Source organism: Scomber japonicus, chromosome 10 (genome assembly GCF_027409825.1).
Source record: "Scomber japonicus isolate fScoJap1 chromosome 10, fScoJap1.pri, whole genome shotgun sequence".
Lineage (NCBI taxonomy): Eukaryota > Metazoa > Chordata > Actinopteri > Scombriformes > Scombridae > Scomber > Scomber japonicus.
In genome coordinates, this window is record NC_070587.1 from 32,061,501 (window position 1) to 32,307,667 (window position 246,167).

General features: G+C 38.7%; 11 protein-coding genes and 6 non-coding genes across 17 annotated transcripts; 9 read left to right on the forward strand and 8 right to left on the reverse strand.

Annotated features, from left to right (window-relative positions):
- Positions 1-3,812: 3,812 nt before the first annotated feature.
- Positions 3,813-41,209, reverse strand: bcan (brevican). The gene is given in 15 exon segments (XM_053327677.1): positions 3,813-3,931; positions 6,092-6,274; positions 7,163-7,307; positions 7,490-7,572; positions 9,752-9,910; positions 10,675-10,779; positions 12,750-13,020; positions 15,676-16,433; positions 17,744-18,673; positions 19,564-19,857; positions 21,346-21,473; positions 22,368-22,542; positions 25,880-26,272; positions 27,666-27,804; positions 41,147-41,209. Coding segments are annotated over 15 exon segments (3,945 nt in total).
- trnap-cgg (transfer RNA proline (anticodon CGG)) lies at positions 32,321-32,392 on the reverse strand. Its single transcript has one exon. It is a non-coding gene; the product is annotated as a tRNA-Pro (tRNA).
- A 15,117-nt stretch (positions 41,210-56,326) lies between the features above and the next one.
- isg20l2 (interferon stimulated exonuclease gene 20-like 2) lies at positions 56,327-61,470 on the reverse strand. The gene is made up of 4 exons (XM_053326559.1): positions 61,437-61,470; positions 59,105-59,932; positions 58,044-58,244; positions 56,327-56,901 (listed from the first exon to the last, which is right to left on the reverse strand). Exons 2-4 carry the CDS (start codon positions 59,810-59,812, stop codon positions 56,788-56,790), a joined length of 1,023 nt encoding a protein of 340 aa, XP_053182534.1. The 5' UTR covers positions 59,813-59,932; positions 61,437-61,470; the 3' UTR covers positions 56,327-56,787.
- A 1,073-nt stretch (positions 61,471-62,543) lies between these two features.
- Positions 62,544-68,043, forward strand: mettl25b (methyltransferase like 25B). The gene is made up of 8 exons (XM_053326558.1): positions 62,544-62,724; positions 63,177-63,295; positions 63,941-64,157; positions 64,252-64,314; positions 65,006-65,143; positions 66,022-66,851; positions 67,601-67,785; positions 67,889-68,043. Exons 1-8 carry the CDS (start codon positions 62,623-62,625, stop codon positions 67,972-67,974), a joined length of 1,740 nt encoding a protein of 579 aa, XP_053182533.1. The 5' UTR covers positions 62,544-62,622; the 3' UTR covers positions 67,975-68,043.
- A 15,293-nt stretch (positions 68,044-83,336) lies between these two features.
- Positions 83,337-88,548, reverse strand: LOC128365931 (NLR family CARD domain-containing protein 3-like). The gene is made up of 6 exons (XM_053326557.1): positions 88,483-88,548; positions 85,481-87,278; positions 85,217-85,390; positions 84,482-84,655; positions 84,145-84,191; positions 83,337-83,927 (listed from the first exon to the last, which is right to left on the reverse strand). Exons 1-6 carry the CDS (start codon positions 88,517-88,519, stop codon positions 83,398-83,400), a joined length of 2,760 nt encoding a protein of 919 aa, XP_053182532.1. The 5' UTR covers positions 88,520-88,548; the 3' UTR covers positions 83,337-83,397.
- Positions 88,549-95,567: 7,019 nt separating this feature from the next.
- Positions 95,568-101,567, forward strand: LOC128366917 (procathepsin L-like). Its single transcript, XM_053327678.1, has 9 exons — positions 95,568-95,687; positions 96,367-96,486; positions 96,862-96,918; positions 97,934-98,023; positions 98,178-98,276; positions 98,385-98,495; positions 98,951-99,116; positions 99,513-99,621; positions 101,456-101,567. The coding sequence occupies exons 1-9, from the start codon at positions 95,568-95,570 to the stop codon at positions 101,565-101,567; spliced, it is 984 nt and encodes a 327-aa protein (XP_053183653.1).
- A 1,500-nt stretch (positions 101,568-103,067) lies between these two features.
- Positions 103,068-116,485, reverse strand: sri (sorcin). Its single transcript, XM_053326560.1, has 8 exons — positions 116,367-116,485; positions 111,490-111,534; positions 111,314-111,383; positions 110,156-110,199; positions 108,369-108,516; positions 105,316-105,429; positions 104,464-104,522; positions 103,068-103,430 (listed from the first exon to the last, which is right to left on the reverse strand). The coding sequence occupies exons 1-8, from the start codon at positions 116,415-116,417 to the stop codon at positions 103,404-103,406; spliced, it is 558 nt and encodes a 185-aa protein (XP_053182535.1). The 5' UTR covers positions 116,418-116,485; the 3' UTR covers positions 103,068-103,403.
- On the forward strand, positions 106,431-106,502 carry trnap-cgg (transfer RNA proline (anticodon CGG)). Its single transcript has one exon. It is a non-coding gene; the product is annotated as a tRNA-Pro (tRNA).
- Positions 116,486-127,246: 10,761 nt separating the features above from the next.
- Positions 127,247-134,038, forward strand: snrnp48 (small nuclear ribonucleoprotein 48 (U11/U12)). The gene is made up of 9 exons (XM_053327091.1): positions 127,247-127,465; positions 128,769-128,882; positions 129,774-129,834; positions 130,225-130,305; positions 132,185-132,367; positions 132,543-132,664; positions 133,453-133,580; positions 133,671-133,787; positions 133,897-134,038. Exons 1-9 carry the CDS (start codon positions 127,322-127,324, stop codon positions 133,991-133,993), a joined length of 1,047 nt encoding a protein of 348 aa, XP_053183066.1. The 5' UTR covers positions 127,247-127,321; the 3' UTR covers positions 133,994-134,038.
- Positions 134,039-135,981: 1,943 nt separating this feature from the next.
- On the forward strand, positions 135,982-183,630 carry zgc:113232 (uncharacterized protein LOC541546 homolog). Its single transcript, XM_053327488.1, has 26 exons — positions 135,982-136,083; positions 140,077-140,161; positions 143,560-143,625; positions 144,086-144,249; positions 145,191-145,322; positions 146,377-146,430; positions 146,583-146,636; positions 147,875-147,928; positions 148,913-148,966; positions 150,439-150,492; positions 151,850-151,903; positions 153,282-153,335; positions 153,601-153,654; positions 154,873-154,917; positions 163,131-163,184; positions 163,276-163,329; positions 166,729-166,782; positions 172,155-172,226; positions 173,475-173,510; positions 173,962-174,006; positions 174,140-174,172; positions 174,472-174,618; positions 177,214-177,390; positions 178,513-178,603; positions 181,587-181,664; positions 183,425-183,630. The coding sequence occupies exons 1-26, from the start codon at positions 136,063-136,065 to the stop codon at positions 183,628-183,630; spliced, it is 1,992 nt and encodes a 663-aa protein (XP_053183463.1). The 5' UTR covers positions 135,982-136,062.
- On the reverse strand, positions 142,060-142,131 carry trnap-cgg (transfer RNA proline (anticodon CGG)). Its single transcript has one exon. It is a non-coding gene; the product is annotated as a tRNA-Pro (tRNA).
- trnal-aag (transfer RNA leucine (anticodon AAG)) lies at positions 182,611-182,692 on the reverse strand. Its single transcript has one exon. It is a non-coding gene; the product is annotated as a tRNA-Leu (tRNA).
- A 12,251-nt stretch (positions 183,631-195,881) lies between the features above and the next one.
- Positions 195,882-200,221, forward strand: cd83 (CD83 molecule). Its single transcript, XM_053327486.1, has 5 exons — positions 195,882-195,977; positions 196,685-196,821; positions 198,051-198,282; positions 199,505-199,608; positions 199,751-200,221. Exons 1-5 carry the CDS (start codon positions 195,944-195,946, stop codon positions 199,910-199,912), a joined length of 669 nt encoding a protein of 222 aa, XP_053183461.1. The 5' UTR covers positions 195,882-195,943; the 3' UTR covers positions 199,913-200,221.
- An 8,253-nt stretch (positions 200,222-208,474) lies between these two features.
- Positions 208,475-208,556, forward strand: trnas-aga (transfer RNA serine (anticodon AGA)). Its single transcript has one exon. It is a non-coding gene; the product is annotated as a tRNA-Ser (tRNA).
- Positions 208,557-209,040: 484 nt separating this feature from the next.
- Positions 209,041-225,615, forward strand: cfap418 (cilia and flagella associated protein 418). The gene is made up of 6 exons (XM_053327487.1): positions 209,041-209,215; positions 210,011-210,113; positions 210,545-210,609; positions 212,817-212,882; positions 213,621-213,716; positions 225,221-225,615. Exons 1-6 carry the CDS (start codon positions 209,073-209,075, stop codon positions 225,378-225,380), a joined length of 633 nt encoding a protein of 210 aa, XP_053183462.1. The 5' UTR covers positions 209,041-209,072; the 3' UTR covers positions 225,381-225,615.
- trnap-ugg (transfer RNA proline (anticodon UGG)) lies at positions 220,734-220,805 on the reverse strand. The gene has a single exon. It is a non-coding gene; the product is annotated as a tRNA-Pro (tRNA).
- Positions 225,616-231,864: 6,249 nt separating the features above from the next.
- Positions 231,865-239,333, forward strand: wdr73 (WD repeat domain 73). The gene is made up of 8 exons (XM_053327478.1): positions 231,865-231,969; positions 232,602-232,669; positions 233,201-233,286; positions 233,978-234,066; positions 235,035-235,102; positions 235,628-235,813; positions 237,743-238,120; positions 238,964-239,333. Exons 1-8 carry the CDS (start codon positions 231,887-231,889, stop codon positions 239,212-239,214), a joined length of 1,209 nt encoding a protein of 402 aa, XP_053183453.1. The 5' UTR covers positions 231,865-231,886; the 3' UTR covers positions 239,215-239,333.
- The last annotated feature ends 6,834 nt before the right edge of the window (positions 239,334-246,167 follow it).

The window sequence follows — 246,167 nt, forward strand, 5'->3', positions numbered from 1 at the left end:
ATTCCCTTCAAAATTATTGATCAGATAATGTACATTAACCTTCCTGTCATCCTCCCGGGTCAAATTGACCCAGTCTGTTTTGACTGTTCCTTCCTTCCTTCCTTCCTTCCTTCCTTCCTTCCTTCCTCCTACCTTCCTTATTCTCTCCATCCTTCCTTCCTCCTACCTTCCTTATTCTCTCCATCCTTCCTTCTTCCTCCCTTCCTTCTTTCCTCCCTTCCTTATTCTCTCCATCCTTCCTTCCTCCCTCCCTTCCTTCTTCCTCCCTTCCTTCCTTCCATCTTCCTCCCTACCTTCCTTCCTTCCTTCCTTCCTCCCTCCCTCCCTCCCTCCTACCTTCCTTATTCCCTGCATCCTTCCTTCCTCCCTTCCTTCCTTCTTCCTCCCTTCCTTCCTTGACTCGAGGACAACAGGAGGGTTAAGTATGAATATTATACTCAATATACATATTTTGGAAGCCACTAACCATTGTTACAGTTAATGGAAAATGGAAGCAAATGGCATAAAAGATGTAACACATACACAATCAACTTGCTCTAAAACCTGTAATATAGTCTTGAGCTGTTTGCACTGTATAACTCGTCAATGAAAGTATGAATGTTGTGTAGTGTCAAGTCTGAAATGTAAATGCAAATAACACTATTGGTTATTTTAAGGATGAACTGGTTTATCTGTAAATTAATTACATGCAATTTAATTTATTCAATAAAGATATGTCTACATTTCAGCGTCTTAATCTGCCAATAATAATAATAATAATGTGTATTGTTTAGCCCTCCTGTTGTCCTTGAGTCAAGGAAGGAAAGGAGGGAGGAAGAAGGAAGGAAAGGAGGGAGGAAGAAGGAAGGAAAGGGGGGAGGAAGGAAGAAGGAAGGAAAGGAGGGAGGAAGGAAGGAAAGGAGGAAGGAAGGGGGAGGGCGGGAGGGAGGAAGGAAGGAAAGGAGGGAGGGAGGAAGGAAAGAAGGAACAAGTCAAAACAGACAGGGTCAATTTGACTCGGGAGGACGACACGAGGGTTAAAGGTGTACTATGCAGGATTTTCCTAAAAGAATAGCATAGACTGGAAGCTTATCAAATGCATCTGTACATGTGGGAGGTGAATCAGATCTGAATGCATCCAAATATGCGAGCAAACAATGTAAACAACCTGTGGAGTAACCATAGCAACCAAGACCACAGAACAGCAATCTGACATCACTTCTATGGGGAAGTATGGGGGAGTAACTTATCTAAAAAAGCATTGGAGCCCTCACTTTTGACTTGCAGGGAGCATTTTTACATACGGTCACCTTAACTTTTAAAAACATTATACAGCATTTAAATGACCGTAAAAAAGAACATATGTATATACATTTTAAATTAAGTCTTTTTACCCTTTTTACCACCTGATATAGTTGTGTGCAGCGTTCACTCAGTTTTCCTGCAGTAAGTGGACATGACTTTGTCTAAACTACTTTATTTGGTGGTGTAACTAAAAGCGAGCCCACCTGTGATCGACCTTACAGGTGGGCTCACTTTTAGTTACACCACCAAATAAAGTAGTTTAGATAAAGTCATGTGGATCAACTGTTGCTTTGTCTAGTTTTCAGCCTTCCTCATTGTACAGGTGGAAGGAAGGAAGGAAAGAAAGGAAAGGTTAGAAAAGAAGACAGAGAGGAAAGATGAAAGGGAGAAAGGAATGAAGGAAGGAAAGATGGAAGGAAGGGAGGAAGGAAGGAAAAGAAGACAGGAAGGAAGGGAGGAAAAAAAGACAGGAAGGAAAGTGGGCCGAATTGGACCCCTCGGCGGCCCGTTTCTGGCCCACGGGCCGCATGTTTGACACCCCTGGTGTAAAGCCTGGTACAGTACATCTAAAGACATTTCACTGCTAAGTAGAAGTCATGATCACTGTGTATATAACACATGGATTCTTACAAACATACTATTTTTAATGTTTTTGTTTTTCATACAGTTAAATCAACAGACATGTGACAGTAAACAGTAAAAATTCAGACTACATTACAAATTTACTTTTTTTTTTCATGTTTTTCATTCAATCAATTTTGACTACATGATCTCTACTTGCACATTTGCATACATTAGATCAACAAACAACATCACTGCATTGTTACTGCCATAGTATCTGTTACTATGGTTGCAGTACAACAGTCAAACTATTGCATCATCACAATGTTTGTTTTCCCTCACTGATTCTCAAAGAACAGCTGTCATCTTATTCTGAAATTAGATATGTTAATAACACTTCAGTACAAATACAGTACAGTTCAGCAATGTTGATACTATTATTATATCCAGATAGTAAAAACAAGCTTTAGTGAAACAACAGTCTGCTACAAATGTTAAAATACAGCGTTTATGTCACCAGCAGTCAAATTCAGGTATTCAACATTGTCAAGTTGTGTTTAATTTCTATCATCTTCATTTAAAAAATAGTTATGTTTAGTTTAGTTGAAAAAAATTGCTGCTGATTGTGAAAGTAAAAGCACACCACAGATAATGTTACTTGTAAATATGTTTGGATTCACATCAGCTACTTAGACTTGGTTTACACAGTCGACTACATTTAATTTGGTTTATTTATTTTAAGGTGATACAGACTGATATAAAACGTACATTTACATGATTCACTCGTACTTTAAGCATTATGTTGATGTTGATAAATGATAAATGGGTCTCTGCCTATTTATTTACTTGGGTTTTTTTGGGTTTATATGACTCACTCATATAAAAAGGTGTGCAGAAAAGGACCTCACAAACTAAATCCACAAAAAGAAGAATCAAAGTGTTGGCTGTTGATGAAAATTGGACACTATTATTTCTTCCATCTAAAAATCAACCAACATTTTTGTGTCTTTTCAACTCGCCAAATACAAATAAATTCATCTCATACATCACTTTCTTACAGAAGCGAAAAAAAATCTGTTTTTTCTGAGTAATTTATTTTTTGGTCTGTTTTTCGAGGTAATTAGGCTATTTTTGTTTTTCTGCGTAGTTTTTTTTTTATTGGTTTTTCGAGGTAGGCCTAATTATTTCTGTTTTCCAGAGTAATTTATTTTTATGCTTGGTTTTTCGGGGGAATTTTTTTCTGATTTTCTGAGTAGATTTTTTCTTTTGTGTTTTTCTGGCTAGTTTAGAGGGCATTCAAAACATTGGACACATTCACTCTTTATTGAGCGCTCAATGTAATGGAAGCAAACGTGACTTGCTTGTTTAGTTTAATCAAGTTTTACTTTGATCTGGGTTTAAGACACTGGGAGATTGTCCTGTCTTTAAGTCATATAGATGGTACTATTATTATATATCTTTCTCCCTCTTTGCCTTTTCTCTCTCTAATTGCGTATATTGGTCAAAAGAAAAAGTCTGGAGTCACCATAGATGGGAGTCACTTGCAGGTTGGCTGTTCTCGCGAGATTTCAAAGTATCTCGATAATTCAGAGAAAAAAATTACCACAAAAAACAGAAAAATTATTACCCTGAAAAACAGGAAAAATTACTCCAAAAAACAGGGGAAAAGATTTGTCAGAAAAACGTAAATAATTATCTTGAAAAACAGACCAAAAAATAAATTACTCAGAAAAACTGGATTTTTTTTATTTTTTATTATTCAAGTGAATGCAATACGCTTCCGTACTTTCTACTGTAATACTGAAAGAAACATATTTGGATCAGAGCACCTTTCCAGATTTTTCATTACTGTAAAAATTAAGATTATTTTAACATATGAATGATTAGTTTTATACAGAAACTGGGCTGAGTAGTGGTCAAAGAAGAGGAGGAAAACTGTTAAACAAAAACAAAAATGCAGGATGGCTTTAGACACTCCACTTAATGTCCCAGAAGAGTGGAGCAGCTTTCTCTGTCGTTGTGACTTCCATGTCATCCTCATGCTGGTTTGGAGTCGGGTGAACCGGCTCTTCTCCCACCGAATGAGCTAAAGAGAGAGTTAAAATAGAAAAGATGACAGATTTTACTATCAAGTTGTTGCATTTTGGGAATGGAGTGATTTCTTCATTATTACAGATTGATGCATTTACCTTAAAATCTACCAGAGTTCATTCAAAGACAATTTGTATCGTAATGCAATTCATGAGATCGACTGTAATGTCTGAATTCAGCGATCTGATCGATGTCGTTATTGTCGTGTTGAAACTTTTTGCAGATGCTCCCGTTGCATAGATTGCAGATGGCTTGTGTTTTATCTGTCTCATTTACTCCAAAAAAGTTCCACACCATAAAGCTTATAGTTAGGGCTCTTAAAGCTCTTAGCTTATGCTGCTATAGGCTTAGACTTTCATGATGCACTGAGCTCCTCTCTCTCTCGCTATCCATCCATCTATATTAGAGGTGTCAAACTCATTTTCATTCAAGGGCCACATACAGACCAATTTGATCTAATGATGGCCGGATCATTGAAAAGATGGAGGGAAGGAAGGAAGGACAGAAGGAGCAAAGGGAGGAAGAACAGGTGGAAGGAACAAAGTAAGGAAAAAAGGAAGGTAGGAAGGAAAGAAGGAAGGACAGAAGGAAGAAAGGTAGGAAGGACAGATCGAAGGAAGGAAAAGAACACAGGAAGGTAAGTGGGCCGGATTGCACCCCTCGGCGGGCCGTTTCTGGCCCACAGGCCGCATATTTGACACCCCTGATCTATATACATTAACATTCATGTACTATTAATGCATTCAATAACCTAAACTTCTTCCCCGGAGTTGTCTGTGATTTCTGGTCTCACAGGTAATCTGGGCCTGTAGATGTCCAGATGACAGATTCCAGTCCCGGACCTTCCTCTCCCTCCTCTCTCCTCATCTTCGTCTCTCTCCTCTTCCTCTCCCTCCTATCTCTCCTCTCTACCCCAACCAGTCGAGGCAGATGTTCTCCCACTCTGAGTCTGGTTCTGTGGTTTCTTCCTGTTAAAAGGTTGGGTCTCTTTAAAGTTAAAACCTGAAGAGTTCGGTTTAGACTTGCTCTATGTGTAAAGTGCCTTGAGATGACTTTGTTGTGATTTGGAGCTATTCAAATAAAGATTGATTGATTGATTGATTGATTGATTGACCACCGACATGTTTGTTTGAATCCGACAGTTAGTTTTGAGCCCTGTCAGGATGTGACAGACAATAAAGTTTTTTGAATCTTGAATCATTAGCTGTCGGATTCAAACAAACATGTTGGTGTTGTGGGACTTCTTCAGAGTAAATGAGACACATAAAACTCAAGCCATCTGCAATCTGTGCAACACTAAAGAACCTCGTGGGGAAGCATCTGCAAAATGTTTCAACACCACAGATTTAATCATCACCTGGATAAGGAACACACAGAGGAGCATGCTGAGTTCAATAAATGGAGCGTGGACAAAGAAAAATGAATATACTTCTATACTACATACTTCTATACTGCATACTTCTATACTACATACTACATACTTCTATACTACACACTAAAGGACCAGATAGTAAGCAAACCTTTTACACTGTAGTAAACTACACGATAACCCACAATGCATTTGGTTCCTACCTGAGCTGAAATCATCAGGCTGAAGCTGATTTCATTTTAGCTCTAACTCTGTAAATATACCACTTTATCCACATTTCTAACCTTTTTAGGAAGAAAGTAAAGTAGCCCTTTAGATCCACAATGTGACGCTAATTTAAATTTAATTTAAAACACCTGTTTAAAGTTTTGTTCCTGAGAATTCGGAGCCGCTCAAGTTAGCCGTAGTGAGTAACGCACTTCCTGTCATTTCCACAAAAATAAAACACCTGTTGCCTTTTATTATTAAGAAAACCATAATGATAGAATTGGTGCTTTTATTTTGAAAACAGGAAGTGAACATACTTTGCTGTAGCTAACTTGAAACCACCGTTTTTTTTCAGAAGTTGCGTTGCATCTTGGGTAATTTGAGTGTGAGTAGTCAGCTCTTGATGCATACTCTGCATTTCTGGAGAATCTAGTAAACCATCCAGGACCTTCTCACATACTCTAAATCACATACTACGCAGTTAAACACACTACATACTTCAAATGACGTCAGAGTTAGTACGAGTAGTAGGAAAGTATGCGGTTTAGAACAGACCCAAAGTTCAGTGAACACACTTACTAGACATGCAGATAATCAGAGGTTCCTCCCATTGGCCGCCAGGTAAGCATTTGATAACAGGGTTCAGTTTCTGTACAAAGCCGTCTTCACAGTAGTATCGCACCTTGGTGTTGGTTTCGTAACGCAACCGCTTCTTACCGAAAACCTTCGCGTGGAGAATCTCTGGAGGTTGGCCACAGGATGCTGGAAAGAGGCAGAGGATGAACAACTGTAGCCATGGTAACCAGTAATATAACACAACAAGAACCTCTACGATCTTAGATTTGTTACACTGAGAGAGCAAAACATTCAGACTTTGACCATAGACTGTATAAAAGAAATGGACGTAACATTTGTGACATCTCCAATTGGTTTGTGGACTGCTGCTCGGAAGCCAATAGTTTAGAATCTAGGCAGCGCCATCTTGAAAATTTCAGGTGCATGCTGGGAAAAATAAAAACACGGATTCTACTTATATGTATATCTACTTATATAATGCATACCCTGCTTTATTGTCAAATATAGAATCAGGGAGGCCAAAATTTCACAAATGAACATCATAGTGCATTGAAGAGGGCTTTAAACTAGAGATTGAGACCATAAACACATTTTGAAAACGTTTACTGAGGTTAGAAATCAAGTGAGAAGTTGGTGAATTCTCCATTGACTTGTATAGAGACGGTCGCCCTCTGGTGGCCTTTTGATAGGATGCAGCTCTAAGTTACTTCCGCGTTGGCCTCATTTCAGAGGAGCAGAACTCCTCGCCTAATCAGTCCCAAATTTATTCTGTAGCATGACAATGAGCCCAATTTTCAGCAGCAGATGGTTTGGCTCTGATCTCAGCATCATGGAGTCAGTGTGGGATTAACATGAAGAGACAGAACCAGCTGATGGAACAAACGTCTGCCAAATATTGATTTAATGTGAGTTTCTTCTGTTTACTAGATCCTTAAACATTGATATTTTGGACGTACATGTCAGTGAGTGTAAATAATAGAAGGTTTTCAGCTGACCTACAGTTTGGCATCTCAGCAGACTTCAGTTTTTGGATAAAGACTCTTAGTGACCAAATAAGAGGATAAAATGACTCACAGACGCCTTTCTTGCAGGTGTAGGACAGGTGGTAGTTGCATGGCACATCGCTCCAGTGGCCACCGTCATGCCACACCATCACCGAGCAGTCCTCACCAGACAGGAAGTAGCTGTCAGGCTGGCCTTTGTACCAGTTCTCATAGAGCTGACAGAGCAGATAAAAACAGAGTCAAACGGGAGAAGGACCTCGATTAAATAGAGATTTTTAACTAAGAGAGAGAGAACGAGAAAGTTTAGACAATCATAGGGAAAAAATCTCATTCTTATGGGATCTGAAATTGCCGAACTGTAAATCTCAGACAGTTGATACTCTCCATTAAAACTCACCAGAGGGTTTCCATCCGACCAGCGGAAGTCTCCCTCAATGGTCCTGTCATTGAGCCCAATCCACTGATATTCTCTGTACTTGTCTAAAATAAATATCAGAAGATATGAAGAGAAAAAAATAAGACAAGGGTCAATGTATTACACCTGTATATAGTATAAATGATATTTTAATGTTGGTAAGATGAGTAAAATTGATTTATGAGAAAAACATGCGAGATAAAATATAAGTAATAAATGAAAATAAATGTACTCAGCAAAGAGCAAACAACAAACCCTAATTGTCACGAGGTGGAGGTGGTAGGACTGAAGAACCATAACTTTATTTAACAGGCTAAACAAACACAGCGCAAAATAACTTAGACAGAAACAAAACAGAGACTCGGACAATGACTGACTGAAACCTAAACAAAACCTAAATAGACATAAGGCGATTACAAAACAAGACACAGGTGTAACACATGAGGAAATTAACTAAAGAGGGAAAACACAGGAAGTAAAACTAACTGCACACACAAGGAGAAAACCTTTCAAAATAAGACAAATTAAACAACAGAGACAACAGGATGTGACACTGATCAGAGGAGATGAGCGACCTGCTGTTGATATAAAGCTGCAGCAGATGTGTAACGTAGGCCGACGCTGATGAGGCATAACTCTTAAAGTAATCACAAGAATCTTAAACTGGATTCTGATTTTGGAGCCAGGACAGCCGGAGATATCAGAGACCTCTTTGACCTCAGTGAAAATCTGCTTTAAAGCTCCGCAGCAGCACCGATCCACTGGGGGGGAATTTAAATAGTTGAGATGGGATGAATTAAAAGCATGAATAATCATCTCCACCTCAGCCTGATAGGTTTGGGAAAAAATTGAATAAATCAAACAGTTACAGAGCGGGGAGGTTGCTATGGTTGGTTCTCTTCCTTCCATCTGTCCTTCCTGTATTCTTTTCCTTCTCCTCCTTCCTTCCTTCCATCTTTTTAATGATCTGGCCCACATGAGAACAAATTGGTGTGTATGTGGCCTTTAAATGAAAATGAGTTTGACACTTCTGCTATACATTAACATCATCATCATTTACATCAGTAAAGACTGCCGTTATAAAGTCCTGCTTTTGTGATTTTCCTTTACTCTTCTTTAACACGATCACGCAGTATCCATAGCAACCACCAGAGGAATGTCAGATAACTATCTCATCACCTTGTTGCCAGACGAAATACCAACACCAACTTCAAAACCGTGAAATGTTCCGAGTAAAAAAAAAAAAAGGATTCAATAAGCGGAAGAGGGGAGACATGAAAGGTGGTTGTTGTGTCTTGTCTCGGCTATTTTAACGGCCCTCGTTGTTACAAGAAACTCATCACTTTGGGTTTTACAAGAGTCTGAATCGGAGGAATCTCAGAGCAGAAGATCATCAGTCTGATATCTGCTGCAGGAAAAACGTCTTTAGTGAAACACGAGACAGAAAAGCTCCAAACTGATTCATTACTGTGTGTCTGCTTTAACACCTGAGATTTAAGAGATGATAATGTAACCCAGGGGGGTCAAACATGAGGCCCGTGGGCCAGAAGTGGCCCGCCAACGGGTCCAATCCGGCCCACTTTGCTTCCTGTCTTCTTTTCCCTTCTTACATCCTTCCTAACTTCTTTCTTTCTTCCTTTTCCTCCCTTCCTTCCTTCCTGTCTTCTTTTCCCTTCTTCAGTCCTTCATTCCGTTCATTTGTGCTTCCTTCCTTCCTTCCTTCCATCTTTCCTTCCTTTCTTCCTTCTTTTCTTCCTTCCATCTGTACTTTCTCCCATCTTTCCGTCCTGTCTTATTTTCCTTCCTTCCTTCCTTCCTTCTTTCCTTCCTGTTTTCCTTCATGTCTTCTTTTTCCTTATTCCATCCCTCCTACCTTCTTTCCTTCCTTCCTTCCTTCATTCCTTCCTTCCTTCCTTCTTTCCTTCCATCCATCCTACCTTCCTTCCTTCCTTCCATATTTCCTTCCTGTCTTATTTTTCTTCCTTCCTTCCTTCTTTCCTTCCATCCATCCTACCTTCCTTCCTTCCTTCCATATTTCCTTCCTGTCTTATTTTTCTTCCTTCCTTCCTTCTTTCATTCCTTCCTTCCTCCCTTCCATCTTTCCTTCCTTCCTTCTGAGCAGATTTACTTACTTACAGTCCTGTTGGCTCTACTCACTAACTCAACTATGATCATTTTTGCTTTTTTTAATCCATCTCTGCCTCTAAAACTCAAATCTGCAGCCGTTCTTCAGCCAGGTTTTACCATTGATGTAGTCCTGCTCCTCGGGGGTCATGACAGAAATTAGATGTCCGCCACACATCCGACAGTGCTGCTCCGCCGACTCCCAACTCTGCCGCTTAGCAAAGTGACGATAGCAGAAGCCCTGAAACTTCTCCCAGCCTGGCTCGCACACCTCCAGGTCTGAGAGGGAACGGAGGCGAGAAAAACACTGATTTATGGATCATTAGGAAGGTTAGGTGTTGTAGGATTGTGTGTAAATGTTCACAGAGATGTCATGTTACCTCAGCAAAAAGTAGTATAACCATAACCCTAGTATACTTAAAGTTCATTTTATTAAGTATGCTTGAGTGTAAGTATAAGTACAGCAAGTATACTACAGACCATGTACTTGTAGTGTACTAGAAAGTTTACTAATTTAATACTTCTAAATACTAAATTGGAACATTTTTAAGTTTAAGGAAGACAAACAGGAAGGAAGGAGAGATGGAAGGAAGGATGAGAGGGAAGAGAAGACAAGAAAGAAGGAAGGAAGGAAGGAAGGAAAGAAGGAAGGAAGGAAGGAGAGATGGAAGGAAGGAAGACAAACAGGAAAGTTGGAAGGAAAGATGAAGGAAGGAAGGACGAGAGGGAAGAGAAGACAAGAAGGAAGGAAGGAAGGAAGGAAGGAAGGAAGGAAGGAAGGAAGGAAGGAAGGAAGGAAGGAAGGAACGAACAGTCAAAACAGACGGGGTCCATTTGAAGTATAAGTGTAAGTCTTAGTATTAATGTACTTAGTCTCAGTATGAGCCAAGTATACTTCATTATTCTTAAGAATATAAAATATAGTATATAAAAAGTAAACCTCAAGTATACTGCGTCAGTTTTAGTATAAAATAAGTATATTGGTAGTACACTTGAATAAAGTAGTTTTTACTAAGGGATGTGTAGAAGAGTTGACACTGAACCTGTCTGGCATAAATCTCCTCCGTATCCCGGCAGGCAGAAGCACCGCGCCGATCCACCTTCGACACAAGTTCCTCCGTTCAGACACGGGTTCTCCAGGCAGGAGTCTGCAGCAGCGAGGAGGAAAGAGAGAACTGCTTCATGGAAGAGCTCAGGGCAAAATATGTAACACTCAAATGTGTGTGAGTTAAGTCAAGAATATCTAAAGATGTTTAAGATTGAGTCAAGTGAGTCTCTGACAATGAGAGTGTGTGAGCCTCGACTCAGGGTGAAGGAGTTACTGATACATCATGCAGAAGTGAGCTAAACAGTAAAGCCTGTCTTTTTTCCCTTCCTTCTTTCCATCCTTCCTTCCTTTCATTTGTCCTTCCTTCCTTCCTTCCTTCCTTCCATCTTTCTTTCCTGTCTTCTTTTCCTTTCTTCCGTCCTTCCTACCTGCTTTCTTTCCTTCCTATCGTCTTTCTTTCTTTCTTTCCTTCCTATCGTCTTTCTTTCTTTCTTTCCTTCCTTCCTTCCTTTCTTCCTTCCTTCTTTCCTTCCTGTCTTCTTTTCCCTTCTTACATCCTTCCTATCGTCTTTCTTTCTTTCTTTCCTCCCCTCCTTCCTTCTTTCCTTCCATCTTTCCTTCCTGTCTTCTTTTCCCTTTTTACGTCCTACCTACCTTCTTTCTTTCCTTCCTTCCTTCCTCTTTTCCTTCCTTCTTTCCATCCTTCCTTCCTTCTTTCCTTCCTGTCTTCTTTTCCCTTCTTACATCCTTCCTACCTTCTTTCTTTCTTTCGTTCGTTCCTTCCTTCCTTCTTTCCTTCCTTCCTTCCTTCCATCTTTCCTTCCTACTTTCCTTCCTTCCTCAAATCAGCTATATGTGGCCCTTGAATGAAAACGAGTTTGACCCTCCTGCTTTAAAGTTTACAACCAAAAAGTCAGAATGAGTATAAGTGATTCTGAAAATACTAGTCACCAACGATGAAGAGTCCCGTCGGTGGTTCACCAAAGATTTGCTTTAAGTCAAATACTGTGCACACAATTCAACAACAAAACACATCCTATGTTTAAATAAATACCAAATAAATACAATAAAAACTTTATAAAAACATGTAATTCGAATGATCTCTCGCTCTACTTCTAAGGGGAAAATTTCTGAATCATCAGTAATCTCAATTCTTATTATAAATAAATAAATAAAATGTCTCTATATAATCTCACCAGCAGAGGGAGCTGTTACATCAGCTAAGCAAACCCACTCTTTAGTCAATGTACCCCAGTCTAAATGTCTAAATTATTCTGTGTGCTTTAAAACATAGAAGAATAAAGTTTGGGTTTTAGAAATAAATTATATTATTGTAATTTGAAAGTATAATTTACTATCTGCATCAATATACAGTAAATCTGGATGTTTGAATAACTTAAAGTGATGAAAACCACATTGAAGGCTCAGCTCTAAATAGTGTTTTTTCTTGTTTATCAAATTAAATTAACAGTTTGAATGACTATGTTTCTTCTAAAGTACTTTTCTAATGGAAATGATTACTGTAGATTTGACTTTTATTTTATTTTATTTTAAACTTCAGGAGAAACAATGAACATCAGAAATTGAAGGTACTGAAGCTCTGTGTTTGTTCCTCTATTTTCTTCTAGTTTTAAGTGACCAATAATGTGATTATTGAATTATAATTGAACTTCTGACACAAATCCTGAATATACTGTATATATGAAAACAATCAGAGCTGACTTATTTGATTTATGTTATTCTATTGTTTATATTTCTTAAATAATCAGAAAAATCATAATAAAATCCTCCTTGTGTAACACAGTTAATAGATTCCTGTTGTGAACCTGCTGCTTATCCAAATATTCACTCAAAATAGAAAGCTAATCTCTCTGTTGCGCTGAGTCAGCTTGACGTGCTAAATTGCAGCGTGCAGTATAAATCCTTCTCCTGATTGGTCATTTTCAGAGACAGACCCCCCACACACACACACACCCCACCCCCTTCAAAAAGAACAGCAAAGCACCCAAACACCAGCTGTTGTTTCTGTTATCATCCAATGTGCAGCATTTAAATAAGTACCTGAAATGCTTCCTCGTCTTAGAGCAGAAACTTTGACAGCAGGCAGGGAGGCGACCATGACCTCCTCTTCCTCCTCCGCTTTCTTAAAATACTCTGGATGCATAGTAGGAGCAGTGATGGTCATATCATGGCTGTCTATGCTGTGAGAAGGACTGGAGGTTTCTTCTTCTTCCGGATGCCATGTGCAGCTTTTAACTGAAGGATCATCTGTGCTGGTTTCTCCTTCACTTCCCTCCAGTGCATGTCCTGTTGAGATCGTTTATTAAACACTCAGTGAGAACTTTGTTAGGAACATCTGAGCAATTTAATGCAATATGATCCAACAACTGAGAATACAGAGCGGAGGGGTCAAACTCATTTTCATTCAAGGGCCACAAACAGTGGAAGGAAGGAAGGAAGGAAGGAAGGACAAATGGAAGGAAGGAAGGAAAAGAAGACAATATGGAAGGAAGGACAGAAGGGAGGGAGGAAGGAAGGAAGGAAGGAAAAGAAGACAATATGGAAGGAAGGACAGAAGGAAGGAAGGAAGGAAGGAAGGAAGGGAGTAACGAAGGAAGAGAAAAGGGACAAATGGAAGGAAGGACAGAAAAGAATGAAAAGAAGACGGGAAGGAAGGAAGGAAGGAAGGACGGAAGGCAGGAAGACAGGAAGGAAGGAAGGAAGGAAGGAAGGAAGGAAGGAAGGAAGGAAAGAAGGAAAAGAAGACAGAAAGGAAGGAAGGACAGATGCATGTTTGACCCCCCTGCTCTAGAGGATCTAGGAGCATATGACAGAGAGGAGGTGAAATATGTAAGCGTGGAGCAGAATATGTATGAGGGGTTCAAGGTGGAAGTGGCTTTACATGAAGGATCAGCTCTGAGCTCTTTGTTTGTTATTGTGATGGAAAGGTTGACGCACGAGATCGGGCAGGAGTCTCCGTGGACTACGATGTTCGTGGATGAAATTATGATGCGTAGTGAGAACAGTAAGCAGGTGAAGGAGAGTCTGGAGAGGTGGAAGTATGCGACAACTGACGAATGAAAGTCAGTATAGGAGCGAGATGAAATACATGTGCATCAATGGGAGAGAAGAAGAGATTATAGGTGGACCGAGTGGAGAGGAGTAGTAGGAGGAAGTAGTGAGGCTAGCTTCGGTGTTTGGTTTGGAGATGTTGGCACTGACCAGGCGAGGAGCTCTGGTCCTCTGAAATGAGGCCAACGCGGAAGTAACTTAGAGCTGCATTCTATCAAAAGGCCACCAGGGGGCGACCATCTCTATACAAGTCAATGGAGAATTCACCAACTTCTCACTTGATTTCTAACCTCAGTAAACGTTTTCAAAATGTGTTTATGGTCTCAATCGCTAGTTTAAAGCCTTCTTCAATGCAGTATGATGTTCATTTGGGACATTTTGGCCTCCCTGATTTTATATTTGACGATAAAGCAAGGTATGCATTAGGGCGTGGCTACGTCCTGATTGACAGGTTGATTGCCCAATGTCCTCGAGATCCAGCCCTCGCAACCATAGCAACCTCCCCGCTCCACCCATGACTCCGCCTCATGCCCATATAAGTAGAATCCGTGTTCTTTTTTCCCAGCATGCACCTGAAATTTTCAAGATGGCGCTGCCTAGATTCAAAACTATTGGCTTCCGAGCAGCAGTCCACTAACCAATGGGTGACGTCACGGATGTTACGTCCATTTATTTTATACAGTCTACGGCACTGACGAAAAGATGGGAGGCGGAAGCTGAAGATGTGAAGATTTTCATTGGTGAGTGATGAGGATTTGGTTGGACGGTTTGGAGACAAAGCAAAAGAGGCGAGAAGAGATGGAAATGGATGATCAGTGGTGGTGGAAAGTGTTCCTGATATTTTGTCCACCCCCATCAAAATACACGAGGAAGGCAAAATATGTGGAGCATTATTAAGACTTTAAGGGTTTTGTAGAGAAGGACAGAGTTTCCATCCTTCACAAAGAGACTGGCTGTGTTCGAAACCGCATACTACGTACTACATACTACATACTTCTATACTTCTATACTACATACTACTATACTTCTATACTACACACTGCATACTTCTATACTACATACTACATACTTCTATACTTCTATACTACATACTTCTATACTTCTATACTACACACTGCATACTTCTATACTACATACTACTTCTATACTTCTATACTACATACTACGTACTTCCGTCCTACACACTAAACGACCAGATAGTAAGCAGACCGTTTACACTGTAGTAAACTACACGATAACCCACAATGCATTTCGTTCCTACGCGAGCTGAAATCATCAGGCTGAAGCTGATTTCATTTTAGCTCTAACTCTGTAAATATACCACTTTATCCACATTTCTAACCTTTTTAGGAAGAAAGTAAAGTAGCCCTTTAGATCCACAATGTGACGCTAAATAACACCTGTTTAAAGTTTTGTTCCTGCAAATTCGGAGCCACTCAAGTTAGCTGTAGCGAGTAAAGCACTTCCTGTCATTTTCACAAAATAAAACACCCATTGCCTTTTATTATTCAGAAAACCATCACGATATAATTGGTGCTTTTATTTTGAAAACAGGAAGCGAACACACCCTCACTGTAACTTGAAACTACCGAGGTGGTGATCTGTGACGTTTATATTTTGGGTTTTTTTCAGAAGTTACGTTGCATCTTGGGTAATTTGAGTGTGAGTAGTCAGCTCTTGATGCATACTCTCTATTTCTGGAGAATCTAGTAAACCATCCAGGAACTTCTCACATACTCTAAATCACATACTACGCAGTTGAAACACACTACATACTTCAAATGATGTCAGAGTTAATACGAGTAGTAGGAAAGTATGAGGTTTAGAAGAGACCCGATGTGTTTGTGAGTGTTTGATTTGTTTTTTGGTGGAGTACTCCTTTAAACTTACCACGAATGCTGCTGGTGTTGACCTCCACTACAACTTCTTGCTCCTTCAATAAGCCGTCATCAGATTCCTCTTGAACAGGCGGCTCGGCGCTGAACTCCCGATCGGCTCGAGACTCCTGCGGTGTGGAGGAAGACGACTCTGGTTCCCAGCCGGGTGTGAGCGTCAGATGAGGGATCAGTGTGATTTTTATATCTAATGGAAGAGGAGCAGCTGTTTCAGGCTCACCGTCAATCCCCTCCGAAATGTGGTCCGTAGAAAGAGTCGGGTTTGTGAGAAGCATTTCTGGTTTCACTTCTGGGCTATCTCCAGATTCACCTGATCCCTCGTCTGAGTCTAAATTTTCCTCTCTGACGTCTCTTCCCTCACTTCCCTCTTGATTACTCTCTGTGATGTTTTGATCTGAGCTGAGAAATACCTCTGTGCTTCCTCCTAATCCCTCCTGTTCCAGTTTGTCCTGGGCGTCCTCCAGAGGTTCAGCCTCAGATGAAGTGTTGCTTTCTGGGATGAAGGTGATCTCTGGGTTGCTGGTAGCTTCAACCTCTGCAGAAGACGTGGTTACGGTTACCGAGGACGTCAACAAAGTGACCAGATCGTTGTTTAGGACAGGAGCGCTAACAGTAGAGTGCAAGTCGTCTGTGACTGTGATGGCTGCTGCTGTTGGGATTTCAGGAGAGTTGATGTGTCCGTTCGGGTCGGTGTGATCCTCTGAAGTGCTGTTAGAGTCTTCATCGTGGTCGATTTGCGCGAAGGACTCTGTTATTACACTTGAGTGCTCTTCAGTAGGATGATGACCTGAGCAAGAGAAAAGGTATAATTTAAAACTACTGTATAGGCTAAAAATAACTATAAGTTATATAAGGGCTGGGCAACATATTGATATTATATCGATATCATGATATGAGACTAGATATCGTCTTAGAATTTGTTTATCGTAATATTATGTGTATTAGTGGTTTTTCCTGGTGTTAATGGGGCATTAAGGCCCATTTATGCTCAACGTACGTACGAAAATGTATCCGTCCTTGTCAAACGATGTTACCGTCACTGCTCACATACTTCCATGCGTCCTTTACATTGGTATGGATGTTAACCAATACATCCACCAGGGGGCAGCACAGAGTCAAAAGTTTATGACAACAACAAACTCAAAAACAAACAGGGCGACTGTGGAGGAGACATTGATAACGTTCCTCTTGCATAAAAGACAAAAACGATATGTTTAAAGTTTCTAACCAACTCGCAAAACCTTTCCTCAGAAAGTTACTCCATTGTTATTTCTTCTTCGTGTCTCACTAGAGCTACGTATGGAGTAGTGACAGTAACACTGCCCCCCCCCCCCCCATGGTTTCCGGTGGTACTGCTCCGTTTGGTCCGTATCCGTAAGCTTTATGGAAACGTGCAGAAATACAGACGAAATGAATGTAGAGCATGGACAGAAGGCTCCGTCTGTATCCGGATCTTTATTTAACGTTGAGCATAAATGGGCCTTTACAGTAAAACAATGTCATTTTATGAACTGTTCTAGCTGTTCTATCATTATTCTGCCCTATTGACTGGCTAGTTTGGGGCATATTGTATTATCTTGATATGACATAAGAGTCTTTTCCTGGTTTTAAAGGCAGCCAGATTGTTCTAGCTGTTCTATTATCTGCTTTTATTCACTTATAGTCATTATATCCACATTACTGATGATTATTATCAATAATCTCATTGTGTAATATTTAGAGAAAGCACCGATACTCATCCCTACAATATTGTTGTGATATTGATATCGAGGTATCGCAATATTTTATTTCATTCATATCGCCCAGACCTAATTTATACCATTTTTAAAGCTATTTGCTGCAACTGAAATGAAGCAAGAAAGGATTGCAGGTATCTCAGTGTTGGATGGGTGTCAATGCCTGTCAGTATCTTGGATCAGTTGGGGGTCAAGTGTCAAGTGTACACATTAATCATGTTAATTATGATTATATATGCTTATGCTAAACAACTGCATGCCAACATCCAACAGTAGTTAACAATAAGAGCATCAGCTGCAGCCTCCAAGCCAAATAACTGGCTCACCGTAACGCCCCGACTGTAAAATGTACCATACTTACTAGCATCAGGCGTAGAGACCGGTCCAGAAGAAGAGGTTTCCATAGCAACCATGATGTGAGTCACTGGGTTTTGTGTTTCCTCATCTGGATTTACTCTCTCCACTCCGGACCCTTCTTCTACTGGATGGCTCTCAGATGTACTGTTGTCAAAAGATGGCAACACAGTGGTGTACACAACATCTGGTTCTTCAGTGTGGGTTGAAGTAGTCATCACTGGCATCACCTCAACACCAGCGCTGACCTCTTCAGGCTGTCCTGAAACATTGCAAGAGATGGTTGGGTGGAGCGTCTCAGTTTCAGTGGCATGCTCCAAGTCAACAGCAGGAGTCGGGAGCTCAGTCTCCTGATGCGCCTCTGAAGAGCTGTTGAGAATCTCATTTGCAACTTCTCCAGATGTTGCATTAACAACGGGTATATCCAAGCTTTCAGTCACGTGGTTTCTCTCAGTAATGTGATGTTCTGTGGAGGGCTCTACGGTCTCTGCAGTTGTCCCATCAGTTGTGGAAACGTGATCAGTCTCTGGAGAAATTGTTGGTTGTATGTGAAGCTCGTCATGATCTGGATCCAGGTTTTCTTCAGGTGCTGGCTGATAGGACTCAGGGTAGCTGGCCTTCTCTACAGGTTCCCAGGCATCTTTGGTGGACAGGTGCTCTTGTTGCTGAGACGGCGGAGTGACAGACTGATGAAAGTCGACTGTGACCAGCAGCTTCTCGCCATAACCCGGTGTTGGGAACTCATCCTTCACAAAGCCCTGCTTCACTGGACTGACTGTCTGGGCTAGTAGGATTTCTTCGCCCCCTTTTGCGGTTACCCCACTCATGCTGACCTCGTCCTGTGCAGAAGTAGTTACAAAAACAATGTCTTGGCCAATGTCCTCTGGTTCAGTGGCAATAAAATCCTGGGGAGATTCAGTGTAGGGGCTGTCGTCACCTGAAATTAAAAGGAGAATTGGTAAATATTAGTCATAATATGAATGGGACTGGATCGATTGTTTATGTCCTCCCTATACAGAAAACAAACTATGGGTCTGTTCGAAACCGCATACTTTCCTACGACTCGTACTAACTCTGATGTCATTTGAAGTATGTAGTGTGTTTCAACTGTGTATTATGTGATTTAGAGGATGTGAAAAGTTCCTGGATGGTTTACTAGATTCTCCAGAAATGCAGAGTATGCATCAAGAGCTGACTACTCACACTCAAATTACCCAAGATGCAATGTGACTTCTGAAAAAAACCCAAAATACAAACATCACAGGTAGCTACAGCGAGGGTATGGTTGCTTTCTGTTTTCAAAATAAAAGCACAAATTCTATCGTTATGGTTTTCTTAATAATAAAAGGCAATGGGTGTTTTATTTTGTGAAAATGACAGGAAGTGTGTTACTCGCTACAGCCAACTCCGAATTTGCAGGAACAACATTTTGGACAAATTTGGACAAATTAGGGCCACATTGTGGATCTAAATCCACAGTGGATGTGGATAAAGTGGTATATTTACAGAGTTAGAGCTAAAATGAAATCAGCTTCAGCCTGATGATTTCAGCTCGGGTAGGAACCAAATGCATTGTGGGTTATCGTGTAGTTTACTACAGTGTAAAGAGTCTGCTTACTATCTGGTCGTTTAGTGTGTTGTATGGAAGTATGTAGTATATAGTATAGAAGTATGTAGTATAAAAGTATGTACTGCAGTATGTAGTATAGAAGTATGTAGTATGTAGTATAGAAGTATGTAGTATGTAGTATAGAAGTATGTAGTATGTAGTATGTAGTATGTAGTATGCGGTTTCGAAAACTGCCCAAGACTCTTTCTTTTTCTTACGTCTGAAGCAGTAGACGTCGTGTTGCGTGTGAGCCTCAGGGAAACCCGTCTGGTTGCTGTATTGATAGACCGTTCTGACCCCAGGTTCCCCGCCTCCACAGCGCTCTCTAGGGGTGACGATGGGGTACCGCACGCTGCCGTCAGCCAGCCAACCCGGGCTGCAGTGGTGCAGTCCGTCATTCCAGGCTGCGTATAGCTGAGCGGTGGTGGCCAGCTCTGCCCCATGACTCAGACAGTAGGCCTTGGCCTCCCAGAAGTTGAAACGCTGGGGGGCGGAGCCATGAAACACCTCACCTGTAACCAAGGAAAGGAGACAGGTGTCATGTTTTAACCTTTGTGTCATCCTCCCGGGTCAAATGGACCCCGTCTGTTTTGACTGTTCCTTCTTTCCTCCCTTACTTCCTTCCATCTGTCCTTCCTCCCTCCCTCCTTCTCTCTTTCTTTTCTTCGTCTCTTTTTCCTCCCTTCCTTCTTTCCTTCCTCCATCCCTTCTTCCTTCCTTCTGTCCTACCTTCCTCCGTCCATCTTTCCTTCCCTCCTTCCTTCCTTCCTTTCCTTCCTCCCTCCTTCTCTATGTCTTTCCTCCCTCCTACCTTCCTCCCTTCCTTCTTTCCTCTGTCCTTATTTCCTTCCTTCCTCCCTTCCTCTTTTCCTTTCTCCCTCCCTCCTTCCTTCTTTCTTTTCCTCCCTTCCTTCCTCCCTCCTTTCCTTCCATCCTCCCTCTTTCCTTCCCTCCTTCCTTTCTTCCTGTCCTTTCCTTTCCTTTCCTTTCCTTTCCTTTCCTTTCCTTTCCTTCCTCCCTTCCTTCCTGTCGTCTCCGAAGCTGATCAGTCAGAACAGAGTGGGCTCATCAGTAGGGAGGGGCTTAAAGAGTCAGGAGCTAAACCGGCCTGTTATCAGACAGAGGCTGAACTGAGTGGCTGCATAAAGGACCAATAGAAGATAAATAAGGAGTTTTTAACTGGAAATCATGCAAATATATTCTAGTAGAGACACAGAATATAAATATATAGCTGGAACTGTGCGTCCCTTTAAATGCCTCGGGACCAGTGACATGCGGTGAGGTTCATGTCTGGTGAGGCACTGACTTCATCACAATCAGATTTACAAACATATGAACCCTACAGAGTAGCTTATTCACCATTTGGTTGGCAGCAGTTAACAGGTTATGTTTAAAATCTCATATCAGCTTTCTTTACACATACAAACTGTAGCACACAAAAAAACACATTTAATATAAAAAACTATTTTGCTATGATTTGCTATGTAATCCTCCATACTGAAAAAAGGCCAGACAAGAAGGGAAAAAAAACGGATGACTTGCCGACTGGCTCACTGTAGTTGTCGCTTACTGTCACTTATTCTGCAGCTAATGAGTCGTAATAAGAATCACTGGGTTCAGGAGCGCCCCCTGCCATGAGGCCGGAGAACTGCGTGCCTCACTTAGTGACTTTTTGCAGCCGTTTTATGCTGCTCAGTACACGAAACACGCTACAAACACTGTACATTATATCATCAGCTAAACTATGGAAATTTAGTTCATATAGTAAAAGTGTTTGAACATGTTAATAGCGACATACAGAGAGACACACACACACACACACACACATACATTCAGATGAAAACAGGTATTATTCTTAAAACTCTAGGTTAGGTGTCCTCTCTAGGTTGTATTATTAAGTTGCATCCACAGGCCTCTTTCTTTTCTGTCTTTCTTTTTTTTCCACCTTGAGAGCTGAGTCCTAAAAAAAAACCAGAAACAATTTTTTATGGCTGTGTTACCCTCAATATTCTCCACATAGCAGTAGACGTCATACAGCTCATCAGGCTCTAACAGTCCGTAGTTCCTCACTCCTGGCAGTCCGTCCATGTCCCCGAAACAGCCCTCTCTTGGCATCTGAATGGGATATCTGTGTGGAAGGGAAATGTCACAAAGCACTGAAGCACTGAGTACCTCTTCTTCTGTAAAGGAAGCACTCCCAATATCACACTTGTACGAGCACGTCTCTGAGTGAGTGTTAGAGTGGGGGATGAATGTTTGGTTTGAGATCAGACTGGTGGCTTTCAGCTACTCGACAATCGCTGTGTTCTGATGTGAAGATTTAGAGAGCATATCAAATATCAAATGTTCGCTGGTTGAGAGGTTTCATATCTAGTATCTCTGTACTGGAAGGAAGGAAGGAAGGAAGGGAGGACAGATGCAAGGAAGGAAAAGAAGACAGGAAGGAAAGATGGATAGAAGGAAGGAAGGACAAATGGAAGGGGAAGAAAGGAAGGAAGGACAGATGGAAGGAAGGAAGGAAGGAAAAGAAGACAGGAAGGAAGGAAGGAAGGGAGGACAGATGGAAGGAAGGAAGGAAAAGAAGACAGGAAGGAAAGATGGATAGAAGGAAGGAAGGACAAATGGAAGGAAGGAATGAAGGGACAAAAAGAAAACAGGAAGGAAGGAAGGATGGAATGAAGGAAGGAAAGAAAAGAAGACAGGAATGAAAGATGCATGAAAGGAAGGAAGGAAGGAAGGAGGGGAGGACAGGAAGGAAGGAAAGATGGGAGAAAGGAAGGATGAAAGGAAGAAAGGAGGGAAGGAAAGAAGACAGGAAGAAAAATTGGCCGGATTGGCCCCCTCAGTGGGCCTGTTATGGCCCACGGGCCTCATGTTTGACACCCCTGCTCTAGAGGATTAACTATTTGGTTAGTTGCCAAATGGAAACTGAAGATCGGAGTCGGACTATCTCCTAAACTCACATGGACACTTTTAGAGCTAAGAGGCCACTTCCTGTTTGAGTGTTGGAGCGATACGTCACCTGACTGAGTGATCTGAGAGCCAGCCTGCATCACACTGCTCGTATCCGCTGTGGTAGGCGGCCAGCAGCTGCTCTGGAGAGGCGATACGAGCCCCGATCTCCTCACAGGCCTCTCTGGCTTGCTCAAAGTCAAAGGCGTAGCGGCTGGATGCATCGCGGTAATGAAACACCACTCCTGTAAAAAACCCCACAACAAGAGCTTTAGAAAACACCGGAGCGTGGAGTGTTTTATGTCATAATTCTGCAGAGCAACATTAAAGGCAGGGTGACCTATGCAACAAAAGTAGTAAAAATCATGTCTCCGTTAAAGTTTTGCAAAAGTTTGAAGGTTTCAAAAGGTGAAGATTATATTATTGATCAAACAGCAATAACTCTTGATACATCTTGGCATTTCACTGCTGCTTTCTACTTAATATGGCTTTTGTGTTTTGGTTTTTATTGAATGAAGCTGCCTCTACCTTTCTGAAAACAAGGCCATGAAACAGTTAGTGGGATCATGATGTGAATAATAAGAAGCATTAGATTATACCACACAGTCAAAGTCTATTCCATCAATCTCTTTATAAATCAGCCTTTATTATGTTTTTCTTTCCTTTTTTTAAGCATAAAAGTTGCTTCTAACATTCACTTTTTTGTGATTTGCACTTTGCAAATTCAAAATGTGCAAACAAAACTTCTGTGAGGTTCAAGACTGTGTTGAACTTAGTCATAAATCCATCACTAAGTTTGTGATGGATTTGTTGTCCTCAGGTCAAGGAAGGACAGGAGGAAGGAAGGAAGGAAGGAATAAAGGAAGGAAGGAAGGAGTAAGAAGGGAGGGAGGGAGGAAAGAAGGGAGGAAGGAAGAAAGGAAGGAAGAAAGGAAAGGAAGGAGTAAGGAGGGAGGAAAGGAGGAAGGAAGGAAGGACGCAAAGAGGAAGGAATTAAGGAGAGAAGGAAGGAAGGACGGAAAGAGGAAGGAATTAAGGAGAGAAGGAAGGAAGGAAGGAAGGAGTAAGGAGGGAGAGAGGAAAGGAGTAGGGAGGGAGGGAAAGAGGAAGGAAGGAAGAAAGGAAGGAAGAACAGATGAAGGAAGGAAGGAAGGGAGTAAGGAGGGAGGGAGGGAAAGAGGAAGGAAGTAAGGAGAGAAGGAAGGGAGGAAGGAAGTAAGGAAGCAAGGAAGGATGGAAGGAAGTGAGCAAAGAAAGAGGGAAGGAGGGGAAGAACGAAGAAAAATTAAAGAAAGAGGGAGGAAGGAAGGAAGGAAGGAAGGTAGGAAGGAAGGAAAGAAGGAACAATCAAAAGAGAGATGTGGTCAATTTGGCCCGGGAGGACGACAGGAGGGTTAAACCCTTCCTGAGTTCTTTTTAACCACCATTTATTTATATTGTACGATTTGAACAAAAACAAGGTTTCCAAACTGCTGCACAAGATAAAACACAATAAATAGATGAAGAACACAATAGAAAGATAAAAGCAATAAAATAAAATAAAATAAATAAAATCCACTGCCTGCACAAGATAAAAATATGCATGCATACACATTAAATCAACACTCTACATGGTGTCAAAAGCCAAAGAAAAGAGAGGTTTGGTTTTAATAAGGGTTTTAAAATGAGACAGAGAGGAGGCCTGTCTAACGGCAAACGCTCAATCCCCTCTGAGCTTAAGCCGAGCTTTAGGCCATCGGCTGGGAGTGTAGGGGTTCAGCAGCTCAGACAGGTGAAGTGGGGCAAGACCATTCAAGGCTTTAAAAACTAATAAAATAATTGAATCTTAAACTGGACAGGCAGCCAGTGGAGTGAAGCTAAAATAAGTGAAATGTGCTCGTACTTACTGACGTACAGCAGCATTTTGTACCAGTTGAAGACGAGCAATGGAGGAGCCGCTAACCCCCATATAGTATATGTGCATTACAGTAATCCAGTCGAGCGGTCACGAAGGCTTGGATTACTGTCTCTGAAGGACTGGTTTAATTTTTGCCAGCTGCCTTAGACTTCACCACAGCTTTAATCTGGCTGAACCAGCTAGTCATAAATTTGTGCTTTAAACCCTTCTTTTTAATCACTAATTAGTTTCAGTCTAGTGATTTACTAAACCAGGTTGCTCAATTAAGCTTAAAAGTTTTTGGTTCAACTGATTTAACTTAAGTGTTTAACTCCAGCTTAAAAGTACTACTACCAGTATTATGAGTGGAGGTGGAGCTAGTTTATACTACTTTATATACAGTTAGCTAGTTTATACTACTTAATATACAGTTAACTAGTTTATACTACTTTATATACAGTTAGCTAGTTTACACTACTTTATATACAGTTAGCTAGTTTACACTACTTTATATACAGTTAGCTAGTTTATACTACTTTATATACAGTTAGCTAGTTTATACTACTTTATATACAGTAAGCTAGTTTATACTACTTTATATACAGTTAGCTAGTTTACACTACTTTATATACAGTTAGCTAGTTTATACTACTTTATATACATTAAGCTAGTTTACGCTACTTTATATACAGTTAGCTAGCTTATGCTACTTTATATACAGTTAGCTAGTTTACGCTACTTTATATACAGTTAGCGAGCTTACGCTACTTTATATACAGTTAGCTAGCTTATGCTACTTTATATACAATTAGCTAGTTTACACTACTTTATATAGTTAGCTAGTTTACACTACTTTACATACAGTTAGCTAGTTTACACTACTTTATATACAGTAAGCTAGTTTACACTACTTTATATACAGTTAAACAGCGTTACCCCCCCCCCCCCCCCCCCACCCAGCATCTGAGTGTTATCCTTCTCCTTCTGCCGTCTATATTTAATACAAAACACTGAAAGCAACATTCATCGTCTGATATATTATCTCACAAATGACTTTAGTCAGAGAATCCATAATGTATTACTCTGTGTGCAGTGAATGAGGCAACCATTCATCACAGAGGTTGGGTGCGTGTGTGTGTGTGTGGGGGGGGGGGGGGGGGGGGGGGGTTGAGAGTGCGTCATAAAGATACACCAATATGAGGCACACTTTTTTATTTTACCCATAACAAAGTTAGTTTGACCTGTGTGTGTGTGTGTGTGTGTGTGTGTGTTGACTCTCACGCCTGTTCTCTCAGAGCCATTTGACTATTTTGTTTGCTTTTAGAAAATATAAAGAGACAGTTCTGGTGAAAGTCGTTGCTGTGTTTGTGTGTATTTTGCTTTTAGCCATTTTCTTTTTTAAATGGGCTCAATAGTTACAGCAGAACTCACTTCTGTCTGCTTTCTGTTGACAACATGAAACATTTTAAAGTGTTATTTCATGTTATGATATAAAGCTCGATGAAGCTTCGTGACTGAAACGTTGTTGTGTGTTTGAATGCAACACATTTTGCATGATTTCATTTTTCTGCTGTGTATTTGACTTAGTTTGACATCACTTTAACTTTTCTTAAAAATGAATTAACCCTCGTGTTGTAAAATTATGAGATATGCTGCACTGCTTTATTTCATTTCTTACTACGTGTAAAAACGTGATCGTCTCTGACCTTTGACCTTAACCTGGGTCACGTCGTCAGCGTCCTCCAGGCCCTGCTGCACCTCGCAGCGGTAGAAGCCGGTGTCGTTCTGCCTCAGAATCTCTAGCCGCAGCGTGAGGTCGGCGGGGGAATAGGCGTAGTTAAGCAGCGACGCTCGGTCCTTGTAGGCCTCGCTGACTCTCACCCTGTCGCCGCGGGCAACCAGGATCTCCGTCTCTTTGCCCTGAGTCAGTACGCTCCATTTGATGCGGGGCAGAGACAGCACAGCGTGGCGTCCGTTGGTGGAGGGGGACGGCGGAGGGTGAGCCAGAGACACGAGGCAGGGTAACGTCAGGTTACCGCCGAGCACCGCGTCCACAGGCGGAGAGGAGGGGATCGTCACGTGGAGAAGCTTCGAATCATCTGAGGAGAGAAACAAGACTATAATGTAACTCGTTTTCATTTAAGGGCCGGATGATTAAAAAGAAGGAAGGAAGGAAGGAAGAAGCAAAGGAAGGAAAGACAGGAAGGAGGGAAGAGAGGTAGGAAAGAGAGACAGTGAAGGACGGACAGACAGACGGAAGGGAAAGAAGGAAAGAAGGAAGGACAGAAGGAGGAAAGGAAGGAAGGAACGAAGAAAGGAAAAAGGGAAGGGAGGAAGGACAGATGGAAGTAAGGACAGAAGGAAGGAATGAAGAAAGATTAAAAAAGAAGGGAGGAAAGACAAATGGAAGGAAGGAAGGAAGGAAGGAAGGAAGGAAAAAAGGAAGAAAAAAAGGAAGGCAGGAAGGAAGGACAAATGGAAGGAAAGAAAAGAACACAGGATGGCAAGTGGGCCGTATCGCACCCCTCAGTGGGCCGTATCTGGCCCGCAGGCCGCATGTTTGACACCCCTGTTTTAATGTAATAGGTGATGTTGTGATAAATATGTTTATACAATTTCTTGTCGAGAGTCATGTGCTGGAGACCGTTAGCCTAGCTTAGCACAAAGACTAGAAGCAGAGGGAAACGTTAGCCTGACTCTGTCCAAACTAAAACACTCATAATACTGCAGTACTTTTACTGTAATACTGCATACTACATCACTCATAATACTGCAATACTTTTACTGTAATACTGCATACTACATAACTCATAATACTGCAATACTTTTACTGTAATACTGCAGACTACATCACTCATAATACTGCAGTACTTTTACTGTAATACTGCATACTACGTCACTATAATACTGCAGTACTTTTACTGTAATACTGCATACTACATCACTGATAATACTGCAGTACATTTCCTGTAATACTGCATACTACATCACTCATAATACTGCAGTACTTTTACTGTAATACTGCATACTACATCATTCATAATACTGCAGTACTTTTACTGTAATACTGCATACTACGTCACTATAATACTGCAGTACTTTTACTGTAATACTGCATACTACATCAATCATAATACTGCAGTACTTTTACCATAATACTGCATACTACATTACTCATAATACTGAAGTACTTTTACTGTAATACTGCATACTACATCGGTCATAATACTGCAGTACTTTTACTGTAATACTTAAACTACATCACTCATAATACTCATATAGGTTACTTCCTCAGATACCCTTGAAAATGTTTTTTATGCTGCACGTCAGCAAAAACAATGAACAACAAGAGATGATTAAAGAGCGGCCCGCTGCTCTTAGAAGTCAGAGGTCACGTATGATTTAATGGAGACGTGTGTGTCAGTGTTGGATGGGAGCAGTAGAAGTGACGAGGGGGTGGGGGGGGGGGGGTGGAGAGGGAAGGGTGCATACCTGACTCGTGGTTGGGGGTAGAGGACGATGGGAGGACGAGGAGACAGATGGCACACAGCAGCACAGGAAGAGGAACATCCAGTCTGTGGGAAGAAGACAGGAAGGGGGGGTTAACTTTGAGATGATGAGAGTATTTGGGCTGCAGTGTCAGAGCAACAGTTTGATTTCACAGCATACATTTACAATTACATCAAAACATCATCAGAGTCACCAAAAAGTCATGTTATTGCTATTAAAGACTGTGTAAAGTGAATTCAGACATTTTCTTCTAAACACATTAAATAGGTCATAAATGTATTTCTAAAAAAAGTGTAAAAAGCATTTCAACCATTTATATTTGAATTGTGGAGCTAGGCTTCACAAACTGTGTTTCAACATTTCTGTGTTCAGGATTTAGTGATTAGCATAAACCCGCCCCTGCTGCTGTAGAGGTATAAATACATTCAGCACACACTACTACTACTACTACTACAGTCTACAGTTAGCCAGTTAGGTGAGTTAGCCGCCGAGCTAGTAGCCAAGCTAGCCGCCGAGCTAAAAGCTGAGCTAGCAGCAGAAAGCTCTCAGATGTAGCGTCCATGTTTCTGGTGGAGGTAGTGACTTTGATTGACAGGTGAACTTGGTAGGGGGCGGGGTTTCAGCTGATTCGGAGGCCACGCCCACAGTGTTTGGTAGCAGAGAAAGAGGCTTAGTTTTACACTAACTTTGAAGCCTAATTTCATATATTTGGCAATTTTTTTTAATCATTCAGATTTGGCAGGGTGGTTAACAACACACTTTTCTGTGGTATGTCAAACTCAGAACACATATTCATTCTTACTTTACACAGACATTAAGTTTAGGTTATTACAGTATTAGACAATGATGGAAGAAATATTCAGATCCTTATGTTAAAGTAGCAATGCTTAATTGCTCAGTTTGACTCAATTATAAGTAAAAGCCCGCAATTAAAAATGTTGTAGTAAAAGTAAAAGAACATAAGTATTATCAGTGAAATATACTTAAAGTATCAAAAGTAAAACTACTCATTATGCACCCTGGCTTCTTTTAGAGTGTTATATTGTATTATATTGTTTGTTTTTATTACTAACAAATGCATTTAAATAAGCTTCATTTCATCAATGTTGAGTTAATTTTATATATATATATTGTTATATTATAGAAATTAACTTTATGTATATAGTAACTTACAAACACTAATACAGCTCAAAGTGTGTAAGAAATCTTTTAAAAGACAATTTGAACAACAGTGAGAATATTGAAGTACTTAAATTTATGTAAAATCTTAATTGTAAAGTAAGTATTAACTATAAGAGGCAAAAAAATGAAATTGGAAATATTCAAGAAAGGCAAAAGTACCTAAAATTTCTAGTTTCTTCTTTCTAAAAAACTGACATTGGACAATAATAACACACAACTGTTCAAAATGATTGAAAAGAGAACAAAGAAGAAGCTATATTTGTCAGCAGCTGCCTAGCAACAGTGTTGCCATGACAAAACATATTGTGTGCTTGACTTCCAAAGTCAAAAAACATGACCTCACCTCTTATGACTGAAGGCCGCTTCAATCAGTGAAGATGTGACACGAATCTTATTTAATGTTTCTATTTTTAAAAGGACTGTATGTGTGTGTGTGTGTGTGCGAGCATACATGTGTCTGTCTGTGTGTGTGTGTGTGTGTATGCATGTGTCTGTGCGTGTATGTGTGTGTATGTCTCTGTGCGTGCATGCATGTGTGTGTGTGTGTGTATGTGTCTGTGTGTGTATGTGTCTGTGTGTGTGTTAGTGTGTGTGTGTGTGTATGTGCATGTGCATGTATGTGTCTGTGTGTGTCTGTCTGTGTGTCTGTGTGTGTGCGCATGTGTGTGTGTGTGTGTGTGTGTATGCGTGTGCATGTGTGTGTGTGAGGAGACAGGTGTGCTCCAGTCAGAGCAGCAGCTGCTTCTCATCTCATTCATCAGCTCCTCTTTAAACACTCAGCGCTGCTTCACTCTGTTTCTACACTTTGAGCCACTTCACCTGCATTTATCCTGCCAGCTTGTTGTTGTCTGTTTTCCCTCTTTGCCTAAAACTGTTTCCTGTCTCTTTTCATCTCCTCAGACCTGCTTCAGCCTCCAGCCCAAATACACCAGTTACAGATGTTTTCTACCTGCTTCACCAAATCTGTCTCCATCACTGTGTCAGAAAAGTAGTTCCAGTTTCTCTGAGCATGAACACAACTCACATACATACATATATCTTTAATATATATATATATATATATGTGTGTGTGTGTATTAATATCTATTGTGATCATTTATTTAAAACATTCATATATTGAAAATTATGCAAAATATTGTCAAAATAATCAGAAAGCAAAATGACATAATGTTGAAATTGCTCATTTATATATATATTATCTCTGGTATATTACCACTCAGTATTAGTGTTACCGTCTTAAAACCCATTTTTATTCCTTTCAACCGTGCATGAGACTCTGCTTGGTTTGTTTTTTTAATTATTGTTTTATTGTTCTTAATTTGTTTTAATAACAATAATCAATTATTTTAGTATTTATTTCCTGTTAATTGTTTTATGTTCCTGTGTTGTTTTATATATTTATGTACAGCACTTTGTTTCAGCTGTGGTTGTTTTAAAATGCGATATAAATAAAGTTGATGTTGTATGTAAATGTAAATAATGTCACAATTATTATTATTATTATCTTTTATTATATACTCTACTATTATTGTTATTGTTTTTCATGCTTATTTATTGTTCTTTATTCTTGCTCTTCTATTTTTATAGTCCACATGCTGCTGTAATAATGCAAATAATAGTTTCCTGTCAGCCTCTTTTCCACTAACTGTCTAATAATAAAGGCACATACCCCAAAAAAATGTCTTTTCTAGTGCTCCAGATTTAGCAGGCTAAAGCAAAATACAGAACAAAAGAAGATCCTCCATGATTCATTTCTGACTGAAGAAGTGAATTCAGATGCTCATAAAGGAGTCAAGAAAAGAAAAAAAAGCCTAAATATAGACTCAACGCTCAGAGCTATTAATCAACACAGCTGTCCTCATCACACTTTTCAACAGCGTTTCATTTCAAACATTTATCTGATTGTTGTCATTTATGTGTCATTTAGAGCTCTCACTGTTCACAGCTGCCTTCCTTCCTTCCTTTTTTCCTTTCTCCCTCCCTCCTTCCCTCTCTCCCGCCTTCCTTCCTTCCTCTTTTCCTTCCTGTTTTCCTTTCTCCCTCCTTCCTTCCTTCCATCTTCCTCCCTTCCTTCTTTCCTCCTTCCTTCTTTCCTTCCCTTCTTCACAGCTGCCTCACGCTACTTTCTGGTGATTATTAATGTTCCTCTCGGTCGGATCAAAGCCTTCTAATAATAATAGTTTGAGCTGTTTAGTGAGCATGTTTGTTAGCAGGTGTGAGGAGGAGAGAACAGAAAAGAAAAGGGACTGCAGGAGGAAACAGGATTACAATATAAGAAAGAAAAGACAGGATATCAAAAGAGAAAAGAGGAAGTGATTATGGTCCGAGCCTCCAGGGAGTTTTTAAAGGAATCAGGATTCAGCTCACACAGCTCCTGAAGTCTGACTCACATCAGCTCCAAGGACACACACACACACACACACACACACACACACACACACACACACACACACACACACACACACACACACACACACACACACACAGACAGCAGACAGACAGACAGACACACACAGAGACAGATATACACACAGACACACACACACACAGACACACAAAGACACACAGACACACACACACTCTCTGTCTGTCATCATACTGACTGACTTCCTCAGGATTTACCCCGTCATTAACCTTTATCTTAAAGGACGCTTTGACAATTTTTAAAGTCTTTCTTAACCTCTGTCTGTTTTGACTGTTCCTCCCTCCCTCCCTCCTTCCTTCCTTCCATCCTTCCTTTCCTTTCCTTCCTCCATTCCTTCCTTCCTCCCTCCTTTCCTTTCCTTCCATCTTCCTTCCTTTCCTTTCTCCCTCCTTCCTTCCTCTTTTCCTTTCTCCCTCCCTCCTTCCTTCCTTCCTTCCTTCCTTTCCTCCCTTCCTCCCTCCTTTCTTTCCATCTTCCTCCCTTCCTTTCCTTTCCTTTCCTTTCCTTTCCTTTCCTTTCCTTTCCATTCCTTTCCTTTCCTCCCTTCCTTCCTCGCTTCCTTCCTTCCTCCCTCCTTTCCTTCCATCGTTCTCCCTCCTTCTTTCCTGCCCTTCTCTTTTCCTTTCTCCCTCCCTCCTACCTTACTTCCTTTCCTTCCTCCCTTCCTTGACTCAAGGACAACAGGAGGGTTAAACAAGCCATTAGATCCCTTCATTATAATTAGTAAGTTCTTCATTAATCAGTGTTTCCTGTCTCAATTCAATTCAAAACACTTTATTTGTCCCCGAGGGGCAATTTAAAGGCACGAGGAGGAGCAACATTAAAAAAAGGACAAACAGAATATCAACAAAATGAAATCATATAAAGTGCTACCATCAGTAATTTCAGTGACCGTCAAAGAGCTCTGTGCATTCAGTCTGACTCCAAGTCCTACAAGCACTCTGTTTTATTCGTCTTGTAACATCCTCTTTTCTTTATCATCATGACTGTAGATTTAACAGTAATGTTTATTGTCTTGTAATCAAAGTAAGGGCTCGTCCGGGAGTTGAACCCGGGACCTCTCGCACCCGAAGCGAGAATCATACCCCTAGACCAACGAGCCACTTGTAGGAGACAATTAGTCAAGTCTCTCTTCAGTCAGGAGCTTAAATATAACATGAAGTGTGTTTATGTGTGTGTGATGATTCCTCCTGTTCATACTGACCATTAGATCCTTCATCATGTTTACAATGGAAGTGATGGAGGACTAAATCCACAGTCCTCCTTCTGTGGAAACATGGATTTAAAAGTTGATGTGAAGCTAATATGAAGCTTCAGCGTCCAAATGAGTCAAATCTTCATCTTCTATGTTTCAACGTTACAGTGTTTTTAGTAGCAAAGTCTTTTTGTTACTATACTTCCACCACAGCTCAACATATATATACTATATATACCATATATACTATATATACTATATATACTACACCACAGAGAAACAGGAAACACTAAGAGGAGATATGATGCTAAAAACACTGGAAATACTACTAATACTACATAGAGTACTACTACTACTACATAGAGTACTACTACTACTACATAGAGTACTCAGATATCTCTTGATATAATAACTCAGACTGATGAAGCTCAATAGAAGTTGATCATCTACTTTTAAATGACTGAGTGGAAACACTGTGGATTTAGTCTCCATCACTTTACATTGAAGCACATTAGAAGGTTTAATATCAGTATGAAGAACAGGAGGAATGATTATAGAGAGGAAAAATAAACTCTTTCACTGCTCATGTGGACACCTGACTGCTGCTTTAAGACAGTTTTCACCCTAAAACTAATGATCTGTGTTGCTTTAAGTCTGACAAATGTGAGGAAGGCCTGGTATACACACATTGTGAAGCATTTCCATCATAAAAGATCATTATCAGCATTATTTCTTTGTATTTAGTTACTGTAGTAGTTAAAATCTGAGCTTCTGACCATTACCGGAGAACAAACCTGTATTTTAATGTTGGTGATCCTTGAGAGTAGCAGAGAATAAAATACACTTTAATGTCTATTTTTTTTGCATGCAAAAGGCAGAAATTTGCAAATAATAATAATAATATTAAAGCACATCATATCACATCCAGATACAATGCATTAAAACTATATTGAAAAGGAGCAGCAGGTAATCAGTGGTGAAGGCTTAATAATGATAAATCAAGTGCATTTCCATCCAATGTTATGTGAATATATTACTACTGAAAAACACTCCTGCATGTATATAAAGATGTAAAAAGCTCCTGTCTGAGTCACCCTTGCACTATTTTAACCCTTGTGTCGTCCTCCCGGGTCAAATTGACCCCGTCCAGTGACGGACTGGGATAAAAAAACGGCCCTGGCATTTGCACCCACAAGCGGCCCAACTCGCAGATGCAGACCCAACGCACGGAAAGAGAAGCATTTTTGATAGCCCCAATGATGGTGCAGATAAACTCCTATACTTTCAACAACTGCATAAGAAAATTGTCATATCAATGCACAAATAAACCATTATGAATAGATTGTTAGAGCCAGCCGCTCCATAATAAAAACATATGTCTTACCGTCATGCAGTTAACAAATTGCGAAGGAGCCTGCTCTTTTCCGCAACAAAAAAATGAATCCAATTTGGCGCATTTTTCACCCTCAAACAGCAGCGCTTTCTTGATCTTGTCTCTCTTTTTCTCCGCTCCCCCTTTCTGTCGCTTAGTGCCTCTATTCATTTTTTCTAACCAGTTAATCGTATAATCACCACCACAACCAATCTACTGAATGACTTGACCACCAATAGTCCAACTTCCAACACACAAATGCGCAGACGCGATTTACTACACTATTTTACTTTTTTACGCGATTTACTACACTGCCATGAAATTCCCAGAAGGCATTGCTTCATTTTAATTTTCTCAAACAATCAAATACAAAATACCAGTAGATTTATTTTATTTCAAACCATGAACATTTTTTAAAATCCTAACAAGAAATTTCCCTTCAAAAGTAAAGCAGGCTGATGTAAAACTTGAAATACACCATGACTATGATGTATACAGGTATGTGTGGTATAAATACCAATCAGGTCTACAGTGTGAATTACTGCATGCAAAATCATAAAAGATATGAAGCCTAGAAGCGCGGTGGGAACTTGTTCAGCATTGCAAGAGAGAGTGGGCCGCGTCAGTGCCACTAGGGGCCGCTGTGATCTGTTTGGCGTGCTCGACCGGTCTAGACCTCTGCGCGGCCGTTCTGGCAATCTGCCTAATTACCAGTCCGTGCCTGACCCCGTTTGTTTTGACTTGTTCCTTCTTTCCTCCCTTCCTTCCTTCTTTCCTTCCTTACCTCCTTCTCTCTTTCTTTCCTCCCTCCTTTTCTTCCTCCTTCCTTCCTCCTTCCTCCCTCCTTTCCTCCCTCCCCCCTTCCTTCCTCCTTTCCTTCCTTCTTCCTTCCTCCCTCCTTTCCTTCCTCCTTTCCTTCCTTCTTCCTGCCTTCCTTCTTCCTTCCCTTCTTCCTTTCCTTCCTCCCTCCTCCCTTCTTCCTCCCTCCCTCCTTTCCTTCCTTTTTCCTTCCTCCCCCTTTTCCTTCCCTCCTTTCCCTCCTTTCCTTCCTTCTTCCTTCTTCCTCCCTCCCTCCCTCCTTCCTTCCTTCCTCCCTCCTTTCCTTCCTTGACTCGAGGACAACAGGAGGGTTAATACAGAACATCATATTTCCCTCTGCGATCCCAAAAGAGCAGACTGTCTTATTTCCAGTCCTGCATGTCTCAGCGTTGCTTAATGAATCTGCATTTTTCTGTGCGAGAAGCAGAAAGTGAATAAATGATTATCTGGATGTCTAGAATATAAAAAAGACTAGAAGACTGTTTGTGAAGTTTATCCTCTAACACTTCATTTGTTCCTTAATAAACGAGGCGAGACTCTTCACCTGCAGGCTTGAAATAACACGCAGCTCACACGAAAGGGAGTAAATTAGACTAAACGAGTCTAAATGGCCGATCCAGACTCTTTAATCTTTTATACGAGCTCTTTCTTTACAAGGAGCCTGTGGAGAGCAGAGAGGAAGAAGAGGAAGAAGAGGAAGAGAGAGAGGAAGCCTGCCTCATCTGAGAGTATATGTGGACATGACAGTTATATCAGCAGGTATATTTCCCTCTGACTGAAAGGAGTATTAAACTTGCAGCGATGTAGGAAATTAAAGTTTGCTCTGTGGGTCTCAGCTGAGAGACATTTCTAATCAAAACAGGATTAATAAATAATCACTCAATGTTTTTTTCCCCCGCCCTCCAATGCTTAGATTTGGCTCTGTCGTTCCACAGTGAAAGCTTTGAAGATGGAAATACCTCTCAGGACGAAGAGAAGCTGGCCGAGCTGCAGACTTTTAAACACTCATATATAAAAGATTTAAATGTGAAAATGCAAAACAATCAAAGGAAAATATATTTATTTACCTTCCTGAGAACCATTAGCACACTGCATCAAGATTTATATAAGAAACAAGACATTTAATGCAGGTTTGTATTAAAAGAAAATAAAAAAAGAAGTTAAAATCTCATTCACGCCTTTGTTTCTTATTTCTAATTGGAGGAAGGGATGAGGAAGGGAGGAAAGAAGGAAGGAAGGAAAGGAGTAAGGAGGGAAGGAGAGAGGGAAGGAAGGAAGGAAAGAAGTAAGGAGAGAGAGAGGAAGGAAGTAAGGAAAGAAAGAAAGGAAAGGAGGAAGGGAGGAAGGAAGGAAGGAAAGAAGTATGGAAGGAGGAGGGAGCAAAGAAAGACGGAAGGAGGGGAAGAACAAAGGAAAAATTAAAGAAAGAGGAAAGAAGGAAAGAAGGAACAGTGAAAACAGATGGGGTCAATTTGACCAGGGAAGACGACAGGAGGGTTAATAAAAGTCTTGTTTGTTTATGTGTTTCCATCCACCTGTTTTTAAGCTTACTGAGGAGACTAAAACATGCTGATCAGAGCATCCACAGTATCCCTGTATAATTAGTCTCTACCAGTCACAGATAAACAACAAGATTAATCCTTAATGAAGCTTTCAGAGAGCAGAGAGAGTATTCTGGGGCTTTTTACACTTTGTTTATGGAGACAAAAAACATTAATTGTATTAAATCTTTGAATTTTTGAATAAATGTGGCTTTTTTTGTATATTCTGGGTCACATTAGGAAGAGTTACATCTCTCAAATATAAAAATGGGTGGATTGGGACCCTGAACAATATGTGATGGTCAAATGAATACATGAAACCAGGGAGGCTGTAAGGGGGTAAAAAGTTTATAATCATTAAAGTCTGTGTAAAGTAAGAATAAATATGTGTTCTGAGTTTGACATACCACAGAAAAGTGTGTTGTTAACCACCCTGCCAAATTTGAATGATTAAAAAATCACCAAATATATGAAATTAGGCATCAAAGTTGTGTAAAACTCTTTCTCTGCTCCCAAACGCTGTGGGCGTGGCCTCCGAGTCCGCTGAAGCCCCGCCCCCTACCAAGTGTCACCTGTCAATCAAAGTCACCACCTCATGGAACATGGAAGCTACGTCTGAGAGCTTTCTGCTACTACCTCTGCTACTACCTCAGTGGCTAACTCGGCAGCTAACTCAGCGGCTAGCTTGGCGGCTAACTCGGCTGCTAGCTTGGCGGCTAACTTGGCTGCTAGCTCGGCGGCTAACTCGGCTGCTAGCTCGGCTGCTTGCTTGGCGGCTAACTTGGCTAACTGGCTAACTGTACACCGTAGTAGTAGTAGTGTGTGCTGAATGTACTCACTTTATTTTTTTTGTTTCTGGCAAACAAGTGAACCATCCAAAACTTGTATTGCCCATAACCCCCCCTTTATTACATGAAATGGTTCAGTCCTGTCTCTTATTTTCATAGCTCAGCCTTCGTAGGTAGAGGTGTGGTTACTGCATGTGTGAATGGTTGGTGTGGCTTAAAAACTTTCTCTACATTTGGATGGGAACTTGATGGGACAGTCGGCGCACTTCAGGTTTTTAGTAGACATGAAATTTAATCTCCAACTGTGATAAAAAAGTCAAAATGTACAAGACAAAAGAAAGTGGGAAAGAAGTCAAATACGATCAATGAGCTTAAAATTCAGGAGTGTACTCTGCTGACAGTGAGCTGAAGCTAAATAAAGTAAGGTCACTTTCAGACTAGGAATTGATTTTGGATTAATTCAGCAACTATGTTTTATGTGTTTTATTCCTAATTCTGCTCTGATGTTCATACAGCAGCAACAACTCGTAGTATTCATATTCATCTACCTCATCAGTCTAGTGTCAGTGGGTTTAATACTTGTTTTTAGGGCAAGTTGCTTTATTTGTATATTGTACAGTGAAATTCAGTCTCTGCATTGAACCCATCCTAAGTACTAGGAGCAGTGGACAGCCATTCTTTATATAGTTTATTATAGTTAGTAGTAGTAGTAGTAATAGTAGTGGTAGTATTACTATTAGTAGTAGTATTAGTAGTATTAGTAGTAGTAGTAGTATTAGTATTAGTATAGTAGTAGCAGTAGTAGTACAAGCAGTAATAGTAGTGGTAGTAGTACTAACAGTAGTAATAGTATTATAGTAGTAGTAGTACTACAAGCAGTAATAGTAGTAGTAGTAGTAGTAGTAGTAGTAGTAGTAGTAGTATTATAGTACTAGTACGTAGTACTAGTAGTATTATAGTACTAGTACGTAGTACTAGTAGTAGTACTAGCAGTAGTAGTAGTATTATAGTAGTAGTAGTAGTATTAGTAGTAGTAGTACTAGCAGTAGTAGTAGTATTATAGTAGTAGTAGTACTAGCAGTAGTAGTAGTATTATAATAGTAGTAGTAGTATTAGTAGTAGTAGTACTAGCAGTAGTGGTAGTATTATAGTAGTAGTAGTAGTAGTAGTAGTAGTAGTAGTACCTCCTCTCTCCTCCCTCATTTCCTGCCATCTCTTCCTACAATTACTACAAAATAAAAGCGGTGGGCGGGAATCACAAAAAAAGGAAAAAATGTGATTGTCTAACTGGTGGACAAAAAAATGAAAAATTCACCTGTGTAGACTTAGATTACTTTAATACTGGTAGCAAACTTTAATTATAATCAAGTGTTCACCTGCATATTATTTTGAAAATGTAGAATAAACTAAAATGACAGCTTCCTTTCATTCTGGTTTCAATTTGGAAATGGACACAGTTTGAATTTTTTGCATCATTTTGACAATTTTCTACCAATGTTTGATTATTTATTTCAAACATACATCACTATATTCTCTTTCTCCAACACACACACACACACACACACACACACCATGAGAGAGAGAGAGAGAGAGAGAGAGAGAGAGAGAGAGAGAGAGAGAGAGAGAGAGAGAGAGAGAGAGAGAGAGCATTGGTTTTCCTCTCGGGAGGCAGAGGACGCATCCCAGGCAACATCACAAGAGCAAACACAGGCATCACAAGTGGCTGAATAGTAAATGACTTCACCTTCAGGGAAAGGCAGTGGAGGCCAAGAGGGGGGGGGGGGGGGAGAGAGAGAGAGTGAGAGGGATAGAGAGAGAGGACGTTTGACCGCTCAGTTTGCCAGGAAAGGTCATTCAAGGCTGGAGGAGGAGGAGGAGGAGGAGGAGGAGGAAGAGGGTGAACTACATTCTTAAAGGACTGCACCAGCTTTGTGAGAGTTTGGCCCATTTGTCACTTTATCCGGAGTGTAAGAGGAGAACGTTGGTGCTCCTGTAGATCACACATACGCTAACATTTAAACATAATGAGACAATTCACCCTGAAGAATTTATAATCTACTGCTTCTGTGGCAAGTTTAGTTATTCATACTATATTATACTATACTATCTTATACTATAGGCCTACTATACTATATTATATTATATTATAGGCCTACTATACAATACTACACTATACTTGGTCGACTTGAGAGTGAAAGTTCATTATAAGCTTTGTTTCTGTCCAAATGTAGTGGAAATTTAACAAATAAATAAATAAGTGTATAAAATCGTGCACACTGTCCATTACTTGTTGGCTCTGACTGCTGGTTATGCTAATTAGTCTCAATTAAGAGCAACTGAGTATCGGCAGTGTTAGAGTCCCATTTTACTGAATTCACCAGGTTGTTTTTCATAATTTCTGATTATATTTTCAGGAATTAGACAGGCGAGGAGTTCTGGTCCTCTGAAATGAAGTCAACGCGGAAATAACTTAGAGCTGCATTCTATCAAAAGGCCACCGGGGGGAGACCATCTCTATACAAGTCAATGGAGAATTCACCAACTTCAACTTGATTTCTAACCTCAGTAAACGTTTTCAAAATGTGTTTATGGTCTCAATCGCTAGTTTAAAGCCTTCTTCAATGCAGTATGATGTTCATTTGGGACATTTTGGCCTCCCTGATTTTATATGTGACGATAAAGCAGGGTATGCATTAGGGCGTGGCTACGTCCTGATTGACAGGTTGATTGACCAATGTCCTCGAGATCCATAGCAACCGCCCCACTCCGTCCATGGCCCCGCCTCATGTCCATATAAGTAGAATCCGTGTTTTTATTTTTCCCAGCATGCACCTGAAATTTTCAAGCTGGCGCTGCCTAGATTCGAAACTATTGGCTTCCGAGCAGCAGTCCACAAACCAATGGATGACGTCACGGATGTTAGGTCCATTTCTTTTATACAGTCTATGGTTTTAGACGAGTAGCTTCCAGCAGTTACTTTGTCCATATATTAATATTTGTTACGACTGAATCCTTCTTGCTTCTAATAGAGGTGAATTTGTAATTGTTAATTGTAGCATCATCAATCTGTAACACGAGGACATTTAGATGGATAACAAATAAGGGTTGGTAAGGTGAGCAATTCAAAAATATGTTAAATAGTTAAAATAGTTTATAAAGCAGCATCAGGTTTGTTAAAATGTACATTTAGTATTTTTGTTGGTTTTATATCATTTAAATGACATTTGCACCATTTTTTACCAAAAGTAAGACTGAACGCTCCTGAAAACGTCAAATGGTGTAACCACAAAAGAATGATAAATATTAAATATTTTATCAACCTAGAAAGAAAGAAAGAAAGAAAGAAAGAAAAGAGACAGGACTAAGGAGAGAAAGAAAGAACAAGAAGTAGGATTAAAGAAAGAAAGGAAGGAAGGAAGGAAGAAGAGGAAAAAGAAAGAATAAGAAGTTAGAGGAGAGAAAGAAAGAAAGAAAGAAAGGAAGAAAGAAAGAAAGAAAGAAAGATAAAGGTCTCCAGATGAAATGTAATATTTAGAACAATAGTATTCCATTAGCTTTATTTAATATAAAAGTTATAATGTAAGATCATGCCAAACTAGTTGATATGCTGTTTTATTGACTATTTACTGTTTTTAAGCTAGTTGAATTATTTGGTACAAAGTTTTTATGGTTACACCACTTAGACATTTTTGCTAAAATCCTCTAATATATTCTCTCAAAATGGATTAAAAGCAGAAATTTGATGCTGGGTCCACAAAAAAAGAATGTGTGAAGTTATTCATACGTTTATTTTCACATTTTAACTCCTTTAGCAAAAATGAGGTGTAATATATTAGATAAGTTTAGTTTATTATAACAGATTTGAAAGCTAAACTTTGCTCAGGATTCAAAATCAAAAATCCAAAGAAACCTAGTCACAATTTAAGTCCATCACACATACACACACACACACACACACACACACACACACACACACACACCCTCCCCTTCGCCTGCCTTTCCTTCTTCCTTCCAGATTTGAGAATGGGCTTTAAAACCACTTGCTGCGCCATCGTTGGATCAACCTGACATCACTTCCTCCCCTGTTGCTGTTCCCTCTTGTGCTTTTCTCACAGCAACAACCAACGCTACCAACAGTTACCCTGTTTGGTTTTTTTTTGTTCCTCAGCAGCTCCTCCATCACACCGGCCCACCAGTCCCACATCGCGCCACCTCGAATGACTCGGTCTGCCCATCTCCAGGGGCAACCCGAACCTCCCTGACAGACACAGTCTGACAGGAAGCAAGCCGACCGGGGGAGGGCTGGAAGCGAGCGAGAGAATAGGGTGGCAGAGAGGAAGAAAGAGGCTCCGTACAGCATGACTGAGAGCTGAGTAAGAGACGTTGAGTTCACAGGAATGATTTGGAACGATTCACCAGGCCGCCTCCAGCTGCAGCCATGTCCTATTAGCTGTTAGCTGCTGACTCTGTGTGTGTGCAGGAGGGTGAAGTGAAGCTTTTACTGAAGTGACAAAAGCCGTAAGCAACGAGATTCTGTCTGTTAGCTGCAGCAGCGTAGATGTGTGTGTGTGTGTGTGTGTGTGTGTATGTGTGTGTATGTGTGTATGCCACAATCTGATTATCCAGAATTGCTGTGAGTTTTAAGGGCTTATACCTCAACACTGGTCTGCACTCATTATGAGCTGCTGGAAACTTGGGAAACTGCTACTACTGTGGAGAAGCTTCACCTTCTCCATTTATAGACAAACTGTGCAGCAGCGCCAGCAGCATGACCTGAATGCCCTGCTGCCCCCACATAGAGCCAGCTACAGAGAAAAAACCCACAATAAATCGATGGAGTTTAAAGCGGAAACTGCACCCAGCACCTGCTTAAATCCACTTTTACAACAACACTCTGCAGGCAAGCATGCAAAGAGACAATTTGACAAGAAGAAAAGGGTGACAGATGTCCGATTTACAATTCAGAAATGTGATGAAAACAGGAAAAACACCATTTCCAAAGCAGTTCAGAGTTCGAATAGAAATTGTCCAATTTGAGTCATTTTGTCCTTAAAAACCTTGAGCGATCCTTTTTTTAGCTACTACTTTCAGCTACATTTTAAAATAATCATTATAATTTGGTTTAATGACTCGATTCTTTCATTTGATGGATGTCATATTGTGTTTGCTTATAAAACTGTAGCTCCCAGGACTCAAATTTAATGATCCAAACGTCTTTGAAATGGCTTTAGCATTTTGCAGCCAGTATTTTATTCCAGACAGTGGAGGAAAAAGGCTTTGAAACAAAAGTTAGACCTTCATGTTGGGAGATAAATGTAAATATAACCAGATGATGAAAAAGTAACGCTGCCCGAGCAACTGACATTAAAGGATAAAAGCTATTATTAATCCTGCAGTGGGAAACTTTCACCTATAAATGAACATCTTTGGCAAACGAGTTCACACAAATCTCCAGTTAGCTCTCTGCTAACATGAAATGGCGTTTTTCCACTACACAGTTCCAGCACGACTCGAGTCGACACGGTTTTTTTTGCGTTTCCACTAGGGATAGTACCTGGTACCTGCTACTTTTTTAGTACCTGCTCTGCTGAGGTTCCAAGCGAGCCGAGCCGATACTAAATGTGACGTCATCAGACTGCCGGCCTCTGATTGGTCAGAAGAGTTGTCGCTGGAAGAGTCATGAGCCGTCCCACACAAGAATCAAACCCGCCATTTTTAAATACCGGCAACAGTGTTACAGCCATACGGCTCAATTTAGTTGCTTTGTGTGTGACAGAAAGCCACATACAGCAGCAAGTACACCATCACCTCCATGTCCTCCATTGTTTATGTGTTTGTGTCACATAAAAAAACGAAGTCACGGCAGTTTCGCGGAGCGTTGCTATGACGACCCCGCCCACGTTGAGTAGGTACTTCTTTGTAATGGAAAAGGTCGTTCCTGGAACCGAGCCGAGTCGAGTCGAGCTGAGGCGTGTCAAGTCATGCTGGAACTGTGTAGTGGAAAAGCGCCATTTTACCTATAAATGAACGTCTCTCTGCTAACATGAAAGGGGATCAAATAATTTAATCATGCAGCTCTTCTATAATCGATTAAACTCTGATAGTGAAATGATCACTTTGCTGATGCTTATAACAATATATGCACAGTTTCACAGCGACAGAGGAAGCGGTGGTGAAACCTATGATGTAAGTGTGTCAACAATGTTTTTATAATTACTCTCACTGCCAGTAGGGGGAGACAAAACACCCGCACTCCCCGCAAAGCAGGAAGGGAGGAGCCTAGGAATGAAGGAAGGAAGAAAGGGAGGAAGAAAGGAAGGAAGGAAAGGAGGGAGGAAGGAAGGAAGGAGGGAAGGAAGGAAGGAGAGAAGGAAGGAAGGAAAGCAGGAAGGGAGGAGCCTAGGAATGAAGGAAGGGAGGAAGGAAGAAGGAAGGAAAGGAGGGGGGAAGGAAGGAAGGAAGGAAGAAAGGAAAGCAGGAAGGGAGGAGCCTAGGAATGAAAGAAGGAAGGAGAGAAGGAAGGAAGGAAAGCAGGAAGGGAGGAGCGTAGGAATGAAGGAAGAAAGGAAGGGAGGAAGAAAGGGAGGAAGGAAGAAGGAAGGAAAGGAGGGAGGAAGGAAGGATGGAGGGAAGGAAGGAAGGAGAGAAGGAAGGAAGGAAAGCATGAAGGGAAGAGCCTAGGAATGAAGGAAGGAAAAAAGGGAGGAAGGAAGAAGGAAGGAAAGGAGGGAGGAAGGAAGGATGGAGTGAAGGAAGGAAGGAGAGAAGGAAGGACGGAAAGCAGAAAGGGAGGAAGGAAGGACAAAACACCTGCCATCAAGCTTTAATATTTTTTTTTTCAGCTTGTCTAAATAACACCATGTTTGTGGAGACGTGAGGAGCTGTTAGCTATGTGAGTCCAGCTCTGATAGAACAGCCATGAACTGATCTGTGCAGCTTTTCAGTGATTTACTGCTAGCTTTAAAGTCTTTGTAGCATTTTGATATCTTGACAGCACAGCTCAGATTCACTGTAGACAGTAAATTTCTTCATCCTCTCATGTTAGACTGATCAGACTCACTATCGCCTCCTAAGGTACAAAGTGGTATTGCAAGATATTTTAATCCTATTCTTACATATAGCATCTTTAACATAGACTGATTCTACATTATAAGCATAATAAAGTCTTTTAAGTTTATAGACAGATGCAGGATTAAATGACTTAAGTGTGAATGTGGCTTTTGGTGCTTCTTAGATCTTCTAAACCTTTAAAATCTTGCATCACACACATGTTTAAACTCTGTACTATGCAACAAAACATTCACTGTGAGGTTAAAGAGAGACCTGATGACCAGAGCTTCAGGATTTTGGTGTATTTGTGAAGGATCTGACTGCTCCGCTGCTCAATCGGGACGAAGCAGATCTGAATAATCGTAAACCTCTGCACATTAACACACACTAACACACACTAACACACACTAACACACACACTAACACACACACACACTAACACTAACACACTCACACATACGCTCAAAGCAACCTTCCTCTCAAAAATTGTAACTCAGCAAACTTTTCCACAATCTTAAAAAAACTAATCTGAACACGAAGTTTTTAAAAACATTAATCCTACAAACCTGTTTTACTTGAATTCAAATGAGCAGAAAACCACATTATACTCCTCTACAGGTGTATACAACACACACATATATATATATATATATATATATATATATATATATATATATATATATACATATATAATAAACAGCTATAATATTCCTTTTAGAGCATCATGTCACTGTATTAGTGTATTTCTGATGGCTATTAGTTCATTATTTTCTCACTTTGTCTATAAAATGTTAGAAAAAAAGTAAATTATGATGTTATTATGTTCTATTATTCCGTTTATTATTATGTATGACACAAAAAAATAAAATTCTCACATTTTATAGGCTGTGACCTGCTAATTTTTGGCATATTTTGGCTTTAAAATGAAGCTCTGACATTTTTAATAATTTCAAATGATGATCAGTATCTGACTTTATTAATTAATTGTTCTTAATGGTATTTTTTACTTGTTGATGTTTAAGTCTTCCAACAAAATAACTTGGTTTTACTACTATTGCAGTATTTTACGCCTGTTTTCTTTCCTTTTTTCCTCCATATTATTTTGATTTTCGAATATTTTTAATGTGACAACTGAGTGAAGTAAAGTTTGTAAAGTTCAACACATTTTAGCTCCCCCCCCCAAAAAAAAAATAAATTCTGAGTATCACAAACACTGGAGAATCTTTTTTTTTTTTATTTAATGTCCAATGATGCTGCAGATGGTGACTCTCTGTCCTGTATGATACCAGCAGATTAATAAGCTTCCTTACTAATTATAAACATAATTAAATAAGCACCATTGTAACTAATTAAATGCATTTCAGTCTTAACAACCCCGAAATGAGAAAATGTTGATGCATGCAGAAAAATAACTTGTTAACGAGCTAAGCAGCATTAGAGAGGTATTATTTATTAGCTCTAATCAGACAATAAAGGACTCACTTCATTTTCCTCAGGCTCAGCTCTCGGTTATTCAGAACTTCTGCTTCTTCTTCTCCTCTCTGCAAGGCTTCTGCACAGGTGGAGCTGGATCTTTTTTATTTATCTTGTTTTCCGATCAAAGGTTTTTTTTCCTCTCCAGCAGCTTCTCTCTCTCTCTCGGTGCTGAAGCTGTCAGCTGTGGGAGAGAGACGAAAACGACCGCTTCTGGAGCAGCAGGAGGGAAAAGAGAGAGAGAGAGAGAGAGAGAGAGAGAGAGAGAGAGAGAGAGAGAGAGAGAGAGAGAGAGAGAGAGAGAGAGAGAGAGAGAGAGAGGGAGAGAGGGAGAGAGAGGTAGAGAGAAGAGAGAGAGAGACGGAGGAGGAGGTCCTGACTGCTGAGGCGAGAGGAGGTGAAGAGAGGGGAGACTGAAGGTGAGGGCAGTGTTAAAAGACCAATACCCCTCCTCCTCCTCCTCCTCCTCCTCCCTCCATCCTCCATCCTTCATCCTTCATCCTCCTCCTCCTCCTCCTCCTCCTCCTCCTCCTCCTCCTCCTCCTGCACCTCCTGCCTGGATAATCATAATCCCTGCCTTTTATTCCTCAATCCCCGATTCAGGAATAAAGATATATTATCAGTTATTATGTTTAACCCTCCTGTTGTCCTCGAGTCAAGGAAGGAAGTGAGGAAGAAGGAAGGAAGGGAGGGAGGAAGGAAGGAAGGGAGGAAGGAAGAAGGAAGGAAGGAGGGAGGAAGGAAGGAAGGAAGGAAAGGAGGGAGAAAGGAAGGAAGGAAAGGAAGGAAGGAAGGAGGGAAGGAAGAACGAAGGAAAGCAGGAAGGGAGGAGCCTAGGAATGAATGAAGGAAGGAAGGAAGGAAGGAAGGAAGGGAGGAAGGAAGAAGGAAAGAAAGGAGGGAGGAAGGGAATAAGGAAGAAGGAAGGAAAGGAGGGAGGAAGGAAGGAAGGAAAGGAGGGAGAAAGGGAGGGAGGAAAGGAAGGAAGGAGAGAAGGAATGAAGGAAGGAAAGGAGGGAGGGAGGAAGGAAGGAGGGAGGGAAGGAAGGGAGGAAGGAAGAAGGAAGGAAGAAGGAAGGAAAGGAGGGAGGAAGGAAGAAGGAAGGAAAGGAGGAAGGAAGGAGGGAGGAAGGAAGAAGGAAGGAAGGAAAGGAGGGAGGAAGGGAGGAAGGAAGAAGGAAGGAAAGGAGGAAGGAAGGAGGGAGGGAGGAAGAAGGAAGGAAAGGAGGAAGGAAAGGAGGGAGGGAAGGAAGAAGGAAGGATGGAAGGAAGGCAGGAGGGAGGAAGGAAAGAAGGAAGGAAGGAAGGAAGGAAAGAAGGAACAAGTCAAAACAGACGAGGGTTAAGAGTTTATATATTATGTTATTGCTGCTTTTACTTGAGCAAAAGACATCAATACATCTTCCATCGCTGCAGGTGACTGACAAGATTTAGCAGATTACAAAGATTAGAAATTAACAAATTATTACTACATTATTAACAACTTTGTGTAACTGCAGACTTGATGACTTATTATAAAGTTAAATGAAGGAGAGTAATTATACTCATGTCACGTAGTTGCAAAGCTATTAAAAAGCAGCATCATTTTTTAAATAAAAGGAGGAACACCTGCACGCTTAATCCAAGCTACACAAAATTTAATCAGAAAGGACAATCAGACCTTTGTCAAGTTAAAACGTTTGATTAGAAAGTGAGAAACATGGTGCGGTTTATTAATGACACTGGGGGAATCTTCTTTATCAACTAAAATGCTAAATAGACATGCTGTGTCTACAATCACACACTGTCTACACTCTGTATTGGGCAGTGTGCAAACTTCGACTTCACACAGTATCAAATCATCACAAACTGCTAAATTAACCCAATAATAAACTGATAATTACAGTATAGTGGAGCTTAGTGCAAAAAACACATGTATAATTTACATTTGTATAATGCAGCGAAGTAGTTACAACGTCCTCGGCCGTCATTTCCTGTTTGAAAAGTGATCCCTCCACTTCTGCTATAGAGCCAAGATGGTTTTAAGATTTTTGTGTTCAGGATTTATTGGGCGGGTCTGAATATCATGCATAAACCCGCCCCTGCTGCTGTAGAGGTATAAATACATTTAGTGCACACTACTACTACTACAGTCTACAGTTAGCCAGTTAGCTGAATTAGCCGCTGAGCTAGCCACTGAGCTAGCAGCCGAGTTAGCCGCCGAGCTAGCCGCTGAGGTAGCAGCAGAAAGCTCTCAGACGTAGCGTCCATGTTTCTGGTAGAGGTGGTGACTTTGATTGACAGGTGACATTTGGTAGGGGGTGGGGTTTCAGCGGACTCGACGGCCACGCCCACAGCGTTTGGGAGCAGAGAAAGAGGCGGATTTTACACAACTTTGAAGCCTAATTTCATATATTTGGAGATTTTTTTAATCATTCAAATTTGGCAGGGTGGTTAACAACACACTTTTCTGTGGTATGTCAAACTCAGAACACATATTTATTCTTACTTTACACTGACTTTAACAAAGTCTTTAACTACCCCTGAACTATATATTAGGTATATTAGCTACAATAACTGATTTTTATGTCCACTAGGGGGCAGAGGAGCTTCCAGCAAACACTAGGGCTGGGTATCATTAAAAAATTAAGACACCAGTACCAAACCAAATAACCTTTAGGCCTAAAGTGATACTGATACCAGCTGAGTCCTTCATCAGATTCCCATTAACACATGTAGGTTCCTGTCTTTTATCGTGTGTAACAGTGTGTAGTGTAGACTCACTTTAGAGCGTTTAGGAGGCATCTTAGCTGCTGAACTGCTAAACACGCTAACTCAGATTCACCACAACTTCACCACCACAGAGTGGTCGTAGCGGCTGTGGCAGTGGACCAATCACATGATGCATTAACCTTCGTGTCGTCCTCCCAGGTCAAATTGACCCCGTCTGTTTTTACTGTTCCTTCCTTCCTTCCTTCCTTCCTCCCTTCTTTCCTCCCTGCCTCCTTCCTTGTTTCCTCCCTCCCACCTTCTGTCCTCCATCCTTCCTTCCTCCCTTCCTTTCCTCCTTTCCTTCCTTCTTTCTCCCTTCCTTGACTCGAGGACAACAGGAGGGTTAAATTAAAGAACGCTTGTGTTGATTAGCTGTGAGCAAGTCCATATAAATAGTCATGTTTTCTAGCTCTGGGTGCAAAAAGGATGGATTATAGGTATGGATTGATGGGAGACGTTTCGATCCTACTTGGTACTAAAGATAAGAAAACCCAGTTATTTATTCTGATGTTGCTACAAACCCGCGCTGTGATCAGAGTATTGTATTGTGCTGTGTGTGTTGTCTCTTCTATCTGTATTTTATTTGCTGTCTCTTCTATTTGTATTCTTTTTATTTATTCACTAGGATGCAAATTAGCAGCTTTGCTTTAATCCGGCATATTTACAGACATGTTTATCCTTCCTGTCGTCCTCCCGGGTCAAATTGACCCTGTCTGTTTTGACTGTTCCTTCTTTCCTCCCTTCCTTCCTTTCCTTCATTCCTTTCTTCCTTCCTTCCTCACTCCCTCCTTTCCTTCCTTTCTTTCCTCCCTCCCTCCTTTCCGTCCTTTCCTCCCTCCCTCCTACCTTCCTTCCGTCCATCTTTCCTCTCTTCCTTCTTTCCTTTCCTTCCTTCCTTCCTCCCTCCTTTCCTTCCTTCCTTTCTTTCCTCCCTCCCTCCTTTCCTTCCTTCCTTTCTTTCCTCCCTCCCTCCTACCTCCCTATCTTCCTTTCCTTCCTTCCTTTCTTTCCTCCCTCCCTCCTTTCCTGTCTTCCTTTCTTTGCTCCCTCCCTCCTACCTCCCTATCTTCCTTTCCTTCCTTCCTTCCATCCTCCCTCCCTCCTTTACTTCCTTCCTTCCTCACTCCCTCCTTTCCTTCCTTCCTTTCTTTCCTCCCTCCCTCCTTTCTTTCCTTCCTTTCTTTCCTCCCTCCCTCCTACCTTCCTTCCTTCCGTCTTTCCACTCTTCCATCTTTCCTTTCCTTCCTTCCTTCCTCCCTCGCTCCTTTCCTTCCTTTCTTTCCTCCCTCCCTCCTTTCCTTCCTTTCCTCCCTTTCCTCCCTCCCTCCTACCTTCCTTCCTTCCGTCTTTCCTCTCTTCCTTCTTTCCTTTCCTCCCTTCCTTCCACCCTCCTTTCTTTCCTTCCTTCCCTCCTTCTTTCCTCCCTCCTTTTCTTCCTTCTTCCTTCCTTGACTCGAGGACAACAGGACGGTTAAATATCGATGTTCATCAATGTGCATTGTCCCTGTCCAAAAATAAAGTATATATTATTATTACTGTTATTAGTATGAACTGTATGTGTGAGGTTAACTCTCAATCTGCACAATGGACAAATTCCTTATGGCCGACCAGTTAGGTAATAAAAACCGAATTACGCACTTGTTGCTGATGCTGGGCCGTGGCTAATATGTGCTGTGTGTTACATGAGTGTGTGTGTGTGTGTGTGTGTGTGTGTGTGTGTGTGTGTGTGTGTGTGGAAAGGGTAATCTGCAAAGTCAAGCTCCAAATAACTTGACCCAGGAGGGGGGGGGGGTTTATAATAAAATCCATAAAATCCATATTGTATCGTCTAATGAGACTAACGGTGCTCTTTCAAGTTCTTCAACTCCATATTAATACAGCAGGTGAACACTTAATCCTCTTTGATTTCAAACGTTGGGAATAGCATTTGATCTATAAGGTGAAAGCACATTATCAAACGGTGTGAATTACAAGCAGGATCAGCGGCCAGCCACATTTTTTAAATTTGTTATTCATAATCAAATGTGACAAAAGCTCTTGTTTTTCAACATTTTAAACTCAAAACACCCGCAGAAGAAAATCCAAAAAGCCTCTTTTGGGTTTAAAGCTCTAGCTCTAACTTATGGAGCTAATAACCAGGCGTAAAATCAAATTATTCACATTACTGACCGTGCACAAAGAGATTACAGAGAGAAAACCAGTGTGAGATAATCTAGACTGGGAAATGGATTAAATCACATGTTGCTTTGTAATATTGTTTTAGCCTCATCTTAAAACCAAAGAAGAAGAAGAAGTCCAGATTTAGAAACTATTTTATCTGTATGCTGTAAACAAAGTGTGTCTGATCGTCTTAAAGGGTCAAGGGAAACCTTATTTACTAAGTTTGTGTTTGACCAGTTTTGTTTGTGTTTTCTCGTCTTCTTTTTCAATCTTTCCACAATAATTTCAGCCTCTTCTCATGAGCAAAACAGAGATTTATGTCATAAATTACTTTTTTATTACAACAATTCTGACTTTTTTATTATTATTATTATGAGTATTTTAATTTTCTGCAACCTTATACTTGTATTTCTCTACATTTCAGAGGCAAATATTGTCCTTTTTACTGAATTACTGTATATTTATAGACAACTTGGGTTACTAGTTATTTTGCACAGGATAATAATACCTGTATACCATTTGTAAATTAATTTTAGATTATTAAAGGTTAATATTACTTTACTGCTGCCGTAAATTTCCCCTTATAAAAGTCTTATTTTAATAATTATTGAAATATCATCTAATAGAAATAATAACCATTATTCTGAAAGTGACCATTTTGCAGAGTTAGTACTTCTGTTACTTTAATAATATAAGTTGATGCTAATACTTTTGTACTTTTGAGTCCATTGCCTTTATTTTGTAATACAGTATTCTTAGAATATTGCATCCAGTTTGTTCACTTCACCTTCAAAACAGATATAAGAACTTAATAATTGGCTTGTTAATTAGGTTGTGAAGCATTTCTAAATTATTAATAAGCTGTTGTAAGTCATTTACAGCTGTTAATTAATGGTTTATGAAGTGTTTACGATCTAATTAATAACTCACAACCATTTATAAAGTCTTTATGAGGGTACTTTTATTGTAAAATGGTACCAAAAACTTATCGACTATTGAGGCTTTAACAAGATTACAGTCATTTAAATAATGATCAGTATATACGCATTAAATGACACAGTTTTGTCAAATCTAAACATAAATTGAAACTACAGCTGAAAATGAGGATTATAAGAATGAAGTTAACAGGTTGTAAAAATAAAAAAAATAAATAATGAGCTGAAAGACACTAAAAAAAAAGGAAATAGAGTTGCAACTGTTTCTTTAAAATGTTATACTCTCATACTGAGGATATTGTTTCTGTTTTTCAGGGAGTGTCTCAACCAATAATGCATCAGGGCTATATGTTGTTGAGATTTGGGAGGTTTACCCAAATCTCAACAATTACCCATAACACCCCTCTCTGTGTGCAGACCAGGCGGGGAGTTCTGGTCCTCTGAAATGAGGCCAACGCAGAAGAAACTTAGAGCTGCATTCTATCAAAAGGCCACCAGGGGGCGACCGTCTCTATACAAGTCAATGGAGAATTCACCAACTTCTCACTTGATTTCTAACCTCAGTAAACGTTTTCAAAATGTGTTTATGGTCTCAATCGCTAGTTTAAAGCCTTCTTCAATGCAGTATGATGTTCATTTGGGACATTTTGGCCTCCCTGATTTTATATGTGATGATAAAGCAGGGTATGCATTAGGACGTGGCTACGTCCTGATTGACAGGTTGATTGACCAATGTCCTCGAGATCCAGCCCTCGCAACCATAGCAGCCTCCCCCATGGCCCCGCCTCATGCCCATATAAGTAGAATCCGTGTTTTTATTTTTCCCAGCATGCACCTGAAATTTTCAAGATGGCGCTGCCTAGATTCAATACTATTGGCTTCCGAGCAGCAGTCCACAAACCAATGGGTGACGTCACGCATGTTACGTCCATTTCTTTTATACAGTCTATAGTGCAGACGCAGACTTTCACATTGTATATTTGGAGAACCATAATTCTTAGCTGTAGCAGTAATTCTCAGTTGGTTTATTTCATTACTAATGACCCATTAGACACATTATACAGTCACTTGGTCACTTGGTAAAATGTTATTTAGTACCCACAAATGTTCAACATCAGGACTCAAACTCTCTATTTAAGGGGCATATATTATGTTTTTGGGGGGTTTCATGTTATTTGTGTAGTTATATTGTCAAAAATCTCTGTTAGACATTGAGGTGAATGTTTGTAGAAACCTGCTCTGAATAATTAATTTGTGACATTAGCATCTCATTGGATCATATTTTAGAATCGGATTCAATTTTATATGGATGGATTAGAGAAGTTTAACATTTTTGGGGTAAAGAGGGAAAAAAAAGAAGTGAAATCCTGCTACTATAATTAGCTTAAGTAGGCTTTGGAGCTGGAAAAAAAGCTTCCTGGGGCTGACCAATCAGAGGAGAGTGGGCTCATCAGGAAGGGGTGGCGGGGGGGGCCTCTTAAAGAGACAGGAGCCAAAACGGCCAGTTAATAGACAGAGGCTGAACTGAGCGGCTGCATAAAGGACCAGTAGAAGTGTTTTTAAATGTGAATTATGCAAATTTATTCCAGTAGAGCCCCAGAATATAAATACAAAGCTGGAAATGTGCAGAATACTTTCCCTTTAAAGGGTTAATATGATTTAAATTGAGTGAAAAAAAGTGCTTTTGTAATTGGGGTGAACAGACCCTTTAAGTAGAAGTACTGCATGTCAGCATTCAACAGCCTGAACACAGCACTCTCTAAACACAAGGAGACTCAGTAGATTCAAAGCCTTTATTAACACGGCCTTTCAGCGTTAAACAAAGGCTTTCAATTATCTTAAGCCAATTCTACTTTTCGACTGCGGTTCCAGATTTCTACTGTGTTGTTTTCCATTGAGGCTCTAAAACACTGTGGAGTTCACAGCTCAAGAATTTCTACCACAGCAGATTACACTGCCTCCTTTGCCAGCTTCTTAGACTGTGACCGTCAGATGCTTTGGCATCCTCTGCGGTGATGCTGTGGTTTTCAGCAGACGGACAAAGACTAGCAAACTGTGATTAGCTCTGGCAGAACGGAGAGAGGATCTCATTCTGTACTAGATTTATGAGGTGATGCCTCAAGAAGCCAAATCCTATTATCTCAAGACCTCTGTCACCTGCTTCAATCTATAAACTTTTTAAATATATCTTCAAACTCTTGCTCTCTGCTGCGGAAACATTGCCGGTGTCGCCTGTGAGGTGTGATGAGCTTCCTGTTCTTTTTTAATGAGCCTGTCTGTACCAGCAGTCGTGTCTGGTGAGGAATTTTCATGGCCTGCTGTATAATTAATGTGCTGGTGTTGAATTCACAGCAGGGAAATAGTGCTGATTCACTCACCTTTAAGGACAAACGCTCGCCAGAGGATAGAGAAAGTGGAGCAGTGTGAGACGGAGGCTGAATGGTGGATTTACACCAGACGATGCGTGATGCAGCTGTTCCATGAAAAGAGACTAAAAGTGTCTGAGCACGCAGGGTTCGGTATTGTTTGAAATGTTCCAATATTGGTGCCAAATTGATACCACCAACCAAAATCCACAGTTTCTTGTCTACAGAACCTTTTCAGCAAACAGAAGAAGCCAAAGTGTCGTCTAAAACACATCAGAACTGTGTCTAAAACTGGAAGAATTCATTATTCAAACCAAAAACTAACCATAGAAAGAAAGTCGAGATTAACCCTCACATAAAGTTCATATTCTACCATCACAGTTTGTTCTCCTCATAAAAAGTCTCTAAACCAAATACTGAAGCCCAGATGTGTTTCGAAAGCATCAATAGTCGATCTGACTGATCAATAAATGTGATTAAACCTTGATTCATGTGTCAGAAAGCAGAGAGAGTGTATTTTTTAGCTTTTACACCACTAAACATCTATCACACAATATCATGTCCTATTTTACCTTAGACATGAAAATATAACATAGACATAATGATGGAAATGTTATTTTCTATGTAAAGGTAAAATGAGCAGAGCTTTATGGAGCTGTGGGGTTTATTGTAGAACCATTAGAGCCATCAGTCTTCACTGCTACATCATAAAAAGAAACCCTCATAACTACTATCTTATTAAAACTATTAACTATTCATTTCACTAAAACACATGGACATAGATACTACTGCTCAAAGTAGACGAGTCAAAATTTGTAGCACCTAAACAAAAGTAAATAATTTTAAATTATTTTTTGTGCATTTTGGGCCACTTTAGGAAATGTCAAATTTGACGTTGATGCAGTTAAATGCAACATCCTCCCCTTAAAGGATAGGTTCAAGTTTTTAAGTCTGTCTTAAAACATCAGTCAGGAACCCCAATGAACATGAAGTGTGTTTTTCTTGCTGTAATCATTCCTTCAAATCTTCATCTTCTATGTTTCAACGTTACAGTGTTTTTACTAGCAAAGTCTTTTTGTTACTATACTTCCACCACAGAGAAACATATATATACTATATATATTACACCACAGCTTAACAGGAAACACTAAGAGGAGATATGATGCTAAAAAGACTGGAAATACCAATAAATACTACATAAAGTACTACTACTACTACTACTACTACTACTACATAGAGTACTACTACTACTACATAAAGTACTACTACATAGAGTAGTACTACTACTACATAGAGTACTCAGATATCTCTTGATATAATAACTCAGACTGATAATAGAAGCTGATCATCTACTTTTAAATGATTAAATCCAAAATCCTCAGTTTGAGTAAAAATCTGTTTTAAAGTGGATGTGAAGCTAATATGAGACTTACAGTATGGGACATATAAAGGGGATGATGAAGTTCACTGTCATGTAATTACCAACAAAAGCATTAAATCAGAGTTTTGGTATTTTTGCTTTAAAAAATGACTAAAACAATATGACAATTATCAAAAATGATTTTGTTGACCAACTAATTGATTAACGGCTGCAGCTCTAGATGACATGCAGCATTAACAGTGGATTTGGATGACGCAAAGTTAAATATGACCCGGGTTTCCCATCGACGCTGCAGGCCGATCTGTGACGTCTGGCTTCATCATTACCGTAATTACTCTAATAGCCCGAGATGAATGTGGTAATGGTTTATTGAAATTACAGAGCTAAAGGCAGACAACTGAACTCATCTGACATTGCATAGCAAACTGTATGAACTCTGAAACCTCTCCCCCGAAAAACCGAGCAGATTTAAATCCATCGTCAGCAAAGAGGTCAGATAAACAACATGACACTGGTGGGTTTTCATCAGGACCCTGAGGTCATGTCTGGAGTATTTAGAGGGACGTGGAGAATTTAGAAATCTGTTACCATGAGTAACTTTTTAATTTTGGTGGAAATATTTTGGCATTTTGGCAACACACTCAACTGTAGTTCTTGTGGTGTATATGGCCTTTTCTAATCTATTACAACACTGTGCAGAAGTTTGAAGCAATTTATCTGTAATGCAGCACCATCAGAGAGGCGTCTGATCGTCCCAAAGTCATTCTGCAGTAACAAGTAACAAGAGGAACGAGGAGTCCTGCAGCAGATGGTTTTTTGGGCCCAGCCAGAGTCAGTCTGGGATTAACATGAAGAGACAGAAGCAGCTGAGACGCACAAATCCACAGAAGAAGAAGAAGAAGAACTGTGATGACTCCAACCTGCTGAGTACCTGAAAAACTGTGTGCAGGTGTACGGAGGAGAACTGCTTTGTATCAAGTTCATTGATTAAAATAAACTACCGAGGCATCCTAATTTTACCTTTCAGTGTCTAAACCTTCTGCACAGTGCTGAATATCATAATGATTTGTTTCCAAAGGCACCAGTTTAACACTATACAAACTTTGCATTTCTACATGAACAAACAAACTTTTCTTTTGACTACATGAGGCAAAATGTTGAACAATACGACAGCATGTTTTACTTAAAAACAACACAAACCTGCACCGAACACACTGACACATGACTGAGTTCCTTGAAATTTGGTCAGACTTTTTAAAACTTTTAAACATTTTTTTTATCATTAAAATTGCAAATAAATGAAAAATACACCTCTGATCAACAACACTTCTCTCTCTGTTTATTTCCTGTGTGTGTGTGTGTGAGATTACAGGAGATGTGTTGCTGGAATGAGGACATGACTGCCCCCTAGTGGCAGCAGCACCATATAACACACAAACCCTGAGAATGAATGAAAACTGCACCAATGGATCTGTGTTCTTCTTCTTCAGTATTAATGCAGGGAGCTGGTAGCAGGTATCTTCATTCACATATCAAGAGGAAATTTTAAAAAAAAAGAAGAAAATAAAAGGAGGGTTGGACCCTTAAAAACTGGGCAGTCCAAACCACATACCTGCCACACCAAGTGTCCATGTATAAAAACCTGTTTATTTCCAAATCTCCGGCACTAACTGGCCTGTGACTTAGAGGCCAGCGTCCTCTCCCACTCCGCCTCCACCACTCTGTACAGCTCCATGGTGGCTTTGGCGTCCTCCACAGAAGAGTGGCCCTTCCTCCCGGTCTGAGGACACGACAAAGGGCAAAGATGGGCGTCAGTGATTGATTTTAAAACCTGCGTCTAATCTAATTCATCCCAAAAATAGCTTCTCATCGATTTATGAAAGAAAGCTGCAGGTTGATAATAGATGAGAAACAGGATGATTAAATGTTTAGTTCTTAACTGCTGTTCCTGTTTTTTATCACATAGTCTTTAATTATTTGATTATTATTAGATTATTACTGCAGCTTTTATTTTTATTTTACTTTTGTTTCCTCTTGTCTTTTAAAGGTAAATGATATTTCATTTTCTTATGTTTGGAAGTGAATAATGAAAATGACAATAAAGGAAATCTCGAATCTCAAACATTTGTGCATACGAGATGATAGCAGAACAATAGGTTTTTTTAACAATCAATCAATGCATCAAACTTTATTCAGCTACCATAAAGAAAAGGAATAAAAGGGAAAAGGAATAAAAGGGAAATAAAGGAACAAAATCAGAGAATAAAAAAATTAAAAATGAATAATTCAGACCAATGCACCAAACCACGCAAGAGAAAATAAGGATGATAAAAATCTTAAGAAATTGTATCGAAAATAAAACATAAATAAAAACAAATATATAAATAATAAATAAGAGAGAATAAGAGAAAACATTTATTGACAGTTAGAGTTAAGTTAAAACAGACGAAAGTCAAATAAAAAAAAAGATAAAGTTTAATAAAAGCTAAACTAACACTAGGTTAAAAACTAATTTAAAAATAAAAGAAATCAATAAGAAGATAAAACTTATAGAATGATAATTATAATAAAATAACAACATAACATAAAGTAGAACAAAAGGTTTTCCTAAATACAGAAAAGCAAGAAAAACATCAGCACACTGCAGAGCCCAATGCAGGTAGATTATTAATAGGATACCACAACAACTAAATACAACTCTACCTGCATTGGGAGCTGCAGTGTGCTGACATTTTTCTTGCTTTCACATATTTTGTTATTTGGTCCCAAAAGCTGCTGCTGACTTTACATTAACGTGACATACTACTACTTACTACACCTACATGTTAAATAGTGAAGATGAGTGAGTGGGTGGAAAGAAAAATGAGCACTGAAAGGTTCAAAATATTATAATCTTAGAAGAAAAAGTGAGAGCTCTCCTACCTGGATGTCACGGTTAAAAATGGCCTTGGTGAGTCTCTTCAGCGACGCACACTCGTTCTCAGCGAAGCCGGCTCTCCGGTTGAGCAGCGGGATCCGAGACGTGTCTCTGGTTAAGACGGCCGGGTGAGAGTAACCGAGCACCTTGAAGTCGTTGTGGATGGCGTGACCGATCACCACCTTCCCCATGAGCAGCTTCAGGATCTGCACACACACACACACACACACACACACACACACACACACACACACACACACACACACACACACACACACACACACACACACACACACACACACACACACACAGGCGAGATGTTTACTCACAGGACTGAACTTATGTGTATGGGTCAAATTTAAAGGGTTAAAATGTGAAAATAAATGTATGAATAATTTGCACACATTCTTTTTTTTGGACCCATCAAATTTCTGCTTTTTTTCTCGTACATTTTCGACTTTAATCTCAGAAAATTCTGACATTTTTTCACATAATAATCAGGGTTCCCACTCTTTTTCCAGGACATTTTCAGCTGCTACAGTATGACACACAAGAACATTTTATTCTGTCATATTTTATTATTATATCTTTTTTATCTTTTATTCTTTATCTACTCACATTTTATTGCTGAGTGTGCGTTAGTTACCAAGTACATTTGAACTTTATCTCCTATGTTGTTTTTGTTTTTCAATCAAACTGTAAAGCATTTTGAATTGTGTTTGATTTGTTTTAAAGGTGCTATATAAGGAAAACTTGATTGATTGATAGCTGTGATGCTAATTTCTCCATGTTTCCCATTCATTTATGCTAACAACATTAGCAATAAGAACCCTTCTAAACCATTTGCAGAGGGCTTTTCCAGGACATTTTACTTTTTCTCTCATTGTTCATGTGTTTCCCATGACTGGAAAATTGGACAATTATTTTCCAGGTTTTCCAAAAGACGTGGGAACCCTGAATATTCATCCCCCTCATCCAAGTCAGTATTTATTAATTATTTATTGATTGATTTTACATATATGTACATTTAACCCTCTCCGTCTGAAGAGTGAGCTCCTTCTCTCACCTCCTTCCTGGCCTCTGCGTACGGCGTCGCCTTCTCCAGGTCTCTGCGCCGGATGCCGCTCCAGCGCGTGCGATAGTCGGTGACAGGCACGGAGGGGTTGATGAATTTATCGTAAACCACGTCTCCCTCATAGGACACGATACTGCAGCGTGCCAGCTGGCTGTTACGGCCTTTAGGACCTGTGCCCACCATCTCACAGTCCACTGCCACATACTTGGTGGGGAGGCCTGATGATGATTGGCTGCCGCTAGCGGCGGGTTTATGGCAGCTTGCTACTGAGGTGCTGGGGGAGTTGGTTATTGATCGTGCACTCTCGGGTCCGTTTAGCTTTCCGTTGCCGCCTTGGTTGGTCACAGTGACAGTCAGGGGAGGCAGGCTGTGTGTGGACGCTGAAGGCTTGGAGCTACAGTGAGACGCTCCGACTGATGCTGCTGCTGCTGTGTTTGCATGAGGTAACCTTTTATTTTGCATGGAAGCAGGAAGCGATGGATGTTTGGTGAACCCTCCGTTCTGGCGTGGAGTCTGGTGGTGCGTGGGCTCTCCTGCTTGGTGGTTGTACTGGTGTTGGTCCTCCAGGTAGCCCTTCCTCTCCAAATTCCGCATCTTTTTGAGGAACCATTTGTTTTTCCTCTTTCGGTTTCCTGTCGGAACTCTTCTCACCAAGGTGTCATCGGAGGAGCACGTGGTGTTGATCGTTATGTCCGACATGGTTTACTTCATTCACATAAATTGAGTGACTAGATCTGATTGTTTGGATCTCCTCAGCAGGTCGTTGCAGGTCTTTGAAGTCCAGTTTGTATCAGCTGGAACCGGTTTAAATGAATCATCCTGCAGGTGAAAAACAAACAAAATGCTATCAAACACTGTTTAACCAATTTATAACCATTTAAGAGAAGGCTTAAAACTTTCCTTTTTGATAAAGCTTATAGTTAGGGCTCTTTGAGCTCTTAGCTTACACTGCTATAGACTAAGACTGCCGGGGGACCCCCATGATGCACTGAGCTCCTCTCTCCTCCTCCCTCTCTCTCTCTATCCATCCATCTATTTCCATTAACATTCATGTTCTATTAAGGCATTCAATAACCTAAACTTCTTCCCCGGAGTTGTCTGTGCTTTCTGGTCTCACAGGTAATCTGGGCCTGTAGATGTCCGGATGACGGATTCCAGTCCCGGACCTTCTAGCTTCATTGTTGATTTTCATTGTGCCTCTCTCCTCTATCCTTCCTTTCTCTCCTCTCAACCCCAACCGGTTGAGGCAGATGTGACTTCTGAGTCGAGGGTTCTTCCTGTTAAATGGGAGTTTTTTCTCTCCACTGTTGCTCATGTGGGAATGTTGGGTCTCTTTAAAGTTAAAACCTAAAGAGTTCCAATTAGAACCTGCTCTATGTGTAAAGTGCCTTGAGATGACTTTGTTGTGATATAGTCACTATACAAATAAATATTGATTGATTGATTGATTGATTGAACAAGCGCCTAACTTATCTTTCACTTTTCTGTCAATACATTTTGACTTATGCCTTGTTATCTGTGATAGTTCACAACTTGTGTTTCTTAATCCTTACATACTGTTCAAGGTAAATGCATATTTTTTGTGTGTGTGCATACTATAGTGATTGTGAATGATTTATTTTTTGGTCTTTAGATGAATATAATACACTAACAGGGAATTCATAAATGTGTTTTGATGTAGAGACTAATTATTAGTCAGAATATGAACATTATGTGAGCATTAAACAACAACCAGGTGTCCATATGAGCAGTGAAAGAGGACAGGAGGATTTACATTGTAAACTGCATTATGAAGGGATCAGTATGAACAGGATGCCAAGATGATCGATTCATCGTTTTCAGTCATTTCTAATCATCACCAACAACTATTTTATTATTATTATCATTTAATCTGTCAGTTATGTTCTTGACTAACTGATTAGTTGTTAAAACATGTGAAAAAATATCAATGAAACCGGGAAAACCATAGCAACCTGAAACGGGTAGTCAATTCATCGCCAACTATTATAATAATATAATAATACTAAAGTGATTTAAAAGCTGCTGATTGAAACAAGTTAAAGCTATACGTCGTGTCTTAATTATCTCGTAATCTGAATTAACTAATTCATTAATAATAACGTAATAATAACAACATGTATTTGTATGTGATAGCTCGTCGACGCTAACTGAGCTGCACTGAGCTGACTTTCATGGTTATTTAACGTTAAATATAATCATCTCCTAACGTGGAGAGTTAATGCAGGTGGAAGCTGAAGGACTCTCGGTTATAAATGTGTAATAATATTAGTAATAATAGTAATAACTTAATAAAAAGTCAGACCTGCAGCACACTGAGGACCAAACGCGTTTTTTCCTGCTCACAACAAACTATTCATACCGGGGTCGGCTGTTCGTTATCCGGGTTATGATGCATTCAGGTACACAAAGGAAACTACGGGACTAGGAAATCACACTGTTAAAGAAACACAATCTAATTCAATCCAATGCAGTAGCTCTTTAATACATTTTACTTTTTAAAAACAACTTTATACATTTTCAGTTTTTGTAAATATTGTCAAAAAAAAGGAAAGATGATATTTCTAGTTTATGTTTATTACTGAGGTCGTACTATGTGGTAGTTGTGCACTGTACTGAGGTGCATTACATTGACTGGTGTTCCTAATATTTTGCCCCCCTCCATGTAGGTTACAAAAATATTAGCTACAGTGGTGTACCTAATGAAAAGGCAAGTGAGTGTATATAATCTGTCTCAGAATATTAAGGTCCAAACTCCAAACGAGACAAATTAAGACCCAAAACTTCCATTTTTGAAAGGCCATCTACACTAGTCCAGGTCAGTGTGCTCAACAAAAAAGGTTCTTGGACCATGAAAGTCCACCATGATGTGCATAAGTAAAATACTAAATATAATACACAATAAATAAGAACATAACTTTTTGGATTTTGACATTATCAACATCACATTTTGGTATACAGCATCACGGGAATGAAATACAAATTCCTATTATAAATTAAAAGATTAAATAAAGATCGAACCGAAATATCTGTACAAACATTGTTAATAGCAGTAGAATGATTATTATTTATAAATCACTTTCACCCTTAGGCTGCTTTTTTTCTACTGTACTGCTGTGTCAATTTCAATTTCTCCTAAGGGGGATCAATAAAGATTAATCGTATCTTATCTTATCTTATATCCTAATTTATCTCCTTTAACTTGCAGGTCTTAAATGTTCTAATCTATGGTTCTAACATTACAGTACGAGCATCAGTTTTTGAAAACAGAATTTCCGGGGAGCACCTGAACGCGTCAGCAGCCTTCACGTGAAACTTGCAGCTAGAGCATGCTGAGCTAAACACAACAATCGCTAATGAAAGGATAGAAATGATCATCAGAGGACTTGAAGGTTAAACTAAATGTTATTGTTCAGAGCTGTGCAGGAACTCCAGCTGCACAAACCTTCACATTTCACTCAGAGTTAAGCTTCAATCTGTCAGATGAGGAAATGTTTACATGGAGCCTTTCTGCAGAGCAACAGAGAGATCTGGCTCAGAGACTCTCCTCGTTTCTGTCCCGCTACAGACATCTGTCTGACTCCTACATCATCGTACGTAACGTTTTGTTTTTGTTTACAGTTTAAAGCCTTTTTACACCAAAGGGGGGGGGGCAAACATGCGGTCCGCGGGCCAGCACCGGACCGCCGAGGAGTCCAATCCGGCCAACTTTGCTTCCTGTCTTCTCTTCCTTCCTTCTTTCCATCTGTCCTTCCTTTCTTCCTTTCTTCCATTTGTCCTTCCTTCCTTCCTTCCGTCCTTTTCCCATTCCCATTCATGTAATATAAGATGGAATATAAGAATAAAAATAATAAAAATAGCACAGTTAAAATAGAATAAAAACAATATATAAAAGCTAAAGTGAAGAGATAAGATTTTTAAGTTTATTAAGTGAATATTTAATTGAAGTCCTGTATATTCCTGAGTTGAGAACAGCCAGACAGTTGAACTCGTGCATCCTTTCTGTGTTCTTTCCAATAACTGTCACTTTATTTTTCTCCTGCAGGAGTTCTTCTCTGAAGATCACTGGCACACGTTACCAGACAGCTGGCAGCCGGTGCTGCAGGACCTTTCATACCCGCAGATCGCAGACCTGCTGCTGGATGCTGCACATGGAGACAGAAGGTACTCAAATAACACTACACAAAAAAAGAGTGGAAAAAGAAGAAGTCTACACAACAGCAAATATCAGCTTTAATATAGTCTTCTATTCGAGTAAACGAAATAACTTGGGATTGTGGGTAAAAATCACTCTTGAAAATGTCAATTTTGGCTTTGGGAAACAGTGATTTAAACACCAAATGATAAAAGGACAAATTCTGTTTGGACCAGTGTATCATCAGCGCAAAATATTTTGTGCATAAAACCATAAAAGGAGGCAGATTGTTGGTGCAGTCAGAAGTCAGGGGTCTCAGGCTGCAGTTCAGCTCATATTGAGTCAAAAATTAATTAAAATCTGATCTGAAACTGCTGATGAACCCCTAAGAAGATGCAGCATATGAATGGTAAATGGTAAATGGACTGTACTTATATAGCGCCTTTCTAGTCCGTGCGACCACTCAAAGCGCTTTACATGACACGTCATTCACCCTTTCACACACATTCATACACTGATGGCAGGGGCTACCACGCAGGGCGCCAACCTGCTCATCAGGAGGATCTAACCATTCATTCACATTCACACACATATGGATCAGTTTGGTTATTATCTGGTAATGTGAATAATTTGTAAGTAAAATCTAGAAAAATAAATCATTTTTCTCACTGCAGATATCCTTCCGTGTGGCCTCTGTCCCTCCTGGCTTTCCGTGCCACAGCTCACTCCCTGGCGTTCCCCAGAGAGTGCCGGCCGGAGCGCAGCAGGGCAGCCGGCCCGTTGAACGCCGAAGAGTTTGTGGAAAACCAGAGTCAGAGCTCTCTGCTGGGGCACATATTCAGGAAACACGTCAAACCCAAGAAACAGCACGAGATCCGCAAGCTGGGCCAGGTACAGAACAGCTCACTGCTTTTAAAGAGACATTTAAGAGCATTGATTTGTTTTTCTAGGCTATTAATAGTGATTTGTTCTTTTTTTATTGCAGCTGGTTAAACAACTTTGTGACCAGACTGACTGCAACAGAGTGGTGGATGTAGGCTCTGGACAGGTATCATTATTATTCAACCTTATTACCAGATACTGATACTGAAAGCATAATAATAAAAAATAATTAGTAGATTAGTAAATTGAACTAGTAAATTGATAAATCATCCAAATTCTCTGGTTTCTGGTTTCTTTCGTCCTTTATGATAAAATAATTACTGATGAAAATGTTGATGATTACAAAGAAGGTTACATCTGAAGTCAGACCTTTATTATTTTTTAATATTTAACATGTTACTGAATACATATATTGTATATATACGATATATGTATATATATTGTTATATATACATGTTTTTAATTCTTTGAAATCAATATTTCTTTTTATATTTAGTAACTAAATCATGACGTGGGCTTATTTGGAGCACACATGAGCTTAAATGGACTCACAGTACCAATTAAACCCACTTCATTCATCAAATATCTTTATTTTATATTCTAAAATCTACATGAACTAATGAATACATTTTACAATGAGAGATAAATGTTGCTTTATAAGAAAATATTTTGGTGCTTAATGGGAACACTTACTTACGCCTACTCTTTTTTCTTCAATATCTCGTAATAATAGTAAATTATATGTACAATCACCTGCTTATAATATCAATTAAATCTGGTCCCATTCAGTTTGAAAGACCAGAATCTGAGGTAAAGCTATAAATAATCCTTTTGTTCACCACTGTCTCTCTGAACAGGGTCACCTGACTCGCTTCCTGTCTTTTGGGCTGGGACTGTCCGTGACCGCCATCGAGGCTGATCGCGCCCTGGTTGCCATGGCGTCCAAGTTTGACGGACAGTTACTGTGGGCCTTGGAGAAGGAAATGCAGAAAAAGGTTGGTCCATAGACAAAAGTTATGAGCCTCTTAGTCTTTTCCTGTTTCTTAATATGTACAGTTTTTATCCCTCTGTGATAGTTAGCTGGACCAGATACCGAGAGGCATTGTGGGAATTGTAGGAAGTCAAAAACTGAAGTAAATGTTGTTTTTTGTAGTTACTGAAGTGTATATATTCGAAATTGTGGTTTCTATTAGATTAAATATAACATAGAAAGAGAAACAGTTACAATAAAATCCATCCTGACAACAACAAGCAGCAAATAATTGGAAATAAGAGGCAGTAGAGCCATAAAACAGTAAAACCAAATCAATAAATCATAAAACAGATTTAAAATATCTAAATCTCTAACTGTGATGGAGCATGTTAAGGATGAAATGGATCTTTAGAGTTGCAATAATGTCTTCAGCCACTTGGTGGCATCAGAAACGCAATATTAACATATCATCACCTTTAATAAGTTAATGAGGCAAACTTGTTACACATCCAACAGTTACTGATTAACATTATCATTCATTTGGATTCATGTTTCTGGCCACCTGATCAATGTAAGTCCAATATTTACTCTTATTTTAGCTCGTATTTGCTCTCCATTAACCCCTAAATTAAAAGCCGCTCCTTTAGCCGGTCCACTGTCTTTCCAGTTTCTTCCCCAGCTTGTTGCTAACTTTATGGCTGTTATATTTGGTGCTGAGCAGGTAACAGGAAGTGGTTTTGTCAAAGCTTTTTCTCCGTGGTATTGAGGGGAACGGGGTAATAATTGTTTGTGGGTTTGTTAATGTGGCTGATAATCTTACAAGTATAAAAACTACTGATTATAGCAGCTTCTAGGTGATATCTGACCATCAATATTAATAAACATCTTTCTTTTTCTCAGAACTGCTCCTTTCAGCACCCAGCATCACAGTCCTCTCCACGCCATGTGGCCGGTTGGGTAAACCCCAAGGCATCGTGGGTGTCCTTCGTCAAGCAGCTGAGTTTTGCCGATTGTGTCAACGAAGGTCCCCCAACTCCATCGGAACCTTGCAAAAAGAGACTCAGGGGCTCTGAGCAGACATGTTGTTCTGTAACCCAGACTTCACCCTCTCACGGCTCCACAGATTCAGGTTCTTGCTGTCAGGACTTGGAAATGACATCACAGCAACAACAACAGCAGAGCACCAATGAGTCTGAGGAGGAGTCATCGTCTGCCAAAAACTGCTGCTCGTGTGTCGCCCGAGTCGACTCAAGCATCAATGAAGACAGCCAGAGAAGCTATCCAGACTTCGTCCTGACCGGCCTCCATGCCTGCGGTGACCTCAGCACCACCCTCCTACGACACTTCGTCAACTGCCCCCATGTACGCGGCATCACTTCTGTGGCGTGTTGCTACATGAAAATCACGACCAAAGAAAACCCGACCCCTCCAGGACTGGTGGAACCTCCCGCTCCACTGACACCAGGCCACGACCCTCTCCCCTCTGAGTTTGGCTACCCAATGAGCTCCTGGGTGCGGGGGTTACCGGGACATCAGCTGTCCTATAAGGCGCGGGAGGGGGCATGTCACGCTATAGAGGACTACATTCGGAGGCTTAAGGAGGAGAGCGAGTTGCTCAGGACGCACTGTTACCGGGCGATGCTGGAGACCTTCATCAGGGATACAAGGCCGGATCTACGCAGAGCAGGAATCCAGACTATAAAGAAATCCCACTTGTTGACCTTTACAGAGTGAGTGAACACTGCAGCCTGGTTTTAATTTCAACTAGGGGTGTCAGTGATTGATCCATTATTGATTCATTGCAGTTAAATGTTTTATATAATAATATATATTAAAATATGTTGACAAAAAACAAAAAGGATGTGCAGTATAACTGTCAGAAAATATACTAAATTTGCTGTAATACCTGGTTGTGCCACTAGGTGGAGACTATTACCATTCTATGAGATGGAGATATAAGTGTGATCCACTGACATATCGGAGTTGGAAGAAGTACTTAGATCCTTTACTTAAGTAAAAGTACTAATACAGCAATATATAAATACTCAATTACAAGTCCTGCATGAAAAATACTACTGCAGTGAAAGTACTGCAGTATTATGAGTGATGTAGTATGCAGTATTACAGTAAAAGTACTGCAGTGTTATGAGTGATGTAGTATACAGTATTACAGTAAAATTACTGCAGTATTATGAGTGATGTAGTATGCAGTATTACAGTAAAAGTACTGCAGTATTATAGTGATGTAGTATGCAGTATTACAGTAAAAGTACTGCAGTATTATGAGTGATGTAGTATGCAGTATTACAGTAAATGACATCATTAGATTATTAATAGTGAAGCATCAGTGTTAGAGCAGATGTGAGGGCTGGTGAGATGATTAATGGGAGAGGAAAGAAGACCACTCATCGTTATATTTTGTGTATTGGTGACATCTTGAGTCTGTGAATATATTTTGTCCTCCTTTGTTCCCTCTTAGGTACGCCCGGCTCGGTCTGCCTCGGGTCGGCCTGCCTCCCGCGCTGCCTCTGGACCCGGAGCGAGTGGAGGCCATGCTGAAGCTGCAGGGCAGGGTGGTGGTGTACTTCAGCTTGTCTCTGCTGCTGGCTCCTGTGGTGGAGACGCTGGTGCTTCTGGACAGGATGATCTACCTGCAAGAGAACGGTGAGCCAGTCGAAATATAGCAAGCATGTTACACTCTCTGTATAACTGCACCTCTTTTTATTCACCTTAAACTCTAACTTATCCCTCTCATATCTCTCTGCAGGTGTGGACAGTCAGCTAGTTCCTCTCTTTGACCCAAACATGTCTCCAAGAAACTTTGTGCTGGTGGCTCATAAGACTCATGGGTAGAAGGTCAAAACTATATCATTCACTGTCTGGTTTAAAAACTCACTCTTACCTTTTTAAAATGAAAGATCACGACAGAAAAAGTTACACAAGGAACTCTTGAGTCTTAAACTTACTGTGATTTTAGCCTCTCTTTTTAGATGTGTTAAATTATGAATTTTAAGGGAAGATTGTCTTTGCCAGGCTTCCGATGTGCTCTAAGCTGCCTACCTACTATATATTTGTCAGCAACATGCCGGCTAACCTGATATGTACAGCCTTCACACCGTCCAAACATTTGGTTTTGTGGACTCTTCACACTCAGTGTCTTCATGGTAGCCTAGAAGCAGGTGTGATTTTTCATGGTTTTTATGTACACGTTGTATCGATTGTCCCTGTTTTTATTTTTGTTCCTCTTTGTAGACAATGGAGGAAACTTGCACTCTAATGATGAATAAATATGTAGAAAACTTCACAGACTCCAGCTGATTCTTACTTATATACATGAAGTTTATTACACACAATGGAGACAAGAATCTGATATAAATCACTCTTGCACTGCTGGTTTTTTTTGGGATTTTTTAGGTCACACTGACTCAGAATCAATTTAAAAAATACTCCATTACAAGTATTAAATAGGATTTTTCATGCGTCCTGCATGAAAAATCCTATTTATGTTAAAGTACCAAAATATAATGAAACTATTACAGTAAAAGTAGAGGTTTGGTCCCTCTGACTGATATATTATTATGACATCATTAGCAATCCTACTTATAAAAGTAAAGACTTATCAGCTAAATTTAACTCAACTATTAAATGTACAAGGACTAAGTCTGCAGTAAAGTCAGCCCCATTGTCAGATAAATTAAATAAATGTAATAGATTATTAATATTGATTTTGAGCTAGTTTGAACCAACATATAACACAGAATATATCTGAGGGGTTGCGAGATGATAATTCAAACGTAAAAGAAGAAAAACAATATTCTGTTGCATATATTTAGATTAGTATTAGTAGATCATTTTTTTCAACTCTTTGCTTTTTTTGTGACAAATTGGAGTTTTACCTCTTTGGGCCCCAGATAGTTAAATGAAACCATGTGAGATGTTTAGAGGGGAAATGTCTCTACTAACAGTTTACAACTCAGAAACATGAGAAACATGACCCAGAGACACACACTGTTTTCATATAAGAGGCCTCAAGACAAAAAGGTTGGAAACTACTTTGTTTGTCATAAGCTTATCACATTTACATAAATTAATATAAAACTTGAATCTAAAAAGTGACTGGTAACTAAAATGGTCAAATAAACATAGTGGAGTAAAAAGAGTACAATATTTCCTTCTGAAATGTAGTAAAGTCAAAGAATCCAATCACATAAATCTTAATATTTAAGCACTAGTAGCTGATAATTGTAATTCCTTCTTCCTCCCTCGCTTCTGTCCTTGACTCGAGGGCAACAGGAGGGTTAACAGATGTGTTATTCTACAAGTCTTTATTCAAACAGATAAAGAAAATGGAGAATTTGTTTTTAAAAATGGTGTTTGTTTTTTTACATGCCTATTTGTGTTGAAACTTGTTCCATCCAGAAGTTTATTCTTCCAGTTTTTAAACCACAGACCACCGCGAAATCACAACCAGATGTTGAGTTTACAAACCTCTTTATCACCCCCCCCCCCCTTTTATTTGCCATAGGGCTACTGCTCTGAGACCAGCTGGCTCTCATTTTGTGCTGAGCATCTTATTGATATGTAACATTACCAGTGGTTCTAAATCAGTGCTTTGTTTGTAGAAACTTGATTCGTGGACTGGTACTCCACCTCCTGAGCACATCAGTGGAGACACACTGGTCTGAAACCTCCAGTAGCTTCTGTGGAACTGATCAGGACAGTTTGTTGAGATTTACTGAAAGCCATGATCCATTTTCTCTTGGTGGTTTGGGGTCTGCTGCTGACTCCTCAGCTGGTACACAGTTGGAGAGATGAAAAGTCAAGTTGCAAGCCAGTAACTTCCACCTTTTGTCAAAATGTGGGCTACACCACTACCGCCCATCCAACCGGAGTTGCAGGCTACAACCTGCAGCAGATTGGTCAGATGGTGGAGACGGCCTGTTCACAGCATGTTGCCACGCTCTTGTGTCGTGTTGTGGTGCCTGAATGCAGCCCGGACGACAACCCTCGGACAAAACCGTGCCGAGCTCTCTGTGAGAAGGTGAAGACAGACTGTGACGCTGCCTTCAGAGCAAAGAGGTTGTACTGGCCAACGAAGCTCCGATGTGATTCTTTACCAGAGTCTAACTGTGTACAGGTAAATCATTTCTTTTATTTTGTGATATTTTGGCACATGAGAATCTTTAGGGAGTGAAAATAAAGATGTTTTAAGGTGTAACGCTGTGGTTAATGTCTAGTTTACTTGATTAGAACTATGTAAAGATCATGGTTTGGGTTAAAATGATCACTGGAGACAAGTTTTCAAATTCCTTAAAGAAATGCAACCTTTGCTGTCATGGCAACAGTGAACACCACCATTGATTGACATGAGCAAGATTAAGTCGATTAGAGTTTCTAAATGTCTGTTTCGATTATTTTTCGATTAATTGCCCAGCACTATCATCAACTCTAGTGTCTGAACTGTGTTTTGTTGTTTTTGCTTTTATAGTATAGAGTAAGATGAAGAGATGTATGTTAAAGTTTTTCTTATTGTCGACTCCACCGCCCGTAAACAGACTCTACCTGAAGAGCCAAACCAACAATTAACTGATCTACAAAGTATTGTGTGTGTATCTAAAGCCTGATATATCTTATTCTTATCTGCTGAAGACCACAACGCTACACTGGGTGACATGTTCCTTCACTATAAAGAGTTTGGTCACTTTAGTTTGTTTAGAAATGGCTCAAAAGACTAATGACAGTCATCAAGTTTCCAGTCTTTGGAAAGTAGTTTTGTGTAATGCTATGAAGGAAAATGTGATCATAGACTGTATATAAAGGTATGTGGCAAGGTGCTTTCTAGGGTGCAGCCAAATCTTTGCTGAATGAATCTTTGCTGCACTATGAGAAAAAAGAAAATGAGTATTTGTGGTTGATTGTATGTTTTTGTCCTTCCAGGGTCAAGAACCCCCTGCTATTCCAACCACACCTCCTCCAACATGTCAGCCAATCAATCTGCCTCTCTGCAAAGACCTGTCTTACACAGAAACTGTCATGCCCAATGTATTTGGCCACAATACTCAGGAGGAGGCAGGCCTGGAAGCACATCAGTTCTTTCCACTCATCAAAGTGGGTTGTTCCCCTCAGCTGAAGGATTTGGTGTGTTCCCTGTACGTTCCTAAGTGTGTATCAGGAAAAGCTCGTCCTCCCTGCAGGACGCAGTGTGAGCAGGCACGCTCCGGCTGTGCATCACTGATGAACAAATTTGGCTTTAACTGGCCATTTAAGTGTGAAACGTTTACGACAGAATCATGTGAACAGGTAAGTGTGCCATCTTTGACTTTGACATGAAGGTGAACAGATATTCAGGATGTTCATCTCTATGAAACCACTCTGTGTAGATTTTTTAATCATAAAAAGCAAAGTGCCTTGCAAACTTGTCTTAACGTCAACAATGGGAGCCGACTCCTGCTGCCAATAGACTCACACAGATACTTTTTTCCATCTAATTTACAACAAACTTGATCAGCCCCTCTAAGCTGAGACACTTACTTGATGTCTTTCTTTATGTCAGTCTACAGTCTATTTTCCATTTTGGGTGATTGATTCCAGTTTGGTTATTGTTTTGGACTAATTTACAACATTTAATATAAATTGTTAAATACACTTGTAATACTGGCTGGTGTCTGGTGGAATATTCTTATACTAAAAATAACATAAAATAATGGTAATTTGGAAATTATTAAGTTTAGGATAATTACACTGAATAATGTACATGATATACGGAGGATCAGAGCATCACCGAAGTGACTATAATAATTGCCATGGAACCATGAATGTGTGGACCTAATTTTGTAGCAATGCAGAAATCTTTCAAGACTTTTCACTCAAAACCACAAAGGTCAACCTTAGAAAAGTTAGCACACATCATCAAGGGTCCCACAGATAAATCCTGGTGAATCTGAAAACACAGGAGCATGAATAATGTTGATTTAGACTTCACTAATTTATGTTTCTGTTTATCCAGGGTCTACCATACGATGTTATTCCAACCCCCCGTGCAACCTGTGAGCGAATCACGGTCCCTATCTGCCAAGACCTGCCTTACACAGAAACTGTCATGCCCAACCTTCTTGGCCACAGTAGTCAGAATGAAGCAAGCCTGCAAGTACACTCGTTTTCTCCACTCATCAAAGTGGATTGTTCCCCTCATCTGAAGCCTTTTTTGTGCTCTGTCTACACGCCTGAGTGTGTATCAGGAAAAGCTCGTCCTCCCTGCAGGACGCTGTGCGAGCAGGCACGCTCCGGCTGTGAGCCACTGATGACTAAATTTGGTTTCCAGTGGCCGAGCTCACTTAACTGTGATGCATTTACTACAGAGTCCTGTGAACATGTAAGTCAGCCCTCTTTGACAACATGAAGATGAACAGAAGTTTACAATGATGTCTTTAAAGCCACTAGGTGAATAATCTTTTCAGTGATTATTACTGCGTTGAAACCATTATGCTAACAGATAAGATTCTGTTTTATAAAATTATACAATTCCTTAGAAAACTGTTCTGGTCTATGAGTATCCATGCAGGATCTGTGAGTAGCAGCATAATTTCAATATATGGGTCACATGTTTTTTTGTGTCCATGTGGTTTAGTCAAATTTAAAGGGGTTACATTTGTATAATAAACTTGCACACATTATTTTTTTGTGGACCCAACATAAAATTTCTGCTTTTAATCCATTTTGAGAGAATATATTAGAGGATTATGGCAAAAATGTCTAAGTGGTGTAACCATCAAATTATTTTCTTATTGTGTGGTTACACCATTTGACATTTTCAGGAGCATTCAGTCTTACTTTTGGTTAAAAAAATGGTGCAAATGTCATTTCAAATTATAGTGTACACTTTAACAAACCTGATGCTGCTATTAAATCTATTTTTTGAATTGCTTATCTTTCCAACCCTTATTTCTCACGGATCCATATACTAAAGTTGGGGTTTTTATAACACCACCAGGGAGTGCCAAAGAGAGTGTAAACAGGGATACACAAATCTAGCCAAAGGAAATCAAACTTGACATGACAGCGTGTGCTTCTTTTTTTTTCCAGTATGGAGTGGGCAGCAGTGGGGGACTCTGTGAGCCGATAAATATACCGATGTGCAAAGACCTGTCCTACCAACAGACGATGTTTCCGAATCTCCTGGGACACACGAGTCAAAGAGAAGCTGCAGTGAAAATGTCCTTTTTCGACTCAATTGTGAAAACTGTGTGCTCAACAGATATACGCCTCTTCCTGTGCACGGTGTACGCCCCTCCTTGTGTAGCAGGGGAAGTGCAGCGCCCCTGCAGGTCACTCTGTGAGAGAGCCAAACAGGGCTGTGACACCCTGATGTCCAGTTTTGGCGTCGCCTGGCCGGATGAGCTGCAATGTAACAGATTTCCTGAGGAAAAGTGTATCTCAGTAAGTAATAAAAACCATTGAAAGGAATTAGTTCAATTGAGAAATGGAAGGGATATATATTCTAAATGCTATTGTTAGATATATCTTTACATAATATCTTTGTCCTTTTCTTTTACAGGAAGATACCAACCCTGAGGTATTTCAAAATTTTAAGATTCAAGATTCACAATTTAGTCATATTGTCATGTTTTGTAATTGCTCAAGGTATACATTTTATATTAATACTGTATGTTGTTGTTAAAGATTTTAAAATACCAGTACCAATCCAAGTACCCTTAATGTGATCCTAATACCAACTGAGTACTTCATTCGATACCCATCATGTAAATAGTATTACATTTCCATAAAATGCCACCACTCCTCCACATCTAAATGATAGATTTTTACACAAATGCATTTTGAAAGTCTTCAAATTATAAATATTTATTAAATACAAAATGCTCAAAATCAGTAGATAGTCAAATAGTCATATTTTCTATTCCTGGGTGCAGAAAGGATTGATTACAGGTAGTACATGATGGGAGACGTTCAAAGGAGGATCATGTCTTAATTAGTGACACCTACTGGTTGGTGAGGGTCCCTGCATGGAGGGTGATCATCTGAGAGGAGAGTGTGTCCTTTCTGCACATAAATCTCTCACAGTGAAGCTCCTCACTTCCATTGTTCTAGTAAGACATGATTGATACCAGGCTTTCACTTAACCGAGACAGAAACCACAGTGTAGGGAGGTTGGAGAGAAAATGGAATAAATAAATTCCAACTTAATGATAGCATGTGGAGATTTTGGCCACTGTTATTGCTATGGAGCAATAGTTTAGTTTAGTCCCCATTTTGTTTGTTTTGAAACACCCAGTGATGTGCATGCCAAGGCAGCGTATAAGAAAACTACTGGCAAGTAAAGATTTATGCAAACAATGAAGGTTTCAAACTTTTTTGAAAAATCAGCTTCTATTCAAATATCAAGACAAAAACACTCCACGGGGCACTTTTAAATGGCAATGATGATGATGTTTACCCATCAAAAGACAACTTAATGGAGCCATAACCTGCTTTTTTTGTGGTTGTCAGTTATTGTTATTATACTTTTGTTCTTTCTGTACTTTATATCGGATGTGTTAAACATAGTTAAAGTTCCAAAAGGGCAAGGCTTCAGCAAGCCCTGAAAGCTCTGTTTGTTAAGTTCATGGATGTATTAAGAGAGCCGATTCTGGGAGCTGACCAATCAGAACAAAGTGGGCTCATCAGGTAAAATGGCCTGTTTCAGACAGAGGCTGAACTGAGGGCTGCGTAAAGGACCAGTAGAAGTTTTAAACTGTGAATAATGCAAGAATATTCCAGTTAAGCCCCAGAATATAAATATAGACCTGGAAATGTGCATGAAACCTCTTCTTTAAAGACTGTGTAAAGTGAATTCATTTTCTTCTAAACACATTAAATAGGTCACAAATGTATATCTAAAAAAGGTGTAAAAAGCATTTCAACCATTTAGATTTGAAATGTGGAGCTAGGCTTCACAAACTGTGTTTCAACATTTCTGTGTTCAGGATTTAGTGGGCGGGTCTCAAAATCATTAGCATAAATCCGCCCCTGCTGTTCTAGAGGTATAAATACATTCAGCGCCCACTACTACTATTATAGTCTACAATTAACCAGTTAGCCCAATTAGCCGCCGAGCTACCAGCTGAGTTAGCCACCGAGCTACCAGCTGAGCTAGCCACCAAGCTACCAGCCGAGCTAGCAACTGAGCTAGCAGCAGAACGCTCTCAGACGTAGCGTCCATGTTTCTGGTAGAGGTAGTGACTTTGATTGACAGGTGACACTTGGTAGGGGGCGGGGTTTCAGCGACCTCGGTGGCCACGCCCACAGCGTTTGGGAACAGAGAAAGAGGCTGAATTTTACACAACTTTGAAGCCTAATTTCATATATTTGGCGATTTTTTTAATCATTCAAACTTGGCAAGGTGGTTAACAACACACTTTTCTGTGGTATGTCAAACTCAGAACACATATTTATTCTTACTTTACACAGACTTTAAGGGTTTGATTGGGCCATCTGATTGGGTTGACTGTCGATCAGGACTGTATTACATTGAGTGCATGCTCAATACAAAGAAAGCAGATGAAAGGAAAACAACGCTCCATAGCACTACTAGTGATCATAAACTCCACAGGTTGCCTTTTACTGACACTAAAACTCAACCAGCCTCAGATATTTTAGGTTAAGTGTTTTAATGTATGCTACCTCGTAGTTCAAGTTATTGAATATTTGTCCTGGTTCCCAACAGACGCTGAGAGCTGAAGGTCTTCTTGCTAAATTGAACGCCGCCGGTTTTTCTGTTGGTGGCAAAAGTCAGTTTATTTTCCAATATCAATTTAACAACTCTATCTTATCAGTTGAATGTTTTTGGGGTTTTTTTTTACACTCATTGTCATATTTATTTTTCCCAAATTTAGCCCTGAGTCTTGGGACAGCCCGCCTACTGCTGACTCTCATGGATGTATCCTTTAATTAAACTTCACTGCTGCTTTTTGTGTTAATCTACTTAATACATATAAAGTCATATTAAGTTGTCACATACTGCCAATTTATGTGTTGCACTATAAGCTTATTAAACCCAGCAGGAATAACCTGTTATCTAATGATTTACTTCATCAAGCACTTAAGAATAAAATCATATTTTAGTTAATAAAAAATCAGAAAGCCATGACACTGTAAAAGTAAAATTTTGGCTACCAATACCAACCAATACCAAACAAATGGAGATTAGCCCACCATCACCAGGTTGGTCAGAAAGTGACTAACCATGAGGATGTAATTTCATGTTGCAGTGACCTATATTTTATGTGTTTCCAGAGTCTCAGTTTGTTGTACACAGCAAAGAGACATCTCTGAAAACTGGACTAGTGTTTTAATTTTCCTGAGAAATTAAGTTTACTACATTATGATCTGTAATTTATGGCATATGATGACTATATTTTCAACATAAAACTGCTTTTACTAGATCACCTGGACATATTTCTTGGCAAAAAACATCCAAACAGTGAGATCTTTTTACATAAATTACATTTACATGCAAGTTTACAAGTGAAGCACCATTGCAGTAATGGTGACTGGGCATTGAAGGTCTGGAGGTAGTCTACCTCTCACTACTACACCACAGCATCTCAACAGGGTTAACCAAACTGGATAGAATATTTGATGTTATTAAGACCACTCTGCAATATCTTCGACCTTTACCTTTTCAGTTCTTTGACCTCTTTAACCAGCACTTTTCAGGGCGACAAGTCTGAGGATCTGAATGTGGTGGAGGTCTTCAACCTGGAGCATTATGTGGCTGTAACCAGGAGGGAGTATGTGGAGAGCTACCAGGGGGGAATTTCACCTACCGTCACTGAGACCCAAATGAAAGAGGCTCTGTCTGTCCGCAGTAATACATTATATCTTAATAGTACACTTTCAAAAAAATACGCATTTGGCAATTCATCTTTTCTCATGAGGCATGAGGTAGAAGAGCATCCTGAGTCTCAAATCACTTGCTCCTGTTAGTACACTAGTGTCCACTGTACTTACTTGTGAAGTGTGCAGGTTTTGGCCGGTTAGTGTTCACTCAAATCAAACAAGGCCATCGTGCTCTTACTGGAAATGGTGATTAGCTACTTAGCAAGCTAGTGTTAGCATTGAGGTTATCACCAATTCATTACAGACTGCTAAATTAACCCAATAAACCTACTGATTATGACCGGGATTGGTTATCAAACAGGTTGGTTGTCACAGTGCTTATTACAGACACTAGAGGGCACTCCTCCTTACTCCTTTCAATCCTTCCTTCCTTCTTCCCTTCCTTCTCTCCTTACTTCCTTGCTTCCTTCCTTCCTCCCTTCCTTCTCGCCTTACTTGCTTCCTCCTGTTCTTCCTTGACCCGAGGACGACAGGGTTAAAAGATGCTTTGATGATCAGCAATTCTCAAAAGTAAGAGTAAGAGTAAAAAGTGTGACAACGAACCTCGGTCTCCCTACTCATAGTGCATTGCATTTTCTCATACCTCTCAGTGTGAACGCACCTATGCACTCAAAATATTAAGAAGTGTAAGTACAGAAGGAGAGATTTGAGACACAGCAGGTAGTTTAATTTGTGGCTTCCTTTTCATGTATTATTGTTTCTACCCTGCAGAATTCCATTTAGACGATGAAACCTTCAAAGTTATGTGGCGAGACTTCGGCTCACGAGGTGGGATCAACTACGACGAGTTTATGGCGGTCCTGACAAAACTTCAGATCCTCAGAAGTAAGGACAACATAATAATGATGTGGCTGTATGAATATGAACTAAACCTAACTCTAACCCTAATCCAATACCAAAACATTAGAATTGTGGGGCACTATTTGACTACTTTGGTTGCAGGTAATCATTGTAAGATAGGTTCAAACAGCAGTCAGATGTGTTCATTTGCAAAGGTGACATTATCTTACTTTTTACTACCATTTGTTTCATCATTCAATCATTCAGTCAACTGTTAACTGACTTGTTTGTAGGTTTACTATTTCGGGAATCATCCTGACAGCATCGCAATTGATTAATTTGAGAATATTTTCCATAATAAAGATTAGACTATAATCAATCAATCAATCAATCTTTATTTGTATAGTGCCAAATCACAACAAAGTTATCTCAAGGCACTTTCCACATAGAGCAGGTTCTAAACCAAACTCTTCAGGTTTTAACTTTAAAGAGACCCAACATTCCCACATGAGCAACAGTGGCAAGAAAAAACTCCCTTTTAACAGGAAGAAACCTCAGAACCAGACTCAGATTGGGCGACCGTCTGCTTCGACTAGTTGGGGATGAGAGGAGAGAAAGGAAGGATAGAGGAGAGAAGCACAATGAAAATCAACAATGAAGCTAGAAGGTCCTGGACTGGAATCCGTCATCCGGACGTCTACAGGCCCAGATTACCTGTGAGACCAGAAAGCACAGACAACTCTGGGGAAGAAGTTTAGGTTATTGAATGCATTAATAGTACATGAATGTTAATGAATATAGATGGATGGATAGAGAGAGAGAGAGGGAGGAGGAGGAGAGGAGCTCAGTGCATCATGGGAGTCCCCCGGCAGTCTAAGCCTATAGCAGCATAAGCTAAGAGCTCTAAGAGCCCTAACTATAACCTTTATCACAAAGGAAAGTTTTAAGCCTACTCTTAAATGTAGGGTATAATAAACCTCAGTGGCTCAGGCAGTAGATTCTTAGACCATATACAAATGTTTTAGATATACTGTGTATTCTCTCATATTTGCTTCCTGTCTCAGATCGTTTCCAGGCCCATCAGATGAGCTTGCCATGTGACTGCGAGGTCGCCACCTTCTCTTTTAAGCAGGTGAGTTATTATTATTGTGTTTTGATTAAACTGTTGTCGCCTTTAGAGCTACCAATAACCATTATTTTTTAATTGATTCATTAGTTGATAAATTCCTGATTAACAGATTACGTGTTTGGTCCCTTGAATGTCAGAAAGAGCAGTCTTAAAGGATAATTACCGCTTTTTACAACATGGACCTCTCATAGATAACCTCTGATCCGACATCATCTGAAATGACATCATCCAGATCAGAAGTTAGTAGGTCAACCTATAGACCCCGGATGTTGATAACCTGCCACCACGGGCTTGGAGGGGAACAGCACTAACGCATCATAACTAAATATTGGTGAAATGAACTAGTTTCACGGCAGATAATGCGTTATATAGAGGCTGCGCTTCGGTGCAATCATTTCTCAAATTAATGTATTAATTTATCCATTCATTAATTTTCCAAACTACTTATCCTCTGTATAGGGTCACGGGAAATTTCTATTAATTTAATCTTTAATCTAATTTGTCAATATAGTTGTCAATCAATTATTCAAGCAATTGTTGCAGCTCTAATTGGCTTATATAGTGTCTTTTTGCCTCTATGGAAACCTACAAAGATTTCAAATACAGTAGTATCACGTACAGACATTAAATTGAATTAAGAAATATTGCTTACCTTCATCAAGGATATATGTATCACTTTTGTAATCTAATTCATCCCAAATTATGATTTAAAATACAGTAAAAGACAAAATATATGTAATACATTGTGTAGCAACACCTTTGCAATCTAATGCAATTGCAATACAACATAAAACAGTTCTGCCATAACTTCTACATATATGAAGCTTGTACATTTTCCACTTTATGTTTATTATAGAGGTCATTGTGGATGGTGATGGACTGAACTGCATTGTAGTAAATGGTGTTTATAATATGTTGTCCATCCCATTTTTTATATATTTTTTTCTCTTCTCAGTTCTTGAAATCAGTGATAATGTGAGGATCAAACAGGAGCTGAGCTGAAAGGACCAGAGGAGAGGAATGTTAGCACAGATCTGTACAAACCAACAAAAAGTTATGAATTCAATTCACCATCCATAATATTAAACCTTCATTTCTTTGCATTTCCATGTCATATATGATTTATGTTAAAACAAAGCTATGTTAACAGATTTCTATTCTTTTATTTGGCTTAAAAATGTGATGTAATTACATGTGGAACTGTCACATCATGTAATAAATTCAAATGTGAAGGTGGATTAAAGAAATATCTCAACAGTCTATTGAATGTTTGTATTTTTATTACAAGCATGCATCAATCAAACTTTATAGTGTGTTTATAGTATTTTTTTACAGGTTAATGTAGTTCAAATTGCTTTACAGTTGATTGACAAGCTGATAATAAGACAGAACAAGTGACTACATAAAGAAAAGAAACAAACAGGCCTGTATCTCAAAGCCGGAAGTTTAAGTAAGGATAACTTCAGAGGAGCTTGACAGTGTATTCAACTTGTATTTTCATTACAAGCATAAAGTTGAATTACACAGTGTACAGGAAAAAGGAAAAGTTAAATTAAATTAAAACTGCAAGCAGTGATGAACGGGCCCTCGCGCCCCATGCACAGCCTTGTACGCGCATGCCGGTGCATGCTGCAGTCACACGGCAGACACAGCGGGCACGTAGAAGTCTTGGCACCGGGGCTTGTAATGAACACTGTGATGGGGCTAAGTCACATTGCATGTGTCCACTAGGTGGCGCTAGAGATCACCCACCAATTATATGTCATGTTGCAGTGTATGATGTAGAGAACACATCCTGTAAATTTCATGTAAATCGGATAATGTTTGTCATATGAGGCTGACTTCCTGTGTCCAGTAGGTGGCGCTGTGTATTTGACACAGTATTGATGCATAGATGTGTTCAGGGCGGGACCCTCTACATGCATGATGAATTTGGAGTGGACAGGACAATGTCTGTAGGAGTTATAAGGACTTCCTGCCTAATGGCGAAGCATCGAAATTGTCTGCACAGCCACGCCCAACAGGAAGAAGTCATAAAAAAGCTTTTGATAACTGGTGTTATGTCTTAGCTGAGTCAATTTCAGGTGTAAATACTTAAGATTATGAGAGTAATTAGTGAAAGAATGAAGCAAGTGACTTCCTGTTGCCAGTAGGTGGCGCTATGACTGTCACTAAATATGAGACTGTACATGTGTTCAGAGCAGGACCCTGAACAAGCATCTGAAATTTGGAAAAGCTCAGACCATGTGGAGTCAAGTTATGAGGGTTTGGAATTTCATGGCGAGACATCGAAATTCGCCATGTCACCATGGCAACCAGGAATGACGGAAGAAAAAGCTTTTGATAACTTTTCATCTCCAATGTCTCAAGATGATTGTGTGTGAATTTGAAGAGGATGGGATGAAATCCCTAGGACTAGTTTGTTCAAATATGATGCCTGGAAATGACCAAAAAATGCACCAAAATTGAGCATTTTTCCCAAGATGGCTGACTTCCTGTTGGACTTAGGGTATGGGTCCAAATGGCGTTTTTGTGCGTCTGGAGATGATACATAAACCTAGCGAGTTTCATTCTTCTATGTCAATCAGGAAGGCTGAGGTTCAATTTTGAAATATTCAAGGGGGCGCTATTGAGCGATTTAGCCACGCCCATCCCTTTGAAGTATATAGGATGTTTAATGAACCCACTCCAGACGTGTGTGTTGAGTTTCGTTACCGTGGAGGCATCCTTTGCCCCTGAAAACTGTAATCGTATTTTCATGGCGTTGAATGTGTTGTCATGGCAACGGTATTTGATGATGGGTCATGAGTTGCAGACTGTAGCATCACCAAGGTCTTATGTCTCAGCTGAGTTAATTTCAGGTAGAAATACTTAAGATTATGGGAGTAATTAATGAACAAATGACGCAAGTGACTTCCTGTTGCCAGTAGGTGGCGCTATGACTGTCAGTAAATATGAGACTGTACATGTGTTCAGACCGGGACGCTGAAAAAGCATATTAAATTTGGGAAAGCTCAGACCATGTGGAGTCAAGTTATGAGGGTTTGAAATTTCATGGCGAAGGATCGAAATTCGCCGCGTCACCACGGCAACCAGGAATGAGGGACGAAAAAGCTTTTGATAACTTTTCATCTCCAATGTCTCAAGATGACTCTGTGTGAATTTGAAGTGGATGGGATGAAAACTGTAGGACTAGTTCGCTCAAATATGATGCCAAAATCGGCATTAAAATCAATACTTTGATTCAAAATGGCCGACTTCCTGTTGGAGTGACGTCATGGTACCCGCAGACTTTTTTGTGCGTCTTGACATGATGAACATGTGTACCAAGTTTCGTTTCTCTATGTCAATCTGGGGCGAGGGGATCGATGTTCTTGATTTTGCAGGTGGCGCTAGAGAGCCATTTTGGCACGGCCATTTATGCAAACCATAAAATATCAAATTTTTCGCCGGGTCTGACTTGTGTGCAAACTTTGGTGAGTTTCGGGGCACGTTCAGGGGGGCAAAAAGCCCGTTGTTTTGGGAGAAAAATAAAAAGCGGAATAATAATAATCCGGGCAATTACAATAGGGCTTCGCGCTGGTCAGCGCTCGGGCCCTAATTACATTATAACAGACAGTATGGTTAAAAGTTGACAAACAGTGCTGCAGGTTAACTGTAAACACAATACATCAGTGTAAGTTATATTTAACTATTACTAACAGTTCAATGGGCCATTGCCAAAGACCCCAAAAAAGTTGAACCACATAGAGAAAAAATGTTAAACTACAATGTGATTTACAGATTTACAGTTGTCAAATAGTGTTGCAGATGAACTGTATATACAATATATTCATATAAGTTCAATACATGACATTTGTAAAACAAGAACAAACTGTAGAGTTAATACCATGAGTGCATACTTTACATCTTGCAAGGTTTTGATTAGTGTACTTCATTATTATGCATTGACCTGTGATGAATAAGCATTTGGGGCCTTGTAACATAAAGCACATCCACTGACCAATCAAATCACTGGAAAAACTCAAACTATTTACATGTACAATGTAACAAGCAACTTTTCTTGGCTTTCCATTTCCATGATGAATGAAGCTGCATTTTAATTGTGCAAAGTTTCTTTCATCACTGCAGCTCAGAATAACATGAGGTGACCTTAAAATGTAGTTTATATTGGATTAAATTCAGTAACAATGTTCTCATTCTGACTGTGAATCTGTCATTTTTATTCTCAAATTTAGTCTGTTTTATTACTCTTTTCTTGATGCCTTTATGTATTTTGGAAAATAATAACAATGAAAAATGAGCTACGTTTTAAAAGTAAAGCGTAAAGTCTATGGTTGTTACGTATATGTTGTCTGTACTTATTCGAACCACTAAAAAGCATGACATCAACAAAAAAGGCAGTGTGGAGTAGTATACTCACATTGTGCAACCAGCAAAACCCACTGTGTCTGATCTGGACTTCAGCTTTTCTATATGTCACACAAATACACTGATGAGTCAAATGGTTCAGTCTTAACCCTGAAAGCAGGGTAGACCGGCTCAGTGAATGTGGTGTGGAATGTTTGAAGGTGGATAAGCTTGTCAGAGGACACGTTGTAGAAGGACAGAGTGCCAGCAGACCAGTCCAGGTACACGCCAACTCTTTTTGGGGGTGGGCAATGGAAGGATGCTCTTCTGTTATTGTGCAGGCTGGAGTAACTTCCATCAGAGCATCCCAGACTCCACGACTGATTGTTTCTCCCAAGACAGCTGCCATCACCTTCTCCTCTCTTGATTCCTTTGTAAGTCACTGCTATATAGACCTGTCCTTTGCACTCAACCTCCCAGTAACAGCGACCAGTCAGACCATCTGTACACAGAATCTGTTTCCAGTAGTCAAACCTCTCTGGATGATCAGGATATGGCTGCTTCTCTCTCCCCATGGTCACCTTTCTGTTGTGGTCAGACAGTACGAGTCTTCTGTTGGCTGTGTTTGTGTCCAGGGTGAGTTCACAGGCATCTGAGGGCGAGAATAAGACAAAATAAAGCTGCAGTTTGTCAGACTTGTATCTGACTTTTTATCCATCTGTTAGCTATATGGCTTGCCCACTTGAGGGTAGTGGAGCCTTTAACCTTCTTGCTGTGAGGCGACAATGCTAACCACTGCACCACTGAGCAGTTTTACTTATACAATTAAAATGATAAATTATTAATCATTCTTTAAAAAGCACACTTACACTTCCTCAGACCAGATTTCATTGACTGTGATCCACCATGGTCCATCCTGAACGAAAAACAAAGTTGGATCAACACCTTTTAATATCATTGATTTATTAATTTTATATGTGCAGTTTTTCAAAACTTTGTTTGTCCCAGCAAATAAATTTAACATATTTAATCCTCACACAGACCCCAAAAAGCCTGAGCAAATAAGAAAAGCTTTCTGCATGGTTAGATAAATGCCACAAGCATTGCGTTAATGTTTTCATCGTAATTTAAAATACATATACATTATTTGCTTATATTGACCCTAACACCCGAACAAACTCAACCTATACCCTGGTGTGACCATACCTGAGTGTGTCCAGTCTCCAATTTGGATCCTCTTGTTTAGCAGAAAGTAGCTTCTCTCCTGAGTCTCCTGGATGATTGTAACTCAGGTCCAACTCCTTCAGATGGGAGGGGTTGAAGTTCAGAGCTGAGACCAGAGATGCACATCCTTTCTTTGTGATCAGGCAGCCAGACAGCCTAGACACACACACACACACACACACACACACACACACACACACACACACACACACACACACAGTTCAGTTTCTCAACAAGAGTATATTACTTGTTTCTTTTTTTGTGAAAAGCTCTATTCATACATATGAGCAGTGCTGACAGAGCCACTTTGGAATGGCTGTGGAAGTTGTGTACAGTTGCTGTTAACTGCAGCAGCTCCATGTTTGTGAGTTGTCTTAATGTTAAATAATAAACAGTGCTGCTAGCTAACCTGCTAAAATAAGTCCTGAGTTTAAAGTCTCAATATATTTTAGTAAATCTATATAGTGTTAATATATGCCTTCAGTAGGATGATCTTTAACCTCACTACATTGTGAAACTCTAACACCCCAAAAAACATTTACAACCAATGTTTGCACTTAATACTATTTCCCCAACAATACTTCTGTCATCTGAGTACAGCTGTCCAGAATAACCAGCAAACTAAATTTACTGTTGGATTTTATCTATTGGCGTTTCCCAGAATAATCCTCTCTTGAGCATAAAACATTTACATGGTCATCTGTTCAACAAACTGACCTGAGAGTTTCCAGTGTACAGTGCGGACTCTCCAGTCCACTGCAGAGCTCCTTCACTCCTGAATCCTGCAGGTCGTTGTTACTTAGGTCCAGGTCTCTCAGACTGGAGGAGTGGGACCTGAGAACTGAGGCCAGAGCTGCACAACTTCTCTCTGACAGGTTACAGCAACTCAACCTGAAGATACATTTGCAACAAAAAAAGAAATGGTAAGATTTTTGTTTTGATTTTAATACATTAAATCTGTGTAATTAATTTTTAACCTACAGAGCTTTTCTGGAAACTTTGACCACTGGCAGCAGCCTCAGAAGAGCCTCATCTGAAGCAGAGTATTGCTTCAGGTCAAAGACATCAAGATCTTTTTCTGATGACAATAACATGAACCCCAGAGCTGACCACTGAGCAGGAGACAGTTTATCTGCGCAGAGACGTCCTGATTTCAGGTACTGTTGGATCTCCTCCACTAGAGAGTGATCCTTCAGTTCATTCAGGCAGTGGAACAGATTGATGCTTTTCTCTGCAGACACATTCTCACTGATCTTCTTCTTGATGTACTCAACTGTTTGCTGGGTAATCTGTGAACTGCTTCCTGTCTGCGTCAGCAGACCTCGAAGGAGAGTCTGATTGGTCTGTAGTGAAAGACCCAGGAGGAAGCGGAGGAACAAGTCCATGTGTCCATTTGGACTCTGCAAGGCCACATCCACAGCAGTCTGGTATATATGTTCCCATTTGCGTGTGAGCACTTTAGACCACCAGGATGATGTTTGTTCTTTTGCCAGCAGATTGACTCCAGAGTTAATGAATGTCAGATGGACGTGAAGAGCAGCCAGAAACTCCTGAACACTCAGATGGATGAAGCAGAACACCCTGTCCTGGTACAGCCCTCTCTCCTCTTGGAAGACCTGTGTGAACACTCCTGAGTACACTGAGGCTGCTCTTATATCGATGCCACACTCTGTCAGGTCTGATTCATAGAAGATCAGGTTGCCTTTCTGCAGCTGCTCAAAAGCCAGTTTTCCCAGAGACTCAATCATCTTTCTGGTCTCCGGAGTCCAGTGTGGATCCATCTCAACTCCTCCATCATACTTGATGTTCTTCAGTTTGGACTGAACCACCAAGAAGTGGATGTACATCTCAGTCAGGGTCTTAGGCAGTGGTCGTCTAGCTCTGCTTTTCAACACATCCTCCAGAACTGTAGCAGTGACCCAGCAGAAGACTGGGATGTGGCACATGATGTGGACACTTCGTGATGTCTTGATGTGGGAGATGATGGTGCTGGTCTGCTCCTCATCTCTGAATCTCTTCCTGAAGTACTCCTCCTTCTGTGGGTCAGTGAACCCTCTGACCTCTGTCACCATGCCGACAAACTCAGGAGGGATCTGATTGGCTGCTGCAGGTCGTGTGGTTATCCAGAGGCGAGCAGAGGGAAGCAATTTCCCCCTGATGAGGTTTGTCAGCAGCACACCCAGTGAGGTGGACTTTGTAACATCAGTCAGGATCTCATTGTTGTGGAAGTCCAGAGGAAGTCGAGACTCATCCAGACCATCAATGATGAACACAACATGGAACTCTTCAAACCTGCAGATTCCTGCTTCTTTGGTTTCAGTAAAGAAGTGATGAACAAGTTCCACTAAGCTGAACCTTTTCTCTTTCAGCACATTCAGCTCTCTGAAAGAGAATGGAAATGTGAAGTCTATGTCCTGGTTGGCTTTGTCTTCAGCCCAGTCCAGAGTGAACTTCTGTGTTAAGACTGTTTTTCCAATGCCAGCCACTCCCTTTGTCATCACTGTTCTGATTGGTTCATCTCTTACAGGTGGGGCTTTAAAGATGTCTTCTTGTTTGATGGTTGTTTCTGGTGTGGTTGGTTTCCTGGATGCTGTTTCAATCTGTCTAACCTCATGTTCATCATTGACCTCTGCAGTTCCTCCCTCTGTGATGTAGAGTGGTGTATAGATCTGATTCAGAAGAGCTGGGTTTCCTGCTTTAGTGATCCCCTCAAAAAGACACTGGAACTTCTCCTTCAGATTAGATTTGAGTTTATGTCGGCATACTGCAGCACAAATTCCTAAATAGAAAAATGACAAATATTGTATTGGATTATAATAGACTGTAAATGTGTACCAAATGCGTCAGGGTATGTTTTAAAAACCCTTATAGTGGAAACATGGGTTGTGCAAGTGATATTTCTGGTTAATGCACACTAGGTTGCAGTGTGTTACTATTTGACTTTTCCCTGTTCATGCTAGTATTTATTAAGTGTTTCTTTATAGCATGCAGAACTTCCATGCAACACATTTTTCAAAAGCCATGAGCATAATCTAAAGAGAATGTGTCCATTCACAGCAACCATTGCTGTGAACAAAGTATCTGACGTATCCCACCAAACAGCATTTAGTATCCCTGAGGTCTAACAAATATGTTGAGTGCATTTTCTACCTTAATAAAAATTTGCAAACAAACTTAAACTTGCATTGTCTACATCTATGATTGTAGTCTGCAGGCTTCTTCTTCACTGCCTCTTACTTACTACATTTCTGGGCAAATAAATGCCATGTGTCTACCAGTGGATCGGTAATGCATTGCTGGCATGGATACATGTTAGGGCTGTCACTTTTTATTCAAAATTCGAACATTCATTCGAACATGGGGTGAAAAGTTCACATTTGGAACTGTTATGACCTGTTTGAAATGTGGGCTGCAGTCTCTGCATCAGACCATTTGAAGTAGTTTTCCTTGTGATCCAGTAGAGGGCGCTCCAAAACTTCACTTACTTGAACTGTTTACCTGCTTGTCTTGTAAAAACATTGCAACACAGCACTGAGTGGTCAAAAACTCTTTCTATAGCTTTTTGATGCTCATTTCCTACTTGTTACCGAAGCAGGCAACAGATTCTATGTGTCATAGATAAATGTTTTCAGTGTTTTTTGGGAAATGCAATGCAACACAATTAGTACTTGCATAGAGTTATGATTCATTTCAGAGTTTTATGTCCATCCACGTGTGGCAATAATTCACACTATGAAGTCTATTTGAAAAATGTGTTGGCCTTTTTCTTATGAAAACATAGCTGTAACCCCTCTGACTTCTCCAGTCCATTCTATCCATCAGCATAAGTTACGCAGCGGTCAGTTTGGAGCCAAAAGTTAAAATACAGATAGTAATAAATAGATCTGATGCATATATTTACAGCAGACTTAAAACATGTGCATTTATTTTACCATCAATTTGAAATTTTACACAAAATGCTAGATATATTAAAAGCTTCTTACTGTTCTGCAGACAGTCAGCCAGCTCCTCTTGCTTCATTCTCCTCAGGAACTGCACTGTGATCTTCAGAAGTGACTCTCTTCTGCTCCTCCTCTGCTCCTCCTCCTCTTCACTGTGCACCACATCTTCATCCTCCTCTTTCCTCTCCAAACATTTTGGGTGATCTGGACTCAGAACTTTCTTGCACCTCTTTAGTTCATCCTTTACAAAAGTGATGATGTTCTCCTCAAGAAGCTAGAGCAGGGAAATATTCATTTAGTTACTATGTTCAAGTTCAAGACTTCATTTTTATGATTACTTAACTATCAATCTGATAAACTTAACAGTCATTGTAATGTTATACAACTTATTATCTGTTTCTTCAGTCAAAAAATATAAATCAGTTTCATCAAGCCGCATCTCTTCCTGCGTCTGTTAAGTTACATACCATAAATATGGAGTCCAGGTGTGTCTGGTGATCAGCCTGGTGTGTTTCTGATCCCTCTAGAGGGTCTCTGTGGAGAAAAACTTGATCAATCATTGTAACAAAAATGTGTAAGAGAATAATGTAGACTATCTCTATTGTGGTACTATCAACATAAAATAATGGATAAGATGGCTCCTTCTTCTCTGGACTTTCATCGTTAAGCTGAGGATGTTTCATTATTTTTCTAAATGGATTTTGTTTAGAGTTAATATCTTTAGTTTGACAAGCACTATGCTGATGGAGCAGTGCTAAATGAAGCTGTAGATAATTGTTCAACAACAATGTTAATGTTTGCATTACCATTGCTGACTTACTTTGTATCAGGATCATCTCCTTTAAAAACAACAACAGGTTCCATAGATCTGCTGCTCTTCATGGACACACAGCTTGATACAGGAGAGTCTGGTCTCTGCTGCTCTGTCCTGACAAAAACAATATATTGATAAAAGAATGTTTAATGATTCCCCTAAGATTACTTTTAAGATATGTAAAAAGACTCTGCTCGGATTAATAATACGTGTCTGATGTTTTTCTTTCATCATGTTTTTCATTTCAAATAACTAGTTAAAAATTCTCAAAATTAAATCGTTAACTATTGCCATGGAAATTTGTAAGAATAGATTAATAAACAGTGATAAAGCATGCACACAGATTGGCACACTGTGTACGCTTGACAGCTAAGGAATTAGCTTAGTATTAACAGTCTTACAGTGACATTATGATGACTTACTTTAAATCAGGTCCATCTCCTTTAAAAACAACAACAGGTTCCATAGATCTGCTGCTCTTCAAGGACACACAGCTTGGTGCAGGAGAGTCTGGTCTCTGCTGCTCCATCCTGACACAAATAATACATTGATAAAAGAATGTTTAATGTTTCCATTAAGAGTTGTAAAAAATACTCTGCTTGGACTGATAGTAAGTGTTCATGAAAAATGTTCAATTTACTAGTTAAAAAATTCATTCACTTTCTTGACTGTTGATCTTCTTCTAGTTGAAGGAGTGTTGGAGCCAATGCCAGCTGACATTGGGTGAGAGGCAGGGCACAGTACACACTGTAACCAGTCCATGACAGGGCTAACATATAGTATAGGCAAATAACCATTCACATCTACGGGCAACTTAGAGTCACCAATGAACCTAAACTACATGTTTTTTTGAATGTGAGAGTAAGCCAGAGTACCCAGAGACAACCCATGCAGGCATGGGGAGAACATCCAAACACAGAAGGGCCCCAAGAGTTTAATAAAGTGTGAGCATATATTGGCACACTGTGCACAGTTGACAGATGAGAAATTAGTTTAATATTAATATTTATGCAATAACATTTTGTTGACTTACTTTGTATCAGGATCATCTCCTTTAAAAACAACAACAGGTTCTATAGATCTGCTGCTCTTCATAGACACACAGCTTGATACAGGAGAGTCTGGTCTAATAATAATTAATAAGTGTCTGATGTTTTTCTTTCATTATGATTTTCATTTCAAATAACTAGTTAAAAATTCGCAAAATTAAATCTTTAACTGTTTCCATGGAAATTCTTAAGAATAAATTAATACACAGATTAATAAAGCATGCACACATATTGGCACACAAGGAATTAGCTTGGTATTAACAGTCTTACAGTGACATTATGATGACTTACTTTGTATCAGTACCATCTCCTTTAAAAACAACAACAGGTTCCATAGATCTGCTGCTCTTCATGGACACACAGCTTGATACAGGAGAGTCTGGTCTCTGCTGCTCCATCCTTGTAGTTCATTAAGAGAGGGAGAGACAATTAAACCCCAAAATGAGTGAGATTTCGACCAGGTTATCAGTTTCCATAACCACAGGGATCACATTTCTGACTCAGCAACATGTCCTCCTCTTCATTAGGCTTCAGGAAAGTCCTCAATAATGGTATACTGATTTTACAGCTGAGCTCTGACATGGAAACATTTAGAGATCATCTTACCCCTCTGGTTCAGTTTCGCTGATGTGTTCCCCAGACAGACTGGTGTTAGAGGATGGGTCTCCCTCCTCTTTCTCCTTGGGCTCACTCATTGTAAAACTTTCTTCTTTCACAAACACACCCAAGATCCAACTGTGTTAGCAGGACTGACTATTAGATAGTACTGAGCTGAACCTCAGTAGTTTGATGGGGACTACTAAGAATTAGGGCGAGGTTATTTGATTCTTTTCACCCATTACTATGTTTTCTTCAGCGATGCAACTAATGTTCTCACACAGTTTTAAATAGTCCCACATGTTTTCACCTAGAACAGAGGTTCTCATACTTTTTTATATTAACAACCCCTAAACCAGTAGTTCCCAAAGTGGGGTCAACGGCCCTCCAAGCATCCTTGAGTGGGTTCCAAGGAGACCTAAGCAAAAAAGAGAATACTTTAACTATAATTCCATCCATAAGTAACACAATGACAGTGTGTATGATTTTCCTAGCTTCCACTTTCTGTAATAAAATCTCTTAAAGCAAAAATAGATGGGCAGTGTTTCCCCTAGGTTGACTGCTTTTGGGCTGGATTAGATTTACTAAAAAAGGCATATAAGCATATCTCTGACACTGTTCCTTCAGTTGTTTTCAACATCAATACACACATCTCATCCTGTTTTTTCAGGGGGTGGAAACTGTACAGGAAGCAGGGAGGGTCAGTGGTCTTTGTGTCAGTGAAAGCCAGTGGTATTCAAACTTTTTAACATCAAGAGTCCCTAAACTGACACAAATTAAACCACAGACCCCCCATCTGATAAGATTTTTGTTTTTAGATGCTTTATTGGAATGTAGGAAGCATGAACACCAAGAAAGTCCTCAGATCTTTTTGCATCAATACTCCTGATGGTTTACAAAGCACTAAATGGTTTAGGGCCAATATACATCTCTGACCTTCTACTCAACTACGAGCCACCCAGACCTTTCAGATCACCTGGGCCTGGTCTTCTATCTGTACCCAGAGTCAGAAGTAAACATGGTGAGGATGCATTTAGTTTCTTTGCACCCACTAACTGAACCCCCACTGCCTTTAAATCAACACTGAAGACTTTCATGTTTGCTGCTGCCTTTTATTAACTGTAGCCTACTGTAACATTATTTTTGCAAATTTATATATATTTAGACTGTTTTAACTCTTGTTTTAGCTGCTTTATCTCCCTTTCTGTTTTTATTTCTTTTTATATTTTAGCTGTTTTAATTATTTCTCTCTCAAATTTGCTTTTTTTATGTTCCTTATTTGCACTATATGTAAAGCACCTTGAGTTGCCCTGTTGCTGAAATGTGCTATACAAATTTTGCCTTGCCTTGCCTTGCCTAGGAAAACCATTACCACAATCAGTTTTGGTGGCAAGTACCTGGCCACATCTTACAAACTTTAAAATGTCTAACATAGAGGACATGTTTGTATATCTTACCACTGAAGCTTCACCCACACCGTCTGTATCTGCTTCTTTGTCCAGATTTATTATTGGTGTTACCAAACGTCAGACTTCAAAATCTAAAAACAGAAAATGAACGTTAAAAGACAAAAAAACTGACTAAAACCGTTACAGTGACGGTTAAAACAGCCGTTAGAGGAACGTTAACTAGCTTAATCCAGTTTTTCTTTTATTTGATGAAATAATACGTAATAGTACAATAATAGTACACGTTTATTGAACCGTCGAGTGACAAAAATCCGTATTTCAATTATAAATTTATTAACGGATACGGTACATGAAAGCATCAGCAAGATTAAACATGTAGTAAAAAACCGAATAACGTCTGAAACTGTTCAAATATTTGATACGTTACCTTTTTTTTCATCATAACCGATGTCGTTTGGAGAAAGTGAAAGTAAAACGGCAACAAGGAAATGGGTGTGACTCGGTCTTAATCAAGGAGTATTCAGAATAAAACAGGCAGGTGGACTGTACTATTGTATTGTTGGGCTGACGTGTGCAGGGAGTTTTTTTGTGCTTCTGTTGATCAATCACAAATGAACCTTTTATTGATCTGATTCATTTTGTCTCTACCGTCCGTCACACCCAACTCAACTGTCGCCTATTTGTAACGTTATTAAACGAATAGTTCCACAAAAGTCTAATTAAAATCCACTAAACTGTATCTACTTGTTCTTCTTGTTCTCTTGTTCTGTTTGTGTATTGTAGTGTAGATCCTTGACTATAAAACCAATACAGCCATCTCCAAATACATGTAAAAGTTCTGCATAAAAATAAGTATTATAAGTATCATAGTGATGTAGCATGAAGTATTACAGTGAAAGTACTGCAGTATTATGAGCGATGTAGTATGCAGTATTACAGTGAAAGTACTGCAGTATTATGAGTGATGTAGTATGCAGTATTACAGTAAAAGTACTGCAGTATTATGAGCGATGTAGTATGCAGTATTACAGTGAAAGTACTGCAGTATTATGAGTGATGTAGTATGCAGTATTACAGTGAAAGTACTGCAGTATTATGAGCGATGTAATATGCAGTATTACAGTGAAAGTACTGCAGTATTATGAGTGATGTAGTATGCAGTATTACAGTAAAAGTACTGCAGTATTATGAGCGATGTAGTATGCAGTATTACAGTGAAAGTACTGCAGTATTATGAGTGATGTAGTATGCAGCATTAAGGTGAAAGTACTGCAGTATTATGAGTGATGTAGTATGCAGTATTACAGGAAAAATACTGCAGTATTATGAGTGATGTAGCATGCAGTATTACAGTGAAAGTACTGCAGTATTATGAGCGATGTAGTATGCAGTATTATGAGTGATGTAGTATGCAGTTTACAGTAAAAGTACTGCAGTATTATGAGCGATGTAGTATGCAGTATTACAGTGAAAGTACTGCAGTATTATGAGTGATGTAGTATGCAGCATTAAGGTGAAAGTACTGCAGTATTATGAGTGATGTAGTATGCAGTATTACAGGAAAAGTACTGCAGTATTATGAGTGATGTAGCATGCAGTATTACAGTGAAAGTACTGCAGTATTATGAGCGATGTAGTATGCAGTATTATGAGTGATGTAGTATGCAGTTTACAGTAAAAGTACTGCAGTATTATGAGCGATGTAGTATGCAGTATTACAGTGAAAGTACTGCAGTATTATGAGTGATGTAGTATGCAGCATTACACTAAAAGTACTGCAGTATTATGAGTGATGTAGCATGCAGTATTACAGTGAAAGTACTGCAGTATTATGAGTGATGTAGCATGCAGTATTACAGTGAAAGTACTGCAGTATTATGAGTGATGTAGCATGCAGTATTACAGTGAAAGTACTGCAGTATTATGAGTGATGCAGTATTACAGTAAAAGTACTGCAATATTATGAGTGATGTAGTATGCAGTATTACAGTGAAAGTACTGTAGTATTATGAGTGATGTAGTATGCAGTATTACAGTAAAAGTACTGCAGTATTATAGTGATGTAGTATGCAGTATTACAGTAAACGTACTGCAGTATTATGAGTGATGTAGTATGCAGTATTACAGTAAAAGTACAGTACTGCAGTATTATGAGTGATGTAGTATGCAATATTATTATTTCTTTCATCTTTGATTTTTGCTAAAATATTGGATCATTAACATTTATTGAAATGAAATGAATTCTCCCCAGATTTCAGGTAAAATGTGCTACTCTACATAAGGTGTAGGTATATATAATGAAATATTGCCAAGATCAATAATCCTATGAGAAGTAATTAAATTTGGAGTTTACTGTATACACACATGACGGCACATGTATACTGACAGTTTAAACAGTACTGCTTCTACACTGAACACAAGCACTCAACTTCCATATTTTACAGCTAAACAGTTCATTAAAATATGACTCTGAAGATATTTGAGGCAATTCAGTAACAGAATCCGTAACATTTGGTCAGCACTCACTGCCTAGTCTGACACTTCAATCTGTCATGCAGCTTTAGGCTGAGCCAGCTACCATCCAGACAAAAATCATCTTTGAGTTTAGTGACACATCTAGTGACCACACTAGGCAGGATATTTCCCCCTCAGCAAGAGCAAATGATTGACAGCGGTACCTGTGAAAGGTGATCTCAATTATTGGTATTCCATAAGTATCACTTTCATTTCTCTCTCTTCCACATTTCACCTTGCTGTCTCTGTCTCAGTTGAATGTTGTTCAGGTTACAAACTCCTGGTAAAACTTTTAATGGTGTTTTTATTGACTGTAATTTGAGGGCGTTTGCATCCACATCGGGTAACCTGAGTAACCTTAGTTGTTCATCTGAAACAAAAGTCTAAAGAAGAAAAGAGCGCCAGTCAAAGAACTTCTCCTGTAAAAAGATAAGCCTCTTTTGTTTCCTTTTCTTTCTTTTTTTGGTAAAAAGTAAGCCTAATATTGTTTGAGTTTACCAAAAAGGTTTTGGAATACTGTTTTCCTGTAAAATGTTACTTTGCTGAATGAACAATGTTTTAATAGAAAACTGCATTCCAACTCTATTAAAACACCATCTGACTATTGTTTTAATACAGACTGGAATGTGATTATTGTACTGTTGAGTGTTTTTGCTGTTCTCTTGTGTTCATTAACTGTTAGAAATAAGTTATTTCAATCTAACAGCTAAACTCTATAAATGAAGGGTTTGCTGCTGTTTCAGGATGTTGCTGTGTGTCTGCATGCTGCTGTTGGTGGCCTCAGATCTGGGTTTTTGTAATAATGACACCTCTCTAGATGATCAGTGGGAACAGTGGAAAATCAAACATGGAAAACAATATTATGTACGTATTTATGTGGTTGGTGTGAGCCATTCCTACAGGTCTCATGTTGCTCATGCTCACCGAGACTGAAAACATGATCAATGTTGTTAGTTGTTGGACTCTAACCTCAACAAACTCATAATAACTCATAAAGGAACATGTCACCCAGTGCAGCGGTGTGGCTCACTGATGTGTTTTTAATAGTTTTTGGACAAGAACACAGATCTATGGGACAGAGGAATAAGATATATCAGGCTTTAGATTGCACACACAATATTTAGTAGTTATAGTTGTAGTTAGTAGTATAGCACATGGGATTTGTTGATCATATCCTTTAAGGTTGATATGACAGCAACATGTCTGTGTCTGTTGTTTGATGCCTAACTGTTGGGAATAAGCTAGTTTAATATAACAGCAAAAGTCTCAACAGGATTAAACAGAATCATGCTCATTAAGTGTTTCATTTTTCAAATGAAACAGAGCAGACATCAGACAGGAACTGTGATGAGCTACAGGAACAGCCTTCAGCAGCCAGACGAGATATGTTTCTTGGTTTTAAAAGCCAGCAGAATGAATGCGGACAGCTTCATGAGAGAAGACATAACATTAACTCTTACATGTAATCTCAAATGTAATTTATTAAGTTAGGTGTGGTCTACTCTTTCAAGCCAATGCAATAAATTAGTGTTGGACATTTTAGGAAGAGGAATATCGGAGAACCATCTGGGAGGAGAACAAATTAAAGATTGAAGCCCACAACAAGGAGGCAGAACAGGGAAAACACTCCTACAGACTGGGGATGAACTCCCTCGGAGACATGGTGAGTTTAAACACTGAGACATTTAAATTTAAATATATATATATATATATGTATATATGTATATATATATATATATATATATATGTATATGTGTATATGTATATATATATATATATATATATATATATACATACACACATATATATATGTGTGTGTGTGTGTGTGTGTGTGTGTGTGTGTGTGTTACATATTATTATATTATACTTGTGTGTAAGGATAGTGAGACAATATGTTATTATTATTGACGGACTGAAAAGTAGATGGACAGAAAGTCTGCAAAAAATAACCAAAGCGAACCAGTACAGATTAAGACTCAACATTAACTAAAACCCAAAAACCTGAAACATGACATAAAATGTAACTCTCCTCGTCCAGACCTCCAAGGAAATGGCTGAGAAGATGACAAGCCTTGGAAAACATCCATCAAATCATGTAAGATTTCTTTCTTTATTTATGACTTCTAAATGTATTCATTATTTTTATGGATACTTTGACAGGTGAACTGATTGTTTGGTAACTTTGTGTCAGATTAGACAAAACTATGTGTGACTGGTATTTGTGATTTGTATCTAGACCAACCCATTTATACACATTGCAACATTACTCTCACATCACTTACTACTTCCTGTCTTCATATATCATTGAAATGCCTCCGACTGGATAGTCTAATTGTGTTATCATGACAGTTTTAACAGTAAAGACAAACAGACAGGCAGACTGAAAGACCATTGTACATATTTACTAAAATACCATACTTAAATACATTTTTGAGGTGCTTACACTTTAGTTTACTATTTTGATTCTTCTGCCGCATTACATTCATGAAGGATCTATTGTAATTTGTACCCCACTATAATATTTGAACAGCTGTAGTTACAGCTGTAGGTACTATAGTTGCAGATTTAGGTTTTACAAAACAAATCAGTTTATAAAATACTGTGCATTGTTAAAGATTGACCCACCAAATGGTATATGAAATTAGACTGAAATAGAATTACACTGAAATATACACAGTCCAGCTTTAAATGAAGAATAACAGAAAATAACAGAAACAAACTCATCTAAACTGAACACAGTAAGTATGTGCTTTCATGTAGATTTGTAGATTTATTAATTTGAGAAAACAGGGACAGTGCATATTGATCAAAACATTAACACATAAATACGCAAGATTATAGCCAGCAGCTAATTTCCGTCTTTAGTCCCTGGGGGCAGGTTTATGTTAAATACAATAACAATATAATAATATATTTTTTAAAAGTACAATACAATACAATAAACAAATTACAATAATCCCACAGATAAACAATAAGCATAAAACCGTGTTACTCTTGACAGAACCAGAATATGGGAGACCATAAAGTGCTTGAGTGCTGCTAAGATGTTCATCTTACAAACAGCTGGAATGTCATACATGAAAGTTTGACCTGAATGTATATTTTTACAGGCAGAATCCAATGGTGGAAAAGGCCAAACCACTAGGTTTTATTACAAGAAACTGGGGCCACCGCAGTGCATGAAGGACTTCAGAGACATGGTGAGTGGACACTTGGCTATGACTTCATGTTCAAGGCCTGATTGAGTTTTGTGGTGGAACTATCAGCATTGCTTATGCATTTCATTTGTTAAATCTACAAAAATGTGATATAACATACCTTAAACTCATTGTCTCTGTTTTCTCTGGATTCTAGGCCACAGAAGAAAAGGTTGACAATATGAGTTGTCCTTTGAAGCCGCCAAAGAGTATTGACTACCGCAAGAGAAGCATGATGACTCGAGTCAAGGACCAGGTCAGAGGATATAGGTCCATGATAATATAATGTATGACTTACTTCAATAGTAATCCTCAATGCCACAGTCTTAACTAAACACCTTACCCAATGCTCTACACCTTCCAGGAAATCTGTGGCTCCTGTTGGGCATTCAGTGCTGCAGGGGCCCTCGAGGGCCAGTTAGCCAAGAAGACAGGCCAGCCGCTGGACCTCAGTACCTACCCGTATACTGGAAAGGTAATGTGCATCTTGCTACACAATACAACACTCAACAAACCACATTAGCTTTCCTGTTAAAGTCTCCTTATCCAACTTACAAAAATGAATGCACACCTTGTCCTGCACCTTAACGAATGATGACAATCACGTCCAAGGAAAGGTGTACTGTTGATGTCAGTTTGCAGTTAGATAGCTAATTAGCTCCTCGACTGATAACTCCTCTTAAGTTGAATCAACTAGGGAAAATATATTTATTACAAGTCAAACATCAAAAAGTGATGAAATAATAGTGTAGTACTGAACATCTGTAACATCAATTCAAGGAAATGTTGCACAGTATTAAATAGTGTAGTATGAATAATGACCTCAATTTGGGGCTGACATGCTGGCAAATTTACTGCAAAGAGGACATTGCTTCTGTTGTTGCTTGTTCTTTGTTTTCAAAACTGGGTTCTTCCTCTTCTTCTCCACAGAAGCAACGGTGCCACCACAAACGATCAGCCAATGCAGCCCAGAGCAAAGTCTTTAAAAAGGTTCCACAAGAGGATGAATATGCACTGGCTAAAGCTCTGCATGAAGTGGGTCCTGTGTCTGTGGCCATCCACGCCAGCAACCTGGAATTCATGCTCTACAAGAATGGTCAGTCCTTGGCAGAGATCAGTTTTCTTTGTTAAAGGACACTGTTGGTGTGTCTTCATGTTTAGAAATGTTATTTCATTATGTAGAGTTACAGTTTACTGATACTGATACACTTCCAGAGCATAGAGCTATGTATGGTTCAGTTTAGTTCAAACATAAAAACAAACTCTGGACTCAATCCAGTTTTGTTTGTTACACAACCATGCACAGCTCAGTCTAACTGATGTACCCTCATTTTATGTAATCACTTCATTTGATATAGTGTGATGGCTAAGATGGACAGCTAATGATAAAAGGTAGGACTGTACCACTTTAGGGAAGTAGAAAAATAAAGAAAACGTCCAGTTTAAATAACAATAAAGGCTCAGAGTCACTCTCTTTGTATTTTGTGTGCAGGTGTTTACTTCAACCCTGAGTGTGACAAAGACAACGTTGACCACGCCATGCTGTTAGTGGGCTACGGAGAGACTGCAGAGGGTCAGAAATACTGGATTGTCGAGAACAGGTGGGACATGTCACCAGTCTGAATTACGTCATGTTGTTAAAGTCCGTGTAAAGTAAGAATAAATATGTCCTCTGAGTTTGACATACCACCGAAAAGTGTGTTTTTTACCACGCTGCCAAATTTGAATGATTACACAACTTTGAAGCCTAATTTCATATATTATATATTTTTTAAAATATCAGTCTCTTTCTCTTCTCCCAAACACTGTTGGTGTGGCCGCCGAGTTCGCTGAAGTCCCGCCCCCTACCAAGTGTCACCTGTCAATGAAAGTCACCACCTCTACCAGAAGCATGGACACTATGTGTGAGAGCTTTCTGCTGCTAGCAGCTAGCTCTGCGGCTAACTCGGCTGCTAGCTCGGCGTATAATTCAGCTAACTGGCTAACTGTAGCCTGTAGTAGTAGTAGGTGACATCAGCTAAATTGGGCCACTTTTTGGTTAATGGCATGGGAAACTAACAAAAGAACAATGTATGACATTTATTTGTATTCTTATGATTAAAAGGGTTTGTTATCAATATTTTTGTGTGGAATATATGTAAGAAAATATAATTGTTTAAGCCCTACAGCTGTTGAAAGATGAGTTACCCCACATTTTTTAGATCGGCAGTGTTAAGGTAAAATGGGCCGGCTGATCAGTAAAAATAGGCCACTAAAATTGCAAAGGAAACAGAGTAATTTCTAATAAAACAATCTAATAAACTTTAATTTCAAAACACATCTATGCACTATAACAATATAATATTAAAGTTAAATTGCATCAAAACAACTATTTCATAAGAAATATTCCATGCTCTTGCAAGAGAGTGTGTGATCACTTTTTGGCTTCTCTGGATTGTCTTCCTATAATAACCTCATGCTCCCCTCTTCCTCTCCTTTACCCACTGATTGTATTTACAGATTCTTCCCTCAGTGACATCCTTTATTTTCCTTTCTGTTTCTTTGTTAACCTCTTCTATACTCCCCGTTTTTTTGTTTTATTTGACATATTGTCTGTAATCATAAGTTTAATATTACTTTCCTTAAACATCTGTTACTTATTTATTTACATGCCTCTTTCACTTTTTCCCTTTTAAGTTTGTGTGGTTTATGTGCACAAATCATGCTGGCACACACAGTGAGTGAGTGTGTATGTGTGCATGCATGTCAAGAGTGCACACAGACACACTCATATGCACAGACGAACATAGTTGTGTACACACAAACACACACCTAGAGAGGAAAATGGGAAACAGACATATCATACATGCATAATATAATAATATATTAACAATATAAATATTTCTTAATAAGAGGAACCATTCAAATATCTGCTAAAACTCAATTCAGAGGGCGGCCCATTTTACCTTAAAAGAGTGGCCCATTTTACCATTTTACTGTCAATGTTTAAAGAGCTAAGATGCTCTTTAAAATGGGCCTTAAATGGCCCATTTTACCTGATGGCCCAATTTTGCTGATGTCACCCTAGTGTGTGCTGAATGTATTTATACCTCTACAGCAGCAGGGGCGGGTTTATGCTAATCAACTAGGGAAAATATCTTGAAACACAGTTTGTGAAGTCTAGCTCCACAATTCAAATCTAAATGGTTGAAATGCTTTTTACACTTTTTAGAAATACATTTATGACCTATTTAATGTGTTTAGAAGAAAATTACATTTGATTTTTTTAATCATTCAAATTTGGCAGAATGGTTAACATCACACTTTTCTGTGGTATGTCAAACTCAGAACACATTTATTCTTACTATACATGGACTTTAATGTGTCCAACAGGTTGTTTTTTAGCTTTGACCTAATGATGTTCAACACCTTCTCTCACTATCTATTCTCTGACAGCTTTGGGGAGTCCTGGGGGGAAGAGGGCTACCTTCGGATCGCACGTGACTGTGGTAACCACTGTGGCATCGCCAGTGACGCCAGCTATCCGCTCATGAGAGAGGAAATATGAAGGACGCAGAAGAAAGAGGGGCTAGATGAAGAGATCGTTCCCTGACTACTGATCTCTCTTCAGATTCAATACTGAGCCATTACTGACCCCTGGTGGACATTTTGGGTAGTGTTTTTTTTAAATTTCGGTTTGCATCTTTGTTTGAGCCTTTTATGTCTGCAAGTAAATGTATAATATATATATATATATATATATATATATATATATATATATATATATATATATATATATATAAAATATTGTTTAACTAATTATAGTCACTTTGACATTGATCTGTGCAGTTCATGTGGTGACAGCTAATTTATCTGTGTAGTTTATCATAAGTTAAGATATTCATCATATCACATGCAAAGAGAAAGTTTAAATGTATAAATTGATATGTTTTGTATATTTAACATAAAGACATTAGTACACTATGCCAGCATCCAAAGTACTGTAAATGAGTATCTACTACAGCCAGTCAAATGTGAACTCAGGATTTAGATAAATAGATAGATAGATAGATAGATATACTTTTATTGATCCCAAACTGGGAAATTACAGTGAAGCAGCAGCAGCATTACACACAGTGACGATAACAACATATAGCAAATGAGATAAAATAAAATAAAAAGTAATGTACAAAAGTATATACAACTAATTGACAGTGTTAATTTTAGTGCAAAGTATAATAATGTGTGATGTGTGTAGAAAATAAAGTCCGTAGTGACTGTAAGTTATGACCAGAGTTGTTTAGCTGTTATTATACAGTGTGATGGCATGTGGCAGGAAAGAGTTCTTGTATCTGTCCCTTCGTGTGAGAAGCTGCTCCGCTGTCCGTCCACTTTGTGATGGAGAGGATGCTGCTCATTGTCCTTGATGGATAACAGTTTATTCAACGTCCTCCCTCAACCACAGTCTCAAAAGATTCCTGCCTGAGACCCAGTACAGAGCCTTAACCCTAACCCTGAGACCCAGTACAGAGCCCTAACCCTAACCCTGAGACCCAGTACAGAGCCAGCCTTCTTGATGATCTTATCAAGTCTGTTAGTATCGCTGGCTCTGATGCTGCTGCCCCAACACACAACAGCAAAGACCCTAACCCTAACTCTAACCTTTAATGAAGATATAACATCTTACTCGACTTCTGCTCAGCATTGAGTCTTATGAAAGATGATAAATGCAAATAAAACATTTTTTATGTTGTGATTTATGAAAATCATGAACTACTCAGGATTGAACTAGATTCTCTTTTTGATTATGAACAAAAACATTAAGATTTTAGAGCAAGATTTAAATACTGTGTATATGGATGTAAATTATTTCTTTAGGTGTTTTTCTGTTTGGTATTAAATGTATTTTTGTGTTTCTGCAGCAGTATCCTAGAAGTAAAAACTGTGATTTAGGTTATAAATAAACAAGCAAATGAACAACATGAATATAATGTCATCAACTCTTAAATGAAAATTAAATGCATTGTCTAATAAAAAACAAACAAAGGAGTCAAACATCAGTGTGTGAGATATTTTTTTATTAATTTCATACATGATTACACTGCCGAGCTCTTTGGGTTTATGTGATTACTCTTGAGGTAAAAGGCTATAGATGAGAGAGAGTGATAATAATGCCCTCCAATATACAGGCAGGCTAATGTATGTCAGTGGTTACTTTATATTCTTAGTTAGTTCATATACTTTACTCGTTAAGTTCATGTTAAAATGGAATGTGACAGTGACGTTTTAATCCTCGTCATACAAACATCATTAAAAATTAACACACATAGAAATGACATGTTGTGATGTTACTATGAAAAGATTTTAAAAGGCGAGTATGTCCCGTCTGTTTGGTCTCTCTTCTTCATACGCTCATGGTGACCTGGATAAACTAGAGAAAGAGAGAGAAACATATTTAATGCTGTTAAACTGTACAACTCTCAATCATCAATCATCTTGCAGTCTTACAGTAATGGAGAATTCACCAACTTCTCACTTGATTTCTAACCTCAGTAAACGTTTTCAAAATGTGTTTATGGTCTCAATCGCTAGTTTAAAGCCTTCTTCAATGCAGTATGATGTTCATTTGGGACATTTTGGCCTCCCTGATTTTATATGTGACGATAAAGCAGGGTATGCATTAGGCCGTGGCTACGTCCTGATTGACAGGTTGATTGACCAATGTCCTCGAGATCCAGCCCTCGCAACCATAGCAACCTCCCCGCTCCGCCCATGGCCCCGCCTCATGCCCATATAAGTAGAATCCATGTTTTTATTTTTCCCAGCATGCACCTGAAATTTTCAAGATGGCGCTGCCTTGATTCGAAACTATTGGCTTCCGAGCAGCAGTCCACAAACCAATGGGTGACGTCACGGATGTTACGTCCATTTCTTCTATTCAGTCTGTGGTATTTTCACAGTTTCTTTAGTTTAGTGTTTTCCACTGCTGCCCTCACACATGAGGATCTTTAGGGAGTGTAAATAAAGATGTTTTAAGGTGTGACGCTGTGGTTAATGTCTAGTTTACTTGATTAGAACTATGTAAAGATCATGGTTTAGGTTAAAATGATCACACGGAAAGTTTTCAAATTCCTTAAAGATATGCAACCTTTGCTGTCATGGCAACAGTGAACACCACTATTAATTGACATGAGCAAGATTAAGTCGACTAGAGTTTCTAAATGTCGGTTTCAATTATTTTTCCATTAATTGCCCAGCCCTAAGTACATGGACTAATGCATGCAGCTGATCCACTGATCCATCACACACTGGCTGAATATCAGTATGAGATCAGCTTGTTACTGTATCAGTGAAACGTTTTGTGTTTTCTGAGCTTCTCCTCTGCAGTGATGACAGACTCAGATGAGAAGCAACGTCAGAGCTTTAGAAAATAAAAATAAAAACAGACAGTAGTGGGAACTTACATCATCGTACTGAAAGGAGGCGCTGCCAGATTGGGCCGTGTCTCTCCTTCTGAACTGATCTGAAAAACAAACAATAATAATAATAATGAGCTTTTTACTGAAACACTGACTTTAACATCACAATGGGCTTTAAGGGTCTTTATATTAACACTTCGGCCATGTTGAATGACTGTAGCTGTAAAATTTATAACAAGTTCAGTCACAGAAACATAAAACACCAGCAGCTTTGAGACTTTGAGTTACTCTTCTAATTGACCTCGTCTGTTTTGACTGTTCCTTCTTTCCTCCCTTCCTTCTCTCCTTCTTTCCTTCCTTCCTCTTTTCCTTTCTCCCTCCCTCCCTCCCTCCCTCCTTCCGTCCTTCCATCCTTGGTTATTTCCTTCCTTCCTCCCTCCCTCCTTCCTCCCTCCTTTCCTTCCTACTTCCTTCCTTCTTTCTCCCTTCCTTCCTTCCTTTCTCCCTTCCTCCGTCCTCCTTTCCTTCATTCCTTCATTCTTCCATTCTTCCTTCCTTATTTCCTTCCTATTTTCCTTTCTCACTCCCTCCCTTCTTCCTTCCCTCCTTCCTTCCTCCCCCCTTCCCTCCCTCTTTCCCTCCTTCCTTCTTCCTTTCCTTCATTCTTTGTTTTATTCGGCAGACTAAAACAAGCTACAGATCATCGAGGCAAACTGCTCAAACAAGCTGAATCTTATAATTTATCTACTTATTAAATTAACAAATGAGCTACCAGTCTGTTAGCTCAGTGTTTCCTCTGCTGTTAGGTGCTGCTGAAATTCATTTTACTCATTTACTTTTGTTGTTTAGTTTTTTTATGATGACAGTCAGATGCCATAAATGTTTCAGCCCACTCACCAGTCAGAGCGCGCAGTCTTACACAACAGCTCACAAAATCATCGAAGGGGATCCTGCCGTGTGTACTGTAGCGCCTCATGATGCAGTTCATGGCCTGAGGGCTCAGATTGTAGCCTGAAACACAATCAATCAGTTTTCAGTTTCACTTTATGTGAAGTGCCGACATCCAATGATTCTCTGCACACTTTAGTGGTTAAAATATAATACGAGACCTCACATATAAAAATACAGACTCACATACAAAGGTGAGAATGTTACTATAACTATATAAAGTTATGACATTATAAAAGTTTATTTTTTAACAGTAACAGAGGTTGAGGTAATTATATCACAGCAGTAAAAACTTGAATGTTTAACCAGCCAGTGAAACTATGAGGGATTACATCACAAAGAAGAAGAAAAAAGAGGCTTTAAAGGACAAGTTCACAGTTTCATATTAATATTAAAGCAGCAGTCAGGTGTTCATTTTCCTCTCTATAATCATTCCTCCGGTTGTTCATACTGATATTAAAACCTTCTAATGAGCTTCAATGTAAAGTGATGGAGACTAAATCCACAGTGTTTCCACTCAGTCATTTAAAAGTAGATGATCAGCTTCTATTGAGCTTCAGCAGTCTGAGTTATTATATCAAGAGATATCTGAGTACTCTATGTAGTAGTAGTAGTACTAGTAGTACTTTATGTAGTATTGTTAGTATTTCCAGTGTTTTTAGCATCATATCTTCTCTTAGTGTTTCCTGTTGAGCTGTGGTGTAGTATATATGGTTTATATAGTATATATAGTATATATAGTATATATATGTTGAGCTGTGGTGGAAGTATAGTAACAAAAAGACTTTGCTAGTAAAAACACTGTAACGTTGAAACATAGAAGATGAAGATTTGACTCATTTGGACTCTGAAGCTTCATATTAGCTTCACATCAACTTTTAAATCCATGTTTCCACAGAAGGAGGACTGTGGATTTAGTCCTCCATCACTTCCATTGTAAACATGATGAAGGATCTAATGGTCAGTATGAACAGGAGGAATCATTACACACACATAAACACACTTCATGTTATATTTAAGCTCCTGACTGAAGACATACTTGACTAATAATTGTCTCTACAAGTGGCTCGTTGGTCCAGGGGTATGATTCTCGCTTCGGGTGCGAGAGGTCCCGGGTTCAACTCCCGGACGAGCCCATACTTTAATTACAAGACATTAAAGCATTAAATCTATCATGATTAGAAAGTAAAGAGGATGTGACAAACTGAACAAAACAGGAAACAGACACTGAGGTCAGATTACAGACAGAAAAACATGTTTCAATGTTCATTTGGGCTAGTGACTGTTGATTTAATGTAGACTTGAAAACTATGAACCTTCCCTTTACACCTATATTTGCTTTTTAATGGACACACAGGAGTACATAAAAACTTAAAAACAGACAGTCCATTTATTGTTTAAACCATCGCTTCTACTAAAAACCAATGCAAAATCAAACTTCTTAGGTGTTGTAAGGAGTTTATGGTATTGCAAAGATCATTTCTGTGAAAGAGTTGGAGGCAGGGTGTACGTGCAGAGCAGGAATGTGTTAATTGTGGGAATGCAGGAGATAAAGGATGGAGGTATGATAGAGGGAGAATGAGGTGAAACAAGCTGTGGGTTGGTGGAAAATAACAGGAGATACTGGTGTGTGTTTTGACTTCTGAAGCTCTGCCTATCTTTGTGTATAATATTTGCTTGGGTGTGTGTGCAGAATAAACTGTTTCTCTGCTGCAAAAAGAGCCCTAAAGTGCAAACTGGCCTTTGTGACTGGTTGAATTGAAGAAAAAGTGCTGGTTACTGTGTGAATTTCAGTGCACTCTCAGTGAACTTTGAACGAAATTTGACAATCAGTTCAAACAATCTCAACAGCCATAGACCAGGTAAAGACTGCAGTGGTGATTTCTCAATCTTATAAAAGGATGTACGAAGAGTTTGGGTCTGAATTGGATAAAATGAGCATATCTTTGCTATATTACATGATTAAAAGGGGGGTTTTTTCTTTACATTTCCAATATACGCCCCGTTTTATTAAAATAAAGAACATTTTAAACTAAAAAGCAATTACCAAACATCTGCATCACAGTGACTCCCATCCAGTAGAATAGGGAAGTGAGAAGTCGTGTTATACTCAAAATCACAGTTCAGTGATGTTCAGTGACAGTTCATGATGTATCTTGTTTAATGTTTGGAGCACAAAGACAATACTGTGATGTCTTTAGAATGCTAAGAAACTTTACACAACTTTCCAGCAGTATATGAAACTCAAAATGTGTTTTGTAGTGAATGTGGCTAAAAATGTTCATTAATATGAGTCACAAATGGTAAAAAAAAAAACGTTCACATTTTGTTTACCATTGTTTTGGAAAATTTAATCGAATAAATGACATTTGTTGTAAGCAGGCGGGGAGTTCTGTTCCTCTGAAATGAGGCAAACACGGAAGTAACTTAGAGCTGCATTCTATCAAAAGGCCACCAGGGGGCGACCGTCTCTATACAAGTCAATGGAGAATTCACCAACTTCAACTTGATTTCTAACCTCAGTAAACGTTTTCAAAATGTGTTTATGGTCTCAATCGCTAGTTTAAAGCCTTCTTCAATGCAGTATGGTGGTCTGATTTTATATGTGACGATAAAGCAGGGTATGCATTAGGGCGTGGATACGTCCTGATTGACAGGTTGATTGACCAATGTCCTCGACATCCAGCCCTCGCAACCATAGCAACCTCCCTGCTCAGCCAACGGCCCCGCCACATGCCCATATAAGTAGAATGCATGTTGTTATTTTTCCCAGCATGCACCTGAAATTTTCAAGATGGCGCTGCCTAGATTCTAAACTATTGGCTTTCCGAGCAGCAGTCCACAAACCAATGGGTGACGTCACTGATGTTACGTCCATTTCTTTTATACAGTCTATGGTTTTACTCTGAAAATCTCAGCAGTTAAATGTTAGTTTTTTATTCCTAATTTTAGACACTTAGCAGAGACAAACCGCAGTGTATATATTCAACAAATGATTTTACCCATGGTGGAGATGGCCTGGTGCATCTCATGACCCTCCACGGTCCCGCTGTGGTCCCGGTCGAAGGATGCAAAGGTGTTCTTCCAGCCGTTCAGAGCCTGAGAAAGCTCCTTGAACTCATTGAAGCCCATAGTGCCGGACATGTCCCTCTGACGCAGCACTCAGTCAAGGAACAGTCACACATGTCTCCAGTTATTCTCTCATTACTCTAATTTTACAGGCTCAAACTATACAACGATAACTAGAAGCTTCATAGGTTAGATTTAGGATTTCTGCAGTCAGTATTAAAGTTATTTTGCTGAGACAGGAAATGACACAAGACTTGAGAAAAGAGGATGATAGAAGATTCCTCACCATTGATCACATGTTCCTTTACTTCCACCCAAAAATAAAGTAAGGGTTAGGGCTCTTCTATCAGTCATCTTCACTCTGAAACACTACTGAACTACTTTTAGAATGTTGTATCTTACTTGATTTTATATATTTTTTAAACTACTGTCCTACTATAATGGCACATTAATGCTTTTATTTATTTTAACATTGCTTTATGCTCTTTTTATGTCTTTTCAATGTGAAGCATTTGGCGTATTTAATTTATTTTGTTGTAAAACACTTTGAACTGCATTTATTGTATAAAAAGTGCTCTTCTGATTATCATTATCATTATTATTATTGGTAGTAGTAGCAGAGGTGCCGCCAGTGATTTTGGGCCCCATGAAAAGATATCACATTGGGCCCCACTATCACCACACATAAGTCACACCAACCATGCACAAGTTCTGTAACCACACCTCTACCTGTGAAGGCTTGCAACTCTCCTGCAGTCTAATAATAACTGTATGATATTTACTGACATTGAGCTGTGAAAATATAACACTGTGCAAACATGCATGCAACATTCTGCATACAAATAAAGCCTTAGTTTAATTGTAAATGAAATATTCTATTAATGATAGATGAAATGTTAATAACCTTCTAATATTTTTTTAGGGTCCCTGTCAGTCATTGGCCCTTAGAATCGTCCTAATTTTTCACCCCCTTATGGCACCCCTGAGTAGTAGTACTGCAGGGGTTGTAGTAGTATTTTTAGTACTAGTAGTAGTAGCGGTAGTAGTATTAGTAGTAGTAATAATAGTATTAATATTAGTAGTTGCGTGGCCAAAAGTCTGTAGACAGCTCTGTCCTCATACATGTGTTTACTTTTAGGTTGGGTCTGTTATTCTTGCTCTGAGGCTCTTAGTTATTATTAAAATAAATATTAATGCTTCAGCATACAATTAAATATTATTCAGACAATAGAGTTCTTCCAGCTGTATGTCAACATTTTGGAGATGACTCTTTCTTGTATCAACATGTGCTCAAAGCTCCATAAACTCAATGTTTTCTCAGATTGGTGTGGAGGAAGTTGACCATGTTTTATTCAGTGTGTTTAAGTATTTTATCTGTATTAATAATAAAAGATGAGAAGCTCCCTGACTTCTCAACTTCTACAGGTTTTGTGCTAGTTTCAGTTTTAGTTAAATGCTGTTATTTAAAATATGAAGATAAGTAATGACTCCCCCACTTAACACTGTGCTTTCCCTGTCTGCAGTATGTTCTCATCCACATGTGTACACATAAGAAGCAGCATGAACTTGTCATATCTCTGCCTTTGCTGTATTTTACATGATGCATGTTGACGTTAAACTCAGACACATTATTATTATTATTATTATTATTATCATTATCATTTTATCCATGAAGTGTCCCATCACTGTCCCCTCTAAATGACTGATGGGTGAAGGATACGTCCAGCATGTTGATCATCAGTCTGCAGGTGTCCAGGCTGAAGGCTGTAACATAAAAACACAATTTACAAGTGTGAAGTAGCATGAAATGGAAATACAAGTAGCTTAAAATGTACTTCAGTTCACTACTTGAGTAAATGTACTCAGTTACTTTCCACCACTGGACTCAGACTTATAATGTAATTATGTTTTAATGGATACATCATCAACTCATTTGACAACAGAAACAAAAACCTAGAAACAGTCAGCTAACCACACTCTGCACTTTTCAACCTGGAGTTTTTGGTACCATGTTAACCTCACAGACGCTCTGCTCGCTAACATTTTCTGTGAACTGCAGACTACAAATAAAAACCTCTGAAACCACCATGTTCAGCAGAAGTAGTCTTCTTTCTTGTTTGTTCTCATGGTTAATTTCAATCTCAGATGAAGCTCAACAGGAAGTGAAACCACAAGTGTGTGTTTACAAGAAGCTTAGAGCAGAGACGCAACACTTGTTTTCATACAAAGGAGCCAAATACTGACCAATGTGATCTGATGGGGGCCGAACCATTAAAAAGATGGAAGGAGATGTGAGCTTCACATTGTGTCCAATAAAGAAAGAAAGGCTTGTTTAAACTCGTTAAAGGACTTTGTGTATTTCCTCCAACAAACAGTCAGCATCTATTCATCCTGCTGCTTGTATAATGACTGGCTGTCCTCTGATAGCTACAATACTTCATGTTAATATCATATTGTTTATGATGGCATTTAAAATAGAGATATAATTATAATATACTTTTATATTGTGATACTGACCGAGCCAAGGTGACACTTTAACTTTTATACAAGTCAAATTTGATTCATCAGCAAAGCGAACGCCCAGATGGTTTTATATTAAAGCTGCAGTTGGTAACTTTGAGGAGAGAGAGGACTTAGCATCAAATTTGAAGAAGTACAACTTTCAGATCCTTCCCCCCTCCCTCTCTGCTGCACTCGTGCCCTGCCTCCAAAGTCCCTCCGCCAGAGGAGGCTGACGTGCACGCAACCACGTGCACGCAATCTGTAATACATGAGCTACACTCCACACAGCTAGAAATAAACGCTTTACATTGACTTTCACATGGCTATTGAGGCAATTGAGGATGTATTTGTATTTAAGCAGATGATTCATTCTTACGCTGGTAGGAGCCGGAGATGCCAGACTGTGTGAGGCAGCGCTGCAGCTCGTCTGCTGAGATCTGTCCATCCTGTCAACAGTCACAGCACAGTCAGATAACAATAAACTACCAACTACCACACAAAGATGAGATAAATATCAATATCCAGAAACACTGAGGGGCAGGTGAGTCTTACCTGTCCGGCCACAGCTGAGAAATATCCATATAAAGGATCCTGCTGCTGCAGAGAGAGAAACAGGAAGCATTCAGTGGATTTACTTCTTTTATATTTGCTTGTTTCTGTCTTATTTTGCTCCTAATGACTCCAGTTTATATCCTGCTGTGAAAACCTAAAGACTATAAGTTATATTGTGCTGTTATGATTTTACAGAAGGCAGAGTGATGCATTCATATAGTCTGTTTTTGTCTAATCAGCTGTAAAAAAAAAAAAAAAAAAAAAAAACCTCAAAGATACAGTTTATAATCTTAAAGTATAATCTGAGCTTCCATATTAATTTATCATGACAGTACAGAACTTTGAGAGACTATGGTGAAAGATTTGTACAGTTTTAAGTCAAATGCACCATCCTGGTTTCACTCTGAAAGCAACATTAAGAAGTTATATCTATTGGTTGAACGGTGATGACACACTCACAAAGCTCAGGAAAGAAATGTTACCAGTTAATAAATGTTTGAAACAAACTAACTAGAAAAAAAAGACTAATGTCCATATTTCAGCTCTGAAAACAAATAAAGAAGAAGTGTTTATTTAAGTTCAACTAGTTCATTACTCATGAATATATTAAATACTGTTTCAGTAAATGTACTTTTTCTGTATTGTGTTTCTTCTAATAACTAAACTAACCGTCTGCTTATCAGTAAAAGACTTCCAGATGTTTTAGAAGTGGATCAGGATCAGAGTTGATTTATTGAACAGATGGAAATAAAGAAGATTTCTCATTAAGACGTTGCTTTTATAATCTGAACCAACTAAAGCAGCATAATGTTGCTGCTGCGTTTCAGCTTCAGAGGTTTGAGGCTGAGCTGCAGGGTTGACTGGAAGTTTATTTGTGCTGTTGAACGTAACCGCTAACCAGAAAACAACATTGTATTGACCTGATTCACTGGCAGCGCTCCCTCTCTTCATTCACTCTCTAGCTCGCTCGACCACAGCTAACACAACAGAGTCCTGTAGCTGCTTACTGATGGAGCAATTCTGTCCTCCGTTCAGTGTCAGGACCTTTTATACAGAACAGTGAGGAGCAATAAAGTAGTAGTATTCCTGCAGCAGAACAGACTCTCTGAGAGCAGAGGATCAATCAATCAATCTTTATTTGTATAGCACCAAATCACAACAAAGTTATCTCAAGGCTCTTTCCACATAGAGCAGGTTCTAAACCGAACTCTTCAGGTTTAATTTTAAAGAGACCCAACATTCACACATGAGACACAGTGGAGAGAAAAAACTCCCTTTTAACAGGAAGAACCCTCAGAACCAGACTCAGAGTGGGAGAACATCTGCCTCGACCGGTTGGAGTAGAGAGGAGAGAGAGGAGGAGAGAGAGAGGAAGGAGAGGAGAGAGACGAAGGATAAGAGAGAGAGGAAGAGGAGGAGAGAGAGGAAGAAGAGGAGAGAGAGGAAGAGGAGGAGGAGGAGAGTGGAAGAAGAGGAAGAGGAGGAGAGAGAGAGAGGAAGGATAGAGAAGAGAGAGGAAGAGGAGGAGAGAGGAAGGAGAGGAGAGAGAGGAAGGAGAGGAGAGAGAGGTAGAGGAGGAGAGAGGAAGGATAGAAGAGAGGAAGAGGAGAGAGAGGAAGGATAGAAGAGAGGAAGGAGAGGAGAGAGAGGAAGGATAAGAGAGAGAGGAAGAGGAGGAGAGAGAGGAAGAAGAGGAGAGAGAGGAAGAGGAGGAGGAGGAGAGTGGAAGAAGAGGAAGAGGAGGAGAGAGAGAGAGGAAGGATAGAGAAGAGAGAGGAAGAGGAGGAGAGAGGAAGGAGAGGAGAGAGAGGAAGGAGAGGAGAGAGAGGTAGAGGAGGAGAGAGGAAGGAGAGGAGAGAGAGGAAGGAGAGGAGAGAGAGAGGAAGGAGAGGAGAGAGAGGAAGGAGAGGAGAGAGAGGAAGGAGAGGAGAGAGAGGAGGAGGAGAGAGAGAGAGGAGTAGAGAGGAAGAGGAGGAGGAGAAAGAGAGAGAGAGAGAGAGAGAGAGGAGAGGAGAGCAAAGCAGTGACAGCAAACTGCAGCAGAGACGGTGGAAAACTATCACAACTTCATTCAGTAATTTAATAATATAATCCACACTAAAGAAGATAATATGTTGTCCTATATCTCGTTTGAAAATATATTTATATATCTTAAAAAACTCAATATACTGCTCAGCCCTAAAACAACGAGTGTACAGACGAGTTCAGCTCACTGTGAGACTGTAGCGGCACAAATTAGACCATGACGAGCCGCCACGGTCTATATAATTAATAGGAAACACTTCTGTAGTTATCAATACTTTCCATTGACTGGTCAGTTATTCCAGTAATCTGTGACACTTTAAAGACAGATGTGGTATAATTTGTTCAGTTGTCAGAGTGAATAACTAAATTTAAATTTCTTATAATATTCAGCAGAGGACAGCAGGTCAAACATGACTCCAACATCCATGAAAATGTGTTTAAAAGGGATTCAGATGCTAAAAAATGTACAAGCTAAAGCCCAAAAAATCTTAATATATTAGTAAAACTTAAACTATAAAGTCGTTCCAGACTCATGCTTTCTGAGTGGAAGATAAAGCAACACACACACACACACACACACACACACACACACACACACACACACACACACACACACACACACACACACACACACACACACACACACACACACACACACACACACACACACACACACACACACACACACACACACACACACAGAATATGTTTCAAATAAAGTGAGATGTGAGTGAAGCAACCAGGCTGCATTCAAGAGGGGTATTTTGGTTATTTTGCAACCTTTCCTGTTAACTAACTGAGAGCTGATGCACGTTGGCAAACATGTGTGTGTCCAAATGTGTGAGAGGAAATCCGTGCAACATCTCTCTAATTCACCTCATCTGAAATAAATCTAAGAAATGTCACTTTATCAGCACAAAACTCTCTTTCAGTCCCTCAGTCTCTCACTCACTCAGACCCTCAGTGAGTCAGTGAGGCGTGAGCTCCACCAGCCGCCCGCCTGCTTTACATTGTCCAACCAGAGCTGACTCAGTGTGTTTATACTGACCACTGGAAAGGATTGATCTCATTATCTATTGTGTGTGTGTGTGTGTGTGTGTGTGTGTGTGTGTGTGTGTGTGTGTGTGTGTGTGTGCTCCCCTCAATCATTATTTTATTTCCAAGAGAAAACACAAATACACTCACACACACACACACACACACACACACACACACATACACAAACACAAACACAGACACACACAAACACAGACACACACAGACACAGAGAGACACGCACACACAGACACACACAGACACAGACACAGATACAGACACACACACACACACACACACACACACACAGAGAGACACACAAACACACACACACACACACACACACACACACACACACACTGTAAATAATACTGATTGACTCAATGCTTAAAACCTCCCAACACATCTGTTAATGATTGGGTTGCAGCTGATTCCTCCTCCACACAAACTTTTAAAGGAAAACATCTGCTGGATAAAATAATGAAATATAATAAAAGTACATTTACTCTAATGCTACTGCACCTGAGAACACCACGTTATACTTCACCTACAGGTCAGAGGGAAATATTGTACTTTGAACTCCACCACATGTTTCCTTACTCATTAAGATTATATACACACACACACACACACACACACACACACACACACACACACACACACACACACGTAAAAACACTTGTAACTATTAAATCAATGTATTAAATCAGCTGTTTTGGACATGTGATACGATACTTCCACTACAGCTAAGCAGGGAAACACACAGAGGGAGTTTTAAGAGGTTTCTGTATTAAATTTACATAATTTATTGTAACATTACTTTGTCTATAAATACTTTGTCTTCATAAAGAAGATACCACTACACTAGTAATATTAATAATACTTAATAACACTTAATGTTAATATACTACAGCATATTAAAGTGCACTTGAGTCCAGACTGTTAAATAGTGTTTTTATACTTACACTTAATTACACTTAAATAGTATTAAAGTTGTACAAAAACCCAACTTTAATTGTATTAAGTAAACTTGACTGTGCTAAATGGAACTATTTTAAGTATTTAATATAATGCAAATGTTCTTTAGATGATGGTACAACTGACATATATTTATAATCTAATGCAAAATGTACTTTGAGTGTAAATCAAAATCTTACTTTAATAGATAAATACAATCTATATTTGTGTACTAGAGTATTTTTATATGCTGCTTGAGTGTTACCAATATACTTTCAGTGCATTACATTAAAAGGGAGACTGTAAACATGTATTTAAAAGTTGATGTGAAGCTAATATGAAGCTTCAGCTGCCAAAATGAGTTAAAATAAGTAGATATATTTCATTATTTCAGTCTTTTTAGTGCCAAAGTCTCTCTTTTTGTTACTATACTTCCACCACAGCTCAACAGGAAACACTAAGAGGAGATATGATGCTACAAACACTGTAAATGTGTCAGATATCACTTGATATGATTAACTCACACTGCTGGAGCTCAATAGAAGCTTCACAGTTTTGGTTTAATAGTTGTTTTTAAACGCAGATTTAAAAAACACTGAACTTGTCCTTTAATTACACAATAATGGCTTTATAATGCAGACAGTCCTCTGAAATGATCCTGATGTGTTTCATGTAGAAACATTTAATATAATTGAAGATAAAACAGCTTCAGTCTTGTGCATTTTTCTGCAGCTCTGGTTTAATCTATGCACGGCCAGCCACACTTCCGGACTGTTTAGGGAGGATATCCCAGGATGGTCGCTGCACATATACAGCTTTATTTAAGACATATTTAAACATGTTTTAATGCATTTTCTTACCACTCCTGGGAATCCACCGGGGGCTGCACCGTAAGGTCCTGGGTAAGCCATTGTTGAGTGTCACGTTTACTGTAAAGAAAACAACAAAATGGGGAATTTACGATGAGAAGAGGCGGTTATAGCTCCTTTAAGCCAGAGGGTGTGTCTGTCTGTGCACACTAACACACCACAAAACGATGGAAACCGGAAGTATAAAGTGTTATAAACTTGCCTGAATCACCAGAACGGGTTGAAATGGTTAATATAAAGCGATAAAACGCAATGAAAATGGATAAAATACGACAGGAAAAGGTGAATTCTTCGTGAGGGTTGTTAAATATCATCTGCTGCGCTCTGATTGGCGGCGAGTGACCACGTGGTCTAAAACTCGACCAATCACATCACACAGCGCTGACCTAACAAAATAAAAGGTTTGTATGTGAATGAGAGAGGAAGGTTAATAGAAACTAAACAAACACACAAGTTATTACCATTGTATTAAATAATCTTAAATAAACCAGACACTGTACTGTAAAGGGAAGAGTCTCAAATAATAGGAACAGTTTTCAAAATAAAGTACAGTTCAAGCAGTGTAAAATAAGATGTGAAAAATAATAAATAAATGATTGAAAAATAATTAGTTATCTCACTTTGCACTATTATAGGTCAAAGTGGTAAAGTGGTTTTGGTTTCTAAACTATAAATTATCACCCAATTCTGTGTAAAAACCTATTTATCCATCTTCTAACTGTAAGAGCCTAAATGTAATTTGAGTTCATATTTGGATAATAATTTAAGTTCATAGTTTAAAATGGTGATTTATGTTTATGCAGATAAAAGATACAGCTATATACAGATTAAAATATTGACAGTTTGTGTTTACAGTAAGTAAGAAGTTAATAGGTTAATTCATTGCATTTAAAATATGTGTGTGGATAATTTTCGTGATATTGGGGAGTACATTGTGGCTTTCTAGTCATTATGCATATTTCGTGGACTTTGTTTTTACGTGAGGATCTGTGTGGGTGGGGTTACCTGGAGAGTCATTCAGTCAGGCAAGCATGAAGTGGAGCCACACAGTTTTTTGACCTCGCTACCTCCTTTTGTTTTTCTCTTTTTTATTTTCTTATCTTGGATTAATGTTTGTACCGCTGTTTCATTTTTGAAGTAAACAGTTGAACTGAATCAAGAGGATCTGTGGAGTTTTTATTATCGTTGGTGTGGATTACAAGGAGAGAATGATTAGAGCGTCAAGCTAAGGCTTCATTAATTAGGAATCTACACTAACTAATTACCACAGAAGGGGTTTTAATTTGGAAATGATGGTCAGTTGACCTCATTTAAATGAAACTACACCTCATTTTTGAGTTAATACAGATAGATAGTTCATTCAGTGGATCCAGTATACTTTGTTCCTCCATGAAGTCAGAAATGTCCTTTTAATCCTTTCCTTCCTTCCTTCCTTCCTTCCTTCCTTCCTTCCTTCCTTCCTCCTTTCCTTCCTCCCTTCCCTCCTCCTGCCCTTCCTTCCTCCTTTCCTTCCTTCCGTCCTTCCTTCTTCTTCACTTCCTTCCTCCTTTCCCTCCTTCTCTCCTTACTTCCTTCTCTCCTTACTTCCTTCCTTCCTTCCTCCTGTCTTTCCCTCTTCACTTCCTTCCTTCCTTCCTTCCTTCCTTCCTCTTTCTTTAATTTTTTCTTCGTTCTTCACCTCCTTCCCTCTTTCTTTGTGCCCTCCTCCTTCTATACTTCGTTCCTCACTTCCTTCCTTCCTTTCTCCTTTCCTCCTCTACTTACTTCCTTCCTCTTTTCCTCCCTTCTTACTCCTTTCCTTCCTTCCTCCTTTCCTTCCTCCCTTCCTTCTTCTTCACTTCCTTCCTCCTTTTCTTCCTTCTCTCCTTCCTTCCTTCCTTCCTTCCTTCCTTCCTTCCTTCCTCCTGTCCTTCCTTCTTCACTTCTTTCTTTCCTTCTTCTTCACTTCCTTCCCTCCCTCCTTACTCCTTTCCTTCCTTCCTTATTTCGTGAACTGAGGACAACAGGAGGGTTAAAGTTTATAATAATCATCAACACAACCATGAAAGATCATCCACCACCTAACCAGCTTGTGTCTGCTGGGAGATAAACACTACATTACAGGAAAAAATGCAAAAAAAACAAAAGGATCCTCTTGATTGTCTCTCAGCTCAAAGAATAAAGTTTGGATTTGAGACACAACTATTTTAGGTCAAACATGCATTTTGGTTTAACACTGCTGTGGTTTATAAAGCATAAACTATAAATGATCACCCAATTCTGTATAAGACCTATTTAGCCAACTTCATTTAAATTATTACCACAGGGGTTTTAATTTGGAAATTATGGTCAATTGACCTCATTTAAATGAAACTATACCTCATTTTTGAGTTAATGCCTGTTGTTGTTCTGGGTCAAACATGACCTGAGGACAACAGGAAGTATTTCAAATTCATAATGAGCACTTTTATATTGTGATACTGGCCGAGCCGAAGTGACACTTTAACTTTTATAAATGTCAAATTTGATTCATCAGCAAAGCGAGTGCCCAGATGGTTTTATATGTCCTTCCTTCCTTCTTTCCTTCATCTCTTCTATTCCTTCCTTCCTTCCTTTCTTCCTGTCTTTTCCTTCCTTCCTTCCTTCCTTTCTTCCTGTCTTTTCCTTCCTTCCTTCCTTCCTTCCTTCCTTCCTTCCTTCCTTCCTTCCTTCCTACCTCCTTTCCTCCCTCCCTCCCTCCCTCCCTCCCTTTCTTCCTTCCTTGACTCGAGGACAACAGGAGGGTTAATATTATAGCTGGTTGGTATATACTACTTATATACTAATTATTATTACCTATATCTACTAATATATAGAGTTTAATCTTTGCCAATGTTTCATATTGTATTTTTAATTTCATAATAATAAACATTAAGTAGAATTATCAGCTTTTTGACAATGCCAACCAAACAAAATGTGTAAAAGTAGAATTATCTGTTGTATTGGATTGCATTAAACTGCTTTAAACTGCACAGGTGTTGCTAATAATGTGCTTGGTGAGTGTATATGTTGTATATAAATGCAAAACACTGGTCTGGGTAATAGAGGGCATTACATCAGCAGTTAAGCCGCCCAATCAGCTCCTTCTGTGAGGTGACACATACACTCCTCCGCTGCATCCGACTCCGGTCCAAAGAAAACCCATCTGAGGCTCCATCTGTTGTTTCAGAGAGGAAGGAAAGGGAGTGGTGCATGTGCCCGGTGTTTGCTCCACTTCACCCTTCACCTCCATCACACTGAAGATCGAGCTCAGGCCAGGATGTACAGGCTGAATCCTGACTGCTGGGTTTGGTCTCCCAGGCCTCCGCTGTGTCTCATTCCTCGACAGCAGAGGAGATTCACCTCCAACCGCCCAGGAAACCAAGAGGAAGAAGAGGAAGAGGAGGAAGAGGAAGTGGGAGATCACTCTGCTGTTTGCTGCTACTCTACAGGTGGGTTCAACATAAGATAATGCAAGAACATTTATTGAGTCCAAAGATGGAAATTAGGTTGTTGCAGCAGAAAAAGCAGCAGAAAGACTGACAAAAAGTAAATATAGTTGGCAATAAAAATGTAAAGAATAACAGTCATTCTTATCTTACAATAAAAGCCAATATTATCCTAACACTACTAAAAGATACTATAAGATAAGATAAGCTCAGATAAGATACAATAAGATAAGATAAAGGTGGAAATGTATATAGTGTATAAGCATGTATAGAAAGGTGTATTACTGTACTATGTATACTATATATAGGACAAGTGAAGGACAACAGGTGCAATTTTAGGACCTACTGTATAATTTAGGGGTGCAGTCACCATTTTTTTCTTGTGTAAAAAAAGAAGAAGCACAATCTATGTTTCTATGTTACAGATAACAAGCATAGAAATATACAGTATATAAACATAAAAACATATACTGTGAATCTAACAGGAAGGACCGATCACACTGCAGAAAACAGAAAATGGAATAATAATAATAACTAGAAAATTCCAGGGAAATTTTGAGTGCCACGGGGCTACTGCCGGGACGAGTACATGATTTATTTCCAGTGTTCAAAAGTCACCCTGATCATATAACACTAAGTAACTTTTACTGTGGCAGTATTAAGTACATCTTACTGGTCAGTATCAAGTGTAACAGTAGATGTAAGCAGAGAGTAGCACACAGAGCACAAGGCAGTAGCAACATGCACTAACTCTAAGCACTACAACACAGTGTGTACTCACACACACACACACACACACACACACACACACACACACACACACACACACACACACACACACACACACACACACCAGCCTGCATTTGAGCAGTAAGAGTGTCAATATAATTCATATGTATATATAGAGAGAGACTATCAATACTAGCTCAGTTAACTGGCAAAACAGACAGACAGGTAGAATTAGCCAATCACAAAAAGGTAGGTCAGTTCAGCCAATCACAAAAAGGTAGATCAGATTCTGCCCAGCAACAGGTTGCCAAGGTCAGCTAAGGCCCTGCGGTTGCTACGGCGATTTCAGGATCTGACTTGAAAAATGTCTCAAAATTCTAAAGGATTTGGCTTCTGACAAGGTCCCGAACAATTGCAAACTGTGGGAAAACCGTAACTCCTGTCCAAAAACCGAAAACACCGTGAGAGACACAGAAGCCGGCAGATTCTGACAGTGTTCATTTTATTCAGATATTCCTTAAAACGAGCGAGTAAACTCAGTGTGAACACAGAGTGAGATTCTTTTGAAAAAAGAAGACGATTACATTAGGTTTAATGGGCAGCGAGACAGATATTGCCGCCGGTCTCGGCCCCCCCGTTTAAATTTTGTGCAGACCCCGCCTGTCAAAGTCACATTTTATGAATCCCAACACCTATGTCTACATTTTGACAAAAAATTATTTGTCTCCTTTTCACGGTGGCCGTGAGCTCGAGTTAAAAATGAAAATTAAGGTTATATTTTACTGCTTCTCACACTCTAGCTAACTGCCGCTTCCACTCTAACTTTGACGAAAAAGTGATTTCCACTCCTCGTTTGACTGCTCATAGTTTGAAAAGTTTACATGTTATGGTGAATAGTTTGGTATTTCTCCAGGGAGGACAAGTTTTCCTCCGTTTTAAAGTTTTAATCACGTTTCTACGTGCACGTATGAGCGAGCTACGTGACTCTGAAAAAAGGTAAAAAAAAGGTGAAATTTTGGGGGATTTTCTAAAAATTCCCATTCATTTCCAATGGAGAAATCTCCCGGTTTTTTGGGAATAATGTTGGGAAACTTTGGAATTTCAACACCAAGTCATAGCACCCCTCCCCCGATCGAGCCGCACATTTTGATGTATATATTGTCAGGGTTTTCTCAAAGCTGTGGGAGAAGCGGAAGAATAATATTAAGTATGGAGAAGATTAATAGTTGCTCCTCACTCCTCTCCAGCTTCTGGAGTGGAGTGCCTCGGAGCTAGAACCCCGTGGCACTAATAATAATAATAAACTGTAGGAATATGAAATGATTGATGGATTGATTTTGAGATATATAAACATTGTACATGATATTAATACCGTTGGCTGCAGAGAAGAAGGATTTCCTGCACTTCAGTCTGTTTATCAACCAGCATGTCTCTACTTGACTATGGAGATGTACTGTGTAATCTCACGCTGCTCATTCCACCTTAAAACTACTTTATGCAGATCGTACTAATCACTGTGTGTTGTATGAAAGAGAAGCAACAAGAAGAGAACGACACATTTATCACTATTCTGTATAAATATCTACTAAAGCTGCTCAAATTTAAAAACTGCTGCTCATGAAACTAGATCTCAGGAGGGGATTTAACCCTCCTGTTGTCCTCAAGTCACGGAAGGAAGGGAGGAAGAAGGGATGAAGGGAGGGAGGGAGGAAGGAAAGAAGGAAGGAAGAAGGAAGGATGGAAAGGAGGAAAGAAGGGAGGAAGAAGGAAGGAAAGGAGGGAGGGAGGAAGGAAGGAAGGAAGAAGGAAGGAAGGAAGAAGGAAGGAAGGAAAGGAGGGAGGAAGGAAGAAAGACGGAAAGAAGGAAAGGAGGGAGAGAGGAAGGAAGGAAAGAAGGACAGAGGAACGAAGGAAGGGAGGAAGCAAAGGAAAGAAAGAAGGACAGAGGAACGAAGGAAGGACAGAGGGAAGAAGGAAGAGAGGAAGGAAAGGAAGGAAGGAAAGAAGAAGGAAAGATTCCACCTTAAAACTACTTTATGCAGATGGTACTAATCACTGTTGTGAATACTATTGTATTAAAAACGCACTTATGACTATTGAGTATAAATATCTACTAAAGCTGCTTTGTTTATATCACGTCTCCTCTCAAATGTATCTCAGGAGTGGATTTAATTATTCACAAATACTGAACGTGTACTTTGACCTTCAGCACATGTTTGAGTTTCTGACGCTGTTTGGACATGTCGTGTCTTGTTCAAAGGTCTTCCCCCACAAAACACAACTTGATCTCAATGCAGACAAACTGAATTCTTCAAAGGTCATAAAGATTAGCTCGTTGATCCTGCAGAGCCGCCCTGCTCAACAAACTGCACGTCTGCTGCAACTCTCACTTCTTTTAACCCTCCTGTTGTCCTCAGGTCAAGGAAGGACAGACGGAAGGACAGGAGGAAGGAGGAAAAGAGAAAGGAAGTAAGGAAGTAAGGAGAGAAGGAAAGGAGGAAGGAAGAAGGGCAGGAAGGAGGGAGGGAAAGGAGTTAGGAGGGAGGAAGGAAGTAAGGAAGGGAGGGAAGAAGGAAGGAAGGAAGGAAGGAAGGAAGGAAGGAAGGAAGGAAGAAAAGGAGTAAGGACGAAAAGAGGAAGGAATTTAGGAGATAAGGAAGGGAGGAAGGAAGGAAGGAAAGGAGGAAGGAAGGGAGGAAGGAAGGGAGAAAGGAAGGAAGGAAGGAAGGAAGGAAGGAAGGAAAGAAGGAAAGGAGGAAGGAAGGAAGGAAGGAAGGAAGGAAGGAAGGAAGGAAGGAAGGAAGGGATGGAAGGAAGGAAGCAAGGAAGGATGGAAGGAGAAGGGAGCAAAGAAAGAGGGGAGGAGAGGAAGAAAGAAGGAAAAAATAAGCTCTGTAACTTATTCTCTTATATCTATATACAGCTTGTTCCCCACTGGCAGTCAGACTCTTTAACTCCCTATAAGAACATCCCTTTAAATCATGACTTTTATCCAGGCCCATTCATTTCAGATTGCTATTTTAAGGTAAACACTGTTTCATTTTCTTACTTATGGAAGTGCAAAATGAAAATGACAATAAAGGAATCTGGATCTCGATCTCATCTATTTTGGCTTATTTTTTTAATTTGCTATTTAATGCATGTTCAAATTGTATTTATTGTATTTCCTTCACAAATGTGATAGCCAAAAATAACATTCCATTTAGTCTTTGAATCCATCCATAAGAGCATGTTTCTGTTCTGCATCTTGAAAACCTTCCCACTGTGTGTGTGTGTGTGTGTGTGTGTGTGTGTGTGTGTGTGTGTGTCCATGTGCATGCATGTGTGTGTGGGTGTGATGACTGGTTACATCATTCCCTCCCCAAACCCAGCAGGTCTCATCAGCAGGTCTGCAGGAAACAGACGGATCAGACATATGATTCAGCCACGACTTTCATCTCTGAGCCAAAACTCTGCTTTAACCAGAGTCATTCATGTGTTTGTGTTCTTAATGTTTCTTTACAGGATGAATGAAATGTACTTTATATGGAAAACTGTAATATAAAACCCATAATGTGTCTAGGTTACAAATATTAGCTGGTTTTAACTCTGCTTCTAATCTGCATCTTTAGGTTGTGATGACATCATCGCCCAGGCAGCTGATGCTCATTGGTCCACCCTTGAACTTGCCGCCCACTCGGGGATCCCCAGCAGCTCCGTCCTGGCTGGGCAGGGTCCACAGCAGCCAATGACACTGCTCCATGCTGCTGGGGGAGATACAGCTCAGCATACCATTGGTGGTCACTGCTGCCAGGGTCCGGCGACAGAGATCCAGGCATGTGTATGTGTTTATGGGCAGAGGGGAGCAGAAGGATTGGGTCACTGCTGGGCTGGAGGTCCATACGTCTACTATGGAGGTGAGGGTCCATCTGATGTTTAAAGGAGTCTGGATAGTATAGCAGTGCAACAACTTTTTGAGGGTTTTTTTGGTTGTTAACCCTCTTGTTGTCCTCGAGTCAAGGGAGGAAGAAGGAAGGAGAGAAGTAAGGAAGGAAGGATGAAGGAAGCGAGGAAAGGAAAGAAGAAAGGGAGAAAGGAAGGAAGGAAGGAAGGAGGGAGGGAGGGAGGGAGAAAGGAAAAGAGGAAGGAAGGAAAGAAGGAAGGGGTGAAGGTAGGGGGGAGGGAAGGAAAAGAGGAAGGGAGGAAGGAAGGAAAGAAGGAAGGAGGAAGGAAGGAAAGGAGGGAGGGAGGAAGGAAGCGGGGAAAGGAAAAGAGGAAGGAAGGACAGAAGGACAGAGGAAAGAAGGAAGGGGTGAAGGTAGGGGGAGGGAAGGAAGGAAGGTGGGAGGGAGGGAGGAAGGAAAAGAGGAAGGGTTCATACTGACTATTAAAACCTTCAAATGAGCTTCAATGTAAAGTGATGGAGACTAAATCCACAGTGTTTCCACTCAGTCATTTAAAAGTAGATGATCAGCTTCTATTGAGCTTCATCAGTCTGAGTTATTATATCAAGAGATATCTGAGTACTCTATGTAGTAGTAGTAGTAGTACTCTATGTAGTAGTAGTAGTAGTACTTTATGTAGTATTAGTAGTATTTCCAGTGTTTTTATCATCATATCTCCTCTTAGTGTTTCCTGTTTCTCTGTGGTGGAAGTATAGTAACAAAAAGACTTTGCTAGTAAAAACACGTTGAAACATAGAAGATGAAGATTTGACTCATGTGGACGGCACAGTTAGTTAAAGTTGGACTTTTATACAACTGTGACTCTTTGTTTTAATTAAACTTGCTGCAACGGGGGAAAACATTTCACTGTTTGACATTCTTCACCTGCGTACTTTAAGGACTCCCCCTCTGTTCATTAGATAACTCAATGTAAATGTACTAATTATCACCTCTTCATTAGCAGATACACAACAATGATGTGACTGAAGTAGCAGCTTTGACTGATTGTTGGTATCAATGTTCACAATCTCAAATTCCTTTTAAAGGTTTGGTTCACGTGTGTATTAAGATAGCAGTCAGCTGTCTGAACAGTGAAAGAGGTTTTACTCACTGTAGTCATTCCTCCTGTTCATACTGACCATTAAAAGATCTTAAAAGAACTTTTAAATGCATTTTACACAGAAGAAGACAGTTTGGAAAGACTGAAAAAGAAAACATTGTCAGGCTGTCAAGGCTGCAATCTAAGAGTCTGGACTGGACTCTGTTGATAGTTGCTGTTCCAGCTTGTAAGCCTCTTCTGGGTTTGACCAGCCTGCTCTCCTCTTGAAGATTTTATTTTGGTGGTAAAATGATGGATAAAAGATATGTAACAATGTGCTCAACTCATGATAATACCTTGAAAACTGGCTGCTGGATCCTTAAAGTAGTTAACAATGGAAAATGAAATATAATCCAAATACTGTCTCTTCAAAAAGTACACACAGCTCTATTGAGGTCCAATAATTAGCCCTAAAAGGTACATTAATGTAGATTACACCTTGTGGGACATAAATGTACTCCTACTGTACCTTTATAAATACTTCAGGAGAACATTCATCTTGATAGAACTAATTCAGTACACTGGATTTACTCATAAAGCCAATTATCTTATTAGACTTTTCAATGATAAGTTGGGTCAGTAAAATCTACATTATGGTTGGGATTGACTGTCAGGGCTCTCTGCAGTTCCTCAGGTAGAGATAAAATGATCACACTTCTTCTATAGGAACACATTTTCAAAATTCAGCCAGCCGTGAGGAAAAACTACCAGCATTATCTGAGCAAAACTGGAAATACAGGTACAACACTGGTCTCTATACAGTGCAAACCACAAGGGTACAAATGGGTCAAGGGTACAAAAGCTGCCCTGTAGAAGGTACTGCCCCTGTGACAAGCTGCTAAAGTACAATGATGTCCTGTATTTTCTGAGAGTGTAGTGTGATATCAGTACTTAGAGCCAGTATCACAGAGGTTTAGGGTCAAATGCTGTATAACAACATTTGTTTGTTTCATGCAGTGAGGAGGAACGTGGTAGTGGGAGTGGAGGTGGTGGAGGAGGTCGCTGTTGAAGACACTCTAGAAGTTATGTAAGTATTTTGTGATTTAATGACATTAATAGTTTTTATACCATTGTTGTAAGATGTCATCATTGTGATGCACAGTATCACAGTTATGTGGTTTAAAAGGGTGATTGCTGTCTTTTCTCATCTCAGAACAGAGGACATATACACAGATGATCTGCTGGATCCTGACCTGCTGCAAGATGACCAGCTCTACCCAACATGAGCCCCCAGTAACTTTCAGTGTCTCCTGTTTTGATTGTAAATAATGTAAACAAAGTTACTGTTGTTCACGGTTTCTGTCGAATTTGATTGTATTTAATATATTTATCCTAGTGTTATGATTATTATGTTCATGTTGGTATGTCCTTGACAAGCTGTTATATTTTGTTTTAATGACAAACACTGGCAACTGTGATTAATAAACTCTATAACTGAAAAATTGTGTTTAAGTGATACTTTTCATTTTTGTAATTAACTGTAATAATATAATATAATAGCCTATAATATAATATAATATAATATAATATAATATAATATAATATAATATAATATAATATAATATAATATAATATATAAATAGTGGACTACTACTACCAGCATGCATTGCTACTGCTTTCCCGCCGACGCCTTGGCCATACGTCATCATCACGCTTCCTGCTGAACATGGCGGCTGCTGCAGTGAAAACAAAACACTGACGATGAATTTTGGACACATTTTCTGTTGATTTGGAGTCAAAACAGTAAAAATGTCGGATTTATTAACACTAACCCCCCAGGAGCGACTGGACCGTCTGCAGGAGCTGACAGAGTTCACTGAGAGCTGCAAAACACAGCTAGACGGTTTATTAGAGACGTTGGGATGGTCGCTGGACGACAAGGACCCTAACCAGGTAACGATAACGGTTAACGGTGTATTAGAGACGTTGGGATGGTCGCTAGGCTATAAGGACCCTAACCAGGTAACGATAACTGTTAACGGTTTATTAGAGACGTTGGGATGGTCGCTAGGCTACAAGGACCCTAACCAGGTAATGATAACGGTTAACGGCTTATTAGAGACGTTGGGGTGGTCGCTAGGCTATAAGGACTCTAACCAGGTAACGATAACGGTTAACGGCTTTTTAGAGACGTTGGGGTGGTCGCTAGGCTATAAGGACTCTAACCAGGTAACGATAACGGTTAACGGCTTATTAGAGACGTTCGGGTGGTCGCTAGGCTACAAGGACCCTAACCAGGTAACGATAACGGTTAACGGTGTATTAGAGACGTTGGGATGGTCACTAGGCTACAAGGACCCTTACCAAGTAACGATAACGGTTAACGGCTTATTAGAGACGTTGGGGTGGTCGCTTTTCGACAAGGACCGTAACCAGGTAACGATAACGGTTAACGGCTTATTAGAGACGTTGGGATGGTGGCTAGGCTACAAGGACTCTAACCAGGTAACGATAACGGTTAACAGTTAACTGTTTATTAGAGACGTTGGGATGGGCGCTAGGCTACAAGGACCCTAACCAGGTAACGATAACGGTTAACGGCTTATTAGAGACGTTCGGGTGGTCGCTAGGCTACAAGGACCCTAACCAGGTAACGATAACGGTTAACGGTGTATTAGAGACGTTGGGATGGTCACTAGGCTACAAGGACCCTAACCAAGTAACGATAACGGTTAACGGCTTATTAGAGACGTTGGGGTGGTCGCTTTTCGACAAGGACCGTAACCAGGTAACGATAACGGTTAACGGCTTATTAGAGACGTTGGGATGGTGGCTAGGCTACAAGGACTCTAACCAGGTAACGATAACGGTTAACAGTTAACTGTTTATTAGAGACGTTGGGATGGGCGCTAGGCTACAAGGACCCTAACCAGGTAACGATAACGGTTAACGGCTTATTAGAGACGTTGGGGTGGTCGCTTTTCGACAAGGACCGTAACCAGGTAACGATAACGGTTAGCTGACGTTAATTTAATGCAGGAGGGTCTACAATTATATTCATTATTGATTAATTTGTCGATTCTCATCAAGGAAAGCAGGATATTGTCACAACCTAGAGTCATTAAATATTGAGGAGTTTTTTTGTTTTCAAAGAGGCTTGAATGATGAATTGATTATCAAAATCTTTTCAGATAGTTTGTCCTTTCTTTCCAGCTTAGAATTAATACTTATCATCTTCTGTTTGTGCTGTTTTTAGGAAGCGATGGAGCAATGTCCGTATGACCCTCACCACCAAGTCCCCGTCAGAAGCATGGAGAAACACAAAGCTTTCTGTAGCCTCAGAAAGATGGGCTACACAGCTGAGGAGCAGGTAATACACACACACACACAGACACACATACACACACACACACACACACACACACACAACAACAACAACAACAAGAAACCAGACTGCACTAGTGTCTTTTCATCCATGACACGTAAAACATCAAGAACTTTAGTGTTAATCATCATCCATCCATCTATCCATCCATCCATTTTCTGCCACTTATCCGGTGTCAGGTCACAGTGACATTAGGCTGAGCAATGACGTCCAGACACCCTTCTGACGCCCAGCAACTCATCAGCTCCTCCTGGAGGATCCTAAGGTGTCCCAGACCAGGAGAGATATATAATATACCCAAACCACCTCAGCTGGCTCCTTTCCATGTGAAGGAGCAGTGGCTGTACTCCTAGCCTCCCCCGGATGTCTGAACTCCTGACTCTATCTCTAGCTTCTCAAATGAATAAAAAAAAAAAAAAAATACAAGATTAAGGAAAGCAGCAAATTCTCTATCCTTACCTCCAAGGCTGAACCCAGGCACTCCAGAGGAAAGTCATTTCGGACGCTTGTATCCATGATCTCATTCTTTGGGTCACTACAAAGCTCGTGACCATGGGTGAGGGTAGACTGACTGGTAAATTAAGAGCTTCACCTTCAGGCTCAGCTCTTTCTTCACCAGGACGGTCTGGTGATGCTGCAACGATCCCACCTGTCAATCTCACGCTCCATCTTACCCTCACTGTAAAGTAAAACTCCCAACCGTGAAAGGGCAATCCACCTTTTTCCAGCAGAGCACCATGGTCTCAGATTATTTGGAGGTGCTGACTCTCATCCTGACCGCTTCACATTCAGCTGCAAACCGTCCCAGAGCCTGTTGGAGGTCCTGATGTGTTCATCATTAAAAAAGCATTAAGAAGTTGTATTAATCTTTTTCAGGAGGAGATGATCGACCCTTCGGTGTGTTACGAGAACAACAGCATCAAAACCTTTACAATGGGTGAGTTATAATACTGATGATTGTTACAGTGAGGCATTGATTTCCTTTATTATCAGCCAATACTTTTTCCATTTGAGATCCTGTAAGTGGTTTTCCAGGTTTGTATGATCAAAATCTTTTGAGATATGAATCAATTTGACCTCCAAAAAAATGCACATTTTAACTGTTGTCATGAAATATTGAGGCTTTTAGTTGTTTTTTTAATCTTTACTGAAGGATGAAACGCCTCAAAGAGAGTCCTCATGATAAGAAAGTGATCTGAAATCATATTTATTTCAAAGATGGAAGTCAAATCTCTTTGTCTCTGGCTCAAATCATTTCCATCCCTCTCCAGAAAACACTTCGTTCATTTTTTCCACTTGTCATCCTGATATTTCTTCCTGTCTGCAGACAAACCCACGCAGCACCAAGTGATCCTGCAGGCCAGATCTGCTGCTCCACTCATGAGGATGGAGGGAGTCTTCTGGCAAGGTATCATCATTTTAAATGTGTTTGTTGATCTGGGTCAGGGACTACGGAAGAACACTAGACTTTGAGCTAATTCTGTTTTTTTTTACAGTCATTTTTATTTACATGCACTATCCCTGACAAATAAACTCATACAGTAAATAAGACCAAACTGTTTTCGCTGTTGTGCTGCCATCCAGAGATGTGACAGCTTCTCATTAAAAGCAAAAGCATACAGTGAGAAATCAACATTCAGAGAACATGTACATTTACCCAACCAGACCACTAGAGGTCACTGTGGACTTATCTTGTACTAAATTTATAAACTCATCACCAAATAGTTTGGTCGCCTGCCTCCATCCAGGGTCCCTGCTGATCCTTAAAAAGTCTTAGAAATTTAGTTTTTGATATTCAAGGTATAAAAATGTCTTTAAAATATTTGAAGGTTTAGGTATTATGTTTGATTTAAGCGAAATAATATATGTTCAGTTGATGTTATTTCTCATTATTATCATTATTTTCTGATTATTTTACATACAACCAACCAGTTAACTCGTTAATTAACAAAATGAGCTCCACAACAGTAAAATCCTGCTTTTGCATCATTATATGTGTCAGCAATGGTATTATTTTTAAAAAGGTCTTAAAAGTCATTAAATGTGTTCCTAAGAATGTGCAGATACCCTGTCACCTCCAAAATTGAACCCATAAACCCATAATCCCTAAAAAGATCCTGAAATTATTTTAATTCTGGGTTTTTTTCTCTTCACTTTTCTTTTAATGATCATATTTGTGTGTAATTTGGTTTGTTGTGTGTTTTGTTTTCAGCAACACTGGTGAGTATTAGAGAGGAACTGGGCTCTAGAAAGTTCTGCTGCTCTGGTTCAGGCTTGCCTGATTACGTGCAGTATCCTTTAAATGTCATATCCTTTCCAAACCACAGGGGCTGGGCTGGGACACACACACACACACACAGAGAAGTACACACACACTTTTCCCTGTACGTGTTGGGGAAAGGCGTCATATAGTCAGGCTTCACAGGTCACATTCATGTGGAAGGAAACTTTATCTTAGTGGCACATTGTTATGTGGTTTCAGTATATTTATGCTCATTATACAAAATATTAATGTCACTTCCTCTTTCCATGAAATCCACTACTTCAATGATCACATACTGAAAAGAGGATATTCACAATCAGTTTCATCATCTGCATTTCTGTATGAGAAATGAGATTATAAACAGTTAATATTTCATAGTTTTTAAAGTATAGAGCATGTTAAATTAAAAAAGTGTGTCTTAAACCAACAGGAGCTTAAATGAACATGAAGTGTGTTTATGTGTGTGTAATGATTCCTCCTGTTCATACTGACCATTAGATCCTTCATCATGTTTACAATGGAAGTGATGGAGGACTAAATCCACAGTCCTCCTTCTGTGGAAACATGGATTTAAAAGTTGATGTGAAGCTAATATGAAGCTTCAGAGTCCAAATGAGTCAAATCTTCATCTTCTATGTTTCAACGTTACAGTGTTTTTACTAGCAAAGTCTTTTTGTTACTATACTTCCACCACAGAGAAACATATATACACTATATATATACTATATATACCATATATACTATATATACTACATCACAGAGAAACAGGAAACACTAAGAGGAGATATGATGCAAAAAACACTGGAAATACTACTAATACGACATAAAGTACTACAACTACTACATAGAGTACTACTACTACTTCTACTTCTACTACTACTTCTACTTCTAGTAGAATAAATACAAACAGGAGTTCTGTCTTCCCAATCTAAAGAAATAAGTGAAATGAACAAAAAAAGTGTGTATATATGCCCCCCCCCCCGGTCATTTGTCAATGTGTAAAGCCTCTCTGGTCGTCCATCAGGTCAGTACTCCGGCCAGCCCGTCGATGTTCCTCAGAGCCACAAGCGAACTGTGTGTGACCTCACTGTCGCCGACCGGTTGGCTCTGTACGATCACGTGATCGGCGTCTTCAACAGACAGAAGGAAGCCGGCTCCTCCAGCAACGATGATCTCTACGTAGATTTGGTGTCCAAACTACAGAAGGGTAAAGCTCGCTGGCTTTCAGAGCGTCACACAGACCCTCAAACATCACAATCATGATATATTGAGTCAGAACTGTTTGAATCTTTGCTGTCAGAACACAAATGAAACTATAGTTTTGGATTCTTCCTCAGCGTGCTTGTTCAGTAAAAGAAGTTGTGTGGGTTTTTTGTGTGTAGATGAAGAACAAAATGAGCCAAAGACTCACCTGGAGCTGATGGCAGAGATGAGGGACTACAAGAGGCGGCGTCAGTCCTACCGAGCCAAGAACGTTCACATCACTAAGAAGTCTTACACTGAGGTATGAGCGAGCCACGGGAGAACGTTCACATGGTCTTCTACCTTTTCACTCACATTTTCAGACGTCTGTGGGCTTTGATTTGTTGCCTTTTATGGAGCCTGAAGAGAAGTCAGTGATCTTATGTGTGTATTGCAAGCCACAGTGTGAGATAAGGATCTAATGAACTTACGATGCATTGAAGGCTACAATACAACTGAATATACAAGAAAACATCATTGAGCATTGCCTTAATATAGTGAAAATGTAGAATATATGTTTTAAAAATTCAGCCTCTGTGACAGTTGTTGGTGACTCAGTGTTCTTGTGGTGAACTTTGATTAAATATGAAGTTTTATTTTGTTGAATTCACATGAACTTTACGAACTTTACGAGTAAATCTTTCTCTATATTTTCAGTCCTGTCAAATGTTCACAAAGCATTAAATGTATTTGCCCAGTTATGTGGCTTGAAATACATTTTTCAGAATTTAAAGTCATAAAATGTCCTTAAAAAGTTTTATTTTCAATTATGGCATTTTGAGGAGATTACTTCTTTTAAATATAACATTATTTGGACCTCAGTCTCTATTGTTTTTTCTAGGATCAGTTTATTTCTCAACAGTTTTTAAATTAAAACTAATATAGGGTATTCTCTCCAAATTTGTATTCATGCAGTTAGTTTTAAATCTACATTTTTGTGAAGAGTTTTGAAGAGAAGAAATATTTATCAGCAAAACTCTTTCTTGTTTAAATATGATTTAAAAAAACAAAAAAAAAGTATAATGTTGTTTTATCACTTTGATTGTTCAGGTGATCAGAGAGGTGATCAACGTTCACTCAGACGAGCTCTGCAAGCAGTGGAGAGAGGAGAGAGAGGAGGAGAAGGACGAGGAGGAGGAGGAGGAAGGAGGAGAGAGATCTGAACACTCGTCCCACAGGTAGGAAGAGAGAGAGCAGTGACCTCTGACCTCCTGATGAGCACATATCAAAGCTTCTTTTTTTTAACAATGAAGATTATTTTTTGACAGACGTCGGTCGGATGAAAGGCAGTCGGTGTCGTCAGATTCCCGTCAGTCCCACAGCAGACGCCACCGCAGCCGAGAGAGAAGCCACGAGAGAGAGAGCAAGAAGAAGAAAAAGAGGAGGTGAGAGAAAAGTTAAATATAACAGAATCAGTTCAGGCGGTATAAATGACCAATATTTCAATTTTAATAGTGTAAAATCTACTGATTGGGGTCATTTTGGATTTTCCAGTAGGGATTCTCGATCACCAGACGACAACCATCACCACCACCACGAACGAAAGAAGAAGAAAAAGAAGAAGAAAGACGAGCGGGAGAAGGAGAAGTGAGAGCGCCGGATCAGCATTTACGTGAAGTCAAAGGTTGTCGTGGCCTCTGCGGGTCAAAAAGATGTCAGGTGTCACTGATTATTTTAAGTTTACACACTCAGGGGAGGAAGAGGGAGGGGAGGGGGGAGGGAGGGGGGAAGTAACAAACGGGGAATAAAGTTTTAAAGAACCAAACACTGCAACAATTTGAGGGTTTTTTTGTGCGTCATGAACAACGTTTTGAAATATAACACCACTGCTTTTCATTTCAGTGTTTTTACAGTGTAATTACATTGTTTGTCAGTCATTAACAGACCCCTCCTCACCCCCCCTCAACCCCCAGGATTGGCTACTCAAGACTACAGAGGAATGTTGGACAGGAGTGTCATAGCTGGCAGTTTTACCTTAAGGGTCAAAGGTCAGCTGGTTTTTGGGCTTGATTTTTTTTTTTGCTGTGTGGCTGCAAATGTTTACACAGGATTCCTGCAGTCATTCAGGAAACTTGAGTAAAGCTTTTATTTTGAAATTTGGGCTTCTGTGGTTTGGAGAAGTTTGATGATTTGTAGTCTCCAACCCTGCTCCTGTAGAGCGACTGCCTTGCATGTTTTAGTTATCTCTCTCCACTCTAATACACCCGATACTAATTATTAACTCATTATCAGGCAGCTGAAGCTTTTCAACGGGCTTGATAATGAGTTCATAATTAGACTCAGGTGTGTTAGAGTGGGCAGATACCTAAAACATGCAAGGCAGTAGCTCTCCAGTAGCAGGGTTTGTAGGGAAATCTTTAAAAAAATGAAGAAAACAGTTTTTATGATTTGTGTAACTCAAGTCAAAGTTGTATGAAGCCACAATATCTGTAACACAAATATACATGTGTGATTTAGGAAGTTTAAACTTAGCTTTCTCCACTTAAATAACATTCAGACATTAGATGTACCTACTAAACTCAGTCATGGTTTCATCATCAGTCCTAAAACCACACAGATGCATTGTGGGTAACAGTGCAAATAACAGCATATATGGATAAATATGTATAAACCTAAAGGTGATTGGTCAAACAGTGCGTTGCTACGGTAGTAACGCACTAGTTGCCCCCCTCCCACTGAAAACATCCTCCAGTGCACCTGGATCATTGGCGATATGGGGCGGACACACCAAAAAACTAAACCCTGATTGTTTTCTACACGTCACATTGAATATTTAATGTCACTGTGTGGGTTAGGGTTTATGTTGTCAGAGTGGGAACTTCACCTGCTGACTAGATCTCACAGTCAGAGGTGAGAGATGGGGAGGGGGAGGGGTTGACCTCAAACCACAGTTCACCAGAGTTGTGTGTGAAATAATTGAGAATAATATCAAATCAGTCTGTAGTCCACTAATTGGTTTAGTCTTGACTCTGGGCTGAATCAAATATCACAAATGGTAAAAACATGCAAACATTAAAACAAACAAAACAAAGAAACCCCCAATAATAATAATAATAATGATAATAATAATATAAAAATAAAAACAAAGTAGAGAAAAAAAGAAAGAGAGAAAAACAAAATAAAAGACTAGACTAGAATAGAGCATTAAATAAAAATAATAAAAGGCTGGACTAATAAAAGTAGCTTAAAAAAGAGACTAAGAGACAAAAGAAACATGAAAGCTCTCATCATGCTCTCTCTCTCCCTCTCTCTCCCTCTCTCTCTTTGTCTCTCTCTATCTCTCTCTTTGTCTCTCTCTCTGTCTCTGTCTCTGTCTTTCTCTCTCCCTCCATCCTCCTCTGTTCTGGTGTTTCTCTGTTGATGCTGGACTCTGGTCTCAGGTATTTCTCACCTTGTTGAGAAGCGGACGGAGAGGACGGAGATGTTCCCGTCAGTGCCTGGGAACCTGAGGGCTCCTGCAGAGAACGGAGAGGAGAGGAAAGAGAAAGAGAGAGAGAGAAAGAGAGGGAACCAGCAGAGGGATCATGCTGTGAGGAGGAACAGCTCAGGGAAAAAGATAAAACAGCTTGAGGATTGTTTTGTTTTTTTTGTCCTCGTCTGAAATCCCCCAAAAAAGCTGAAGATCCTGAGTGAGATCTGGTGTGAGTCTGCAGCAGCATCATGGGAGCCTCCAGTGAAAAGGTAAGAGGGTCAGCGGCCCCTCCAGGGTTTGTATGGGCGAGGAACCAGAGGAGAAATACTTAATTAGAAGTAAAAATATAGAAGTATTAGGAGCTAAATGAACTTAAAATACTGCAGATAAAAGGAGTCATGCAGAAAGTTGGGCTTGTGGCTGATTTATTAAATAAGTTTAACCCATCATATTAATATTAAATGTTAATACTGATGAATAAAGTGTTTAATTGAAGCAGCAGCTCAATGTGGAAACAGTTTGAGCTGATTTAAAAGAGTCCGAAGATACATCTGAGGAATCAAGATGATTGAGAAGGGGGGAAAAAACAGCTGTGTGACATAAATCTGCATAAAAGTTCAGCATTTTTGAGAAATATTGTGAGTTTTACCTCTTTTGGCTGCAAACTATTATTAATTTGAAGCTAAATGAGGAGAGAAATGTTAAGTCATAAACATCTGAGACACAAACACATTGATTCTTTATAAGGAGCAGTGATTTAAACAGATGATGGAGAGAAGAAGAGTAGAAGTATTGTGTGTTCAAGAAATAAGAAAATATGTGTGTTGTAGGTTTTTACACAATGGGATCTATTCAAATTGACTTAAAATCCTTTATGAATAACTTTATGCCCTCAAAAACCTTAAATATGCAGATATGAAGTCTTCATTTCTACATCTTCTCTTAGATTAAAGTTTGTCTTGTGGCCTTTAAACTGTGATATCAGAAGCCTGTAAAACCCATTCAATTATCAGAATATTTAACCTGCTTCAGCATTAGCAAAGTTTCACTCCCTTTATATATCATAAAAGTATATTTGAGCTTTAAACCTTTATTATTATAGAAGAGGAGCTTCATGTTATTTATATAGTTTAGATTAGAGCAGATTTACGTCTGTTTTGATCATAAAACACAAAACCGCTGTTGCTGCTGCTTCTTTTGGCATTTATGAGATTAAAGCAGAATCATGAAAACCTGATTTTAAAAGGAATAGAGAAAGAGAAAATGAAAAAAATCTCTTTATTTGGACTCAACAGGTGCTAAACCAGACTAAGAAAATTCAACTTTAATCAAAAAATAAACTTAAAATGCAAACTTAAAGATGTGTTGAATGTTATAAAACAATAGACTGTCGCTTTTTGTAGTGAAAACATAGTGATAATGAAATGAAAGCGTCTCACCTCACTGGCCCAGAGGTCCTGCAGGTCACATCTGTACACAGCTGCCCACAGCTGCTGCTAACAGACTCTGACCTGTGGTTGATTTTTAGTGACTGTTCATCCATCAGAGCCACAAAACACAATAAAACACAATATTTCTCTTCATTATACGCATTATCTGAAGGATTGTGGCAAATAATGTTCATGTAGGAATGCAGGAGAGTGAAAATATCTCTTCATTTTGCACACATTAATTGTCTCGTTGAACAAAAGCAGACATTGGTTCTGCTGCTTGCTGCATGACTTTTGGGATATTTTATGAGTTTATTATCAAGAAGAGAGTTAAAGAGATGACCTGAAATAGAGGAGGAGAAAAGAAGGGATGTTGTGTATCGAAGGCTCAAAGCCAGAAGCAAACCAAAGCAAGCTGTATTTCTGTGTTTTTAACTAAACAAAAAAAGTCTGAAAATGTCTTTAAATGCTTTAACCCTCCTGTTGTCCTCAAGTCAAGGAAGGAAGGAAGGAAGGAAAGGAGGGAGGGGGAAGGAAGGAAGGATGAAGGAAGGAAAGGAGGGAAGAAGGAAGGAAAGGAAAGGAAAGGAGGGAAGAAGGAAGGAAAGGAAAGGAAAGGAGGGAAGAAGGAAGGAAAGGAAAGGAAAGGAGGGAGGGAGGGAGGGAGGGAGGGAGGGAGGGAGGGAGGGAGGGAGGGAGGGAAGGAGGGAAGGAGGGAGGATGGATGGAAGGGAGTAAGAAGGAAGGAAGGACGGAGGAAAGAAGGAAGGGAGGAAGAACGAAGGAAGCAAGGAAGGACAGGAGGGAGGGAGGAAGGAAGGAAGAAAGGGGGATGAAGGAAGGAAAGAAAGAGAGAAGGAGGGAGGGAGGAAGGAATTTTGAGGATTTGACCCAGGAGGACGACACAAAGGTTAAAAAGTAATCAGTTAAAAGTAATATTTCAGCTTCCTGAATGATCCAAAACAACATTTCTGTGAGATTTCAGATAAGATAATATAATATGATATAACATAATATGATATAATATAATATAAGATATTCCTTTATTTGTCCCACAATGGAGACAGTTGCATTGTTACAGCAGCAAGTGGACAGTAGAAGTAACAGCAATAAGAAATAGTAATAGAAGGCCAATAAATAAAAAGTACAGAAACAATAGAAGATAAATAAAAGTGTGTTTACAGTCAGTTTCCTCTTTATCTGTCAGTTTATTGGTTCCTCTGTGAGGTTAAACGTACAGGCTTGTCTCCTCCGTTGGCGTTCAGCCTCACACTGAAACTTCAGGAATGTCAGATGAGTCTGAGAAGAGCTCAGCGGTTTTTCATCCCGACAAAGAAACCTCTCAGTCTGTTCACTTCTCACCCAAACACCAGCAGAGTCTCACCTGACCCCAAACGCTGACCAACGCTGAACCTCAGCAGCCGCAGAGCAACCAGAGTGTCCTGCACGCTGTAAATAACAATGATCTGAACCTCAGCAGCCGCAGAGCAACCAGAGTGTCCTGCACGCTGTAAATAACAATGATCTGAACCTCAGCAGCCGCAGAGCAACCAGAGTGTCCTGCACGCTGTAAATAACAATGATCTGAACCTCAGCAGCCGCAGAGCAACCAGAGTGTCCTGCACGCTGTAAATAACAATGATCTGAACCTCAGCAGCCGCAGAGCAACCACAGTCCTGCACGTTGTAAAAAACAATGATCTGAACCTCAGCAGCCACAGAGCAACCACAGTCCTGCACGCTGTAAAAAACAATGATCTGAACCTCAGCAGCCGCACAGCAACCAGAGAGTCCTGCACGCTGTAAATAACAATGATCTGAACCTCAGCAGCCACAGAGCAACCACAGTCCTGCACGCTGTAAATAACAATGATCTGAACCTCAGCAGCCGCAGAGCAACCAGAGAGTCCTGCACGCTGTAAAATATGAACCTCTGTTTGAGTATCGGGTCTTTAAATCAATGATCTGATCCTCGCTGACGCTGCAGGGTCCAACCTGAGCTCATCAAGCTTCACTCCTATTCCTCTTTTGTTTTAGATCATAATAACAATAATAATAATAATCATTTTATTTGTAAGGCAAGGCAGCTTTATTTATATAGTACATTTCATACACAATGGAAACTCAATGTGTTTTTAACAGTAAGAATTGGAAATAAAAAACATATAAACATGCAATTTGAGAAATAAAAATAAACCCCAAACATTAAAAAGAAGAAAGAATAGAGAATTAATAGAGGATTTGTAGAGCAGCTTTCATTCAATAAATGCAGCTCAACGTGCTTTACAACTAAATAAATGACATTAAAAGGGCCTGTAGAAGCTGATAATGTAATTAAAAAAAACCTTCATAACTCAATAAATAATGTAATAATCAAAGATTAGAGAAAAAGTCCAAAAACTGAAAACACATTTGTGCATCAGAACTTTGTTTTTTTTAATTTCGTCTCCCATTAATCATCTCAGCAGCCCTCACATTTATCTGCTGACCCTTATAAAGTCCTGAAGATTCAATGCTGCCTGATTTTTATGCAATGCAAATACTTTTACTCTGAATAGTGTTGATAAATGTACCTGCTAATACTTCTAAACTTTTACTGAAGAAGAACTTTTAATGCTAATAGAGTATTTTTTACAGTGTGGTATTGTGTAAAGAACAGTAAAGGACTTGATGAAGCTAATTTGATAAATAATTTGGATTTGGCTTCAAGAGTGTCTTTAAACAGCAGAGTAAATACATGTTTTCTGCAGCAAGTAACTAAATGTAGTGTAGTCTGATCCTCTGATGATATTAAAGGATGTGTGTTGTGTTGTGTTGTGTTGTGTCTCTGCAGGCGTCTCTCCTCTCCAAGCTGCTCGTCTTCCTGCTGTGTGTCGTCTCTTCTCTCTGTCAGGATGAATATTCTGGATACCACTCAGGTCACTAAATATAATAATATACATCATTTATCTGTCATTAAACAGCTTATTCACACACCAACAAAAAGGGGAAATTACATTGATTATTAAAGAGAAAGATGAATAAGAATATGTTTGTTAGGCTTAAGACTAACAATTATTTAAATTTCTCTCATTATTTAGTCTAAAGATGACCAAAACGTTTCCATAACAATTAACCAGAACTATCAGATTCATTTTAATATTTCTGACTCTGATTATCAGCCAAACATGAAACCAAAGAGTTTGTTTATTTGGAATAATCTGAAATTTAATTGATCTATTAAAAGTATGTATATCTGCTGTTAACAGTAAAAGTTTGGTAGTTTTATTTAATAATTGATGAGATTAAAAGAGAGTAATTAAACTCATATAAAGTTCTGTGGATTCAAGGTTATTAAAAAAGCATCAATGGAAAAGTGTGACTCAGTTCTGATCTGATGAAAGTGAGACTTGGATTAAAACCAGTGTGCAAACCAGAGTTATTATAGTTTTTATTTTTTATTTTATTCTCAGTTTAGTTTTTTATTTTAGTTTAGTCTTAGTTAGTTTAATAAGCGATTAAGTTGTTTTAGTTTAGTTTTTATCTTAAGGAATTAACTGGTTTTAGATTAGTTTTTATTTAGTTTTAGATTAGGCTCGGGAGGTAGAGCTCGGGAGGTGTAGAGCTCGGGAGGTAGAGCTCGAGAGGTAGAGCTCGGGAGGTAGAGCTCGGGAGGTGTAGAGCTCGGGAGGTAGAGCTCGAGAGGTAGAGCTCGGGAGGTAGAGCTCGGGAGGTAGAGCTCGGGAGGTAGAGCTCGGGAGGTGTAGAGCTCGGGAGGTAGAGCTCGAGAGGTAGAGCTCGGGAGGTAGAGCTCGGGAGGTAGAGCTCGGGAGGTAGAGAGCTCGGGAGGTGTAGAGCTCGGGAGGTAGAGCTCGGGAGGTAGAGAGCTCGGGAGGTAGAGAGCTCGGGAGGTAGAGCTTGGGAGGTAGAGCTCCGGAGGTAGAGCTCAGGAGGTAGAGCTGTTGTCCTTCAATTGGAAGATTGGCGGTTCGATTCCCGGCTCCTTCAGTCTACATGTCGATGTGTTCTTGGGCAAGACACTTAACCCCAAATTGCTCCCGTTGCTGCTGAATGGTTAAATTCCCCCATAATGAGCAGGTTGGCACCCTGTGTGGTAGCTCCTGCCATCAGTGGGTGAATGTGTGTAAATGACATGTAATGTAAAGTGCTTTTTTAATTTTGTATTTAGTTTCTCAGTTTACTAGTTTTAGATTAGTTTTTATATAGTTTTAGATTGAGTGAATGCTGCTATATATAAGTACAGTCCATTTACCATTTATTTAATTTGAAGTCTTAGTTTCAGGTTTCCAGGTATTAAAGGAGTCAAACTGAACAGGAAACAGTAAAAATGGAGAACACGTAATGACAACAAGCTGATTCTTATCTGCAGTTCAGTTTAGTTTTAGTTAGTTTTGTATTGTTTGCAATTGTTTTTTTCACTGCTAGTTTTAGTTAATTATAATAACCCTGTGTGCATATGCTAACTGATTACAGGCATGTCCAAACTAATCCATAAAGGGCCATAATGTGTCTGCAGGTTTTTGTTCCAGTCAATCAAGAACACATGACTGACAGCAATTGATTAAATGAGTGGAGCCTGGTGTGCTCAATGAAAACCTGCAACCACATTATATTATTCTTAATTAAACAGCTCAGACATCTCTGATTTACTATCATGAACTTCTTTATTAACTTCTTTATTAATCAGTGTTCTGTTTGAGAGAAAACCTCAGTGTAGCATTCATATTTATGCTTCCTGTGTTGCTCATTTTTTTAAGATCCTCTTTACTTTTTAACCTTGATAGATGTAATGTATATTGTCTTGTAATCAAATTAAGGGCTCGTCCGGGAGTTGAACCCGGGACCTCTCGCACCCGAAGCGAGAATCATACCCCTAGACCAACGAGCCACTTGTAGAGGATGTGATTAGTCAAGTGTGTGTTCAGTCAGGAGCTTAAATATAACATGAAGTGTGTTTATGTGTGTGTAATGATTCCTCCTGTTCATACTGACCATTAGATCCTTCATCATGACTTACTGTGGAAACACTGTGGATTTAGTCTCCATCACTTTACATTAAAGCTCATTAGAAGGTTTAATATCAGTATGAAGAACAGGAGGAATGATTACAGAGAGGAGAAATAAACTTTCACTCTTCATATGAAAACCTGACTGCTGAGAAATAGTGACCCATCATTTAACTAACCTGTAGAATTTCCTTCCTTCTTTCCTTCCTTCCTTCCTTCCCTCTTTCCTTTCCTCCATCTTTCCTTCCTTCCTCCCCTCTTTCCTTCCTATCTTCTTTTCCTTCTTTCTTTCTTTCCTTCCTCCCTTCCTTCTGTCCTTCCTTCTTTCCCTCTTTCCTTCCTTCCCTCCATCTGTCCATCCTTTCTTCCTTCCTTCCCTCCATCTGTCCTTCCTTCCTTCCTTCCTTCCTTCCTCTCTCCCCCTTTCTTCCTTCTTTCCCTCTTTCCGTCTTTCCCTCTTTCCTTTCCTTCCTTCTTTCCTTCCTATCTTCTTTTCTTTTTGCTTCCTTTCTTCCTTCTTCCCCTTTATTTCCTTCTTTCTCTCTTTCCTTCTTTCTCTCTTTCCTTTCCTTCCAACTTTCTTTCCTGTCTTCTTATCCTTCCTTCTTTCCTCCCCACTTCCTTCCTTCCCTCCATCTTTCCTTCCTGTTTTCTTTTCCTCTCATCTTTCATCCCCCCTTTCTTCCCTCTTTCCCTCTTTCCCTCTTTCCTTTCTTTCACTCTTTCCTTCCTTCCTTCCTTCCTTCCCTCCATCTTTCCTTCCTTTCTTCCACTTTTCCTTCCTCTCTTCCTTCCTTCCCTCCATCTGTCCTTCCTTCCTTCCTTCCTTCCTTCCTTCCTTCCTCTCTCCCCCTTTCTTCCTTCTTTCCCTCTTTCCTTTCTTTCACTCTTTCCTTCCTTCCTTCCTTCCCTCCATCTTTCATTCCTTTCTTCCATTTTTCCTTCCTGTCTTCCTTCCTGACTGCTTCTTTAACTCTCTCATTATATAACTATTGACTGCTGGTTTAACTGAGGAGTATACTGTGTGTGTATGTGAGCAGGTTATACTGTTATACTAACAGTATACTGTGTGTGTATGTGAGCAGGTTATACTGTTATACTAACAGTATACTGTGTGTGTATGTGAGCAGGTTATACTGTTATACTAACAGTATACTGTGTGTGTATGTGAGCAGGTTATACTGTTATACTAACAGTATACTGTGTGTGTATGTGAGCATGTTGTACTGTTATACTAACAGTATACTGTGTGTGTATGTGAGCAGGTTGTACTGTTATACTAACAGTATACTGTGTGTGTATCTGAGCAGGTGAGGAACAAACCTATGAAGGATCAGTAATCGACCACTATGACATCTCAGCCTCTCCACAGCCAGGTGAGATCATGTGACACTTTTTATCCCAACTATAACCCATAGCACATTTAAAAAGTCTCATCATAGTTTATAGCCTTTCATTTGAACCTATTGTGCTTGTTTTTGATGTTTTTAATTTGCATTTTATATTATTATTATTATTGTTATTATTTATTTATCTTATTATAATCATTCTATAGTTTTATCTCCTTATCAGTTTTATTGTCTGTTTCTTTTATTGTCTTTTGTTTTATTGTCTATTGTCTCTTTTCTTAAATTAGTTTTAGTCCAGCTTTTATTAAACTTTGATTGATTGACTTATTGATTGACTTCTTGATTGACTTATTGATTGATTGACTGATTGATTGACTTATTGATTGACTGACTGACTGATTAATTGATTGACTGACTGACTGATTAACTGATTGTTTAGTTGATTCACTAATTGATTGATTGATTGATTGATTAATTGATTGATTAGAGTATCCCCCAGAGCCGACTCTCAGCTACTACGAGGAGCAGCGTCCTGCGGAGGATTACGACCCGTTCGCTCCGACGCAGGTCACCATGATCACTGAGGACACCTTCCCCTACGCAACCACCGCTGAGTCTCACTACGCCAAGGAGGACACAGAGACCATGGAGGTCCTTCCTTCCTTCCTTCCTTCCTTCCTTCCTTCTTTCCTTCCTTTCTTCTATCTGTCCTTCCTGTCTTCTTTTCCTTCCTTCTGTCCCCCATCTTTCCTTACTTCTTTCCTTCCTTCCTTCCTTCCTTCCTTCCTTCTTTCCTTCCTCCCTTTGTTCTATCTGTCCTTCCTCTCCTCTTTTCCTTCCATTTTTCCTCCCTTCTTTCCCTCTTTGCCTACGTCCTTTCCTCAATCTTTCCTTCCTTCCTTCCTTCCTTCCTTCCTTCCTTCCTTCCTTCCTTCCTTCCTTCTTTCCTTCCTTCCCTCCCTCTTTCCTTCCTTCCTTCCTTATTTCCCTTATTCTTTCCTTCCTTCCTTTCTTCCTTCTTTCCCTGTTTGCTTCCCTCCATCTTCCCTTCCTGTCTTCTTTCTTTCCTTCCTTCTTTCCTTCCCCCTTTCTTCCTTATTTCCCTCCTTCTTCCCTTCCTTCCTTCTTTCCTTCCCCCTTTCTTCCTTATTTCCCTCCTTCTTCCCCTCTTTCCTTCTTTTGTTCCTTCCAGTCTTCTTTTTCTTGTCACTTATTTGTTCAGATTATATAATGAATGATGGATTTGCCAAAAACTGCAGATTCTGACCTGTTAAATATGTGACTGAACTATTTATGCCTCATCGCTGGAGCTTCTTTTAAACCATTTCAATGTAGAAAAAGCAAGAATAGACAAACCATAGATATTTAAAAGGAGATAAAAAAGCAATTCAAGCTAAATTAAAACACAAAAACACACATCTGAGTCTCCATTGATGACTCTTTGCCCTGTTTTATGATTTAAATATGATCATGCTGCTGTTTCCAGATGTCACATATTTAACTTTAAAAGAAGAGGATGTCTTCAGTGTGTATTCTAATGTTCCTCTTTGTGTAACATCGCTGTTGTTGTTGTGTTTCAGGTACCGTATGAGTACCCTCCCTCAGGCCCCGACACAGGCTCCTCTGAAGAGTCAGGGGGCGACTCTGCACTCGGAGAGGAAGGTCCAACAGAGTGCGACTGTGAGCCAGGAGAGCCTGGGTTCGCTGGATTCGCAGGACCGAAGGTACCGACTCATTTCATCCTCAGCATTTCAGATTTATTATATTTTATTAATCTTTTATTTTATCCGTGTATTCTTAATCTTTACATTTTTATATTGTACTTCTGGTGTTTCCTTCCTATGTATGAAAAGTGTGATACAAGTAAAGTCTGATTGATTAATTGATTGATTATTCCTGCTGCTGTTACACTGTCTTGCCTGATGGGGGCACTGTTGTTCTCTGTCGATGCTTCATCACATTCATCACATTCAGTTTAACCTGCTTTACTGCTTCACTCACCCAGCCCCATTAAATCAGTAATATCATATCATATACATTATATTATTACAATAGAGCCCGACTAATATAGCAGTCAGCTGATATTATTGATCGATATTGATATATATGTTGTCAGATATGCACTGATATTTTTTTTAAAGTTATATACGCAGCATTTTATGTATATTTTATGTATTCTTTTTTCCTAATTCAAGTTAAATATATACATGCATATGTTTGTTTGTGCACTGATGTCATTTTATACAATCAAGTTTATAGTTAAAGTGTAATATATCATGGCCTCCATTACACTGGACTGTTTCATAACCACATTGCAAAAAAAATTGCATTGCATTTTTACATACATATTCCTAATATATATATCGGCTGACATATGGATATCATCATTTTTTACTCCCTAATATCCCTATTGACATCGGCCCCAAAAATTAAGTATGGTTTGGCCGTAATTACAGCATCATGTTTTTGTTAAAAGGTAAATATTAGCCTTTAAAGAAGCACACATCTTGGTAGATACAGCATCACTACAGTATGTTATTATGAGAATGTTACATTGTATTAGCAGAAACACCCTAAAATCTATATGCAACTAAAAAATGTAGATAATAAAGACACATGCAGGTTTATTTCTGTCTAAAACTCCTTCATCAGAAACACTCATATCACCGCTTATATACAAACCTATATATTACCTATTCAATTAGAATAAGTGTTGTTGTTGCAGTGTGTGTTTGTGGATGTGTAGGTCATTGGTTTGTGTGTTTGTGTCTCTGTTAGGGATCCAGAGGTCCGCAGGGTAAAGATGGTGAGCCGGGCGTTCAAGGCAGAGAAGTGAGAGACTAAAATAAAACACTGTCAGTGGTTGGTGATGAATAAAGACGAAAATAACCGCTGCTAATGTGTTTATACTGTGTGTGTGTGTGTGTGTGTGTGTGTGTGTGTGTGTGTGTGTGTGTGTGTGTGTGTGTGTGTGTGTGTCGTAGGGTTACAAAGGACCCAAAGGAGTTCGGGGAAGAGGAGGAGATGCAGGACCAGTGGTGAGTAGATCATGTTACAACCTGACAGATAAATCACAGCGAACTGAAAGTGAAAGGTAAAATCAGAAAGAGACTGAAGGAAAACGAAAGTGAAACTAAAAAAACATAAATAAGAGACGACGTCAGTTTAACAGAAACAAAACTGATGTAAATGTAAAAACATGATGTAAAAACTTCAACATTTTATTGGTTTTATTCTCTCAGGTTTGGTCAATAAAACAAAACTGATTTAAATAAAACTACTAAAAAAAGAAAAAATGAAACATGAACAGACTTTGATTTAAAGAATATTATAAGGTTCGCTCATATATCTCATGTAAAGATCTTACATTTGCTTTATGAATCAATTCTCAACAGCTAATGTATAATAATACTAATAATAATATAATATGTATATATATTTAAAAGTAATTAATCATCAAACATAAACATAAACAACCAGGCGTGAACTTTACTTCAATAACACACAAATTATGTTTTAATATGAACACAGTTGCAAATTTGAGATATTTGATGCCAGCACAAAAAATACTCTCCATACTTATAATATATATATTATAATATCTTTATATTTTATTTTTACTTTCACTTTCATTTTATTGTATTTTATAGTTTGTTCACAACTTTTCATTTAAGTAGCTTAAATGTTTGTTTTTATAAAATCTATGTGAAGTGCCTTCAGTATGAAACGTGCTATACAAATAAAGTTTAGAATAATAATAATGATGATGATGATGAATTATTATCATTATTATTCATCACTAAATATGATTGTTTTCTCTTTTCATAACACATTCAAAATACTGCAAGACTGACTTTTAAATTCTACTATTATACAAAAACTCAACTCAAAACCAAAAGCAAAAATATTCAAACTAACTTTAAGAAGTGAAACTAACAAAACTGAACAGCAGTAAGAGTGAAACCAGTTTGATAAAAAAAAACTTTAAAAAATCCCAAACTATAAAAAACGTTATTGTGAAAGTTTCTCGTTGAACTTCAGCGAGAAAAAAGTAAACAGTTTATTTAACATTTAAATAAATCAGACAACACATTGAGCGAAAACATATAATCACGTTTAACATGAATACAATTACATAATCAACTATAGAGTGATAAGTGATACGTTTAATCTATCTTTATATATATGTCTATATATACCTGTAGCTGATGTATTATCTTGTTATGCTGCATCTTGTTTTGACCTTGTTTTGACCTTTGACCTTTTCCTGTTGCAGGGCGACGGCGGACCTGAAGGAGACGACGGAGCTTCAGGTTTCTCTGGAGCGATGGTGAGTTTAACAGCCAGTCACAGATCAATGTAGGAGAGGAAAGGAGTGTGTTTGGTTAACAATAATGATTAATAATTATTTGTTGCACCACCGGAAAGCTGGAAACAACAACCAAACAGTTCAATTAAGAATATAAATAAAGAATAAACTTTGGAAGATGAAGGATTAGAGTCCAAGCTTTGACTATTCTGATCAGCCACTTAATAAACAATAATAAATACACAATATTCATGTGGGCCCAATCATTAAAAAGATGGAGGGAAGGAAGGAAGGAAGGAAATAAGAAGGGAAGGAAGGAAAGACAGGCAAAAAGGAAGGAGGGAAGAAAGGTAGGAAAGACAGACAGTGAAGGAAGGACAGACAGAAGGAAGGGAGGGAGGACAGATTGAAGGAAGGCAGGAAGAAAGGTAGGAAGGACAGATGGAAGGAAGGAAAAGAACACAGGATGGAAAGTGGGCCGGACAGCACCCCCAGGCTGGCCGTATCTGGCCCGCGGACCTCATGTTTGACACACCTGCCCTAGACCAAAAATGGCGCCAACTCGTGGTCACACTCCCAAAAACACCGGCTCAGCAGCAACACACGAGACTGAGATGAGGCTTAGCTTAGCTTAGCCTAGCTTAGCTTTATCCTTTGTTAACTCATCAACCCAGACGAACAACCGCTTACTCTTCATTGATTTACCGGTATAGACATATGACTTAATGCCAGCTGTGTGGCATTTAAAGTCCATCAGGAAATTCTGACGCTGTTCTTCCAGATGTCCTGATTCTTGGGGCTAACGGTGGTGGAAACTCATTAAACTGAATATTGAATACAGCTTTGGGAAATTATAATGAGCATTTTTCACCATTTTCTTACATTTTACAGACAAATTGAATTGATTTTAATTAAAAATAATCAGATTAATTGTTAATTAAGGGGTTACTTGCATCAATACTTAAAATTAAACACATTTTTCCTTCTTTTTTTCTTTTTGAACAGGGAGAACCTGGACTCATAGGAGACCCAGGAGAGTCAGGAGACCTCGGTCTGAAGGTAAATTAAACATGTGTACACTTTTCTTTTCAAGCACGTCAAATTCATTTATATATTCCCAAATCAAAAATCATATAATCATAGAGCAGCTTCTGGCCTCACTATGACTCTCAAACTAAAAGAAATGAAGGTAGAGACTGTTCATGAAAGCACCTGTTGACCCGAGTAGAGATCCAGATGTTCGTCCTCCACATGTTTGGAAACCACCTGGAGTTTTGGTTCCTATGGCGACCGCTTTGACTCACGCCCGGCGGTCCTGGCGAGACTTTAACGACCAGCTGGAGCAGTGAATTTTAGGGGGTTTCCCAGCCGGCAGACGGAGCAGCTGTCAAACAGCTAGTGACAATATGATGAATTAACTGCAATTATACTCTAAAAATAAACATTAACTCCACTTTTGTTTACACAAAGCTTTTTAAAACCCTCTGCTGTTTAGGTGACCCGTCTACTTTGAGCCGTATCTATTGCCATGTGTTTTAGTTACATGAATAGTTGATAGTTTTAATAAGATAGTAGTTATGAGGATTTCTTTTTATTATGTAGCAGTGAAGACTGACACCAAAAACAGATGAAAAAATGACTAAAAAGAGACTTAAACTGACTAAAGAAACCTAAAAACTACCAAAAAGAGATGAAAAAATGACTAAAAACAACCTACAGTTAGTTTGAGTGACAGCTGCCATCTAGTTGCCATGGTAACTTAGAGATGGAGAAACTAAAGAGACTCAAAACTACCAAAAAGAGACATTTGAATCATTAGTGCTTTGTTATATTTTCATGTTTAGTGATGTAAAAGCTAAAAAATACACTCTCTCTGCTCTCTGAAACATGAATCAAGGTTTAATCACATTTATTGATCAGTCAGATTATTGACTATTGATGCTTTCTAAACACATCTGTGCTTCAAAATTTGGTATAGACACTTTTTATGAGGAGAACAAACTGCGAGGAGATAATATGAACAGTATGTGAAGGGTTAAATATGAGTCTCATGTTGTGATAAACTCTCCTCTGCAGTTCCCAGCAGCTCTACAGATCCTTAAAGATCATTTAGTTTATGGCCGACATATTTAAGCATTATAAATACATGTTGTGGTTCTTTAAATGGCCAAAAAATCAATTAATGTAATTGTTTTTTTACAGGTTGTGAATGAAATCCTTGATTGTCTATAACTCATTTTAATTAGAGGGCCAGACCAGTAAAACCATTAAATAATAACCTATAAATAATATTGATTATTTTGCACAGAAGCTGCTGATTAATGTTTAATATATGAATGAATTAAATACAGAGGATTATATTCATGATCAGGGTGGAAAAAACCTCTAAAGCAGAAAATCTGAACAATTTTTCTGTGATTTTCATACTTTTCCCTCTTCCCTTACATTGTAATTCCTCTTCCTGTTTATAATCCTTATGATGATGATGTTCAGCTACTTTTTAACCCTTTATCATCTCTTCCTGCGGACAGGGGGACAGCGGTATGGAGGGACCTCGCGGAGGAGTCGGAGGTCCTGGTGAGACTGTAAGGAAACTTCTCAACTCTTCTGTTTGTGCAGAAATGAACTCTGCTGCATCAAATAAACTTTATATGTGTAGCAGCTTTCATACAGGAGAATGCTTCACAGACGATAACAGCAGGGTTCCCACGTGTCCTGGAAAACCTGGAAAATGATTGACCAATTTTCCAGTCATGGAAAACATATGGAAAATGAGAAAAAAGGTCAAATGTCGCATGGCAGAGGAGCAGAAGTGAGCGTGTCGTTCACCAAGTTGGCTGTGCAGTGAGATGCAACATATTTCTGATTTCTGTAATCTGTGAATGCTTGCATTATTCTATGATGCATTTGTCATATCTATTTTTCATAGATAAATTATAGCCATAGACTGCACATCAAATGTCTGAGTAATAAACATAGAAACAAGGAGTGGGAACCCTGAACAGAGCTGATAACAGAGAATGCACAGGAGAAACAGAAGAAAAACACAGGATTTCAGAGGGATTACAACATTTTAACAGCTACATTTTGACATATTTTAAAAGCTCAGAGCATAAAAACTAAAAGCTGCCTCTCCAAAAGCTTTTGTTTTGCACTTTAGAACAATTTAAAGGCTCCTGAGTGGGTCGACCTGGCTCATAAACTGTAAACATGTCGGACTATCAGGCTGCTGTGAGACCAAGACGTTCTTTAAAATCAATACAGGACTTTATCTAAGTGGTTTATAAATTGATTGAGTTCATCAGATAGGAGCATGTTTGGAAATCAGCTGATGTTTTGGCTCCTATTGACCCACATTGAGCCATAATGGCCGACTGTTTCACTTCATCAGCGAGCAGGTGGAGCAGTGAAGCAATAAAAAGAAACACTGGTGGTGAATTTAGGGGGTTTCACCAGCCGACAGACGCTGCAGCTGCTTAATGAAAAGAGAGGATAATCTATCTATAAAAGCTGAATCCCTAAATTAAACTGCAATTATTCCCCTTTTTTCCTCTTTTTAAATAAATGCAGCTTTAGATTCCAGTTTCACTTGTTCAGCAGCTGATTTTAATCTTTATGTAAATGTATTTCTCACTTAAACAGGACTCAAACACCTTTAGTTGGGTTTTATTTATGTCATGTGAAGCATTTTGCCTCTTTAAAAGCAGTGCATAGATTAAATGTGTTATTGTTATTATTAATTATATCAAAACTGAACATAAATATAATGTAAAGTGTGCAGCATCTACCTTTCCTTCTTCTGTAACCTTTTTATTTGATGTTTTATTCAAGATTTTCCTTCCATCTTTTATTAATTGTTGCTCTAATCTGAATTATGATGTTTAGTGTTACACAAACTGAATTAATGAATTGATTTTTATGTGATTATTTGATTCATTTCAGGGCCCGAGTGGTGACGCTGGGCCTTCAGGATCAGATGGAGGTGAAGGTATCAAGGTAAACAAGCTTTAAACACACGTTTACATTTATTTATATACACAAAATAAACTGTATTTATGTTTCCTGAGGATTTTAACTACTTGGACAAATGTCCTTAAATGATGTTAAACAGAAAACACTCAAAGTTTTGTTGAATATTCAACATATAAAGGAGCGTTTTTAGCTGATACACACAAATAAATGTAGTTTTTTTTTTATTTGCAAACTTAAAACCAGTGTTGTGTAATCTGTTATAGTTACTGATGGAAATATTGATGATTATAAAGGAGGTTACATCTGAAGTCAGGAGGGTTTGTTCCTCATATTTTAATATTTAACATGTTATTGAATACATATATTGCTGTTTTTAATTCTTTTAAATGTATATATTGTATATATATATATATATATATTTAGTAAATAAATCATGATGTGGGCTTATTTGGAGCACACATGGTCTTAAATGGAGTCACAGTACCAATTAAACCCACTTTATTATTTTATATTCTAAAATCTACATGAACTAATGAATACATTTAAAATGAGAGATAAATGTTGCTTTATAAGAAATGATCTTCTTATAAATCATGTCAGTATCCATGAAAAGGAAGGAAGAAAGGAAGGAAGGAAGGAAGCAAGGAAAAGAAGACATCAAGGAAGGAAGGAAGGAAGGAAGAAAGGAAGAAAGGAAAAGAAGACATGAAGGAAGGAAGGAAGCAAGGAAAAGAAGACATGAAGGCAGGAAGGAAGCAATGAAGCAAGGAAGGAAGGAAGGAAAGCAAAGAATACATGAAGGAAGCAAGGAAAAGAAGACATAAAGGAAGGAAGGAAGGACAGATGGAAGGATGGAAGGAAGGAATGACAGAAAGAAGAAAAAGAAACAAAAGAAAGGAAGGAACGAATGAACAAAGGAAGGAGAGAAAGAAGGTAGGAAGGACGGATGGAAGGAATGAAGGACAGATGGAGGGAAGGAAGGAAGGAAGGAAGGAAGGACAGATGAAAACATTGGTTATAAAATGATAAAAGTCATCAAATGTAATAAGTTACATTACTTTGATGAAGTCATTGAAATAGTTACATTACTTATTACATTATAAACAGAGTAACTAGTAATCTGTAATCTATTACATTTCCACAGTAACCTTCCCAACCCTGCAGACAGCAATACTTTCTCAAATCTATAAAAAACAGAGCAAAAGAATTTAAAAGTAAAAGTAAAGTAAAAATCAGTTCTTATGACTTTATGTAACAAGGAAAGTCTTTTTAATACAAACAATTGAATCCAAAATCACATTTTTGGATTTTAAAGGTTCATTCATACTAAAATATTCTTTCTATATTTTTTTTAAATCATGTGTTTTGTATTGATGTTCTTGTCTGTGTGTTTCCTGTTCAGGGCTCCCTGGGTGACAGAGGCCAAGAGGGTCCTCAAGGCCCAGACGGAGTGAAGGTACGGAAATAAGATATACTTTAAAGGCCAGAAAGAGAAAATCTGAAGTGCTCTTATTTTCTCTGTATCTCACCTGAATATTATTTTCCTGCCATTTTAAGTTCACAGTATATCTGCATAAGTTCATAAACAACTGTTAGTCTCAAACATGATTTTTTGGGGGGCGTTTTGTGCCTTGTTGCACTTCCTCCTGCTCACCAGTGGAGGTCACTAGAGGGCACACGCTGACCTGAAGTCTCTCTAATTGTCTGATCTTCTCTCACAGGGTCAAATCGGAGCACCCGGGTTTCCTGGTGACTTCGGCGAGAGAGGATACACCGTAAGAAAGATCTTCATCATCATCATCATTTCTGCTCAGTTAAATCATTGACGTGCAGTTTGGACCCAACAAAGGGTCACTGGGTTCATTTAAGGGATCACAGGTTGTTTGGACAAGAAAAAACATATTTCTGACATACAGAATAGTTTTTTTTAATGCAAGTTTTCCTCTTAATTTTTGCTTTATTTTATCTCCTCGAGGCTTCAGATAAAACAACAGTGCAACATGTGATGAGAGGTTAGGGTAGACTTTACTTTATTTAAGCAGACACAAGCCAAGAAGTTTGAGAAGCACTGATGTGAAACCCCTGACTTTTTATTTTTATTTTGTATTTTTAGTCATTATTTTTATTTGTTTATTTTTTTTAGTATTTATTATTTTCATTTTCATTTTTATTGTTTTTTATTACTTTTTATTTATTTATTATTATTTTTTATTTTTTATTAGTAGTATTTATTTGTTGTTTTTTATTCTTATATTTATTTTTTGTTTTTATTTATTTAATTATTATTTTTATTTATTTATTTTTAATTGCTGCTTTTCTATTTTTACTTTCCACTTTGCTGCTGCAGTCCTGCAGATTTCCCTAATAAAGGAATATATTATCTTATCTTACTTACTATAAACTCTGCATAGCATCACTCACATTTGACTTTTCTTTCTAATTATTTTTTCTTTATTTGGAAATATAAAATTACCAGATTAGTTGATTATTATCATGACTGTCAATTTTTTAAAAACTCTCTAATCATTATATAAATTAATAAATTAACTTCAAACTTGTAAACACAGCTACAATACTTAATCAAATTCGTCTCAAGAGACTCTCATAATTGATATTTTAATGTGTTTGGTGCTTTTTTCTACTTAGAATAAAAACCTTTGCTCTACAAAGCAAACACACATATAATCATATAGACTCATTAATGTCTCTGTATTGTGTCATGCTTCAGTGTGTTGGGTTATTGCGGTTTAGTCTTCCCGCAGTGAGTTTCATTACCTTTCCGCAGCAGCACATTACATCACACACACTCCTAGATGAGACAAGTATAATGTGAGATTGAGTCAGAGTAATTTGAGTAAGTTAGTCCTTTAATGGCTGATTTCTAATGAGCTTCTTCACATGCTTTTATTCTGAAATGAGAGCAGATTGAGTGATGTGTGCATTTTATAATATGAGATAATCTGAACAGAATATTTCCTGTTTGCCCTCCTCAGGGTTATCCTGGACTGCCTGGAGGCTCTGGACCGGGCGGACCCAAGGTACACACACACACACACACACACACACAGAGAGAGAGAGAGAGAGAGAGAGAGAGAGAGAGAACAATGAAGAAAACCCCAGAACATATGATAAGGGATTTTATAATCATATGTCATACATTGTTTACATACCTCAGAGTGTGACTGTACAGTGTGTGTGTGTGTGTGTGTGTGTGTGTGTGTGTGTGTGTGGCTGTGTGTGTGTGTGTGTGTGGGTGGGTGCGGACAGTAGTGGTCTCATGGGTCTGCGGTTTTGTTTGATTGTTTTCACAATGACTAACAGTAAGATAAGATGACTGTAAGATAAGAGGTAATACTGAAACCGCAGTGACCTCAACTAGTTCAGAGTCTCACTGTAGCTGCAGAGAGTTTCAGACATTACTGAACAGATTCCTGTCGTAAATATTCAGATTTCTCACAGCATCAGTCAAAGTTAGGTTTGTTTTTGCATCACTGTTACATTATTGAAAATGTACTTTATTTTGTAAAGTCGTCATTCGTAAAACAAGAGTACGCAATATAAATCAGAAACAATCAACAGGAAATAAAACCAGTGTCATCATTTTCATTTTATGTGAAACTTTAGGTAAAGTCTCCAAATGTTATTCAAATAAAAACAGAAAAAATCTCACACACACACACACACACATGAAACCGGTGGTGATGAGTAGACTTTGTTTAAAGGGAGCTTAATTGGTATGGTTATTTTACAGGTCCTTTAATTTTATTATAATCACCTGCAGATATTCGGAGGTATTTGCAGATATTTAATGGTTAGTTTTAGGACATTTTTCTCAAAAGTTGCTGCAATGTAAAAATGACAAATTATAACAAAACAACAGAAAGAAAGTTGGTTTAGTTGTTAAGTTTTCTTCTTTGTAAATCAAACTACATATTAGCATATCAGGATGTTTCTTTTAAAAATAACTTTATAATAAGCACACATGAATGCTGCGTAACCCTTTTAACCCTCCTGTTGTCCTCGAGTCAAGGAAGTTAGGAAGGAAGGATGGATGGAAGGGAGGAAGAAGGAAGGAAAGGAGCGAGGAAGGAAAGGAGGGAGGGAGGGAAGGAAGGAAGGATGGAAAGGAGGAAGGAAATGAGAGAGGGAGGGAAGGAAGGAAGGAAGATGGAAGGAAAGGAGGGAGGAAGAAGGAAGGAAAGGAGGGAGGAAGGAAGGAAAGGAGAGAGGAAGGAAGGATGGAAGGGAGGAAGAAGGGAGGGAGGATGGAAGGGAAGAAAGGAACAGATAGGGTCAATTTGACCCGGGAGGACGACACAAAGGTTAAAGAAATGTCCTTAAACAGCAGATATTTTTATTAATATATTTAAAAACCGAATCTAATATATAAGTTAATATATCGTTTGGCACACAAAGATTATTCACCATCAATTAAAGACATTTAAGACTCACAAATATAATGAAATATACATTTCTCAACGAAAACACATTTTTCTCTTTTATTTGTTATGTTTTCTACCTAGTTGTTCTCCCTCTCTTGTAAAATACCCCCAAATATGAACTTTAATACCTGCATATAACTGAGGAACTTTGCAGGAAATGACTATAGAATTAAAGGAACTTAAATATAAACATCAAACTAAATATCACTATCCCTGTTTATCCTGGTATAATAATAATAATAATATAATAATATAACTATAGCACCTTTACAAACTAAGATTACAAAGTGCTTTACATAATAAAATACGCACATTTTAAGCAAAAATACACAAAAACACAATAAAAAAAAACATCATCAGGCATAGATAGATAAGATTAATATAAAATAAAAAATATTAAACTATTGAAAAAACAATATTATATATATAATATATATATATATATAATATAACTGTGATCGGGCGGGTCATTAAAAGCTTTTTATAATGAGTCATTGTCTGCTGATCTGATACTGAGGGAGAGGTTCGTGTCTGTTGTGTCTCACATGGAGCGATGCAATCTGATGAAACTAAAGTCACATGACATGAGTCAGCGAGTAAAAATGAAGAAGTTAAAATGAAGTGGAGGCTAACAGCTACAAGCTACATAACGCACCTACATCTCCAAATTAACTGTTAAAGGTTGAGCTGCATTGTAAGTAATGGAGGCGGTGGATTCTTTTGGTTGATCTGTGTTTATTTCTCTGTCCATCAGTGAGTAAATAGGTGGAGAAAAAAAAATCCCCAATTAGTCAAAGTAAAACAAAAAACAAAACAAAAAAAACAAGAGCACGAGAGACAAATATCATTATGCTAACATATGACTCAGCAGTGTGTGAGAGAGTGACCTTTACAAACATCATGTGGCATTGTTTAAACCAACAACCAAGCTACACACACACTCTCTCTCTATCTCTCTCTCCCTCTCTCCCTCTCTCCCTCTCTCTCACTGTGACTCTCTTCAGGTCATTAAAATTGCTCACAGTAATATCACAAACTTTCACTCTCATGTCCTAAACACAGAGCATGAAGTGAGGGTTTTGAAATGACTCAGATGCGTTCATGTGCTGGTGGGAAAGTCAGACGTTTGGATTGTTGATAACAACCGCATGCAGTCAGGAAACCAAACCCAAGAGATAACAGAGAGAAGATAAAAATGTGAAAGTCTGCAGTTTAACAGACTAATGTTTGCATGAATAGATATAAATGATTAAATAAAAGATTCATTTGTACCTAAGTGAGAGTTTAAGTGTCTTAAATCAGCAGTCAGGTTTTCATATGAGCAGTGAATGAGGTTTTCCTCTCTGTAATCATTCCTCCTGTTCATACTGACTTCAGCAGTCTGAGTTATTATCTCAAGTGGATATCCACTTCTCTGTGGTGGAAGTATAGTAACAAAAAGACTTTGCTAGTAAAAACACTGTAACGTTGAAACATAGAAGATGAAGATTTGACTCATTTGGACTCTGAAGCTTCATATTAGCTTCACATCAACTTTTAAATCCATGTTTCCACAGAAGGAGGACTGTGGATTTAGTCCTCCATCACTTCCATTGTAAACATGATGAAGGATCTAATGGTCAGTATGAACAGGAGGAATCATTACACACACATAAACACACTTCATGTTCATTTGACTGAAGACAGACTTGAACATTTGGGAAAGCTAAAGACCGGAAGCAGAGTGAAACAGCTAACTTGACTCATGAATACAGGCACCAACTAGAAACCCACTCACTAACATGTTATATCTTGTTTGTTCAACACTGATAAACAGATAAAGTCAGTGAGCGAAGGTTTTTCCCAAGATTACCAGAAACAGCAGTGACATCATGCTAAGCTAAGCTAAGCTAAGCTAAGATAACGATGGTTTTGGCAGCTTATATTGAGATGACTGAATTATATCATAAAATAGAGTTAGGGTTCTCCTTTATCTAAACAAAACAAGCTTGTTGATGTTGCTGTCAGATGATCTCACATCATCCCAATCACATGAAAATATTATGAAAATGACCTTTTCTAACTTCTCCTTAGACCTTCTATATCATTTGACTTTCAATGTGACTTTTATAAACAGGAAGTGTACATTTTTTGGGTGTTTTAAACAAGAAACAAATACCACCTGTTAGTTATCACTTCATCCCTAGGAGGAAGAAAGAGTATTCAAGTAGTTTCTGGTAGTTTTTCTTTTATAACATGATACAGAACTGCCCCCTGAAACTTTCACTTATGAGTGAAGAAAAATACCAAAATTGCTGAAAGGGATTTTAAAAATAATAGTTTTACTTTCTATTCTTTATTTTACAAGGTCAACGGCCCATTTAGAGATGTCAAAATAAGAGTGGGGTAATACAGAAAGTAAAAAAGAAAGTAAAGATAAAGCTGTGTCAGTGAGAAGGTCAAAGTGAAGTTACACACTAGGGCTGGGCCGATATGCTTTTGTGCCGATTCGATTCTCTAACGATTTTTGGGTCCCGGTTCGATTTAAATTGAGATCCTGATTAAACAAGTGTTGCGATTTTATATTTTCATTATTGTGATTTTTCTTTCCTTAAACAAGAACAGGTTGAACCAAACACTTGATAATACATCATAAGTCATATTTACAAAAAACAACAATACACACATCACATCAGTTTGTAAGATTTATTTTAAAAAACTGTGTACCTACCCTCACAAAAAACATCCTCATCCACCAACATCTTACAATAAGGCAAGGCAAGGCAGGTTTATTTATATAGAGCATTTCATACACAATGGCAACTCAATGTGCTTTATATAAAACAGAAAAACATGTCATTTGAGAAACATTAAAACATACAATTAACCCCCCCCGCCCCCCCCATAATAAAAACAAAGTACAGAAAAATAGAAAGACATAAATAAAATGATTGCAGCATAAAATAATAAATTAGCTTTAAAATCATTAAAAGGACATAGAGTGCAAATGAAAGATTAAAATGTAAAGTGCTTTAAAAGAGCTCAATCATAAGCTCAGGAGAAGAGAAATGTTTTTAACCTGGATTTAAAAATGTTCACTGTTGGGGCTGATTTCAGTTCTGCTGGTAACAAACTAAACTGCTACACTTAGCTGGTCTTTAGAAACAAAAAAATAATTAAAGAAAAAGTTTTTTAAAATAAATAAATATAGATCGATTCTTGTATGAGAATCGATTTTTAAAAAACAGCAGAAAAAAATCACCATTAATATAAAAATCGATTTTTTTTTTTTGGCCCAGCCCTATTACACACCTGATGATTCTAACTATGCTTATCTATTTAAAGGCAGATTTCGCCTAAAGAGTATCAGTCATGTGACATTTACTCTGAGCTGTCTCTGATGCTTAAAGCTTTGTGGGAACGTAAAACAAAACAGTCATCTCACTTTTTCAAGAGTGTTTTGAGATGTTTGCTGACAGCATTTATGGATTCATGCTTAATCATAACTTCTTATTTAAGTTATAGATGTGTAATCTAGGTAGAGTACAGGTTTTACTCTGACAAGAAAACCTTTGATAAACCTGATAACCTCTGAGCTGAAACACACAAACATTCATCTTATCTTATCTTGACTGTCAGCACAGGAAGTGACTCAAATGAAACCAGACAGTTTGTTTAATTGTTTGTTTGACAGCGATTAACAAAAGAGAAAAGAAAAAGGAAATTCCAATAAAAGTAAAAGTGAAAGTAGATCGATTCAATTTAAATCAGTTCCTTTATTCTCATTGTTAGTTTAGTTTATTTCGGTCATTAACCCTTTACATACTTTTCATATTCTGACATGTAATTAATCAAATCACAGTCATACATTTCCAGTCAGTCATTAATAATGGTTTGATTAATCTTATGGAGGAAAAAAAAGACTTTTACAATTTACTTTTACAAAGATGCATTTTATTTCCATTTTAATTAGGAAACAGTATGTAAGGGTTAAACTCAAGTACACATGTAGAAATAAAGTGAATGTCCTTGTTCCTGGAAAAATAATAAAAGTAAAAACAAACAAGCAATTAAATAAATAAAGGAGTTTCTGACTGAAAAGGTGCAGGCTGAGCATTTACTTATAACACCAACCCTTTTTACATCATTCAATAAATCCCAATGTTCATAACAAACATAAAACATTTATAATAATTGGAACGTTATATAATTCACATACAGTTAAGATATAAACACATATTTCCTTATAAATGCATAGTTATATATCCCCAAAAGTACCATAGTATGTAAAGTAAAATAACAAAATAATATTTATGCCTCAGTTTTATGTTTGTTAATCATCTTATTTTTAAATATTACACATTTTCAAATCTTTTTCAAGTATTTCCAACCAATAACTGAGCTGTTTTAATTATTTAAACTATTAAATAAGTATATTTATGATCTGTTTTTAAAGAGCCTCAGATGATGTAAAGAAGAGTTTCGGTCATTTTATTGGATTTGTTGACAATAAGGGAAACAATAGACAATGTACATATAATAATACAGTTAAATTATACACATATTACCATATATATGCATTGTTATATATGCCCTAAAGCACTAAAGTTATTATACATAAAGTAATCCATTACAAAGTTCATATATTCATGCTTCAGATTTATATCAAACTTAAGTGTCTCCAGTGTTTCATACAGTAAACATAAAACATTACAGTCTGTTTAAATGAATAAAACAAACAATAAATAGTATAAAAGCAGATTGACTTTTACTATTTATTTAATATTATTTTCTTGAAACTCTCATTTGGTTGTTGCTTTAATTACAGATTGATTTTGATTTCTTTGAATTAATTTTTTTTATAGAGATCTTTGAATATAAATAATTGCGTTGCCTTGTACTGAAGTGAGTTTGTGTTATTTGCAGTCATTTGAAACAGAAGGGCGTTTGCAGTTTCATCTTAAATATATGATGACGAGAGAAACCTGACTGACAACCTAATCTAAAAATAAAATCAAACTGTCAGATACATCGATGCGAAACCAGATACAGAACGGGAAGTGTCTTAAGAAAAATGGGTCTTTCCAGGTTTAAACTCAGCATAGATAAAATGTGTCTGTGCACGTTTTGAAAGATACCACAATGGTTTTACAGTAAGTGAGCTCGAGTTCAATGATCTTCCGCAATGTGTCCGGAAATTTGAGCTGACTTTTACTTTCCACCGGTTGAACCAGCTGGACAGGTTTTAAAGTTTCATCAACACCCAAAGAGTCTCTGTGACACTTTCCATGGCACGTGGAAGTACACACAGATAGTAATGTTGATAAAACAACAGCACTGAGGTCAGAGATCTAAAAATAGAGATTATATGACAGCAAGTTAGAGTTTGTAGTGATTTGATGTAGAGAGAAAAGTTGTGTTTTCAGACTAGATTTGAAAGTCTCAGCAGAAATTTGCCTCCTGAATGTGAGTTTAGTTTAGTCTGAGGGAACATGGGGCTAAGGGAACATGGGGCTAAGGGAACATGGGGCTAAGGGAACATGGAGCTGAGGGAACATGGGGCTAAGGGAACATACAGCTGAGGGAACATACAGCTGAGGGAACATGGGGCTAAGGGAACATACAGCTGAGGGAACATACAGCTGAGGGAACATGGGGCTAAGGGAACATACAGCTGAGGGAACATGGGGCTAAGGGAACATGGGGCTAAGGGAACATACAGCTGAGGGAACATGGGGCTAAGGGAACATACAGCTGAGGGAACATGGGGCTAAGGGAACATACAGCTGAGGGAACATAGGGCTGAGGGAACATGGGGCTAAGGGAACATACAGCTGAGGGAACATGGGGCTAAGGGAACATGGGGCTAAGGGAACATACAGCTGAGGGAACATGGGGCTAAGGGAACATACAGCTGAGGGAACATAGGGCTGAGGGATCATGGAGCTGTGTTGGACTTTCACATAAGTGGGATTTTCCCCTTTTTAGCTTTTTTCCCACAAATGTTCCCATCACTCTTCATCACCACACTTTCACTTTTATCTCCTGTGGGATCAGAGTCTAAATATACCCATATTGGGCTGTGATGTTTTCTGCCTGGAACAACTTCTTCTTCTTCTCCATAGAGAATCATAAATTGCATATTAAGCATTTTCTTCTTGTGTGTTATGCAGCAGCCAGTGTCTGCTCTCCTGCAACCTGCTGGTACTAGCCCGTTATCTCCAGAAGTCAAACTGAACACAATACAGTAAAAATGGAGAAAAATGAAAAGAAAGCTAAGCTGATTTTATCTGCAATTCAGTTTAGTTTGAGTTAGTTTTGCTTTGTTCATTGTAGTTTTTATTTAGGTTTTGTTTGTTTTTTACAGTTAATTATTTTTTCACTGCTAGTTTTAGTTTTAGTCTTAGTTTTTGACTGACTGACTGACTGACTGACTGACTGACTGCCGGAGGCCTGCATGTTCACCATATCAAGGTCATCAAGACACTATTTTGATTATATAATAGCATAATAAGCCTACAAATGGGATTCAATTATATTGATTTTCGGGAATGTTTTACAAATGAAACGTCTATAATTCTTCTTCCAACCACACAAGTTTATTCTGTTCACTGTTATCTCTTCTTCTTCTTCATCTTCTTCTTCTTCTTCTTCTTCTTCATCTTCTTCTTCTTCTTCTCCTTCTCCTTCCTCTTCTTCTCTTCTTCTTCTTCTTCTTCTTCTTCTTCTTCTTCTTCTTCTTCTTCTTCTTCTTCTTCTTCTTCTTCTTCTTCTTCTTCTTCTTCTTCTTCTTCTTCTTCTTCTTCTTCTCCTCCTCCTCCTCCTCTCAGGGTAATAAAGGTAAAGACGGCGTTCCAGGCAGTGACGGCGATCCTGGAGAAGATGTGAGTCTACAAGGTTTAGATTAAATTGCAGTGATAAAATACAAACTGTTTCCCCCCGAAATCTTACAAACTCTACTGTTTGTCTCCTCAGGGTCCCATTGGAGTCCCTGGTCTGATGGGAGAGCCTGGACCGTTCGGTGCCAAGGTAACAAACACAACGGCTGCTGTGTCCGAGAGCATCAACGCAGCAAATTAAATCTTTATTAATATTTACAGACATTTACTCAGTATTTTAGATTCAATCTATCAATCAATCTTTATTTGTATAGCGCCAAATCACAACAAAGTTATCTCAAGGCACTTTACACATAGAGCAGGTTCTAAACCGAACTCTTCAGGTTTTAACTTTAAAGAGACCCAACATTCCCACATGAGCAACAGTGGAGAGAAAAAACTCCCTTTTAACAGGAAGTAACCTCAGAACCAGACTCAGAGTGGGAGAACATCTGCCTCGACCGGTTGGGTTGAGAGGAGAGAAAGGAAGGATAGAGGAAGGATAGAGAGGAAGAGGAGAGAGAGGAAGGATAGAGGAGGAAGCACAATGAAAATCAACAATGAAGCTAGAAGGTCCAGGACTGGAATCCGTCATCCGGACGTCTACAGGCCCAGATTACCTGTGAGACCAGAAAGCTCAGACAACTCCGGGGAAGAAGTTTAGGTTATTGAATGCATTAATAGTACATGAATGTTAATGAATATAGATGGATGGATAGAGAGAGAGAGAGGGAGAAGGAGAGAGGGGCTCAGTGCATCATGGGGGTCCCCCGGCAATCTAAGCCTATAGCAGCATAAGCTAAGAGCTCAAAGAGCCCTAACTATAAGCTTTATCAAAAAGGAAAGTTTTAAGCCTACTCTTAAATGTAGAGAGGGTGTCTGCCCCCCGGACCAAATCTGGAAGATGGTTCCACAGGAGAGGAGCCTGATAGCTGAAGGCTCTACCTCCTGTTCTACTTTTAGAGATACTAGGAACCACAAGTAGACCTACATGCTGGGAGCGCAGTCTTCTAGTAGGTACATAAGGTACTATCAGTTCTTTGAGATATGATGGAGCCTGACCATTAAGAGCTTTGAAGGTGAGGAGAAGGATTTTGAATTCTATTCTGAATTTTACGGGAAGCCAATGCAGTGAAGCCAAGATGGGAGTAATATGATCTCTCTTTCTAGTTTTTGTCAGAACATGAGCAGCTGCATTCTGGACCAGCTGGAGAGTCTTTAGAGACTTATTAGGACAGCCTGATAATAATGAATTACAGTAGTCAAGCCTAGAAGTAACAAATGCATGGACTAGTTTTTCAGCATCATTTTGAGACAGGATATGTCTAATTCTTGCAATATTACGCAGATGAAAGAAGGCAGCCCTTGAAATATGTTTTATGTGGGAATTAAAGGACAGATCCTGATCAAATATAACTCTGAGGTTCCTTACAGTGGTGCTGGAGATTAGTTTAGTTTTACGGTTACTTTATACAATTTCAGTTTATTAAGCTTTATGTGTATCTATTTCAACAAAATTCAATCATTAAATCATCTCAAGGCACTTTACAGCACTTTAGAGCAAGTCTAGACAGAACTTTTTAATTTAAAGAGACCAAACATTCCCACATGAGCAAACACTTGGTGGCAGCAGCAAGTTAAACTCCTCCTTTTAATGGGAAGAAACCACTTATGCAGAACCGAGCTCCAGGTGGGCGGCCGTCTGCCTCGACTGATGTGGGTCGAGAGAGAGAAAGGGAAAGGGAGAGAAGGAGAAGAGGGAGGAAGGGTGCGGTTCTCCACACACTGTTGATAATATGATTCCTGTTTATTGATGACATTTGCATCCTCAGGTTAGATTAAGTTCATCGGTGAGTGAGTAAAAGGGAAAGTGTTCAGGATCATTTGAGTTCTTTCAACATCAAGTGCGGTTTCTGAGAAATTACATTTTTCTCGTCAGTTGACTCTCAGTTTCAGAAAAGCTGCTGAAATGATTCATATTTCATCCAAAATGTTATTGAGTCAAAACGCTCAATGTGTCTTTACACATTTCAACCTCAAATTTCATCATGCTTTAATGCAGAATTTGCATCTTATTGCCAGACTAGGAAGAATTTGTAAAATCTGCTGTTATTCTGGATAAAGCATTGATGTATTGATCAAAGATGGTTCTGTACTTAACGAGCCTCAACGTCACACCAGCTCAACACAAATTAAGTTTGTTTTGATTCATTAACGAGAGAAATCAGATACAAGGGTCAATGACCTAGCGTCCAATGGTGTAACCAGTATTTTTTTTCATTAGTTGTTTGATTATTTACAGGAAAATAAAAGTGAACTAAAATGTGGAATAAGTATAATCCACTATTAGCAACACAACACTATGTTTTTAACTAATTTTACATCATTTGTCAAAACTTATTTAGAAAAAATGGTTGTTTTTAAGATATGCCGTGTTTAATATTGACAAAATGCTTTAAAATTAAAATGTTTCTTTTCATTAGATGTTTTAAAATGAAGTAATTATTAGTATAAGTCCACTTAAATACACTGTAGGTGGATAAAATATTTAATATTTATCATTCTTTTGCGGTTACACCATTTGACATTTTCAGGAGCATTCAGTCTTAGAATATTTTCACTGGACAGCTGACGGTTAAAAATCAAAGACTCATGCATCGAGATATTGTGAGTCAGAACAAGAACATTTCAGACCTCTGGCCTGCCAAGCGTCAGGCTGACTTCCTGTTTTCCCAGCACCTCACCCAAAATGACCCCCCATGAACCATCCTATTGTTAAAAATGACCCAATACAATAACCTTATAATCCACTCATTGCTGGATCCTTAAAACCCCTAAACATCATTCCACTTATAACATTTGAAGGGTAATTCCCTCACGACTCCCTACTTTCCTTTGGTTATCACTGTTGCAATGATTATACATTAAAAGAATATTTTATTTACACTGTACTCATTAAAAAGGCTTTATCTGTCTTGTTTTTGGCATTACATTTAGAGTGTAAAAGGCAGTCTAATGCACATTACTTACAGATGATATCAGCTTGCATCAAATATTGACTTCAGGAAATACAGTACAGTTAGTATTAGACTACAAAATAGTAGCAGGCCTGCACTGGTAGAGTCATGTAAAGCTTTGGATGGGTCAGTTGGGTTCTGGAGGTGTGGTTTGGCTTTTCGTGGGGCCTCAAATCCCTGTCGGTGCTCCTGTCGGGTCAGAAAGTGCTGCTGCAGTGTAATACAGTGTGCAACATGTTTACAAATCTGATCTACTGCAGATAATACACTGATCATGAATAAGTATCTTATACAACCTCACTTCAAAAACTGCAAACTATCCCTTTAAGCTCACAACAGAACTCAGAACTAGAACTACAATACATTTACTGTCTAAATAGATTCTAATATTATATACACTCTGTATTATTCTACACTAAACCTGCAAGAAAGCACAACTTAATACTATAATATTGTTAAAGATATTGTTTAATACTCTGAGTTTTTATCTACCAAACATCTCCTCAGTGTAATATTGTCTGTTTTTCTTGCAGGGCAGTAAAGGAGACCGTGGCGTTCAAGGACCTCGAGGCAGAGTGGGAGCTACTGTGAGTGACGTAACTCTAAAGTCACAGGTTTGATTCCTGATAGAGAGGAATAAACTGAGCATGTGCAGCAGATTTGGATTAGTGGTTAAAGAAGGTGTCTAGTAAGGGGAGTTTTTATAGGTTTAAGCTTTCATAACTATGTTTATTAGAAGAAATTACATAATAAAGAAAAAGTAATACATGCAGAAGTGTTTGAGATTAAGGAAAGAAAACAATACCTAATAAAAGAGTACAAAGAGTAATACATACTTTTCATAACTATTCAGTCCAAAGGGGCTTTGAGAAGGATGAAATAATGAAACATAAACATTTAAAATACAATAAAATGAGTTTTAAATGAAGCAAAATAAAATATAGAGAAGAAAACACTTCAATTCAATTCAATTAATGCCTTTATTGTGATTGCACAGCTGTACTTATATCCCTTATTAATTAATTTACTATCAATAGGTTGATAAGTTGCTCTATAGAGGAACTTTGTCAATTCTGAGAAAATAACAAAGCATCATTTTAGTCATTAATAACCTTATCAGCATATTTTGAAGCTTGACCTTTTAGTGGGGGATCTTTAACATTTAATTTTGACCATGCTGTTGTTTTTTAATGTGTCTCTGGGAACTTCCAAAACTTTATGGAAGTGTGATATGCCCTGACATTCAAATATAACACCCCCAACCCTCCCTCCTCCCCCATGTGTGTTTTCACTGCTGACCTTAACACAAAAACTAAGAAGTGAGAATGACCAGGACGGGGGCGTTAATAGTTGATATGAAGGGTTCTCTCTGTTTTTCTCATGAAGGAAGCAAAGAAGTTCCTCTAAGAGAGAATCAAAACAACAATGTCATTGTTTGAGTCCTGACCTCACATGTTTCAACTCTTAGTTGGCATTAACGATACCTCAAATAGAAGACAGCAGTCATGTTGTTTAACCCCCGAAAATGTACAACCAAGACGTGAAGGCATTAAAGATGACATCATAGTAATAGTTTATATCCTTAATTTTCATTTGCTGCTCATTTGTAGGAGATAAAGAATTAGTTGTGCAGTTTGGTGCAAATTATAAGAAAAATAGTTCAGGTTGTAGTTCATTCTTTGCATTTATTTGGTTATGTAGTATGTTTTCTGTCAATTTAAGACTCATTCAGAGTTGAATTAATCAAGATTTACTGCAAGAAACCCAAATATAATGAGCACACACTTACCAATTAAACTTATTATTTTTTTCTTTGCACCAAATTGCACCAACCTATCTGTAAAATATTGTGGAAATTTCAGTAAATTACATAGAAATGTGTTATAAAACTGGACCCAGTTCAGTAAAAGCATACTGAGATGACTGAAAATGTTAATCTGGATTTTATTTAGCAACATAAAACCAAAAAGTGAGATTAAAGTGAGATTACAGGAAAGCTTTATGTCACAGGTCAGTCATTAGCAGGTATAATAATTCATTTTTATGATATATTATAGAGAAAGTGGTGCAGATTGGTACAAATGATGAGAAAAATGAGTAGTTGTGTATCTGTTTATTCATTTGTTTCATTTATTTGAAAAGGTTTTATAATGTCGTCTCTGTCAGAGTGTCATTTATTAAGATTTAATGCAATTGAACAACTAAAAACCTAAATATAATAATAATGTAAGTAGATACCAATACCAATTAAACCTACTTAACCTCACTTTTATCATTTTTCTTATACTTCTTATACTTTTGCACCAAATTGCACCAACCTATCTGTTACATATCCTGGAAATTAACCGTTAAATTTCAGCAAATTACATTGAAATTTAACAGAAAGTTGTTTATAAAAATGGACCAAGTTGAGTAAAAGCACTACTGAGATGACTGAGGAGGACCAACGCTGACTTATCTGCAAATAAATATATAAATAAATGTAATTATTAAGCAAATGACCAAATAGTTTAAGAAAAAAATGGAAATTCATTAAGTAAATATGTAAATTAGTAAAAAGGAAATCGTAAAAGATTCCAAAGAAACATGCAAGAAAACAACATTTCTGAGTTGAAAGTGAAAGTGAATCATTTCTATTTTCACTGAGGTTTTTGTGGCCAGATGGGGATTACACTCAAACAAATGAATGTTAGGACTCATCTCAGTTTTATCTTGAATATGAAACTCTACATTAGAGTCAGTTGTGGTTCTTGAATTTAAATTGAAAGTCATTTCTGCTTTTAATCTCATCATCTGTGGTTCCTCCAGATATCCTGAGAAATCCCCCATGTTGAATTCTCTGGAGTTTTGATGGTTGTTTTGGTTGTTTAATGTGGTGAGACTGTCTGACATTAACAAGAGACAACAATAGAGAAAGAATGCATTGATGTCTGAGGCTGTGTATAAAATAATAACAATACCAGAACCATTAAGATTATAATGAGGACATTTAATACCCATCATGCCTCTGCTCCTCCCCACCCGTATCCTCTGTACAACATCTTCAAAGAGTAGGAGAGCAATGCTGGCAGTGGGAGGCTCATCTCACTAGATCTATCTATCTATCTATCTATCTGTCTGTCTATCTATCTATCTATCTATCTATCTATCTATCTATCTATCTATCTATCTATCTATCTATCTATCTATCTATCTATCTATCTATCTATCTGTCTGTCTGTCTGTCTGTCTGTCTGTCTGTCTGTCTGTCTGTCTGTCTGCCTGTCTATCTGTCTGGCTGGCTGGCTGGCTGACTGGCTGTCTATCTATGTTAACGTGAAAAGATACGTTTTGACACTTTCTTTTATAAGTATTTAGCAGGTAGGGTAGGGAAGGTAGTTTTGGGGCATAATTGACTAAAGTTGCAGCCCTAACCCTAATGTATGTTCTCCGAGCGGCCCAAAAAACTCCTGAGTGGAGCTTGAGGTTGACTCGGTGCTGATTGGGTAAACTCAAAGCGGGATGTGACATCAACAGAAAGCACCAAACAAAATAAGCAGCATTTTTAAAACCCAGCAGAAGAAGAGCAGTAGTAGAAAGCTTCCTCTGCCATGTACACACACAAACCAGAAACCAGGCAACCACCTCAGCTCCTTCCATGTTTACCTCCTCGCTGGCGTTTTTCTTAATGCGTTGCCTTGGTGACGTCACAGTCAGAGTCCAGTTGGTCCTATCTGGGTCCTTCTCTGCTGATGGAGACACAGCGGCCTACAGGACCGAGTGAGAGAACGTTCCTGTAAAGTTCAGGCCTCCTAAATGTTTCCTGATTTTCTCTCTGCTGTTGCTCCAGCAGATGATTGGATAGTTAACGAGGGAGTTAGTCATGTAGTCTGGTCTGAGCTCATTAAGGGAGAGCACCTTAAAGTTAATTTAAATGTTACAGGAAGCCGATGTAAAGCAGCTAAAACTGTCCTCTCCTCTTAATTCTAGAGAAGTTTTGATATTACTAGCTGCTGGTTTTATTGCAGGACTGATGTTCTCGTTCACACCAGTTCTAAGCGGCTGAGTTGGTTTCATCAGTCAAACAGTTCAAACTGTTTAACCAGTAAAAACCAAAAAAAAAACACGTTAGAAATTCATAAGAAGAACAGTTTTACTTTTCTGAGTCATATCCTCTGAACTTGAGCAACACATTTAAGCTGCAATGAAACATTACATCAGTTGATTTTTGCTGAAAAACTGCAGAAGAAGAAGAAGCTGTTTGTTCTTACTTCCTCACAAAACGTTCAGTTTATTGTAGAGATGTCAGATTTAAGGGTTTCCCCTGATGTGTTTTTAACAGTGCAACACTTCCTCATGTTTTATTTTAAAAAAGGAAGGTAGGAAGGACAGATGGAAGGAAGGACAGAAGGAAGAAAGGAAGGAAGGAACAAAGAAAGGAAAAAAGGAAGGTAGGAAGGACAGATGGAAGGAAGGACACAAGGAAGGAAAAAAGGAAGGGAGGAAGGACAGATGGAAGGAAGTACACAAGGAAGGAAATAAGGAAGGGAGGAAGGACAGATGGAAGGAAGACAGGAAGGAACAAACAAAGAATGGAAAAAAGGAAGGTAGGAAGGACAGATGGAAGGAAGGACACAAGGAAGGAAAAAAGGAAGAGAGGAAGGACAGATGGAAGGAAGACAGGAAGGAAGGAACAAAGAATGGAAAAAAGGAAGGGAGGAAGGACAGATGGAAGGAAGAAAGGAAGGAAGGAACAAAGAATGGAAAAAAGGAAGGTAGGAAGGACAGATGGAAGGAAGGAAGGGAGGAAGGACAAATGGAAGGAAGAAAGGGAAAAAAGGAAGGTAGGAAGGACAGAAGGAAGGAAGGAACAAAGAAAAGAAAAAAGGAAAGTAGGAAGGAAGGAAGGACAGAAGAAAGGGGAAAAAGGAAGGTGGGAAGGACAGAAGGAAGGAAGAAAGAAAGGAAAAAAGGAAGGCAGGTAGGACAGAAGGAAGGAAGGAACGAAGAAAGGGCACAAGGAAGGTAGGAAGGACAGAAGGAAGACAGGAAGGAACGAACAAAGAATGGAAAAAAGGAAGGTAGGAGGGACAGATGCAAGGAAGGAAGGGAGGAAGGACAAATGGAAGGAAGGACAGAAGGAAGGAAGAAAGGGAAAAAAGGAAGGTAGGAAGGACAGAAGGAAGGAAGGAACAAAGAAAGGAAAAAAGGAAAGTAGGAAGGACAGAAGGAAGGAAGGACAGAAGGAAGAAAGGAAGGACAGAAGAAAGGGAAAAAAGGAAGGTGGGAAGGACAGAAGGAAGGAAGAAAGGGAGGAAGGACAGAAGGAAGAAAGAAAGGAAAAAAGGAAGGCAGGAAGGACAGAAGGAAGAAAGAAAGGAAAAAAGGAAGGCAGGAAGGACAGAAGGAAGGAACGAACAAAGAAAGGGAAAAAAGGAAGGTGGGAAGGACAGAAGGAAGACAGGAAGGAACGAACAAAGGACGGAAAAAAGGAAGGTAGGAAGGACAGATGGAAGGAAGAAAGGGAAAAAAGGAAGGTAGGAAGGGACAGAAGGAAGGAACGAACAAAGAATGGAAAAAAGGAAGGTAGGAAGGACAGATGGAAGGAAGAAAGGGAAAAAAGGAAGGTAGGAAAGACAGAAGGAAGGAAGGAACAAAGAAAGGAAAAAAGGAAAGTAGGAAGGACAGAAGGAAGAAAGGAAGGACAGAAGAAAGGGAAAAAAGAAAGGTAGGAAAGACAGATGGAAGGAAGAAAGGAAAAAAGGAAGGCAGGAAGGACAGATGGAAGGAAGGAAAAGAACACAGGATGGCAAGTGGGCCGGATCGCACCCCTCGGTGGGCTGTATCTGGCCCGCGTGCCTCATGTTTGACCCCCTTGTTTTAGAGGATGAAAACACTTAATCAGTAACTTGAGTAGTTAAGGATTAGTTGCAGTTTGTTTCCTTCCTGGTGGATTCATCTCGCTGTGTCCTTCCAACAGGGGTCTGGAGGAGAACAAGGCGACGCTGGAGTACCGGGGAAACTGGGACCAAAGGGTCTGCAGGGCTCCAAAGTGAGATCACACAACACTAACACCCAAATCTAACCTGCAGCTTCATTTAGACCGACGCTCAACAATTAATACATAATCTGAATCATCTGAAGGTTATTATATTTATCACAACGACACATTCATGTAGAGAAAACTAGAAATAAGCAGCGAGACGTTGGTCAGACATGAAGAGCAGACAAAGCTCTGAGTCACTGTTACAGACATTACTCATTTAAGTCAGCTGTTTGAGTTTATGTGAGTTTAAATGATTATTATGGTCTTTATTACAGCTTGAATGACTCAAATCTTTTTTTATAATAAGATAAAAATGTTTTGTCTTGTTTGCAGTTCAGTATCTTCACACCCGTCAGCAATTTAACGTTAAAGCTGATGTCTAAATTACTGTTACTGACTGTAGATGTTTTGGGTTTTTTAATCATTTTTTCAGCCCTGAAAAACTGTAAAAAATGATTAATTAAATGTTTTTTAATTGGGTTTCCAAACATCTGGGCCAACACATAAAGATACACCCAAGCCGTTAAAACACAATAAATAAAAAACAAAACAAACACACAAAAAACATTATATGTAATATAATAATATATAAATGATTAAAATAATATATTAATTTCAATGATTAATTATTGCAATATTTATTCATATAGTTAATAATAACAAAAACAATAATAACTATAATCAAAATAATATTGATTATTATTAATTATTATTACAATAATTATTCATATTGTTAATGATAATAATACGTTTTTTTTATTTTGTATTTTATTTTTGTTTTGTTTTTTCATTGTGTTTTAATGGCTTGTGAGTGTGTAGTTGTGTATATTATTATTATTATTATTATCATTATTAGTAGTATTATTGAATAAAATCAATTACATTTATAAATATCTATTAAAAACATTTTTTTTTAATCTACACTGATTCTTCAGGCTTGTGGTTATCAGCTACAGGCTTTAAGTTATATTTACTACTACTAATAATAATAATGCATTTTATTTAAAGGCGCCTTTCAAAGCACTTAAGGTCACCTTACAAGGCTCATATAACACAACAACAGTACATCAAACAATATAAATCAGACATTTAGTGCAAAGCTAAAGAATAAATATGAATGTGACTACAAAGTGCATTACTGTTATATAGACTTTCTTATAGTATCATTACACAGTAAATGTAAAGTTCCATTGCATCATCAGGTGTGCTGATGTTATGAATGACGGAGTTTATTACTGTTTGTTTTTCCTGTAGGGGGCCAAAGGTGAGACGGGAGCTGACGGAGAAAAGGTGAGTCACTCGACTGCTGAGCTCTCGTTTCTGTTGTTTCTGAGTTTAAATCAAATATAATTAAAGGGCAGAAGGTGTTGTGTGTTATTTCCATCCTGCTGCAGCCTTTTAATGGCTCCTTTTGTTTCATGGGAATAAATAAAAGATGAACTAATGAAGAAGGAAGGACGGAGATTTTGGATCCTAATCAAAACTCATTGATCTTTATCTGCTGTCCATAAAAACTCCTGCAGGTCAAACATCTGTTGTGGTTGTAGTAAAAAATACATCACATGTAAATATTTGCTGAGTTATTAATAAAACACAGCCGGGTTTCCCCTTCACCTACTTGAGTTTCCTGTTTTACGTTTGTTTACAATAAAACCATTAGAGCGGGCTCGAAGAATAAATGCCAGGAACTTCCTCTTTCAAGTATTTGTTGTGGGGTTTTCTTCTTCTTCTCTTCCTGTAGGGCTCAGGAGGGAAGAAAGGCATCAAAGGCATCAAAGGACAGAAGGTAAAATATTTAAATAAACAAACAGTTTACAGTCAGGTGATGAAACTGGATGTTCCCTTTCACTTCCTGTTCCCTTTCACTTCCTGTTTCCTTCCACACATTTTAATGATGTTTGTTTGTTTCCTCTTTTCAGGGAAGCAAAGCAAACCATGGAGACAAAGGACAGGTGATTTTATTCAACACACACAAACACACCCACACACACATATATACACAAACACATGTACATATATACACACACATACACAAACGCACACAAACACCCCCCCACAAACACACACACACGCAAACACACACACACACACACACACACACACAAACAAACACACACACTCACACACACACACACACACACATACAGAAACAAACACAAAAACACACATATATACACACGCACACACACCACACACACAAATATTACATTTGGGTAACCATGACTACATCATTGTCTGTTTATACTGACAGCGTGGACCCAAAGGTGCGATCGGTAGTAACGGCGTCTCCGGTCCCGTCGGTTCTCCCGGCGTTCCAGGAACCAGAGGAGAGCGAGGAGCCATCGGAGACCCGGGAGTCAAAGGCCGACCAGGACCCAAAGGAGCACAAGGTCCCACTGTGAGTACCAGCCGGGTGTCATCTGGGGCCGGGTGTCATCTGGGGCCGGGTGTCATCTGGAGGAATACCACCTTAAAAAACAATATCTAAAAAGTAGAGTTAAAGCTGAACAGCTGGTTTATTTTCACTTTAAATCATAACAACCAGGGTTCCCTCGGATCCTTAAAAGGTTTAAAATGTCTTAAATTTAGTTTTTCATATTCAGGGTTTTAAAAATGTCTTAAAATATCTGGATCTGTAGGAGTTAAGGTGTTAAATTTGATTTGAGTGTAATTATATTTGTTTAGTTGATGTTATTTATCATTAGTATCATTATTTTCTGACATAGGCAACCAATCAACTTATTAATTAAAGCAAAAAATAATCAGAAGTTTGAACTATAATGAAACTAATTATTAGTTGCAGCTCTATTTCAACCCACTACAACAGTAAAATCCTGCTTTTGCATTATCATTATTATGATGTCTCAGCACTGGTATTATTATTATTTTTCCTTTAAGAGGTTTTAATCAATTTAATTTGTTCTTAAAACTGTGCAGAGGCTGGGACACGGTGGTTGAGTTAAACAGAAATGACTAAAATATGAAGAGCAGCTACATGTGGAAACCAATCATATCGTTATGTCACCTTTATAAAAACACAATAACATGACAAGCCGAGAAACTGAATGAGTCAAAGGTGAACAGCTGGTTTATTTTCACTGAGTTTCTCAAAAACCATGTGGGAGGAAGAAATTAATATTAATAAAATGTCTAGAAATGTTTTTTTTAGAGTGTTTTCGAGACGTAAAGATCAATCATTCAATCTTTATTTATAAAGTGCCAAATCACAACAAAAGTCATCTCAAGGCTCTTTACACAACAACTAAAAACATTTGTGTTTATTGTTTAAAAGGATCCCATATAAATAAAGTTTATTGTTAGTATTATTATTATTATTGTATGGGGTCTAAATGGGAGCAGAATGGACCTTAAGTGGGACTCATTTAGCCAGCACAATTGTATCCTTTATGGGGCCCACATGGGCTTCACATGTGGGACCAATAATAGTTTGGCCTGTTTATATCCATGTAGCTTCGCCCACTCACATTTCTTACAGTCATACAGTCAGCTTCACATGTTACTGGAACCATGTGGGACAATAACAATTTGCACTATTTATATCTATGTAGCTTAGCCCACTTACATCCTTTATGGGGCCCACGTGGGCTTCACATGTGGGACCTATACAATTTGCTCTGTTTATATCCATGTAGCTTCACCCACTTACATCTCTTACAGCCATACAGTCAGTCACATGTTACTGAAACCATGTGGGACCTGCAAAATTTACTCATGCCCACTCAGTACCCACATTGAACCCACATGGGCATCAAGGCTGGCTGGGTTGAGAAAAAGAAAGACAATACCACAACAAACCGAGAAACTGAGTCACAGGTATTTTATTTTCACATCTTCAGAAGTGAGGGAGGATGTGAAATGAATAAACAAAACCAGGCCTCAACCTCATGAAATAAAAAAACACACAAAAGAGAGAGACTGCAGAATGTAGGAAAGTACTTTCAAAATGAATTGACAGGCGGCATCGACCACAAGACGAGCGGCAGATCAACCACACGGGTGAAAAAGCCCCAGATGTTGTTTGCTCTGCTGCACATCTGACAGGAACTATAAGCTGTGTGAGCAGACTGAGCAGACTGAGCAGGAAGAAACCAATCATTTGGGTTATTAGTTGCATGTAGTTGTTATCATTAATCTGTAAAAACCACTGTCGAGGAGAACAGCACTAATATATGAAGAAAATCCCGTCGATCAACCCACAACATGACTCTTTCGTTCCTCAACTTTCACCAAAAAATGATCTTTAATTAGAAATCTTCTTGTTTCTAAAGATCTTTTAAAGTTAATCTGAAACATTAAGCACATTTTTAACCCTCGTGTCATCCTCCCAGGTCAAATTGACCCCCTCTAATTCTTCCTCCATCCCCCTTTCTGCCTTCTTTCCTTTCCCTTTCCTTTCCTCCCTTCCTTCCTTCCTCCCTCCCTCCTTTCCTTCCTTTTTCCTTCCTCCCTTCCTTCTTTCCTCCCTCCCTCGTTCTCTCTTTCTTTCCTCTGTCTTTCTTTCCTACCTTCCTCCCTTCCTTCTTTCCTCTGTCCTTCCTTCCTTCTTTCCTTTCCTCCCTCCTTCCTTCCTTCCTTCCTTCCTCCTTTCCTTCCTTCTTTCCTTTTCTCCCTTCCTTCCTTCTTCCTTTCCTTCCTCCTTCATTCTCTCTTTTTTCCTCTGTCCTTCTCTCCTACCTTCCTCCCTCCTTTCCTTCCTTCTTCCTTCCTTCCTCCATCCTTCCTTCCTCCCTTCCTTCCTTGACTCGAGGACAACAGGAGGGTTAAAAAGAAGAGAGCAGAGAAACTTTAAAACACTGTTTCTGTTGCATGAACTACATCACATTAAAAAGCAAAGACTCACCAGATGACTCTTCCTACTTGCAGCTTTTCTCAGATCTTTTAAACCTGATTTGAAGACTCATTACAGGATTAAAAGATGAGTGTGTCGTAGCAGAGATGGAGGGAAGATAAACAAATGTTTTGTGTGTTGCAGGGTCCCGGTCTGACTGATGAGCAGGTCCTGCAGCTCTGTAGAGGCGTAGTCACGGCCCAGATCTCCCAGTACGCCTCCTCCATCCGGGCCAAGTGTTCGCAGGGCTGCCCCATCAACAACCGGACACTCATTGGGCCTCCGGGGGGCCAGGGGCCGCCGGGACCGGCAGGGAAACCTGTAAATATTAGTCCTACTCTATTTTATACTCTATTTACCCTACTGCCTGTTTCCTATTCTATTTACCCTACTGCCTGTTTCCTATTCTAGTTTATACTCTATTTACCCTACTGCCTGTTTCCTATTCTAGTTTATACTCTATTTACCCTACTGCCTGTTTCCTATTCTAGTTTATACTCTATTTACCCTACTGCCTGTTTCCTATTCTAGTTTATACTCTATTTACCCTACTTTCTTATTCCTACTCTAGTTTATACTGTATTTTATACTCTATTTACCCTACTGTGTCTTATTCCTACACAGGGACGTGCACATGATTATAGAGGGGCAGGGGCTCATTTTTTTCCCCGGATCTTTACACAATATGGAAATTAATGTAAAATTAAAAAATAAAGTGCTAATAGAAAGCAGCAGGCTCAGCACACACAACAACCCCGCATTACAAGAAAATGGGTACAGTAGAATACAGTAGAGTTTTTGTACCGCCGTTTTTTGTTACATTCCTAACAGGAATTTATTAATGATATTTAAAAACAAAAAAAACAAAAACACACACACACAGAGGGCACTTTTTAATACGAAGCAAAAAGGCCAGGGGCTCAAGCACCCCTAGGGCCCTATGCGTGAACGTGCCTGTTCCTACAGCTACATTTTATGACAGTGAACTGGTGTCGAGACGACTCATGAGTCAGACTATGAACAGTTTCCAACAGTTAAATATATGTCGATGGAACCTTTTCTGCGTCTGTGTAGGAGAGTAACGGACATATTTTGGTGATATTTCTTCTTTAACCATTTAAAACTGTTCATATTGTGACTCATAATTCGTCTCGACACCAGTTCACAGTCATACCTTCCCCCATTAGTTATTAATAAACGTCTTATGGAGAAAAAAGGGAAATACACAGTTAACAGTTTTATAGATATATATATATATATGAATAATACAACATGTTTGAATGCTGATTTTGCAAATATAAAAATGTATATCAGCATTTTTTGCATACTGTGGGTCACTTTAGGAAAAGTCTGTCAAAGTCTGTTTTTAAAGCTCAAATTTGACCTTGATTTAATTCACATTATTAATTAATTATTAACTCTATTTCTGCCTCCGTCTTTCAGGGTAAAGCTGGAAAAGCCGGAGCAAAGGGAGCTCGAGGCGTTCAGGGAGACAGAGGACTGGAGGGAGACAAAGGAGCGCAGGGTAACCGAGGTAACAACAACTACTTAACTTTATGGCTTTTATATTGCTTTTATATGCAGAATAAAAACTAACACACACAAAACTGATCATTCATGTCCTTAAAATACTAAATCATTCCCTTAAATTGTTCAGTTTAATCACTTGTACGGTCAAATAACCAAATTACCGTAAAACCTGGTATATAGGGCACAGTCTATTTTGAGGGATCTCATGCTGGGAAAAACACCAGTGCACCAGTTATTCATTTATAAACACATATATAAATACTCCTAAACTTTCTCAATTTACTTTTATTATAAACACAATAAAACATATATTGTGTCAGATTAATGGTTAATAGTCTGGTAATATTTAACTGAACTGGACCGGTATATTAACTCAGACTGTGTTCAGGTTAGACTGAGTTTCTATTAAACCTTTTAAAAGATTACAGTAACTTTACATATTTAATACAGTGTGTAGCTGTTTGCTCACTGAGTCCTAAAAGCTCTTCATCAGAGCTGCAACAAAGTTAGTTTATCTTTTATTCTTCAGGTTCAGGCTCAATAAAAGCTGCTCATCTGTGCACTTTTACACATCGCGCTTCAACATCTGCTGCTGTCAGTCGGGTCAGTTTGGTCTGTACAGGGATGGGTAGGGATGGCTCGATCCCATACTCAGGATCGGTATCAGTCCAATATTGGTCAAAATTTCAGGATCGGACATTAAAAAAAACAACTATAGCCCGTCCGATCCGATACCTGAGCCCAAAGGCTCAACTTAACTTTGTGCAACATGCCGTAAACAGAAACACAGCTGCTGCCGTGACAGTGAATTAGCCTAGCGCCCTTATGTCAGCTGTGTGGAATTACTTTGCACGCAAGGAAGAGAAAAGTTGCCTGTGTGGTATGCAGAGGAGGCAAAAGTACTACAGATACTTGTGTAAAAAAGATGGACTGATTCAACTCTTTACTCCAGTGATCATTCACGCTCGCAGCCTCTCCAGTGGAGCAGCTATAGAACAGACTTAGTGTAACTGAATGAATTAGAAGTTGCCAAATGACTTGTTTTAACGAATTTCGTTAGTTTATATAATGCAGATTTGTAAAATATTACTTTTATGAGGGTCACAGTCACAGACAACTTAGCATTTGATAATTGTGGTAGCAGCGGTGCAGCAGATGTAATGAAGTCCACGCAGCACGCTGGATGTAAACTAATATTAAGCCTATAGCCTATTCATTATAATGTCCATGGACATACATTGAGTTATTTTGCCTTAATAATGATAAAATAATACAGAAAAATAGTCGGATTGGGAACCCATATATGCATAATGTCTCCATGTTGCATTTAGTGTTGCTTGTTTTACATACAGTTCAACCCCAGAGGTTTATATGTGAAAGAAGAAACATCCAAGTTTGCAGTTTGCACTGATTTGAAGTTTAAAAGAGCTTACACCTTGAGGAACATCATGGGCTATTTTATTTCTTCATTTAGGGGAGCAGAATAGTTTGAACATGGTATTTTTACATGTCCATATTAAGCAAAGTACATCTATACACACTATATGTATTATTAACAAGTTAACAGGGGAGAAAAGAAGGTGTCGGATTGATATCGGTATCAGCAGATATTCCGAGTTGCAGTATCGGTATCGGACATGAATAAGTTGTATCGAGCCATCCCTACTGTAAATACTGAAACATCACAGCAACTAGTGTCTGAAATACTTCTGATCAATTTTCCGTCCTAAATAACGGGTCATCAATAGTCTATTTTCATTAGCTGCACAGGTGGAGTGTGCAGAGCTGCTTAACATCACTGTTTATAGGACGTTATAGTTTATAGTGTGGACGCTCACATCATTATCTTTACAGTTATAGTTATAGTTCTTAGTGTGGAGCGTTTTACATCCTATAATCATATCCAGATCAAACCTCTGTCTGTATTTTACTGCTGTTTAAGGTGCGTCTCATACACCGGTTTTTTTACGGTATTTACTTTTCCTCCTAAAATTGATTATTCATGTCCCTAAAATACTAAATCATGTCCTCAAATTACTTAATATTATTCTTCAGATTACTATGACTGAACTCTCACCTACTTTTATTACATGTGGGCTTTTCTTCACCTTTAATATTTCACTATGGACTGCTAGAGTTTAATAGTTTTAATTGGATCTTGGATATTTGTTATATATTTAAAAATCCTCTCCAGACAGAAGAAATAAGTGACAATTTTATTATAATGATAATTATAATAATAATAATAATAATAATGCATTTTATTTAAAGGCGCCTTTCAAGCACTCAAGGTCACCTTACAAGGCACATATAACACAACAACAGTACATCAAACAATATAAATCAGGTAACATTTAGTGCAGAGATAAAGAATAAAGAATAATAAATATGAACGTGACTTCAAAGTGCATTAATATAATAAATAAACAAGAATGAAGATTGCATAGTTAATGGGAGATAGAGTAGGCCACTCTGAATAGGTGTGTTTTCAGGCGGGATTTAAAGGTGGAGACAGAGTCTGAAGTGTGAATGTCAGGCGAGAGAGAGTTCCATAGGCGGGGGGCAGATCGGCTGAAAGCTCTTGACCCCATGGTGGTTAAGTTGGCAGATGGAGCAAAGAGCTGGTTGGCAGAGGAGGATCGGAGAGTTCGAGTAGGTGTGTAGATGTGAATAAGTTCAGAGAGATATGATGGTGCCAGGTTGTGAAGGATCTTGAATGTGAGGAGTAGAATCTTAAAGTCAATGAGGGATTTGATAGGGAGCCAGTGAAGTTGCTGCAAGGCAGGAGTGATGTGTTCAATAAAGGGAGTTCTGGTTATGATACGAGCGGCTGCGTTCTGTACAAGTTGGAGTTTGTGAAGAGATTTCCACGGAAGACCTTTATCTTTTATTATCTTTTATTATCTATCTATTATCTGTAAAAGATTAATGACATTTTTTTTTGAGTCCTATCTTTTCTCAGAAGCTTTGTGTTTTTTCCTCAACAGGTAAAAAAGGACCTAAAGGTGTTGCAGGTGATCCAGGTACGGGTCTGCCGGGACTGGACGGACCACAAGGCTTCAGAGGTACGTCAGCGCTCATCACCACACGGTCAATCACGCACTAATCACACGACAGCAGCTGGTGATGTCATCGATCGGTGTCATAATGACTCATCACAGTTATATAGGAGCTGCTGGTTTCATAGGAATCTGAAACAGGGAAGTGAAACTGTGAAAAATAACTATTGAAGGAAGCTTTGTTTCTATGTTTGTGCAAAATTTTTATGTTGGGAAGTTTAGAGAAGAGATTAGAGGAAGATGTGACGTTTCTAGTTTTATCATTCTGGTCTTTACATGCATGCAAAGTCAACTTTACCAACACACAGCTGCATATACAGAGAAATATGCATCTATATGTTGTGTTTTAATAGCGTCAGTAATGTGTATAAGGGTCAATGATGGGGGTTTTTAGTAAAATTTAAAGGGTTAAAATGTGAAAATAAACGTATGAATAACTTGCACACATCCTTTTTTGTGGACTCAGCATCAAATTTCTGCTTTTAATCCATTTTGAGAGAATATATTAGAGGATTATGGCAAAAATGTCTAAGTGGTGTAACCATAAAAACTTTGTACCAAATAATTGAACCTTGCTTAAAAACAGTAAATAGTCAATAAAACAGCATATCAACTAGTTTGGCATGATCTTACATTATAACTTTTATATTAAATAAAGCTAATGGAATACAATTGTTCTAAATATTAACATAATTTATTATTTATCATTCTTTTGTGGTTACACCATTTGACATTTTCAGGAGCATTCAGTCTTACTTTTGGTAAAAAATGGTGCAAATGACAAAACCAACAAAAATACTAAATGTACATTTTAACAAACCTGATGCTGCTTTTATAACTATTTTAACATATTTTTGAATTGCTCATCTTACCAACCCTTATTTATCACTGGAATCCAGATCACATAGGTACCAGGAACCTTTGGCTGCTAGCACTTCATTAAGAGATAATATGGCAGTGGTGGGATTTGAACCCACGCCTCCTGAGAGACTGGAGCCTTAATCCAGCGCCTTAGACCGCTCGGCCACACTACCTGTACTTCTGGTGACTCACATTCATGAAACACATTGACAGAACAGAGCAGAGCCAGCTTTCAACCTCTAGGTTATTTATGGTTACACCACTTAGACATTTTTGCCATAATCCTCCCACCGCTGCCATGATATCTTATAATGAAGTGCTAGCAAAAAAAGGTTCACTGCTGAGATCCTGTTACCTCTGTGATCTGGATTTCAGTGTGCTGCTCAGGGTTGATGATGAGCGATTCAAAAATATGTTAAAAAATAGTTATAAAAGCAGCATCAGGTTTGTTAAAATGTACATTTAGTATTTTTGTTGGTTTTGTCATTTGCACCATTTTTTACCAAAAGTAAGACTGAATGCTCCAGAAAATGTCAAATGGTGTAACCACAAAATAATGATACATATTAAATATTAAGTTATAATTGAAGTTATAATGTAAGATCATGCCAAACTAGTTGATATGCTGTTTTATTGACTATTTACTGTTTTTACGCTAGTTGAATTATTTGGTACAAAGTTTTTATGGTTACACCACTTAGACATTTTTATCATAATCCTCTAATATATTCTCTCAAAATGGATTAAAAGCAGAAATTTGATGCTGAGTCCACAAAAAAAGGATGTGTGAAGTTATTCATACGTTTATTTTCACATTTTAACTCTTTAAATTTAAACTAAACCACATGAACACACAGAAAACAAACATAATTGATCCTGATCCATGCTATAATTCCTTCTTCCAGGTTTTCCAGGTCACGCAGCAGAACCCAAAAACGGAATGGAGGGTCCTCAAGGTCCGCGCGGCTTCCCCGGTCCGATGGGTGTTACTGGTATGCTCGGGGGCGCTGGCGTGCCGGGATTTTGCGAGGCGCGGGATTGCAGCATTCACGCGCCGGTGATGCGTAAAGAGCAAGGCCTGGTGAAAGGACCAGCCAGCTCCAAAATCTGAACCAGAGATCCACTTTTTGGCTTTTATCTCGGTTCAAAGAAGGAAATGCTTATTAGATTCATGACAGACTGATTCCATGGAAGTTTCGGGGGGCCCAGTATAATACCGTGGGACGCTCCGTGTGGGAATAAAACCAGCAGACTTTTCCATCTGAGCCGGATCAGTCGTCAAGTGAACTTTTCAACATTTTAGAGAGTTTTATACTTCCGAAAGATCCAAAAACGTGTTGTAATAACATAAAACAAACCAAAACACTACATGAATCTCTTCTGAGTCCATTTCAATTTAGACTTTGTTTTCTCTCGTACTCCAAAAATGAACAAAAAATAAATAATGCAGTGTAAATATGTTTGTAAAGTATCTCAAATACATGTACTGTACTCTGTAATGTGTTTCAGATAAACTGCCTGTTTTTTTTAATCTGAGTCCTTCAATCCTTCAGTTTGAATGCGAACTCACATACTTCACATTATTCTGAATTTTTATCATCTTGCACATTTTAATTAGCAAAAAAACGTTGGCAGAAAAAAACACAGATTTACTTTATTTTTCAATGTTTTAATAAAGGTTTAAAACATGTAGCGGCTGTGTGAATATGACGTGTTAGTCCATGTGATGAGCAGTGAAACATGTTACTGAATACATATATTGCTGTTTTTAATTCTTTGAAATCAATATGTTTCTATATATTTAGTAAGTAAATCATGATGTGGGTTTATTAGGAGCACACATGGGCTTAAATGGAGTCACAGTACCAATTAAACTCACTTTATTCATCAAACATCTTTATTTTATATTCCAAAATCTACATGAACTAATGAATACATTTTACAATGAGAGATAAATGACGCTTTATAAGAAATGATCTCCTTATAAATCATGTTAGTATCCATGACAACACAGCTGCACTTAGATTCTGGTGTTTAATGGGAACATTTACCCTAACAGCTGGAAAAGTCATCAAATGTAATAAGTTACATTACTTTGATGAAGTAACTGAAATAGTTTAAATAGAGTAACTAGTAATATGTAACATTATATTCCCACAGTAACCTTCACAACTCTGGTTACTACGACAGACTATTAGGGGCCATTACGACTTTATTCTAGTAATATTACGACTTTATTTTTGTAATATTACAACTTTATTTCCGTAATATTACGACTTTATTCTCGTAATGTTATGACTTTATTCTAGTAATGTTACGACTTCATTCTAGTAATGTTACGACTTTATTCTAGTAATGTTACGACTTCATTCTAGTAATGTTACGACTTTATTCTAGTAATGTTACAACTTTATTCTAGTAATGTTACGACATCATTCTAGTAATGTTACGACTTTATTCTCGTAATGTTATGACTTTATTCTAGTAATGTTATGACTTTATTCTAGTAATGTTATGACTTTATTCTAGTAATGTTACGACTTTATTCTAGTAATGTTACGACTTTATTCTAGTAATGTTACGACTTTATTCTAGTAATGTTACGACTTCATTCTAGTAATGTTACGACTTTATTCTAGTAATGTTACGACTTTATTCTAGTAATGTTATGACTTTATTCTAGTAATGTTACGACATCATTCTAGTAATGTTACGACTTTATTCTAGTAATGTTACGACATCATTCTAGTAATGTTACGACTTTATTCTAGTAATGTTACGACTTTATTCTCGTAATGTTATGACTTTATTCTAGTAATGTTACGACTTCATTCTAGTAATGTTACGACTTCATTCTAGTAATGTTACGACTTTATTCTAGTAATGTTACGACTTTATTCTAGTAATGTTACGACATCATTCTAGTAATGTTACGACTTTATTCTCGTAATGTTATGACTTTATTCTAGTAATGTTATGACTTTATTCTAGTAATGTTATGACTTTATTCTAGTAATGTTACGACTTTATTCTAGTAATGTTACGACTTTATTCTAGTAATGTTACGACTTTATTCTAGTAATGTTACGACTTTATTCTAGTAATGTTATGACTTCATTCTAGTAATGTTACGACTTTATTCTAGTAATGTTACGACTTTATTCTAGTAATGTTACGACTTTATTCTAGTAATGTTACGACATCATTCTAGTAATGTTACGACTTTATTCTCGTAATGTTACGACTTTATTCTAGTAATGTTACGACATCATTCTAGTAATGTTACGACATCATTCTAGTAATGTTACGACTTTATTCTAGTAATGTTACGACTTTATTCTAGTAATGTTACGACTTTATTCTCGTAATGTTATGACTTTATTCTAGTAATGTTACGACTTCATTCTAGTAATGTTACGACTTCATTCTAGTAATGTTACGACTTTATTCTAGTAATGTTACGACTTTATTCTAGTAATGTTACGACATCATTCTAGTAATGTTACGACTTTATTCTCGTAATGTTATGACTTTATTCTAGTAATGTTATGACTTTATTCTAGTAATGTTATGACTTTATTCTAGTAATGTTACGACTTTATTCTAGTAATGTTACGACTTTATTCTAGTAATGTTATGACTTTATTCTAGTAATGTTACGACTTTATTCTAGTAATGTTATGACTTCATTCTAGTAATGTTACGACTTTATTCTAGTAATGTTACGACTTTATTCTAGTAATGTTACGACTTTATTCTAGTAATGTTACGACATCATTCTAGTAATGTTACGACTTTATTCTCGTAATGTTATGACTTTATTCTAGTAATGTTACGACTTTATTCTAGTAATGTTACGACTTTATTCTAGTAATGTTATGACTTTATTCTAGTAATGTTACGACTTTATTCTAGTAATGTTATGACTTTATTCTAGTAATGTTACGACTTTATTCTAGTAATGTTACGACTTCATTCTGGGAATTGCCACACACACAAAAACAAAATTCTCTTACTCTGGCCCTTATACTCCGTCGTAGGTTTCAGGCTCTTCATGCTTTCAATAAATGAGACAGTTTGCAGAAAAGGAATAAAAAAGTGTTTAATTGCATTTTTTTAGCAGATATGACACAAGCAGCAACATATAGAAAAGATTGCACATGTATGTTAAGCTCTAAACATTACAGCCATTGTCTCTGCAGGTGAATATTTAATCACAGTTATACATGAATGAGAACAAGATACAGTACAGGGATATGTAAAAAAAAATAAAAATAAAAAAATGTTTAAAAAGGTCACTTCACATTATTTTAAACACATTTATCCATCAGCTGAGATTTTAGACTGAGAACTCCTACTTTACTATATTAAGGGCTAAAACTGGTGATGAAATCGTGATGTCAGTAGTTTGTGCGATAATGACGCGGATATGTGTTCTTACATGGCTCAAATTAAACTTCTGTGAAAGGTCCAAAGTAAAAGCAGGAAAAGAGCATTAAAGCTTCAAATAGTTTTGATTAGTTTGATTTAAAATAGACACCAACACGAGATTATGACTGAATTATCGCCATTAAACAAAGGAAGATATTATTAATTATGACTGTGGGCTATAAATGTGTTTAATATTGGGTTATTATGAACAAAGAGTGTGCTTATTGCTTGGCTAAAAGTCACAGCTTATTATTTTTAATTAGATATATTTAAAGTGGTTTAAAGAGAAAATGAAAAGCTTTAAATCAACAGTCTAAGATAAAAAGTTGGGAGGTAGAAAATGTAAAAAAAAAATAGTGTCATAAAAGTGTTTGTTCATGCAGGAAAATAGCTTAAAACTGGGCTTGTTGAAAGTGCAAATAGAAGATTTATACATTCACATTTAATCATCTGCTCTAACTAAAACATTTACTTAATACTTGGATTCTTGGTAAGATTAGTTAATTAACTCTCCTAGTTGGTGGTTAACTTGTGAAAGGGTCAGTGATAAATAAGAGTGATGATTGGTGAGCAATTTAAAAATATGTTAAAATTGTTATAAAAGCAGCATCAGGTTTGTTAAAATGTACATTTAGTATTTTTGTTGGTTTTATATCATTTGTAAATGACATTTGCACCATTTTTTACCAAAAGTAAGACTGAATGCTCCTGAAAATGTCACATGGTGTAACCACAGTACATACGTTTATTTTCACATTTTAACCCTTTAAATTTAAACTAAACCACATGGACACTAACAAACCATCACTTACCCTTTCACATTTACATAATTTCTGAACTGAAACATTACAAATACTTGGATTAGTCACTTTGCAAATGCTTCTTAATAAGATTATAGATTAAACCTCACGTAGCTCGATTAAAATAACAATTCAGTTCGTGACCTTTGGGAAATACTGTTACAGTTAAAGTGGGTTTTTATACTTTGGTACTTTCCATTTAGCTAACTTCCTGCTTCCTGTTGTCTTTGCTCCTCCGAGCCAGAAATTGATTATTACAGTTCGCTTACTGTAGTTAGTGCAGAAACAGCTGCTGTATGATTGTAATACTGTAGATTAGAAAAGAAGTTTTAATTTAGTCTTTAGTGTTATTTCTGATTTTCTGATTATGATTTTTAAACCGTTTCTTTCTTTAACCTTTTGTATCTCCAGCTAAACTTTTGGCGTTGGGGCTCTAGATCGCATTAAAGCTGCTATAAACATCGACATTTAAAACAAGAGGCTAAATACTTAATTCTGCTTCTTTTAAATGGGTTTACTTTTAGAAGAAAAGAGGTTATTAATGTTTAAAAAAGCAGGTGATTCAAGCTATTTCAACCCTTAACCCACCAAGAAAGTGCTATTTAAAAAATGTCTTTGCTTTTCCTTCCTCTTTGTTGCCATGACAACATAAAACATGGATTATTTTCCTCTCATTGAGCCTAAATGTGATGTTTTACAGACTTCTACAGTGTTTAAACACTAGCACAACCTGTATCTATAGCAACCATAGAACAATCTGTATCTATAACAACCATAGAACACAACCTGTATCTATAGTAACCATAGAACAATCTGATGGTCTGTCTGTGCATTATAAACCTCATACAAATGTGAAAGATTGACCTTAAAGTTAAATGTTTTCAATAGATTTTGGTTTTGAGCAGATATCATGACACAAAGTGAGACCTCTTCACATTATCGGACAGTTGACATGATATGTTTAATGATCTTTATGACGCAGGACGGAGAGAGGACGCTTCCTTTAGTAAATATAATTCTCATTGAACAAGAAGACGGATGTTAGCTGAGTGGAAAGTACCAGACGTTTGCAGGCTAGTTTATAATAAGAAGCATCTATTTAGAAATAAGGCTACAATCAACATTTACTTTCATTATAATTTATAACCAGCTAGTTTTTTCCCTCAATTAATGAAGTGTAGACAAAATAAGCTCAGGGTTCTGTCTACACCTTTTTTTCGGTCAAAGAAAATAAAAGGGAATAAAAGAGAAACAGATGAAGGGATAAAGAAAGAATGATGACATAAATGTTTTGTTTAAGAAATTATTCATGGCAATTTCTTGTGAATTTATTTTGTAAATGATCGGAAAAATAAAACGTACCTAACCTAAATTAATTAAACTGCAAGAAAATAGTTGCAAATAGCCCAAAATTCTGATATTCAGTTTATAATAATAGAAAATAAAGATACGCAAATATACACAACGTAGGAGAGAAGGGCACACAAGTTTAAAAAGTTTAAATAACAGCTTGAATTTCAGTAGAAGTCAGTGAGGTAAAAAAAAGGGTTTAAAAAGAAATATATTCCCTGTAGTTTTAGAATAGTGTCATTAAAGAAATAATGAACTGAAACTCAGCAGTGCAGAAGCTCAATATAAATCCATCTATATATATATATATATATTTCCATTTTATCTTAGCTACAGTTTTTCTACTTTTAGCGACTGACCTCATCATGTGCTTTTTAAATTTTTTTTACTGGCATTAAATTAGTGTTTCTTTTGCTCTCGTCTCACAGTCAGATGCTCTTTTCCTGCTCCGACACTCTTGGACCAGAACGTTCATGTTAAAGATAAAACATGCTGGACATTATTATTGGTGACCAGGGTTGAGTATCAGGACTAGTGGATACTCAGCCTTAATGCTGACCTAATAATGATATATCCTCTTATTTTTGTTTCTTTTTAAAGGAATTATGATCAAAGATATGAAGTGATTGTAATGTTTAACAATGCAAACATGAAGCTTTGGTGCTTTAAATGAGCCCTAATGTTTGCTGGCAGTGTTTCCTCTCCTCAAAGTAATTAATGCACAGCTTCCTGTTTACTTTGATCCTTCATTGTAAACCTAAAATGAAATATTTGCGGACAGTTTTGGAGCTTTAATCAACTGGATTTAAATTCATTTTCATTCATTTTTGCTTCAGATTTTGGTTTATTAGCTTTATAAACTGGATAATACCCAAAAAACAAACATCTAAGACAGAAGCATTCATTGTCTATCACTTATGTAAACACCTAATTGGTCCCTTGTGTTTTCCCTATGATATAAAAAATTCCCTTTTCTACTTCTTCTTCTTCTTTGTACTTTTGTCCCAGAGTTTGTTTGATCAGACAAAGAAATAAAGAGTTAAAATGGCCTAAAATACATTTTTAAACATGTAAACATGCTATCAGGTGATTTTGTGAGCTCTGAGGGCTGCATTTACTAACAGGAGTTAAAGCGTAATAAATAAATGTGTATTTTAAAGTAGGAAAACAACTACAGATGCTTGGTTGATGATAAGTAACGAGAAAATAATACAAGATGATCATTTAATGTCAAACAAGGGGCGGAAATGAGGTTTTGAGCTAATATGACTACATTACCCATGAGCCTCGGCCATCGTTGCCATGGAGTAGTGTTTTTGCTTAAATGCATCTTGGGAGTTGTAGTCTAACTTCAGCCTCGACTTTTAACTTAAGAGCCAGAAATCCTCTAATTGAATCTTTCATTGTGGTGATTAAACCGGGAGAGTTTCATGTTGATTCAAACTGAGAGTGACGTTAAAGTCCTCAGTGGTAAAAATAAAATCCTGATGTTGAGTAAAAATCAGAAGCAGCTTTGCAGAAGTCGTCTAAATAAAGTGAAGAGGAAATCTCTACTTTCTTAGTAAACGCAGCCCTGAGAGAAGCACGAGCGAGATGATGTCTTCTTTTTCCTTTTGCCCAGAAAATATATGTTTTTGTTTTTTTTAGCTGGTCAGTGTTGGAAATACACGTGAAATGAAATGAATGTCAAGTATTACAATTCCACCTTAAGAGACAAAAACTGATGTGCATAGTGTTAACATGTGCAGGTTATATAACATATTGCTAGTGCATTTAGATTATTTACAATGTGCAAATGATAGAAATTAAAAATAAAATAATACTGTCTCCAAAACACTGCATGGTGAGTCAGTATCTCATTCATTTAAATATAAACATCCTATGCACCATAAAGCAGCTGTTTAACTATAAGACACACAAGGTTATATAATTTACTATTAGTGCATTTAAGCTGGTGATTGAATTATTTAAAGTATGAAAATAATATAAAATATTATAAATATATATATAAATAACACTGTCTGGACGTCTCTGCATGCCGAGGCAGTGAAACATTCATATGGCCTCTTTGTAAAAGCAGCTGCTGATTAATAAAGAGTGGAAGACAGGAAGCAGTAGTACAGTACCCTGATTAACAGCATTTCATTCAAGTAACAGCTGGACTTATCTCGAGAGTGATTTAAAGCTTGAAGCTTTAAATCACAGCTGATGTTTCGTCCGACTTCTTCTTCTACTGGAGGAAAAGGATCCCGACCAATAGCAGCATCAAACCAACCAAGCCTGCAGTGATCATACAAAGAACAGAGGTCACACTTTCCCAAACATATATATATATATATATAATATATATTACACCACAGCTCAACAGGAAACACTAAGAGGAGATATGATGATAAAAACACTGGAAATACTACTAATACTACATAAAGTACTACTACTACTACATAGAGTACTACTACTACTATAGAGTACTCCTACTACTACATGGAGTACTACTACTACTACATAGAGTACTACTACTACTACATAGAGTACTCACATATCTCTTGATATAATAACTCAGACTGATGAAGCTCAATAGAAGCTGATCATCTACTTTTAAATCACTTTTGTCCTCCATCACTTTACATTGAAAGCACATTTGAAGGAGATCTTTTAATAGTCAGTATGTAGATTAGTAAATGAGCTACCTTTCACCACTGCTTTCTGTGTCTGTTAAAGATGTAAAATGTCATTTAAATTGTGAGAAATTAACGAAGCTCACCCTTTCCCAGATTTCCAGGCTTGTGTGCTACAGAAGCAGAACATGGTTGGTTGTAGTAAAGTATCCGAGCCTCTTCAATCACACCGTTCTGTAACATGATGAGTGAAAAGTAGAGCTGAACAAAAGAGTTTCTGCAAATTATGATTTTGTTACTTTTACTAAACAGGTGTCTAACGTAGTAATTTAACAGATACGATAATCTCAACACACGTCAGCCATCAGAGTTAAAGTATCATCATAATACTGCAGCAATGCATCATCCAGATAGACAGATACAAAGTTAACTTAAAGTCAGTGTAAAGTAAGAATGAATATGTGTTCTGAGTTTGACATACCACAGAAAAGTGTGTTGTTAACCACCCTGTCAAATTTGAATGATTAAAAATATATGAAATTAGGCTTCAAAGTTGTGTAAAAATCAGCCTCTTTCTCTGCTCCCAAACACTGTGGGCGTGGCCGCTGAGTCCACTGAAGCCCCGCCCCCTACCAGGTGTCACCTGTCAATCAAAGTCACCACCTCTACCAGAAACATGGACGCTACGTCTGAGAGCTTCCTGCTGCTAAGTCATCTGCTAGCTTGGCTACTAGCTCGGTGGCTACCTCAGCTACTAGCTCGGTGGCTACCTCAGCTGCTAACTCAGCTGCTAGTTTGGCTACTAGCTTGGTGGCTACCTCAGCTGCTAACTCGGCTGCTAGCTTGGCGGCTAACTCGGCTGCTAGCTCGGCAGCTAACTCAGCTAACTGGCTAACTGTAGACTGTAGTAGTAGTAGTGTGTGCTGAATGTATTTATACCTCTACAGCAGCAGGGGCGGGTTTATGCTAATCACTAAATCCTGAACACAGAAATCTTGAAACACAGTTTGTGAAGCCTAGCTCCACAATTCAAATCTAAATGGTTGAAATGCTTTTTACACCTTTTTTAGAAATACATTTATGACCTATTCAATGTGTTTAGAAGAAAAATGTCTGAATTCACTTTACACAGTCTTTAAATATTAAAACATTGGGTGACATACGACGGTGCACAGGACGGTAACGTTGACGTTAACGCAGGAATCCAGTGTCATCTCTCCTCCTTGAATCTTCTTGCAGGGAGCAATGCAGTGTTTGGGCATCGTGTAGGCAAAGGGCTGCAAGAATGAAACAAACAAAAGTCACATCATCAACATTAACCCCTTACATACTGCTCAGGGTCTTTGTTTATTCATAATGTGACCCAGAGTTTACAAAAATGGAAATAAAATGCTTTTTTTTTCTTTTTTTTTGTGCAGCTGATAGGCTACATATTTTTACATATGCAAATGAACAAGTTTGACCTTTATTTAATAAATTCAGACAGATTTAGTATTTCAGATATATAACAGAACAGAATTAATATGAATTAAAACAACAAAATGTAAAATGTTTGGGCTAACAGCACAGTTTTTTAAAGCTGTTGGAGCTTATTTGTGTCCAGATGAATAACAGCTACCGTAAATACCAGTGTATAAGACCCCATATTTTTCATTTAAAGTGGGGAGCTTCTTATTCACCAGTTAAATACAGACAGAGGTTGGATCTGGATATGATTATAGTTGAGAGTATGATAATGTGTTTATAAATGAATAACTACTGGTGCATTCAAATAAACCAGTCTTTAATAGAAAAGCGTTATACACCAGGTTTTACGGTAAATCATCATTTGTCACATTTTTCCTGATTTCTGTCTCGGTCTATGAGGACTGAATGCAGGATTATTTTTACCTTTCCAGTGATGTCCCAGTTGTTTCTGCAGTTTTGGTTGAACTGGATAGTTGGACGTCCGCAGCACTTATAAGTCTGGCTGCTCTCAATCACGTCTGAGCTGCCGCTGACACACACCACACACACTGATGAACACAAAGAAGAACTATATTGTGAACGTGAATGTTAAACTTAAGCCACTTTAAACTAAATTTAATTTTCATTCATCACTATTTGAACTGAGCTGCCTTTCGTCTTTCATTCAATTTAGTTTCTCAAGTATCAGCTAATAGTTACGACGGAGTATTGGGGCCAGACTAAGAGAATTCTTTGTGTGTGTGTGTGTGTGTGTGTGTGTGTGTGTGGAAATTACGAGAATAAAGTCATAAAATTAGGAGAATAAAATAGTAATTTTACGACTTTATTCTCGTAATTTCCAAAATTGTATTTATATTTGTTTTTTTGTTCCTGTTAGTATGGCCCTAATACTCCGTCATAAATAGTAGTAGTCTACGTAGGAGGAAATTAGGGTGCAGATGAGTTGTTAAACTATATTTTTGGGGCATATTTTTACACAACTAAGACTCTAATGTTCAAACTAATGTTAGTGGTGCAAGATGGGGAAAGGTGACACTGATAGAATATAATCAGGGCCATGTAAGCAGGACTTCAGTCTTATCTGTATTCAGCTGTAAGATGCTGGAAACCTTCCAGTCCTTAATGGCAGCACTGTAGATAAGGTAGGATGGATTTATTCTTCTCATTGAGCCTAAATGTGATGTTTTACGGACCTCATGCACACCTCATTTGTTCAAAACTTTATTTAAAACATGTTAGAGACTCATTCTGTTTGTGTACAAGATGAAAAAATGAAACTCAACTTCAAAAATGTCTCTTATGTCAGCAGTGATTTGTGTTATTCTTCGTTTATACACTATAGCTCAACCTGTATCTATAGCAACCATAGAACAGCCTGTATCTATAGCAACCATAGAACAATCTGTCTGTACATTACATTCCTCATACAAGTACTAAAGATTAACCTAAAAGTTAAATGGGTTCAGTAGATTTAGTTTTTGAGCAGATACAATGTGACCTACAAAGGGTTAAAAAGTTCAGTCTAGACCTGATCTATGTGTAAAGGGTCTTTTTTTGTTTATTATGGTTTAATCAGTTCTCATTTATTTGAGTAGGTTATTTTTTTATCCAGATGTTTGTTTTTTTATAACAAATAGTCTATACAATCCCCACACAGCCATTACGTCACATGGGGATTTCCTAACCATACCCGACTGATAATAGGCTAAACCACTTCTTGGAAACTACCACACTTCCCCTCACTAGAGTCTGGGTAAATCCCACTGAGCCGTTTCCACTTTCACTTTCATACAGTGGTAAGTTATAATAACACGTTGTTAAATAATCATGTCTACTACTACTATTATCATTATTATCATTATCATTATTATTATTATTATTATTATTATTACACAGTTAAAGCTTTTGGCATCATAGCTCGGGACACCTACAAAGCTGTTACTGTCATGATAAGCTTAATTATAACATAACAGTAGATAACGCTGTTGCAGGATCTGCAGCTGTAGAAATAACAGTTTGATGCTATTTTGTAATGACATGCATAATCATACTACTTATTTCCCATTCACGCTATAAATAAATGCACACAGCCAAACTTCATTTAAAAATCAGCCAATTTAATGAAATCTACCTCGCTGCATTTTTCGTTATCGAGCAACGCATGCGCACATAATCTCTAAATCTAGATGCAATCTACACATTACCAGTGAGCCGATTTTACCTGCACATGCAACTTGTTACTAAACCATCTTAATGTGTGCTGCTGGATGTGTGCAGGTGTTAATAACAGCGAGGACACTTTGAATTGCTCTGTTTTTAAATGCGGTTCAATGCATGTCAAAACACACGTGCATTACATCAATAAGATGACTCAACACTTCCAATAGATCAGAGCTTTGCCTACTCACCTATTATGAGAGGTAAAAGGGAATCCATGGTGCGGTGTCGTTATTATTTTATGGTTTATGGTTTGGATTAGGTGCCCTGTTGTCTTTGCTCGACCTGTGCCACTTCCTCATAACCATGTCATGGGAGTTTTACGCGTGTGTAATGAAGTAAGTGAGTATGGATTGTCTTTGGCCCCTCCTTTGTTTCCCTTTCGAAAGCAGAAGTGTTAAAGACTGCGTGTAAACTGACAGCATACGGTATAAATAGCAAGAGACGGAAAAGAAAGTCAGAGTCAGTCCGACAGTCTTTATCTCTCGTAACAACTCTTATTACAACTTTTATCTGCTACTCGTGCAGCTGAAACATCGCCATGTCTCTAATGTTGGCTCTGTTGTTGACACACTGTAAGTACTTTTTTTACATTTACTTTATTTTTGCGTTTTTACTGAATTGACTGCATTGAATGTAAAGCTACAGTCAGTGTTTTGGGGGAGTAATAAGTTACATATAACAGCTGTTACTAAGACTACTGATAGTGTTGCTGCTTTTACTGCTCATAATACTACTATTTGGTACTGTTACCATGACTACAGAAGTATAGAAAACAGCACAGGAGTCAAACTAATACTGGTTGTTGATAATGTCAGTATTGCACATGTCAGTATATGTTATATGTTATATAATCAAATTTAATAAGTTATATTACTTTGATTAAGTAATTGAAATATAAGTACAGTCTATTTACCACAGTTTTAGATTTGAGGTTATTACATGAATGAACTGAATGAATGAATGAATGAATTGTCTTTACTGTCATTGCATTGCGGTCAATACAACGAAATTTAAAAAAGCTCCATCCATCATCAGTCACACACACGCATATCATACTTAAATAAAAAGGAGTAGATAAAATAAAAATATATATATATAACATATTAAATAGAGTAACTAGTAATCTGTAACCTGTTACATTTCCACAGTAACTGTCTGAATGTTGTTGCTTGTTTTGGGTGAATTAAAACCTGTCCTGAACCCTTATGTACTGATGGTTCAATGTGTTCTTCTTATTATTATTATAATCCTAATCTATATGTACTCATGTGTTTCTCAGGTGTGTACTTTGCTTTTGGAGCATCAGTCAGCGGTGATGTAATGGAGGTGCAAACCGTCTCAGGTGAAGACTGTCCTCTGAGATGCACCGCTAAATCTAAGCAGGGGGTGGAGTACAGCGCAGTGAGATGGTACAAGGTAAGAAATACTCTTAACTTAATTTAAGGTGTTTTCATGAAAGGCTGAAAGGGAACTGTACGTCAGCATGTTGATTGGCTGGAAACTGATACTATTATTTTCTGTTTGCCTAAAATGAGAGTTGATGTAATGGAAACTTTAGTATCATGTATAATTTAAATAACTGGAGGGAAGAAGCTTCACACACAGCTGCTTTGTTCTCATGAGAGCTGATATTGATACTGAAGCTCTGCAGGCAGGGAGAGGAGGTTTAGGGTTGGAGTGGATTTCCCCTCCCCGCCACAATAAAACAACAGTAATAATCATTTTCAGCTTCTCACGTGAAAATAAATGAAAATGAGAAATTGAGTCTTTCAGGGTTGAAACTGTATTGATGTCATATTGATTAATGTGTATCTTGGTCATATTTCTTTAAAAACACATCTTTATATATATATATTTACTCATTTAAACTCTCAAATCAATATCACCCTCAAGACTCAGACTTTATTTATTAATGTTTATCATTTCATTTAAGTCTCACAATATTGAAAATACTACAAGGAAATACCTGAACTCTATTATCTACTACTGCTACTAATGGTAAATACAGTAGCAGTGACAGCAGCACTAGTAACAGCTGTTTATAAGAGCTTAAACAGTTTTTTTAGTTATATATATTATGTTGTTTTTATGTGCATTTTATGTGTTGAAGGACTGGCAATGCAAGGCAAAACATACAATTACTCCCCCCAGCACCACCCTACTCATAATAATACTAGTATAGTAACTGCAGATGCTTTCAAAGTGACACTACAGTACAAAGAGTTTTATTACTTTTAAAATCATTATTTCATCTCTAAAATGTCAGAAATTAGCTTTAAAAATGTCTGAGACTCTGATAATGCTTTTAAATGGATGTTGTTTATTAAACCTGAAGAGTTCAGTTTAGAACCTGCTCTATGTGTAAAGAGCCTTGAGATGACTCTGTTGTGATTTGGCGCTATACAAATAAAGATTGATTGATTGTGTTCGATCAACAGTCCAAAGATTAAAGATTTACAGTCAAATAAAAAGAGAGAAAAGCAGCAATTCATGTTTTAGAAGAAGGAACCACGTAAAAATCTGGTTTCAAGTGAACAATTGAATGAATAATGTTTGTGTATCAGTAGTAGAAGTATGAGCAGTAATCCTCAGTCACATTATAAGGTTTCTTGTTACTGACGTGAAGCTTCTGCATCTGATCGCAGCAGCTCAACGATGCTGAGACGCGTCGTCTCCGAGGCCTGATGACCCGAGACCTTCCCAACGGCACCACCAGGTGGTACACCGGCGTGGGGCGTGAGGTGGAGCTGATCGGCGACTCCTTCGACATCGTCCTGCCCAACGTGACCTGCGATGACACCGGCGTGTACGTGTGTCACCTGGCGGCACCGGTGGGAGAGCAGAACCAGGAGGGGCAGGTTCTCCTCACGCTTGCAGGTACGGAGACGTTTGATGTTACTCGTGTTTCACAAGTAGATTCTTTCCCAAACTTTCCCAAATCTCTGAGGGGAAACAGATAATCACAGACCTTTTCTATATACATCAGGGAACTTCCAGACTCCAAGTGACTCTTGATCTTTGGCTTAAGGGTTGCGATAGCTTGAATCGCCTGCTTTTTTAAACATTAAAGTCAGTGTAAAGTAATAATAAATATGTGTTCTGAGTTTGACATACCACAGAAAAGTGTGTTGTTAACCACTCTGCCAAATTTGAATGATTAAAAAAATCGCCAAATATATTTAATTAGGCTTCAAAGTTGTGTAAAACTCAGCCTCTTTCTCTGCTCCCAAATGCTGTGGGCGTCGCCGCCGAGTCCTACCAAGTGTCACCTGTCAATCAAAGTCACCACCTCTACCAGAAACATGGGCGCTACGTCTGAGAGCTTTCTGCTGCTAGCTCAGCTGCTAGCTCAGTGGCTAACTCGGCCGTTAGCTTAGCAGCTAACTCACCTAACTGGCTAACTGTAGACTGTAGTAGTAGTAGTGTGTGCTGAATGTATTTCTACCTCTACAGCAGCAGGGGCGGGTTTATGCTAATCACTAAATCCTGAACACAGAAATCTTGAAACACAGTTTGTGAAGCCTAGCTCCACAATACAAATCTAAATGGTTGAAATGTTTTTTACACCTTTTTTAGAAATACATTTATGACCTATTTAATGTGTTTAGAAGAAAATGTCTGAATTCACTTTACATGGTCTTTAATAACCATTTTTCTCAAAGCAAAACTTAATGTTTAATGTGATCTTGAGTACAATGACTTATGGTGACTATTTCTTCCCTCTTTTGCACTCAAATCACCATTTACTAACTGGAAAAAAAGACTTTGCAGCTGTGATTTCAGGCGTTGAGCAGCTTTAAAATCATGCAATCCTGACTTCAGCACATTAGAAACATGTCAAACTGGATAACACTTCAGACCAACACATGTTTACTTGCTTTAATTGCTGAGGAAAAATACAAGCAGTCATTGGATAAATGCTGCTAGTTTAAGGACTTACAGCACTTCTTACAGCTGCTATTTTGTCTTGTTGCTAAAGACTTGTGAAGCTTTTAAGAGGCTAAATGTGATATATGTACTTTTGGGTTCGTGACCTGAGCTTCTCTCTCTCTCAGGTTCGAACTTGAATAACGTTTTTTTTTTTCATTTTCATTTTCAGATTGTTCTAACAGCTCAGAAGAAATCATGATGACTGACACTTTCTTGGTCATTTTTGCCTCCGTGGTGCTGATGTGTGCACTCATCATTTTCCTTATAAGCTATGTAAGTAGAAGCAGAAGTCTTTTTAACATTCTTTTTAACATTCACAACACAGCTCGTACTTTAACTTATAATCATTGCACACTATTTCTTACACACAGAAGTCTAATCTGGATGTATTTGTCTTTTTGTTTCTCCATCACAGGGAAGCCTGAAAAACATCGTCCAAGAGAAAACCAAACCGACACAAAAAGAAGTTTTACTGAATTCACCGCTGAAGCCGCTGGAGAAAAAGGACTTAAAATTGATTTACACTTTGGGCCCAAATGTGTCTAAAAAACCGTCTTTAAAGCACGTATGTGTCTAAAGATACATCGATGGGAATAGTCGTGTATTGAAGAGAGACTTTACGGCCCCTTAAACACCACAACATGACAACATGAAAACCTCAACAAAGGACAAGAACCAACTCCTGAACTCACTCAAAGCAAATGTGGACTCACAGAAGGATTTTCCTCCCCAGTACAAAACATCAGCTGGTTCTTGAATCCTGCAGAGAGTCAACACGAAAGGGGGCCGCCGCCGCTGCCGCTGCTGCCGCTGTCAGGGGACGGCCTCACCTGCTTGGAGGCTCCCTATTGGTCGAGAGGAGATGCTGGGCCCTTAATAGTTTGTTTATGATTACCATGAATATCCAAAAAGCTTTTTGGAAATGTTTCACCCTATACCAACGAAGAACCTTTATGGTAACTTCATTGAAAAAAGTCATGTAATATCCTCCAATAATTCTCTCTAGGCTTTAAATTATGAATCTCCAAGTATTTCAGTCAGTGCTCTATAAAGGATTCATACCCACCATAGTGAGAAAGGTATCACATGAGACAAAATAATGCTGTTGATTGCACTTAAAAGTCTTTTCTCTGGTAGAAAAAAGACAGTTGATAGGGATATAGCATATTCAAAACATCATAGCACCTCAGACAAAGTGTGAGAAGAAGAGGAAGAAACAAAACTGTGAAGATGCTTTAAACTAAGAAAGCTGAAAAAAAATCAATAAAAAAAAAAGACGTGCTTAAACTACTGATTTTATTCTCCAGAGCCAAACATGTCCTTAACCTTTATTCTTTATATGCACTCAAACCAAACTGGGTCTAATTGACCTGCAGGAGTACAAACAGGAGCGCTTCCACTGCTGGATAAACATATTTACCTGTGATCTTAAATGTAGCAAAAAATAAATAAATCATGATTTAAAGATTAAAGATGATTTTATTATCATTGTGCAGAACTTACAGTGAAATTCAGGTCCACTCAAGACCAGACCTGTATACAAAATAAAGACTAAATAAATAGAAATAGTTTAAAATACATAAATGCTGTCATCTCTACAGCAAACAGACCGTACACTTTCAGATTTATTAATGCAAAAATGATGAAATGAGTCCGTAAGTTGTGCTCATAATACTTGATTTATATTTTAATGCTTTATTATTAACAATCAATAAGAAGACAGCAGGAATGTTTCAACCTTTAAAAAAATACAAGAACTTTAGTGAGAAGTGAGATGTGACATATGATAAAAGGTACCTGTTCAAGTCACTACAAAAGGTTAGCTTTTATTTTGAAATGTCATTTGTGCTTGTTTACATTTTGAGTTAAGCGAGGTAGTTCTGCTTTTTTTTTACACAGTTTTTTTTTTAGTTGTTTTTGTTTTTGTCATTGACTGTTTGAATCTTTGTGACCTTTATTTTTTTTTTTTTGGGGGGGGGGGGGGGGGGGGATTCACAACCAGCTCAAGTGGGAGTCTTTGCCCTTTCAAAATAAAGAGGAAGTGAAGAAAGAAATCGAGATAAGCCGCCTCTGCTCTGTCTGACCTCAGTGATGCGTAGGTGGAGGCGTAGGTGGAGGTGTAGGTGGGGGGGGGGGGGGGGGGGCAGAGATACACTGGACTATTTTATATGTGTTTGTCTTTACAACGCTTCTCTTTTGAAAGTCTGTAGGCTATATAAATAGATGTATTGTATGTCCACTGAAAAGAGGAAGTAGAGGTGGAAAAAGTAAAATGAGTGAAGAAGTATTGGTTGGTGCATGTGATGTGATGTGGGTGATGTCAGGTGATTGCGTGTTGTTTGGCTTTATCGTCATCACATATGGTTTAATGGTAGAAGCAGAAGTTATTAGAAGTTATTCATGTGAAATGGAGCTCGTGAGTTAGTTTTGAATAGAGGAGAGCAAGTTGAAGCAGTGTGATACAAAGCTTGTCTCTCTTCATGTGTCATTTATATAAAATACTGAGTTTAGTGCAACAGTTGTTTTCATTAGCTGTTAATCTTTGGATTACTTTCTCCAAGGAAGGACAAGAAGACAGAAAAGATGAAGAGAAAAGAAGAGAGAAGAAGGACGAAAGAAAAGAAGGAAGGAAGGAAGGACAGATGGAAAGAAGGGAAATGGGATTGGAATGTAAGGAAGGAAGGAAGGACAGATGGAAAGAAGGGAAATGGGATTGGAATGGAAGGAAGGAAGGACAAGAAGACAGGAAAGATGGAAGGATGGAGAGAAGAAGGATGAAAGAAAAGAAGGAAGGAAGGAAGGAAGAAAGGACGGGTGGAAAGAAGGGAAATGGGATTAGAATGGAAGGAAGGAAGGAAAGATGGAAGGAAGGAAGGAAGGACAAGAAGACAGACAGGAAAGATGGAAGGAAGGAGAGAAGAAGGATATAATTGATTCATTGTTTGATCCATTCAACAGTGAAAAATGATGATCAGTGTTGCTCAAAATCCTAGACGACATCTTCAAATGTCAGAGAAACCAGAACATATTTAACATTTGAGACTAATTGATTCATTGTTTGCTTCATAAAATGTCAAAAAACGTTGAAAATGATGATCAGTGTTTCTCAAAGTCTAAAATGACAAACTTAAATGTCTTATTGTGTTAGCTAAATGTCACAGAAACCTGAAAATATTCAACATTTAAGACATTTTACTTTGTTTTTACTTGAAGAATAACTGCAATGATTAATCAGAATGAAAATAACTGGTCATATTTGGCAATTGATAGACGAATCTATCCAACTTAATTCCTTAAAACCTTAAAAAGATAGATACATGACAAGATGTACAGCATTGATTTAACATAATAAAGAAGCTGTTGCTCAAAGTGTAGGTTTGTGTTGTTCTAACAGGAAATGCATGTAGGCAGATCAGCAGAAGTGAAGTGTTATTTGGGGAAGTTCCTCGTCTAAGGTGTCGCTCTGCTAGTCAGAGACATAAAAAGGCAAATATTACAGTTTTAATCTATGACAAAGCATACTGCATGTGTTATGTCTATTTGTTACATGTAAATATAAAGAGTGAGGTTTATTGTGTGTTGCCTATATAGTTTTAATACAGTGGTAATATTACATAATGAATAATACTTACAGAACTGAATGAATGCTACTTTCATCAATATAAAGTGGGGTTTGATGTATTGCACGCTATATATACTACCTGTTATCACTGAGCTATATTTCCATGTAATAAAAGTGTGTTAATGTTATGGATTAGTGTGTCTTCTCATCTTGTTTAGATATAAGTATCATCTTCATCAAGTTGTATCCCAATCAGATCAGGTTTGTATCATATGTGATGTGTCAACTTTAATATCTTTTAATTAAATAATGAGTTTTAAAACAGCACTCACAGCTAACAGCTTGTAAAAACACACTAAATGTCTTTTATTCTGAAATTTGATGACTTTCCCTAAAGTGGCCCAAAATGCACAAAAATACCTGTCAAGTGATCTCCATATATGTCCATGTGTTTAATGAAATGAATAGTTAATAGTTTTAATAAGATAGTAGTTATGAGGATGTCTTTTTATGATGTAGCCTCCCTCCCTCCCTCCCTCCTTCCCTCCCTCCTTTCCTTCCTTCTTCCTCCCTCCCTCCTTTCCATCCTTCCTTCTTCCTTCCTCTCTTTCTCCTTTCCTTCCTTCCTTCTTCCTGCCTACCTTCCTTCCTTCCTTCCTCCTTTACTTTATTCCTTCTTCTTCCCTCCTTTCCTTCCTTCCTTCCTTACTCCCTCCCTCCTTTCCTTCTTCCCTCCTTTCTTCCTCCCTTCCATCTTTCCTTTATTGCTATGTTATATTTTCATGTCTGAGGTAAAATAGGACATGATATTGTGTGATAGGAGATGTTTAGTGTGTTTAGAGACATGAATCAAGGTTTAATCACATTTATTGATCAGTCAGAATATCGACTATTGATGCTTTCGAAACACATCTGTGCTTCAATGTTTGATTTAGAGGAGGGAAGTCAAACTCATCGTCATTCAATGAGCCACAAACAGCCCAATTTAATCTGATCATTAAAACAAAGGAAATAAGGAACGAATGAACGAAGGAAGGAAGGAAGGAAGGAAGGAAGGAAGGAAGGAAGAAAGGAAGGACGGAAGAAAGGAAGGAAGGAAGGAAGGAAGAAAGGAAGGAAGGAAGGAAGGACGGGAGAAAGGAAGGAAGGAAGGAAGGAAGGAAGGAAGGAAGGACAGACGGAAGGAAGGAAGGAAGGAAGGAAGGACAGACGGAACGAAGGAAAGAAGGAAAGAAGACAGGAAGGAAAATGGGCCATATTGGACTCCTCGACGGGCCGGTTCTGGCCCACAGAGGTTTGACTTTTTTCACAAATGTTGAACTATAAACTCATTAAACAAACTCTCACATCATTGCCTTCCTTTAGTTAAAAATTACACCAGCATTAAAACATTTGCATGTCACATCTGCATTTTTTTGCATCTCATCTGAATGTAGCTGTTCATCTGTTTCGTTTCCTCATTTCTTGCCTCGCTTTGCTAAGTTTGCTCTTTCCCTTTTACCAGAAGTCACACTTACTAATACCCGAGAGTCTTTATTTAAATGTGATGTATTTCTTGTAAACTGTGTACGTGGTAAGCAGACACGTGTTTCTTATATATATATATATATATATATATATAGTCACTTTCTCTTTATTAGCTACACCTGTGCAAACGTATTCAACCCAATACAACAGCTCCGATTTAATTATATCAAATGCTGTTCCTAATATTTTGCCCCTCCTTCATATATGTTATAAACTATTAGCAACACCATTCAAAGACGGAAGGAAGGAAGGAAGGAAGGAAGGACAGATGAAAGGAAGATGAAAGGAAGATGAGAAGAAGACAGGTAGGAAAGATGGAAGGAAGGAGAGAAGAAGGATGGAAGAAAAGAAGGAAGGAAGGAAGGTAGGAAGGACAGATGGAAAGAAGGGAAATGAGATTGGAATGGAAGGAAGGAAGGAAGGAAGGAAGGAAGGAAGGAAGGAAGGAAGAATAGAACTTGGTGACTTTACAAGATGAAATTCTACTTTTTATTGTATCACGTGCTTCTAATTACTTTTATTCTGATTTTCTTTTTTTTTAATGCAAGAAATCAAAGTGTGATTGACAGAAAGATGTAGAAGGATAAAGATGTAAACCAGAAACCATCGCTAGGTTAACCGCATGCTGCCTCTCTTTCATTCTGACTTTGAAGTGGTTTGTGTGAACATCGTGTTTATTTGGAAAGGTACAGCAGCCTCTGCAGGTTGCCACAGCTGATGGTTGTTTATGATAAATGGCTTTTTGTGAATCCCCTAACATCTCTATAACAAGTCTAAAGAAACTCGTGGGAATAAATATTAATTTTCCTTCCATTGAAATAAGTTCCATGTTAACCTATCGGAGAGGTATGAGGTATGACACAGATGGAAGTATTTAGTGTGTTCCTCCTGGATTTGGTGAGAAATGTCCAGATGTGAACTAGATAAGCAAACATTTCTGAGTATGCAGACAGACAGAAAGAAAGAAAGAAAGAAAGAAAGAAAGAAAGAAAGAAAGAAAGAAAGAAAGAAAGAAAGAAAGAAAGGACAAGAAGACAGGCAGGAAAGATGGAAGGAAGGAGAGAAGAAAAGAAGGAAGGAAGAAAGGACAGATGAAAAGAAGGAAGGAAGGAAGAACAGATGAAAGAAAGGAAGGATGGAAGGATGAAAGAAAGGAAGGAAGTAAGGTAAAGAAGACAGGAAGGAAAGATGGGAGAAAGGAAGGAAGGAAGGAAGAAAAGAAGGAAGGAAGGGCGGACAGATGAAAGGAAGGAAGGAGGGAAGGAAGGAGGGAGGGAAGGAAGGAAGGAAGGAAGGAAGGAAGAAAAGAAGGAAGGAAGGGAGGACAGATGAAAGGAAGGAAGAACAGATGAAAGGAAGGAAGGATGGAAGGAAGAAAAGAAGGAAGGAAGGAAGGACAGATGAAAGGAAGGAAGAACAGATGAAAGGAAGGAAGGATGGAAGTATGGAAGGAAGAAAAGAAGGAAGGAAGGAAGGAAGGCAGGAAGGAAGGAATGAATGAAGGAAGGAAGGAAGGAAGGAAGGAAGGAAGGAAGGAAGGAAGGAAGGGAGGAGCGTTGTCAGATAGTTTTTATACTGTTCTCTACCTGGACTGTCTCACCTCTCATAACTGACAGACATTTCCATAGATAGCCTCACAACGGTTTCTCACCTGCTGACACATATTCCCTTCATCAGTAAACCGTTGAAGTTCAACACTGTGACATCCTCTTTCACCAACACGTTTTTGCCTCGCTTTGCTAAGTTTGCTCTTTCCCTTTTACCAGAAGTCACACTTACTAAAACCCGAGAGTCATTATTTAAATGTGCTGTATTTCTTGTAAACTGTGTACGTGGTAAGCAGACATGTGTTTCTTATATTAAATGGTGTTCCTCATATATGTTATAAACTATTAGGAACACCATTCAAAGATGGAAGGAAGGAAAGATGAAAGGAAGGAAGGAAGGACAAGAAGACAGGCAGGAAAGATGGAAGGAAGGAGAGAAGAAGGATGAAAGAAAAGAAGGAATGAAGGAAGGACAGATGGAAAGAAGTGAAATGGGATTGGAATGGAAGAAAGGAAGGAAGGAAGGAAGGACAGATGAAATGAAGGAAGGAAGATGAGAAGAAGACAGGCAGGAAAGATGAAAGGAAGGAGAGAAGAAAAGAAGAAAAGAAGGAAGGAAGGACAGATGGACAGAAGGGAAATGGGATTGGAATGGAAGAAGAAGACAGGCAGGAAAGATGGAAGGAAGGAGAGGAGAAGTATGAATGAAAAGAAGGAAGGAACTAAGGAAGGACAGATATAAAGAAGGGAAATGGGATTGGAATGGAAGGAAGGAAGGAAGGAAGGAAGGAAGGAAGGAAGGACAAGAAGACAGGCAGGAAAGATGGAGGCAGGAGAGAAGAAGGATGAAAGAAAAGAAGGAAGGAAAGAAGGAAGGATAGATGGAAAAAAGGGAAATGGGATTGGAATGGAAGGAAGGAAGGAAGAACAAGAAGACAGACAGGAAAGATGTAAGGAAGGAGAGAAGAAAAGAAGGAAGGAAGGAAGGAAGGACAGATGAAAGGAAGGAAGGAAGGAAGAAAAGAAGGAAGGAAAGGAGGACAGATGAAAGGAAGGAAGGAAGGAAGACAGGCAGGAAAGATGGAAGGAAGGAAGGAAGTAAAATCATAGCCGGGTGGTAAATCTATCATTTTTAATTCTGTAATTTAGGTGAGGTATATCCCTCAAAGATGTTTAAATGTTAAAATTGTATTCTTTGTTGTTTTCTTTTGGTGTAACGTTGTTTATGTAAAGAGTGAAGTAAACTGAAGTAGGCTCTCACAGTCATACTGGCTATTGCCGATTTTGGTCACTAGGTGGCAGCTTTGAGTAATGTTATTATTACTGCGCCAGGTGCGTTTTGGTCGGTCTTCCTTTTGCAGATTTGCAGAGTGGACAGTGCTGCTGTGACTCCGTCCTGTAAAGTAGTAGGTAAATATTCATCTTTTGTAAAATATGTTTGTTCTTCATGGGATGGTTTGATTTAGACACTACTGGAATTCATTGTCCTGGTATTTTGGCGCCAGACGTCGACCGCTTGGTCCTCAACTGCGTGGCGAGGTAATGTTAGCTTGTATATAGCCACACCGTGCTATCATACTTTATTACTTGAGAAGTGCTACAGGTTTTACATTTATTTGAACTCTGTCTAAAGGTAAACCACAGTGTGAAGTTCCACGTGAGTTTGGAGAACAATTATAGATTATTTCTGTGGGTCTATTGTTGTTGAACATGTATTTATCTGATTTTGTTTGATGTTTTCTGTTGATAGTCATCATAGCCCACTGCTGTATCTCCATATTTTGTTTCTATTGTTTTTCTCTAAATCATTTTTTTGTGTTAAAGACTGAACTGTGAAAGCACATGAGCTACTCTCTAAAATAACTCACTTGACTTGTTGCAAAGGTTAACAATAAAACTAAAGCTAGCAGTGAAATCGACCTTCTTTTTTTTTTTTTTTTTTTTTTTGCATTTTCACAAATAGAGTAAAAGGTTTGTGATCATTAAGAAAAAATCGTACTGTAAAAAAATGAATAAAACTCAGGATTATTACTTTTTAATACTGAGCAGATAAGACCACAGCAAATAGATGCAGAAATAGCAATAAGACTGAAAAGCAGTTCACCATGAGTAAGGACAATAAGGGAAAATATGCTACAGTTAAAATTCTCAAAATGTAGGACAATAACACTACTGATCATTCTCATGTTCCCCTGTATTTGTTTAATTTTTCAGTTCATTGAATTAGCTTGAAGATGGCTAAATGGCGCCATCTAGAGGCGGTGTGCGACTTTTAAGGTGGACCTGGAAATTACAATGTGGAGCTGTGAATCGGAAGCCGACTTCAGCCTCGTCCTTATACACGAGAGTTATTATATAACCTTTGGATTTATTAAGAAGAAGAAGAAGAAGAAGATGCAAACATATATATAGTTCAAGCCCCATAGTCATAACCGATACTACGCATTGTCTCACTTGTAGTTAGATCTTTAAATAAACAACTTTGGGCTTATGTTGCCACCCAGTTGTCGTGGCCGAGTGGTTAAGGCGATGGACTAGAAATCCATTGGGGTCTCCCCGCGCAGGTTCGAATCCTGCCGACAACGCATGCCTTTATTTTTTTTTTTGAATGTGACTTTAAAACCTTTATTCACTGTTTAACTTCACCGGTATTCATATTTAAAGCACATATTTCAGCGGTATTATAGGTAAGCATTTCGTTTTGTGTTGTGTGTTGTAACGGCTACAGAATCGACAAATCAAGGTACTTCCTTTCACATTTTCATAATAAAATCCCCACCTCGCTGAATGAACTGTACAGTGCACGGTGCCTTTAAAAAAACCTTGGAACCACTCTCCTCATTAACAGTTTAATTATAGTATCTATGTTTTCCTTTATTAACAGCTTGTTTGGCTAGATTGTTTGCCCATAATGCGTGTGTAGGAATCCAAATGAATGTAACCAAAAGGGCAGAAACTTTTCCTCTGGGCTAGCTTTATTTTGAAGGCGGCGAAGCCCGACATCCGCCGTAGCTCTGGCGTTACCCAGCAACGACGAACGCCTTTAGCGTCATCGTTGAGCTGTGTCAAGGCTAATGCCAGCGAGCTAAGCTAACCCAAACATGGCTGAGGATGATCTGGACGAGCTGCTGGATGAAATAGAAAAGAAGTTTTGTCGAAATGTTTCTGTCTCGTGTTCAGGTCGAGGAGACGCGAACGAGGCCGGAAAATACGAGAAAGACAAAGAAAGGCCGATAAAACAAAGGTAAACACAGCTAACAGATGCTAGCTGTGGACTCACAAAGCTAATGACAAACAACAACATGCAGGTTAAAATGTCTGCATCAACTAATAATAACAATAATACACCCGTTCATGCTCACAACCGACTCACAGGTTAGATATAGGTATGATACACTTTAGAGGTACTTCTATTTTACTGTAGAACAGTTTGAGAAAAAGTCCTAAAACTGAAAACACATTTGTGTATCAGAACTTAGTTTTTTCTTCTTTCCTCTCCCATTAATCATCTCACCAGCCCTCACATTTATCTGCTGACCCTTTGGAGGGGCCCCACCCCTAGGTTTGGAACCACTGGACTAAACTTGCTAACTGTATATAAAGTAGTATAAACTAGCTAACTGTATATAAAGTAGTATAAACTAGCTTACTGTATATAAAGTAGTGTAAACTAGCTAACTGTATATAAAGTAGTGTAAACTAGCTTACTGTATATAAAGTAGTGTAAACTAGCTAACTGTATATAAAGTAGTATAAACTAGCTCCACCTCCAGCAGCTACAACAGTAACATGCTGCTCTAACACTGATGCTTCACTGTTAATAATCTAATGATGTCATATATAATAATATATCACTACTTTTACTGTAATACTGCACACTACATCACTATAATACTGCAGTACTTTTACTGTAATACTGCATACTACATCACTATAATACTGCAGTACTTTTACTGTAATACTGCATACTATATCACTGTGATATTCTACTACTACAATGCATAGGAACTAATGAATATTGTGGTTACCTCTGATTTAGTGCGGCTAAACCTGAGAAACCGATAAGCAGCATCACTGAAGATATTGACGCCCTCCTGGAGGAACTGCTGGAGGAAGACTGTAGTGATTCCTTAAAACCAAAGGTAAACATGCACCTTCCCCGAACTAAACAAGTTATAATGAAATACATGTATAAAAAATGTCATTAACCTCAACTTTATTCAGTATGTAAATCCAAACGAGTTTTAACAAAAACAACAAAGAAAGTTGAACTTATTCACCTTTTAACTTTATTTTGAAACAGAAGTACTCAGTGAAAATGTATCTCAGCTCGAGTTTAATTATTTTTCACCTTTTCATCATTATCACGCAGCTGCCTCATCTCCAGCTCTGTATATTCATTATGAAAAGCCGCCACCTGGCTTTGTAAATGTGACTAAATCTATATGAATGTTGTATTAGGCCGTGTGGTGCTTTAACATGTCTATTCAGCTTTAAATGAATTTACACTCACAGTTTTTCTATTAAAACATACTTTATATGTGTACTCTTCTCCTTTACTCTTTCATTACAGACTGAAGAGTTCTCTAAAGGACCACAAGTGGAGAAGAAGCTGTCATCTCAGTCTGGAGGGAGGAAGTAAGTCAACGAGTTCATTCAGAAGAGAAAAAAAGCTGCAGGTGGGAATAATAATAATTACAGGGTACAAACAGAGGAAGAAAAACGCTCTCAGACATTTCAACAAGGTGTTTGAGGAGAAGTGTTGAGCAAAATAAAAAGACTCATACTCAATTACTGCTAGAAGATAATGAGTGAAAAGGAAAAAGGAAGTTAAGTTTCTTTTTGGTAACAGGCACATTTATGAAAGTGAGAACTAGGAATTTCAAATTTTTCCAGTTTGTATGAACAGTAACCCTTTATAGGTCTACTCAGCCGTTTGGTAGAGGTCACTTTTTGTCATGATATCTGGTCAAAATCTATTTAACACAAACTGTTGGGTCAAATTTTACCACTTGTATGAGGAATGTACAGTAATGCACAAAAACACCATCAGATTGTGCTGTGGTTGCTATAGATACAGACCAAGCTACTGTACAACCAACATTACCTTATACGCTCTCAGAGGGTTTATTGAACAGAATGAGTCTCTAACATGTTTTTAAAAAAACTTTGAACATTTAGGGTCAATAAGAAAAGAAATCCATGTTTTATGTTGTCATTGACCCAAAGAGGAAGGAAAAGCAAAGCAAAGAAATATATATTTTAATACAGTTTTCTTGGTGTGCCAGTGATCTACAAAGGGATAAACTGGACTGGACTGATAACATCACTGCATTTTATAAGAAGGGCCATAGCAGACTCTACCTGCACTTTTATGGGGGTAGAGATGGAGGGAGAAAGAAGAATGATGTCCAATTTGTGTTCTCTGATGAAGAACGACTCCCACACCATGAGGGACACTCTGACCTCACTGCTCCTTCAGTGACAGACTCCTTCACCCAAAATGTGTGAAAGAGAGATATCACAGCTCCTTCCTCCTTGCAGTTGTACTCTACAACCAGCACTGCTCCCAGTAAACCTCACACATCAACATGACTCTGCAACATCAGCATTTTTGGTACAATAATAACAACAATAATAATAATAATACATTTTATTTAAAGGCGTCTTTCTTGGCACTCACGGACACCGTACAGAATTAGTGAAATTAAAAACACATTAAAAAGAAACGATGCAAATAAAATAAGAAATAAAGACAATATAAAAGTGACACAGCAATTGACATCAGATGGATTGGGCAGTTTTAAACAGATGTGTTTTGAGTTGTGATTTGAAAAGGGGGAATGAATCGATGTTTCTGGGTGGTAATGAATTCCAGAGACGGGGAGCAGAGCGGCTGAATGCTCTGCTCCCCATAGTGGTGAGACAGGCAGAGGGGACAGACAGGTATATGGAGGAAGATGATCTGAGGGATCGGGAGGGAATGGGAACACGGAGAAGATTAGACAGATATCGGGGGGGGGGGGGGTTAGGCGAGGTTGTGGATGGTCTTGAATGTTAACAGAAGGACTTTGAATTGAATACAGAAGTGAACCGGGAGCCAGTGGAGCTGTTGGAGGACAGGAGTGATGTGGTGGATGGAGGGGGTTATTACTTAAGTTCAACTGTAGAGTAACAATATCAAACTCAGGTGTCTTATCATTTAACACCAATCAATCTTGTACATAATGTTACTATTTTTCACTTTATTTTTTATGAATTAATCAATCAGTCTTTATTATATAGCCTCTTTATATATATATATATATAGAGAGAGAGAGAGAGAGAGAGAGAGAGAGAGCGAGAGAGAGAGAGAGAGAGAGAGAGAGAGAGAGAGAGAGAGAGAGAGAGAGAGAGAGAGAGAGAGAGAGAGATGGGAGGTTAGATATAGGTCTATGATTGGCTATAGCACCTGAATCAAGAGTAGGCTTTTTAAGAAGATGTTTAATTACAGCTTCTGTAAAGGACTGTGGTACATATCCTGTCACTAAAGACAGATCCATCATATGTAATAGAGAAGTGCTAATTAAAGGAAAGAGTCTAAGAGGCAGGATGATGCTTTAGATGAAGTGATCATTGAAGTCAATTCTGTAAGGACAAATTGGAGAAAAACAGTATTACTATTGTCTTTTTTATTGCTTTCTTATTATTATTTATTGCTCTTTATTCTTTCTACTGATGCTCTTTCTTCCTCACTGTGGGACTAATGAAGGAATATCTTTTCTTGGACCCAGTGTTAAATAATCCTCCAGACAGTCTGGAGGATTATTTAACACGTCTGACTGCTGCTTCTGTTCTGCACCCAGGTGCTGTCCTGTTTTCGTTGGCGGGAGCTCCGTCACAAATGGTGTAGGAACAGCCACATCCAAGAGGTGAGAAAAAAAAAACAACCCCTCTATGCCGAGCTGCAAATATCTGTCAAGTCTCACCTTACTTTGGTTTATAACACTGAACTGTCACTATGATAATGTTCCTTCCTTCCTTCCTTCCTTCCTTCCATCCCTCCTTCCTTCCTTCCTTCTTTCCTTCCTTCCTTCCTTCCTTCCGTCCTTCCTTCCTTCCTTCCTTCCTTCCTTCCGTCCTTCCTTCCTTCCTTCCATTCCTCCTTCCTTCTTTCCTTCCTTCCTTCTTTGCTTCCTCCTTTCCTTCATTCTTCCTTCCTTCCTTCCTTCCTTCCTTTCTTCCTTCCTTCCGTCCTTCCTTCCTTCCTTCCATTCCTCCTTCCTTCTTTCCTTCCTTCCTTCTTTGCTTCCTCCTTTCCTTCCTTCCTTCCTTCCTTCCTTCCCTCCTCCTTTCCGTCCTCCTTTCCGTCCTTCCTTCCTTCTTCATTCCCTCTTCCTTTTCCGTCCTTCCTTCTTCATTCCCTCCTCCTTTCCTTCCTTCCTCCTTCCTTCCTTCCTTCCTTCCTTCCTTCCTTCCTTCCTTCCTTCCTTCTTCCTTCCTCCCTCATTTCCTTCCTTCTTCCTCCCTTCCTCCCTTGACTCTAGGACAACAGGAGGGTTAATGAAATAAATTACACCAATCAAACACACACATGACTAAATATGACTTCTTACCAAAGCTATCTGTGACTAATAATGATAATACTGATCTGAAATCTGTATCGGCAGGTCATGTGACCAGCTGAGGTGTACTTCCTGTGACTTCCGGGTGCTGATGTTCGATGACTGTGAGTGGGACTCGTCATGTGATTACCTGTTCCTCAGGTGAGTCTAAAGATGAGACACATTACTGTTCACATTGTTCTCTTTGACACCATTTTATATATGTTTTTTTTTACATATTGCAGGGCACTTTTCTGATGCTTTTTTGCAAACTGAGTATTTTATTATTATTTTTTAAATATATTTTTATTTTTATTAGTACAATTTTGGGGTATTTTGGTAATTATTTGTAGTTTTTCCTGTGGATATCTATCTATCTATCTATCTATCTATCTATCTATCTATCTATCTATCTATCTATCTATCCATCTACCCATCTATCTATCTATCCATCTATCTATCCATCTATCTATCTATCTCCGTCTCTCTCTTTTTCTCTCTCTCTATCTCTCACTCTCTCTGTCTGTCCCTCTCTCTCTGTCTGTCTCTCTCTCTTTCTCTCTCGTCCCTCTCTCTTTCTCTCTCTCTGTCTCCCTCTCTCTCTCTCTCTCTCTCTCTCTCTCTCTCTCTCTCTCTCTCTCTCTCTCTCTCTCTCTCTCTCTCTCTCTCTCCCTATCACACTGACTGAGTGTCCTCCAGGAGTGTCAGTTTTTTTCTTTCTCTGTTTCTTTCCTACAAATTTGTTTAGGCTTGTGTGCTCTGGTTTTCGACTTTTGTTGCCAAAGTGGTGTTACATGGTTGAATGACCCTCTCTGGTCTGCTGTGAGTATTATGGGATAGAAGAGGGGATGGGGAGTGTCATTATTTGCAGAAAGCTTCTCCACTGACTCCTTAAAATAATAACAATAAAAAATGTATTTATATAGCACTTTTTCACAGACGAGTGCTTTACGAGAGAGAATATAAAAAGGCATTACAGCAGTCACACACACAATGAAACTGTATACATAGACGCATTCATAGATATAATACAGAAACAAATAAATAAATAATAAAAGTCAAATAAAGATGAAATGCTAAGAGCCTGATGACGAAGGTTACCCAAAAGTCAGATAGAAAATACTCACTAATCATCTGTAGAAGCCTTTCAGTGCTTTTAATCACATTATAAAAGACTTCTCAGTTCTTCACACTATATATCAAACATATGTGCATCACATCAAAGCATGACCCATGACTCTCTCTACTTTCTCACATTTTATGAGATGTTTTTGGTTATAGATGATGTTTTTTAGTTTGGTCAGAAGGGGGCAGTAATGAGCTGTGAATCTCAGCTTGTTTGACACCCATCTGTTTTTCACATATTTATTTCTCTGCTTCCACTAAAGCAGGGGGTCAAACATGCGGCCCGCGGGCCAGATACGGCCCACCAAGGGGTGCGATCCGGCCCACTTGCCATCCAGTGCTCTTTTCCTTCCTTCCATCTGTCCTTCCTACCTTCCTTTTTTCCTCTCTTCTTTCCTTGCTTCCTTTCTTCCTTCTGTCCTTCCTTCCATCTGTCCTTCCTTTCTTCCTTCCATCTGTCCTTCCTTCCTTTCTTCCTTCCGTCCTTCTTTCCATCTGTCCTTCCTTCCTTCCTTCTGTCCTTTCTTCCTTCCATCTGTCCTTCCTTCCATTCTTCCTTCTGTCCTTCCTTCCATCTGTCCTTCCTTCCTTTCTCCCTTCCTTCCTTCCTTCTGTCTGTCCGTCCTTCACTATCTCTCTTTCCTACAGTAGTAGCCACTTCAAAGTTCCCCTCCAAGCTGAATGCCAGCTGAATGGCAGCCGACTCCCCGCCAAGTTCCAGCCAAGTTCCAGCATCTGGAGAGACCCCCTCCTTCTTCTGGGCGTGTCTATCTTTTCCTGTAAACCCACCTATTCATTGTAATACAGGGTTTGACCAGGAGATGGCGCTTCTGTCACAAACTAGCCCACATTCTGATGTTTTATGATTTTTTACTGACAGGTCAGTGGTCATCCGAAATTCATCGAATCAAATCAAAAAATTAAATAACCTACTGACTACTGATTATTTTATTTGTTTTGAATCTAACACAAAAATCTAGAAAAAAAAGCCTTTTCGTATTTTACTTTTAGGCTCAGATAAATAATACGAAATGACAAAAACGGACCACAGGACTGTATTTGATTATGTGCAATTATACAGCACATTTGTGCCAGCCAACCCCGGTCTATTCAGTGCTTTAAGCCATGTAAGCCCATCCACCTTATTAGCATTATCATTGCTCAACCTTTTGTTTGGGTTTAATGGGCCATTTGGTTCCATTGTCACACAAATCACGCACAGAGATTCAGAATCAGAATAGTGTTCATGGACGTCGGAACTATTTTCTGAGAGGGGTCACTGTGAGCTTTCATAATAGTCAAATCTCTCCTTCTTCTTCTGCTGGGGGATCGCATTATCCCCCTGCTTCCATTATCGGCCAGCCAAGGACCAGTCAAGGAGCCATCACGTGAACTTTGAAATGGCTTCATCTGTACCTTTCTTCCCTCCTTCCTTTTGCCTGTCTTTCCTTCCTTCCCTTCTTATTTCCTTATTTCCTTCCTTCCTTCCCTCTTTTTAATGATCCGGCCCACATCAGATCAGATTGGTCTGTATGTGGCCCTTGAATGAAAATTAGTTTGACACCTCTGCACTAAACCATAAAGTCTTGAGCAACAAGTGTAGACATATATTTACATATTACCTCTTAGACCTAGAGTAGTGATTTCAGAGGTGAAAATTAGCTGTTTTACCCAAGAGTTGTTTTCATTTTGTGACCTTTAACTCATTTTAAATTTACACGCTCTTCAAATGAAAGACATGTTTTATTAACACCTCTTATATTCTGGTGTTTTTTTTCCTGAAAACCAGACGAAAACACATAAGAGTGTTCACCTTTTGCCCCCCCATCATGTTAAAAATGCATCTGCTGATCAGTGTGACTGGAATAGAAACATGTAGAGACGTCGTTATTCTAAAGCCACAAAACACACAGTTCAGACTAAGTGGTAGTGTAGTAATGATGGTGTTCAATCACTCTGAAGTGGCTGCAATCAGTAGTTTTAATATTATCACAGCTTTCACTGTCAGTGTGTGTTTGAATCTACAGAGAATTATCAGAGACTCTGCAGCTCCTGTCGGCTTTATGGAGCTTTATAGTTGAGTTTTAGCTCATTGTTTATCTGTCTGGCTCCAACTTTACTGTTCTGGTTCACTCTCAGCTGCTCTCATAGCGTCGTTTCCACTTCCTGCTCAGCACCAAACAAGCAAACACACACAGTTATCTGTAGACTAGCTGCTGAACATAGTGGAGCATTTAGATGTTTTAGAGTAAAAACAGAGCTAAAAGAGAGAGAATATTGGACCTTACATTCAGTAGGTGGACAGAAACATGACTCCTAATGAATCATAATGTTGATCAGTAACTGCTGGATGTGGAAATAAGCAACTGTTTGATAATAAGTTCAACATATCAACTTAAAAAATGATGACATGTCAGAATATTTGGTAAGAAATCAGCAAGTACAGGTTAATAAATTCCACTTAAACTGATTTAACTGACATATGATTATATCTAAGCTGAATAAACACATTCCTGATGAGTATCATATGTGTATCTCAACGTAAAAACAGACGTAATATGAAGTGTCTTATCTTTTTTTTACTCATTCTCTGTCTGTGGTGCAGTTTTTTGTAGGTGGCTCTCTTTTCTTTATCTGTTGGCTGCTGTTCATGTTGATGAGCCTTTTCCTCATGTTCTGTTTACTTCATACAGGAAACATCAAATGGATCACTTCCTGTGCAGCTCAGAGACGTTAGAACAGAAAACGAAAAAAGCTTCAGTTGAAGTTGAGATTGTGGAAAATAGCCAGATCGTTTTAGCAGATATTTTTGATAAATTGAATCACTTACAGTACTTCACCAAAAAAAGTCAATAAAATCCTAAAATGTTCTCTTCACTGTTGAAGAATTTAGTTAGATGGTTTTTAAATTCACTGTCCTGATATTGGGTGACTAAGGATGTGTCATTAAAACCGAATAATCTAATAATTGTTCATGCTAAAGATGATGTTTGTGCTGTGATCGTTTTTTTGAGCTGTGTAGTCTAGTATGAACGGTTCATTAACAGCTGCTGGAGAGAAATTTTCTCTTTTAGCCACTAGGAGGAGCTCTAAGCTTCTGTAAACCACCTCCACCTTGTGTTAAAGTACAAGTTTGACTCCTGCCTTCGGCTACTTTGACTCGGTAGTAAGTTAGCCGGCTAGCTAGCTGACTGGAAGGAACTAGATGCAGACTGTTATATAAATGATCTCAAAGAGGCTCAGAGTCGTCGGAGTATTGAGTGTTTATTCATTTTGCAGCAAGGAGACGAGTCATATACAGCGGTACAGAGTTGTCTGACTAAATACTCACTAAAAGCTGTGCCAGGCATCCCTTTGATAATATTATAATTTACGACATAGTATCAAGATTAATTAACAGGAAACACCAGCTGGTTCTGTGAGAAAACTACATTTCGGTACTTTTCCAGTCCTGATAAGTAGGAGTTCACACAGAGGTCAAACAGTTGCTACAGAGTACAGACTGTTAAGTAAGAGTTCGTATAGAGATCACACAGTCGCTTCATATACAGACTGTGCTTTCTCAAGTGTAACAGACATATCAAACATAATGATAGCAATATTTTTCTAACACAGACGAAGACACACAAAAGTCCAGTGTGGAAAAAACTTCCAGAAAGTAAAGGATAATGTTGTCAGGTGTGAAATATGTGGAGCAGAGTTGTGCTATCGTGGTTTCACATGGACAAAAAGTTGCTGTCTGCTGTGACGGTTACTGAGGGAGACGGACCTGACGCTAATCACCAAACTAGTATGTCAACATCTGGAACAGCTCCTCGATATCTAGCCGAATTAATCTAGGCAGCATGATGACCCACTCTGAGTAGTTTTACACCACATTGTATGACCTGTGGAGCAGGAAGGAACAGACACGAGTTTATTAGTGTGTGACTCAAGCAATAATAATAACAATTTAACTGACTATAATATCTGAGTTTAACTTATAAATCGTGGTTTCACATGGACAAAAATCTGCTGTCTGCTGTGACGGTTACTGAGGGAGACGGACCTGACGCTAATCACCAAACTAGTACAGTACATCAACATTTGTTATATTAGCTCCTTGAAAGTGTGACAAAAGTCTCAGAGAGAAAAGTAACATTACATCTTTCATTGCTAACATAATTGTACAGGATATGCTCAGCGTTGTTTATGACTTAAAAACTAATTAATGTGTTTCTGTAAAGAAGTGAAGGCTGATTATCATTTAAATGAATACAAGTTAAAGCTTGTTGTTTGTTATGAATATTGGTTGTTAGTTTTTTGACACATCACCTATGCATCATTACTTTTACCTTTGGCACCATGTTGTTCTCACCCTACTGTTTATTTGTGTTCGCTGTAGTTTTAACATGATTAAGTTTGTTTTAATGGAATAACCCCCGTCCTCGTCACATCCCTTTAATTCCTAAATTTTAAACAAATGGGTTTCTAAACTAAACAAGATGGGGACTAATGCTCCTCTCCATGCACAGCACTCCCAAATATTTGAACAGTAACACTAAATATCAAAGACACTTTAATCAGCGCTGCTTCACGAGCACACACATTCAGTTTAGCCTCGGCAAATTGGTCCCAAAACAAATTTGTCAGTAACACTGACTGTCCAATTAATCCAAGCGAGCCTCCATTTGTCAAACTGAGGATTTAACCGTACCGAGCAGGATTTGGATCTGGGACGAGCCCCGATTTTAAACAGTACAGATGGGATGTTGTTGATACTTTGCTGAATATAAACACAATCTTTTAATCATAGGACTAAAAGTTGACGCTGACTTTGTGTGTTCTTGACAGTTTCTGGCATAATTTGGAGTATTTTGTATTTTGTGACCCGTCTCCACGTCTGTCTGTTTATAAGCATGATTTAATTCCTCACACAGTACAGGTACAGCTTTTGTGATTATGGGATTATGTCGCCACACAGGTGTACACACAACGACTTTCATTTCATGTTAAAATCCCAGTTTTTTGGTGTGATTTATATGCAGCAGCAGGAAGGAGACTAATTCCTGGTGACACTGTGTCTTGTGTTACAGTAACAGCAGCTGACAGGCAGATAACTGAAAAAACACTCGGCCGGGTCGGTCTTATATCATCGCCGTTTTCCTTCCTGCTGGTCAACACCATATAATAACATATGATGCTTACAGAAATCAAAGAGGCTTAGTCAAGTTTTATATCTATTTTCTTCTTCATGTTTTGTTCATTTTTTTGTCCCAGGTGTTGAAGTAATCAAAATATGATTTAACACTCTCTGTGAGCTTCTTCCTCCTCCCTCCATGATGTAAACATCTTTTTGGACAGGCAGTGTCCAGCTATGGAGAGAAGAAAAAGAAGTCAATAAAATGTAAAAAGAACGACAAAGTGACTCGTCTGAAGAATTTAATCTTAGTCCACAAAAATAAAGTTTGTCTAAATATCATCTTGAGAGGTTAAACCAACAGTAACAGGAGCTTAAATTAACATGAGGTGTGTTTATCTTGCTGTAATGATTCCTCCTGTTCATACTGACCATTAGAAGATCCCTTCATAATGCACTTTATTGGCGCTTTTCCACTACACAGTTCCAGCACGACTTGACTCGCCTCGACACGGTTCCAGGAACGACCTTTTCCATTACAAAGAAGTACCTACTCAACGTGGACGGGGTCGTCACACAAACACATAAACAATGGAGGACATGGAGGTGATGGTGTACTTGCTGCTGTATGTGGCTTTCTGTCACACACAAAGCAACAAAATGGGCCGTATGACTGTAACGCTGTTGCCGGTATTTAAAAATGGCGGGTTTGATTCTTGTGTGGGACGGCTCATGACTCTTCCAGCGACAATTCTTCTGACCAATCAGTGGCCAGCAGTCTGTTGACGTCACATTTAGTATCGGCTCGGCTCGCTTTGAACCTCAGCAGAGCAGGTACTAAAAAAGTACCAGGTACCAGGTACTATCCCTAGTGGAAACGCAAAAAAACCCGAGTTGAGTGTTTATTTCTCTGAGACGTCTTGTAACCAAAGTAAGGGCTCGTCCGGGATTTGAACCCGGGACCTCTCGCACCCAAAGCGAGAATCATACCCCTAGACCAACGAGCCACTTGCATACCAGAGGATTGTTCAAGTCTGTGTGCACTCACGAGGCAAACTAAACACTGAAACCAGTTTATGTGTGTGTAATGATTCCTCGTGTTCATACTGACCATTAGATCCTTCATCATGTTTACAATGGAAGTGATGGAGGACTAAATCCACAGTCCTCCTTCTGTGGAAACATGGATTTAAAAGTTGATGTGAAGCTAATATGAAGCTTCAGAGTCCAAATGAGTCAAATCTTCATCTTCTATGTTTCAACGTTACAGTGTTTTTACTAGCAAAGTCTTTATGTTACTATACTTCCACCACAGAGAAACATATATATACTATATATACACTATATATACTATATATACTACACCACAGAGAAACATATATATACTATATATACTATATATACTACACCACAGAGAAACATATATATACTATATATACTATATATACTACACCACAGAGAAACATATATACACTATATATACCATATATACTACACCACAGAGAAACATATATACACTATATATACTATATATACTTCCACCACAGAGAAACATATATACACTATATGTACTATATATACTACACCACAGCTCAACATATACATACTATATATACTACACCACAGCTCAACAGGAAACACTAAGAGAAGATATGATGCTAAAAACACTGGAAATACTACTAATACTACATAAAGTACTACTACTACTACTACTACTACTACATAGAGTATTACTACTGCTACTAATACTACTACTAATACTACTACTACTACTACTACTACTGCTGCTGCTGCTGCTGCTACTACTACTACTACTACTACATAGAGTACAACTGCTACTAATACTACTACTACATAGAATACTACTACTAAAAACCAAAAAGTACTACTACTACTACTACTAGTAGTAGCACTGCTCATATGAACACCTGACTGCAGTTTTAATCAGAGCTCCTCCTGCGTCTAGTCAGCTTTGCAATCAATCTCACAATATTGAAAAATAATAATAAATTGAGTTATTGCTCAGTCCTAGCTTCAGTTATTTGAATTACAGTGATCTTTAGTAAATTAAAACACATGGTGGTGAGAAGCAAATTAACAAGCACACACAGAGTCAGCGGTTAATTACACTGAACATGCAGCCGACGTTAAAAACACAGCTCCTCCTGGTTAAGTCATGGTTGATGTTTTTCTGCTTTCTGCTGCAGGTGAAAGCCACTTCATACTTTCACAGTTCAAAAAAAAGAAAAAGAAAAAGTGTCCTTCTTTGCATTTCACGCCTACATTGTCATCAACTGTACAAGTAATTATAAATTCACCTACACCATGTCATAATTGCTTTCATGCACTATGCACTCGCACTTTTGATATTAAATTACAGCAGCTGCACTTTTATCAGCTTAATGCTTTCAGTGTCTCGTAATGCTCTTAATAGAAGTGACAGAAATAAACAAATCTTCAGTAATTAACATTCACTTCCCATTAAGACGGTAAAATCCAGTGTGAAAACAAACCTGAGTGATTTCTTAAAGGAATAATATTCAACAAGATAAATGTGTTCAATGCAACACCACGAACAATATTAAACTTACAAGGCTCTCTATAACAAATAAGGTTTTGGCAAGGTGAGCAATTCAAAAATGTGTTAAAATAGTTTTAATAGCAGTATCAGGTTTGTTAAAATGTTTTTGTTGGTTTTATATCATTTGAAATGATATTTGCACCATTTTTTTTACCAAAAGTAAGAGTGAATGCTCCTGAAAATGTCAAATGGTGTAACCACAGTAGAATGATAAATATTAAATATTTTATCCACCTCCAGTGTATTTAAGTGGACTTATACTTAGCTTTATTTAATATAAAAGTTATAATGTAAGATCATGCCAAACTAGTTGATATGCTGTTTTATTGACTATTTACTGTTTTTAAGCAAGTTGAATTATTTGGTACAAAGTTTTTATGGTTACACCACTTAGACATTTTTACCATAATCCTCTAATATATTCTCTCTAAATGGATTAAAAGCAGAAATTTGATACTGAGTTACTCCACAAAAGAAGAATGTGTGAAGTTATTCATACGTTTATTTTCACATTTTAACTTTTAAATTTAAACTAAACCACATGGACACAAACAAACCTCACTGTGGAAATCTTCCCCTAGTTTTTATTTGTGGCTTTAACACATCGACACATTTATTTTGTCCTTATTAAATAATTTCACCTTGTGGTCGCCGTGTTCATATTTTTACTCTGCTGCTGCTGATGGACTGAAGCCTTTTTAGATGCCACTCTGTGATGTGTGAGGACTTAAAGGACAAACTCATCATCCTGAGTTCTCCTGAGTGCTCTGAACTTACCGAAATCACTAAAAGCTCAGAGTACTGCTCAGTGCTGAAATGTCAGTGGGCCGAAGTCAAGAGTTACCTCTGTGTGTGTGTGTGTGTGTGTGAAGTGTTGAGTTATGTTGGTGTGCAGAAATGTGCATATTTGTTGGTTACTTGCTATGTTAACAATGTGAGAGCATCCTTTTTACATGTAAAGTTCAAAGCTAAAAACATTCACTTCATCACATGTAATAATATTTACATTAAAAGAGACCTAAAAGGAGCAAAAAGTAATGTTAAAAAAAAAAGGACAAAAGACGATAAAGACACATTTAAAATAGTAAAATTAGTACATGGTAAAAGTGTCTAAGAAAATAGAATATGGATGGAAGGGAGGAAGAAGGAAGGAAAGGAGGGAGGGAGGAAAGGAAGGAAGGACAACGGACGAAAGAAGGAAGATAGGAGGGAGGGAGAAAGGAAGGAAGGATGGACGAAAGAAGGGAGAAAGGAAAAGAGGAAGGAAGGAACAGTCAAAACAGACGGGGTCAATTAGACCCGGGAGGTCCTGGACCCCGTCTGTTTTGACTGTTCCTTCCTTCCTTCCTTTCTTTCCTCCTTCCTTCCTTCCCTCTCTCCTCCCTCCTCCCTTCCTTCTTTCCTTTTCTCCCTTCCTTCCTCCCTCCTTTCCTTCCTTCTTCCTCCCTTCCTTCTTCCTCCTCCCTCCTTCTTTTCCTTCCTTCCTCCCTCCTTCCTTCCTTTCTTCCCTCCTTCCTTCCTTTCTTTCTTCCTTCCTTCCTTCCTTGACACGAGGACAACAGGAGGGTTAATAAGGTTCTCAGGTCTATCATTTATTTTAGCAGCTTTTGTGTTAAATGTAAATAAAACTTGAATTGAAACAGCAGTACTAACCTTGCCATGTGAGGTAGTTAAAGAGCGATTACACACAATATACTTTCTTTATTGTCATTGATATATTCAGTTAAAGTGAGTTTCAACCACAACAAAAAGCTTAATAACCCAGCAAAGCAACAAAAGCGTCTCCATGTATCAGAACAAGTAGAGTTAGTTCAGGTCAGACTCAACGTGACCTGATTCCTTTATGGTTGCTCTCTGAGCTCATTAAACGTGTGAGGAGCAGCTCAGGAGCCTCATTTAAATGTGTGAGTAGCACATTCACTGCATGTGTTTTAAAGTTCAAGATCTGTGGAGGAAAGTGTGAAAACTGACCTTTCAACTCCAGACAAATTAACTACAAGAAAGAATATATTTAACTTAAAAGAAATATGTAAAGGCAACTACAAGGAGAATGATTTTAAAGGTGTTTTTTTAAAATAATTTGGCCAATATATTAAATTATATTTAAAGCTGCATTAATAGCTTTTTTACCCTGCACTGAATAATAATTTGTACCTGATTTGATTATTCATCTAAAAAGTTTAAATAAAATTACATCTCCTCCCTTTTCTCTCATTAAAAATTCAGAATCTATAATTATTTACATTTATTTCAAACATTTTTTACTGCTGGACACAAGAAAATAATAATAATCCTGAATTATTAAACTGAGAAAAGACTTTTGAGTGAAGTGTGAGACATTTTATCTTTCTTTCTTATCTTGTCTTTTTTTTTAAGTTATGTTGTTGATTTTAACTTGCTGTACTTGTTTCGCTTTTATTGTAACAAGTCTTTTAGTGGTTTTATATGGCTTCACGTTTCAATATCACACTGTCCGCAGCATACTGGACCCTGATTGGCTCCAAACTAGCTATGATGTCATGAATCCTGCCCGTAGTTACTCGTGTTATAAACAGAGATTTAAGGTTTAACTTCTTCAGCAGATCAATGAAAAACAATCAACTCTGCATGAAGAAGATGACTTTAAACTTTACCTCCACCTTCTCTTTCTTTCCTTCTCTCTCTCTCTCTCTCTCTCCCTCTCTCTCCCTCTCTCTTTCTCTCTCTCTCCCTCCGTCCCTCTCTCTCTCTCCCCCTCTCCCCCTCTCTCCCTCTCTCTCTCCCTTCCTCCCTCCCTCCCTCTCTCTCTCTCCTCCCCCTCTCTATGTTTCTCTCCCTCTCTCTCTTTTTCTCTCTCTCCAGGAACAACATGCCGGACCACCAGAAGCTCCGAGCCAAGCTGAAGAGGCGTAGAGGTTTACGATCGTACGCCTGCCAGTGCAGCTGGTTCTCAGCGCTGCAGCCGACGGACCTCCGAGACAAACCTCAGCTCCGATGGGTTTGTGCTAAACATCTGGACTGATGTTTGTCTCATCACTATGGTAACAAGCCAAAGCACACGTGTTACTTTCTCTCTCTCTTCTTGTGGACTTTCTGGACTTAAACACCTGCAGTCAGACTGAGTTAACGGGAGGTTTTAACCCTCTGCACCTTTTAATCATCGTGGTCGTCAGCACTGATTACAATAAACAGCATCATGAATAACGGCTTTGTTATCTCCTGAAATGAGTTACGTAATGTTTTGTAAATGTCAGACAAGGAAGGAAATATCTGCAGTAACAATCAATATCATGTAAAACTAAACTAATGGAATAAGTCAATATATTTTCCAATATTGGTGTTAGTTTAGAAAGCTAATGAGAAGCTAAAGAGTTTTAAGGCTTTTTAACCCTTTACATACTGATCATATTCTGACTCATAATTAGTTTCTACATCAATTCACATTCATAAATCCCTTAAATCAGTCATTAATAAATGTTTGATTAATCCTTAATGAAGCAGTCAGAGAGCAAACAGAGTGCATTCTGTATATTTATACATTTTATTTCAATTAATCAGTCATACTTTATTTGTATAGCACTTTTCATACATGGTAGTTTAACAAAAAAAAAAAAAAAAAGACTCAATAAAAACAGGAAATGAGGAAACACCAGAGGTAGAAATATAAATGTAAAAATGAAGAATAACCTAAATAATATGAAGATTTACTCAAATATAATAAAGAAATAATAAAATAAAGTAGGTTGCTATAGGAGAGAAATTAAAAGGAATATGAATATTATAGAATATGAAGACATGTTTTAATGGTGATTTTTGGTTTTATTAGATTTTTTTTTCATTAAAAACCGCCATTTTATTCATTTGCATATACAAAACAATAAAAAAAAGATGCATTTTCATTTCCATTTTTGTAAACTGTGGGTCACATTATGGAAAATCTGACTAAAATAAATGTGTATTGTGTTTTTACAGCTCTCAAATGTAAAAAATGAGTCAAACTTGACCCTGAACATTATGTAAAGGGTTAACAGCTGCATTATTCAAATGACATATAAGGAATTAAATCAAATTTCTAAAAAAAAAAGTATAATTTGGACACAGTGCTATCTGATTTACTTCTTTCTGTTACTGGAGTCATTTTCTGAGCTGAGTTCAGTGTCTTAAAATCACTTTAGCTGTTTTTATAAATAAACTATCAGTGTTTATCTGAGAAAATCTGCAAAACTATCAACCTTAAAAACTAGGGCTGTCAGCGTTAACACGTTAATCGCGATTAGATTAATGCAATCCATAACGCGTTAATTTTTTTAAATTGCATTTTAATTTTGCAAGCCTTTTTGTCCCTTCTACTCCCCCGTAGACGGCTCCTCTAGCTGCAGCGCTATGCTTTGAAGTGGCCTCCTGCAGTAAACCTACCGCGCTGATGGAAAGTAAGAGAGCTACTGGACTTTTGAACGGCTTGTTTAACTTTAAAACACTTCCAGACGCTTCAGTTGACAAGTCAAAAGTAAAATGCAACCTGTGTCAAACGGAGTTTAACTACCACCGGAGTACGTGGAGTTTGAGATAGCACCTCCACGCTAAACACCCAGGTGCAGCCAAGTGAGCCTCAGCTCCACCAAAGGACCATTTTGGAGTGTGGGAGTCGCAGCAGAGCCGTGATTGATTCCCAGTTAAGACACTCTGGTAAGAAATGCTTTACATTATGGGCTTAAAACTGCCTTCAAATGTAAAATAACAGGATTTTAAACATGCGATTCAAAACGCGATTAATCGTGATTAACTATGGAAATTCTGCGATTAAAACAATTAATAGTTTGACAGCCCTATTAAAAATAAAACACTACTTCACAACTGTGTGTAGAGAATATAGGTGAAGTTAATGAAGGAGTGTGTTAATCTGGTTATAGTGTTTCTCTGCTGCTCTGCTGTCAGTGGATGAGACACTAAATGGTAAAATCATCAACAGACTGTTCTGTTCTTTACAGGAACAGACTCTGCTCTCTGGAACTAAATCACTTTATTATAGACGCTTGGTTCAAATGTCAAAAATGATAGTTTGTTACATGCTACGATGTTATTATTATTAATCCTTTACATCAGGGGGTCAAACATGAGACCCGTGGACCAGAACTGGCCCGCTGAGGAGTCCAGTCTGGCCCACTTCTTTCCATCTTTTCTTTTCTCTTTCCTTCTTTTCTTCCATCCTTCCTTCATGTCTTCTTTCCCTTCCTTTCTTCCTTCCTTCCTTCCTTCCTTCCACCCTTCCTTCCTTCTTTCCTTCCTTCCTTCCTTCTTTCCTTCCTTCTTTTCCTTCCTTCATTCCTTTCACCTATCCTTCTTGTCTTCTTGTCCTTCCTTCATTCCTTTCACCTATCCTTCTTGTCTTCTTGTCCTTCCTTTGTTCCCTCCTTCCTTCTTTCCTTCCTTCCTTCCTTTCTTTCTTCCTTCCTTCCTTCTTTCCTTCCTTCTTTCCTTCCTTCCTTCCTTCCTTCCATGTGCAATGATAAGACGATTAGTTTATTGACAGATAATGAAACAGCATCATTAAAGTTATTTTTTTAAAAGCTACATTTATTTGTCTTAAACTACAGAAAATGTAATAACTTTGAGTTTTGGTTTGTTGGAGACAAAATGCAACTTTTAATGACGTCACTGTTTCTGTTTCTATAGAGTGAAACATTTGATCCATAATGAAACTAAAGGTTAGTTGCAGTCCTGTGTTATATTTGTGTCTAATAAAATGTGTCTCTGAGTTGTAATCATGATTTCATGATTTTTGCATCAAAGGCTTTATTTGTATTTGTGTAAAAAAATGATCCTGTTTAAGAATTAAAGGGAACATATCAAGATTTATGTGTCATTTATGTGCTGTTATAATATCTGATGATGGATGGATGGATGGATGGATGGATGGATGGATGGATAGATAGATAGATAGATGGATAGATGGATGGATAGATCCACACTTATCATCACATAAAAACACATTCAATGGAGAAAACACTACAAACGTATAATTAAAAATACCCAAAACTTGTACTAATAAAACAAATATAAGTCTACAAGTCAGTGATAAATAAGTGTTGGTAAGATGAGCAATTCATTAATCTGTTAAAAATAGTTTTAAAAGCAGCATCAGGTTTGTTAAAATGTATATTGAGTATTTTTTACCAAAAGTAAGACTGAATGCTCCTGAAAATGTCAAATGGTGTAACCACAAAAGAATGATACATATTAAATATTTTATCCACCTAGGAAGAAAGAAAGAAAGAACAAGAAGTAGGAAGGAAGGAAGAAACAAAGATAAAGGATGAAGAAGAGAAAGAAGAAGAAGTAAGAGGAAAGAAATAAAGGAAGGAAGAGGAGGAGAGGGAGAAAGAAAGAACAAGAAGTAGGAAGAAAGAAAGGGAGAACAAGAAGTTAGAGGAGAGAGAAAGAAAGAAAGAAACAGGTAACCACAGTAGAATGATAAATATTAAATATTTTATCACCTACAGTGTATTTAAGTGGACTTCCTTCCTCCTTTCCTCCCTCCCTCCTTACTCCTTTCCTTTCCTTTGCTTCCCTCCTTACTACTTTCCTTCTTTCCTTTCCTTCCTTCCTTCCTCCCTCTTTACTCCTTTCCCTCCTTCCTTCCTTACTCCTTTCCTCCCTCCCTCCTTACTCCTTTCCTTCCTTCCTCCTTTCCTCCCTCCCTCATTACTCCTTTCCTTCCTTTCTCGCCTTTCTCTCTTCTCTCTCCTTTCTCTCCTTTCCCTCCTTCCTTCTTTCCTTCCTCCTTCCTCCTTTCCTCCCTCCCTCCCTCTTTTCTTTTCCTCCTTTCCTTCCTTCCTCCCTCCTTACTCCTTTCCTTCCTCCCTCCCTCTTTTCCTCCTTTCCTTCTTTCCTTCCTTCCTTCCTTCCTTCCTTCCTTCCTCCCTCTTTACTCCTTTCCCTCCTTCCTTCCTCCCTCCCTCTTTTCCTCATGTCCTTCCTTCCTTCCTTCCTCCCTCTTTACTCCTTTCCCTCCTCCCTTCCTCCTGTCCTTCCTTGACCTGAGGACAACAGGAGTGTTAAGTTAAACTCAGAGTCACAGTTTAGTGAGATTAAAGCTCGTTTAGTCTCCAAACACACAAACAAAGCGGCTCGGAGCAGCAGCTGTGTAATTAAACAGTGATGATGATGATGATGATGATGATGATGATGATGATGAGCTGTGTGTTCTCGGCTCTCTGCTGACGGTCGATAACTTAATAAAAGCTCAACAGTGATTTTCATCTTTTTCTTTTTAAACATTTTGAACAAAGCTGAGCAGCAGAGAAGGTCTGAGGTCAAAACTACAAAACCTCAGAATCAGAGGAGAAGAAGAAGAAAGGACAGAAGGTTTTAACTCATCAGAAGGTAGGGAAGAAAAAAGATGGAAGGAAGGAAAAGAAGACAGGGAGGTAGGAAGGAAGAGAAGGAAGGAAAGATGGAAGGAAGAAAAAGAAGGAAGAAAGGACAGATGGAATTAAGGAAGGAAAAGAAGGAAGAGAAGACAGGAAGGAAAGATGGAAGGAAGGAAATGTGTTCTTTCTTTTCTTTCTTGTCGTCCTTTCTTTCTCTAATATAAAACCAGCAAAAATACTAAAAGTACATTTGAACAAACCTGATGCTGCTTTAAATCTATTTATTAAGATATTTATGAATCTCTCATCTTACCAACTCTTATTTATCACTGAGCCATTTATGGTGTAAAGCAAATGTAGCAAATAAACACTTCTCATATAAATGATTGGTATTATTATTATTATCACACTAGCAGAAAACACTCATTTATTGCTGTTACTGATAAAAACCCAGCTGAGCTTCTCTCCTCAGAGTTTGCTCTTCACATGTGATCATTATCCCGCTGATGTTTCCCAGCAGGAAGACCAACGCTAATATCTATAATAAGGAAGGAAGGAAGGAAGGAAGACCAACGCTAATATCTATTATAAGGAAGGAAGGAAGGAAAACCAACGATAATATCTAGTGACAAAGGACAAAGAGAACAAACCTCACTCTGCTGATTCCTGCTATGAACCTGCAGCAGAGTCAGAGAGAGATCAGCTGTTTGTTTCTGATCACTTCTTCATTGTGCTTTAGTTTATCTGGCAGCTTTCCTTCCTTCCTTCCTTCCTTCCTTTCTTTCTTCTGTCCCTCCTACATTCCTTCCTTCTTTCGTTCCTTACATCCTTCCTTCCTTCCCTCGTGCCTTCCTTCCTTCCCTCATGTCTTATTTTCCTTCATGTCTTTTCCTTCCTTCCTTCCTTCATTTTTTCCTTACATCCTTCCTTCCTTCCTTCTTTCCTTCCTTCCTTCATTTTTTCCTTACATCCTTCCTTCCTTCCTTCCTTCCTTCATTTTGTTCTTACATCCTTCCTTCCAATTGTGAGTCACACCTAAAATAAATGTTTGCTGTGGTTTCTTTAAACAGGGTGAACACTGATTCTCATGTGTATTGAAATGAATTGAACCTGCTGCAGGTATAAGGTAGAAAATGCTCAGCAGCTATTTAACATGATTTATTTTTTATTTTTAGTCTACATGCAGAACAGTTTCCTCTTTTTCTCTGCAGGGACAGACAGGTTGAGTCTGGCAGCTGGTGACAACACTTCATCCTTCTCTCTCTCTCTCTCTCTCTCTCTCTCTCTCTCTCTCTCTCTCTCTCTCTCTCTCTCTCTCTCTCTCTCCTGCTGTTGTTTTCCTTCCTCCTCCTCCTCAGCAGCTCTGCTCTTCCTGCTGTCTGACAGAAGAGCGAGTGAGTCACACTTTCTGTCACTGTTGTCTTCCTCTCTCCATCCATCACTCCTCTTTTATAGGGACGGTGGCTCTGAATCAGAGAGAGAGAGGGAGGGAGAGAGAGAGAGAGAGAGAGAGAGACAGAGAGAGAGAGAGAGGGAGAGGAAGAGACAGGGAGGGAGAGAGTTAGGGAGAGAGGGAGGGAGACAGAGACAGAGAGAGAGAGAGGGAGAGAGATCTCAAGTGGGCTGGACCATATATAATATATATTATAACTTTACTATAATAGAATGAGTGCAATTTCAACAAGATGTTTTTGTCATGTTATTTTGCTGATTGATAACAATTTGCACATGAATGATTTAAATAAATGGTCACGATATGAATAATATATATAGGCCTATGTTTTAATAATATATATGTATGTATTGTTTTTTTAGAGGATTGTATTCATAGTCAAGGTGGAGAAAACAAACACCTGAAGCAGCAGAAAAAATGGGATTACTTAGTTATCCAGCGGGCCGGATTGGACTACTTGGCGGGCTGGTTTTGGACCGCGGGCCATATGTTTGTTACCTCTGCTTTACATACTGTTCATATTCGGACTGATTAGTCTGTGGATTTAGTCTTCTATCACTTCCACCGATCAGCTGTTCGTCCTCCTGTCCGATAGGCGCTGCTGTGACTGTAAACGTCACTTTTTAATGAACCAATCAGAGGCCGCAGAGTCATTAAACAGGAAGTAAACACGGAGAGGAGATGCAGCATGGAGGTGAAAAAGGGATGAAAGAAGGGATGAAAGCAGGGATGGAGGACTCAGAGTTTGAGGATGTTTTAGATGACTGGTTCATCGAGTCTCTGAAAACGTGAGGAAACTTTTTTATTTACATTAAAGTCTTTTCAAAATAAAGCTGCTGAACTCGGTTTAAAATGTCTCATTTTAAAGTCTTTTATTGTCCAGCTGCTTTAAATTCCTCTTAAATAACATCATGAAGCTGGTTTATGCATCTTATTAATCTGTTTATCTACTCGGCTTTCCTTTTATCTCACTCTGCAGCCTCTTTATTAAAGTTTAACTCTTTATAAAATGAAGCTAATCTGCAGCATGAGTGCAGAAAGTTGCTAAATGTCTCAACTTAATGTTAAAAAATTAACAAAAGCTGGGCCATTTATATTACTGCCGAATAAAGAGTGGATTCATTTGATTAAATTCATATGATCATATTTAATATACAACTTTTCTCTGCTTGCTACTTAACTAAACAATATTAAATATGTAAAAAATGTTAAAGGAGTGTGGTGTAAATATTGCTCATGAATGCCACATATTTAAATTAGTGATATCTAACAGCTGCAATGATTAGTTTTCATTTTAGTTTGTTTTGAATTGTTTATTGTAGTTTTTATTTTTATTTCAATAACTTTTTTTCACTGCTAGTTTAGTTTTTAGTCTTATAGTTTTGGTTAACTTTAATAACCAGCTGTGTGTTGCGTTCAGGTACAAAGATCTTCATGTGTATCAGCTGGAAGGTCCAACGCAGGTCATCGAGTGGACATCAGGGAAGAGTGAGTTTATATTATTTACACACACTAAATATTACTGTTAAATAAATGTAAAACAAACAAACTACATACTGTCTCACCTCATAATAAGTCTGTACAAAATCATTCATCAGTCACAGATTAATTAGTGAGTTTATTATTCAGTTTTTACACTTCTAGGTTACAGAGGAAGAAGAAAGCTTTATTAAATGTGAAGAATGCAACTATGGGTCAAACATATGTATCAGCTGCAAATATTTCATTTTTTTGTATGTTCTGGGTCACATTAGGAGAAGTTGTCAAATTTCAGAATAAAAGTCTAAAGTATTTAGGATAAAATAAGATGAATCTTTAATAAGTTATAATAACAGCTTATTAATGATTATAAACCTTTCACTAAGCCTTTATAAGGGGAGATTTATTAAAAAGTGTTATCTAAAGAACTCCATTATTACATCATGTGTGAACGTTTTTTGATATTTGTGAGAAAAAAACATCCTGACAGTAAAAATGTGTTTTCTTTCTTTCTGTCTTACCGTCTTTGTTTGTGTTCAGCCGTCTGTGTCGCAGGTTACCGTCAGTCCAAAAATGAAATGTTGGAGCTTCGTTTGCCGCTGAAACTCCTGGCTGATGAAAATAAGGTAATAAATATAAATATTAAAGAGTTCATTTTTATTGATTTCCACCACACTGAGCTTCTACTGTGTGTGTGTCAGCGATAAATAAGAGTTGGTAAGATGAGAGATTCATAAATATGTTAAACTAGTTATAAAAGCAGCATCAGGTTTGTTAAAATGTACATTTAGTATTTTTGTTGGTTTTATATCATTTAAATGACATTTAAACCATTTTTTACCAAAAGTAAGACTGAACGCTCCTGAAAATGTCAAATGGTGTAACCACAAAAGAATGTAAGATCAGTCCACTTTCCTTCCTGTCTTCTTTTCCTTCCTTCTTCCCTTCCTTCCTTCCATCCATCCATCTGTCCTTCCTTCCTTTCTCCCTTTCTTTCTTTCTTTTTTCCTCCTTTCCTTCCTTCCTTCCTGTCTTCTTTTCCTTCCTTCCTTCCTTCCTTCCTTCCTTCCTTCCTTCCTTCCTCCCTTTCTTTCTTTCTTTCTTTCTTTTTTCCTTCCTTCCTTCCTTCCTTCCATCCTTCCTTCCTTCCTTCCTTCCTTCCTCCCTTTCTTTCTTTCTTTCTTTCTTTCTTTCTTTCTTTCTTTCTTTCTTTCTTTCTTTCTTTATTCCTTCTTTCCTTCCTTCCTTCCTTAGTTTGACCCCCTTCTCTAATATATTCTGTGTGTGTGTGTGTGTGTGTGTGTGTGGTGTGTTCAGGGTCTCTGTGCAGAACGGGATTTTAAAGTTATCCACGGTGGCTTCACAGACGGTCCGGTCCGCAGCCTCAAACACATTCCAGGAACGAGGTGAGCAAACAGCAGAGCAACTGTTTTATTTCCTTTTTTAAAAATTCTTCTTTCCTCCAGTGATTGATTTTTTCACTCTCTTTGAAAACTTTCAAAGCTTCTTTTTTACGTCGCTGAAGTGTGAAATAAAGCGATTAACGTCGGTGTGTGAAGACATGAATGTGATGAAACCGCTTTGAAAGAACAAACAGAATGAAAAGAGCCAAAATAATTCAACTTTTATTATTATTTCTGTCTGTCTCCTCTTCAGCTGCCACTAACACTCAGAATACAGAATATTTATTTTCTCAATAGGAAGAAAGGGAGGAAGGAAGGAAGGATGGAAGGAAGAAAGGGATGAAGGAAGGAAGGAAAGAAGGACGGTTGGATGGAAGGAAGGAAGGAAGGAAAGAAAGGGAGGAAGGGATGAAGGAAAGAAGGAAGAAAGGGAGGAAGGAAGGTAGGAAGGAAGAAAGGGAGGAAGGATGGATGGAAGGAAGGAGGGAAAGACGGAAGAAAGAGAGGGAGGAAGGAAGGAAGAAAGGGAGGAAGGATGGATGGAAGGAAGGAAAGAAGGAAGAAAGGGAGGAAGGAAAGAAGGAAGGAAGAAAGGGAGGATGGCAGGAAAGAAGGGAGGAAGGAAGGATGGAAGGAAAGAAAGAAGGATGATGGAAGGAAGGATGGATGGAAGGAAGGAAGGAAAAACGGAAGGAAGAAAGGGAGGGAGGAAGGAAGGAAAGAAGGAAGAAAGGGAGGAAGGATGGAAGGAAGGAAGGAAAGAAAGAAGGAAGGAAGGAAAGATGGAGGGAAGAGAGGAAGAAAGGAAGGAAGGAAAGAAGAAGAGAGAGAGAGAATACTTTTTTTTCTTTTTCTTTTTCTAAATTTTTCCCTGTCCATTTTTCTGACCCATAAAATATCAAAGTGTTCTCCAGGTCTGACATTATTTATAATATATCAACATGTTTTATTTCCTGCTCTTCTTTTTAAAGATGTGTTGTTACTAACGACGGGCTGAACTCTGACCTGCAGCTCTGGCAGCTGGGAGGAGACGACAGCGGTGAGTTATCACTGAACAGGAAGTCTCTATGTTTAAACTTCATCCAGGAAGAGAGAGAGGAGAGGAGAGAAGAGAGAAGAGGAAGAGAAGAAAGAAGAGAGTAGAGGAAGACAGAGAAGAGGAAGAGAAGAAAGAGAGCGAGAAGAGATAAGAGATGTTTAAGGTTCATCCAGGAAGAGAGAGAAGAGAGAAGAGGAAGAGAAGAAAGAGACGAGAAAGACAATTGGAAGAGAAAGAAGAGAGAGAAGAGAGAAGAGGAAGAGAAGAAAGAGAGGAGAAAGAGAAGAAGAAGAGAGAGAGAAGAGGAAGAGAAGAAAGAGAGAGAGGAGAGAAAAGAGAGAGAAGAGGAAGAGAACAGGAAGAGAGAGAAGAAAGAGAAGAGAGAGAAGAGAAGGAAGAGAGAAGAGTTAAACAAATAAATAAACAGTGAACTGAAGTGAAGGAATATAAATATCATCTTCACTCTCTTCTAAAACCTTTTTATGGTGTAATAAATAAAATAATCGTCTCGCCGTCTGATGACAGATGTGATCAGGAGGACAGGAAGTGTGAAGGGGAGGAAGAGGAGGAGTGAGGAAGAGGAGGAGCAGCGAGGAAGAGGAAGCATGATGGCGGCTCGTCTCTGGTCTCAGAGCGAAGTTCTTCACGGCGGTCGGAGCGACGAGGTTCAGCTGACTGATCTGGAATCAGGACGAACTCTCTATACTCTGGGTAACTACTGGGTTAATCAATACTAATCAATACACACTGATCAATAACTGTCTGATACATATTCACTGTCTGATCAGTTAATAATCAATCAGCTGTTATTCAAACATCTGCTCACTAAAAGAGTACAAAATAAATAAAAAGTATATATATAGAGCTTTACATAGGAAAGAATCCACACACACAATAAATATATATTTATACACACACACACACATTCATGGATTTATGTGTGTATAAAATAAAACTGAAATAATAATAATGTGATTATAAGTTAAAGTACTAAAAATGAAATGCTGAAGCTAAAATTGGTAATAAAAGTTTATTTAAAGTCTTTTTAGCATCAAATTTAGTAGTAATAGTAGTATTGTAGTACTTTTTGTAGTAGTGGTAGTAATTGTACTAGTAGTAGTTGTAGTTACAGTAGTAATATAGAAGTAGTAGTAGTAGTAGTAGTTGTAGTAGTAGTTGTAGTAGTATTGTAGTACTTTTTGTAGTAGTAGTAGTAGTAGTAGTACTTTTTTTGTAGTAGTAGTTGTAGTATTAGTATTAGTAGTAGTACTTTTTGTAATAGTGGTAGTAATTGTACTAGTAGTAGTTGTAGTTACAGTAGTAATATAGAAGTATTAGTAGTAGTAGTAGTAGTATTGTAGTACTTTTTGTAGTAGTAGTAGTAACAGTAGTACTTTTTGTAGTAGTAGTAGTAATAGTAGTACTTTTTTTAGTAGTAGTTGTAGTATTGGTTGTAGTAGTAGTAGTAGTACTTTTTGTAGTAGTAGTAGTAGTAGTACTTTTTGTAGTAGTAGTAGTAGTAGTAGTAGTAGTACTTTTTGTAGTAGTAGTAGTAACAGTAGTACTTTTTGTAGTAGTAGTAGTAATAGTAGTACTTTTTGTAGTAGTAGTTGTAGTATTGGTATTAGTAGTAGTAACAGTAGTACTTTTTGTATTAGTAGTAGTAGTACTTTTTGTAGTAGTAGTATTAGTAGTAGTACTTTTTGTAGTAGTAGTAGTATTAGTAGTAGTACTTTTTGTAGTAGCAGTACTTTTTGTAGTAGCAGTACTTTTTGTAGTAGTAGTATTAGTAGTAGTACTTTTTGTAGTAGTAGTACTTTTTGTAGTAGCAGTACTTTTTGTAGTAGTAGTATTAGTAGTATTGTTTTAAGACAGATTTAGAAAAGCAGTGAACTCATCCTTTAATAAATAAGATAAAGTAGAGTTAACAGTGATTTAACATTTCATATTTCTATGAATTTTTAAGCAGCAGCAGGACCAGAGTCTGTCACAGCTTGAGAGGAAACATTGGGTTGTTATGGGCTTATTGACACCAGCATGTCACTCTAAGAATAAATAATATATAATCTTTATTTATGGAATACTTCTCAAAACAAATGTTACAAAATGCTTCAAGAGGCAAGAAAACAGACCAAAGAATTAAACACTATTAATAATAAACAGCACTGAGGCAGATTAATAACACATAAAATCATTTATATTAAAGAAATAAAATAATGATATAAAATAATAAAATAAATTAAAAACATAATCCTGCACAAATAAACACACTCACTCGACATTATAATTATTATTATTTTTAAACTTTTAATTTGTGACATTTTAACTTTTTCTTTACTAAATGTCTAATTCATTTTAATTTATTTGTTGTGGGTTTTTTGCTTTTAATTTATTGTTTTATATTTTTATATTTGAGCGACTTCAGTTGTATGAAAGCTTCCCTATAAATGAAGTTTATTATTATTATTATTATTAAATATTTATCATTATTATAATATAGTACATTTGCTGTAAGGACGACTTAAACTGCTTAAATGTCCACAGATGTTCTTCAGATTTAAACTTAAACTTTTTTTCCATCACATTGATTATTGATTAATTTCACAGTTATCGTGTGTTTCTGTTATTCTGTCTCCATAGCGACAGACTCAGCCGATCCTCTGAGCTCGTTACAGTTCCTGAGCGACAACGTTTTCCTCGCCGGCTGCTCTAACGGGAACGTTTACGTCGCCGACATTCGATCGCCGGCCGCTCCTCAGCTCTCGCCCCCGCCGGCGCCCCCTGCTGGTGGAGACGTGCTCTGGTGGAGTGACGCTTCCGCGGGGTCGGAGCCGGCCGGCTGCAGGCTGCTGCAGCTGTCGGCATGTGGACAGGCGGTGGTGTCTGACCTGAGGAGTCTGGGAGGAGGAGCGGCGGTTGTGAGTCGGGCTCGGCTGGACGTTGGGACACGTCGCTGCGGCCTCGATGATGTCAGAGTGTCGTGGGCGCCGGCACTCAACGACTGCGTCTCCGTGTCAGGTCAGAGATCAGCTGTTTGAGTTTACCTTCAACTTTAACTTTTAAGCAAGAAAAACACACTTAAAGTCTGTGTAAAGTAAGAATAAATATGTTCTGAGTTTGACATACCACAGAGAAGTGTGTTAACCACCCTGCCAAATCTGAATGATTAAAAAAATCGCCAAATATATGAAATTAGGCTTCAAAGTTTTTTCTCTGCTCCCAAACGCTGTGGGCGTGCCCACCGAGTCCGCTGAAGCCCCGTCCCCTACCAAGTGTCACCTGTCAATCAAAGTCACCACCTCTACCAGAAACATGGACGCTACGTCTGAGAGCTTTCTGCTGCTAACTCAGCTGCTAGCTCAGCTACTAGCTCGGCGGCTAACTCGGCTGCTAGCCCGGCGGCTAACTCGGCTGCTAGCCCGGCGACTAACTCGGCTGCTAGCCCGGCGGCTAACTCGGCTACTAGCTCAGCAGCTAACTCAGCTAACTGTAGACTGTAGTAGTAGTAGTGTGTGCTAATGTATTTCTACCTCTACAGCAGCAGGGGCGGGTTTATGCTAATCACTAAATCCTGAACACAGAAATCTTGAAACACAGTTTGTGAAGCTTAGCTCCACAATTCAAATCTAAATGGTTTAAATGCTTTTTACACCTTTTTTAGAAATACATTTATGACCTATTTAATGTGTTTAGAAGAAAATGTCTGAATTCACTTTACACAGTTTTTCAGTGTGATTATGGCTCTTGCATAGAAGCTGTTTCAGTCTATTTGTTCTTGCTTTTAATGTTCTATACCAGATGTTTAGTTAATATAATATTAATAATAATAATAATAATAAGTTTCTGGTCATCTCTGTGCAGGATTCAGTGGATCGGTTCAGATCTACGATGCGTCTGTCTGGAGTTCGGAGCAGCAGCAGGAAGTGGAGCCGCTGTTTGAGCATCGTGGTCACTCCGTCTCATCGCAGCGGTCCGACGATGACGACGCTTCCGTCTTCATCACGGCTCACGTCTGGCATCCTGAGCGGCCGCGGACGCTGCTGTCTGCCGCCTCCGACGGCTCCGTCCACGTCTGGGACTGGGTCGACCGATCGGCTGCTGGCGGCTGCTGATGATGTCACGGTGAGCGTCCAATCACAGGAGGAGCCAGAAACCTTCCTGTGTGAGGATGAAGGACTTTTCTCTGTGCTGTAAAAACTGTTTTTATATGAATTACAGAAAGGTTGGAAATGTTTTTTAAGTTTTAGTTTAGTTTATTTCTGTCTCATGAACTCAAAACACTCATTTATAAACAAATAAACAAAGCAAACTATCATATTTCTTTGTTTCATGTCATTTATCTCCACCACATCTGTTAACAAGTCAGAAGGGGGAAAAAATCCAAGCTGGAAGGAAGGAAGAGAGGAAAGATTAAAGAGGAAGAAAGAAAGAAAATGAAAGGTAGAATGGAAAGATGGAGGGAAGGAAAGAAAGAAGGGAGAGAGGGAAAGTGGACCGGTTCTTGCCCACGGGCCTTATGTTTGACCCCCCTGGTGTAGATTAAAGCATTTATCCTTCTTTCATACATGCTGCACACACACACACACACTACTGACTTTATACATGCTACACACACACACACACACACACACACACACACACACACACACACACACACACACACTACTGACTTTATACATGCTACACACACACACACACACACACACTACTGACTTTATACATGCTACACACACACACACACACACACACACACACTACTGACTTTATACATGCTACACACACACACACACACACTACTGACTTTATACATGCTACAGTACACACACACACACACACACTACTGACTTTATACATGCTGCACACACACACACACACACACACACTACTGACTTTATACATGCTACACACACACACACACACACACACACACACTACTGACTTTCCTGATGACTCATGAGTTGTTGTGTTAAAGGCCAGCAGCAGCAGCAGCAGCAGCAGTGACATCATCACATCAGCTGTTAGACGGACGTTCACTCCATTCATTCAGTCATCGATCAGCTGTGTGGAGGTGAACACGGAGCCAAGGTCTCAGCCTCTCTCTCTCTTTCTCTCTCTCCTTCTCTCTATAGTTCTCCTTTTTTCTTTCATGTCACAACTCTCTCTGAAAAAACAACCTTTTAATTTCCTTTTTACGTCGTCTGTGACGGTCGGCCTTTCAGTGAAACCGTAAAGACACGACTGTAAACGACGAGGTCAGGCGGCTCATCGTGAGAATCAGTTTGAGCAACTTCTTGAATGGAGTTAACGGCTATCTGCACATTTTTAAGTACAAATTTAAGATGTTTTTAAAACCACAAAATAATACAAATACAACTATTCTGTGTAAAGTATTAAAACTGCTCAGCAAACAGTATTTAGATCCTTTATATGTGTAAATATACTAATGTCACTGCAGTAATAGTCTGTATTATAATATGAGACATATAATAATAATAATAATCTAAAGCAGGATTTTACATCATTAAGTCATTAATACAGGACTGTAACTAATGATTAGTTTCATTATAGCTGATTATTATTATTTATTTTAATTAATAAGTTGATTTGGTTGGTTTATGTAAAATAATTAGATAATAATGATAAATAACATACCGAAGGAAGGACAGACGAATGGAAGGAAGGAAGGAAGGAAGGAAGGACGGAAGGATGGAAGGAAAGATGGAAGGAAGGACAGATGAAAGGGAAGAAGGAAGGATGAATGAAAGATGGAAGAAAGGAAGGAAGGAAGAAAGGGAGGAAGGAAGAAAGGGAAGAAGGAAGGAATGAAAGAAGGAAGAATGAAAGATGGAAGAAAGGAAGGAAGGAAGAAAGGGAAGAAGGAAGGAATGAAAGATGGAAGGAAGGTAGGACGGAAAGGAAGGAAGGAAGAAAAGGAGGAAGGAAGGAAGGAAGGAAAGAAAGAAGGATGGAAGGAAGGAAGGAAGGAATGGAAGGAATGGAAGATGAAAGAAAATGAAGAAAAGAAGACAGGAAGGAAAGTGGTCCGGATTGGACCAACTCGGTGGGCCGGTTCTGGCCCACGGGCCTCATGTTTGACATCCCTGATCCACGAGTTTAAAAAAACCATCCACTGTCACTGTGGACAAACTCCCTTAAAAGACTCTGCAGTGACATCTTTAATGTTTGTGTGTTAAATAATAAAACAACTAAGCTTTGTGTTTGTTTTTGGGTTGGAGGTTGAAGGAGGAGGTGGAGGAGGAGGAAGAGGAGGAGGAGGAAGAGGAGGAGTGAGTTTAGGGTGACCTGACCCTTTAAGTATAATAACAGCAGTGTGACGCATCTGATGATGCAGCAGAAAACAGACTGTTCAGACTGAGCTCCTGTTATATTTATACTCTGAGACATGTTTGTTTAACCTTCCTGTTGTCCTCCCGGGTCAAATTGACTGTTCCTTCTTTCCTTCCTTCCTCCCTCCCTCCTTCCTTCTTTCCTCCCTCCCTCCTACCTTCCTTCCTTCCTTCTTTCCTCCATCCTTCCTCCTTTCCTTCCTCCCTTCTTTCCTTCATTTCTTCCTTCTTCCTTCCTTCCTCCCTCTCTCCCTCCCTCCCTCCCCCTTCCCGTCCTCCCTTCCTTCTTTCCTCTGTCCTTCTTTCCTCCCTTCCTCTTTTCCTTTCTCCCTCCCTCCTACCTTCCTTCCTTCCTCGTTTCCTCCGTCCTTCCTTCCTTTCCTCCCTTGCTCCCTTCCTCCCTCCCTCCTTTCCTTTGTTTCTTCCTTCCCTCCTTCTTTCCTCCCTCCTTTTCTTCCTTCTTTCCTCCCTTCCTTCCTACCTCCTTTCCATTGTTTCTTCCTTCCCTCATTTTCTTCCTTCTTCCTTCCTCCCTCCCTCCTTTCCTTCCTTCCTTCCTCCCTTCATTCCTTCTTTCCTCCCTTCCTTCCTTGACTCGAGGACAACAGGAGGGTCGATGAAGAGAATAACCGGCGGATTCACTGACAATGAGCCCAAATTAAATCACAGTGAGGTTGAACCAAACGGTGACTGCTAATCAAAACCACCGACTGACCCTGAACGCATCACACAACAACAACAACAACAACCTGACACAAGTCAAAACACGTGAAGAAGAACAGCGGCTCTGCTTCTTTCACCGAAGCTCATCTACCATCGACTACAACAGCAGAAAGGTTTTTATTATGATGCGTTCATCATCCTTGACCTTTGACCTCCTACCATTCACTAACAGAGCCACATACACCGGGACATTTTTCATTCATTCAAACACGTCATCCATCAGTCGTGGAGTGTTTCCTACAGATAAAAGATATTTCCTCCTTTAGATGAAAAGAGGAAATATGTTCCTTTAAAGATTATATATATTTATAACAATCATTGACTCACTCAGAGTCAGTCAACTACTAAGAACCTGAAAACTACAAAAATAAATTGATCCCATCTCTTTTGACTCTTCCTTCCTTCCTTCCTTCCTTCTTTCCTTCCTTCCTTCCTTCCTTCCTCTTTCTTTAATTTTTCCTTTGTTCTTCTCCTCCTTCCCTCTTTTTTTGCTCCCTCCTCCTTCCATACTTCTTTCCTTCCTCCCTCCCTCCTTCCTTCCTTTCTTCTTTCCTTCCCTCCTTCCTTCCTTCTTTCCTTCCTTCCTTCCTCTCTTCCTCCCTCCCTTCTCTCTTTCCTATCTTCCTTCCTTCCTTCCTTCCTTCCTTCCTTCCTCTTTCTTTAATTTTTCCTTTGTTCTTCCCCTCCTTCCCTCTTTCTTTGCTCCCTCCTCCTTCCATACTTCTTTCCTCACTTTCTTCCTTCCTTCCTTCCTTCCTCACTCCCTTCCTTCCTTCCTTTCTTTCTTCTTTCCTTCCTCCCTCCCTCCCTCCTTCCTTCCTTCCTTCCTTCCTTGTTTCCTTCCTTCCTTCCTCCCTCCCTCCCTCCCTCCCTCCTTCCTTCCTTCCTTCCTTCCTTCCTCCTTTCCTTCTTCCTTCCGTCCGTCCTTCCTTCCTTTTGTTTGTTTTTTCACAATCACTTATACTTGCACATATGTCTTGATACTTTAATTTTTTGATAAGTTCAGAAAATAATATACTTTACTTTAATGCAGCTTTAAAACCAGGAAAAGATGACTGATGACATCATCGTGATATTACGATATCCTAAATCTAAGACGATATCTAGTCTCATATCATGATATCGATATAATATTTGTGTACTTATGTTTGTCTTCATGGAGCAAAACATGAATAAAAATATAAAAGCCGTTCACTCACTGGCAATAAAACCTGATTAATAAATGTAAATTCATGTAAATTGCTTCACCGTTCTTATTCAGAACCTTTAATACTGTTAAAATATTAAACTTCTTCTCTACTGAACATTTCCACTTCCTGTCAGCATTGTTCTTCTTTCCTCTCGGACTCTTAAAAACTGAAGACAAAAATCAAGAAAAGCTCCATTTCATACTTTGCTGCTTCTTTTCTTTCCCTCTCAGACTCTTCATTAGACTTCACTCAAAGAATCTATATTTCCCCTCATTAGACTGAATGTTCCCTCTTGGTTTGTCTCTCTGTGTCTCAGCTCAGCAAACATGCTTCACTCAAACACTCTGCTGTTAAACTTCACACACAGCTGCAACCTGAAAACCCTCTGACACCAACAACTGTTCTCCTTTTTAACCTACCTTCCTTCCTCCCTTTCCTTCCTTCTTTCCTTTCCTTTCCTCTCTCCCTCCCTTTCCTCCCTCCTTTCCTTCCTTCCATCCCTTCCTTCCTTCCTCCTTTCCTTTCTTCCCTTCCTTCTTCCTCCCTCCCTTCCTTCCTCCCTTCCTTCTTTCCTTTCTTCCCTTGAATTCTTCCTCCCTTCCTCCCCTCCTTCCTCCTTTCCTTCTTTCCTTTCTTCCATTCCTTCCTCCCTCCTTTCCTTCCTTCCTTCCTTCCTTCCTTCCGTCCTTCCTCCCTCCCATCCTTCCTTCCATCCCTCCCTCATTTCCTTCCTTCCTTCCTCCCCTCTTTCCTCCCCTCCTTCCGTCCTCCCTTCCTTCATTCCTTTCTTCCCTTGCTTCTTCCTCCCTTCCTTCCTTCCCTCCTTCCTTCCTTCCTCCCTTTCCTTCCTTCTTTCCTTTCCTTTCCTCCCTCCCTCCCTTTCCTCCCTCCTTTCCATCCTTCCATCCCTTCCTTCCTTCCTCCTTTCCTTTCTTCCCTTCCTTCTTCCTCCCTTCCTTCCTTCCTCCCTTCCTTCTTTCCTTTCTTCCCTTGAATTCTTCCTCCCTTCCTTCCTCCTTTCCTTCTTTCCTTTCTTCCATTCCTTCCTCCCTCCTTTCCTTCCTTCCTTCCTTTCTTCCTTCCGTCCTTCCTCCCTCCCATCCTTCCTTCCATCCCTCCCTCATTTCCTTCCTTCCTTCCTCCCCTCTTCCCTCCCCTCCTTCCTTCCTCCCTTCCTTCATTCCTTTCTTCCCTTCCTTCTTCCTCCCTTCCTTCCTTCCCTCCTTCGTTCCTTCCTCCCTTTCCTTCCTTCTTTCCTTTCCTTTCCTCCCTCCCTCCCTTTCCTTCCTCCTTTCCTTCCTTCCATCCCTTCCTTCCTTCCTCCTTTCCTTTCTTCCCTTCCTTCTTCCTCCCTCCCTTCCTTCCTCCCTTCCTTCTTTCCTTTCTTCCCTTCAATTCTTCCTCCCTTCCTCCCTTCCTTCCTCCTTTCCTTCTTTCCTTTCTTCCATTCCTTCCTCCCTCCTTTCCTTCCTTCCTTCCTTCCTTCCTTCCGTCCTTCCTCCCTCCCATCCTTCCTTCCATCCCTCCCTCATTTCCTTCCTTCCTTCCTCCCCTCTTTCCTCCCCTCTTTCCTCCCCTCCTTCCTTCCTCCCTTCCTTCATTCCTTTCTTCCCTTGCTTCTTCCTCCCTTCCTTCCTTCCTCCCTTCCTTCTTTCCTTTCTTCCCTTGAATTCTTCCTCCCTTCCTTCCTCCTTTCCTTCTTTCCTTTCTTCCATTCCTTCCTCCCTCCTTTCCTTCCTTCCTTCCTTCCTTCCTTCCGTCCTTCCTCCCTCCCATCCTTCCTTCCATCCCTCCCTCATTTCCTTCCTTCCTTCCTCCCCTCTTTCCTCCCCTCTTTCCTCCCCTCCTTCCTTCCTCCCTTCCTTCATTCCTTTCTTCCCTTGCTTCTTCCTCCCTTCCTTCCTTCCTCCCTTCCTTCTTTCCTTTCTTCCCTTGAATTCTTCCTCCCTTCCTCCCTTCCTTCCTCCTTTCCTTCTTTCCTTTCTTCCATTCCTTCCTTCCTCCCTCCTTTCCTTCCTTCCTTCCTTCCTTCCTTCCTTCCTTCCGTCCTTCCTCCCTCCCATCCTTCCTTCCATCCCTCCCTCATTTCCTTCCTTCCTTCCTCCCCTCTTTCCTCCCCTCCTTCCTTCCTCCCTTCCTTCATTCCTTTCTTCCCTTCCTTCTTCCTTCCTTCCTTCCTCCCTTTCCTTCCTTCTTTCCTTTCCTTTCCTCCCTCCCTCCCTTTCCTCCCTCCTTTCCTTCCTTCCATCCCTTCCTTCCTTCCTCCTTTCCTTTCTTCCCTTCCTTCTTCCTCCCTTCCTTCCTTCCTCCCTTCCTTCTTTCCTTTCTTCCCTTGAATTCTTCCTCCCTTCCTCCCTTCCTTCCTCCTTTCCTTCTTTCCTTTCTTCCATTCCTTCCTTCCTCCCTCCTTTCCTTCCTTCCTTCCTTCCTTCCTTCCTTCCTTCCTTCCTTCCTTCCGTCCTTCCTCCCTCCCATCCTTCCTTCCATCCCTCCCTCATTTCCTTCCTTCCTTCCTCCCCTCTTTCCTCCCCTCTTTCCTCCCCTCCTTCCTTCCTCCCTTCCTTCATTCCTTTCTTCCCTTGCTTCTTCCTCCCTTCCTTCCTTCCTCCCTTCCTTCTTTCCTTTCTTCCCTTGAATTCTTCCTCCCTTCCTCCCTTCCTTCCTCCTTTCCTTCTTTCCTTTCTTCCATTCCTTCCTTCCTCCCTCCTTTCCTTCCTTCCTTCCTTCCTTCCTTCCTTCCTTCCGTCCTTCCTCCCTCCCATCCTTCCTTCCATCCCTCCCTCATTTCCTTCCTTCCTTCCTCCC

Excerpts from the sequence above, each read along its gene's own strand:
- isg20l2 (XM_053326559.1), bottom strand. The coding sequence starts at position 59,812 with ATGTCGGACATAACGATCAACACCACGTGCTCCTCCGATGACACCTTG. Across the intron at positions 58,245-59,104 it reads ACGCAGAGGCCAGGAAGGAG|ATCCTGAAGCTGCTCATGGG; the intron begins GTGAGAGAAGGA and ends GTGTGTGTGCAG. Across the intron at positions 56,902-58,043 it reads TTTTTAACCGTGACATCCAG|ACCGGGAGGAAGGGCCACTC; the intron begins GTAGGAGAGCTC and ends TCGTGTCCTCAG.
- mettl25b (XM_053326558.1), top strand. The coding sequence starts at position 62,623 with ATGTTTACATGGAGCCTTTCTGCAGAGCAACAGAGAGATCTGGCTCAG. Across the intron at positions 64,158-64,251 it reads AGATCCGCAAGCTGGGCCAG|CTGGTTAAACAACTTTGTGA; the intron begins GTACAGAACAGC and ends TTTTTATTGCAG. Across the intron at positions 67,786-67,888 it reads GATCTACCTGCAAGAGAACG|GTGTGGACAGTCAGCTAGTT; the intron begins GTGAGCCAGTCG and ends ATCTCTCTGCAG.
- LOC128365931 (XM_053326557.1), bottom strand. The coding sequence starts at position 88,519 with ATGAAGCAAGAGGAGCTGGCTGACTGTCTGCAGAACA. Across the intron at positions 84,192-84,481 it reads TGGAGACTGGACACACTCAG|GATGGACCATGGTGGATCAC; the intron begins GTATGGTCACAC and ends TTTTTCGTTCAG. Across the intron at positions 83,928-84,144 it reads GAAATCTGGTCTGAGGAAGT|ATGCCTGTGAACTCACCCTG; the intron begins GTAAGTGTGCTT and ends TCTCGCCCTCAG.
- LOC128366917 (XM_053327678.1), top strand. The coding sequence starts at position 95,568 with ATGTTGCTGTGTGTCTGCATGCTGCTGTTGGTGGCCTCAGATCTGGGT. Across the intron at positions 96,487-96,861 it reads TGAACTCCCTCGGAGACATG|ACCTCCAAGGAAATGGCTGA; the intron begins GTGAGTTTAAAC and ends CTCCTCGTCCAG. Across the intron at positions 98,024-98,177 it reads TGAAGGACTTCAGAGACATG|GCCACAGAAGAAAAGGTTGA; the intron begins GTGAGTGGACAC and ends TCTGGATTCTAG.
- sri (XM_053326560.1), bottom strand. The coding sequence starts at position 116,417 with ATGGCTTACCCAGGACCTTACGGTGCAGCCCCCGGTGGATTCCCAGGA. Across the intron at positions 111,535-116,366 it reads CCGGTGGATTCCCAGGAGTG|CAGCAGGATCCTTTATATGG; the intron begins GTAAGAAAATGC and ends CTCTCTCTGCAG. Across the intron at positions 104,523-105,315 it reads AAGACTGCGCGCTCTGACTG|ATCAGTTCAGAAGGAGAGAC; the intron begins GTGAGTGGGCTG and ends TTTGTTTTTCAG.
- snrnp48 (XM_053327091.1), top strand. The coding sequence starts at position 127,322 with ATGTCGGATTTATTAACACTAACCCCCCAGGAGCGACTGGACCGTCTG. Across the intron at positions 127,466-128,768 it reads ACGACAAGGACCCTAACCAG|GAAGCGATGGAGCAATGTCC; the intron begins GTAACGATAACG and ends TGCTGTTTTTAG. Across the intron at positions 130,306-132,184 it reads GGAGGGAGTCTTCTGGCAAG|GTCAGTACTCCGGCCAGCCC; the intron begins GTATCATCATTT and ends GTCGTCCATCAG.
- zgc:113232 (XM_053327488.1), top strand. The coding sequence starts at position 136,063 with ATGGGAGCCTCCAGTGAAAAG. Across the intron at positions 173,511-173,961 it reads CGGGAGCTGACGGAGAAAAG|GGCTCAGGAGGGAAGAAAGG; the intron begins GTGAGTCACTCG and ends CTCTTCCTGTAG. Across the intron at positions 181,665-183,424 it reads CGGACCACAAGGCTTCAGAG|GTTTTCCAGGTCACGCAGCA; the intron begins GTACGTCAGCGC and ends TCCTTCTTCCAG.
- cd83 (XM_053327486.1), top strand. The coding sequence starts at position 195,944 with ATGTCTCTAATGTTGGCTCTGTTGTTGACACACT. Across the intron at positions 195,978-196,684 it reads GGCTCTGTTGTTGACACACT|GTGTGTACTTTGCTTTTGGA; the intron begins GTAAGTACTTTT and ends TGTGTTTCTCAG. Across the intron at positions 196,822-198,050 it reads GCGCAGTGAGATGGTACAAG|CAGCTCAACGATGCTGAGAC; the intron begins GTAAGAAATACT and ends ATCTGATCGCAG.
- cfap418 (XM_053327487.1), top strand. The coding sequence starts at position 209,073 with ATGGCTGAGGATGATCTGGACGAGCTGCTGGATGAAATAGAAAAGAAG. Across the intron at positions 210,114-210,544 it reads GTGATTCCTTAAAACCAAAG|ACTGAAGAGTTCTCTAAAGG; the intron begins GTAAACATGCAC and ends CTTTCATTACAG. Across the intron at positions 210,610-212,816 it reads TCTCAGTCTGGAGGGAGGAA|GTGCTGTCCTGTTTTCGTTG; the intron begins GTAAGTCAACGA and ends TTCTGCACCCAG.
- wdr73 (XM_053327478.1), top strand. The coding sequence starts at position 231,887 with ATGAAAGAAGGGATGAAAGCAGGGATGGAGGACTCAGAGTTTGAGGAT. Across the intron at positions 233,287-233,977 it reads TCCTGGCTGATGAAAATAAG|GGTCTCTGTGCAGAACGGGA; the intron begins GTAATAAATATA and ends TGGTGTGTTCAG. Across the intron at positions 238,121-238,963 it reads CGACTGCGTCTCCGTGTCAG|GATTCAGTGGATCGGTTCAG; the intron begins GTCAGAGATCAG and ends ATCTCTGTGCAG.